The following is a 242,689-nucleotide window of genomic DNA, read 5'->3' on the forward strand; positions in this document are numbered from 1 at the left end:
TCTACTACTTGAAGTTTGAGTATTGAATTGCCATAGTTTGAAAGTCTATCGTAGTTTCACACTGTGGAACAAATCTCACGTGTTGTATTTACTAAAGTGACGAAACTATGCACTTTAGGCTAAAATTATTGATATGAAATGTCTATATTTTATACATTGAGCGTAAATGTTATATGAAAATCTTATGAAAATGATAAATATTGTTCTGTACAAAGTATAATTTTAACATTTAATAATCACACTTAAATAAAAAAATATTAAATTTCTTTAGTAGAATGCAAGTTCGTTTTGAAAATGAAAGGAACACAATTGTTTGTGGATAATTGAACAAATTCGAATGTATTGAATGGGACCTAACTACTCCAAAAGGTACTTAAAGTACATGAGTCATTCAGCTAGTACGAAATATTGTTTTTATGATCTATTCCCAGTTTTCCAGCAGACTTTTCCATTAGTTGGGTGAAAGATGAGATCTTCTTAAAGTGCAATTCCAACAAAATACTAGTAAGAGGCATCATATGAGGGTCATAATATATTTAAAATTGTAAATCAATTGTCTAACAACAAAAAAAGTGTATCATCATCTGAATTTTGAAGTGACGATAATGATATATTAATTCACGAGAGTAGTTGGAGGGTTCACACCAAGGGCACATCCACGTGGGGGATCCACCGGGTACGGACCGTTCCCAATAAAACTTTGAAATTCGACATATATCTGTACAATTTCTTAATAAAACAATATTTGTTTGACAGATAAACGATTGATGTAGCCTAAAGATTTTGATCTTTCACTTTATTTGCACTCTCTCTTTCCTTATAAAAACAATTTATCACTTTCTCTGAGAATATCACTTTTTCTAAGTAGTACTTACCAATTGCTGATAATCATTTCGGGTGTAGAATAACACCGGTTCGATACTACATAGATGTTGTGTCTTAATATCGGACCCTCTTTTCTCTTAAGAAAAAAGTGTGGATGTGCGCCTGGTTCATAAGAAAAGTTGGGCACTTCTCCTAAATCCTTAATTATTCGTTTAACGGAAAACTGGCCCACAGTTTATCATTTTTGCAGGAATGTGAGCATTTGGAACTATAATTAAATAAGAAAGAATCTGTTTATAGGTGCTAGTTGTTTCAATAAATATCGCTTGACGCATATAAATAATAATAATAATAATAATAATAATAATAATAATAATAATAATAATAATAATAATAATAATAATAATAATAATAATAATAATAATAATAATAATAACGTAGTAATCTCTGAATGTGAATTTTATACTTGCTAATCACAGTGCGTCAATTTGCTACATAAATATAAGGAAGCATTACGTACAGTTATTTTGCACTTTGAATCAATAACCGAGACTTGGTTGGAGATTAAGCTATGACCTACGATTTTCTTACAAGAATTCAGGAGTTTGGTCCAGACTACAAGTACTTGCCAAATTACCAGCTTTCAGGCAAGAGAAGTCAATATAAAATTATATGATCATCAACGTAAAAAGAAAAAAAAAAGAAAAAACTCGTATGTCAATATTAAGGTGGTGCGAAAGAAATGTCCACTTTCTGTGGAACGCAAAACTGAAAGATTTAATTTTATTTCATTTACTGAAATGTCCACTTTGACGTCTGGTGGGAAACTCACCCTAACAACACAACACAAAGAACAACTAAGGTCACAATTCTGCCGTCACAAACTCTGTGTCTTGCAAACAGGCTAAGGTATTCATACTGCGTTTTTGAAGGGAGTTGTATGAAATTGCACTATGGAGAGCATACAATAGCGAGTGATTTTGCTTATAATTTTACACGTTATGAATATTAATATTTTTCTTCTTTTTCTTTTAAAACAGAATAAAAACGACAGAAAAAAACAAACATGACTGACGACGTTGTCATATCTGGTATTTCTGGAAAATTTCCGGAAAGTGACAGCTTGACGGAATTCGGAGAGAAGCTGTTCTCTGGCGAGTCGATGATAAGTTCCGATGAACGACGGTGGAGGCAAGGTAAAACAAATAATATTTACTAGCACAGCTAAACTACTATGAAAAGAAAAAGTTAATATCTAACATGATTTTTCAGTCTGCAACATTAAGTTCTTAATAATTTAAGTTTAAATTATATCTGAAGTAGGAATTTGTATTTTTATATTATAATGCAGAACTACGGGTTTATAACTTTGGACATCTGGATAACTGATAGTATATTATTCCTTTTACTAAAATTTTAAAGAGTGTCATTGCAAATTCTATGATGAAAAACGTACGGTAAGTGATAATAATAATAATAATACAGTAATATCTATGTAATTGAAATGTTTGCTTTTGTGGTAATTTGAATTTTAATGGCACATTAATATGGATACTAAATGTAGACATATAAACTATACTGAAATATATCAAAATAACGTGTGCAGTCAGCAGCAAAAGTATCTCTCACCTGACTGCAACACTTAATTATATTTAGGTCGTATCCAGTATTTTTGCTATCATCAAAAACGCCTGGACAAATACTACTCAATCTACACCTAAGATATCAAACAGCAAACGACAATTAGTAAGCCTGTGGAGCATTAAGACATGCTTTTGTTGTGGATTTGATACGCGAAGACATTTCTCCATTTTGAGATTAATCTCTATTGTTTAGAGTCTGTTGTCCAATAAGTGATATGTATCAATGATATTATAATTCGTTCTGTGCATTATGTATTATTTCACTATATTCTATATGTGACAAGAAAGAAAAGCACTGATCATTCAAGAGTTAGAAAATGGTTGAAATTAATAGAAAACATCAAATCTGGAACGATTGAAGTACGTAAGATTGTAAATCTTTGTCTCCATTCATGGACCTACTTAAATTCCCCGTCATTCTCGTATCTCTTTTTCTCTCCACAAGAGAAGACCTTGCATATCACACCCAGTATGGATTGAAATTGAAACACGTTAAAAATTCGGACCTACAGGGATTCGAACTCGGGCCAACTTGGTAGAAAACCATAACCACTTGCTTAGACCGAGAACTTACTTGATGTTGCACAAAAACTGTTAGCTTGATGAGAACTCTTCATGTAAAAGTAGTCCAGATATTAAGGCCTGTATAAAGAGACAATCATTAGTTAAGTTACTCATCATTTCCTTCTTCAAATCAGAAACAGGTCAAATAGACCTTTCTTAATGAGGGAGCTTCTTCGTGGATAAGCGGCTAGCGTACGAGCCTTTGGCGTGGGAGACCCGGATTCAATTCCCGGTGGGAGCTCATGTCGTTGGGGTTCCACGTTAATCAATAGGTCCCGTCTCATATAGCCTCGCTGCTGAAAGGGACTTTAAACTAAAATCAACTCAACAACTTTCTCAATGAGAAAGATAGTATTATAGTATAGTAAGAAATACAGTATTATAGTATAGTAAGAAATACAGTGTATATATAGTATCTGAAAATATTTTGAAAATATTTTAAACCTCATATTTATTTAAAACAATACTAATTACAGCGACTCAAACTAACATTCTACTCTTTTCAAGGAATGTTGGGAGCACCACCCTACTCCGGCTTTATCAAGGATATCAGCAAGTTTGACGCTACATTTTTTGGTCTCAGTTCAAAACACGTGAATGTAATGGCACCCGAGTCTCGATTGTTGCTTGAATTAACATTCGAAGCCATCATGGATGCTGGTAAGTTCCTTATATGTAATATTGCTGATAAATGTAAACAGTTTGATCCGAATGTGAGGAAGGTAAGGTAAAGCTAAAAACACGAATTTCAATAGAAATATCGATGAAATAAACTCTTATAAAGACAGTAAAGAGGATCATGCAAAATGCACGCGTTTCTATATCTAGGATATGGATAGTCTTCTTTAAAGTCACCGTTACCCTCGAATGTGTCAACGAGTTGACTCCATAAACAAATTCAATCGAGATAATTATTCTACATATCTATTGTAAAACAGGATTCAATTAGCGTTATTCCAAGAAACGTAAATTTTTCCATTATGAAATGTAGATATCCACTGTTAAAGTCACTGTTGCCCTTGAAGATGCTACCGGATTGACCCCATTTACTAACTCGGCCGAAATATTCATTCTAGCTGTCTATTGTGAACAACAAAATTCAAAAATTTACTTTAGTTCAAGATATATCATGTGGAGCAATGGACGTATGTACTAGCATTACTATCTTATAAAGTCACACAAGCGTGATGTTAGTAACAGAAAAAATACATTAAAAATAATCGAATTTTGAATTGGAAAATAAATGCTCAGAAATGAAAATTTACTTTCAGATTTCTGGTACTGGAAATCAGTTCATTCATCTTTTTTTAGAATCTGAATGTTCTATATTTTGAATTAAGCAGGATTAAATTGGAGGAAGGCTATCACATTTTCCTTAATATTAAACTTTTTTTTTTAAAGCAGTTTAAGGTATGATTAACTGGGAACAGAACAATTAAAACTCCGAACGGCTTCGAATATTTTGTCACAAAAGTAACGGAAAATAGTCATTACTATATCAGCATGAGTACAAGGTCAGGTGCAAAGAGACTTTTCTATTTTCTTCATTCTCTGAGGTTTAGCAGCACTTGAAAAGTCATATCGTTAAAACTACATTTTTATCATTGCTTAATTATTATAAACAACACATGAACGTAAGCAAGAATTAATACATGTTTTAAGTGTTCTTTAAACAACATGTGAACGCAAACAAGAATTAGTACATATTTTAAGCGTTCTTTTCTTAGTTTAGAAAGAAAAAATATTATGCTTATACTGCTGTGACTTTTCTCAGAAGTCATCATTGATTTCTTCTCATGTTCTATCCGTATGTGGAGTGACCTGCAGAAGACAGTCACATTCGATATGTTTGCACAAAAATGTCAGTTGATTAACCCTTTTAGGATTTCCACTTTTTGAGGTAAATTTTAGACTTTCACTCAAACCACTACTGCTTCCTTACTATTTATCGTAGGATCATGGTTCATACTTTTTTTTTTCAGGATAGAACATACTTTCCAACGGTACCACTCCCTTGTTCGTATTATACACCAGAAACGAAAAAAAAAAGAGAGAGAGAGATTTTAAAAAAATCGAAATGTTTTTGCCTCACTGGCTCGGTCTTAGGCTTACGTAGGGATCTGAATGTTTTTCAAAAATACATTGTTATGTACTCCCATGCGCAAAAAAAAATTGCGCGTATACTGTAACTCACGATTTTTCTCAATTATTTCATTTCCCTTATGTTTATGGGTAAAATTCAGTTATTAGTATGTGGAGATAATAGAAAGCAATCCATCTAAGGAGATATTTCCAAAAAATATAATAAAATAATAAAAATATAAGCAAAAAACAAAATTATGTTCGGTTTTGTGTATACTGGCAATAATGTTTTCGAGGGAATTTTTGGAGTAGCACAGCACGATTGTAGAGGGAATTACAGAATTGGTAACAGAACAAGGGGACAGTTGAATCAAGGAACAGGAAAGTGGAGTAAAATATTGCATTCATTGGCTTAAATCTAGGGTGTAAATTGTCTGCCAAATATAAATTAGTTTCTGTGACCAAGATGTTGTACGGAAATATATAAACAAAGAGAAAAACTGTTGTCTTAAGTTTGGAAGTGACGTGCTCTATAGCCATGAGCATTTATTTCTTAAGAAAAAGATAAGCAATAAAAGAAAGTCTGTGTGGTCAAGTGGGTAGAGTGACGGATTAGTAAATCTTATACTGTTTTGACCCCAGATCGAATCCCATCCGATCCCGTTCAATTTTTTTTCTTTACAAAACATTGTAGAAAGTGTATAATTTTTATGTTAATAAGAACCGAAACAATATAATTATGAAATAACTTTTTGTTTTTCTGATGACGTATTTATTCAGAATTAGCTTACTATTTATTACTAATAGCGATTGTTTTTAGTTTATGGTATGGTATGCTTAATCATTCCCTCTCCGGTTTTTTTTTAACACAGCAGAAGTAACTTCAAACTTCAACTCACTGCGAGTGCGTCTGTAAAAAACAAAACAAGCGCGACCTGCAGCTTTACACACAGCGTGACGAACACAATCACAGCCATAGCTCGTTGTCTGTTCTAGTGTTTCTGTGTGTGTGTGTTCCTTTTTAGAGTATTGACTCTCTCTCTCTCTCTCCTTTTGTTTCATATCAACAAGTGAACGCTCTACCACTGAAACACCGTGGGCTCTGAAATTACTTAAAGGAGAAAGGGACTACTTTATGAAAACTTGATGACGAACACATTTGTTAAAAAAATACCAGCTTTTCGTGAAATATTGCTTATAGACAGGGGTGGATTAAGGCTTTTGGGGACCTAGAACCGACTGTTTTAAGGGGGCCCTATGTTAAGAATAGTTCCAGTGCATAAATTTTCTTTTCTGCCTTCCACAGCCTCATAGGTATATGGAACTACCGAGAACTATGCTGTAATATTTGAATGTGCTCCAAGTTTAGAATAATTTGTTTAGTTAAATTCATTATTAACAATTAAATAATTGCATTCATTATTAACAGGTAAATGCTGCTGATAGAGTCTTAAATCTAGCGATACCGCGAGCGTAACGAGCGGGGGAAAAAAATAGCATCGGTCTGAAGCCTATAAAATAATAAGTTGATTACTATATTTTAGTATTAAACAGAGGGATTTTAAAGGGCCCCCTGAGCTTGGGGCCCCGACGCCTGGGCTCCATTGGCTCCGCTCTTAATCCGCTAATGCCTATAGATTATAAATTAAAGGGGACGGGCCGGGTCCGTTCTAAAAATTCCGGCCCGTGCAGACCTCTAGCCCCTGTGTATATGCTATCTTTGAAAATACAGTAGAGTTTCGCTTATCCGACATGAAACAGCAGGCAGAACGCCGGATAATATGGATGTATTAAGGAAAGACCTATTAAAAGTCAAACTATGATATAATTTTACATATTACGCATCTAATTATCATGTTTTGCAAGAAACAAATACAATGCATTGACTCAGTGACGTATCCAGCGTGAGGTCCTGGAAGCTGTCCCTTACCAAACCTCAAGCACTTTTTAATAAACCTACTTTTTTCTTTTTTGAGGTTCTTTTATATCAGATTACTTTGAGTCAGTATCCAAACTGTGGACAATGCGTTGGTGTTATAATTCTATTAAGTAACACTTCCCAAGTGTAACACTCCGATTTTGATAAAATTTGGCAAGTAGATACTACACATAAAATAAACAAATAAGTGCTTCTTTATTTTTTGCTGAAAAACGGTTTTAGGGGGCAAAAGCCCTCACCCAAAATTTTGAAAGTTGACGCCCGAAAGGCAAAAACAAGTGTTCCAAAGTGACGAAATTGTGAACAGATATTGCGGACATAAAATTAGGAAATACGTGTTTTGTATTTTCCTGGAAAAAACGGTTAGGTGGGGCACAGACCCCTCCAAACCTTTGATCATGAAATATCAAAAGTGCTAATAACAGTATGCCAGAAGTGCCTAAATTTACACGAAGAATTGGAACAAAACTTTGTGTTAGTACAATAAGCAAAAAATAAACAAATACGGCTTTTTTATTTCCTGCGAAAAAACGGTTTTAGGGGACAAAAGTTCCCACCCAGAATTTTGAAATTGGACGCAAGAAAGACAAGAAGAATTGGACCGAACTGAATGAAATTGTTCACAAATGTTGTAGAGGTAAGATGAGGGAATACGTGCTTCGTATTTTCCTGAAAAGAAAAAAAAACTGTTGAGTGGACCGAGGCGTTGAGTGTCGGAAGAAGAGGACCGAAGCGAATGAAATTGTCTGTAGATATTGGATATGAAAAATAAAGCCTCTCATGTTTCACAAGCGTCTCCATCAGATTTCTTCAAATTTGGCAGATCAACAACAAGCACAAACAGTTAGCGTATTTTGTAGTATATCACGAGGCAACTTTAACCCTTATAATGTTTTTCCGCATAAACAAAAACACGTGCCGATTAATTTCCTGTTTGTTGTTGATGTGCCAAAATTGATAGGGACATCTTAAAAGCACGAAAGTCCTTATTTTACATACAGTCTATACAATATCTACACACAATTTCATTTGCTTCGGTCCATTCCTTCCTGCACTTTTACGGTAATATTTACTTTTTTTTTTTTTTGGAGTTGCTCTAGGCCCCAACACTGTTTTGTCGTACAAATTAAAACGCATTTCATTTATTGTTTTGCAAATTGTTCCTATACGAAGTTTCGTTGCAATTCTCCATACTCTTTAGGAACTTCTGACGTATACTTATTTGCACTTTTAATATTTCGTAATCAACAGCTTAGAAAGTCCGTTCCCCACTCAACCGCTTTTTTTCCAGGAAAATACGAAACACAATTACCTCAATTTACGTCTAGAATATCAATGCACGATTTCAAAATTTTGGGTGGGGAATTCTGCCCCCTAAAACCATTTTTTCGCAGAAAATAAACCCGTATTCGTTTGTTTTTTGCGTATTGTCCCTACACAATGTGTCGTTCAAATTCTTCATGTCCTTTAAGCACTTCTGACAAACTATTATTAGCACTTTTGATATTTCACGATCAAAGTTTTGGAGGGGTCTGTGTCCCACCCAAAAGTTTTTCTTTTTTTTTTTTTCAGGAAAATACGGAACCCGTATTCCCTCATTTTTCGTCTGCAATATCTTTGCACAATTTCATTCATTTCGGTTCACTTCTTCTTGCCTTTCGGGCGTCAACTTTCAAAATTTTGGATGGGGGCTTTTGTCCCCTAAAACCATTTTTCGCAGAAAATAAAAGAACAGGTATTCGTTTAGTTTTTGCGTATTGTCCATACACAAAGTGTCGTTGGAATTCTTCGTCCTTTAAACACATCAGATATATTGTTACTAGCACTTTTGATATTTCATGATCAAAGGTTTGGAGGGGTCTGTGCCCCACCTAACCGTTTTTCCAGGAAAATACAAACCACGTATTTCTTCATTTTACGTCTGCCATATCTGTGCACAATTTCATTCACTTTGGTCCACTTTTTTTGTCTTTCGGGCGTTAACTTTCAAAATTTTGGGTGAGGGCTTTTGCCCCCTAAAACCGTTTTTCCGCAGAAAAAAAACATGTATTCGTTTATTTTATGTGTAGTATCTGCCTGTCAAATTTTATCAAAATCGGAGTGTTACACTTGGGAAGTGTTACTTGTAAGAATATACCGTAATGCCATTGATACCAGGTGGAATTAAAGAACACTTTTAAATGGGATTACAATTTCGTTTCCGTTCTGTTTATAACATTACTGTATTAGAACGATACACTCATTGCCATTTGCTATTTTTGTTATGTGATATACGTAGCAGACAGTTTTCCTTACATGTCTTTAGAAAATATTTTTTTGATTTCGTTTGTGTTAGAATGCAGTTTGACCGGTTCATAAATGAAAAGTAAGAAATGTTTAAGAGAAATACAGAACTGTTGCATTATTATTATTATTATTATTATTGATATTTTTGAAACATTAGAATTACGTGCTTACGAGCTTTCGTGTCGGGCCCCCTCCGAAAAGTAAAGCTGGATATGTGCCTGCACTGAATGATAGACGTATGAGTCAAGGTATAGACGGGCGTGCTAGGCCATCGAGTCCGGAGCATCAAAAACAGACTAAGACCACAACTTGCAGTCTTTCTTGCCGATTGATGCTGCTTTTTACCTGCTATGATATGTCGGATAATAATGTGAAATAAACGAAGGTCAAGACCATGGCGTATTGGTGTTTCATGCACGTAGACCTGTAAAATATTTGTGCCGAACACATCTTTCACCCACTAGCTAAATTTGTGGGTATGATCGCACATCTTGCCTTATAAAGAATATATATAGCATGCTAAAAACCTAAAGACCAAATTCATTGATTTTCTATAGTTTTCTTTTTTAATAACGGGAAACTTGTTTATTTCATCACGATAAATCACGTTTAATACTAAGATGTCTGTTTCTGTCTATATATATTTTTCATACTTTATTGGAGACAAATTTGTTTTTTGTTTTTTTTTTTCAAGAAAAGAGGATGATAAAAGAAGCTATATAACAGCATAAACTGAAACCAATGGCTATTACTAATAGTACACTAATTCTAAATAAATACGTCATCAGAGGAAACAAAAAGTTATTTCTTTATTGTATTGTTTCAGTTTTTATGAACATACAATTTATACACTTCTATAATGTTTCGTAAAAAAAAACTTGAACAGGATCGGATGAGATTCGATCTGGGGTCAAAACAGTATAAGAATTACTAGTCCGTCACTCTACTCACTTGACCACACAGACTTTCTTTTGTTGTTTATCTTTTTCTTAAGAAATAAATGCTCATGGCTATAGAGCATGTCACTTCCAAACTTAAGACAACAGTTTTTCTCTTTGTTTATATATTTCCGTACAACATCTTGGTCACAGAAACTAATTTATATTTGGCAGACAATTTACACCCTAGATTTAAGCCAATAAATGCAATATTTTACTCCACTTTCCTGTTCCTTGATTCAACTGTCCCCTGTTCTGTTACCAATTCTGTAATTCCCTCTACAATCGTGCTGTGCTACTCCAAAAATTCCCTCGAAAACATTATTGCCAGTATACATAAAACCGAACATAATTTTGTTTTTTGCTTATATTTTTATTATTTTATTATATTTTTTGGAAATATCTCCTTAGATGGATTGCTTTCTATTATCTCCACATACTAATAACTGAATTTTACCCATAAACATAAGGGAAATGAAATAATTGAGAAAAATCGTGAGTTACAGTATACGCGCAATTTTTTTTGCGCATGGGAGTACATAATACATGTGAAAAATGTCTATCTTGTATCTTGAAAACTGAGGTCGGGAGAAATTTTTGAAAGTCTGAGAGTGATAAGTTTTTTCATATATATATATATATATATATATATATATATATATATATATATATATATATATATATATATATGTTTGTTTGAAGTACACGTTATATATTGCTAAGGGAGAAAACCAATTCCGCCAAAAAATACCCCTCCTCGCCCCCCGTAAATGGGGGTAACGCGAGATAACTTTGAAATGTCAAATAGGAACATGGGTCGAGTAATACCTCGTTCGAAAGGTCTTGGAAAACTAAGTCACGCTGTACCAAAAGATCTTTCATATGGAGCACCAGTTCAAAATGGCCGCCATGATATGGTTCGGAAACTCCAGTATCCGTAGTATGAAAACCATGGAAGGTAAATGAATGGAACAAAATTGAAATACGTAAATATCATCGGGCATATCGAATGATGTTATTCCTATGATCCCAGTGGCCTCCTTGAAGGGGTCTTGTGGGCTACCTTCAAAATTTCAATGTCCGACCGGACACTGGTTCGGGCGTACGCTTGACCTACCCAATGGTGTTTGGAAGGCAGACTTCATGGATAGAGAATTGGTGCATTGAGTTAATGCTGATGGCCACATTTACATTTTGATTAACTATTAACACTCATGTCATCTTGTGAGATTGAGGGACGAAACGGTGTGTACGTATATCCCCGAAATGCTTTCCGAATAACCAGCGTTACCATTCAAATAAAATTTCACCTTATTTAGTCACTACAGCGTCATCCTTACAAACAATGTTTCAACCACATCATACCTATTTGTAGCATAGCCTTAATTTGCGAATTAAAGTAGAGTTCTCATTTGAACTTTCACAGTTATTTTCCACCCCACTCACATACAGAGCTCAGGGAGAGATTATTTTGCAGGACTTGGATTTCTCTATATACATTATGGCAATTTTACTCTAACATTTTTATCTCTGTTGTATCATTCTCGAGCCATGCAACGCCTGCGTGGTTTTCCTATTTAATTTTCGTTATTTTCATTTATTTCTAACCGTATTCATACTATGGGCACTAGACGTTTTCTTAGACACAGTCACCATGTCTTGGCGATCATTTTGAAAACGGTGTCTCATGTCGAAAATATTCTTATAGAAGCTATTTAATATTCATTTGTCTATGTAACGTGATGTTACTAGCTTCAAGTTGCTATTTGAAATTTTCAAGTTGGCCCCGGATACCCTTCAGTTGACCCTTGGAGTCACCCCGACAACACCTCTCGATGTGTCTTAACGTCAGTTACCTACTCCACTTTTTCTTCTGTTGATTTATCTCCAATCGCTTTCATACTACGGGTACTAAACCTTTTCTCTGACACGGATACTATGTTTCGGCGGCCTTTTGAGAACACTGCCATTTCACCTCAATCGCTTTCTCCTGCAAGATGTTTGATTTTGCAAGATTTATCGAACGAGGTACCACTCGACTCATGTTACTATTTGAAATTTTCAAGTTAGCCCCCAAGACGCCTTCAGGGAGGACACTGGGATCACAGGGACTACACCATTCGATATGTCCTATGATATTTACGTATTTCAATTTTGTTCCATTCATTAACCTTCCATGGTTTTCATACTACAGGTACTGAAGTTTCCGAACCATATCATGGCGGCCATCTTGAAACTGGTGCTCCATATGAAAGATCTTTTGATACAACGTTACTCAGTTTTCCAAGACCTTTCGAACGAGGTATTACTCGACCCATGTTCCCATTTTTGGCGGAATTGGTTTTCACACTTAGCAATATATAACGTGTACTTCAAACACTTGTTCTATGTTTTATCATTTTTTCAGATATTTCTGTGGATTGATTAAAATGGCCCACCCTATATATATACCTGGGTACGATGGACTACCTGGGTAAGATGTTGAAGGACATCTCCAAAAAGGATTACTAAATCGCTTCCGAATTGCCCGCCGGTCTCAATAATAAGATGAGCATTAGGTGTCGAGAGGTTCGGATGTTGCGTCTCGGAAACCTCATGGACGATCAGACGGTCATTCAGACCACAACGCACACAAACGTTATTCATACAACGTTATTCATTCACACAACAAAAACACACTGGATTAAATGACACTATGCTTACTTATTAAAATACTATAAATAAAAAAATAACGGAGAGAAACAATCACAATACTCAACACTGAATAGGTATAACTATTTCCATTTATAAAATCACACTTTGCTTTTTCACTACACTATAGCCCTTAATCACTTTTACATATCGGTAGAAGAGATTATGATTATGATTCCACTAAAGATACTTTTCTCACACCATTAATGCACTTGGAGGATTAGCACCGGGGAACTGTTACCGGAATAATCCCACGAAGTAATATAGTTGCTGCTCCAAAAAATCCTTAAGAGTTGGCATCAGCCTTCAACAAAAATATGTAGTCTCCAAAGTGGAATGATAACGTTGGAGGGCGCGTTTATAACTTATACACACAAGGCATGAGAACCCGGGATTTCACTCATTGGGTCTAGCCATAACTAAGTCATTCGCTGGCTAATAACGTATACCCCTTAGCACAACATTATACTTGTTGCCCGATGCAACGTGCGTGGTTTCTACCTCAAAACGTGGAGTAATACTCCTCGAACTCAGAGGTTCGAGATGCGAGCTGCACTGATCAACTGATCAATGTTGGTAGTTCATTCTCAAAAACGCTCAGGTTAAATCACCTGTATGTAAATGTAAATAGAATATAAAAAAGAGTTGACGTTAATTTTAGTCCACTGACCACGACGCACGGGACATTGCGATAACTTGGGCCTGGGAACGTTTAGATAACGAACTGGTAAAGCGATGTGGCTGGCGTCGCTCTGGTGTTCGAACATCTGGTCAGCTAGTATTTCCATAAATGATTAAAGAATACACTTAATTCAGTTCCAAATAACCATAGAACACTCTTTACATATTAATAAGTCAGGGAGAAACACTGAGAAGCTTCTTCGCTCACTAAAATGTTCTCACCACAAAATAACGTTTTAAATATATATGTGAATAAATGATAAAGACTTCTTTGTCCTGCTGCGTGGGAAGGAAAACAGTTCCCATGGAAGAAAGAACTTATTTGCGTCGCAGAATAAAGTATAAATCGAAAAATAATTACTGTCTTTACGAAATATACAGAGCGTCGAGAAAAAAATACTTCTATAACCTAGTGAGGTTGTATATATATATATATATACTTCAAAAATGTACTGTTTCATTACTATTTGACCTAGAGTCATGTTTCAAACGCCATGTTCTTTTAGGCTCTACATATAAAATAAAAATTACTGCTTCATTACTGTTTGGCCTGGAGTCATAGTTTAAACGTCTTCTTGAGTATAACGAACCCTTTCCAATGATACCACTCACATGTCTGTATCATACACTTGAACCGAAAAAGTTGGGAAAAACCGGAAATTTTTCTGAAAATTCACCCTCTCGGAACACTTGCGCCCCTCAGGCTCGGCTCCAGTTTCACGTAGAGATCTCAACAATTTTTTAGAAATACTCAAAGGTACACACAATCGGTGTGCAAAGTTTCAGTCTGATATCTTTAAAACTAAAGGCGTGAAAAGTTTTGAAATTTGCCTTAAGAAAAAATAAAAAAGTCACGCCCCTCCGCCCCCAGTTGGAGCCGCCAAGTTGAATATCCAGTTCCAAAATGCATCTGGATTGTTCTTTGGTCCATTCTTGACTTGACCAACAAAAATCCCTGCTTTAATACCTGTTATAGAACCTAAAGAAGCGGTCAAAGACGATACTATGCCATGGTAACAAAAATTACCAAAAATCCTAAAAGGGTTAACCTTTCACATTACTTAAATTTAAGTCTTACAAGAGCTAGATGCTGATTTTTTCTTTCTTCGTTTTCTTTTCTAATTAAACTAATTTTGCTATTCGTGTAATTTGTTGTCTCTTATATATATTGTCTAATATGCTCTTGAGTCAGAAGTGTACCCACAGCGGCAAATACCTCCCAAATGCTCTTCCTGGTTCCTTTAAATAAAACTCGACTGTTATGTATTCATTTAAACATGTTTGCTAAAACAAATGAATAATTACAATAGAAAAATAGAAGTGCCCATTCTTCACGCAGGAAGAATAAGGTTTAATGAATAGGAAACATAAATTTGAATATTGTAAAAGTTGTCCCTCCTTTTCCTTTTAGAAGCGGAATTATCGAAAATGCTGCAACACATTTTCACTCATGTTTGATTATTTTTTTTATGTATCGAATTTCACGCCTTTGACATAAGCAAATACTCACATTAAGTATTTTCTGAATAATGAATCGAAAATTTCAATACTGAAAATTGTCTAATTCTCGAGTCAAAGGTTTGAAAAGGCTAAAACAACTTTTTGTTATGACTTGTTATTATTGAAACTAAGAGGTTTGCATCAAATTAATAGGTTATAGAACATTCCTAATATGTGTATACGTAGAGAAATCAAAAGCATATTCGTATGAGATGATAAACGTACAATTTTAATTTCACTTTTGGACCAAATAATATAGGGAAAACCAAATCATATATTTACATGTAATCCCTTCATTTTAAATACATTTTCTATCATGTTTTTTTTCAGGTGTAAATCCAATGTCTATTAGAGGTTCCAAAATAGGAGTATTTGTAGCAATGTCATCTAACGAGGCAGAAAATTATTGGGCTGCGAATCCACATTTATTCAATCATTACTGTTTATATGGAAGTGTCAGATCATTTGTTGCTAATAGGATTACATATACCTTTGATTTTACAGGTAATATCAAATAGAATTTATGCTATTTTCATTACTTCAGATTTGTCTAAAGTTTCTTTCGTTGTTGATGTAGTCATTGCAACGAAAGAAAAAAATGTTTACACTTTAATATTACAAACTTTTATTAGTTTAAGTTAAACGCAAATTACAATTTTGGAAATTGTCACTGAACAAGAAGAAACTGGAACGGTTGTGGTTGATCAATAGGACAACATTGCCTAAGTGATACTTGGTAAGCACACTATCTTTTAAAGCCATTGTTTCTAAAATTTCGGACCGGAATCTGCTATCTCGAAGGGGAAGTACTCCCACCGGCAATCAAGGTCAAACCCATGTACAGAAACCCACACAACTATATGTACTCCTGAGTGGTATAATTCCATTAGTTGAGGTTCAAATCATTTTCCTTTCAAAAGCTTGGAGAGATATACAGCTTAACACACACGGAACAGTTCTTTGTAAATGTTGCTAGCTCTGGAAAAGTCTTTTGCTATTGAGGGACGAACCATTTCTCTATAGTAAGATTATCTTTATTGTTTAGAGTGTGTTCTTCAATAACACCATATATTAATTACATAGTATGTATAATGAATTATTTTATTACATACTGCATGTGAGAAGAAATAAAAATACAATTCATACATAGTTAGAAAATAGTTGAAATAAACTGAAAAATCTAGATTAATTTCAGAAAATGAGCTTTTAAATCTTTGTATCCATTCATTGACCGACTCCAATTTTCCTTCATTCTCGTATCTCTTTTCGTCTCCCAGGAAAATATTTTAATTATCACACTGAGTATGGATTGAGTATCACACTTACAAGCGAGTAATTGAAATTAGATCATTTTTCTTTGATTTGTGTGTAACGTATAAATGCTTGTTGGTTGGTCGGATTTTAACGCCCCTTTCAGTACCGAGGCTGTATGAGACATGGACATACGGTTTAAAGTGGAATCTTAACCGTATGAGCAACCGGGAATCGAACCTGACTCTCTTGTATCGAAGACGCATACGCTAACCATATGGGGTGAGGAAGCTCTAATGTATAAATGAATAATATGTTTATCCACTGTCCTTTGTCTTATCAAGGTTAGGCCTACTAAATTTAAAATTAAATATAATTCTATAATTTCCCTAAATTATATTATGTTGAAATTTTAGGACCAAGTGTTGTTATGGACACAGCATGCTCCAGCAGTGCTTACGTTTTGGAGGCAGCATATTCTGCAATTAAAAATGGAAATTGTGATGGTGCTATAGTGGCTGGATGTAACATTCAGCTGAACCCCGGTGTGTCCGGTGAGTTCTTTAAAGTGGGAACAGTCAATAAAGATGGAAAGTGTAAACCCTTTGATGAAGAAGGTAGGCAAATTATACTTATCACCTCTCTATCAGTAAATTTTGTCGGTTTTTTGCGCATATTTATAGCCGTAAGGGGAAGCACATTAGTTTGCATGCATATTATCAATCTGTACGCAATTTTCTGGGCATGCGACAGGATAACAGTTCCAAAACATCTTAGGGAATCATTTGAAGCAAGAAAACTCAAACAAATATCTTTTTCATTTGACGGACTATTCTGCACCTGCATCAAAATTTCTTACAATTAGCAGTGCGATAGTTTAATAGTCAATAGAGACATGTTGAATCAATGAAAGTGTGGTTTTATAAAATGTAAAGTTAATTATTATTTAATTTGGTTCAAATCCAAAATTTATTTGTATTGACTTTTAGTATCCAAACTAATTATATTAAAATGTGTAATTCATTATTATAATATTCGAATATTTGCTAATAAAACTAGATAAGTTAAAGCAAAAATATTATATTAACATTAGATTTACGTATCTTTATAACATTTCAAATCTCTACTTATTATGGAAGTGTTTGCAATTTAAGTTTCAGAGCTCTAGTTACTTTGGAAGTGTTTGCAATTTAAGTTTAAGAGCTCTAGTTATTACGGAAGTGATTGTAATTTAAGTTTCAGAGCTCTAGTTATTATGGAAGTGTTTGAAATTTAAGGTTCAGAGCTCTAGTTATTATGGAAGTGTTTGCAATTTAAATTGCAAGATATGACTCTAAGTAAGCTAATAAAACCATTGTAAAACTACTAAATGCTTCAGTAGCTGAGCCTGAGCCTTTGAGAAAAGTTGATAACCCCAAATTACATTTAAGTTGAGCACATTAGACCACATGATGATTTATGGTTAACAAACAAAAATAAAATTATCAATGCTATTATCAGATTCATCAATTTTAATACTAATTCTGCAATATTTTCGTCGGTAATTTATTGTAATTGAAGTACTTATGTAAGTCGAGGAATTACTGTATTACCAATTTCTACGTTTTATTCATACCTGAGACCACAGATAACATACACAATATGGTCTATGCGAATTATTAGATTTTCTTAACATTACTAACAACTTAAAATTAGCAGGGTAACACTTCTTAACATTATAATTATGTTCTATTATGTCCAATTTGATATGAGATATATATGTATTCGCATATTTTTTGGTGTATATTTTCAGCAAACGGCTACATAAGAAGTGATGCGGTTGTAGTATTATTCCTTCAAAGGGCAAAAGACGCACGACGAATTTATGCAACTGTAGTGCACGTGAAAACAAATGCAGATGGGTTTAAAGCAGAGGGTTCAACATTTCCCTCTCAACGAATGCAAATTCAACTGATGAAAGAACTTTATGAGGAAGCCAATATTGATCCACTGACTGTGTCTTACGTCGAAGCTCATGGAACGGGTACAAAGGTAAATACCAAATTAAGCCTACTTAATCTAACACAATTGTTCGATGGGTAAAATGTGTTAGAATACAGAAATCTCCCGTCAAACATTTATTGTTGTATATTTTTATCTAAATAATTTACAATTACATACGCTACTATTTGCAAAACGTAACACAGAAGAAATGTGATGAATGCATCGCAACTCAGGACTTGTACGACAGGATAAAAATACAATTCTAGAGAGTGGTGCATGCGTACGTCCAGCAGCGCCCTCATTTCTTTGCGTGGACTAGTACCGCAAGAGGACGATTGACGCAGAACTCGGATGGTGGGGCGTAAATAACCGAATAGAAAATATATGGGTAAACATCATTATGTCTTGTGAGACGTCAAAGGACGCAATATAAATACACGACTGCATTCAAACAAGGGTGAATGAATGTTCTAAGAAATGGCTGTATTATTATATATCTGTGAGCAATTTCATTCGCTACGGTCTATTTTTTCTGCGCTTTCGACGTCGAGTCATTTTTCAACAGGGGCTTTTGCTCCCCAAGAACCGTTTTCCCGCAGAAAATTTTTAAAAAAATCTATTCGCTTATTTCGTGGCTAGTATCTGCCTGCCAAATTTTATCGAAATCGACTTGGATCCCTAAGTTGATGTTCCTTGTCAGTGGTGTCCCACACCCCTGCTACCAAACTGCTTTTACTATGGTAGTATTTAGCGCGTGTGCGGTCTTTCAGATTAGATCAGATTAGAACAAACGCAACAGTGAAATTGATGTTTGATATCAATTGAATTTAATATTTACATATCAAGTTTCAAGCCTATACTTTGAACAAATAGCTGATATGCTATATGTATCAGAGTATAATCATATATCAAGGTTTGGTATCGTGTTTAAATTCATAGCATTGTCATTAAATTTTGTTCTTAAATTTTGGTAGGTGATCCCTGGATCGAATGCATATGAAAGACTCAAATCTTGACCATATTGTTATAGTTGTCGTGGGTTAACTCCTGAGATGATTTTAATCAAGTGAAATACCTTCCAAAATTCATATCTTTCAATTTTGATTCCTAAATTTTGGGAGAGGTGCCATAGGCCAGGACTTAAACCATGATGAACTTGATGTACTTATCATAAGTTCCTATCTTTCAGGGATCTAACATTCAATTTATCATAAGCTATAATACAGACCAAATTAAGGAGTGAATCATAATATACCCTTTCAAATGAAAATTTTGTAAAACTTTTTACTCACGGAAGGTATCCTATTTGTGTAAATATTATCAATCAATAAAAATGGTCAAACAATTTCTTGCTTACAACTAATTAGATTTTGTCAAAGATACTTTTCCACCAATGACCTTAAGCTGATAAGTTGTGACTACAATACTAAGATTTTAAGTGTTAAGTGATCAACATATCAAATTGCTCCAAAAATAATTTTTCATTAATAACCTTAGACTATGAGTCATTACTGCACATTCTTAAGTTCAAAGTAATAATTGATCAATCAATAGGACTGCACTAATAATTTTCACCAATGACAGACTGAATCGTAACTGCAAAAAATAAGGCTCAAACTGTGAAATTGTTTTATATCAATAGATTTTGATAATTTCTTCTCAAGTTTCAAATAAAAAAAACTGAATACCAAATTTCTATCTATCAAATTCAGATCCTACATTTTGGGAGGGGACCTGGACTTGAACTTGATGTGTGTGAAATAACTCACGAAAAATCCAAACTAAAAATTTTGAAATGAAAATGTTCAAGCAGTGATTGGAAAATATTAAACAAAAAAATTCAAACAAAACTTTTCAAAATCATGGACAGTAATCAACCAATCAAATTTACTCAAAAGATAACTCCCCATCAATGATCTTAAACTATGAGTTTTCCCGAAAGTTCAAAGTGTGAAATTGCTGTTGAATATCAATTAGTTTTAATGAATTATTCATCAGGTTTGAAGTCCGAAGTTTTGATAAGTTGATGATATTTGTCTTATATATCAGATGATAAGCCTCTGCATCATATTCCCATTCATAACACTGTAATAAATTTTGCTTTTGAAGTCAAGAAATATGCAGATGTGACGTCAAAAAGTTTCTATATTTTAATAAGCAATAATGCAACATCTCTTCAAATATACATTTAAGAGACTCACAGACGTGGAAAAGCAGGACAAACCAAATTTACGGAAGTATATATTCGAGTCCCAGAGAACATTTCTCAAATTTAACGGGTGATCCAATGTACCCTTCTAAAAAATTAAGGGGAGGTATAAATTTACCTCCGGTATGTCTTATGAAAGAGAATAAATCCCTGGAACCACCTATATAACCATATAATGCAATGAAGCCTTTAAAAAAGGATAAAATTGGTCAAAAACTTTTGAAATTGGAATCTTTGACAATTTTTTACCAATAGAAGGGAACGAGATGGACCAGCTAAACTTACCAAGGTACATTGGTCATTGCCCTATATTACCATACCAAATTTTTAGTTTTGGCAACTTAGAGGAGCCGGCCCTAGGTATCCCTAGGCCAAGGACACACAAGTTAGCCGAAGTCATACCAATGCTACTACTTTGTTCAAACCACAAGTGGCAGAAATCAAGCACTTCCTGTTTCAACGTTGAGCGAGATAGAGTAAAAATGGTAAGAGATAGGAAGCGCTATTCTGTAATCATTTAAGCATTTCAAAAATAAAGTACAATTCCACTCTAATCTCTCTACTAATACCAGAAGTGGAAAAAATTAAACAGTCTCGGCTTCAACGTTGATTGCTATAGAGTAAAGACGCTAATAGATAGCGAGAAGTGGTTTTCTGCAATCTATTGATCGTCCTAAGAACAAAGTCTATTTCCATTAACATCTCTGTTAAAATCGGAAGTGAAAGAAATCTACTAGCACTTTCAGTTTCAATATTAACTGAGAAAATATCACTCCATACAAACCAAATTCCTTTACGTGGTGTACATGTGACATTGCTACTTGTTCATTAATAAAAACACATATTAATGTTCCCTGAATATTAATAGGATAAAACTATTGTATTATAACTCTAACTTATTTATGTAGGTAGGAGATCCTGTTGAAGCAGTGGCCATTTCGAATGTATTTTGCAATGGAAGAGAGACTCCGCTGCTGATTGGTTCAGTGAAGAGCAACATGGGGCATTCGGAAGCTTCTTCTGGTCTCTGCTCCATAGCTAAAGTAATCATTGCTATGGAGTCTGGGTTTATTCCACCGAACATTAACTATAAAACTCCAAATCGAAGAATTCCTCCGTTAACAAGTGGAAGATTAAAGGTATGTTTTCTTTTCAAGAAATTATTATTACTGCTTTCTGTTTAGTTGTTTGTATAGCAATATACTAACAAGGGAAGTTCGGGAGAAAGCGCTCGCCTGCAGAGAAACTAAGCATGCCATTTCAAGGTCCAATTCGTTTTGATTACAGCAAGCTAATAAAATTCCTGTACGGTTGAAAACTGTTCGAGAGGTTCAACTTGGAAGTTTATAGGAAAAAAATAAGTATATGCGCATTTGTAACGCGTTATCTACAACATTATTACCGAGGAATATTGACATACGAATTGAAATCTATCGAAGGTAATGGGGCGTTTACACTTAGTCGATTTGCGTTCGATTCAGTTGAATTGACGTCACTTTCAACTTAATCGACCGTGTAAACAGGACTTCAACTTAATCGCTTGTTGATCAAAGGGGGCGTTTACACTTGGTCGATTTAGTCGCAAATGCAGCGAGTCGATTTAGCCGTGCGACTAAATCGACCAAGTGTAAACGCCCCCTTTGATCAACCCTAAACAATTGTGTGTTCAATTGTTTCAACTGAAATTTAATGCTGCTTGTCGACTCGCTCTCCTCTGGTCGATTCGAAATCGACTGGCAGTTTTAAAGATGTCCAAGCAAAAAGTAATTGGTACAATTTGCTGTGTTATAGCAGAAGAAACTAGAATCGACCACAGAAAATAGAACGTCTTTCAATTAAGTTGCTAGTCGATTAGTCGCTTTCGATCAACAAGCGATTAAGTTGAAGTCCTGTTTACACGGTAGATTAAGTTGAAAGTGACATCAATTCAACTGAATCGAACACAAATCGACTAAGTGTAAACGCCCCAGAAAGCGACTAATCGACTAGCAACTGAATTGAAAGACGTTCTATTTTCTGTGGTCGATTCTATTTTCTTCTGCTATAACACCGTAAATTGTACCAATTACTTTTTGCTTGGACATCTTTAAAATTGCCAGTCGATTTCGAATCGACCAGAGGAGAGCGAGTCGACAAGCAGCATTCAATTTCGGTTGAAACAATTGAACACATCCATCGATCTGATTCGGCCTAGTTGCTTCGATTTAGTCGCAAATGCAGCGAGTCGATTTAGCCGTGCGACTAAATCGACCAAGTGTAAACGCCCCATTACAGAATAAATTGTTTTGCAATAACTAACGGGTTTGTTAGTTAAAGTTAGTCATTATACTGTTCACAATAATGATAGGTAAGAGATGAAATTTATCACTGTTGTTCTTCTGTTCTATGAAAAAATGATGCAGGCAAAAGACTTCCTTGCACCATTAACATTTTATATGTGCAATTACGTTGCATCCGTCAAGGGAACAGTCCTCATAACCAAAGCGAAAAGCAAATTTGACAGGTGATTCAAAAGGTACATAATTTTTTCGGTGCATCATTTATTCATAAAACAGAAGAACAACAGTAGCAACTGTAAGTTTAAAGTGAAACTAATGTATTTTATTGGATACCAGATATCTTCCAATCATTACTCAAATGTAGAGAAGATAAACAGTTAAGGTACCTGTTTTTTTTTTCATTGCAGTACTTGAACACTAGGAGATCTCACAAACCTAAATCAAAATAAATTAGATTTGCTCACTCATTATGTAATATTTTACCGTGCTTGCCTGTCATAAGGGAAACCAGAGTTAGATTTCCGATAAGAGTACTAGAGGTGTAGTTTGGATTTTACTTTAAGTTATACGACCACGTTTTATTAACTTCAATACTGAATAGCAAGTAAAACTTCCGACTACAATTTGTGCATGCTGGTCTGTTTCAATCGATCCTTTGTGCAATGTCCAAAAGTTCTTATTTTGGTAAAGGAATACCGCTGAAACTACAATTTTTATTACTAGAATTGCTATTTCCTTTTTTAAAATAATAATTTCTATTCATCTTTTATAGGTAGTAACAGAGAAAATAGTTCTAGACGGGGATTTAGTAGCTATAAATTCATTCGGTTTAGGTGGTTCTAATGGGCATGTCCTACTTCGTCGAAACACAGTAAGGACGAAAAACAGTAACTCAAAAGAAGTAATGAAAACGCATGTTGTCTGTGCGTCAGGATGTACTGAAGAAGCTGTCCAAACTATTCTGGATCAGGTATGTTAAGAAGTGGGTATTTAATTAACAATTTATTTTAATAATTAATTACAAGGAATCTTTTGACAACATCAAAAGAATTTGTTTTCAAAACATAGAAATACCTTAATATAATAATTTTGTATATTTTTAATATAATATTTGCGCTTATAATTTAATATAAGATGATAATTAGTCATCTTATGTTAGTCTAATAGTTAAATAATCATGTGTTGCTCTAATAGGCCTACATGATGATTATTTATTATTCTATAATCGTGATAAATGTGCATATATATGGTTCTATGTAACAGTAGCTAAGCTTGCATACGTATCAAGTATAAATTTTAAGAAGAAATAAGCTTGAAATATTGTTTCTAAGAATTTATTTTGGTCATAACAAACGTTCAAATTGTGTACATGTACTTACCTACTATTTTTCTTACGAAATTTCTTCTTAACGTCGGGTTTGTAATTGGTAGATATGTGCATAGTATAATTCAATACAATGCACATAATATATTGATATCTATATTTGAAAAGAAATGCTTATTTTGTTCCTTAATGTATTTCTATCACAGTATGGTCTTGAATGTAATATACAGCTGTGGCTTTACTTGAACATTTTGGAGTGCTAAATTTGGCCACTCACACGTGATTTTGTCATCTGTACTGCTGGTATGATTTTCTCATACTTCTGTATTTTATTTCTAGCTATTTTCTCATTACTTTACTCCTGTGTTTTCTCTCATCGATGCATGATCGGAAACACCAATAAAATTCACACAAACAATGTTTAAAGTTGGGTATTAATGCGAAGATAAAGTCTTTGAGTTGTTTCATGATTTTATAAGTGTAGTGTGTTCTAATTATAGAACAAGTACAGAGTAGTTCTTGCCAAGAAACGTCGTAACTGTTGTGTAACAGTATTCTGTCTTCATTTATTTACCTTTCTTAGTGTTCTTAAGTTCATACTTTTCTAATAAATAAAAAATCCAACAAATCACTAATGTATTGACTATAAATAAATCATAGTTTAGAACATTGAGATAAAAAAATCTTACAATTATAATATTCATTAATTTAATTTTTATGATCCATGAATCCACTTTTACATAATTACATTGGTCAATTGTAGTGGTACTTTTACTATTTAGTACAGCTGTTTCGATAATTTGCCAATAACTTCATTAAAATAACTTCTTATTAAATTGTTGACGTATGATAGATATTTTAGTTCCCAAGAGAATCCTGATAGTTAACAATAGTACGCTATTAACATTTCACGAAATATATAATCATTGTTCTACCGGTTACGTACAACGTTATCTTTACTGATAATTATTTGTAAACTACTTTCAAAACTAGCGATATTTCACATTTAAAAATACATAATAATTATGAATTATTTTTGTATTTATTGCTAAAAATGAGTTCCACCATATTATTTTATTAGCCATAAACTGTTGTCAAAAGTTTCAAAAATTGACTGTGTTCATTAATTCTTAAAATTCATTTACTACCAGGCAATGAAAATGCCAATCGACCTAGAATTTATTGGACTGTTACATACGATGTATTCATGCAACATACCAAATCATAACTTCAGAGGGTACGCATTGGTTGGAGTCGAAGCACAACATCGAGAAATCAAGGTATAGTGAATCATAAGTTACTTTTTTAAAAATATTTCTCCTACTAGCTAAAATACTCTGTCTCCGCAGGGGAAGGATAGGTTTATGAAAATTACTGAACCCCTTCCCCCACAGGATATGCATTTTAATGAAAATGTAACGATAAAAGTCCGTAGTGCAACGATGAACAAGAATTTTAGGAATGATAAAAGAAAGGATCAAAAGATTACGGTCTTGGCCAATAAATAGTTTTTGAACCAGGAGCAACAAAATTTTTGAACGGCCCCTAAATCGAGTTTTAATATTTTTTACGGAATAAGCACATCATACTTAGTTAACTGATAGTTTAGGTTTGGCTACACTATATGTAGTTTCCCAAATATAAGGCCTACAAGAAAATTTTTGATTGAAATATATTGGATCTTATGCTGCATTTTGGATCGAGAGCCACAAAATTTTTGAACGGCCTCTAAATCGATTTTTTTTTTTTTTTTTTTTTTTTACGGAATAAGTACATCATACTGAGTTAACAGATAGTCTGGGTTTGGCTACACTATATGTAGTTCTCCAGACATAAGGCCTACAAGAAATTTTTTGACTGAAATATATTGGATCTTTTAATCCAAAAATCCGGAATTTTCAAAAACGCTGGATACAGATCTGTTTATTTTTTAATCATTTAATTGGTTCAGTGGTTATTAGGTTATGGCGATCAGTGAAACTCACATTCACTTTTATTGTATAGACTGTGAAATGGACATCAATATTGATCGTTTTCAACTATTTTTACATGTCATCTCCTTCCCAACCCCCACTCCTCACCACCATGTTGATAGAGGTTGAATTTAGACTTAAACGGCATTGGAAGTATCACTATTCATCTCAGCGATCCCAAAAACTATGGATTGGACACTAATATCGGTCATTTTCGGTTGTTTTTACATCTCACTACTACTTTTTTCCGTTTAGATTATGACGCCTTGCTCCCCGTTTAAAACGGTAAGTTTCAAAATTACTAGGACAGTTATCCGTTTATTTTTATTAGAGTTTATATACTGAGTTTCATCTTCGTAACTAGACAGGTTCGTGAGATGCTAAATTTGCTGCATAAATTGTGATTCCCACTTTCCCCTTATGATATGGATTTTCATACACTTCATATCATATCATCCTTGGGAAGCCTAAGGTTGATAATCATGCCAAGTATCAGTTTAATTAGTTCAGTAATTATTTTGTGATACTATCAGACAGAAACTCACATTCACTTTTATTAGAACTATGGACTTCTTCAGATTTTTTTCAAAATTTAAAATGAATTTTTTTATTTGTAGTTTATGATTAAATTGTGTTTCTCTAGAAACTTCTGTTCTCATTCGTCAATGTGATAATTTCAACACAAACTGTAAGAATGTATGAGTCCTCGTGTAGCCAAATGATTAGCACATATATCACTGACAAAGGTTCTATTTTCGGTAGTGAGTTGGAATTTCGACCCTACATCGTCAAAAAATTATAGAACTTCTTGAACTAAGCCATTTAGAACTCCTGCCTTGAAAGCGAGAAATAAGGGCAAAATGAGGTAATGTCCCAAGAGTATATTATCCAAATAAAACACACCTGGAGCCTGCTTCGCAAGAGGTAGTACTCTCTGTTTCTTTTTACTTCTAAATTGCAATAAACGAGAAAATGTTAACCTTCGGCTGTTAAAGATCCTGATAGGTTATAGTTATTTACTCCAGAGTTAAGGGCTAGCTCTACATAGGTTAGCAGTTCAGCTGCAAATCAACATCCTCTAGTTACATCTAGATTTCTTTATGGTCGTTTTAAAAGTAAGATGGAACAGATAATAATTTTGTAATGATAGTAGAGCTGGTAGAAATAAACCATTTTTTTTTTACAATTATATATGCACTATAAAATTATGAAAAATAAGAGGTATCATACTAGCATTGACAAACATTGTGGCTTTCTCTATTATTATTCTAGCATTTCTTCTTCGTAATACTGCATCGTAAGCACAAGTTTAACAAATAATTTATACAAATCATCCAGGTCGTGACAGGTCTTCAGTGGATATGCTTCCATTTTTGAAAGGAGACATTCATTCCATACGTGTAATTTACTCAAAGCATAATTTTAAAAGGTTTATCGAAGCATGATGTTCCTTTCAGTGCTGTAGTTCTCCCAATAAAAAACAAAATTTGTGGCAGATTCGTTTGTTACTTATGTTACGCATAACAATAGATTGTATGCCGCTATGATTAGGAACGCACGAAAAGCAATACCAAATACGTGCCATTTCACACAAACTGACAACATACGGGAGACTAGTGCGGGAAGCCCCAAGCTATATGTTCTGCAAAGCGTGCTGTTCCGATTATTTTTGAGTACCCTTTCGAAAACTGTGAAACGGGAACCTGGCTGATTAGATCTCTTCGTGATATAATTGTTTGTTGTAACACCAGAGAGTTCGATTTACGCTATGAGAATTGAATGTTTAATTGGAGTTTAGCAGGGACGTAGGGTATACGCAGGGGTGGATCAGTTCAGATCCCTCCTCGAAATCCCGACCTTTCTCTAAATTTAGTCTAATTTTAGAGGTGATTTTACAAATTTTAATATAATTTATCCTTACATTGAATTTGGAGCCCCCAAAGTAAATTCCTGCGTCTGTGTCTGGAGTTTACCACCTCTTTTCAGCACCAAAATTGTATGAAACATTACCTTCTGCTTAACAGTGGGATCCGAACAACTATTAAACTTTTTCCGAGGCGAGTTCTTCCACCGAGGATCGAATTCGAGATCACGATAGCAGAAAGGGGCACTTACTCTATAAAAAAATACAATTTATGATATTTTTTATAATTTACCTGGTGTAATTGTATCTTTTCCGATGGCTTGAGAATAATGTTTATTACTACAATTCAAAAGTAGAGGCATTGTGATATAATTTTAAATGCTATCTGTTTGTTTCAGAACCTGACAACAAAGAAGATACCGCCGGTATGGTTTGTGTTTTCAGGTATGGGAAGCCAATGGCCTACAATGGGCAGAAGCTTTATGAATATTCCTGTGTTTCGGAACACAATAAACAAGTGTGCGGAAGCATTAAAACCAAAAGGCTTAGATCTTTATGATATTTTATTGAACCCAAATGAAGACACTTTTCATAATGTCATCAATAATTTTGTGGGTGTGACGGCAATGCAGGTAAGCACAATTGTAATTATTAGTTATGGATTTAAAGTGTAATTATTAGTAATCAACCACTAGTGTGTGCTACAAATTTCAGATAAGTTGACCTATAGACAGATTTTTACTTTAATATATTTTAGTTGTTATTGTTTATTATAATTAAATAAATATCTAAATTTAGGAAACTGAGAGTAGCTCACATCATTAAAATAGCAATAAGAGATTTAAAACAATACTCCTGTATAGTATTTTTGAGTGGTAATTGTGGGTAATTAGGGCCACGTTTTAAAAAATACCTACTGCTCCCTCATTATTTATTATATCTTCCTAATTTTTAGTAAGTATACTTCTTACATCCATTAGCCATTGATTCCATCCAGAAATGTTTACACATCCTCTAAGGTTGGAGAGGAAATTAAAAAAAAAAAAAAAAAAACACACACACAAAGTATTACGAGTGGCCCTATTCACCGTAGTTAATTGGGTGAATAGGGCCACTCAAAGGGCGAATAGGGCCATTGGATTTACTTATCACCGAATGAATATATTTGGAAAATACATTTATTTATCAAGACAGCGAACATATATGTTATCAATAGTGCGAAAAATAGCAATAATACGAAAAAAGAACAATTATTTTTAATGAATAATGAAAGTACAAAAATATTGTTACTCTCACTGTGATACATTGGATTACGAAGTATTCATGAAATAATGACTTATCAAAGAACAATATTGTAAAACAAAAAACACAATAGGTTTTCTTTCAGAGTAAGTACACAAACATTAGTAGGTTACTCGGAATACAGCACATTACAGAACAATATCATATGAAATTATATTGCTCGCATGAAATAATAACAATAATAAAATTACTCGAGATGAATAGTTACATATGAATCTTAAATTACACTTGTATTTCAGAAGTAGAGGCAATCAAGCATCGTCCGCATGCCAATCTTCTTCTTCTCTGCACCTACGCATCGTGCATGGAACCAAGCTTTACATTTCCACAAGATATACAATCGCCGAAGGATGAAGATTTGGAGTGGTAATACGAAATACCAGAAAATGCACAAATATTGTCATCAACTCTATGTTATTTGTTTTTTCTTCCTTTTTGACTTCCTTTCAATTTTCCAGTAGAGCCAGGGTGTGAAGCACAGCATGGTTGAGGATTGGTCTTGAAAACTTTCGTTCGTGTTCGATCAATGTTTTCCGGTGACATTTTTACTAATCGTTGTTCCAACTCCTGCTCTTGTCCATTTGTAAAATATGTTTGTCCTCTTTCCTTTTTAACTGGTTTGAAACCTGTTTGAACAACTCCTTCAGTCCATTTGACTTCAGTTTTTCTTTTGTGTCTGGTCATCTGAAATTAAACAATAACAAAATTATTAATAACTTTTTCTTAAAAACGTCTTAATATGTGAAGACATCTTCAAAACATGTCTACAATAATTTAAAGTATAAAAAGTCTATAAAATATGTTACAAATATGGTGGTCCTATTCGCCCCAAATGACTAGGCCCTATTCATCCAATTTACATATATTTTCATATCATTGGATGGTAATCCTACTTCCATGCACTGACTGACATTGAACAAGTGACTGTCTGTTGCTCCATAACTATCGCTCTTACAGAAAGAAATATTTCATTGTTAGGAAAACTACAGTACATGCTATATAATACACAATATTCTCAACACTGAATTTTAACTTGTAGTCAAATTCTAACAACTTACCTTCACGGACGTAACTTCAATTCTTCATACAATGAAAACTGTACAACCAACACCCATCCATCTGTTCCACTAACATTCCTCACATTATAAGCTGTCCATCCATGTGGCGTTTCACATTCTGCATTGCTGTCCAGCGTTGCCAGATTGAATTTTCTTAGAGTGGCCCTATCCAAACGGTGACCCTATTCACCCACACTTACCATGTACTTTAGAAATATACAGATATCACTCCATAACTATATTGTACTAATTGCAATTGTTTTAATCTATATTATTCATTAATGCATGAATTCAAGTACGCATTTTATTCCAATAAAACAAAGATAATATAAGGTGCTCACTTTTATTAATTGCACTTATTCCTCCCAATTTGTTCTCTCATCTTTCTTGTCAACTCTTCAACTCCTGATTCCTAAAGCCAACTTCTCAAACCTACCAAATTACCTTCTTTTCAGGAATGCGAGTACTTAACTTTCATGTATCTACGTAATGTTTACTTGAACACTCTTATGAAATACCTACATTGAATTTTTCCGTTTGTGACATGATGCTGACGTTTCTGATTTATTCCCTTAACCAAAGAATGCTAAACACTACTTGAATCACTATACATCGTTAAATAAATTTAAAACCAATTACTAATTTCTATTAATTTATAGTATTATGATAGTAGATTTCCAATTTTCCTTCTTACCTCAGTACTTCTTTTAACAATTTTAATAATTTTACTTTGTTTCAAATGTATAACAAAAAATCTTATAACAGACAATATACAAAAGTGGCTCTTACTGATTTTGTTACAATTTGCTAGATAGTATTTATTTTAAGCACAATGAAACTGAATTGGATGATTCTATGTAATAGTGCATGTGGTGAATAGGTATAACATATCACGTTTTATCTACATAATTTTAGTAAATCAAGAAACGATTGTATTGTGTAGAGGATTAAATGAATTTATTTGAGTTTCTTATTCTTATCATTTATTTTATGGCACCTTTTATATTTTAGCATTTACCAATCGATTGAGAAATTCATTTAATTTACTGTATAGGTACAATTATGTCTACTTTACTATTATTTATTACAATAAAAAGAAAGAGTAATATTTTATTGTTAGTGTAGATTCAATAATTCGCTTAGGCATGCTTTTTTCTTCATTGCGTAAAGACTTAACATATTGGGGCATCGTAGATACATATTGGACCTTAGCATCCAAAATTAGGACTAATTATCTAGATATATGTTCCCACAGATGATTTTCTCTCTCGTAAAATCCAGATGGAAAATTGTTATATTGAATTATGTTATAACAGAAACGTAATATTACAGTTAACAAACTGCACATTAGGGACATTCGAGAGTAAGAGGAATATTCTAATTAATTAGTTTTATCTTTGTTTTTAAATTTTAGGTAGCGTTAGTGGACGTTCTTTCGTCAGTTGGTATTAAACCTGTTGGAATTATAGGACATTCTCAAGGAGAATTAGTATGTGCCTATACCGATGGAGGTTTAACTGCTGAACAAACCGTTCTGGCAGCTTTTGCAAGAGGAAAAGCAACTACAGAAGCCAAATTGGTTAAAGGTGTCATGGCAGTTGTAGGTAGGACGAAATATAATACAGAACTAAGATACTTTTATAAAAGTCTATAGAATAATTTGCCACTAATACTAGTAATATAGTTGTTACAAAAAAAAAAAAAAAAAAACTTTTAATTTTGAAACATAAACTAGAAGCAGCAAATTCAGTCAAGACATTGAAATGATCAATTTATTTGTGTTTGCCTTTCAGTCTTACGAGTAAAGTAAAATCTTTAGCGAATGCCATGTATTAATATTTTCATTGGAAGCCTTACATTTGTATGTGTAAACGTCTTAATACAAAATTGCATGATAATCACTTACTAAATACGAGGGCTATCCAGAAAGTAGATTACGTTTTGGAATAAAAAATCAACAAAGTATAGGAAACAAATTTTATTATATACAGATGAAAGCCACACACAAATACTACTTTTCGACATAGTCACCATTCAAATTAAGGCATTTATCGTAGCGATGTACGAGCTTGGAAATTCCTTCGTCGAAAAATTCGGCCGCCTGCGACTTCAACCACTTCGTTACCTCTTCTTGCAGCTGTTCGTCGTCATCAAAACGCTGCATAGCCAGCCACTTCTTCATTGCTGGGAATAGGTGGAAGTCGCTCGGTGCCAGGTCGGGACTGTACGGCGGATGAGGAAACAACTCCCACTGAAAAGATTCAAGAACTTCACGCGTGACATTTGCCGTGTGGGGCCGGGCGTTGTCGTGAATCAACAAGATCTTAGAGCTCAACATTCCTCTGCGCTTGTTTTGAATTGCTCTTCTGAGGTTTTGCAGAGTTTGGCAATACATTTGAGCGTTTATTGTAGTGCCTCTTTCCAGGAAGTCCACCAAAATCACACCTTTTCTGTCCCAAAAAACAGTCGGCATCATCTTCCTTGCCGACATTGTTTGCATGCATTTCTTGGGTTTTTGGGGAGAACCTGTGTGCCCCCACTGCATTGATTGCAATTTCGTTTCACAGTTCACGTGTTTCACCCATGTTTCGTCACCAGTAACGATGCGATCGAGTAAAGAGTCACCATCCTTATTGTAGGCGTCCAAAAAGTTCAACGCTGCAGCCATTCGCTGATTTTTGTGGTCCTCTGTCAAGATTTTTGGAATCCATCTTGCACAAAACTTGTGGTAACCAAGCTTTTCGCTGATGATTTCGTGCAACAAACTTCGCGAAATTTGTGGAAAACTCAAAGAAAGTTCCGTTATTGTGAACTTTCGATTTTCACGGACTTTAACATCGACTTTTTCGACAAGTTCGGCAGTCACTTTGCTGGGTCTCCCACTTCGATCTTCGTCGTGAACATTGGTTCGGCCATTTTTAAATCTTATGACCCACTGTCGCACTCCACCTTCAGTGATAATGTTGTCCCCATACACTTCACACAGCTGCCGATAGATTTCTATCGGTTTACAGTTTTTTGCTGTCAGAAACCTTATTACTGCACGCACCTCGCAGCTCGCGGGATTTTCAATTAACGCAGACATTTCAAACCGTCACAGTATCTTAACGGAGCACAGCACGAACCTCTCACTAGCACGGCTAGATGCCGACTGAGCTGCGCAACGCTCTGACCCCAAGATGGCCGCGCTAGCCCCGCCCCTAGCGGACACAGACGAAAACGTAATCAACTTTCTGGATAGCCCTCGTAGTTACATAAATCATTACATATCCAAATATTTACATAATATTTATACTGATACAAAATTTTTTAAAGATACTCCTTGGTCAAAAATAACATTTTCCAAGCAGAAGTTCTAAAGCTTATTTTATAAACGTAGCGACCTTAACATTTTTAAATCAGACAGTTTTTTAAAACAACATTGGACAGTTATGGAAATGGTTCTAATTTAAAAATGAGGAATTTTATGGTTATATGAGGCGTTGAATGACAAAGTGGCGTAACTCAGTTTTAAGACATTTGAGATGTTGAGACTTTTATTAGAATCGATCTGGAAAAAGCGGACAAAATCGGTTCTTTGTGGCCTATGGCCTGGTCTTTTAATTCTGAGATACACAACTTTAACTTTCAAAGATAAATCTGCAAGTTTCTCTTATTTGAACTCTAAATATTAATAATAGAGTATTCAGTATATTAAATCCATTTAAAAAAAAATAAATTTTGACTTTTTATAATTTTACAGATTAAAGCACTTTATTCCCTTTGTCTGTTTAAGGAAAGTAACTTTAAGTTATAATGTCTAATATGTCATGCTAATATCGAGTTTTGGTTCTTCTTATTTTAAGGATTATCTGATGAGGAAGCCAGGGCGCATCTTCCCGACTGCGTTGATGTCGCTTGTCATAACAGTCCTTCGTTGTGTACAATCTCTGGTCCTTATGATGTAGTTACCAAAATTCTTAAAGATCTACGCAATCGTGGAGTATTTTGTAAGGAGATAAATACATCAAACATAGCTTTTCATAGTCGATATATCTCAGAAACTGGCACCAAAGTTCTTCAACTTCTGAAAGAGGTAAATAGTTGGATATTGAAACATGCAAAAAAAAAATTTTTTTTTAATGTTCAGTATATTAGACATATCTAGTATATTATTCAAATAGCGAGTAATGTGTATAGTACAGGTAATGCATAAAGTAAAGCATACTAAATCTCAATAACATTTTAACTGTTATGCTTATGCACTAGGGTACATTTAGGAATAAAGTCTAAACTTTTGTTCTGGCTACTTTAATTAATCATACTTACTGGTGCTCATGTGGCTTGAGATGCCGCCCATACATGAAAAGGAACAGTATGCGCTTTGATTTGCGGGGTTAAAATCTTGTGTTTCGGTGAATAGAAAGTTACACACAACATATGGGAAATAACCCCAGCAGAGACAAGTATCAAGAGTTTGTATAAAAATTTCAACGCTACGGGAAGTGTGTTAGATTTTCATCTCTGATATATTACAAATCACCCAATAGACGTATCTGTTATATTACATGATTTAAAATGATAGGAGTTAATGATGTGAATAGATATTTTATTCAACTTTGGTGGGCATAGAATTTCAAGAATCTATGGGTATAACGAATTATTTGCATGGATAGTAACTCAGGTAGAGTGCTCACCTCTAGTGTAGTCCCTACTTCGATCACAGGCAATGCGAGTTTGTATATCCATGAGTTTTCTCGAGGTTTCCCCCTTTCTTCACACATTTTCATTCCATCAATTCTTTTACAATCATTCAGTTTCATTAATTATCAGTCTTTTTACTCTATATGGTATAACCATGGAATATAAAACTCAAAGGCTTCATTGAACAAGTATATGCTACATATGTATATTTAACAAGTGATAAATTCATTGATGTTTATAGGTCTTTAAAAGTTGTTACGAATAATATTTTTCTAAGAAATTTTCCTTTTTGAAAGCTATTGTATGCAAATATGTTAATACACATATATAATGATTAACACTTTTGAGAAGGCTATATTAAACCAGTCTTTCTTCAGAGACGAAAAGTAAAGGAAAGCATTTTCAAAGTGAATTTTTATTATATTGCAATACATAGAGTGGCTTATTTGACATATTAAACGCAAAGTAGGTTTATAAATCACACCAGTTTTCTCCAAATGTTGTGTTAGTACCACATCCATCCTCAATGGAACGATCGGCTGTGTTTTTATATCACGTCCATGTCTAAAGGTTTAACAGATTAATTATATTTTAATTAGAAATTTTTATATTTGTGTATATAAAAATTTCTTTCTGTAGGTGATACCAACTCCCAAACGAAGATCTTCTCGATGGATAAGCACTTGCATTTCCGAACAGGAATGGGAAAGTCCGATTGCACAGTCTTGTTCTCCAGAATATTTTACTCACAACATGCTCTCCCCTGTGTTGTTTAAAGAAGCTTGTTTACGAATTCCGGAAGATGCAATTCTTATTGAAATCGCTCCTCATGGTCATTTGCAAGGAATATTAAGACAGAACTTTCCTCATCGCTCTTTATACACGTCACTTGTGCAGAAACACCACTCAAATAATGTCGAGGTTCTGAGCACAGCGTTGGGAAAGTAAGTACTTTTTATTTACTAGACTTATTTAGTAAAACGATTATCATTATGATGGAATTTATTTTTACACAGTAAATGAAATTACAGAAGTCATTGTTGGAATTCAGCAGTGTTTGAAATGTGATTATTATTTCTTTCATAGTACCTATTTGTTTCAAATTATTGGAACTGACAACTCAAGTGTGATAAACGGAATACGTGTGAGAATCATATGAGCCCAATGAGTCGAAGAAATGCACCATGGGTAGCAATAATTGAGCTGTAGAAACACTAACATAGGACCTTCTTCAATATCATAAGTTTCAACGTAGTAACAAAATATATATACAGTGTTATTTTAAGGGTGAATGACATACATCCCTATTTTACAGATTCTGTATCAAAGCCACTATTTTCCTGGCGGGATATCATGTGGTTCGGAACCCATATTAAACCGTAGATCTGCGTCTCATATAGCCTCGCTGCTGAAAGGGACGCTAAAGTAAAATCAAATCAAATATAAAAAAAAACTAATTGTGGAAACAGCGGGGCACTACTCAGTTTTCCCCCTTCCACACTAAATTTTGCCCAACGCTGAACGAAAATATCTACTATATTTACAATACTGGGTCAATAACCAGTTCAACTTTCCTATACTCCATATTTTCCTAGCTTATGTTAAGGCCATATTCATTATGTATTAAATTCCAGAGTTATATTCAAATACATTGAATAGTGTACCAATAAAGGAATTGAAGTAGTATATAGCCAAACTTCCTATTATTACTAGTAGTTTTCTCAATATATGCTATTGGTTAGAAATCTGATAAAGTAATTTATACACCTGGTATACTACTACAGATTTTGTAAAAAAAATGCCTCCCTTCTAAATTTGCAAGGCAGCTCAGTGCCTACTTTCTAACCAAGGGGATCAGAAAGCTACTAATTTGGGGATACCAAGAAAAGTAAAATAAAATGTAGCGGAAAATAAAAGTATTCAGTACATCTTCGTCAAATCTTAGAAAAGTACCTCTGCATTCCTGTTCCTAATTTCCTGCTTGAAACCAGTACTATTATATATAGTGGCAGATCCAGGATATAAAGGGAGGGGCTAAACCATAGTTTACCGCTTTATCCAGTGTAAAGCAGGATTGAAGCCCATTTTATCCAGTATGTACCTGAGCGTCAAGGGGAGGCTATAGCCCCTATAGCTCCCTTGGATCCGCCACTGTATATATCTATATAAAGAGTGCGTCCAGGTTTAGCCCCAATTTCGTCTCCCCATGAATTTACCTGAATGTGATTGCAATCGATAGCTTCCAATGCGTAAAACACGACTGTGAAGGAACCAGAGTGGTCAGATGCATCGTTCCTGAGATATCATATTCCAAAAGTATGGGATGCTACGAGATGGCGTCAGCATCGAGGTTGAGATCGACGTGGCACTTCTTTAGTTTATGAAACTGAATCAGAAACATCTTCGTCACTGAAAGTATTTTCAATGCGAAGAGAAACGTTGGACTATCGATGACATAGTTGTGGCCGTAAGAGAAGTACCAAATAATGGTGGCCTTGTGTAAACAACATCCTACTTTACATGCTCCAGAATCGCAACAACGAGCTTAATCAACAAGTTTAATACGATACGGAGTTATATCTGTGACCACTAGAACGTGATAGCTTCACACTTTATACAAATACTCTCGAGGCGTTAAGAGGCGATCTCGCAGCTGCACCTCGATACTGGCGCCATCTCGTGGCATCCCCCACTTTGGAATGCGATAACACAGGAACGGTGCATCTGATCACTCTGGTTCCTTCAGAGTCGTGTTCTATGTATCGACGCTATCGCTTGCACTCAAGTTCAAGCAAACTCATGGGGAGATGAAATTGGGTCTAAAGGCTAATGCTTTGTTGGCCCCACTCTTTGTGTTGCATACTAATTCCCAATAAGAGAATATCGATTTACGATTTATTTATAAAGTATTTATAAGTGGTTATTAAATAATAACTTACAGTAAATTATTTTCTACATGCACAAAATAATTTGAATCTTGTATGAAATACATGAACTGATTGACTCTTCTTTCAGGCTTTACAATATTGGATTACAGATCAATTTGTCGGGGTTGTATCCCCCAATACAATTTCCTGTCAGTAGAGGAACACCAATGATATCGCCTTTGATGAAGTGGAACCATGAAAAGAAGTGGGATGTTCCTCGTTTCTATGAGTTAGTAAGTACCTCAATTGTCATCTTATTGAATCTAATTTTCTGTTTTCATATTCACAAGTCTTCCTTTTGTATTCATAATGTTTCTTGCCAATGATGACTTGTTCATTAGACAGTGAACTTACGGAATAAGGTAGAACGCTTTAGTGTTTAAGTTTTATCTTGGAGACCGGTTTATCTTGGAGACCATAATTGACTTTTTGAGAACATGCTGACCCTTATTGATATATCACATGACTATCTTTTCATTTCAAACAATATCACAGATTTCAAAATGGCGGATTTCAAGATGGCGGAGGAGGTTTATGATTTAGTCTGCCCATTCTTCTTTTGCCAATATGTGAAACTATTGCTGTTTGTATTTCCTATCTTTCACTATTTTTACGACTCAACACTTTATTTGATGTATTTCTATAACATAGCATAGACCTTCCCCATCAACTTTGACTCCTCCCTCTCCGTTTCTTATGGCGCTCAGCCGCTATAACTTTGCACATATATATATTTTCACATCCTCTATAAGACATAGTATGTCTCATCCCGCAACTCGATTCATCCATTTGGACCCTTTACTTGTTAGTAAGAGAATAACGATTAAACACTACAGATATAAATTTCAAGCTGTTGTTTTAAACTTTTTGAATTAATAATGCTTAGGACTTTGTAATAATGGTCTAAATACGGAATTACAATACCGAACAGTCGAGAAATAAGAGTTAATAACAAATAAACTTTAGGTTTTCAGTTAAGAGTGTCTTGTTTTAGCACAATAACCAAACTATCAATTGAGGTATACATTTTATCTTAATTTTACTTCGCTGCTTATAGAAAACGGATTTCCCGTCTCTGATGGTGAATGAAAGTAAAATTATATTATGATAAAATTTCGTCCTAGTAATATATATATATATATATATATATATATATATATATATATATATATATATATATATATATATATATATATATACAGTGGCGTATTTACGATTTTGTTTCGGGAGGGGCTTTGCTAACTTTCGGGGGGGGGCTTTGCCTGGAAATGTGAAAATTCTGCAAGATATTTCATTTACTTTACTATACTAAGTAAGATTTCGGGGGGGCTTAAGCCCGGAAGCCACCCCCCTAAATACGCCACTGTATATATATATATATATATATATATATATATATATATATATAAATCATTTACCATAACATGCTCAATAGGCTGCAGGCGATACGATTTCTTTTCACAATGCGAGTAACAATTTCACTTCACTTATTTGGTATCTAGGGTGCAGCGTTTTACCACTTTTTTTTTTTCGGAACGAAATGTAATACCTGGCAAAAGTGGCCCACCCACATGGACATTACAGGTGTAGATTTTTTTTTTTCAAATCAGATAATATCTTCTGCGAGAACTATTGCCTCAAAGTTTCAAAATTTCACTGAAAATTACAAAAAATACCAAAATTATTAATGAATTTTAGTTATGTTAAAGTAAACCTTTTTTGGTTAAATACATGTCAGTTACTTAGAAAACTGACATTGAAGTATAAAAATGCCAGTTTTGTGCCCTTGGGGGGATAGGGATGCCTCCTCTGGGGCCAGAAAAGGGGCAAATTCAGTGCATTTAAGCGGTTTTGCAGGTCCTCGCTCACCTGTTCATATAGCCTGTCCAAGCGTCCCAGAGTCTACCACGTGGAGGTGGCTGCACCTAAGGCTCCTCCGCCAGCCCTACCCAACCAACCAACCATATGTAGGGACGGATGAACTAATTCAATTCGTCACTGTCAGGAACAATTTTCACAAATTGGGACTTTGATTGGAATTTAGACACAGCTTGCCTAGAAAGTAAGGTTGACCTGAACATCCCGTTCCTAGCATCACTGCCACATACTCGAAAGACTGCTTCAGTGACTAATTTCACTATCCGTTTTACTGCCATCGTGCGGGTGGAGGACTATTCTGGCACAGTGTTGTTAGAAAGTGAAAGTTTGTCCATGAGCTATTTGTTTGATACTGTCCTTATAACTGGTGGTACAGTTATTGAAACATCAGTGCTTTCCCAAAAGATCATTTCAGTGTTATCTTTTGCCTCAAAATTCAGTCTGGGAATGATGTTATATCTAATAGTGTTATGAAGATTCTCTGCTTCGTGTTTTCGAGCACTAAGAATCTTGTGTAATACATCTTGTCGGACAGCAAGTAGACCATCAGTCATTATGGCGAAAAGAACGTTCTCTGCGAGTGAAATGCATTCGTCTGAATGGATGAACGGGTTACAGCCTGGTATTCATTTGGTAAGTATCTAGACCTGTGAATGTTCTCAAAGACATAACAAGGACCATTAGCAATGGAAGACTTGAGCTAAGTATCTAAGGTATTTACTGAGTTTTCTAAGCTCTTCTAACTATGATGAGGTAAGTCACATTTTATTGGTTTGAATGACACCATTGGAAGCTTTTCACAGTCAGATAGTTTTGAACCCATGGGACCTGTGTAAGAATAGGGGCTTGAATTAGCTCTAATATTCGTGAAGAGAGCTTGGAAAGGCAGTTCATTAAAATGCAAGAGACAAATAGCCTGTTAGTTCCTTTAATTTTCGACGAATACCTCCCTTCCAACCAGTGTTAGTGTTTGTTCCATCACATCCAAGAACCTCAACTTCATCAAAGCCACCTTCGATTTGGTTCATGATGTACTCGAAAATAGCCGTGGTCTCGTCATGGCCAGAGCCAGAGGATGGTGTCACGTCACCAACGTATTGAGAGTTAGGTTCAGCCACAAGTGATAAGTGCTCTTCTCTAACGATGCCTGCGTGTGTTTTAGTGTCTTTCCTTTGACCATCAAATTATAGGCTTTTAATGGGATCATCATTTCTAGAACTTTCTTTTAAATTCCGAGCAACTTTAAGTTTCGCACGTCTTATTTTGCTTCTGTCCACAATTAAAGCAGAGTTATCTTGCTAGATTGTTGAGAAGTTATAATTCCAGCCTTTAAAGCTGCCTGAAGCACAGTTGATGTTATATGTGCCGCAGCCCTTTCGCTTACATTGTATCTGTGAGCAATCATAGGGCCTAGCAGTTTCAGTCAAATCTAGCTTCGGTTTAGATGTTCTGTCTCTGGGTTTGGTCTCTTCCTCAGAAGAGCTTTCCTCTGCTTTTCCTTCAAGGTTTGCTTCATTGTCACTGAAGTCATTTTTTGTGATATAATAAATAAGATTGACTGTTTTAAAAAAGAAATACAGAATTTTCTGTGAAAGTAGTGTTTAGCAAACTATTATCTGTAACGGCCAATTCATATAAGCTGAAGGCAACAGTAACCATATATAGCGCTTGAGAAGTGGCGCCCAATTAGAAGCGTATCCGGCTCGTTCCTGATAGTGACGCTGAGTTACGCAGATCGGGACAGAAGGGCGTTGCAGTATTGTGAGGTGGAGGGGTGGGAGTGTCATGGTGAAAAATAATAATGCTCTGCTATCACTATGAACCACCAGTAGAAGGAAAAGGCAAGGACGAAAATAGCTGTAGAAACGCTTGATTGTACTGAATTTGCCCCCTTTGCGGGCCCCAGAGGAGGCATCCCTATCCCACCTCAGGGGCATATATATAACTGGCATTTTGAGACTTGAATGTCAGTTTTCATAGCATCTGGCATATATAAATCCAAAAATATGTTTACTTTAACATAACTAAAAATAATGAACAATTTTGGTATTTTTTGTAATTTTCAGTGAAATTTTGAAAATTTGAGGCAATAGTTCTCACAGAAGCTATTATCTGATTTGAAAAAAATCTATACCTGCAATGTCCATGTGGGTGGGACACTTTTGGCAGGTATTACATTTCGTTCAGAAAAAAGTGGCAAAACGACCCACCCTAGTATGTACAAACAAACATTAGTCCAAAGGTATTTAGCTCAAGAGAGAATAATATAAAAAATACAAATAAGATTAACAAGTCACATGCCTCTCTACATCTTAAAATAATCTGAATTGTAGTCTCAATATTCAAGTTTTAATGATGTCACTATCTAAGAATATCTATTTACAATGTAATGAGAATTCCTGCATGTTAATTCCCATTTCTTCTTAAATTTTTCCATTAATTGTTAGAAAGAAATACAGTCTAGAGAGTTGGTGTGCAATTGATAATATTAAATATGTTTTCGTGCTCTCTAATAAGAGCTATTAATAATATAACTATAACTCTATAATTCCAGCCTGGAAAAGCTATCCAACATATGGTTCAAATCGATATAAATAGAGAAGAAAATAATTTCTACAAAGGACACCAAATAGACGGTCGAATACTCCTTCCAGCAACAGGATTCCTAGTAAGTTTCTGATTTCATTGAGTATGTAGACTGTTCTTATTTTTGCTATACATATTTACACTCTATTTACAGTTTTGACAGTCAAAAAATGGACTAGGCAAGCAATTTTATTTGTACTTTTTGTTACAATATATACAGGGTTTGACTAAAGATTAACATTGTGCGTTATTTAAACTAAGCCTGCCAAATTTTTCTCATGAGAATACGGGACACCTTCGATCCTATCCTCTCCCCAACACAATCCAATCAACTGTAGCTCTGATTGTCAGGGCCGTATTTACACATTTCTGAGCTCTAAACCAAAGCACAATTCTGCGCCCCTAACCTATTATTTATAATTTCTTTTAACTTTCTGCGTGTACAATGGAAAAAGTAGCATGGCAAATTTTATCAGTCAACTTGATAGTTCAGTTTCGTTGCTTTCAGAAAAGGAAATTAATTCTCCTTCAAATTGGAAGAAAACATGCACTTCGGTTTAGGCATTCTCGTTGATACAAAATTGGAACAATTTACTTGTAAGGCAGGCTATTATCAACAATAGCTCAGCTGGTGCACTTTATCAAAGATATTGACTGCCGACGGACAACTGGAACTCTACGCTGGGAGTCTATTGGCTAGCTCGCTATGAAATCAAAAAGGGTGATGTGATAATTTGCTCCAAGCTGTTACATGTCACAGCGTAATGTTCATTCACTTCTAACAGGATTTCCAGTCAATGTCAAAATTTTTGATTTTTCACTTTTCGATAAGGTAATATTGAAGGCAGAAATAAGACGAGATTAAATTATGGGACATTTGCTTGTCCCGACTAATGTAAAAATTCTGGAATTGACCATCCCTAGCTAGTAGTGCATTCAACAGACCAGTACCATCATGCCGTTTCAGGCGTCAGTGCTGTTCACTGACGGGGTCATGTTTGGAATGGATAGTATCCTCAATATGCATAACACACATATGTGCGCAGATGCATCCCCTTAATACTCATAATCGACACCAATTTGGACTCAACGTATAGTGTGGTATTGTCCGTGATAAACTGATCGGCCCATAATGCTACCGCGAAGACTGAATGGAGCACAGTTTCGATCTTCCTGCAGGATACACTGCCCGAATTACTAGAAAATGTATTCCTAGCGATTCAACGAAACAGATGGTACATGCACGCTGGGGTTCCCGCACACTTCACTGGTTCGAATAGCACTTTCCTAAGACATTGGATCGGGCGTGGCTGTTCAGTGCATTGGCCTGCCCGGTCTCCTAACCTAAATCCACTGAATTCTTATCTGCGGGAACGCATTAAAAGTACACTACAGGTTACTAGGCATACTATAGGTCTTAGAATATAGGTGCTTTCCAGTTACAATTTTACTCATGTAAATGTAACCCAAAATAATATTACTTTACATAACCTTTTAAAAATCAATCAGCAGTTTCCAAAGCAAAATTCCAATAATGTAAAATACTCTTTCACATATCTCAGAAAACTTACCAAATTTGCAGTATGTATACTTTTAGTTGCTTTTTGTCTCAAATATATATAGTTCTTTACTCGCTTCCAGGTTCATGTATGGCAAGCGTGGGCTTCGCTGAGAAAATGTAAGATAATTGACATGAATATTATCTTTGAGAACGTCGAGTTTCATCGACCAGTTGTAATGACTTCCAATGGTATGTTTCTTTAAGTCTATCATGGTATTTTGCGCGTATTTAAATTTTCAATAGTAATGCTAGAATCTATATACTTATTTATCAGCGAAGCAATGAGAGTGTTGCCATTTACTCCAGTGGAAGCAAATTTTACAGTTTGACTTAATTAGACAGCATTTTTGATAGATTGCAGCAATAGTCATTGCTGTATTAGAGATATATCTCAAAAATTTTGTAAAATACTTTGTAAGATAAGAGCACCAATGTGTTTATGAGAATATTTTTTCTGTGTTTGGAAAATATTTAAAATTATATTTATTTCGTACAGTTGAAAAATTGTTGTATGTAAGTTTCATATTATGTATAATTATTCATTTCATTTTTGATTTTCATTTTGCATGGAAACTGACTCCATTCAAGTTAGAATCGAGGGATTTACTTTTAACTAAGAAGAAAAAATACATTCATGTTTGGTCTTAAATGCAGTCCCATGTTAGCAGTCTTCAATTGCAAAGTTTAAAAATTAAAACCTAAGTTAAAGTAGAAGATAATTAGCGATATTTTCAAGTACAGTGAGGAATGGGCTAAATAGAAGTTCCTTTCTTTGTAAGGTTTGAAAATTAGTTTAAGTATTTTTATAATCTTTTTAACTATTGACGTTTATATTATGTGCAAAAAGATGATTAGTACGTGTATATTTATGAATATACAAGAAGAACAAGGATTGCAAGTAAATAATATCCATACACTGAGAAACAAATGTATGTGGCGTACGTAAAATCGTATGTTACATTTGTAAATCCTGTAGTTTTTTGGACTTAACGTACAGCAAACTTATAACTGAAAATGCATGTTTTATAATACTTTCTGTATAAGTGTTCCATCAATACGTACTTTCCGTATGAAACAATGTAGACGGTCAGGATCTCACATACAGATAGACGGATGTAGCATATAGCTGACGAAGGAAACATACATATATATATGTAATATAAGGAAGACTGTTAGATATCAGATATCCTGCAACGGCATGATGAAACATCTAGGGCAATGTCTATGTAGCATATGGATAACGTATGCACCGTACTGATTTCTGAAGTAAGCAAGAGGATTGCGTGTATTTGTACAGTATACCGCTGTCCGGAGAACGGGTTTTTCTCAGTGCATATTGGGGGTTCTCGTCAGTTATTTTATATTGAGCAACTCTAAACTAATTGACTGAATCCCTTAGTATGTTCCAAAGTTCAGTCTTATTATTATATAAATCTCAAGATATCATTTCTTCTTTCTGAAATGGCTTGCATAACTACTTCAAAGTAATGGGCAATGACGTTATTAAATATTGAAAATACGTTCCGTTTAAAATTTGAAGGTTATGCCCACTAATCAGCCATGGAGAAGTACAATATCGAGTAGAATCTTCGACAGATCCATTATAATGTTTTAGTGTCCTTTTACATGTTTTATGTGGGAAGAGGGTAATTAATTCGTATGGTTTTAGGTCGTCTCAATTGCATTTCTGATCATCGATATACGTATATATATAAATGCACTAACTTTGCTGTTATTTATCTAAATCCGTTACATTAATTTTCAGGCCCAACATTACTGGAGATCGAAGTGATACAAGCAAGTGGAAGATTTGAAGTTACTGTTTCTGATGAAATAGTTGCCACAGGGTTCATGAGGACATGCGATGATATAAGTAAAGAGTTTCTTCATCTTAATAATGAACCACACGAAACGCAAGAAATTATCGACAAAAATTGTATTTACAAAGAACTAAGAATGAGGGGCTATCAATATAAGGGAGAGTTTCAAGGATTGCAAAGTGCATCTGTTGATGGTAAGCATTATAATTATATTACAAACTATTAGTGTAAGAAATGAAAGGTATTCATGTATTGTATGTACTGGTAATGTCACTTGGACACATTTTACTGTACGTCATTTTTATTTAGATTTATATTAATGAGCCTTGGAATCATAATGAAACAATAAAAACACATTTACACAAAAGCACCTTATACGATGTATACATGATTTTAAGATTAGTTTTGATTAGGGTTACCAGACGTACTCTTTTAAGAGTACATGTACTCTTTTTCAAGGCATGTACTTTTGTACTCTCTCTTTTTCCAGTGAAGTACTCTTTTGTACTCTTTTTACGTGGGCTAATAATTGATGTGAATTTCAACATGCTAACAAACAAATAGCCCTACTATATGTACAAATTATGTGTTCAGGGATTTTGTTATATTGCAGTTCATTATTAGATATAATTTTAAACTCAAGAAACGATTTGTAGTGACAAAAATAATAATCCTAGCATAGCATAAATGAACGAAAAATTACTCATATGGTAAAATCACTGTTACGTCAAGTAGTGATCCATACTTAAAAATGTGCTTGATAATGTCACAATTCTCGGTAACGATTTTGCAATCGTTACAATAAGAAATAAGCGAGAGTGCTTGATCAGAAAGATAATGCACCTGCAGTCACATTAGCAGCGTTGCCAATCCTAGCATTGTTATGCGAAACTTAGCATAACTTGAACTGTCAGCATCTGGCATAAGGTAGTCCTGCATAATACTTTACCTTAGTTGAGACCAAAATATTATTTCTCTCCTTCTCTCTCTCACCCACACGGAGAGTAAGAAATGCAGTTTTTGTAGCAGAGGGTAAGAAATCAAAAGGGACGTTCACTAAGCACAAAAACAACTGCCGGGTTCTTGGCCTTCCTTAAGGACGCAGATGTCTGTGAATGAGCATATATCGTTCGATTTTATATCATCTACACAAATAGCATCTTTAAGCTTCCTCGATTGTTGAGTCTGATTTCGGATTTCATAACCTTATTTCAATGTCAGAAACGCACATAATCGCTGAAGAGGAAATCTGAAATCATGTAAATACATATATATTTAGTTAAAGCGCTATAAGCAATGAGTTAGAGTGCAAACAAATTCCTTTTGGTAGAAGTCGTGATTTTGAGCCGCATCGCGTCCTCAAAAAATAAAATTGATTTTCACTTGTATTTTCTCGGTTTCAAGATTGTCACCAGTTTTGTACGGAAATGAAATTCTTATGAAACACGCATACTGATGCCTCCTACACGTCGTGTACAGGAAATCAAACTTCGAATTTTTCTGACTTTAGTAGATCCAGGTAAACGAAGTTATTATTAAGTAAAGTATAATAAGGAAGAAAGCGAGTCTAATTTTGGCATAATTATATATGAAAGATCATAATTTTGTTAGCGTAGTGATGTAATGATCTGCTGTTTGGGTAGCAACGCTGGGCAGCAGTTGAACAATCGTTTTTAATTCGCCAATTAGTTCCTGACTGTATGTTGATTACTTGGTGTTGTGATAAACAAAACAGCAAGAGCATTATTATTTGGATTTTTTCGTGTCAATTGCTTTGAATCAAAGTGGTAGATAAAATGTCACGACGAAAGTGCAAATTTAATGACGATTTACAGACGGAGTTTCCCGTATTTAAAAAGACAAAAAGTGATTATGAAGTGTTTTGTGAAGTGTGTAATTCCGTCGTATCGATAGCGAATAAAGGTCACACAGACTTGAATCGACATTTATCTTCAGAAAAACACAAAAAATGCATTCATCTAAAACAGTGGACAAATTCTTCTTAAAACAAGACACTACAGAAGAAAATAAAGTATTGGCAGCAGAGGCTGCGTTGGCGTTTCACACTGTGGCTCATCACCAAAGCTAAAAATCATGTGATTGTTCAACGAAATTATTTAAGCAGATTTTCAGTGACTTCTCAGTTGCCACCCACATTTCCTTAGCAAGAACGAAAGCAGAAGCTATAGTAAATAATGTTTTGGCTCCTCATTCCTTGAACATAATAGCAAATGAGTCCAACATTCAGAATATAAAATATATTGGTGTTTCAAGTGGCATTTCCAATCACGGAGCAATCAAGATGTGTCTTATTTTGATTCAGTACTTTGATGCGAATACAGGTATGTCACATAAACTGTTAGATGTTACATCAATTCCAGATGAAAAGTCTGACACAATTTCGAAAGTTGTGGTTAATGTATTAAAAAACACAATAATGTCTGTTAAATGCATAGCTTTCAGTGGGGACAATTGCAATAATAGCAATTTTGGTGGTCTAAATAGGAAGGGGACTAATAATGTTTTTTATCACCTTCAAACTTCTCTTGATAAAACTATTTTAGGAATAGGTTGCCCCGCTCATATCTTAAATAACTGTGTACAGCATGGTGTGCATGGTTGGGCAATTGACATTGAAAGCCTTGTGTTGAAGATATTTAACTATTTTACAATTTACACCGTCCAAACTGAAGGGTTAAAGGAATTTTCATCTTTTGTCGACATTGAATACAAACAACTTTATCACTCCAAAACTAAATGGCTTTCCTTGTTCCCTGCTATCAACAGAATACTCGAGATGTTCCCAGCCCTGAAATCATATTTCCTCTCTCTAGAACATCCTCCTGTTTTCCTAAAACAGTTTTTTGAAAACCCTTTAAATGAATGTTACCTCTGGTTTCTTCATTCATTGATGTTTGTGTTTCATAATAAAATTCAGGCAAATGAGAATAACTCACTTGTGGAAATCATATCCATTCTCACTTCCGTGGAAAGGACAATAACAGAAAGAAAAGAAGCAGAATTCTTGCCACTAAAAGTTAAGGAAGTGATTAAAAAGAGCCAGGAAAGTGAGCATCAGTGTTTATTTTTAAGAAAGACATTATTGTATGCATATGACAGCTGTTTGGAGTATCTGAAGAAATGGACTGAAAATTTTGATCAGTTTCACATTTTTCAATGGATGGAGCTCCATAAAATTCCACAGTGGACAGATATAGAGAAAAGTGTAGAATTTGTGATGGATAAAGACATTAGTATCGAGGAGTCGCTTTTGTTTGATCAACTTTCGAATTTGAAAATTTTTCTGGCGGAAAAGGAAAATGATAAAGAGTTCAATGAAGCATTCTCTCTTAAGAAGTGGGTGGACTATTTCAGTGTTAATAAAGTATCGGTTTATTCTGAACTTTTGAAAATATGTCAGTTTGTCTATGCAATACCTGCTCACAATGCCAGCGTGGAAAGGATTTTCAGTTTAATGAAATCACAGTGGACACAAGCAAGCACACAAGCATGATGTGGTTTCCAACGGGGGGCAAGTATAAATGACGTTTTAAATATAGTTTCAAATTTTGCTGTAACTAATGTAAAAATTCTATTGGGTTTTCGATATTTCCAAGTACAATTTCCACTAGGAGGGGGCGAGCGCCTCACCTTTTTCCCCTAATGGGTGCCCTTGGACACAAGAAAGAAATAGACTGTCAGTGAATTCAGTTAAAAACCTATTGTTGACTCAGTACAACTTCAAAGACTTTAGTTGCGTCTAATTCTATGAACTTTGCTTGAAGGGCAGAAACCTTCATCAGAAAGTCATAAATTCATCGAAGTACAACTAATGTGTAAGGTAAAATTTTGTTTTAAGCATGTGGTTAAAATATTGTAGACGATCGTAATTATTTTAATTAGGATTTCATTTCCCTCCTTTTAATCTTGATATAGTAATTATCACAGTCAATTCAAAGTTACAATGTTTTAAAAATGTTACAGTAAAGCCCCGATTATCCTCGAGTGCTGCGAAAAGGTATTCCGAAAGCAAGATGCAAAGGTGAGAGACTGACTTGTTTTAAAAAGGCGTGACTGATTTTTTTTTTTTTTTTTTACAGAATAGTATTGTCCTTTGTTTATTGTTCTTTATTTTAGTGATTTAAACGTAGAATTAAGGTTTCTGTTGTAGTGTACAGTATATTAAAAGTTTTATTATGTTTTTTTGTACAATAAAAAATAGTTTTTATGCTGAAATATATATTTTTTCGTGTTTGCATCTTACTTTTAGTCTGTCTTTTTGGGTAATCCTTTGCCACCCAATTCCACGGATAATCGTGGCTTTACTGTATTTTAGTGGAAAGAATGTTGAAAAATTATTGGTTATCAAACTCATTATTACAATTATTTTTAAATATAAATTATGAGAAACTTGTATAATGTTTATCTATTATTATTATTATAGTGAAATTTCAGTTACACTTTATTCATTTATATTGTTTTTTTCAAGAGTCATTGCTAAGTGTACTCTTTTTTCACTTTCACCACCTAGTAGAAGAAACAAACGAGAAAAAATGGCCTAATGGCCTAAAATGGAGAAATAATTGCAACACAAATGTTTTTTTTTGTCTATCACTTCCAAATAGCGTTGCTAATAATATATTCAAAATCCGCTTTCGTAATGCTTGGGGAAAGTCCGCCATCTTGGATTCAATATGGCGGCCACACCGAGACATCGACTCACACTTAAATGACAATATCTTCTCACAGATTTAAGCTGAAAACTTCGTTCCTGCGCCATTTTCAAGATAATAGCATACCTTATGGGATGCAAGTTTGCATGCCTCTATGTACCACCGCCATATTGAAAAATGGCGGCGATTATTAAAAATAAAGTTTCTTTTTCAATTGGCAATAATGTTTTATTGGCAGATAACTCAGAAACTAATAGAGATATGCAGAAATTTCTTGAAATAAACGTAAAAGCTCATGATCTTAGCTTTGCAACGAGGGTACTTATGTTCGTTTATCTTACAAAGTAACGGAGCTAGTCGAATTTATGTGGCACTAGGTGTGCGATTTTCGATAATATGACTTTTTTCTCAGGTTCCTGCTAGAAGCTAAGTAGACGCAGTATACGGATTGACCAGTAAATAATTGCAACACAAATAATTTTTGAACCAGGATGTGTAACAAGGTGTATTTAGCTACATATTAAAAATCTTCTACTCACCTACTTGGAGAAAGTCCTCCGAAATTTCGTTGAAATATGACTTCTGAGATTTCGTTCAGATGTCGCTACAGATCGCGATAATCCATCATTGAAATGAATGAAGATGTGAAAAATTGCTCAAAATTACGATATTTCTTCAGTCCTTGTTCTGGTTAACGCTACATGTCTATTTGAAAGGGAAGAATTAAAACAGTGTAGCAACCTCTTCACTGAAAAAATTGTCCTCGTCTTTACAAAATTTACACCGTTTTCCACATTATCACAAGTTTCTTCCAGGCAATTGTCACTAATTTATATTAGTAATAGATCACGTTTCTGGCATGAATACTTCATGTCTCTACTGTTTTCATGTATGTGTATATATAATGGATAACAATTAAAACAGTGTAGCTATCTAATCATTAAAATGAATGATCATCTTCATAAAATTCTAGAATTTCTTTACACATTGCACAAGATTCTCTCACATAATGCCCACATTCAATTACAAACTATATCTACTTTGTACCGCATACGTGTATTTTCATACCTTATATGCATATTCAATACATAAAAACTACATTAATAACTAAAACTAATAATTTTCCTTTTCAAAAAGTTCAGTTTTGTCTCACATTATCAAAATATTTAACCAGAAACTGGTCACAAATTGATGTACAAAACTGTCCATACTCCTTGCATCAACACACCATACTGACAGTTTTCTGCGGATATGTATATTTAGTAAATGGCAAATAAGCAGCACACCAACCTAATTACTAAAACAAGTCGTCTTCATTGTCAGAATGTTCTGATTCCCTTTCTACATTATCACAAGTTTGTCTCAGACACTGTCCACAAAATGATGTACAAAAGAGACCATACTTCTTGCAAGAACACTTCATGCTTATACAATTTCCATGACAACTACAATGAATGATTTCCAGTATATTATAAGGAGCAGGTTTCCTGTCCATCATCACTGGAAAATACATTCCCTTATGTAGTCGCCATCCCCAATCTTCTGGTCGCATTTGAGAGGATAGACTCTTCCATTCCATGATTTGGTAGTAAACACGCAGAGAATGATATTTAAGTGCATCAGGAGTAGGGGGAAGGTTTTCTGGTCGTACAAAATCTGTTGCTGTACTGATTTTGCTAGAAAACATTCTTATTCTTAAAGCAACAAGAGATTCATCTTTCTTGCGTTTGTACAGCCTTGCTGTTGCCTGTTCTCCAGCACGAATAATTTCTTCTTTAAAGGCATTTTTAGAATTAAAAATAGAGATGGATTTCTGAAAGGCCCCCTCGGAATTAGCTAGTTGTAATGCCACTTGTTTTCCTTTTCCAAAAAATCGTGATGTTGTATCACAACCAAGAAATACATGGATACATAGAAGATTGTTACAGAGTTCGCCAAGGTCCGTTTTCGTAGATTTAATGTCCCAAAGCTTAGTTTCTGTTTTATAAAACAAAGCATTCGTGTTTGACGGTGATAGGCTTAGGAGAAGAATGAGCAGATCAGTATCATTTCCAACAACACAAATATCTTGGTTTCGTGATTCTTGAATAGCTATGTTGACTATCAGTGTGTCAGCATCCCTGTCTGAATACAAAACTTGAAATCCAACAGCAGAAAGCTCCAAACCCAATTTTCGAATTAGTCTCTCCCTTTTCATAGAAAGTTTCATTTCTGGAGAAAGGAGCACTTCAGGAGCGATCAAACCTCTAGTTCTCCTTAGGTGTGTGCAATCCTTTATCGATGGACCACTGATGTAACCATCGAAAATAACTGAAGCGTCACTGAAGTGTGTCTTCATGTAAGAAACGTAGGACTCAAATACTGTTTTATTTGTATGATTCACTGGCCAATTGACCTGGTGGAGCAACCACCCACCGTCAATCACATATTTACAAGACGTTGGTGTATTTGAAGGTGAACTTGTCATTTTCCATAAAGCATTAGCCAGTGCAGATTTATTTGCTGCTCGTAGATTCTCATAATCTTCAAATAAAGTTCTTGGAACAGAACAGAGCTCATAGGAGGAAACGTCTTCTAGATTCATGTTTCCTCTCATATCAACAATTGCTAATCTTTGGAAAAGCTTATTATGTTCCATACTGATTGATCCGGTAATCGTATGTATGGATTTCTTGTCTGCCATTGTAATGGCTTTATCCTTCTTCGAAAATATGAATGAGTCTGACGAATTTTCCTTCATTTTCAGTAAAATATTTTGTCCAACACATTTTGCTTTATCAACATTGACACGATCTTGGGCAGTTAAACCGTTCGTAATATTAATAAGTTCCTCTTCAATTTGGAACGGCAGACATAATGTTAAGAAATCAAGTATTTTTTTTTTTTTTTTTTAGTATCAGCTGCATCCCTACTCATCCTCTTCAATGAAATATCTCTATGCTGGTTGGTGTGCTGCTTATTTGTCATTTACTAAATATACATATCCGCAGAAAACTGTCAGTATGGTGTGTTGATGCAAGGAGTATGGACAGTTTTGTACATCAATTTGTGACCAGTTTCTGGTTAAATATTTTGATAATGTGAGACAAAACTGAACTTTTTGAAAAGGAAAATTATTAGTTTTAGTTATTAATGTAGTTTTTATGTATTGAATATGCATATAAGGTATGAAAATACACGTATGCGGTACAAAGTAGATATAGTTTGTAATTGAATGTGGGCATTATGTGAGAGAATCTTGTGCAATGTGTAAAGAAATTCTAGAATTTTATGAAGATGATCATTCATTTTAATGATTAGATAGCTACACTGTTTTAATTGTTATCCATTATATATACACATACATGAAAACAGTAGAGACATGAAGTATTCATGCCAGAAACGTGATCTATTACTAATATAAATTAGTGACAATTGCCTGGAAGAAACTTGTGATAATGTGGAAAACTGTGTAAACTTTGTAAAGACGAGGACAATTTTTTCAGTGAAAAGGTTGCTACACTGGTTTAATTCTTCCCTTTCAAATAGACATGTAGCGTTAACCAGAACAAGGACTGAAGAAATATCGTAATTTTGAGCAATTTTTCACATCTTCATTCATTTCAATGATGGATTATCGCGATCTGTAGCGACATCTGAACGAAATCTCAGAAGTCATATTTCAACGAAATTTCGGAGGACTTTCTCCAAGTAGGTGAGTAGAAGATTTTTAATATGTAGCTAAATACACCTTGTTACACATCCTGGTTCAAAAATTATTTGTGTTGCAATTATTTACTGGTCAATCCGTATACTGCGTCTACTTAGCTTCTAGCAGGAACCTGAGAAAAAAGTCATATTATCGAAAATCGCACACCCAGTGCCACATAAATTCGACTAGCTCCGTTACTTTGTAAGATAAACGAACATAAGTACCCTCGTTGCAAAGCTAAGATCATGAGCTTTTACGTTTATTTCAAGAAATTTCTGCATATCTCTATTAGTTTCTGAGTTATCTGCCAATAAAACATTATTGTCAATTGAAAGAGAAACTATATTTTTAATAATCGCCGCCATTTTTCAATATGGCGGTGGTAAATAGAGGCATGCAAACTTGCATCCCATAAGGTATGCTATTATCTTGAAAATGGCGCAGGAACGAAGTTTTCAGCTTAAATCTGTGAGTAGATATTGTCATTTAAGTGTGAGTCGATGTCTTGGTGTGGCCGCCATATTGAATCCAAGATGGCGGACTTTCCCCAAGCATTACGAAAGCGGATTTTGAATATATTATTAGCAACGCTATTTGGAAGTGATAGACGAAAAAACCATTTGTGTTGCAATTATTTCCGGGTCAAACCGTATATTGCCTCTACTAACCTGGTAACCCTAGTTTTGATACTCTACGTGTTTTTCACAGTATAGATTTAGACTATATAGTATTTAACTATACACAAAATGCTGCGAATATTATATACAAATATACTTCATATGGGAACATAAATTCAACGTTATTTACTTTTCGCTTTATGAATGATTGTTTCCGCATAAAGATTTGTCTTTTGTGCACTGTGACGACAAGTAGTGCATAGATCATTCAGGATCAGGGGTTCCATGCTCTGAAGCTCACAGGAGTTATTGCTATGGGCTAGGAACTACCATGTCCGGGATCGTCAGTGAGCACGGGTACGGCCATCTGTGAATTGCTCTTACTATTCAAATGCCTTACTACGGTTGAGCGTCTCATCACCACACCGGCCTCTGGATTGATTCGTGACTTATACTGCAGTTATAATTATCAGATAATTATCAGTAATAAGACATACTATTATACGTAGTACAATCATACTAGCGTCAATTTCTATACTTGTAAAATTATAACTCCTGGTTTGATTTAAACGCTCCTTATAGATATCCAGCAACCTAAAGAGTTTGTATTTTGAGCAATAACATAAAGTGCGCTTGGAATTATTTTTTCATAATTCAGACATAAGTGATATGTTTATGCATACTTTGGCTTCGTTTTCTAGGTTTGCGTGGCGAAGTGAAGATCAACTCTAATTGGATTGTGTTTTTAGATACAATTTTGCAGTTGACATTGCTCCAAGATCCAATTAGGAGACTGTATTTACCCACTAGAATTCAGAAAATTTCTATTGATCCGGCAAAGTATAAAGAAAATTTCATAAATAGACAAAGTAAGTATGACTGATTCTCTTGGTCACTTGAAATTAAATTAGTTATAATTGTTTTACATTGCTCCAAGATCTAATTAGAAACTGTACTTAACCACTAGAATTCAGATTTTTTTATTTGGTAAAACATAAGTAAAACTTCATAAAAGAGAAAGTACGATTGGTACTTTTGATTAATTCTAATTAAATTACTGCTATAATTGCCTTGTATTGCTCTAAGATCCAACTGAAGACAATACTTCCCGACTAGAATGCAGAAAATTTCCATTGATCCAATAAAATATAAAGAAAACTTGGTATAAAAAATTCAGTATGCCTGGAACCCATGAGCGGACTCACAGGGGGTTCACCAGGTCCGGACCCCCTCTCCAAAACTTCGCAACTCAACATACATTTGTATACTTTCTCAATAAAACTACACTTGTTTAGCAGGAAAATGGTTGATGTAACATGAAAATTTGATCTTATACTTCACCTGTACTCTTTCTCTTATAGGAACAATCTAGTTCTATTATATATATATATATATATATATATATATATATATATATATATATATATATATATATATATATATATATATATATATATATAATTGTATATATAATTGTATATACATATATACAATTATTTATCGTCTTTTCGCGTGCCAAATAATACTCGTTCAATACTACATAGATGTAGTGGCTTGTAGTATTGAATCCCTTCTAACAAAAAATGTCTGGGTGCGCCCTTGATACTTTTTATTAAATTACTGTTATAATTGCCGTAGGCTTTGATCTGTGAAGTATTACGTATCCATTTCTTTCATGGCTTTTTGTAATTTGGTCAGTTTTCTGTGAAAATGTGTGCATTAATTTCACTTAATAGTCTTGTTAAAATTGCCTTTAAAAGTCTATCCTTTTATTCTTAAGTATTTATGGAACATACTTATTGCATATTTAAAGCACAACACGTATTCTTCTCAAATCTTCAAACCATTCAAAGCATTCTAATATCACTTGATGGTTAAATCTTTTTAGACCTAAATCAACATGTTTTAGTAATAAATCACATCTCTGAAAATATGGTTGGTAGGCCGGTACGATATTTAGAATTTAGACAGCAATTATGATACGAAGAATTGAAAGTCGAAGTAAGAGAGTACATTTTATGATAAAAACATGATAATTACCTGATGACGTCCAAATGGTGGTAAAGGAAAAGCTAAACATGTCAACCCATCATTTATCCATTGTAATATACGATTAAGTCGTAAGTGCTATGTTGTTCAATATAAATTTGAACTTCAAAGGGGAACATACCAGTAGCCTGCTTGATCTACTTCTGCCTGAAAGTATAGTGTGATTTCATCAAACAAGTTGTGATTTATATAACTAAATTTGCATTTGATACTCGATAAATGTTTTACCTTCCTAAGAAATAACTTAGTAATGATAAGATGAATTTTTTTTCTGAAAATCAGCGTTATTCTCTATTTTATTATTGTTGTATATCTCTTGCTATTAGTTTACAGCATTTCGACTTCTCAAATGAAAAACGTTAATAACAAGAATTTTCTTCGCAGCTGTCCCTGTTACTTTGCATACAGATATCAAGACTTTACGATGTGAAGGCGTTGAAGTAAGAGGATTACAAGGAACTCCGATTACTACAAATCAAAGAGTAATGTCACCATTGCTTGAAAAAGAGATTTTTGTTCCTTACAAAACAGTACTTGATGATGTTGAAGAGGCTCTGAGGTTCTGTCTACAGATAGTCATAGAGAATATTGACATCAGGAAGCTAAAAGTTATCGAGTTGAACAATAACAGTGAAGATATTGTATCAAAGACAATCATGAAAATTGTTTCTGAATTTCCCATGGTTCAGGTAAGAAGCTTTTTGTTTACGCTAATACAAATAAAAGTTTCATCTACTTTAGATAGCTACAACACAAGTTTGTAATTCTCATAGTAATAAGTGTTTCTTATTTGGACGGGGGCGCGGTGGCTCAGTGGTAGAGCGTTCATCTCTGGTGCTTGGGGTCCCGGGTTCGATCCCAGCCCCCGCCAAGTGAACTTTGTGGTGGACAAACACCGTGCTCGTGGGTTTTCTCGGGGTTCTCCCGTTTCCTCCCACTTTCTTCATTCCACCGTTTCACTCATCTCTCATCATCACCGTCTCCTTTAGCCTAACTGGCATAACCGTGGGACGTAAAACTTAAAGATTTCATTTCATTTTTTTTTATTTGGACGGGTAACAGTTAAAGTGTGTAAGTCATATTTTCTTGTCTGATTAACACTACTTTTCTAACAAACAAACCAGCTGTTTTCTTTATCACTAGAACATCCACAGCCATCTGTTGATATGTACTTTCTTTCAGAATGAAGCTGTGGCATACTTCAGTTTTTCTGTTAACAAACTGACTTATCTAGATCTGATTTTTATGACTAAATAATTCATTTTGATAAAGTGACTTACACCATTTTAACTTTCACCCGTCCATTTTATTTAATGTTTACTAATGTGATGGATTATATGTATCACTTCAATCAAGCTAAATGAAGTATTTATTCGTTATTTAAACCTTTTGACACGGATATGCTATTTTCAGATTAATATTACAGTTTTAACTACTAGCCCAGCAGAGGAGATAACAGAATTAGATGATGTTGAAATACGTTTTATAGAGGATTCAGAGGAGCTTGACTGCCATTTGATAGTTTGTACGAACATCAATCTTTTGGAAATGTCAAAAAGTGGAAAATTTGTTTTACTTAGAGATATCAAGAACGTTCTTGAAGAGAAGATCATTGCGGAACAGTTAGGAATGGTGATTGTTTCATCTTTCATCGTAAATGGAATCAAATTCATTCTTTTGAAAAAGGTAAAATGACACAACCTTCATTTTCTCAAATTCTGCTACTTATATGAAGAGTCTTTTTTATTTACATCTACTTTGTTTAAAAGTATTTTGTCTTTATCTAAGCATATTAAATTTTATGATTCAGTGTGTTTTAGTACATTGCAGAAATGAGTCACAACTCAATAGTGTCAAATGCATGAACTCAGGCTAATGCTTGATATTCTACAAGAGAAAATTCACACATAAAAGATATTTAAAAGCTTTTAATAATTCGAATTAACTTATAATAAAGCATGACATGACCATTAAACTGGTTATGCCCGCCAAAAACCAACTTTGCATTGTATTCATTTCTGTAATAACTTGTAAGAAAGTAGTCCATTTCAGGCAATAAATAAGTTAATTAGACATTTTGTATAATAAAATCGTAAGCAACTTCCACGGATAGTTTGAGCTAACTAGTGGTTTCACCATCAAATGTGTATCATTTATGGTTTATGTTGAAGTCGATTGATAGGAAGGAAATCAATTCAAGTTATTATCCATAGGATCTTTATTTGGTACCCGCCAAAGTGCTGCTAATATGTTGAATGTCCTTCAACGTGATGAAGAGTTAAACTACGTCTGATTCTCGACCAAAAGCCTCTGCGCTTTACTTGTTTACTCTTCTTGATTTTATAACATCACTTGTATTAACCGTCGTTCCGTGTTATGACAATGGATTACTTTTCGAGAATTATTAACATTTGAGTGTGTGATCTAAATGAAACGTGTTAACATGTAGAATTGTATACAATGCACTTCCGCTAATATTGTTTTCACTTATTTGAATCACATCCATATGTGAAAGTGCCAGGTGTATTGAATGATTAGATTGTTTCACTAAATCTAATCATAAAGAAAACATTTCTTTGTACAGCATGAGTGAAAACTAATTAAATATTACTACTTATATATAACATTGAATTGAAATTATATATAGCGAATTGAACATATATATAGCATATTTGAATATTAATGGTAGTTGTAGAGTGTAAGAAAACAATAGGTCACTAAAATTAGAAAATATCAACCAGCACTTAGAATTTGCATATCAAATAATTAATTACAAAGATGTTTTTATTTTTTCCTTTAATTACCACTTAAGTATTAGTACTATTTAATACTTAGGTAAGAATAGGTAAGTATATTATCTGTAGACAGTGTTATTTTAAAATATACAAATATATAATTGAAATCATTTTCAAATTTTTGAAACTTCAGTACCTACAAAATATATTTAATTAAATGTAAGATTAACAATATACTCTTTCATAAGCAACATTTAAATGAATGAAATAATAGTTTGGTTTCATTGTAACCATGTATTATTTGAGTCAGATGATATATTCCTTTTAATCATTAATGTGTTAATACACATACTTAGATAGATACCTGTATTTCAGCATAGCTTGCTTCTTTATGTAGATGTCGTAATTAAAAGTAAAATATTACTCTTACACAGAGAAGAATGTACTTTAATAATGTATATCAGCAGGGCCATATTCACACATGGGCCAACATGAACCCAAGTTTCCAGGGCCGGCCGTATACCCTCATCTATAGCCCTGGATACAAACCTCTTTTAGCCTTCTGCACTGGAAGAGTCCACTGAATCTGCGAAGGTTCAAGGCCAGTGGCGTCGGAAGTATTTTTCAGCTGGGGGGGGGGGGGCAAACTGCTGTCTAGAAAATAGACACGGAAATGTAACATATGTAAGATAATACGAATATATGTTTGTAATGTAACAATAATTTGATTTGATTGGTTAATAATAATAATAATAATAATAATAATAATAATAATAATAATAATAACATAATGAAGCTGTAAACAGTTTCGTGAGAGTGAAATTTCCATCTATTAGAGGTATCTTAGTTTACATCTTTAGATTAATTAATTCCGTGTCAGTTTTGTGCTGGATTTTGTCTGGTGCAGAAATTTTCAATCACTGAAATCAGTTAAAAACATATAAAATTGTAAAATTTGTACTGCTCACGATTATTTGTAAGTACAATTTTTACCATTTTATATACTAGTACGTATTTTTAATTGTATTGGACGTTGCCACTGGAAACGAGGAAATTAAAATTATATCTTTTAAAAATCCAGTTCTAGTGTTGCAGTACACTGTAATATTAGAAATTGCTATTTAGAACTACAAACTTTGTAGCACCTTGTATTTAATAGTAGAAAGTAATTTCTACATTATAAAACAGGCTACATAATTAAGTAAAAAATAATAAAAAATATTTTTCTACCTACTTGACTTCGTACCAGAAATGGAAAAATGAAATTTTCACTAAAGACTTCATAAAATTTATATAGAAAATTCAATTACACTAATTATCCAGAGTTATTTGTATTTTTTACTACACTCACTTTAGTATATCCAGTTTGTTATTACATTCACCTCTCTTCCTAATCTCATTATATTCACTTCACTTCACACTAATAAAGTACGACACAATTAATAAGAAATAATTGAAGTTTATATTGAATTTTAAGTGCTATTTTGTAATTTAAATAATTGGTTATAATACGCGTAATATTTTCACTTACGTAATTCTACATTAATTTCTTTTCAAAATTGACCAATAGTATCTTTTCTTTCGCTTGTCTTTGATATGAATTCTCTTGCAATGGTGTTTAAATCTGGTCGCTACAAATATGCAACAACAGAAGGTGAGCCAATCTTTCCTGCGTCATGGACGTCCTCAAATATGTCTTTAGACTACGCAAACAGTAACATCATTTCAGATTTGGCTTGGGGGGGGGGGCAAGACCCCTTGATATATGTAAAATTTCGCGTTTTTCACTGACTTACTACTATTGTATTGATAAAATCTATATAAATCTCACTCAGGGGGGGACAAATGCCCCTCCCTGCCTCCCCTGTACGCAAATAGCTGAATGATCTTTCGCAAATACTCAAGAAGCTGGCATAGCGAGAACGAAAGTCCCTAGACGAACAACTTGGTCGAGAAGACTGCCAGCAGTTGAGGTTTCAGCACTAATAGTTTTTAATATTCTGATGGTCATCAGCGACTCAGTCGTCATCAAAGTGGGTGGAAGCAGCCTGAGCTGAGCTCATAATCTATCCAGGTTAAAATCCGACAAGTGAACTCCCAATTCTTGCTTCAAATATTCTCTTGAGAGAGGCCCACCAGCACTTATAGCTCCTCCAGAAAGTATCTTCTAGAGTTTTATGAGTTGTTTGAGGCCTGGCTGATTGAAACGACAATGCACTTCATTCAACAAAGAGTCAATGATTTCGAAGTACATTTTTCGAAGATCTGATACAGGTTCTAGGGTAGCTGCTAAGAAGGATTATCAGTCTCCTCCAACCTAATTGGTGTTCTCTTTGATCTTGATGAAGTGGGCAATTTTAAGTGTAGTATGTCTGCATTTTCCTTTGCTTCCTTATAGATGTTTTCAAATGCACTGTCCGTTCGTAGGTTTCTCAGAGTGTTACTGCTCTTTTAGCTCCAGAAGTAGAAGCTTCAGAATTTTGAAGCACTTTCGCCAGTTGTCCGCAAGGTACAAAAGCACGTATACTGACTATCAGAAAAAATATCATTCCGAATTTGTTCATTCTTTTCAAATGTCCTTTTAGAATTACTTTTTGATCATCGTTTCGACCACTTGTATTACTGATGATTCTTTTCGAACGTGATTTGAATTCGTTTGTAGTAGATTGAAATCTGATTAGAGATTTTCCCCTAACACACCAGCGAGTAGGACAAACAGGCAATAAATGTTTAGGATTACTTTTATTGATAGTTTTACAGGGCTCAAGAACAATGTCGGCGTGCGTATATTGTCTATCGTTTTGCAGAATCCAGGTTGATGTTTCAAACGTCTTTCACTATGGCCCGCACGTCACACAAAGGTTCGCATTTTCGTGCTACTTCTTGCAATGGAAGATCTAATGCATGATTACTGCAATGGATGTATACAGCTTTCGGATGTTGAGTCAAAGTTATCTTCTGCACACCATTCACTCGTTCTGACATGATAGCTGCACCATCATGACACTGTTCGCGTATATTTTCTGCATTCATGTTAGGTTTCGTTAGAATATCTTGGATCGTGAATTCTGTTTCCGATTTTGTGCCATGTGGGGTGATCATTTCCATAAATATTTTGTTGGTTTTCATGAATCAGAGTCAATACAGCGCACACAGATACAACCAGTGGCGTAGGGAAGGGGGGGCCCGGAGGGGCCGGGCCCCCCCCAAAGAGGTCCAACAATGTACTTTGGTACTTTGATGTTTGTAATTTTTTATATATTTTTATGTTTATAAATTTTTTTGTTTGTAATTTTTCTATATGTACCTATAACAGCACTTGGGCCCCCCCCAAACACACATCCTGGCTACGCTACTGGATACAACTGTTCTTTCTTTGAAATATCAGTCGTGGAGTCGGCTATGATTGCATAAAATGGAGACTCTTTAACTTCTGCTACCAAGTCTCTCTATATTGCATGTCCCATAATCTTTAAAATACTTTCAATCAGCACTAAGCCAGTTATCCTGTCGATGAATCCATTGGTTGAGAACAGGCACATCCATTTTTCTTGCATCCAGGAGTGACATCAAATTACTCGTACTATGCAAATGTCCACTGATTGTTTGACCACTGCGAGCTAAATATCTAACATTACTAGTTATTATAAGCAGTGACTGTCTTTCTTATTCTTGTTTACAAACTTGGTCTGAAAGGAGAGCTGAAATAAAGGTTCTGTTTCTGCACTTATATCTGAACCCTTTCACTACCACTGGGATATATGTGTCCCACGATACATTCTCAGAGAACCCCTGTAATTTACCACATTTTATTGCTATGAATCGATATTCCACTGGTAAAGAGAAACACGCTAATGGTTCACTGAATTCTTATTAATATTATCCAATAGACAGGAGTGGAAGTGAACGTGAACAATGAAAGTGATAATGGAACAGATGAAAGTGAGAAACAATGTACTAGTGATAAAGCAGTGGTTGCATGTACTGTAATTTGGAAAAGGATTCCGAAATGTAAAATATTTGTAATCATAAATACGACCCAATTGTTTTTCTGACAATATACATTTCATAATTGAAAATACAAGATGATCATTCATGTCAATACCTCTGGGACATAAAGGTCCCACGTAAAAATATCAGAGGGATACATAATGTCCCATTCTTCCCACATCGAAAAACGAAACGGTGGAAAATGTTTTTTTTTTTTTTTTTTACATATATTTATACGTTTGAAAACAACTTAAAATAGTCATATATTAATGTTTTTCACTCCGAAAAAAAATGGTAATGAAAGGATTAAACGAACGGAACGACAATAGAGTTCGCATATTTCATATGCTCTGAATTATTAATCCTACCTTATACATTTTTCCTCCTCACTATAAATCTTACAGCACTCTGCATATTGTTTGTGGGAACATTAATTTAACTTTATGGAAAATGTATTTAGTTCCTAAATGTCCTGTTACTCATTTAAACTGTTATATTTTTCAAACTTTAAAATCTCGCTCGACGACTCGTTTCATATTGCAGACTTACGAATACTTAAACAAAAATTTTAAAAGAATTTACAGTGTTTTGAGAATGTACACCAATGGAAATAAAGAGAATTTTCAATTCTTTTTCCTAACTCTTTCTGTCTAACATGGGGGCAGAAAAAGCGCCCGGTCTCTTGTTTCAAAGAGAAAGATGAATCTGGAATAGATATTTTTTTTTTCACATTACTATAAAAAGCAAAATTTAGTTCATATAATCAGTATTGTGTGATGTTTCTACAGTCTGAAAGTGAGGGGGCAAAAAGGGTATCTTGCCCCCTTTGAAAATTTCAGGAGGGGCAACTGCCCCCCTTGCACCCCCGGTTCCGGCGCCCCTGTTCAAGGCTAAAGCTGTAGGCGAGGAAGAAGGGTAAAGTTAGGGCTTAATGAAAGCTTGTGATTCTATTCAGTAAAGAAAAACTCAATTTCATATGTAGTGACGTCAAGACGATCTAATATTTTTGGATAAATTTGCGGCAAAATCCCTCGTCTTGAATCCAGAAATACACGGTAGATTACACACATATTACAGCATTTAAGAAAAATAAATATGAATGTAATTATTTTTATTTTTATTTCTTTTATTTTACATTGGTACCTGTTTCGTTTTAATTGTAACTTACTGTAGGGAGTGGAACAACAACAACCTGCGCACATGGTAAAAGTAACACTACGCAACGACTTTTCTTGGCTGAGAGAATTGCAGAATATAATGACCTCGAATCAGAAAGAAGACAAAAGAATTATTATTGTGGCTGATAATGACCCACTGAGTGGTATTATTGGACTAGTGAGGTGCCTGCGTCAAGAACCCGGGGGCCAGCATATTAGGTGAGTGCTGAAATTAAATTATGAGATATTTATATACAGTGGCGTAACAATGGCCTTTGGCACCCCTAGGCAAAATTCCTAGTGGCGCCCCTCACCCATCAAATAGGCCCCTTGCATGACCATCTAGAACTTAAGGGTACGGGCAGAATCGGCCATAAAGCGAAACAGTGGGAGGGCATTAACCGTTTTTCTTTTCATATCGTTGTGGTATGTCTTTTAAAAGTAAACTGGGCAGTGTCCTGTTTATTAAAAATATACTTATGTAAAAATCGGACTTTTTTTGCTGTGGTAGTGTAAATAAACAGTAATGTATCAACCAATATTACCAAAAGGATTTCAAATGAATTTATGTATATAGTATGTTACTATTTTACATAATCATAAAATAAATAATAAACCTTGTGAAACTGCTTGTGGCCTAAATATTTTTTGTATTTTGTTTTTTAATTGACAAATTGTATACCAAATCAGAAGTGTTTCTTTCTCACTTTTGTATCTGCAAATTCTTTTGTCAGATCAGAGATGCTCAATTCATGATCAAAAATTTCACCCGATCAAAGTGTCCTTATGGTACCCCTCCCCCACCTAGTCCTAGCCTATATTTTACGTTTTATTACAGTGATATTCGAAAATATGTTCGAAAATTCATTTTGGGGTGCTCGTTTGGGCAGTTGCCCGGTTTGCCCGACCCTTGGTACTTGTGCTTGGTTCTGTGTGGCCGCGGTACGTGGCAATTGTGCTGTGCCTCATAAGAATGGCAACACTTTCTAACTGGTTTTAATCCATATCTTATGGGTCATAGAATTTGTTGTTATTGTGAAGTCTTTTGCGCAGAGGAATTTTATTTAAAGTTAAGCCCATACATGTAATAAGTAATAAGTTAATAAGCCCGTACATATGATATAATACTGATATCGTGTTAATACAGGAGGATTAATTTCTTAACTTACTGTGCTATAACCCCGACGAGTTTACAGTAATGCCAATAATTTGATGCGCAAATGTAATGAACTCAGAGTGAACTGAGCAGGAATATTTATTCTTGCCATGTTCGGAAATGAAAACCACGAAAATTGGGGCTCCATTTATATAATTTTCTTCTTTTTTTATTAAAAACCTGATGCGTCCCCTGATATACCAAAACACCCTGTGCCCGTAAGCAATGCCTACCCTATTGCTACGCCACTGTTTATATAATTGAAGAGAATAAAAGATTTCTGCTATACAAGAAAGTTTGATGTTAACTAATCTTTCGTACGTTTAGTAACCGTCAGTATAATATTAGAACTCGTGTATGGTGTTCATTGACTTAATTAGTAATAAATTTCTTCTCTATCTAAGATTATTGTAATTGTATTCCTCATCAATATGCCAAAAGTCTGATATGATACAATTTCAACTGAGACCATAAAATTGCGGACAAAAAGGCACCTTTATTAAGTTTTTGACTAATTTTTCAAAAACCACTAACTTTAGAAAGAAAATGAGCTTGGCCAATTTGAAAAAGCAGAAACTTCCCTATCAGATAGAGCTTTCAGATTTTTCACAAAACTTACCATTATTCAGAAATAATGGTCACTTTTTGGAAAAATGTATTAAAAAGTAAATGAAAATTGTCAATTTTATCGTAATGTTGGAATGCTTTTAGGACTAATATTCATCATTTACCTACAAATGATATTTTTATTACGAAAGATGAATTTTACGATGTTCCTTGTTTCTTGAGATGTTCTTCCCATCCTCGAACTACCTCTACTATAAAACCTACTTATATGTTGTGTTTCGTGACATCTTTTAATGAAAATCCGAAGCTTTTTATTTTGTGCTTCAAAATGTTTGTACGGTCATGTCGCTTGTGTCAGGGCAGTACGACAATGCCCCAAAAGGCCATGACCATCACTCAGTTATTTTTTTTAATGGTCACGTGGCTCAAAAATTTCACCAAGGTTACATAGCACTGAAGATCACACCCGAATTAATATTGCAACGATACATTTAGTATCCTCTATTTAAGTTAATACACAAAGTTCAGGTATGTTCCCCTCGAAAACATAGTAAGAGCGGAACTACCTCTGCTCCCTTCAAAAATTTCCTGAGTCCACCAATGGTTCATATAAAACATTTCCACTTGACTTTTCTTTCGTGCATCGTTGATTACGAAAAAATTGAGATTGGTTTGAGACGACTTTGCAGTAAGTTTAAGAAAAAATTGTTTGGTCATTGATGTTTACTCTACAGTGGGTTTGGAAACAGTAAATAATCACCCTCAATTTCAAAGTGTAGAGTTGATAAGCGATTGATGCAAGTCATTCCATCTTTTGTTGATTAATAAGGATGATACTGTTTGGAATGCGGCTATTGGGACGTGATATCTTATGATTTAACTAGTTCCCATAACTGAACAGGATAAGCAATTATTAAAGACCGATTTGGTATCTTTAAAAGGTACTGTACATTCGTGATAATATAATTTATTCTCGGACACAATTTGGTCACGGATATTTCGTATTGTCATCCTTCTACTACTATGCGCGTTATGCCCGAAATACTACCCTTGATCTTCTTCCTCAATAGTCTTCTTTCCCAATACCTGTCCGTGGCGTTTTTTCCTTTAAATGTTAGTGTGCTAACTTTCCAAACTTTCTAACGTCTTCTAGATAACTTATTCTCCAAATTCTTTGCTTCATTCTTCCCCAACAGAACAGGCACTATTACTTGAAGTCAAATTGCTACGATTCAGTTGGCCTTAAGTATTTCTTTACATGGGATTGCCTTGTGTCTGCAATGCTTTCCTTAACAGTAGCTCGAGTGGTATCTTTCCTGGTGTATGCGAATTCTTCCCATAATCATCACGAATGGTAAGGGAGTCTTTATTTTCTTATTTTTCGTCCTTATTAACCAATAGCAGATTTAATTCTGCACATCAAACGCTTTTTAACCCTTTACTTGGATTCAATTTATTGTCATTTTAATTAAAGGTAATTATTCCGAATGCAATATAAATATAAATATCAATACCCCAACAGCTCATTTCTCCCGACTTTTTTTTTTTTTACTGCAAACTCACTTCAAATCAATCTTAAATGTTCCCCCTGACAACAGTTGTTACATAAAGGAGGAGACATTGTTTCATCTGAACTAGAGCCTGTCTATCTCATCTATGCTCTCGGAAAGTATGCGAGCAATACTTCGGCCCCATCCCCGCCACCCTCTGACGGAGAAAATTCTCCCTTTGCTTACGGAAAAGAAGTGAATGACCTCAGCTTTGTTGCCAATTTGTCATTCAATCGTTTGGTCTTGACGAGTGAAGATCGTAGGCTACTTAGAATGGCTAACAAGATAGAGGACAGCGAAGTCCGTGAAATAATTCATTTTGGCAACGCTTCCGCATCTAACAAATAGAAAGATCTCGGCCGCAACAACTTCTCCCTTCTCTTTTGAGGGAGGTACTGGAAAGCACACATCGACTGCAGCGCCAGAAGGGGCACAGATCAAATAGAAAGGCTCTACGACGTGCTTAGGAATTTTTTGAAGATGGTGGAGGTGATGTCATATTCACAATACTTTTAAGAAGATAATACCTGAACTTTATATATTAACTTAGAGAATACTGACTTATCATTGTGATATTAATTCGGATGTGATGTACAGCGCTATGGAACCTTGGTCGAATTTTCGAGCTAAGTGATCATTTTTTAAAAATCATTCAGTAGGAGCCATGGCCCTAGTAATGCTTTCAATACAGCTCTGATATTAACGATATAATCGTACGAACATTTTAAAGAACGAGATAAATAGCTTCGTTTTTTCAATTGAAAAGTGACGAAACACAAAATATAGATAGATTGTGTAATAGTGGTAGTCCGAGGCTGGGAAGAATATTTTTCCGATCTTCAAGAAATAAGAAGTATCCAAAAAATCACCTTTCGAAATAAAAGCATCACGTGGAGGTGAACGGTGGTCATTAGTTCTAAAAGAATTTCAACATTCTGACAGAACTGCAAATTTTCAGACATTTTTAATAGAATTTTCCGGAAAGTGAATATAATTTCTGGAGAACGGCGCGAGTCTTCGGAAAAATCTAAAAAAATTCTGTTTCTGTTGTTTCAAATTGGTCAAGTTTATTTTCTTCCTAGAGTTAGTCATTTCTGAGACATTAGTCAAAAACCAATTGATGCTGCCACTTCGTCCGTCATTACTTGAAGATGGCCGCCTTAGCGCAGGTCGTATCATAGGGGACTTTTGTATGATGATGAGGAAGATAGTTGCAACAATCATATGAAGGATAATATTTATTAGTAATTATGTCCACGAGCACCATATAAGCTACTTCTAATTCGACTGCCTTATTAATAACTTTAAAACTGAAATGGTTCACAATGCTTTCAGTATTATTGTAAAACCAAATTAAGGAAACTTTAAGAGTGGGAATCTCCAGTGTTTATTTTGTTCAAAACCTACCTGAATTACCCACAGTAGCATTTCATGTTTCATGTTCTTATTCTATTTAAATAACAATAATAATAAATCATAATTTGTTATCTCAAGATCTTTTTATCTTTTTATATTTTAGGTGTGTGTTTGTAAATGATCAAAATCAGCCTACATTTTCTTTGTCACATTCAACTTTCAAAGCTCAATTAGAAAAGGATCTCGTTATGAACGTGTTTCAAGATGGAGAATGGGGAACATTCAGGCATTCATTGCTAAGTGTGTCGCCAACAGTTGAAGCTGAGCATGCGTATATAAATACGTTAATCAGAGGAGATCTCTCTACTCTAAGATTAGTTCAAGGACCACTGCCTGAATACAGGTAAGTTGCTATTTCTTTCTCTCCAAAGTTAATCGAACGAGAGATAAAAACATTTTATCGGTATCCAAATATCAAAAGTTGCTCACCCTAGTAGCACACTTGGTAGACTCTGCTTAGGCTAATCGTTAGCGTGGGTAGGAATGGTAACTTCAAAATTCAAATTGAAAAGTATGTTGGCCGAACTTACTTTAAAATGTATGACGACCAACCAACTATATATAGTCATCTATTCAATAATTTCGACTTCACACTTCCAATCACCATATAACGATAACTATGGTTTTCATTTAGTTAGCAAATGCTCGGCAAAGTAGTCAATTACAACGTAGGGCAAAACGTTGGCAATTGGCTAGTCTACCATTTGCCACTGTTAGGCCTACTGTGTGTGCAGATTAGGGGATGCATACTTTTACTAATATTTAAGAAAGTTATTTCAATTCTTAACAAATAATAAATTTCTTCCATTTATTATAATTTTGTTTATTTGTTTTATGAGATTCCAGAAGACAAATGTCCTTTCTTATCTCTTTTCATTTCACTTTTTACATATAAAATTAAAAATTGCGAACTGAAACTTACCTAGTGAGTGAAAAAAAATCATTTCGTCTTGAAAAATACATTTGTGCCACGACGAGTAGTTTTACTGCATTCGGTTTAGATTCTTATAAATGTATGTTTCTAGATTATTAGACTTTTCAACTGAATTCTCCTTGTTAGAATAGTTTACAACTTCTAATTCGAATTTATCAAACATTTATTTACCTCTCTCGATATGAAGTACAAAATATGTTTTCAACAACGTACAAAGTGCAATCAGAAAAAAATATATGAAGAAGTAAGTTTTTTTTTAAGAATTACTAAGAAAATAAAAACCCTTGAGCATAGCAGCACTAATTTATTTTAAGAAAGCGGTTAGCTTGAGAGCATATTTTTGCTTTTTACAACATATCTTAAATAGTTATTCCAAGAGGAATTAGTATCATGCTGTTAAACAAGAATTTTTCTGTATTTTTAGGAATTATAGTAGTATTTCTTTATTACTTTAAGGTCCATTATTTATCCCGGAAGAGAAGTTTGTCACGTATATTACGCTGCAGTGAATTTTCATGATGTCATGTTAACAACTGGACGTATACCAGAAGAAATAATTTCTAACAATCCGGCCGAACAAGTAAGCAACTTTTTACTGATGTTCAAAACATTGGAAGGAAAAAAAAAAACAAGAAACATTCATTAAATCTTACATAGATAATTGAAATAAGAACTTTTAGGATCATCTAATAAATTTATTTTGGTTTTGGGAGATATCTATCAATTTAGTGTTCGTAGTCACGCTTTGGTTCGTGAGATTGAAATAGTTAGCGTTTTCTGCAAACTTTCTCTTTGGTTTTACCATTTTTGTTTCATTTTTGTTATATGTCCTATATTTTGTTGATTACAATAGTTAACAAAGGTTTTGTTGCATAAAAGGAAATACCTATTCTTAAAGGAACTTTTTGCGCTGAATTCGAATATGCACTCGGTTTTTCTCCATCACGTACGATTTTCCCGTAACAGAGGGATTTTCGGGAAAATCCCTCAAAAATTTCCCTTTTCGTTTATTTTACACCCCAAGATCTTGTCCCCTTGCATATACTAACATAGAAATTATACCTAAGTATACTTTGGTTCATATTTAACAAACCCTCCAAGTTTCGTAATAATCGCTTTATTCTTTCTAGAGAAATAAATATATTTGTATGTATACTGTGTGTACTGTTTATTGCACCTTATAGTAATGCTTTCAGATCTCTTAAGTTGAGGTAAAACGTTTTGCTTTATTACCACAAACACATATATAAAATATAATACAATATAATTTACAAGTGTGACAATTTACAATAAACAATAATACAAATGTACCAAAAGGTCATGAAAAGACAATCAAAACTATCACAATATATGAAACTTCCATTGGGTTACAAAAACGTACACTACTTCCTTCTTTTGTAAGAAATGTTGCATTCTCTAACAAGACCCCAACAATAGTCCCCCATCATTGAAGGATCCCATCGTCCCTGGTACTTTTTCTCCATTGCCATTATATCTTGGTGGAATCTTTCCCCCTGTTCGTCGCTGAGAGCACCTAGGTTAGCAGGAAAGAAGCTGAGGTGGGAGTGCAAAAAGTGGATTTTTAAAGACATCCTACAACCCAACTCTTTGTATTTCTGTATCATGTCCTGTACGATTTCTGTGTAACTCTCAGCTTTGTTATTGCCCAGAAAGTTGCGCACAACACACTTAAATGCTGTCCAGGCAGCTAGCTCAGCACTGTTTAACTTGCTGTCAAAGCTATCATCAAGCATTAATTTCATAATTTGGGGACCAATAAACACTCCCGCTGAAATCTTAGCATCACTCAGGTTAGGGAACTTATCTCGCAAATACTTGAAACCTTCACCAGATGTGTCCATGGCTTTGACAAAGTTTTTCATAAGTCCTAACTTGATATGAAGTGGCGGTAGTAATATCTTATTAGGATCTACCAAAGGAGCGTATTTGACGTTGCATTCTACAGGTACGTAATTCACTCTAGGTTCCCATTCCTTCACTTCATAATGTTTGTCATCAGCTCGGCTATCCCATAAACATAAAAAAACATTGGTACTTCGTGTAACCGCACTGCAGTCCTAATAAAATACCAACTACCTTGAGATCACAACATATTTGCCAACAATGGTCCTTCTAATTTATAAGATTTAGCAAAGTTGACATGGTGTCATAGGATTCCTTAATCTTCACTGAGTGCGCAAGTGGTATAGAAAGTTTTTTTATTTCCATTATGTAAAAGGACAGCTTTAAGGCTGACCTTTGACGCGTCGATAAATAACCTCCATTCTTCTGGAACGTAAGGAATTCCTAGCTCCGCCATCAACCCATTTATATCCGTACATACGCACACATTATCTTGCATTGAGAAATAGCTTGAAAATTGAACATGCCTTTTCCTGTACACTGATATGTTCGTTTCTGCATCCAATAAGTTCCACTGCTGGAGCCTTGATCCCAGAAGTTCCGCCTCTTGTTTTGTCAGGTGCAAATCACGGACTAGGTCATTAAGTTCACATTGCCGGATGCAATGTGGCTCGCGAACAGTCAGGGATGAACGTTGGATCCTTGGATGTACATGTTGATGTCTTTCTTTTGCATTCTGTTACATTTGATAACAAATATTGATAACCATTTCATGAACAAAACGAAAAAACTTGGAGAATTGTATATATATGTATTAAGATATACATATACTGTACGTTTAAAAAAAATATACGTTGGAAGTACATTCTATTTTTATACACGTTTCTAATTTACAGAGAGCAATACAAGTGTGTTGTTGACTATTGTAAATATTCATTTTTATGTCTGTGTTTGTAGTAATAAAGCAAATCGTTTTTACCCCAACTCAGGAGATCTGAAAGCATTACTATCAGGTGCAATAAACAGTGCACACAGTATACATACAAATATATTTATTTCTCTAGAAAGAACAAAGCGATTTTTACGAAACTTTTAGGGTTTATTAAATATAAATCAAGGTATACTTAGGTATAATTTCTATGTTACTATATGTAAGGGGACAGGAGCTAGGAGAATAAAATATCTGAAAAAGGGAAATTTTTGAGGGAATTTCCCGAAAATCCCTCTGTTACGGGAAAACTGTACGTGATGGAGAGAAACCGAGTGCATATTCAAATTCAGCGCAAAAAGTTCCTTTAAGATCAGGTGATTTTTCTCATGTAACAAACAAAAAGTTTAAATTTGTTAACTAGTGTTCTTTTTAGCCTTTTGCGACATCCGAGTTAATTTTTTTATACAATTTTTAGTTTTACCATAGTACAGTATTTATTAATTTTTTCAGAAGTCTTAGTTTTGAATTTTATTTGGGTTCTTCTTTGTTAGTTTTGAGTTCTTCTTTGTTAAGCATGTGAATCTTATTGGTCTTTTGTATGGCAGGGACAAATGATCTCATTATTGATGTCCCTATTAAAGACCCTAATCAATCAATCAATCAAGGATAGTTTCAGATATTCTAATGTGCAAATCTTGAATTAATACTTTTTTTTAATTTGTTGAATTGAAGGTCTTAATGATAAATAACTCATGTTTAATTAATTGTTATTGAAAAGTCTTATACATTATTTGTTACTTCCAGAGATAAAACACCAGTTTACTTCCAGAGTAACTTGCTAATTGCCCCTTTTAAAAATCACCATTAAAACTTATTTTGTGAGCATAAAAATAAAAATTGATTTCTTATAAAAATGAAATTACACAAAGATATAATCTTGATTTTATCTGTTTTATTGTAAGGACCACATTTTGGGTCTGGAGTTTGCAGGAAAAGATCGAGAGGGCAGGAGAGTAATGGGGTTGCTTCCTGCTAAAAGTCTAGCGACTTCGGTGTTATCGGATCCCACATTCACATGGGAAGTACCAAAGTCCTGGTCTCTTGAGGATGCCGCCACTGTCCCTATTGTATACGCCACGGTAAGTCATCGATTATTATATTATTATAAAATTAGGAATTAAAAGTTAGGAGCCTGACAAAAAGCTGCTCGTGAAGGAATTCACACTGGCAAATAAATAAATAAATAAAATAATAATAAAATTTTTCGCTTGAAATTAAGGAAATAAAGGTTATCTAATGTATCAACTTTGGTATATAGCAATTAATACAGTAAGGAAGTTTTCTTCTTTAAGTTTCAAGTGAGAAAACTTTAGTTCTCACAGGTGTGACTTCCCTCACGAAGTGCCTCTGCAGTCTGAAGTTTATATTTTTATACCCCAATCTTTCCTGCGATGAACGGACTACTTCTGATAGTAATTAAAGAAAGACGAATGTAACTTCATAGTTATTGGATATGTAGCTATTCAAAACTGTCTGTCAATATTTAATACCAGAATTACAACTAAATTGTTAACAGAAATAAATGAAATACTTAGATCTCAACTTACGTACAGTTAAGAGAGAAAATACAATACAATAGTGTTGATTGTTACTATCTGCAAGCATAGAAGTGGTTGAATATTTTCCTATGCTCTTCTTTTCATTTATTAATCAAATGTACGAATTACCTAGGTATTTTGATATAATTAAAATATGAATTCGTTAATCACGCAAGTATTTCAAAAGCTTCCTCAGCATCAATAACTTAGTCAGAAAACATTTTACTTTATTGAAACAAATATACGATAAACACAAAATTACCATTGTTCCTTCACCTGAAATATAATTATAAAATCAAATACTGTTTTATTGGTTGAAAAATAGTTCAGATTTAATAGTTGTGATAAAGATGTTATGGGATACCTAATGAGTGTATAACTCAAATATCAACAGTCTTACCTTGTGTTACGACATAGTTGACTTCCATCAAATAGTGTCAGTGGAACTGGTTACCTTAGTCAATGACTTCTAACTGCTGCTAAACTGAAGATAGGGCTTTGTGAAGGTCTTCCTCTAGAACCTTTCAAAGCTCTCCTTTTCTGCCTCAGTATATTGACGCCAACTAAAAAGGAAAGAATTCATATCAACTTCACAGTTTTCACGGATGTTTTGTTTTTAAATTTTAAAACAAATAGAAAAGTGAATTACAGTTGCCAGGATATTCATTTAAATTTTTTCTCACGTGAAGAACACTAATTTAAGACAGTAATAAGCCTATAAATTAAGCATTATTTTTCTTAAAGAAACACATTTTCTCACAGTTTTGAGAAGTGAGGCGTTTACCTTTCTACTCAGAAAGATTCTTAAGGAAGCTAAAACATTGTCTTCAATTAGGAAATGTAATAAACAAAAGCGTCAGCACACACAAAATATTTGAATGAAATTAACCACTTTATATTCATATTTGAATTACTTCAGATATGTTTGACTGCAATGTTATCAATTTTTTGTGGCTAAATTCAACTAGTCTCAGCAATACAAATGATTCAACCTTTTCAGGCTTATTATTCACTGGTAATACGAGGAGGTTTACAATCCGGTGAATCCGTCCTAATTCATGCTGGCAGTGGAGGAGTTGGACAAGCGGCCATCTCAATTGCACTTCATTACGACTGCACAATTTTCACAACAGTAGGAACTCAAGAGAAAAGAGAGTTTCTGTTGAAGAGATTTCCTCAGGTAATAAACCTTCATTTGTATTGACATGTGCCTACTATAAGAGTATTACTTTGTGTTTTTTAAAAAAATCAATATTTCGAAATAGTTTCGTAATTTTGACTTCAGTGTATTCATTACTAATAATATATGCAGCGAAGGTTGTAAAAATATCGAATAGGAAAATATAATTTCTTGGAGTATCTCTTAATTCCTGGGTGTATTCATTAGAGCATCAAGAAAAATCAAATGTTTATTTTTCTTCCTAAAGATAATATCTTATAAATCATAAAAGCCTTTTAATGCATTACGTCATAAAAGGATTAAGAAAAAGTGAACGGTACACGAAGAAAAAAGTAGTAACGCATGTTGAAGCAGAGCAAAAATTATGGTAAACTTCACCACCAAGGTGGAAACAAACAAGAACATTGTAAGCTTGTACTTTAAAATATTTTATTTCCCAATTTTTTTGGACAAAAACAAAATTTTATCCAATGCATCACTGCAATATGAAGAATTTTATGCAATGCGATAAATCGTCAGATCAAAACAACAAAAATGTTTTACTACCATTCTACCATTTAATGCCTTTCTATCCTTGAAGTGTCAGCAGTTCTTAAAGTGGTGTTATGATTTCATGCACTCTTCCTCAGTTCCCAATGTTTACTGTTTACGATCTCACTAGACTACAATCCCAGAATTCTCTCTTTGGCGCTTTCAGACTCTGTTGCGCCCCGCAGTTGGACGGTTTACGGGCCTATCTCCACTAATAATAATATTGTGTAATTCTGGTTTCTTTACGTTCCTCAATTATGAGCTTTTAAGCTATACGAGGAGGATAATTAAAGATAATGATTATGTGGAAATTAATGGATTGAAATGTGGGAGGAAACTGGAGAACCTACGGAAAGAGGAAAATCTACGTACCCGTTAATTCACATGGTCTGATAATGAACCAGGGATCCTTCGTACTAGAGGTAAGCATTCTATTACTGAGCTTCTGTGCTCATTATTTTATCTTAAGAAATAAATGCTCCTAGCAGGTTATACACTTAAACTCTAGAAATATTTTAAAATCAATAAAATTATTTTTCAAATTCAATTGTTTTAATTTGATTTTTTTTTTGTTTTTTGTAATCATATAGTTGAAGGAAAGCAACATCACGAACTCTCGTGATTGCAGTTTTGAACAACATGTATTGAAAGCAACAGGTGGCCGTGGTGTTGATCTTGTCTTGAATTCATTGGCAGAAGACAAGTTGCAGGCCTCACTACGCTGTTTGGGTGCCAATGGACGTTTCCTGGAAATTGGAAGATATGATCTTGCTAAAAACAATCCTCTAGGTACGATCTTTAGTTCAACTGTATGTAAAAGAAATGTTAACACTACTCCCCTTAATAACGTTGGTAAGTCATAAATCAATTTACAGGCGTTAGTTATTATTTCTACTTCGACACTTCATTTTGAATAAAATTAAGGGTATTACCTTAATTAATGTTTAATGCGGAATTTGAAAATATTAAGAACGGTACATTCGATAAAGGAAAATTCCAAATTCATTGTTGCGTCAAATATATTGTCAATAACTTAGTTGGAAAAGCTCATAAAATGAAGTTGTGCGCCCAAAGTGGAGAATGAAGTCAAAGCCGAAAAAGCTCACAAAATTGAATTGTGCGCCCATAATAGAGCATGAAGTGAAGGTCTGTTACTTGTAGTTATTTCATGAAAGTTGCTGAAGTTTGCTCAGTTCAATTCCGCACTTCAAGTGACATTACTTGTCTTACGTGTAGGTTATCTTTTTTCAGTATCATTAAAATATAACGTAATTATTTTAATTTGATATTTTGTTGCTCGGAGTATACCTCCGTTCAAGATTGGGATCTCCACGCCTGAATTAACCAGTTCTAATGAAATTAGATTCACTGATAAAATATAGAGAAAGCAAAGTTAAATTTTAACATTAATGGCTTATTTGTCAAGAATGATAGATAAATTTAGTACTTTGGAGTTTATGTCTCATTTGATTTAACACGAATTAACTATAATTATCTTCAGATATAAATATGTTTATCTAAACACAAAACATAGTTTTGTTTAACTGCATAGATAAGATCAATAGGTATTATGCTTGTCTTATGTAAATAGTTTCTTGGAATGTTTTCAATGTTATAACTTATTTTTAGGGATGGGTGTTTTTCTTAGGAATGCTACTGTCCATGGAATTCAGATGGACCATATGGATATGAAGTACAACATGTTCACTGCGAGCAAAATATATGAGCTGATAGACAGTGGGATAAAAGCAGGGGTTGTTAAACCTCTGCCTAGAGTTGTATTTGATAAAAATCAAGTAGAAGATGCATTTAGGTAAGTTAGTATTGTATATTACAGAATATTACATACTAATTTAGTGTAAAAAATTTCGTGTTTCAAATCAAAGTTTCGTTTTACACTCTAATTATTCTGTTTTTCATGAGTGTTAAGACACAAAACCTGAAGAACATAATTTTGCTTTATTTTCTTTGTCTTTCTATCATCAGCTCTTACGAAACTTTTAACAAAAAGTTGTATAGAAAGGACGAATAGACATAACTTTTAATTTGAAGATTCGTTTTACATTTAATAAAGATTAATTAAAAACCAGATTATTTTTGTTTGATTTTCATGAAATTTCGCTGTGAAGGGTAGTTTAATTAATACATACTGTTGCTCAATCAAAATGTAGAGCGAAGTTAAAAAAAATGTCCTGTGTTTAAACAGACATATCTGGTATGTATACCTACAAAATTGAAAGATGTTTGTCTCTTTAAATTTGTTATTTTAACATTTTAAAATTACTTTTATACACAGAATATGGGACAACTTAAAAATCAGGATAAGGTACCATTATGTTAGAATGAATTTAAAGAAATCACAAAGAAGAATAATTATGTTTAATAAAAAAAATCAAAACACTCAATTAAATACTGAACTAATGAAATTTCGCAGTACTGATATTAGTTTTAAAAGTGTAGAATATAAGAGAAATATATTATTTTCCTGAAATTATAATTTTATTTTCTGATTCTATTGAGACATTATATTGGAACAATATTGTAAAATTTAATATACTTGTGATAGGTACATGGCTGCTGGTCGACATATTGGCAAAGTAGTAATAAAATTCAGAAATGAAACAAGTGGATCTACATGTTTAAACAACGAGTTATTCACAAGCGTTCCACGATTCTATTGCAACCCTTCAGCCGTCTATATAATAACAGGTAAAGAACTGAAATATTTGTGGTGGTCTTTGAATTATAAGGCCTCAAGTTGTTGCAAATACGAATGTTATTGAAATGTTGATTTTGTGTTTCCGAGTTTATTTGTAAGTATTCTATCCCTTCTGTTTTAAAGTTAATATAATATTAACCAGAAGGATTTTTTTATTAATACAAAGTCTAATGTAGTGTGCATCAACATTCTAGTCTCGAGGTAAATAAACTTTGATACCAACAACTTCCTGGTGTAAATCATTTCCTGTATAATGAAACGTAGTAGCCACTTCAATGTGCTACAGTAGACGTTCCCAAACTATCACGACTTTTCCTTTCAACACATTCTCTTGCCAGCGACCCCAATAAGTAATTTCCAGTTTGTAATAAGCTTTTTAAAGTATTTTTACTTGTCGTTTGTGAAGCCAAATGAAATCATATCAGGCTCATATTTCGCATTAACCTTCATTTTGAATAATATTTCTGTATGTAGGTTTTGTTCTATAGTATTTGTATTTTTCCTGTATTTCAATATTCGTATTTTTACTGGTTTCATTCCCCTTTTATTTAAATTTTTCATTTATTTAGTATTCTTTGCTGTTTGAAAATAAACATGAAAATAAAAACGTCTATCAGAATAGGAAATTCAAAATAATCTTTAAAAATATTTTTCCGCTAATAAATCCTAGTTACGTTTACCTGTTTCATCTCTCTTTGTGACACTCATGTACTCCTCTCGCGACTCCTATAGAGGTCCCGATGCCCAGATTGAGAAACCAGTATTGTAGTGATGTAAGAAGAGCGTACTTGTACACTAGACAAAATGCTTACTTGGGTTAATCAGGAGTCTCATATCACTTTGTTTTCTCACCTGTTGAGAGTCTGAGCTTCACTCCCCATCATCTTATTAAATTTTAGTGTATTCTTAATATAGAATATCTCAGTTTTAGAAAATAATCCAGATAGCTTCTACAAAAAATTCTATTAAGTAAAATAGAAACAGTTTCCAATCTGTAGTTCAGAAATCTGGATGCGCAAATTATGATATTTCAAATGTCGGACACTCAAATTTACGCATTATACCGAGGTATGTGATGTCTTGTAAACAGTTGATAGTTCATTTAATATTATTTTGTAAGTATTAAATCACAGAATTTCCAAAAATATAGTATTATTTTGTTGTTATTAGGATACTTACAAAATAAATAAATAAATAAATAAATAAATAAATAAAATGGGAGGAGCATAGTGAAGGCCCTTAAGAGACCGAAGTAGTTTCTCCCTTAACGTAATAGGAGGAGTCATTTGCCTTTCTTGTCTTGTGATTTTACAAAACGAAAGTTGCCACATTTTAGTTACAATATAAACGTATGATATAGTCGATAGAAAAAATCCTTTCTCACAGCTACTTGGAGAACAATTATGTTAATATTTTCTTGACGTTGAAAGAACGTGATTCTGTATGCGTAACCGAAAGTCGTATTCAAGTGTATTTCGAAGTTACTGGCCAGATAAAGTCCAGAGGTAAGAAGGCAGTAACTCTTCAAAAAATTGTACTTAATTACGAAAATATACCCTAGATATTTTGGTTACCTTTTCAAATTAGCCGTGGTAATGGTAATAGCATGAATGGGATTTTTCTACGCTTTAATCAATGAGTTATTCATTCTGTACCTAATACGTATACCTATATTGTTATATTTGATAACTATAAAGTCTGATGGCATAGATATGAATGTGTTCTATTTTCGTCAAAGTATCTAACATGCGAGATTTGTGTGCGTGTAAATGTAAAGCCCTGGATTAAAATCCCTTAGTGAATTAGCTTCTTATTTAAGTAATTGGTTCTGTCTCATATATCCTCGGTGCTGAAAAGAGCATATTAATTAATCATTCAGTGGCCGAATATACAAACAGCTTATCTTCCTGCTAAACCTTAGGTCCCGGATTCCCACAACATAAATATCTAAACTTTGAATGTGGAAAGTCCGTGAAATTGAGGTAGGCTGAGATCATAATGCACATTCGCAAGTTCTCTCCCCCTATTCTCCTATACCTTTAATTTCATGGCCGACAACTGTTTACCTTGTCGTACAACTTATCCATAATGATGTTCCAAATTTATATTACAACTATGTAGCCACTAAATATTCAGAGATAGAGCAGTATTTATGACAGATACATGCTGTAAAGAGTATTCTAGTATTGAGTCATTGAACAACAAACCAGCGGTTGCGTTTTTTTTTCTAATTCCAATAGATTGTTTAAATTCTATAATTAACTTTTAAATAATATCACTGTTGATGCACCTATTATGCTACATCCCCAGTTGCTCAGTTAATCAATATAGTAAATATTGGATTACTAGTAGATTTGAATAGGTACTGGATACAATATATTCAGTTAGTAAGACAATACGTATGAGTATAAAATGTAGTGCTTACAAGTGGCCTAAAACAGTGTGCTTGGGTGAAAGTTGTTGTGACTTCTAACAGTGCATGTATTTAACAGAAGGTGGGAAAGTTGTACTGATTGTTTATAGCACGAAAACCCTATTAAAGTTAAGAGTAGACGCTTTAATACATAGCATTTTACAACCACATTTACTGACGTCTTTTCTGTCCATAGTTACAAGTATCTGTCAGTTGAATCGAGTTAAATACTAGAACCACTCTATGGGATTTTCTTCCTTTTTCTCGTTTTTCTAACATAATCTCGGAAGGAAGAACTCAAAGAATAAAAGTTGATATCAAAACTAATTACGGAGAGATCGAAGAATAATGTCAATTAATGGTAAGCCAACACCTACTTGTTTTCTAATTATTGTACTGATACCACAGTCAAGTATTTATTAACTTTTTAAATTGCAATCGATGTTCTTTTATATTTGTGTGAATAGGTGGTTTGGGAGGCGTTGGACTTGAACTGGCTGAGTGGTTAATCAGAAGAGGTGCAAAGAATTTAGTACTAACATCCAGAAGAGGTGTCACGGATGGATACCAGATATTATGTATTTATCGATGGAAAAAACTTGGTATCAGCATAGAAGTCGTAACAGAAGATATGAGCACTGTTGAGGGAGCTTACCGTGTATTATCAGAGCAACAAAAGAAGGGTCCAGTACTTGGCATTTTCCATCTTGCAGTGGTAAGATCTGCACTACATTTCGAATATTGTGTAATAAATCATAGGTTTCTTTAGTAAATTAAAAAAGTTTTATGACTGCATTAATATTCCCAAGCCTTCGTTTTAACTTTTATGATAAAAAAATGTATATACAAGAAGGTGAAACTTTGATATTACTTTTTAAAAAGTTAAAGCTATGGTTTAAGTTCATCTTCTTGTCGAAAATAAATATAAATTAAATAAGATTATTCTTATGTACTGTACAAAAGAACTAGCCTTCAGAACATTATTTAGTTTTTACTTGCTCTTATAAGGCTGGTCATCAATCCAGCCCCATTTGTTTTTATGTTTCTCAAACTATTGAGTGAATAAAAGAATGCATAACTAAAATATTTTTGAGTAATTATTTAGTATTTGCAAAATAGTACTTGACGAAATAGTAGGGGGCACGTTGGATCAGTGGTAGAGCGCTTCCCTTGGATTGTGGGATATCTAGTTCGATCACAAAGTAAGTTTGTGGTAGACAACATCGTGTCCGTGGGTTTAGTCGAGGTAAGCTTGTTTCCTCCCACGTTCTCATTCCATCGATTCTTCCATCATCATATAATACTTGCTTTATCATCGTCCCGGGGGCATAATCGTGGGGCGTTAACTGATGGCAGAATACCTACGATGATGACTAGTCAAAGCAGTCAAAGACTAATTGTTCTTACTTCATGTACTGTACGTATGTTTAGGATTTTTAAACAATTACTCTTAAATAGACTTATTTGGTTGCTATACGGAGTATAATATACGAGTATATTCCTTTCAAATGTTGTAGGCTTTAGAAATAACTTCTCAACTTTAGTTGCAGTTGGATCCTTAATTCTGAAAATAAGTTCAACTTTTCAAAATAATTAATCAGTATTAGCAAATATGCTTAGATATAACAGGCGCCTATGATAATATTTATTAGATAATTTACTTCTGGCTATGTATTACCTCTAAATTCTTCTAAAGAATACGCATAATTCACAACTTACTTAGTTATAGAGAAATATATATAAAAATGGGCAAGTACTACAATGCTCCCAGTCATACCTCTAGAGGCGTTAAGTCAAGGTAACAAATTAAGTCGCACTCTTTTCAATATATGCATGTTAGAATCAATAATTACTTTTAAAAATCGCTTAAGGATCTTTGCATACGCAGATGGAATTATTTTATTTTTAAAGAACATTAACATTACAAAGGAGGTAGAAACTTTAGGTAAAGTCTGCAAGACATTCGCTCAGGGTGTAACGATAATGACATTACTATAGGTGGGTAAAACCTAGTCTTTCTTTTCATACGAAAAAGGAAAATACCTACATTTAATACAAAAAGTTAAAAAAAAAAAATAAAGATCTACAATAAGATATTAGAAGTAATCTTAGACTCTAGGCTAACTGGTCTTCTCATATAAAACAATAAAATTAGTCAAATCATTAATATTATTAGAAGTTTAAGCTATAAATGTTGGAGTAATAATCCTGTGTCGTTACAAAAAGTGTATAAGCAAATATTATACGCAGCCTATTCATGTCTCCTTTACCGAAAACAGAAAAACACATCATGAAAATTCAATACGAGCATCATAGAATATTTTTGTGTAGCCTCAGTGCGCTTCTTGTAACGCATTGCTTAAGGATATATATATATATATATATATATATATATATATATATATATATATATATATATATATATATATATATATATATATTACCTTCTGACTTAGTGATACAAAATATGGTAACAAAACTTTTATTATCACAATTACAATAATGAAGAGTTTGAATAAATTAGATACTCTGGTTCAATGTAAAAATAACAAAAAAGGTAAAAATACAAATCAATGAAATATCTTATAAATAAACTTCCTTAGTTATACTATGCATACAGAAAAAATACTTTCGCTATCAAATCCAATACAAAAATTTCCTCTTCTTCCATGTTTTTTATTCTGTTTCATACTCCTCCCCAAAAGGCTCCAACATTAATTCTAAAATAATTATCCTTCATCGACTCTTTTCCTCCATTCCTTCCGTTTTTCACTCGATTAGGTTAGACGCTGTACATTCACTTCCAAACAGTCCACCTTTATTTCTACAGATGCATGAACAAAAAATGGACATAGGTATAAACTTCTTAGTAACAAAACAATTTTTGAAGGAGATGCATTTTCTATAAGGCAAACGTATAGTAATTTTAGTTTTCGGAAGGTTAAAACACTGATAGTATACGAATTTTTAAAAATAGAAGGTTAGATCTAGTGGTTTGTCATTTAATATCCTGTTTGAAATGAAATGTTTCCTATGTTTATTTAAATGTGTTAATTTTGTAATCCTTTTAAATGAACAAATCTTAAAAGTGCAAATCAAAATAATTCAGATCTAATAATTATTTAAATATTGATTTTGCAGGTATTGAAAGATGGATTTTTTGAGAATCAGACAGAAGAAACATTCTTGGCTGCATGGAGATCTAAAGTAGCCATCGCCGAAAGCTTGGATGTTGCTTCAAGACAACTGTGCAAAAATCTTCAACATTTCATTGTATTTTCTAGTGTTGTTAGTGGAAGAGGAAATGCTGGTCAAAGTAATTACGCCACTGCTAATTCCAGTATTGAGAGACTTTGTGAATACAGACGCAAGGATGGTCTTCCTGCACTTGCAATACAGTGGGGTCCAATTGCTGATGTTGGTTTAGTTGCCGAAGACTCAGCTGTGAATTATTCTGTGAATCAAATGGGGTTGATTCCTCAAGACATTGGTTCTTGTCTAAATACACTGGATCATTTACTTCTTGAAAGTTCACCAATTGTGGCTAGCACTGTTCTTTCTAAGAAGCGGAGGAAAGAATTACCGAAGGAAGGACTTCTAGAGATTGTCTCGAAAGTTGTCGGTGAGTATGGTAAACTATGAAGATATGTGTACATAATCTATGTTAATCATATCATACGAAGTTGATGAAACCACTATTTGATTTCACTCGATATATTTTCATGATCGCTATTCCACACTGATTGAATGGCAGTTTGTCTAGCTTTGTAGGGGATAGACGACGACCAATGAACAGCTTTCCTTTATCCTCGTACCGTCATCTCATGTGATTCTTCTCTGGTGGGTTAACGGAGATTAAAAAAATAGTCCTTATATAATGAAAAGATTTTTTGTCTAATTAAATCCAACCTATACTAGCTGTATCCACTCCTACTCTGCCTTAATCTTACTTGTTACCTGTTGAAAATGAAGCACTTCAGCTAGTTAAAAGTAGTTTCATCTATATTTTTAAATGCAATTTTAGGATACAATAGACATATTACATTTTCATGTAACTATTTCTTTTATCTAGGTATTGATGACCTGAAACAATTGGACACAACGAAAACATTATCAGATCTTGGACTGGATTCTTTAATGCTCGTAGAAATTAGAACTGTCATGGAAAGGTATTTTAATTTGGCCTTGACGCCTCAAGAGATCCGTTCTCTGACCATAGAAAAGTTATTCGAGTTGGAGAAAGACAAAAACATTGGGAAAAGTGTTGCGAAGCAAGACAGCAAACTTCCACTTTTTTGGGATGTTCTCTTAGAAAGCGAAATAATACTTCCAACTGAAACTTTAGTATTAATGCGAAATTTTACTCTAAACTCAAAGAAAATGTTTCTAGTCCATCCTCTTGATGGCAGTGTTAAAAGTTTACAGAAAGTTGCCAGTTTTTTGAATTCTACAGTATATGGTCTTCAGGCTACGCAGGAAGTTATGTTTCTTAGTTTAGAAGATGTTGCGAAGTTTTATGTGAAGGTAATTATATATATTTTCTCTGCTTTTCAAAACAAGATAGGAATAACATTTTTTAAAATTCTAAAGCAGAATGCATAAAAAGAATGCACAGAAAGACGGTTTTGTGATGGGGTAAAATGAAGATGTGGGACTAAGATTAAAAGCACGAGACAATTTAATGGTTGCATAAATTCTTTTGTGGACATATCATAAGCACGTCTCATTAAGTATGGGACCCTCTGATTATAATGCATTATAGCAAACCACTTTCCTTATACAAAAAAATGTTTAGGCTTCAACCTTAAGAAGAGTACTCAATGGTTTTAATCTTAGTCCCATTTCTTCATTATACCCTACCAAAATTTATTATCTGCTTTTTAATGAAGCTTATAGAAAGATTTCTTGAAAACTTTTACAGTTATTATTTACTTTTTAGCCTTTATTCAATACCTACAAATCGATTATTTACTCCTAGCTCCCTTAATTTGAAAATATTACACGGTGCTTCCACCATGCAATGTTTTGTTTGGTACAGTCTTTAATAACGACACCGGGATTTAAATCTACCATTTTTTATTATATGAAAATAGTCTTACAGATGTTTTACAAAGTTCTTGTATGTCTCTAAATGTTTTCAGAGTTCAACCAAAGATCCTCGGCACACGAAAATGGCCTCAGAATAAAGGTTCAATTGTCTTTAGCTCGTAATGGTCTTACACAGATATCCGGGATATCCTTCGCTCATACCAGCCTAAGGAGTGGGTGATTAAAGGACATCTCCTTTGCTCATAGCAGCCTCGGGAGATAGTTAAAGTAATTCTCCGTTGCCACTCGAGTATGGCAGCCCTGGGAGATGATGATTAAAGGAATTCTCCTTTGCTCATAGCAGACTCAGGAAATGGTTTTAAAGGAATTCTTCATAGCTCATTGCGGTCCCAGGAGAAGGTGTTAATAGATTAGTGATCAGCTATGAATTGATAGCTTCTTCTTCTTCTCCTCGAGGTTTTCTTTTATAGACTTCTTCTTGAAGGGAGGGCCCATGAGAGGAAGTCGGCTCTCTTCGTAGTTTTTCCAAATCCTCTTCATGTCTTCGCGGTAGTCTCCTTTCGTTGCCTGCTATTCTTTATGTATGAAGCTAATAACACGTGTTTGTATAGTAAAAGCATGTGTTTGTAGTAGAAACAAATGGTTGCTGTGCGTGATAGTATAGAACCTTACAATATGCTTCTAGTACTCGAACAAAATAATTGTACGAATACTTATTTGGATTAATTTACTCGGACAATTTATTTTAGTATCAAGTATTATATAGTTCGAAAAACTGTTAGAATAATGAATGATTGTTCAAGCGTATTTGCATAATAAATAATTATCTAGCAACTAATGATTATTCAAAAGATCGAATAAAATGTAAATGATCCGATAAGTATTCAGATGATTGTTGTAAAATAATTGTTCGATAATTAACTAAATAATAACTGCTCGAATAATTGCAAAGATTTTTATTTAAATAATTATGTTACTGATAAACAATTGTGCAAAACTGATAAACAATATCATTGGATGGCGTAGAAAAGCAGACAGTAACACTAGATATGATGCCGTTGATAGGTGGTTTTCTACCCCTTCCTTTGGTTCAACTATTGAAATATATTTCCTGTTGACTTAATTATTTTTTCTTAATTGTTTCGTAAATTTATTTTATGCAATTTTTACAATTTTATTCAAATTATTATATTTTTCTGTTATTCTGTTAGCAATTATTGTCCCATTTCTCATTTATGCCTGTTGTTATTTTAGTTGAATGTCAAATAATTTTGAATTATAGTAAATTTGTTGGTAAACTTAAAAATTTAATATATTGTAATTTTATAAATAATATATAATAATAAATAATAACTTGTGCAAAATTTTTATTACGAGGGCTGTCTAAAAAGTATCCGACCTTTGGCCAGAAAAATAGTTGCGAATACCTGACAGATTTGGGACCCTAATCCCCTTCAAAGTAGGCCCCTTGTGCTTCCACACACTTAGCCCACCGATCCTTCCACTGCTGGAAACACCGCTGGAAGTCTTCTTTTTGGAATGTTGTTCAGCACCGTCGTCGTGTTCCGCATTATATCTTCTCTACTCTCAAAACGGGATCCCTTCAGTGGCGTCTTCAATTTTGGAAACAACCAGAAGTCACAAGGAGCCAGGTCTGGAGAGTATGGAGGTTGGCGAACGGTTGTAATTCCATGTTTGGCTAAGAACGTGTGGATCAATTGGGATGAATGTGCTGAGGCGTTGTCATGATGGACGTGCCAGTTCTTCGCTGTCCACATGTCTGGTCTTTTGCGCCGGACTGCGTCACGGAGTCGCCTGAGAACATCTTGATAGTAGTCCTTTGTCACTGTTTGTCCTTCCGGTGCGTACTCGTGATGCACAATTCCACGGGCATCGATGAAAACAGTCAGCAACACCTTGATTTTGCTTCGCACCTGCCGCGCTTTCTTCGGCCTTGGAGAATCGGGATGCTTCCATTGAGACGATTGTTATTTTGTTTCTGGGTCGTACCCGTACACCCATGACTCATCTCCAGTTATCACGGAATTCAGATACCCAGGATCAGTGTTGGTGGTGTCCAGAAGGTCCTGTGCAACGTCAAAACGGGTGTCTTTTTGTTCCTGAGACAACAACTTGGGTACAAATTTAGCAGCCACTCGTTTCATGTTCAAATCGTCACGAAAAATTGCATGTGCAGAATCTTTACTCACTCCAACATCTTCTGCAATCTCCCGCACTGTCAAACGGCGATCTGCCATCACCAAATTTCGCACCCGCTCAACAACAGCTGCATTCCGAGCAATTTGGGGCCTGCCGCTACGCTGCTCACTCTCGACTGATGTGCGGCCATCTTTGAATCGGTTGAACCATTGTTTAATTTTTGTTACACCCATCGCATCTTCTCCAAACACCTGCTGGATCTTACGAATTGTTTGGCTTTGAGAGTCACCCAGCCTTTGACAGAATTTGATGCAGTATCTTTGCTCAATTCGTTCAGTCATCTTGCGAGAAACACTAAATCCGACGAACACTACCAACAGCACCTCGCTTCGCGACCACCAGCTCACGACTGGCACACGCGAACGCGGTGAAAAAATTCAAGCATGCGCATTAAGGTTCCTCCTTCCACCGTGCACGGTGGCGCCGCCTGAGAATCACTACTTTGCGTGGAAAAAATTAAGGTCGGATACTTTTTAGACAGGCCTCGTACATATTCATGTAATATAATTGAAAAAATATTTGCAAATATTTATTTTCATTTTTTTTGTTTAAAATATTTAATCAACTATTACCAGCAACTGAATAAATAGTTTCACATAAAACATAACAATATATTAATTTATCATATTTATATATGCTTTATAAAAAGATTCATTTCATATGGGTTTCGAGAAAAAATAACAATTATGGATCATCTCAATATTGTTTTTGGTATAGCAGCAATAACATGCTGAACATTAAGTGCGGCCTTTTGCCCCGCTTTACTCTACTAGAGAAGAAATATCTCCTCCAGTTCCCTTCCAGGCGGCAACGTACCAAGAACTGACGAAACGTTGCCACGTTGGACCGCAATGGATATACGTTGTACTAAGAAGGACGCTGAACGAACATCTGCAGAAACGATAGATATGCGTCTGCCTACCTCTCTGATAAAATCAAGGCTTCTAGAACTCCATGCCCCACTGCTCTCGATGGATATTGGAGCAAAAATAAATTTGTCGAGGAGATTGTTGTATTTCCTTTCCTTTTCTGCTTCTCTACGCCTAGCAACTTCTCCAGCATTCATAACAGTCAATGGGAGGCTTGAATGGGCAAATGTGTCCGAACATGTAAAATCCCAAACTAGTGATTTGCCTCTCATCCATGGTATTAATGTCATGCCGTCAGGTCGTTTACCATCAGAACAACAACAGCCTGGCGGTTCACGAATGGAAGGAATTCCTGCCGTTGTGAGGGCTCGCAAAATGATGTCATTAACAGATGAATGTCTGGTGTTCCTGCCTATGCTCTTCATGCATGAGAGGCCATGCAGGCCGCGTTGGGTAACTTGATCCCCGCAAGCTGGACAGCGATGTGGCTCACAAACATCTCAACCTAGTATTAAGGCTACTGCGATTCGGAAGTTTTCATTAGACATGTGAAGACCTAATTGGGGGGAAGGTAACGCATTTAACCATGCCCCAGCATGGGGGTATGACGCAGCAAGAAGCCTAGCTTTATCCTCAGGAACAGTAACGGATTGTAAAAGAAGCTCATGAAAATGTGCTGCTATTGGTGTGTACCAAGATGCCTGAAAACCTCTTTTGCTGCTTTCTAGAAGGTCCGTATCTGTTATATTTATCCATTTACTTGAGCCTTCTTGAACTATTTCATCTGGGTCCAGGTGGTGACCTTGTGGAAGGAGAGCCTCGATTAAACGAAGAGATCCGTGGTAGGACGCTAAAAAGGTAGGAATCGCCATATCAACGGTTCGTCGAATACCAAGACCTCCTAATCTAACAGGTAAGGATGCTTGCATCCAAGAGTCGTCACTCAAGGAGCAGTTCAAAATTGACTCCAGACCCATTTTAAGGATAAGATCATATTTTTCCAGTAGTGGAGTTTCATTCCAAGATGGAAAGCATCTTAAGAAGTAGTTTAAACGAGGGATCGATAAAGAGGCACGTAGAAGAAAGAAAGCTGCATGGACAGAAATCGAGGCGAGACGAGACAAAAAATATTCTAACTTCGATATTTTGCTTAACAGGACATTGGTAAATGCTTCCTTTGTGAGAGCGGCGCCTAGAAGACAAGCATTATGGTTAGTTAGAAGACGTATTCCTGGGGCAGCCTCGTCAAATTTTTTAAATAATAGGTCGAACTTGGCTTCATCTGACCCAAGAAATCCAACTTCACACTTTGAAAAATTCAAATGTAGACCAAGTGCAGATGCCTTCTCATTTATTTGTGCTAGAGTTGAAAGAACTACATCAGGTTCATCAGCGATAGTCCCATCATTCAAGTACCAAATGTTTAATTCAGTGTTGATTGATTTAACTAAGGAATGAATGGTTATAGCAAAGAGTGCTGGGCCCAGGGGATCGCCTTGTTGTACTCCTCTCTGGGATGAAATAATGTCTTCACCTAAGAATAGATCACTGGGTTGAGCGTAACATTGGTAAACATATCCATAGATTGAAGGAAATTCATTCAACACTGTAGTGAGCATGGAGTCCCGGCAAAGCTCGTTAAATGCGTTGCGAAAATCCAGCTTTAAGATAGCTTTAGGACCATTGTGAATGGAGGAAAAATAAACTCGGGTTGCATGTACAGCTGCTTCGGCTCCATTGGGAATACAAACACCAAGTTGGTGGGGAGACAAAAAGTTCTTAAAATGCTCTCGTGTTCTGAAGCATATAATTTTGCTTCCTCCCGCGCTACCAGATGGAAAAGAATTAATAGCTACCTTAGCTTCATTAATCGAAACTCCGTGACAGCTCTTTGGGTCATCAGGAAGATTCGGTAAAATAAATTCACCAGGGTGGGCTGGATGCTTCTCCAATAGCGTCTCAAAAACAGAAATGTCGGCGGTTGCAACAGTATCATCTGAATTAGTAGACGGACTGCTCCACGGATGTCACCATCTGCAAGTTTGTTTTCTACAATCTTAAGATTGGAAACATTCTGTTTTGGAAGAGATTTCTTGATCTTTGTTGGATGCCAGGCTAAGGCGTCAATACCTACATCACACCAAAGACGAACTCTTTGTTTTACCCAGGAGGCTTTCTTTACATTTTCTGATTTTTTGGGAGCAGTTAGTGCAACTAATGGAAATAGAAACAAGCTGATCCAATCTTTTTCGTCGTTTGAAATAGTTACTTGAAGTAATACATCGGCAAGTGCATCAGCAACTGCAGCTCGAGCACCTCGAGGAACACGCCTTAAAATATGCGTTGAGGACCTTAACGATATTAACATTTTGCCCAGGTTAGACAACGATAATTTCTGTGTGGGCTTTTTTTGCGGTTAGAGATGTTGTGCAAAATATATTCAAATATAGTATTGTTGCAATAATTAATAATGTAGAATTATGTAAAAACTATTACAAATGTAATAATTTAGAATTACGTAAAAACTATGTAGTTAACACAGCTGTAATTTACTTCTAAAAGTATTGTTTAGACAATACACAACTGCAATTTATTTCTCAATATTTTTTGCAGCATATGAAGAATGTTCAACCCAACAGTCATTACTTTATAGCTGGATATTCATTTGGAGCAGTTATTGCTTTCGAAATGGCACTGCATCTTCAACGATTGGGAGAAACCGTTACATTGTTTGCATTGGATGGAATTCCACTGAAACGTAGTGATACGTGTCTTACTGAGTCTTCAGAAATTATATTGGACACATTTTTGCATTACTTTTTATCACCAACAGATGCAAAGGTGAGTTCCTTTTTATCATTAACTTTAAAATCAATTAACTCTCTCAATTGGCTTTAAAGTGAAAAAATAGCGTACTGGTGTAGGAATTTTATATATATATTTTATAATACATAATTTTGGTTCACGATACTATCTACTTGTATCAATACATATATGCGTATTTTTAGACCATTAAGAGTTCCTCAAGAAACAAGTAACTCCCACTAGCATAGCTAGGGATGCGCTCGAGTCGAGACATGTCTCGAATCTCGACTCGACTCGACTCGAATTCGAGTCGAGATTCGAGTCGAGACACACTTTGTAAAATTCGAGACGAGTCGAGACAAACGCATTTCTCGACTCGAATTTTCGAGTCGAGACTCGAGTCGAGTCGAGACAGCTGGTAAAAATCTCGACTCGACTCGAATGTCTCGAAAATTTTTCTATAATTTTTAATATTATTTTGAAGAAAGTGCTCGATCAGAAACACTCGGCACGAGAATTTCGGAAACTGCAGGACTTGTCAGGTGTTCAAGGAGTGCTATGGTGATTGTCTTCAGCAAGTGGCGAAACCAAGGGGAAAAGACGTCCAAATGTCGAGGGGTTGTGTGCCCCACCTCATTACAGATGTCGAACGTCGTAGGCTGGGCAGACTGGTAAAACAGAACAGGCGGCGAACTGCGTCAGAACTAAGATCAGAGTTTAATGCTGGGCAAAGTACAAGTGTGTCTGAACTAGTGTTGTCAAATTTCCGGCAATTTTGAACCGTTTTTTTTAAAAAAACGTTTTTTTCGATTTTCTGGAAAAATTGAAAAAATAAATATGTTTGTATTAGGTTAATTTTACTAGTAATGATATCTCTTTTTTTTTCAAACACGCGAAAAATTTAAGTTCAAAAATTTCAATATTGCGAATATTAAAAAATAGCACTCGAAAATAAAACTATTCCAATTATTATCTATATATTAAAATACTAGATTTACGCGTATATGTTTCTCCTCACAGAAAAGTTTATATGTTTGTCTCCAATCCTTTCAACAATGAGATCTCGAACCACAAGTGCTAGAAACGTGCCGTTTTCATTTGTCGATTCCAAATTTTATGTAAATTGTCCAGTTCTAATTGAATATTTTTATATTAAAAAAAACATGGCCATTAGTTCTTTATTACATTTATAGGGGTACACAAGAAGTACTGTGGGGGCGCGGTGACTCAGTGGTAGGGCGTTCACTTCCTGTGCATGAGGTCCCTGGTTCGATCCCAGATCGCGCCGTGTGGACTTTGTGGTGGACAAACACCATGCTCGTGGGTTTTCTCGGGGTTCTCCCGTTTCCTTCCACTTTCTTCATTCCACCATTTCATTCATTTCTCATCATCACCGTCTCCTTTAGCCTGACCGCCATAACCGTGGGACGTAAAACTAAAGATTTCATTTCACTAGAAGTACTGAAGTTTCTGAAAAAGTAAAGCATCATACCCTACGAATTATATATCCCAACATCACATAGTTGTATATAGGGGTTGTATATCTGTCAGACTTTTGTTTCATGGCCAAATGATAATGAAAACGAAGGATAACCATTTCTCCAGTCTAAGATTAATCTTCATTGTTTGGAGAGGGTTTTTTTCAATAAACACCGTTTATCACTGACATAATTAATTGTGTGTGTACTTTATTTACTTATTAAATAATGCATGCAAATGCATGCATACACGATATGGGCATTCAGTAAATGGATACTTGAATATTTGAATTCAATTACCTATACAAGCCGGCTACGAATCTTTTGTCCAAACTACTCTTTGGGATGAGCTTCTTACCAGATGTGTAGCCTACCGAAGGACCACACATATGTTATCGAAACTATTGTGCTATTTTTTTTTATGCTTTGGCAGAAAGTTCTGTAGATATCGAAGCCCGCCAGTGAAGCCATATCTAGCATCTTGGTGCTAGATCTAGCATAATTCACTCCCATTTAGCATATAACATCTTGACTTTAGCATCTTGGCAAAATCTCATTCTTTCCTCTGGAGAACAGAAAAAGAACGAAAATTTAGATGGCTCACTGACCGTTGGGAATTATCCCTTAGTTAAAGCGATAATAAAACCAGTTAGTATTTCCGCTGTTGTATTGTTGAATTCACAGAAATGTTCAAAAATAAGCAAAACGTGACTGTACAAGATGTTTACTTACCCATAGTTTTATTATTGTCAACTGAACCCTGAGTGTCTGGGATGTTTCAGTCCCTTCTCACTTTACAACTTGAGAGGGGAGGGGGTATGACCGCTAAAAGAAATGCTTCAGTGCTGCGTCAGAAGCGGCATGTTTTGTATATATTTCTTAAAATATTATCCATTCTTAAAGTATAAATTCCCCCCTTCCTCCTCTGATTCTCTATCCAACACAGAAATGAAGAAAGAACCCTGAACCCTCCCGAAAATGCAAAAATGAATGATGCGTACAAATAACAAATCTGTGGATGAATCAAATAATGCAGATACATGAGAAGATGATGATGAAGATAACAATGCTTGATGCAGCGCAGTCCACCACATGTAAATAGATTTGAAGGGTTCATATTTGTGTATGTGTACGTGTGTATGTACTTGTTTCTGAGTATTTATATGCGCGTGTGTCTTGTAATTGTTATATTAGTATCCACTGGATTAAGTGAAAGTATAAAATGGATTTGATGACTGCCAAATTGACGTCACCTTGGTAAGTCATTATTTTTTAATATTTAGTAATATTAAATTAGATTATAGTTTAGCGTCGTTTTCAGGAGCAAAGCTCTACAAGACGTGAACGTACAGTTTAACGTCGGATTTGAAACACATGAGCTCCTACCATGAATCAAACCTCGTTCGAGAAAGGCGCATACGCTAACCATATAGCAACGGGGAGCTCAACATTTAGTGATATGTATATTAAGTTGTAAAATTATATTCGTTTAATTTTCACTAATACAATCTTCACAATGTAAAGCATTCGCTAGGCACGTTATCTTGTTTAAAAACAAAAAGCCTATCTCTTATGTTTCCGTCTCGAGGTTGGACTGCGGGATGATAGAAATCCGAAAGAGATGTTTTTATTATATTTTGTACAGTAGATCTGCTCTTTCATAATCTCCGTGTTTGATAAGAATGAACCTCCCTGGCTCACGTATACGTAATATAACAAACTATGCACATTAAATGCAAGACTAATATAGCAAACATTGAAGATGCCCCCTAAAAAATTTTCTTCGACCGCCCATATTTGGAGGTACACAATTTCGCAACTCAGTGGATACGATGTGGATGTATTCAAAGTCTACTGATTTACCCATAAAATTTAAATTTTATAACAATATTCTCAGTGAATACTAACCTGAGGAGAACTATTTTTTTAATTCGATCGCTAAAGGAGTTTTTTTTTTCACCAGGTCTCGGTAATCGTCTGGCACGAAAACTGAAGTTTCTACAAGTGTTTCCCCAGCAATTTTTTTGAGAAAGGGGTCCTCCAGGAGCGTTATTTAGGGTGTAATTCCTGCGTTTGTTATATATATATATATATAGATATAGATAGATATAAATATAGATATACTGAGTATATGTATAAAGATAAGTAGGAGCGGGTCTTTAAAATTAGTTCGGAAAGACAATATGAAAATCTGGCATAATTTGCAAGAATCTATCTAGTCTAATATAAATAAAATAAATAGTTTGTTTGTGTTTGTCTGTCTGTATGCAGCCTGGGAACCAGACGAGTGGACCGAGAGTTACCAAATTTTAGTCAGGGGTACCCTGGCCCAGGCCCCAGATCAAGACGAATCTTTTTTTTTTTTAAATTCGAACCAGGGGGTCTCAGGGTGCGCTTACAGGGACATGTAAAAGTGGTAGAAAATGGCCGATATTACTGTCGAATTCAGTTTTCGCGGTCGCTGAAATCAATGGTGAAACTCTGATCACATTAACTTACAAATTCACCCTATTCGGGCCGGTGGTCACCGGAGGGGGGGGGGTCGGATACCGAGACATGTAAAAGTAATCCAAAATGACCGATATTAGTGTCAAATCCATAGTTTTCGCGGTCACTAATATCGATGGTGACACTTCCATTTGCGATGATTTGCAAATTAAGCTATAATTGTATGCGGGCCGGGAAAAAATCTTTAAGTTTTGCGTCCCACGGTTATGCAAGTTAGGCTAAAGGAGACGGTGATGATGAGAGATGAGTGAAAGGGTGGAATGAAGAAAGTGGGAGGAAGCGGGAGAACCCCGAGAAAACCCACGCACACGGTGTTTGTACACCACAAAGTTCACTTGGCAGGGGCTGGGATCGAACCCAGGACCCCAAGTAACAGAGGTGAACGCTCTACCACTGAGCCACCGCGGCCCTCAATAAGGTTGGAAGCTCGTCAGTCATGGCGGGAGGTGGCACATGCCATAGGAGTGGCACAGAGTGTGATTTTCCGATTGTGGAATCGATTTCAAACAACTGGAAGTGTTCAAAGAAGACAAGGACAGGGCCGTCCACTAGCAACCAAAGCCAGAGACGATCGTTATCTCTTGTTAACAGCCCGTCGAAACCGGCGTCAGAATACAACTCTGCTGCCGCGAGCTTTCCGAACAACAACAGGACGCACAGTATCTACTCAAACGGTCCGCAATCGCCTTCGAGAAGGTGGTCTCTACGCACGTAGGCCTATGGTGTGTGTCCCATTAACTGCATGACACCGTGTTGATCGAAGAGCGTAGGCGGAGGAACATCGTGGGTGGGGACGCAATGAATGGGGCAATGTTTTGTTCTCTGGCGAGTTTCGATTCAGTGTAGAGCCTGATAATCGACGTGTTCTCATCTGGAGAGAGTGTGGAACATGACAAAATCCCATGTTTGTGCGAGAAACATCCCAGTATCATGGTGGTGTACTGATGGTGTAGGCAGGAATCAGCATTGGTGGGCGTACTGAGCTCCACATCATCCGAAATGGCTCTTTGACGGCTCTCAGATATAGGGATGAGATCACGAAAACTCTTATTCTTCCTTATGCTGGTGCCATTGGTGATTCGTTCCTTTTTATGGATGACAATACTCGTCCTCACATAGCTCGGTTAGTGGATGAGATGCTGGATGCTGAGGGTATCGCTCGGATGAAGTGGCTAGCATGCTCTCCGGATCTCGTTCCAATTGAGCATGTCTGGATAATGTTTGGCAGACGAATTGCTGCTAGGCCAGTAAATCCAACAACTATTCCAGAGCTGGAAGTCGCTCTTCTGGATGAGTGGCACAACATCCCCCAAGAACTCATCGATAATCTGATTGAATCCATGCCACGCAGGTGCGAGGCCCTGTTGGCTATTCGAAGTGATCATATGACATATTAAGGAACAATCAGTGTTGTTGCCTTGCCTGTTTGTGAGCAGTTCGAGAGGTGCACACATAACCCACTTGTGTCATGAGCCATGTGAACAAGGTTTTCCGTGCCCCAACACCAGTATGTGCCCCATTTTTCTAGTGTATCTTAAAGCATTCCTTCTTGTAAGATAATACGAGTCAAACACAAGCTTATTCATACACTATCTTAAGGTCTTGTGTGATATTTCAGCTGAACCCCTAATTTTTTCGAGCATTATACACAGTATATATCAGAGATGGAGTGGGTCAGTGGGTCGGTGGGTCAAGTGGGTCAAGTTTTCTGAGTGGGTCAGTGGATCGTGGGTCAACAGCATGTGACCCACTGTGACCCACCACCCACCATGACCCACTGCGACCCACCACCCACCGTGACCCACTGCGACCCACCGACTCAGTATGATCTACCGACCCTCTCTGCTCACTGCATTGTAGAGAGTATCTTCTGAAGACTGGTAAATTTGTCACTGTTTTACTTTCAAGACCTTCATTTCCCTTTCTTTTCCACTTGTTTCTTTCTACTTACCTGAGGTGAATATATCTAACCAAGTGAAAAAAGAACTTCAGGCACTTTTGGATATTGATATTTTTAATAGTAATAATAGCAATAGGACTTACACTACAACTTGGCTTTCGAGACCTGTGGGTTTTTAGAGCTAACTACTGGAAAAAATACATTTTTGAATCACTGTAATATATAAATTATTTATAAAAAAATGAATGTAACTATGTGTGCCTGATCATCACGGTCAAATTGCAAAGTCAAATAAATTACTTTTGGTATATAGTTAGGCTAAATTGGGATGTTATATTGCTTTTATTATAATGCATAATATCCTAAGGAGGTAGTGAGGATCCGAATTTTTGCGAAAAAAAAATGAGTACGGTATCTCGCAAGCCGTTAAACGTACGGAGCTAAAATTCAGTGTATTAACTCTTTATTGAAAATAAACAGAATGTGTCCTAGCATTTTTTAAAATTCTTCTTTATGTGGGGGGGGAGCACTTTCTATATATGGAAAATTGGTAGTGAAATTTGAAGTTTGGATTGTACGCATAATTGTATGGAAAATTTTACACTTTTTCCCTTTACGTTGGTCTACTTACTTTGATTTGGAACTTTGAAATTTCATCCTTTTTTCCACTGAAAAGTATTGATAATTCAACAAGAAAATAATTATACTATGATAATTTAATTGAAATTCATCGTAATTTGGCACATGGCAAACAGCAGTGTGGTAATTGAAGTTGAAGAAGGAGGGAAATTCCCATTCACCTCTGAATACTTTTCAGAAACCTCGTTCGCTTTCGCTTTCTAGACGGGGGAGGGAACTTGGTAATGGTATCAAACCTTCATGTGTAATTACAAAAAATAAATTTATAAACAAATAAGAAATCATCAGTTTATCACGCTTTAATTGATAATTTATTCACAAGATTCCCTATCAAAGGCGTGGTAGATGAAGTTTCTGTTCTACATGGGTCGACATTGCCAACTGACATGGTCGATATGGAAAAGATGTTGTATGGTGATAGAGAGATGATACTTCTTTCTGAGTATTTCAAAATTGACCAAGAAAAATCGTTATCAGACTTAAGTCTAACAAGTAGATTGTCGATGAGAAGTTGCAGAAATCGGGTAGAAGTATTATCAATTTCCACGACAGAGTACGAACGGGGATTTCCCCTTATGAATTTACAGATGACTGATATTAGAAATAGATTAAGTGCTCAAACATTGTCTAACTTGTTGTTCATCAATGTTAATGGCCCATCGCTAGACAAGGTCAAAGTAGACGAGCTAGTTATTTCTTGGCTGAAGGATGGACATCATCCCACTGCGGATGATTTACCGCCAAAAAGTTACCAACAGGAAATAAATCCGATTTCAGATTTGCTTTAAGGTGAAAAATTACGGGTTACGGAAAATGTATACTTGTATTACTAATGGCTTATTTGTGTTATTCAACTTTGTACCTAATTTTTAGTAAGTCTCTTCTTTGCTTTAGGTAAACTACTTTGGAATAAATATTCATAATAATTGCAATTATGCATATTTGTAACTTAATTTTAACGTGGTGTTTTAGTGATTAGACAAATTACAATTATGAGCATACTTTATGGAGATGCTCTCACATAGGGTACCCGAGCACCTACCTTTATACCCTATGAACAACTGATTTTTCAAGTCTTTTGTGAGAAAAATACTGTGAACTGAGAAACCAAAACCTTTTCCATATTGTACAGGGGTATTTTCCTGCGAATAGAAGTTTCTTTTGCAATGCGTTCAGAAATTAACACTTGCAAGAATACTCTCTTAGTACAAGTATATTTTAGGCACACACTAATTTCCCCCCACCTCGAACTGTTTCAATTTCCTCACTGACAATCACTTTACCATTTTATATCGTAAAGGTCAGATCCACCGTTATTGTAACAGAGTGGTGCTTGCGCGATTGACTAGAAATTCAAACTCCGATTAGTGACAATTTCACAGTCTTGTTTTATTACAAGTGTAAACTCTTTAGTCAGTTCAGAAGAGGCCGTGGATCGTGTTCAGAGTTGATGACGATGGATTTTGGTGAGTCAGAGTAGGTCAAAGTGGATGAGAGTGGTTCATGGTGGGTGGTGGGTCAGAGTGGGTCAGAGTGGGTCGCCGTGGGTGGTGGGTCAGAGTGGGTCACCGTGGGTGGTGGGTCACAGTGGGTCACAGTGGGTCACGGTGGGTCGTGGGTCAGAGTGGGTCATGGTGGGTGGTGGGTCAGTGGGTCGTGGGTCACGGTGGGTGGTGGGTCAGTGGGTCGTGGGTCAAGTTTTCATTGACCCACGCCAACTCTGGTATATATATATATATATATATATATATATATATATATATAGTGGCGGATCCAGGATATGATCAAGGGAGGGGCTAAACCATAGTTTGCAGTTTTATCCAGTGTAAAGCAGGATTGAAGCCCATTTTATGCAGTGTATACTTGAGTGTGAAGGGGGAGGCTATAGCCCCCTTGGATCCGCCTCTGTATATATATACATGATCGAAAATGGCCTCGAATCCATACTCGCTGAAATGAACAGAAGATGCCGTTTAAATCCACAAATTCAGCTCCATTAGTACTCTAAGGAGGATGGTGACATGTAAAGATAATTGAAAATTATCGATATGAATGTCAAATTCATAGTTTTGGGGCTCCACAAGTTCATTGGTGACAGTTTTGGTGCCCTTCGTGTCCAAAAATGAAACGTATTCTCCCCGTGCGAAGAACGGATATTCTGCTAGTCTGTAATAACTAACGGAAGTTTCATTTTATATATTTCTTGCTGCTCAAATTTACTCACTTGTGCGGTATATGTGTGTAAAGTAGAATTAAAACCTGTTGCTCTAAGTATTTCTCCGTTAGCGAAAACATTAACACTAGGACGTCGATAATCCTAACGTCAAAAATCCGAACGCGGTCCCTAGAAGGTTTTTACATTTTGTCTTAACGCTAGTGATAAACAAACAATAGCGTGTCCATCGACGTTGTGAAGTCAGTGTTTTTACAAAAGTTCATTTATATGTAATTGTTTGTCATATATTTTTATTTTTATTTTTTCTTAGGCCTATAAGTTTTAAGTGTGACTTAGAGTACAAGCAAGTTCTTCAGAAACATTAAATGTAAGTAGCCTTACGTGCGGTATTGTAATTACTGTATGTACTGAATAACTACTGTATCGATAGAAAAACATACCGTACAGTATATGTAAGCCTAAAAGATATTTTCTTGGTCATTTTCGAAAATCCGAACAATTTGAAAATCCGAATACCTGTGGTCCCAATTAGTTCGGATTTTCCACTTCCCACTGTATATGTTGCAGACATGTTACAGCAAGTAAGATCACTAGCATCAGGCCAACAAATAGTTTTTAAACTACATTTTCCTGTTTTTGCCAATATTTCCGAACAAATGATTTTTTCTAATGGTTTCAAAATTTCCGGAATTTTACATAGAACAATGAAGATATCTCTATGAAATATATGTTTGATTTAACATATTAACTAAAATGATTCTGTGATTAACAAGAATGATGATTCTGATAGGGGTCTAATACCCAAATTTTCCGTTTTTTCCCCAGCTCGGGAAAATCGTAAAAAAGCCTGTTCTTTTACCCAAAATTTCCGTTTTTTCACAGGCCTTCACAACACTAGTCCGAACACACAGTGCACCGAATACTCCTAACGATAGCGAATGTTAACACCACGACATTGGCAACCACAACTGAAATGAACACGTGACCATCGCCACTAGACCTGGGCACAATGGCAGAGCGCTGCATTGTCTGATGAATCCTTATATCTTCTTCATCATGACGATGTGAGGGTGTGAATCCGTCGTGTTCAAAGGGAACAGCTCCTTGACATCTGTACTGCGGGACGGAGACAAACTGGCTGCGGCTTAATTATTATCTAGGGAACATTCAGGTGAGCATCCATGTGTCCAGTGGAGCTCGAGCAAAGCACCATGACGGCCGATGTGTCGCACGCTGCTTGCAGACTACGTACACCCCCTTCATGACGGCCATGTTTTCCATCGGTAGTGGAATTTTTCGACAAAATAATGCACCATGAAACAAGGCCAGGAGTGTGATGGAGTGGTTCGAGGAACACAGGAGCGAGTTCCAAGTGATGTGCTGGTCCCCAAACTCTCCGGATCTGAACCCAATCGATCACATCTGGGATGTGATTGAACGTAACGTGAGGGTGCATCACCCCTCCCCGGAATTTACGGAAATTAGATGACCTGTGTGTGCATATGTGGTGCCAACTCTCTCCAGCGACCCACCGAGGAACATTGCGACCATGCCAAGACGCGTTGCCGTTGTTATTCGTGCCAAAAGGTGGACATACTAACAATTAAGTAGGTAGTCATAACGGTCTGGCTGATGTGTGTGTATACTTTAACTCGTATATTTTGTTTCGACTCGAATTTCGAGACGTCTCGACTCGAATTCGAGTCAAGTCGAGACAGAGACTGTCGAGTCGAGACACGAGTCGAGACAGCACCATATTTTCGAGTCGAGACAGCACCATATTTTCGACATTTTCTCGAGACGAGTCGAGACAGGCTTAAATCTCTACTCGACTCGACTCGAGCGCATCCCTAAGCATAGCAAATGCGAAAATAACGCTTCAAATAAAATAAAATAATTTTCTTTCTCTTACTTCTGTTAACACATATAATGCAATATGACACCGCTTCATGCGGCTATTGAAATAATATCTAAACAATGTAACATCATGTAACTAAACAATTAGTTACATGATCAATGTAACTAATCATAAAACTGAAGACTGTACTGTACATGTAATATTTTATACACAGTCTGACGTTCATATAATATTTGAAACAGGTCACATCTCTTGAATAAAATAAAAATAATTCAGTCTAACGCTCAAATTCAAGACCACGTGTAATATCATCTGAGGTCATCTTTTGGCCATTTATTCGATCCCATGCCGATACCAGGGGCGGATCCAGAACCAACTTCTGGGGGAGCGGTGGGTTGTCATACCGCTACTTTTCAGGGCTCCAAACTTTGGGATGGGTTTTATTTATATATATAAAATAAAAAAGCTTCCTCTTCTGAGGGGGCAATCGCCCCTCCTGGATCCGCCCCTGGCCGATACCGGTTCTTGCCCTCCAACTCCTGCACTACAACTTACATTTTCATGCTTCGTGAGCGCAAGAAATGAGCCATAGGATTCAATATGCAATAGTTCGAGGTGTGGGGTCCGAACTATATGCTGGATGTGACATCGGTTTAGTTTCTTCAACCATTTGGAAACATAGGAACATAATATTGTGCATTCTTTTACTGAAGGACGAAAGTAGGCTCAAAAACATCGACAAATTAAATGATATTGGCCGCCAGGCTAGTTTGGATCTCTAACTGGTAGAATTGAAAGTAAATACCATTAACATACAGTACATGTTTTTCCTTAATCTTATAACATCCTTAAATACTATATCTTCCTAGAACAGTGATTAAAATTGAATAAAAATATTTTTTATTTTCTCCGTACTGTTGGCAGAGAGAACAGATCGGATATTATTGACAAATGCAACTAAGGGTAGATTTCCAATCTCTAATTGAAGTACTCAGTGTAGGCTGTAATACGTTCATAGCTAATTCAAATATTTCTTTTCTGTTCATTTGAATGAAATTGCGATATGTGTATTAATTTTGAACATAATTTCAGTGGCAGCATTGTACAATGTTTAGGTTAACTGAAAATGGAATGAGAAAACAGTAGAGAATGACTATATTCAGATTGAATTTCGGGTTTTCACCTGCATTACTATTGTTTTTAAATTTCTTTAAAATTTATGTTCTGCTTTCACTTCACATTTCACTATTTACTAAATAAAATATTAGGTTGTTCACATGTATATGTGCGCTTTAACTTTTTTTAAGGGGGGGGGGAGAAAAGAATCACATACTCTCTTGCTTCACACACCCTTGTAACGAAAAGACAACCTCTACCATCCAGCGATATTTCGGACTTTCGAATTTGCGTCCAGTGGACGGTTTTGGTTTTTACACGAGTACACTTCATCTATTTTTCTTTCTTTAATTTCCCCGTTATTTCTGCTTTTTAGAAATAATGTTTCTATAGTTTCGTATTTTTGATTGTTTTCACCTACAGACTCACATTGCACATTCACTCTACACTCGTTTCACTTCAAATTGATGTTTTGGTTACGTTTCCAGTGTTGCTAAAGGAGTTTGTGTTCGTTGTCGATTGATATAAAGGATTTTATGACATTTACTTGTCTCTGCTGTTAATTTATTTAGATTGTTAAAAAGTTCTTCTTCCTCTATAATTTCTGTCATAGTATGATATTCTAAGTTTTTTTTTTATCAACTCTTCTGCGTGTGAAATACGTTTACATTTTAATATAACGTGCTCCGGAGTTGCTTCTCCTTCCTCGCATTCAAACTCTATGTTTGCAGCTATTCGTATCTTGTGTAAATAAGTTTTGTAGGAGCCGTATTTGGTCAGAAAGTGTATGCATACTTGTGTAAATTTTACATATGTCATTTCTAGATGATTTTTGATATGTGATATTAAGTTGTATACTCTTCTTCCTGTTTCTCCGAAGGTCAATCATCCTTGCCTGACTTTTAACGTTTGCTCTTCTAGCGATTCTTTATTGTTTGCATCAATTCTTATTATTATTCCTTTTACATTATCCAAATTATTTTCAGCCAGTAATTTTCTGCGTGTTTTCTGATACATATTGATACTGGTAGTGTTCCTATTTTCGTCACTAGGGCGTCTAGAGAGGTTATACCGGGTGGCGCACGAAAAGCCGGACCGCCACAAACTGGTCTGCGAAAAGCGCATTATCGTCTAATATTTTATAAAAACTTTTTATACAAACTTTAACTGCGATAAAGTAAGTAAAGTAAGTGTATTTCACTAAGCAAACATTTGTGCTTTGTATGTATTTTTGAATATGCTTGTGGTGTGCTGCCAGGCCGGTTTTTCGTGCGCCATCCCGTATTATATGCTCCAGTTAAACTTTCTGTTCTATCCACTGATAGATGTTATATTTAGTCTAGTCCTCTGTACCCAGGTACAGTTTCCATATCCCATTATGGCTTCCAAACTTGTTTTGCGATAAGTTTGTATTTTGTTTAATGGTAATTAGGATTTCCTTTTTTCCAAATTCGGGTAGTTGTGATATGCGTACTAAAGTTCCTTTCTTCGTCAAAATGTACTCCTAAATATTTTTGTTTTAGTGTTCTTTTTATTGCTTTTTAATTTTTTTTATAATTGGTCTCCTCTGCAAAAGTATTTAGTGGAGCAACATATATTTAGTTTCTTAACCAAACGTGTAATTTACTTGTATTGTTCTTGCACCAAATATTTAACCCTTCCATGATTATATTTCTTTTTTCTTATATTTCGCTTCTAATTTCCGCTAAAATTATATAGATGTCATCTGCATAAGCCACAATTCCTGATGTATATGCTAGTCTATTTAATTCCTCTTGGCATAGTTGTAATGTGATGTCCAAAAAAATGGGTTAAGGACTGGGCCTTGAGGACATTTCGATGTTTGCTTCTTAATATTTGTACTGGTAGTAGTACAGTTCTATTTTTACAGTATTCAATAATTATATTATATATATATCTTGGGAAATTTTAAAATCTATTAGACTTTTAAATAACGATGACTACCACAGATTATCGAAGTCACCTGAAACATCTACAAACAAGGTAGTGACATATTTAGTTTCTGAAAATTTTCGACATCAGTTATGTTCATGAACCTATTTAACGCATGTTCCGTAAATTTTACTTTATATTTAGTTTTTGAAAATTTCTACGTCAGTTATGTTCATGAACCTATTTAATGCATCTTCCGTAAATTTTACTTTTATAAAGCCATATTGTAATTCACTGTTACCAACGTTAAGTCTCAATTTTGTTTAATCTACGTGGTATGACCTTCTCAAAATTTTAAACAACAAGATAGATATTAGCAACAAGATAGGTCAGTAAGATTTTGATATAATTTTAGATCTTTTTCTATTCCTTTCAGTATTATTATTAATTTCTGATTCCTTCCATTTTGGGGAGAAAGATTTTACTCAACCATGCATTTGTTATACAATTTCATGAGATACGGTATCCAGTAATCCTTTATTTTTGTAAAGATTTCTGCTCTAATGTTGTCAGGTCCTGACACGTTTTTTTGTTTCTTAGTGTTTATAATATTTTGCCGATTTAATCATTCGTAACTAGCTCCAATATATCTGCGTCAATCGGATTATATTTATCCTTGAGTTTTTCTCTTATCTGTTTGTTTTCTTCATTATCCGTTTCTATTTTATCGTCTGGTAAGAGTATGTTTACTAAGAAGTTCATTGTTCCATCAATAGCAGTCGTCATAGTCAAATAGTTTTTTTTCTAATGTGATATTAGTATGGTATGTCCCGTATATCTAATCCTAGATGATTTCTAACGTACTTGTTCCAGTTACTTTCTTTTGATGCTTTTAGTTTCTTCTCAAAAATTCTTTTGTCTGTATTTAACTTTCCAACTTTCTCTTAGTGTTGGATCTAACGTTCTTTGTTAACGTCTCCTGTATGCTCTATATATTCTCTTTAGTTAGGTGAGATTTCTGTTCCAGAAGGGTGCAGTACGTCTGTTTTTTATTCTTGTTTTTGTGTTTCATTGCTTATAGTATATCTTTGCGTTGTTCGCGATTTTGCTCGTTAGTTCTTCAATATCTACTTCTGTGTAATATGCGATTATATTAGCTTGTTTGCGAATTCTTCTCATTGCATTTTCTCAAGCCTGTATTTTTTTTATTTTTCCTTTTCTTCTGGAAATTTATTTCTTTTTATTAAACAGAATTCCTATATGGTCACTAATTGTTTGATAGTCTAGCACTTTCGATTCGTGTACATCTTTGATGGGACTTTCGTATTATAGTGTAATATTTATGTTTGATTTTGCTCCTGCTCTCTTGTTAAAGATAGGAGGGTTTCGTTTGACATTCAGAACGTGAAGGTTTTATTGACGAATTAGATTTTCTAGTAGTTCCTCTCCTCTTTTATATGTTCCCACGCTATACCATAATTGATATTTGGAATTTGAGTCCAGCATTATAAGTAAGTTCTCATTTCTATAATGATTACAGATGCTTACCAGCTTGTTTAAATAAGGTCTAATTTCATGAGAATTGAAAATAATGATTAACCAGTATGAATTTTATGAAACGATCTTTTACTTCCAGCGTGTTTGTCTATTCACGCAATGTTGCATTATTTATAGAGTAGACAATTGTCTATTGTAGACTACTATATCTACTTTTGCCATCTGTCCGGTTATACAAGCTTTTGTTGCGAATGAATTGTTCACAAGGTTTCTGTTTCTCGTGTATGGTTCTTTTATACAACTGATATCATGTCGTAATCCTCTTCGCATTTTCTTAATTCATCCATGGTCATCATCATCATCCATTTTCTTAAGGCGGCAGACTACTAAATATTTTTGAAAAACTAATAATTTTTCTTTTGCCCGTTTTTGGTAAGTGGAAAGAGGTAATAAAATGTAACTTACCACAATAATAGATAATGTTATTCTACACCCGAAAATACGAATCGGAAGAACTTTCAGTGTTGCCATTCATAGAAATTACAGTGTGACCAAAATTTGAATTACTCAAAAATCTAGGTAAAGGCAGCAACTAGAAAAATGAACTCAACGGTAATTGATGACTTATCATGCAGTCTAGGTTTCTTGTTTACTACCTTTTAAATAATATTTATATTTATTTTATAAAACTTACATAAATTATTACAAAATAAATAAGTTGTTACAAAATAAATAGAAACATTATTTAAAAAGTAGTAAACAAGAAACCTAGACAGCATGATAAGTCATCAATTTTCGTTGAGTTCATTTTTCTAGTCGCTTACGTAATATATTTCAGATCTCACCACATAGGTAGATTTATTGATCATATTGGTAGTCACAAACCCCAAATACGCGACCGTATGGCCAACATTAACAGTTTTGAGTTAAACAAAGTAGACTGATTTCAAACCATACCTACAAAAACTTTTATTTATTTCGGAACATCTCCCTATTCTAACTTGTTAATAGTATGCATATAGCTTTCAAGTGACACTGAATGTTAAAAGTACTTGTTTGTACGCAAATACGAATTCCACTTACCTTAAAGTTTGCAGTTTTTGTTCTTATTCTGAAATAGAAATTAACAAACTCACTTATATAAAAGCGTATTTTAGTGCATCACTGTAGTCATTTATAAGAAACATAATTGAACTCAAAAACTCTGGCGCTCTTCTGCCAATCTGCTTGATTTCGTTAAAAGTTACTAATTTGATGAGAGAATAATAGCTAACAACGATTCAAGAATATATCATAATTCACTTAACACGCGGTAAATTGCTATTCACTTAGTACTCCTCTTTACATTACAAACTAACAGAGATGTTTTAACGAAATAAAGCCCTAATTGAAGAGGAAACCATATTCTTTGTATTTATTTGTAAAGTGAATCCTGTATCATTGTAATAACCGAGTTTATCAAATGAATAAAACTACTATTTCGTTCTATTTACGTAACATTTCATTTCCAATTTCAGGATATATATATATATATATATATATATATATATATATATATATATATATATATATATATACAGGTGTCCAAAACTTAAGCATAATGACTGTTCGAGTATATAGGGCACGAAGAACGTAAAGAAGTCACACCAAATGCAACCACCATAACAACATATCACAAAGGTCACACTAACAGGGAACAGGCCAAACTTGAAGGAAAACATGCCAGAAGGGGTCACACAACACAAACTCAAAACTTTGTATCAAAATACTCATACCACAAAAACACTGTGAGAGGCACTGGCGGCATCGAAAACAGGTTAATATGGGATATGGTCGCCCCGAACAGTCATACATGTCTGGCAACAACGTTCTATGCTCAAGATCAGGTTATGGAAGAGCTCTTGGGGTAGCTAATTCCATTCCTCATGAAGAGCTGTACAGAGCTCCTGGTGTGTCCTGGAGGCGGCTGGCGGGTTCCAATACACCTTCCTAATGTGTCCAATTCGTGTTCAATCGGGTTTAGGTCAGGAGATTGCACTGGTCACTCAATATGTTGGATGTCTTCTGTCTAGACATTCTTCCACCAGTTTGGCTCGACGGGGACGGGCATTGTCATGCATAAGCAGAAACTGTGGGCCAAGTGCGCCCCTGGAAAGCCGCATATGGGCATGCAGAACCTCGTCTCTGTACCTCTAGCCGTTGATGGACCAGCCTCGAAGAGGTGCTGGTCAGTACGACCATTCATCATAATGCCTACCCAAACTAGTATTTCACTACCATCATACCGATGCCTTTCCACGATGTTATTGGGCTGTAAACGAGTTCCAGGTTCGTGCCAGATCAGAGTGCGATGGGAATCGCTTTGGGAATGAATCTGCACTCATCTGTGAACAGTACGCGGTCCTATTCGTTGGAGGTCCACTGGTGATGTTTTCGACACCACTTTAAACGGGTCCTTTTGTGTGTTTGAGTCAGTGGAACGCATGTTGCTAGTCGTCGGTCATATAGACTACTGGCACTCAGTCTCCAGTACACAGTATGGCGTGACATTCTCACTCCTGAGGCGGTTGCAACCTCCGTTGGCAGTTCTCTTGCAGGCATGATCGAGTTCTGACGCGCAGTTACGGACAAGTATCGGTCCTATTGTGGAGTTGTCCCTCGTGGATGTCCTCCACTGGACCTACAGCTGATGTCTCCTGTGTCGATAAACGGTTTCCACAACCTAGACACGACACTTTGTAGCACATTGATGGTTCGTATTACTGCTGTCTGTGTGTCACCTTTTTCCAAGCGTCCGATGATCCGGCCTTTGGTATATGCAACCAAATGACGTCTTTGTGCCATATTCCATTAGTTTATTGCTACATTCAACTTAGCAGTATGGCGTTCAACTCTCCACTCACTACAACACTCCACTCACTGCACACACGAAATGCGCTTATTTCGAATCCAAGTACTAGTGTTCGCTTTCTTCCCATAGCAGATCAAGCGGACGTTTACCACATCCGGTTCAATGCTCCTCCACACCACATCCGGTTCAATGCTCCATCCACCACAAGGCGATTGCCTTCCCGGACTTTATGTGCAACTTCTTGCATTATGCTTAAGTTTTGGACACATGTATATATATATATATATATATATATATATATATATATATATATATATATATATATATATATATATCGATTTAATGATCATATTGGTAATAACGAACTTCAAGTACGCGACTGAATGCCCAACGTTAACCGTTTTGAGTTAAAATAGATCTATGAGTTAAAATTTCAAAAGCTTATTTACAAGAACTTCTATTGATTTCGGAACAATCTCGCCGGTTTGAAATTGCTAATGGTGTGCACATTCCCATATGATTTTGAAGTGACACTGGTTGTAAGAAATGTTTGTTTTTATAACAAATACTAATAAAACTTAACTTAAATTTTGCACTTTCTCTTCTTATTCCGAAATAGAAATTACAAACTCACTTATATAAAAGTCCATTTTGGTATATCTTTATAGTCACTTATCAGAGACAATTGAAAATGCAATCCTATTTGTGTCTTCTACAATCGAAAGATGCCTTCTACAATCTAATAGAAATACATAGATAAATACACAAAACTCTAAAATAATGAAATGAAAACTGTTTCCAAAGTATTACTTTAAACAATCAAGCACCAATGGGTAGAAATATTCAATACTATCTGACTAAAACTGTGCCGTTCTCCCACTAGTTTGTTTCATTATGTTATCATTTTCGAATTGTATATGAAAGTGTTGGCAAGCAACGATTCAACAATATATCATAATTCATTCTACATATTAAGTCTGCACTCTACAATTTTTAACACCTATCGATAGGTGTAGTGGAATTGGATAAATTGTTAGGTATTGTTATGTAGAATCTTTATTAATCTATATCTTTAAAACTTACCCAGATATTTTAACAAATAAAGCTCAATCTGAAGATGATCAAACTGTTTGTATTTCACTGTAAAATGAATCGTGTATCGTTCCGGGAATCAAAGTTTATAGAATGAAAATAATTACTTTTTGGTTCTATTTATGTAATATAACAGATCGGATTTCATGGTATTTCTCCATTGATCAATCGTATAGGTCATCACAAACGCCAAGTACGACACTAGATAGTCAACATTAAAACTCTTGAGTTGGTAGTGTAGATGTAATATCAAATAATCTCCAAAATAACCTTTAATAATTTCCGAAAAATCTTACCAATTCTAAACAACTAATAGTATGCACGATTTAGTAGTCATAGCTTAAGTAAAAATACTTGTATATATGAGAAATGTCAACGGAACTTAAATGTTGCAATTTATTCGCTTATTCTGAAGTAGAAACGACGACCTGTCTTAAGTAAAAGTGCATTTTGGCGCACACTGTCACGTAATTAAGGTTCCTTCATCACAATCAGAATGCTAATCGCAATACAGAGGTTGCTCAGCCTATGTCTGGCCGATTTCGTTCCTTTCCCCTCCCGGGCAGAATAGACTCACCCGACTTGGCTCGTGGCCTCCTGCAGTGTTGTGTAGTGGCTTCTTAGGAACGGAGTTGTTTTTCCGCGTGAACGACAATAACACACAAAAGACGACCATTGTTGTGAGTATTGTGTGTAATTTGTTTCCAAGTGTGTGGGTTTCCGCTCTGGACCAAAATGCGCCCAAACCAGTGGCGGCGGTTGGACGTTAAAAGTGAGGGGGCAAGACATGATCTGAATATTTGTATATAAATGTTAGTTTTCCTGGTTGTTTCTAACATTTTGTTTGACGAAAGGTTGTATAACTAATAGGATACTATATTTTCAGTTAAAATACCGTATATCGTATTTCTTATTTTATTAAGTAACTTGACAAGAGCAACGCAAGTAGGTACTAGCCCTTTGTACTCTTAAACAACGAAAGTGTAAGAAGAGATTTGATTCCTTGATCATGAACATCTTAAAATTCTGTCTGGAAAATTGTGTGATCAGATTATTTAATAAATTTGCAAAACAAATAAATAGAAAGGATAATATTAATCATAGTAATGAATAATGATGCTTGTTTTGCAAAAGTTATATTGAAACTGAGGATTAATGAAAAACTTAATATTTAATTCCACACATGCTATTAAATGTATGTTATTACTCTTAGAAAATGAAAGGCAGGCTTGTACTAATGAGTGTAAATGATATCTAATGAATGTCTTTCACTTTATCCACTTCCTCTTCGGCAGCTCACTTTCTGCGATGTTCACTCTATCACTATCACCGCGGAACCCCCTCTATTAAATTCTATCAATTCAATTCGAAAATGTTGGTATGCAACGATTCAACAATAGGTTATAATTCATTCTATACATAGGAAATTGTTACGCATTGTGTTGTAGAATCTGTTTCTCTGTATTACTTTAAATCATACCGAGATATTTTAACAGTACAAAGCTCAAATTTAAGAATACCGTCTTCTTGGTACTTGGTTTTGAAATGAATTCTGTATCTCTGTGGGAAACTAAGTCAATCAAATCAATAAGACGACTAATTCACTCTTTTCCCGTAATATAACAGAACTGGTTCCATGATAATTGTCCATTTATGGAACATATTAGTAATTAGCTATGACATGCACCAAGTACGAGATTGTACTTTCAACCTTAACTGGGTTGAACTAAGAAAGTAGATCTGATATCAAATGTATTTCTACAAAATCCATTGTTAATTTTTTAATAATGTTAGCTGTTATAAACAGCTAATGAAGTGCACATTTCCACATGATTTTCAAGTAAAATAAAATCTGCGTGTTTTTATTGCAAATACGAACAGATCTTACATCAAATTTTGATATTTCCCCACTTATTCTGAAATAGAAAACACAACTTGTCTTAAATAGAAATGTATTTTGATGCACGCAGTTCTATAATCACAGTCAGAATACAAAATGTTATAAGAAAATAAATTAGATTAATACAATATTCTTAAAATAATGTAATGAATATCATACATTTTAATCCTTGCATTAAGAATGAGCTCATATATATGGCCATTATCTTCTTCGAAAACTATGGCGCTCTTCCGACAATTTGCTTGATTTCGTTAAAAGTTATTAATTTGATGAGAGAATGGTTGCTGGCAACGATTCAGGAATATATCATAATTCACTCAACACGCGGTAAATTGTTAGTCATTTATTACCCCGCTTTATCTTACAAACTAACAGATATGTTTTAATGAAATGAAGCTCAAATTGAAGAGAACCATACTCTTTGTATTTATTTGTAAAGTGAATCCTGTATCATTGTAAGAACCCAGTTTATCTGATGAATACAACTACTATTTCACTCTATTTATATAACACATCATTTCTGATTTCACAATATATATATATCGATTTATTGATCATATTTGGAATCGGAACCCCCATCGTGTGGCCAAAGTTAATCGTTTTGAGTTAAACAAAATAGATCTGATCTCAAAAGCATATATACAAAAACTTCTATTGATTTCGGAACGATCTCCCGATTCTAAGTTGCTAATGGTGTGTAAATTCCCATATGGTTTTCAAGGGACACCGGATGTAAAAGATACTTGTTTCTATAACAAATACGAACGGAACTCACCTTATATTTTGCAGTTTCTCTTCCTATTCTGAAATAGAAATTACAAACTCACTTATATAAAAGTGCATTTTGATGCATTTCTATAGTCATTTACCAAGGACATAATTGAAAATACAATTCTACTTTGATCTTCTACATTAGCTAATAATAGAAAATACATAGATGAATACACAAAACTCTGAAAATAGTGAAATGAAAGCTATTTGTTTCCAAAGTTCTACTTTGAAACATACGTACCATAGCGTAGAAATATTCCGTATTCCGTTCGACTAAAACTGTGTCGTTCTCCCACTAGTTTGTTTCATTCCGTTATAATTTTTGAATTGTAGCCTATATGAAAATGTTAGTATGCAATGATTCAACAATATATCATAATTCATTCTACGTATGAGAAATTGTTAGGCATTGTTATATTCCAGGAATACCTTTCAAGCTTACCGAGATATTTTAACAATAAAGCTATAATTGAAGAAGACCACACTGTATTTCATTCTAAAATCTATATCGTTGCGGGAATTAAAGTTCATAAAGTTACCATATAATTAATATTTGGTTCTATTTTTGTAATATAGCAGATCTGATTTCATGATATTTATCCATTAATTGATCAGATAGGCCATCACAAGCGCAAAGTACAAGACTGTATAGTCAACATTAATACTCTTGAGTTAAGTAGTGTAGATGTAATATCAAATAGCCGTTAATAATTTCTGAAAAATCTTACCAATTCTAAATAAAAATATGAGCACGATTTAATAATGATAGCTTTAGTAAAAATACTTGTGTACATGATAAATGTCAACTGTACTTCATGTTGCAATTTATTCTCTTATTCTGAAATAGAGATGATGACTTGTCTTAACTTTATGATACCAGCATTTCAACGGTTACGTTAATGCCAACGTGGGGTCCGTATGAATCCCAATCATTAGCATTCAGTAGGCACTTCTCATTAGCTGTTATTTTTATTTTATTGTTAAATGCAGTTGCTTACTATTATTTATTACAATACAAAAGCATATTGTATACTTTCATACACAGACACACACACACACTATATATATATATATATATATATATATATATATATATATATGTAAAATGAAACATTTGTGTACTAACATTTACTATGTACTAAACTTTCACTGTAAAATAGTTTATTTCAGAATTCACACATATGTTTTCAATTGTTCCAGGAAATCTGGATTACCACAATTAATGCATGGTTTTTACGTCTGTGCCGTTATGTCGTGGCCATAGAGAATGCATATCTGCTTCTTGTCGCAGTCGTTCCAGAACGTCCTTCAATAATCTTCACGATACCAATTGCAGTAATAGCTTGTTTGACTTTACTTTGTATGCACTGCTTCTTGATTTGAAGGCGACTTCTTTCTTTTCCTCTAATTCACGTCCAAGGTTCTTCAGAAATATTCTTCTCTTATGAGTTCTGGTAGGATTATATTGTCGGAACTTCATCTGCGAAAGGACCATCGAAGCAATGCTTGCACAATCAATTACATTTAAACTATAGACTAACGGTTTATTTATTTATTTATTTATTTGGCACTCGTAGAATCTGTAAAGATGGTCAAGTGTATTCACACCCGAATTAGTTTCATTATATGTTGTGATGATATCCGGTTTGTTCTTTTCGGGAACTACAGTCTTATCATGATGCATTGAAGACAACTGCAGGACCGATCTATCCTTCTTCGGCACATAACTCGCAAAGGTCAACTGGCCATCAAAGCACAAGAGTGACGTATTTTCTGATCGCTCGCAGATTTCAACCATTTTCCAAGGAATGTTCCTTTTGTATTTTCTCATTTTACCGAGATCTTTTGTTCCATGAAGAAGCAACTCTTCGGCGAGCTCGGTGCTTGTGAAATAGTTGTTCCATGATTATTTTTTTCTTTATTTAAAGAGGCCTTTACAAGTGACTTCACTAGATCTTTTATGTTGGCTCGTTCATGTCCTATTTCCTGATCAACATATATTTGTTCATATATTTATCTGTATGCCCCATATGACAGCATGGAAAACCATGGGATCCCCATGGACCCCAGGTGTGCTAAACACATCATGGTTCTTATGCAATCTTATAATTTCTAAAGCGGAAAACAGGTAGATACTTATGAGTCAATTAAAATATCTTAAAAGAGATGTCCTGAGTTGTAGACAATAATATAAAACTAACACAGAAAATATATTAACATAATAAAGCCAGGGGTCACGAAACGACCTTACAAACTTTTGATATTTCTTCACCTGTTTTTAATAAAAATTATAAACTGTCTTAAATAAGAATGCATTCTGGTGCACTCTGTATTCTATAATCACAGCCAGAATACAAAGTGATATAAGAAAATAAATCACACATAAAATTCGTAAAAGAATGTAATGAATAACATGCCTTATAACTAAACTTTGGATTTCTAGCATATTTGCATGTCTTATTTTCCTGAAGTCATATTGATATGCTCTTAAACAGAAATTCGTTTCAGGTATTTTGGGGGTAAAATAGCATTTATAGTGCATGTAGTTGCATATTTCGGAGGTTAGTACATGTTTATGACGTTACTGCATACAAATGCATATTTAAAGGAATGATCAAATTGACAATTTTTAACGTCTAACAACTTTCCTTATAAATGGAATTTCAAGTTTCTAATGTAAATGGACTCAAGACCTTGAGCGTTTATAATATTTCCCAAGGTCATATGAAAGGAAAATGAGAATGGGGTGGGTGATTCATCCTCCCGACAATAATGAGTGACTGTCACCTTTTTGGAAGAAGATATAAATAAATGTGTCAAATTACCTGCAACAAAATGTACATGTCACCCATATGTCTTTTTCTTCATGCTCTGAAAGAGTTCATCCCAAAGAAACTTTTAAAATGTGTATTTCGGGAAGAAATGAACAACCCTTTTGACAGTAAATTCTTCAATCAGTCGAAAGATTTGCTTTACAAAATCTAAAATTTGTCACAGCAATTATTTTCTGAGATGACATAAGTTTCCGAGTTTTCCTTTAAGCGAGTTTATCGCAGTATTTAAAACCAAGCTTGTGTTGCTTTGATGTGCATTTCGGTCTCTCGAAACACACTTTCCTACTAAGTATTCTGTTATGTTTTTCAGAACTTTATCTTCTTCCTATTTATGCTCCATGTCTCGCTTAAATGAGTTTACTTCATTTAAAGTATCAATATTATACATTGTAAATTACTGCTGTTTGAAACGGACAATGTTACACTAGAAGAAAAAAATCTTTTAAACAAAAACGTACGGTTTTGAATACAGGTTTTTAATACAGTAAAAGCTGCCTTCAATACGCTCCTTATTAAATGGAAAGTTATCTTAAACAGAAATATTTCACGTTTCCATGAATTTAGAGGTAAAAAATGTGTTAAATTCTCTTGATTAGGCGGACTGTGTTGGGAACAACGGATATTAAAATATACTTTTAACGGAAATTTTCAAGTTCCGGAATGCAGCGTTTTGAAAATTTTTAGACATTCTAAGAGAAGTTAGGTATACGAACTACGTTGTCTGTAAAGATCTTCATTTTCTTGTTACCTTATTTACACATTTAACCTTTAATCCACCACCGTGTAAGGCCCTAGATACTAAAATAGCAATCCTAGAGATAGTTATCAATTAAAGTTTTTTTCTGTTTCATTGCTTCTATGTCCCGTTGTATGTTTTATTTCTTTTCGTGGTTTCTTTCGCAATTTCTGTTACGTTGTTTCTTTGTTTGCTTCTTTTCTTCTTGCTTTGTTCGTTGTTTTGTTCCTTTGTTGAAGTTTAGCTCTTTCCAATGCTGATGCTGTATATGATGTAGAACTAAATATTAAGGTGGAATTCGGACTGCGGTAATACGTTCACTACTTTCTTATCAGAAATCGAGAGGAATGTTACTTTCTTTAAAAAAAAATAATGGTCGATATTGGAAATACAAGTTACACGTTTATCAACTGCCTTTTCATAATTGAACGCAAATTTTAAGTACCCAAATACAGTCCTTTTTTAAAAGAAACTAACCACCTACCTCTCTTCTAATGGTCATAGTTTCGCAACCGTATGATTTAGGACATTATTAATTTTATTATTATTATTATTATTATTATTATTATTATTATTATTATTATTATTATCTTATGTTATCATTAGACTTCGGATCGATACGCACTAAAAGGGTAATTATGCACCAATCAAAAGAAAAGTTGTATTACTTGGACTACATGTACTTAGAGTATAACTATGATGCATTCATGTTACAATATACAACTATGTAGCTTCCGGTATTTTCTGGCAATGCAGGCAATGCTGACTTTGCCAGAAAATACCTGCATATTTCAGTCAAAACATTTATTTCGTGTCACAGGTCGTTAAGGGGCAGTATTTCAAAAAAGCAATGTTACTGGTCGATACATTTGAATTCGTGCATCATTGTTCCCAGGAACACTTTATTAACATCAGACAAGAATTTATGCCAAGATTTTTCGTGACTATTGACTGTGTGAGTTTTCGAACGAAGCGCAATTTTCATAGAGTTAATTTCAAATACCACTAACTCATTCTTAGCTGGACAAGTGACGTGTGACAAGAAGCATAACATATACAATAGATCAAAAGGGAGTCAAAAGTAGAGAGAGGAGCGCCGGAAAGAGCATAGGAGATTACTTTTCATCTTGGCCTTGAAAAACGTAGGTAGTTTCTTTGTTCATTGTAAGTTTTATGTGTACTAATTCGTAACATAAATAAATACTGTAATTGAAATGGTGTGTAAATTATTTAATTTTATCTCAGTATGCCCATTATATATACGTCCATTATTTAATGTTTTAAGCATAGATCTATCTTCGTTAACTTTAAAACGTTTAACGGAATTTTTTGCGAGTCCTGTTCAATTTCGCTTAACAGGTTTTACTATATGCTTATTTACTTTTCTCAGTATATTTATTCTTTATTTACAGATGCTTGGTGCATTCTATTTATATATATATAAATTTCAAATACTGACCTATTTGAACCCCAAAAGCCAAAGGTATTCAAGAAACCATGGGCGCTTAAGGAGTTGAAAACATTTAAAGCGAACTTGTGTTTAGCAATGCTCATTTCAGCTCAATTTTAAAGATCATAACGAGGTTAGAAGAGGAGCGCTGATTAACACTTTCTAGTACATTTGAGCTTTTTGAGTCACTAACAAAGCAGATTTCATCAGGACCGATTGGACAAACATTTGTTCGAAAAGCACACTGAATAGTCACGAAAAATCCTGGCATAAATTCTTGTCTGATGTAAATAAAGTGTTCCTGGGAACAATGATGCATGGATTTCCAGATTTATCGACAAGTAACATTGCTTTTTTTGAAATACTGTCCCTTAACGACCTGTAACACGAAATAAATGTTTTGACTGACATATGCAGGCATTTGCCAGTAAATACCGAAAGCTACATAGTTGTGTATTGTAACAAGAATACATCATAGTTATACACAAAGTACATGTAGTCCAAGTAATACAACTTTTTTGATTAATGGATATTTACCCTTTTTAGTGCATATTCGCATATTTTCATGCATATTTTCGTTATTTTTAGTGCACATTTGCATGTATAGTTTGCTATTTCTAGTGCATATGGATCCGAAGTCTATTTATAACCCTTGAATTGAGAATGAGGTCATATGGCCACGACCTTCATTCGAAAACTGTGGCACTCTTCCGTCAATCTGTTTGATTTCGTTAAAATTACTAATTTAATGCGAGAATGATTGCTGGCAACGATTCAGGAATATATCATAATTCACTTCACACGCGGAAAATTGTTAGTCATTTATTACTCCGCTTTATCTTATAAACTAACAGATATGTTTTAATGAAATGAAGCTCAAATTGAAGAGAACTATATTCCATGTGTTCATTTGTAAAATGAATCCTGTATCATTGTAAGAACTGAGCTGATCAAATGAATTTAAATATTTACTCACTTAACAAACCAACTTTCTATTAAATTTGCTGTGCGAATGGTAGACAGAGGTAATGTAGGCAAATGTCATATATCAACTCACTTGCAGAAATTACTTACTAAAATATTTCAAAATCACACGGATGCATTTCATTTTCAAACCAGCTTTCCATCATTCATTTAAATTATATGTCTTTAAAGCCTAATTATTCATTAAACTTTTCGAACATTGTTAAGTCGAAAATTCAATAGAGTCATTATATATTTTTCCAAACTTACATGTTCCATTTTCCCCAGCTTCCAAGGCGTATGTTTGCAATTAGAATGACTACAACATCCAACCACAAAATTTTTGTAAGGTGCGAACGTAAGGTGATGTAACAGCAAAGGCCATCTACCAGCTTCATTCTCTCAAACTATAGAGAGAAGCGCTGCCACCTACGAGGTTCCTCTAACTATTCAAAATGAAATTACAAGCATAGTTTCTCACTCACAACTGAATTTGCAAACTTTCCCCATGATTTTGTAGTTTCGTTACGGATCCTCGTATATTTTATTATGTTCCGCTCCTAGCCGTTTATTTTCTTCTTCTAAAAGTTTCACCCTTGTTTGTGCCTTGGCAATCACAATGATGCAGTTTTGTAATAATTCTTTTACCTTTTCAACTTTTACTCTACTTACTTTTTTAAGCAGTTAGAGTTTCCTCAACGTCACTTAGATTCTCTGAAAGTTTGTATTCTTCTTGATTTAGTACATGTCCGAGTGTTCTTTTCCTTCTTTCCTGCCATCATTTTCCGAATCAAGTTCTTTTTCGTGACTTTTATATGCAGGGACGCACGCACGGGGTGGGTCCTGGGGGTCTTCAGACCCCCCCGAAATATCGACTTTTGTGTAAATTTAGCCTAATTATAAGGGCAATTTTAGAAGTTTTATTATAAAATATTCCCCTATTGAGTTTGGACCCTTCCCGAAATACCTGCGTACGCTACTGTCTATATGTATTTGGAGAAAAGTCGTTCCTCTTCCTTTTTCGTCTGTTTTTCTACGGTCCTGGTGTTTGAAAACCTTATAGCCAAAGTTGGTCTTTAATATCTCTTCGTATGATGCATAACTGTGTAAGTTTGATCTTTCAGCCATTTCTATATATAACAATTATTATTAATTCATTAGGTTTAATTTTTAGTTAAGGTAGGCAAGTATTCCACTTCTAATGTTATATTTTACCCAACCCAACTTCATTGCTCCTTCGGCCAACTAATATAGTAGTTGCGGATAATGCACTCTCGGGTTCGAGTTTAAAAAATACACAATATAAAGCAAAACTGCTACAGTAACTACCTATATTAAGTAACAATAATATAAGGAAAGCACAAGAGTGAGGTGATGGCTCTTCAACTATTTGTAGGGCTTCCAAATGTTTTGGTTTGGAAGTTACATCATCTGTTCCCTCAAAACTTGTTCAAAACTCCAAATATACAGCTTTTTTGTCGATACATAAGTTAATACCAATCGTGCGTTAGTTATCGATAATGAATTATTAGGAATAGTCTTCACTCTGTCACTCACTTGTAGTGTGTTGACTTATTATTTAGTTATTTCTGATACGTATTTCAGAAAAAAAGAAAGTACCTAACTATGACTACACTGTAAATTTCCATAGAGTGCTCAGTGTTCGGTGTTTGACGGAAATTTCCCTAATCTAGAGAAATTTCGTAAATAAAGGGTCTTTCCTAGTAAGATAGTGAAATCGGACCTTGATTCAAATGGGTCGCCATTGTCCTAAAAGGTTACCCTTGACCTAAAAGTACCTCAAAAAATTTTTGACTCCCTAACCCTCCCCTTACTGAATTATCATATCATACATGCTCAAAATTGAATATTTTTAAATTTTGATGGGATGGTAGAAAAATTTTGAAAGTTTCACAGATTGAAGGTACTATCTAGATGTAAATCTGCAATTTTTTCAAAACCATCTATACGTTTCTTTGTTTTTGTGTGCGTTGAACATTTCAAAAAAAATTAGAAAAATTTTGAGGGGGACACGTCCCTGATTTTTTGATTAAAAATTTGTTATACCCTTATTTACAACATATTTTTTTTCGGGGCCTGAAAGTGATGACAACATTGTCAAAAAGAAATAAAACTGAAAACAAACGTGTTTCGCACAGTTTTCAAACATTTTAGGGCCTCAAGGTGAGGCATTCAAGGTGAGGGCCCCTTCAAACAATCCTTTGCCAAAGTTCACAATTTGTCTTTCTTTTGCGTCCCTTCGGCTTCTGTCGTTCTTCGGCTACTTCGATTGTGTCCATTTCGGAATAGAAACACCAAATATATCTCCGTAACAGTGCTTCCACTTCAACCAACTCTTGCACAACAAAGTTACACACAGCTCACGGTAGAGAACGCTACCGGTAAAGAGCGCCACGATGAGCGGCCAGTGAAGCAAGCACTGATAGATACGAGGAGCCGACCCGAGGTATGTGTAACTTCGTTGTGCAACAGTCGGTTGAAGTGGAAACGCTGCTACGGAGATATATTTGGTGTTTCTATTCCGAAATGGACACAATCGAAGCAGCCGAAGAACGACAGAAGCGGAAGGGACGCAAAAGAAAGGCAAGTTATGAAGTTTGGCAAAGGATTGTTTGAAGGGGCCCTCACCTTGAGGGCCCTAAAAAGGTGGAAAAACTGTGCGAAAACACGTTTGTTTTCAGTTTTATTTCTTTTTGACAATGTTGCCATCACTTTTAGGCCCCGAAAAAGAGATATGTTTTACCTAAGGGTGTAACAAATTTTTAACCAAAAAATCAGGGACGTGTCCCTTCCAAAATTTCTTCAACATTTTTTTGAAATTTTCAACACGCAGAAAAGTAAAGAAAATACTTATAGATGGTTTTGAAAAAAATTGCACATTTACATCTAGATAGTATCTACAATCTGTGAAACTTTCAAATTTTTCGACCATTCCTACCTAAATTAAAAAAAAAACATATTCAATTTTGAGCATGTATGATACGATAATTCGTTAAGGGAAGGGGGAGAGGTTAAACATTTTTTTGAGGTAGTTTTAGGTCGAAGGTAACCTTTTGAGTCAATAGCAACCCAATTTGAGTAAATGGCCGATTTCACTATCTTACTAGAAGAGACCCTTTTTGTGCTCACTGATTGACCAATACAAATGCTTACAGTTTTCTTTGTTCTTCAGATATAAATCAACACAATATATATTTTTTTGTTTGGGCATATTTGTTTTTTTAGTAAAAAAGTGAAGGAGAAAGTAAAAAATAGAAGCAAGAAACACAAATGTTCTCGAGACTACTTTTAATATAACTAAAACAAGCTTATCATATAACATCTGTCGTAGGAATTTGACACTCAGGAAATTAGGGAAAGTTTGATAAGAAAAAGGAAAATTTTGTGTCAGTCGAGGAATTTGTTTTTTACGGAAACCTACGAACACTGACAGTGCCTGGGTTTTAGTGGAAATTTTCAAGAGTCTCGGTTTTTAGTTTTAAAATCTAGATTTAGTCCCAAATGCAATGTCCTACAGATCACATATATCATTTTAACTTAATTTCTATATAATTATATTGTACTTATCCTCATTGTTACTTGTATCGTAGAACGAAAGTTCTATCTTATTATTTTTTCTGTTTCAGAATTCAATGAAGACGATCTTGAACCTGACTTCATGGAATGACCAATTAAACTATGCTTTGAATCTTGTAAAAGACAAAACTTCACATTCTCGTTCAAAACTAAGACTTCTGATTGAAATGTGTCGAAAGAAGCTGAGTGAAGTTTTCATGTACAAGCCTCAAGGAATTTTTAGAGGTCGTGTTATCTCATACAGAGCACGAGATAGTGAAGTAGTAACCAAAGATAATGGTTTCGCAAGTAGTTTTCAGGAGGTAAGTAATAAGGCTTGTTGTCAATAATAAATATTTATTTCAAGTTTTACTCTAAATCTTCTACACTGGAAGAAATAATGTGTTATGTGTGTATAGTTGAGCAGAAAATTCACTGATTAGATCGGAACAAAATTATTGTTTTGCACTTCTAGCATTTATACTGGTATACATACTTCTGTCAATATTACAGGCGATCTTCTTTGCAAAAGTAATGCATTGTGCTAGAGTTAAATCTTAAAAGCAAACTGCTCCTTAAACGAACAAGATTGAAGTAAGGATAGAAAATGATTCGACTGCTGATTTATATGAGGATAATTCACTTTTCTGCTATCCTTGATGTTTCTTCTGGTAATCCAAAATCTTAACACATTTGATATTATAGGAACGATCGTTTTATAATCTATTGACGACAATTAAAGTTATCTACTAGCTAAGTAACCGACAGATTCTTTTTCTAGTGAATAACAGGAGTAAAGCACAACCTATATCCTTAGAATGTACTATTTTGTTCTTGTACCAAAATGTACTGTTTCATTATTATGTATTACGATATTAGCTGACATATAAGTTACTATACAGTAAAATGATGATATATTAGTTACCATTTTCAACGTTTTAATTTTGATTTATTCTTAAAATTGAAACATATTCTCGATATCGAGATGTAAATCCTCTCAGAGTAGTGCTTATGACGAAGGAACTGTTTCGAAATCATACCGTAACTATAAGGAGATATAAGCAGTAGAAGTCTAAACAAAAGAATATTTACTCTACGGGATCGCTCTTTTCAAAGTAACTTAATTATTTCTATCTCGGTTTCAGGTATGTGCTGAAGAAATCCAAGAGATAGTGATACCTGGAAACCATTTGTCAATGTTGCAATCTGATGGATGCTTGAAATTGGCGGAAAACTTAAACAGCATTTTGGATAACTACTCAGCTTAAAAATAATGTTTAATTTGGTTTCTGAGGTTTTCTGTGTTAGAAGTGTTACAAATGTGATGATAATTTGCAATATATTTTCTTAACCTTCACGTAAATTTATTTAAAAAAAACAACAAAAAAGACATTTCTCAGTATTTTTCATTACTTCCTATGTTATATTTTGAATGAGCATCTAAATATGTGAAAACAGATGTACATCAAATAATAAGTTGTCATTTATGTTTAGACTAAGAATTTATTTTGGTACATGTAAATCGAAAGAGAATTGCATTAGGTTTAATTCATTTATCATGTAAATTGAAATAAACATATCCCTTGTACATTGTTCGGATATAATATTATTCTCATAAAATATACTACATACATAAAAGTTTTTTGTGAGTAATTGATCTGTCAACATTTTTAAAGCGTACGCAAGTGAGATTTGTGATCTACCTGTCTGTCTGCTTCAAGATAACTTTGGTGAAGTTTAATAGAGTTCACTATGTTCCTTCCTCCAAATTTGGAACATCAGCGTAATAGTTGTGATTGAAATCCATTAAGAATAAAGGGGAAAAGTGGGTCAAATCGACCCTATAGGTAATGTGATTAAATAATTTTTCAGTGTTTAACTTTAGTAAAATTTAATCAACTTTGACGCGATAGTGTTATGTCTACTTTCTTTAGGGATTCTCGATCATCTACACTGCTGGGGCTGGGGGTAAGGGGTAAAGAAGGTAAATGTCACCCAGCTTGAAACTTTCCTCATACAAACAATAGGATTAGAAAATAATTCTTCACAATAAAGTTCGTAAAATTTTTATTCGATTTTGATCCTATGAAAGAAGCTTGTAATTGGGATGAAATTATCTCAGAGGTTTGTTACATGATTATACACAAATGCATATAAGTCCAGAACTATACAACAGTACATCTAACCTGATAAATCATAATGACATGAATCACCCACGCGCTGCAACCAGAGCCAATATATGTGTGGCATCGAATCCAACAGATGTTTCACGTATCCTGAGAAATCGTGTGCCATGCTGCTTGTAATGCGAGTCATACCTTCTAACTTTTTACAAATACCTATTATATTGTATTCATATTGGGATACAATCAATAATATAAATATTGTTGAGCTTATCAGCTCTAATATACTGAAATGGAAAGAGCAAGTTACTTATTATATTTTCATGCCTTAATATATAAATTTATACTATCATATTGTTCTGTAATTACATAATTTGGAAAAGATACATGAAATTGTAACGTTATTTCTTCGTTATATTCCCTGATTCAAATACACTTTGAATATTTATAAAGTTCACGAGATAACAAATGAATTGTACCACAGTTATGCACTTTTAGGTTATATCTTTTTCCACATATATACCTTATTTGTCACATTAAAATAATATACATCCAATTATAACAATATAGTTCTTCGTTCTATATATTTCTACATTACCATATCAACCAGATAAACAAGTTGTCATAGGAACGAAAACAAGAAAAATCTCGATTTAATACAAACATTTAAATTATTTCTTCATATATACTTTCTTCTTCTTCTTCTTCTTTGTAGCTTGTACCCTTTTAAATAGCACTTTTGCCCGTAAATAAAAACAATATTTAGGAGTACATACAAAAATATACATTATCGTTGTATAATGGCTCCCGACCTACGAGACTTTTTTAAATTGATTAGAATTAAAGAAAGAATCCTGGACCGTTAAACATTTCATATACACTGTTACCTTACCTTTTGAATAGCCTTTATATATTAAAAAATTACAATTCATGAAATAATACATTATCATCATCTTATCTCAATATCATTCTCATATTTATCTAATAATCAATTTTATTATAATTCTATAAGAATAGCGATAAGAAAGACATTCAAAATATGATAAGTGGATTGATTATTTTTAGGTCCTAAATAGATTCTTTAAATCAATGCCATTTATATTCGTTAATAAAGTTGATGTGAGTTAAAATACAACGTAACGTGTTTCTTTATTCGAGCATATTTAACATAAAATTGGATAGACAATATTTGTATTGATGCTTAGATGTAATTGCATAACGTTAACGAAGTAAAAATTACAATGAAATAATAACCTAAATAAATTCTAAATAGGTTTGTATATAGATTAAAATTATGCTTAATTTTCATGCATTTCTCGCAATCAATTCCGCAAACCGAGGTATGGATTTTCTAAAATAAATATATCCAATTCTAACAAATTAATATAACTGTATAGAATTCAAATGAAGTACGAATTACAAATGAAATCATAACAATATTCAAACAATAAAACAAAACAAGAATTAATTGAATATGTTTTTGACGAACGCCATAACTTTAGCTCAAGTTACATTATAAAAAGATTTAACTAAGTTGCATTGAATGGCACAATCTTGAGTACAGTCCTGTATGTTATTTACTACACCGGTTCTTTGATTTCTATTTTGAAAATTTCTGCCAGCTATGTAACTACTACCAAATCTGGGAGTACGTGGAAAATTAGATCGATTGTTTACATTATCCCTAAAAGTGGTACGATTATTATTTCGGTTTCTTCTAAAATTAGGTTCGGTCGTATTGCTGTTAAGAGAAAATCCAACATTATTTCTCTACTACGACTACAACCCTAACATTGATATTTCGTACAGAAATATGATTAGCTCGTTTCTATTAGTATTACCTTGCAATCTAGACTGATTCTCATAATTTGGAACTATCGTTATTAAATGATTGAAATTAATACACCGCGAAGAAATCAATACTTGCTGTAGCCTAAACGGTAATAATATTCTTATTCATGCAATAATACGTGATTCTTGCTGATATGGATTGATTTGCTTCAAGTCATTATATGTTGAAATTACAAAATCTGTAAGACTTTTGTCTACTTTAGGATCAAAATGTCGGTTTCTAATTTGAGCATCCCGGTCTCCTAAGATAAAACCATTTTCAAAATTTGCTAACAACGCATTTTTAAAATCTGAATAATTACGCAGATTACCTTTGATCGCTATATACCATACCGAACAAGGTGGTAACAATATATTTGGCAATATTTTATGGAAATTAGCCTTATCTATACCAATTAGGTCACATTCTTCTTCAATTTTTTCCAAAAAGGTACTCGCTGGGATGCCCTCAGTTCTACCGCTGAATTTAGTTAAAGATCCGATTTCACTGAATTTCACGCGATTACACTTGTAACTAAAATAAATAAGACGTCTTGGCTTTGCGTGGGTGTGGTTCCTTTGACGTGGTCTTATTTCCTCGCCCTGAATTTTAGAGATGGTGTCCTCCCTTTCGGAATAACCTTCTGATGGGTTGCTGTCTTCTTCACAAGGTCTTGATTCAGTTCTCCTAGGTTCCTCATACACCACGTTAAGTGCAGGATCAGGATTACACATTGCAGTACTGATTTTTTCTTCGATGGCCTGCACCTCCTTTTGCAGTCTCCGAATTTGATTTGTATGTTCGTTGACTTGTGTTTCTACTACATCAACGGTACTTCTCACCACTCCAAAGCTATGGATAATTTGTTCTATCCTATTGTCGGTTATTTCCAGTTTGGTATTTATCTGCTGCGTTACTTGCTCCAATTTAGAATCCATCTGCTGTCCTATTTGAGTTTCACTTGTTCCATCTAGAGTCCATCTGTTGTGTCATTGAATCGATCTGCTATCCTATTTGTAGGGTTACTTGTTCCAGTCTGGAATCCAATTTGGAATCCATCTGCTGTCCTATTTGTTGAGTTATTTGTTCTAGTCTGGAATCCAATTTGGAATTCATCTGCTGTCCTATTTGTTGTGTCACTTGCTCCAACCTGGAATCCAAATTTTGTGTCATGGAATTCATCTGCTGTCCAAGCTGTCGTAAAAAATCAATCACGTCCTATGAATTCTCAGTTGCTGGAATATTAGTGTCTTCAACTCCTGTACTGGTATTCATTTTATCTCTTCGATATATTTTTTTTCTTTTATTACGTAGTAAAATGTACAACATGATGTTGAGATAGTTTACTAAACTTCTGACTAATCTCAAGGTTCCACGGTTCCGGCACCATATAAATACGTAACGTTATTTCTTCGTTACATTCCCTGATTCAAATAAACTTTGAATATTTATAAAGTTCACGAGATCACAAATGAATTGCACCACAGTTATGCACTTTTAGATTATATCTTTTTCCACATATATACCTTATTTGTCACATTAAAATAATATACATCCAATTATAACAATGTGGTTCTTTGTTCTACATATTTCTACATTACCATATCAACCAGATAAACAAGTTGTTATAGCAATGAAAACAAGAAAAATCTCGATATAATACAAATATTTAAACTATTTCTTCATATATACTTCCTTCTTCTTCTTCTTCTTTGTAGCTTGTGCCCTTTAAATAGAAACAATATTTAGGAGTACATACAAAAATATACACTATCGTTGTAAACTTGTATTTTTATATTTCAATTCACATCACTTGAATATCACTACAAAATACACCAAAAACTTTAAATTATAAAGTGGAATTTTATATGTGATGGCATATGAATTTGATTCACATTGACATTATAAAACACTTTTTGTACTAGGTCCAAAACTTACATCTTTACAACATTCGCATTAACACGGTTCACCAATTATAATCACTGTACTATTAGTGATAACTGATTATTCTATTTTTCAAAATAACATGTGGATGAATTTTTCTGGGGTCTTTGGAATTTCAGATGTTGTATTCGTTTTCTTCGAAAAGAGAGATGACTTCATTGGCGTAATGGTTTGCGTTGTAACATAATTCAAACTTTATTTATTTTTGTAAATGAATAGATTAAATATTATTGATGATAGGAATTTTTTCACAATAATACCACTATTTGTATACAACAATTTGGTGTTGGCACTGTCATACATAATTTTAGTTTCTGCACCTACTTGGAGGGCGCAGTTTATGAGCTACGTTATGCACCGACTTTTTTCATACCAGTGGTGGAGGTCGTCTTAACCTTGCTTCTACAGCCTGTCATGTCGTTCTCCTACCAAATGGAAATTCCTGATTTCATTGACAATGTGAACTGAATAACTACATCACTGACACAATTGTTAAATTTAACTATGACTTCACGAGTTGAGAGTCGTTGTTAAGGTTCTTCTTTCTTTATTGCCAGAAGTGAAAGAGTTCAGCATAACCTTGGACAAAGACAACAGCTCTCACTGTTAAGTGTATATGTATGTAACATTTGAAAAGAGTAGATTTCCAGGAATTTTTTTAATATCAGGTTCACCAAAAAGTTTTCTAAATGAGTATAACACATCTATGGATTGTATTATGAGCAAAACGTTTTAGCTTTGGAAACCTTCTATTTGTGTAGTCGTAGTTTACTAATATAAGGGTTTTCGATAAGGCTGGAAACCTATCGAACTTCAGATGTGAAAATTTATCAAGTTGTCATAGGTTACTCGAAACCGTTCGAGTATTTGAAATTATCGAATTTTCGGATATTAACGAAATGTCGAGTATTATCGAAGTTTCGTTTATTATCGAAAATTCTAATATTATCGGAGTTCGGATATTATCGAAATTTCAGGTATTCTTGAAAGTTCGAATATTATCGAAGTTTCGAGTATTATAGAAGGTTTGAATATTATCGAAGTTTGGATACGGTATTTGAAAGTTCTATTATTACTAAAATTTGGCGTAATTTTGAAAATATGATTACTACAGAAATTTCAGAAATACTCGAAACTTTAAATATTAACAAAATTTCTGTTATTCTCGAAACTTCGAGTGTAATCGAAATTTCACACATTATACAAACTTTGAACGTTACTGTAATTTTGGTTACTGTCGAACCATTACAAAACTTGGTTCATCGAGTATTTAAAAGTTTTGGAAAGCCACGAAATTTCGTCACCCATGTTTTTTAGGTGGTTTTAGGCCTGCCTCTTATGCGTGAGGCTAATGGAAGCCATAAACGCAAAAGTATAATGCCTTACTGACATTTGAATCAAGAATCCCCAGCTTCGTAGTCTATCAAGATAGTCTCTTTTGTAAGCAAGGTCAGCATGAAATCTTAAGAGGCAGTAACAATGCAGAAATTAATAATATATCAGGTATGAAAGAAAGAAGTGTTTATTAATGCTCGATAATTTAAATGTAATTTCAAAAGTTTAGAATTTATTAATATCGTCTCATAGGAGGGGATGGACTCTAGTTGTTAACATGCTTGTCCTAAAATTTGGTGATTGAGATTAAAACCTTATTGCGGTCAAGTAGTCCACTCTAACTTAGTGTGTGTGTGTGCCATCTGAGGGCCACATGATACAGCGATGTTGTTTTTTGCACACTCCAAGTTAGTGCTACAGACCGACACGTAATAGTTGTCAATCTCAGTATTTCATTTAAAAAATGGTGGTCAAAAGAAAATGGAGAGGAACGGGAAAGTGACGAAGTATAATCGCGCTAATATTCTAAACTGGTGAACCGAATCAAGTGATTCTTTTCACGATTACTGGCCTTAGTCACCTACAGGCATATTTCATAGGGCCGCAGGTGTCGGCGAGCGCAAAAGACAATGCTCGAAAATGGCAAGAATGGGGGTTCTTCTGTGACCTCCACATCGGAGGGGGGGATGGGTATGATTACTGCAGCACCTGGTCATAGACATTTCAAGATGGATCAGAAGGGAAATGTCCAGACACTATTGGAGCTTCGCACCCAAAATTCTCAATATTTGTTTTAATGATACTCGGAGTTTAGATATTACATAAAATTCCGACAATCTCAAATACTCGAAGAGTTTTTTCTTGATGCATGTTTTCTTTTCCTCTCTCTCTCTCTCTCTCTCTCTCTCTCTCTCTCTCTCTCTTGATAGACTACTTAAGCCTTGTACAGTCACTCACATAAGTACCTGGACCTCTGACTGTTATAATTCCATTACTTGGGGTCCAGATCATTTGCAGTTGTGAGAACGTCTAGACAGATGCAACCCAAGTTACAGGTAACTTTTCTCGCCACTGACAGCAGTTGGTAGCCCTGATCCAGGTGTTTATTCAGGTAAAGTGTAAAGTAGGTGACTAACGAAACAATTCTCCATTCTAAGATGAATCTCTATGGTTCGGATCGTGTTTTCCAAAGAACACTATATATTAATCTCAATATTTCAGTGTATGTAATGTATTATTTCTTTATATATTGTATGTTAAGAGAAATAAGAGTACTGACCACGCATGAATCAGTAAATGCTTGAAAATAGCTGAAAATATTAAATCTAGAACAACTGCATGAAACAAGTTAGTAAATGATTGCCTTCATTGAGAGACCTTCTCCAATTCTCCTCATTCCAACATATTTTCTTTCTAGAGGAGAGAAGATCTTGTTTGTCACACTGAATATGTGTTAAAATTGAAATTGAAACATTTGAAAAAGTTTCAACCTTGCCGGGACCGCAGAATGGAAGTTCAATACGCTAACCACTTACGTACCGCATCACCTCATCTTTCACTTAAACTATAAGTTAGTTAAAATCGTTGTATCGTTAGACTATACAAAATACTAATGTTCGTATAATGAGACGTTCCTTATGAGTGTCACAATGACTTACTCGAGATTTCCTTCTCTCATGGCTCTGTTTTCCCTGCAAGAAGGCAGAGAAACATGAGATACTACAGGTTAAATTTTGTCTAGGGATATAGGGATCAAGATACACCCATCTAGTTGTACCGTACACTGCTATCCTAGAAAGGATGGGTTTAGGTCTAGTAAAAGGGAAGAGCTCTCTTTCTTCATTTAACAATATACAATTTATTAAAATAAAATAAAGATAACAAGAAAAAGGAAAGAAGACAACATAGTTTTCAATACTCAGAATATATCAGAGAAGTGCTGAGACAATATTTTGAAAGCTTTGACAAATTATAACATCTTGTCTGTTTTCAAGTTTAAGTAATAACAGAATAAAGTGAAAATCCAAATTACAAATTAGAATAACAGATATTAATTGCAATCATTTTCAATCAATTAAAGAGTTATGTTATTCTAACATTTGAAAGATAGTGAATTTAGTTGAGAGTTCTCCACGAAACTTTGCCATATTGAATTTGTTCCGAGGCTGTCTGCCGACAGAAAAAAATAACTTAAAACAGAAATATATTTACCTGAAAACTGATATTAGGCTTCGTACAAGGTGTTGACATTTGACGAACACTATACTTTCAATCGCACTCAACACTCTATGTTTCACGGGTTCGGTCATTTTATTATGCCCGACTCCGTCATTGGTGACGCATATGGTGATGTGATATTCTGGATTTTTCCAGAAACAGGATGAGTCTCCTCTTCACGTGTCAGTGTGAGGAGGGAAGAAAGATAGGACAAGAGACATACGCAATTGCTTATCCGGAATCTGTTTTCTTCAACAATCAAAATAAGTGATTGTCTAAGGAGGGAGAGGGAGAAATCGGATATTCGGGAGATGGTATCTCACTTGATCGGAAGCATCACATCACTCCTAACCCAAACTTTATGACATTATCATACTGACATTTCCTGAATTGTGGCATTACTTGATTCATATCGAGCCAATATCCTGTTTCTTGCAAACTAGGTCACGTATGCACTGGTCGTGCAACATAACCTTGAGTTGTTTTCTGTTTGCGTTTTCTTGACTAGTCATCCGATGCCTTTGCGTCAGGAAGAAAACGAAGTGTTTACATAATTTCCAGGTTTGGATAAAACTAGAATGTCTTAGTCAACCAACCGTTATCTCTCTATTTCCTCTCTTCTTGAATCACTCACTCCTTGAGGTAAATTGGACAATTTAAAGGAAATAGCAATCAAACATTAAGATTGTTGTTCCTATAAGCAATGCATATGTAGAACAAAGAAAGAAATTATAAAATTTTGTTTCCAATAAAGTTAATGAGAATTGAATCAAGAACCTGGAGTATATAGAATGGTCACGAAATACAGCCCGTGACACTTCTTTATCCCAAAAACAAGTTATATAGACGTTCCTCAATCAGGAACATATCACTAAGCGTTCCTCAATCAGGAACATATCACTGAACGTTCCTCAATCAGGAACATATCACTAAACGTTCTTCAAGTTAAGGATACGTCATTGTTTTCAGCGATGATCCGGATTTACAATACAATTCTTCTTTACCTTCTAGTTTCCAAAGAAGAAAATAGGGTAGAAATTAATTTCACATTCCTTGAATTATATTGACACGTGTAGAAATAGTGTGTACTATGTTTATCTAACATAACTACTAGTTTATTTTCGTATTTTTGTATGAGGAATGGATGACAAAGTGTGAAAGTAGAGAACTGCCATTACCGCGACTCGAGTTCGAATCCCATCGTGGCATCAATCTTTCTTCTTTATTGGAAGGTGTTGTTTACGTAATTGATATAGTAATTCTGTTATTCCATTAATAATAATAAAAATAATAATAATAATAATAATAATAATAATAATAATAATAATAATAATAATAATATAGTAACAACGCCTATATTCTCTCTTTTCAGCAACCAATAATAGTCAGCCATGATATGAATAATCCAACCACCTTGATACCTCTTTTCAGTATCCTTTAAGTCCTGGTCATAACGTTCATCGTGTTCTTCACTCTAGATACCAAGATTGTGAGAAACATTTTCTAAATGTGTACGTAAAAAGTGTAGTTTTACACTCAAATTACACCCAAGATTTCTAAGATCTTAGAGCAACTCTTCTACAATATGTTCGTAATCAGGACTTCGTGTATTACCAGGAAGTTCGTCACAACATCCCTGGAGCTTTGCCATACTTGCTTCTTCATTTAGGTCATGGTATTATCAAAAAGTGGGTCCTTGAGAACTTTTTTTTCATCTGTGGACCAGTAAATATACAAGCTGTGAGTTTTTGATTCTCATAGTACTAAATACTTTGCATATGTACTTAAAACACTTACCGTCCTTATTTAGAGCACAAACTAACTGTGTCATGATGCTTAAATTTATAAACAGGGGAAGGAGTAAAATTTTTGAACACTCAACGAGTGGTTCATGTTCAACATTCTCCACGCCAGGTGAGATACATTTTCGGGATTGCCATTCTTTCCTAATCGAATGTTCACCCTTTGCAAGACTGTTCCATTCGCAGAGATAATAAGGATGTTCAGTGTAACCAGATTGAAGTTCCAACAGGAGATCTATAACTTAAAAGTCACCACACAAAAGCCATTGGTATTTTTTGTAGTTAACACAACCTATTAAACACTTTAACATTTTCATTTGTCTCTTTCATATGAATAGAATGTGCAACAGGATAGACCCAATGATAATACAATTGTGAAGTAAGACGCCTTTCAAACTTAATACCGATGAATCGATAAAAAGTCTCGAAACAGAAGTATCCAATCAGTTACACCAAACCTTTCTGTAAATCCTAGCATGTCAGTAAACCATTGATCCATGTTCAGCAAAACAAAAAAAAAAAGATGTCCTGGGACACATCTTGCGAATATTTTTATCATCCTGTTAAGTTATCTGACTGTAAAGATATCAAGACATCGTAGGACTTGCACATAGTACAATTGAAGTCAATATTCTACCAATTACTAGAATATATTAATGTTTTCAAGTAGTTTTCTCCACAGACATAAGTAGTTTTCCCACTAAACCTCTATTTTTGAATATGTCGAATTCTCAAGAAACCTGACGTGATAAGGAGAAACTGATTACATATTTAAAATCAGTGGAAAAATCCAGTTCAGAAAATGTTATTCGTTTGAAAACATCAGAATGCATGCAGAGCGGTGTAATACACAATACATACACCAGAAGGTTTGGACAATCGCAAGCTGCAACCAATCAGAAACGTGTTTTTAGTTTCTATGGCTAGGGTCGAGGGTGAAAAAATATGCTGTTCAAAAGATGCTGTCTACAATGCAGTGAGCAGAGTTGTTTGCTGGGTCAGAGTGGGTCATAGTGGGTGGTGAGTCACGGTGGGTGGTGGGTCGCAGTGGGTCACGGTGGATGATGGGTCGCAGTGGATCACATGCAATTAACTCACGACCCACTGACCCACTCAGAAATCTCGATCCATTTGACCCACTGACCCACTCCAACTTTGGATTTAACAACACATAGAAGATGGAAGACCGAAAATTGCAGGCTCACCATATTTTATTGTTTTACTTCGGGCAAGGGAAGAACGCGCGAATAGTGTTTGTGATTTTTACTGTCCTTAATGTTTCTGTGTATTTGTCCCTGTTCTTAAAGAGTTACTGGGAAAAACTGTAAAAGTGAGTAAAAAGCGTGAAAATAGGAAACAAGGTACTGAGGAAGGTTCGTTATACTAGCTAACTCAAAAAAATAATCCAGTGATCTGAAACACCAGATTCCGATCACTATGAGTAGGGCCTACCTATCCAATGCCGTGCCGTGAAAAATGAGGACCCGAGGCGAGAGCATACGACAGCACCTCCGTGCAAATGAGTTGTAAATTTAAAGTTGAATTCTCTGGACTATTCTTTCTCCATGTCTTTACTATTTATCATGACTGAAATCAGAAAGTTTTAGCATTATTACACTGGAATTGTAAAAGTGTGTAATTACTGTATTCCCTGCAATCCACTTTTTTCCTTCTCTCACAACAGTGATGTCTTAGGGTAGTGGCTTAAGCGTTAGTTTCATAATGTTGGGGTCATGGGTTCGATTCCGGGTGTGGCAATTAAGGAAATTTTTATAATTTGCAATATTGATAATTCTGATGTATACTAACATGAAAAATATTCTATTTCTCTGGGTCTAATTGTAAGAGTTAAGAAGACTTCCTTCACAGGTGAAATGCCAACAACACAAAATTATGTCATCCGAATCAACCTTCATTCCTAAATGTCTGGGAACGTAACGTGTTTGGACAAGAATTGATGAATACATAAGGGCTAAACACGTCCTTACTGCTGTAATATGGACCAAAAATGAGTTCTAACGAATTATTCCTACTGTGCACAAATTGTAAATAGTGATCCAACTTACAACTCTAGTCACGACAATGATCCTATTTAAGATGTCACCTCACCTTTTTACTTACAAGAAGGGCGAAACAATATGCTTTACTGTTATCAGCTAACAAATCTTTATATTCCATTTCTTGATGCCATAAAATGATAATTCTATCTCTAAATCCATAAACATAATAATATTATTGCGTTCATGTGTAAACCTAAGAAACATTTGACATACTGTGTATCTTTTCTGTTCCTATGAATACCTGTATGTTACTTTTTCTTTACTTCTGTGATGGTAATAATAATAATAATAATAATAATAATAATAATAATAATAATAATAATAATAATAATAATAATAATAATAATAATAATAATAATAAAGGAATAACATAATTACAATACCAATTACATAAACAATACCTTCCCGTACAGAAAAATTAATAATTGCCACGACAGGATTTGAACCCAGGTACCTTCAATGGGAATTTCCTTCTTTCACAGCTTTTTAAAATACAAATTGCCCCAACTGGAGTATTGTTCGCCACTAGTTCCTCATGTCCTTTCGACGTATTCCAAACACTACAGGGACACGAACACAGAAATACTAAGAACAGTTAAATTTCCGACCTTGCTTTACAGAAAAATTCGAACCCCTAGTGGATTGCGCCTTATGATCAGAAGCCGAACGCCCGAGATCACTCGGCTAGTGTCACCGGTTCAATTTGCAACAAATTCGTCATATGAATATAAAATAAACTAGTAGTTATAGAACATAAACATAGAGCTGTCTATTTCTACACGTGTTGATACAATTCAAAGAATGTGAAAATAATTTCTGTCGTCTTTTCTTTTTTGAAAATTAGAAGTTATGTAAAGAAGAAATGTAATGTAAATCGGGACCATCCCTGAAACCGATGGCGTAACCTCAACTTGAAGAACGTTTCGTGATATTTTCCTTATTGAGGAACGTCTATATAACTTGCTTTTTAGTTAAACAAGGAAATCTCGAGTAAGTCATTAAGACACACACAAGCATTAGTATCTTGTTTATATTTCAGCTCCTTCGTGGCTAAGCGGTTAGCATACGCGCCTTTGGCGTGGGAGACCCGGGTTCAATTCCCGACGGAAGCTCAGGTGGTTCGGATTCCACGTTAGTCAGTAGGTCCACGTCTCATATAGCTTCGCTGCTGAAAAGCACGCTAAACTATAATCAACTCAACTTGTTTATATTTTTCCATGAAATGATTTTAGCTAGGTATTAGTTGAGGTGGAAGATGAAGTGGCGCGGTAGGTAAGTGGTTAGCGCATTTAACTTCTATTCGGTAGACCCAAGTTCGAATCCCGCCCAGGCTGAAACTTTTTCAAGTGTTCCTGTTTCAATTTCAATTTCAATGCATACTCAGTGTGACAAGAAACATCATCTCTTTCCTAGAAAGAAAAAGAAGATGGAATAAGGACAATTGGAGGTCTACCGATGGACACAGTGATTTACAAACTTCTTTCCAGCAGTTCTTCTAGATTTAATATTTTCGTCTACTTACAAGCATTTTCTGATTCATGTATGATCAGTGTTTTTATTTGTTTGAATATACAGTATATAATGAAAATACATTACATACACAACAATATTGAGATTAACATATGATGTTCATTAGAGAACACGCTCTGATCAGAGAGATTCATCTCAGAATGGAGAAATGTTTCGTGCATCATCTACTCACAATTTTACTTGCATAAAGACCTGACTCAGTGCTACCAACTGCTGTCAGTGGCGAGAAAAGTTACGTGTACGTTGGGTAGCATCTGTCTAGACGTTCTCACCATTGCAAATGACCTGTACCCCAAGTAATGGAACTGTAACAGTCAGGGGTCCATGTACTTATGTAAGTGACTGTACATAAACATTGGTCTTAAAGACTTTGTAACAGCCCGACTGCGCCAGCCAGAAACTGTAACAGCCTGACTGGCTCAGCCAAACTGCAGAGTGCTCCTAGCTAAACTGGTCAAACGGCAAGGAGCACGTCGACTGAAGTCACCAGAGACTGTCCTGAACGGATTACAACTCTATGGAAATTTATAAAATTAAAACTGAATAGTTTCCGCTGAATTATAATATACCCATGATTGAAAGTCTCACTCTCTAAGAAGGAAAAGTTTTGCGCAACGGACATTTTATTACAGTTAACAAAATAAAACCACATTCCGGCTGACAACTTGTCAAAGAAAAGAAAAGAAACTAAATACTTGCTACCGATGCGTCATAAAGAACATATTAAATCAGAGTATACAAGGAATATATATATATATATATATATATATATATATATATATATATATATATATATATATATATATATATATATATATATATATATATATATATATATATATATATATATATAACTCTTTAATTTCAGATCAATTGGATTAAAATTATTCTGGATGATATCAAACTCTGAGCGCAGGTCGTTAGACTACTATTTTGTTTGAAGTTTTTATAAACCACCAAATTATCGTTCTATATAGCCATAAGTAAAGTAACTAGCAACAAAAAGAATTACTAACTTTCATTTCAGTTAGGCAGAAAGCATTAATCAACGTTCACATACCTTTAGGAGAGAAAAGAAAAATGAACTAGTAGTCATTTCACGCTAATTCGTAATAATTAAACTTCTGTTCTAGATAATAAGGTTAAAAGGAGTGTTCCGCAATTGCAAAACTAAATGTTTAAGTCATTGCCAAATTCTAGGTTACGAATTTTAAATGATTTGTAACAGTCCCAAAGCAAATCTTGAATTTCCAGATCATTTCAGTAGCTAGTTCGGGTTAATCTCAACTCATCTTCCAGTTCCCATATAGAACCACTGCATTCTTTTACTCACTGCTTAATTATAAGGAATTAAAAATTAAGATCTACACGGTTTATCCTATAATAACAAGTCAGAGAAAAAAGAATATTGAAGGGAGCGAAAACAAATGAAGAGTGATTTGAGCTCGTCCCAACCTGTGAAAAAAATTTTCATTTCCTTGTAAGGGAGGCAATTTTTAAAATGAACACCCCGCACATATGAAGTGTGTAACCGCTTTCCGGATCTGCCCCCTGTCATCTCACCAATGAGTATTTTCAGTAGACCTGAACTTACCTAGTTAAGACATCGAAGAACATTTCCAAAAGGAGATTACAGAACTTTTCCGGATCGCCCTCCGGTCTCAATAATGAGATGAGGATTAGGCATTGAGAGGTTCAGATGTCTCGTCTCGAAATCCTCACGGACGTTCAGATGGTCACTTAGACCACGGCGCACACAAACATCCCTCATACATGTAACAAAAACACATTAAATAAAATGCCACTATGCTTTTTTATTGAAACACTAATAAAAAATGTAGGAGAAAAAGATAATCACAACACTCAACACTGAAGGCTTAACTATTTGCGCGACAAAATTACATTTGACATTATTATATTTCACATTTATTATATTATAGCCCTTTGTACCACGTATATATATATGAAAGACGATGATTGGGATTTCACTACGAATACTTTTCTCACACCATTAATGCATGTGGGGGATTAGGACTGTGGGGTAGCACTTGGTAATCCCACGAAGTAGTCTTGTAGCTACTGCACAAATTCACAGAAGTTGACTCTGGTTTCCCGTAAATGAATGCAGACAGGCACTAAATAAAATTCAAATAATGGAGGGCGCGTGTACAACTGATACGCACTGGGTTTGCGAACCCGGGACTTCACTGACTGGGGCTCGCCATTAAATAAGTCCTTCACCGGCTCATTAGCGTGTGCCCCTTTACATAATGTTGTGTCAAATCCAACGAGCGTGGTGATTGCTTGTAAAGATACGGAGTAAAACTCTTCGAATTGAAACGCTTGATGTCCGAGCCGGATTGGCCGATTCGTCAATTTTGACAGTTCATTCTAAAATGTAGTCAGGTTAAATCACTTGTATGTACATGCAAATTGAATGTTAAAAGAATTGACATTAATTTACAGTTCTCTGGTCATGATGCAGAAGACTGCTATAACTTGGTTGTGGGAACATTTAGATAATGAACTGGCAGAGTGATGTGGTTGGCGACGAATTGGCGGAGTTGCAGCTGGTCTGCAATATTTCCATAAATGATCGAAGAATGCACTTAATTCAGTTGCAAAAAAATTATAGAACATAGTCTTTGCATATTAATAAGGAAGGAAGAAACACTGCCAACTCAAGTGAGAAAAGTACGTCTATCACATACACGGGCGGCGATTAGGGGGGGCAAAGGGGGGCAGTTGCCCCTCCACTTTTTGAAATGACCCATTAATGTATATAGTTTCATTTGGAAATATAAAGTTTTGTATGTATTATTGGTTCATTGAATACAAATGGTGCCATAAAATATTTGCCGTTCCATGAGTACGTATTGGTTATCTTTCCGTGAAGTTAAGAAAGCTGCAGAAATTGCGTTTTAAAAATGCCACTAAAAATGGCCCAAAAATTAAGCTGTTGGAGCGAGACAATTCGAGCGTACTTTCATTTCATCTTACAAGGGCTCGATATATTAGTAAGCCGCTCTGGATCTAACTGAGGTATCATTTCGCAAGAAAAGAATTCCTTCACAAGTTCTTTAATTGCACAAAAATTGACAGTTCCTAAAACAGTTCTTTTCTTGAAAAATTGACAGTTCTTTTCTTGAAAAATTGACAGTTCTTTTCTTGAAAAATTGACAGTTCTTTTCTTCTTTCTTATAGTAAGGAATATTTTGATTTGATTTTTTTTTTCAGTTTAACATCCTGTTCAGCAGCGAAGCTATATGAGACGTGAACTTAATGATTAACGTAGAGTCCGAACCACGTGAGCTCCCTCCGGGAATGGAACCCAGGTCTCCCACGTCAAAGGTGCGTACGTTAACCGCTTAGCCACGAATGAGCTCAGTAAGGAATATATAATTTTGTAGTGTAATATACGAGTTTAGGGGTGTACATATACAGTTTTGTTATACAATTAAATTTAGTAAATTCAACATAATTCTAGGTTTTAGGAATATTTTGTATAACTGGAATGTGGAGTGACTAAGTATTGTTGAGTTTTGATGTATTCCAAGAAAATGAAAACTGTATCTAATGGCAATGAACATGTTTCGGGAAGCTGCAAAAGTATTTCTTTGAATGTCGTAGCATATGCTTGTAGTATTCACTGTCTTTCTAAGAGTAATAACACATATAATAACATGCGTGGAATTAAAAATATAAGTTGTTCATTAATTTCCAGTTTCAATATAACTTTTGCAGAACAAGCCTTATTATCCATTACTATGATTATTTGATTAATATTATCCTTTCTATTTATTTGTTTTGCAAATTTGTTATTAAATAGGTCCCTAATCTGATCAAACAATTTTCCAGACATAATTTTAAGATGCATGATTTTATGATTTTTTGATTTCATGAGAAAGGAATCAAATCTCTTCTTACACCTTCGTTGTATAAAAGTACAAAGAGTTAGTATCTTGTGTTGCTCTTGTCAATTTACGTAACAAAATATGAAACAAGATATACGGTATTTTAACTGAAAAAGATAGTTATACAGTTATACAGTCTTTAGTCTATATAACAGTCTCCTAATAGTTATACAGCCTTTAGTCTAACAAAGTGTTACAAGCAACCAGGAAAAGTAACATTGATATACAAATACTGTATTCAGATCATGTCTTGCCTCCCCACTTTTAACGTCCAACCGCCGCCACTGATCACATATGTAGTTCAGAAAATGAACGTGGTCTTTGTTATACACTAAAATATTCTCACCACAAAACAACGTTTCAAATATATATATATATATAAGAGTGAACAATGAAAGACTCCTTTGTTCTATTGCATGGGGAGGAAGAAATTCCCACCGAAGAGAGAAATATACTGTCTCCGAATATTTGCCGTCTTTCGAAATATACAGAACGTCCACAAAAATTATATCTATAACCTAGTGACCGTTTTAAGTGCATATGTATAACTATGATAACCTCGATTGTATTGTTTCTTCCAAACACTCTGATAATCACGGACTTTTCAAAATATTCAAACGACTCGATAAATGTAATCATATTCAGATGTTTAAGTATTTGCTGCTTTGAAACAATTCAAGACTCTCAAACAGTTCGAATATCTCGAACTCGTCGAATGTTTCTAAAATTTCGAATGTCTCGAATACTTCGAGTGTGTAAAATATTTCGAGTGCCTCCAACACTTCGAGTGTCTCGATCATTTCGAGAGTCTCGAACATTTTGAGGTTCGAAAGTTCAATAATTCGATAAAATTTAAAAAAAATTATCGTCGAAGCGGTTTTGAAATTTTACGGAATTGTTATCTATTACTCGATTATCGGAGTAGCTGTATGCTAATATAAGAATGTTGAGTTCGCGGTGAGGTGGTGTTGAAGAATTCGTATTAGGTGTTTATTACACTTTAATTTTTATGATACTTCTTCTACTCTATCTACTTTTTGACTGAATTACCCAAGAGATTTCCCAAGATATATATTCATGAATATGTAGCCGTCGTCTGGTTGTACGTTCTTGAAGCGGAGAAATTTACAAATAAATATTTCACTGGCAACGCTGACACCATTGCAGCAGAACATAAAACAATATACGATCTTTTAGCGTAATGCGCAATATGGTTGTCGGTTGTCTTAGCGGGTCTTTTATTTTTATATTCGACTGTTCTGAAATACGGTAACTTTATAAACTACTTTGTTAGACGAAAAATGAAATAGAAACAGTTTTTTATGTGATAAAATTATCGTATGAGAAAGCGAATCATCATATTATTATGGTAAAGAAGTTGTATCTGTTGACTGCTTGCTGTATTTTCGTGGTAGAGAAGACTCTATAAAATACTGAAATTCTGTAAGTATCAAGGAGAAAGTCTCTTTAAAAGTGTTTATTATAAATGAGAAAGAATGAATGTTGCTTGATTACAAGACTGAGTCGTTTCTTTCTATCCATTGTTTCATTGAGGATCTCAAAGGTAAGTACTACAAAGAGGTAGAGATTGGAATCAGTCAGTTCTCTTAATACCCAGATACAAATTCGGCACAAATTGAAAATAGATAAACATAGAGATTCATTAGATTTACCATGCCTTTTCAATAACATTGACGTGGAATTTTATGAGGTGCCAAAAAATTATCCTTTCACGGTTGAAATAAATGACTGCACATAAAAAAGGAAACAGCTATTTTCACCAACGCTGTATCTCCACACAAGGTAAGGAAGCAGTATTTTATGTTTAAAAGACAAGATTTACTATCGTGAAATCATTACAAGTGCTATAGGAAGTCGTATACGTGTTATTCGTAGCACTGTTGGACGAATTGGAAATATCGGCAAAAAATTCCTTTAAAGGAACATTATTCAGGTTAGTTTCAGATATATATTATAATGTTACCATAGACTCCATAACTAATTACAGTACTAATGTTTACAAGGGATATATTTCGTAGATGAAAGCTTTGATACACTTACGTAGTTATATTATGTCCTGGATGTCTTTTCGTGCAGATTGACTTTAGAGCAGAAACACTAACGGGAAGGTTCTAGAACACAGGTCCTCCATATAGGTTAGTAGATGGTTCGTTTCTGTACCAAAGTTTAATGTTTAATTCACGTAGTATTGCCGAGCTAGCGTTGGCGAGTGAAGGCGCGTTAGAGCCCCGTAGGGCACGTTGTTTTCTGTCTTTATTACAGCTAAATGGGAATGGGGGCCTGTGTTTTAGAATCTTGTCAATTTCAACACTAACTAACCTGTGCAAGGATGCCGCTGAAAACAGGAATTTCATCTGAGTCAGCTTAAGGGCATAGTAGGTGAGCTTGCGCGGGGGTGCGACGGTGGGTCCATACGAGGCAGGCGCGTCAGCATTTTTGAATATGTGCGTTTATAAGGTTCTTTTAAAGAATAATAAGCTAGGGTTCCGCTTATGATCCCCCGTGATCAAAGGAACATTTTCACTAAGTATGCATTCATATTGTATTACTGGGTTAAAGTAGTACCTTTCGACTGGTGAGTGTTACAAACTCGCTCATATTAAAAATAACGAAATGGAATGGAATTACATATTTGTTTTCTTATCATGTCACTGTGAGGGAGAAGTTAAATTGATGGGTTTAAATTGACTTTAGAAGGCTAAGTAAGTATATATATGGGTGATTCCACGAAAAAGGGAAATTTTCACTTGGAAAATTGTTGTTCCGTTGATGGTCGCCTATTTCAATAAAAATATCACATTCACTTACTACTACTAAGTACATGTTAATTAGGTGTTCAGCAGAGCTGAATCGTTATTGGTGTAGTAAATAAAAAATAATAAACTTTTCAGCACCCACGGAGTTGAGACCATAGGTCACGGAGTTGAGATTAGTTAACACGGAGTTGAAAATTGCTGTGGAGTTGAAAAACGTGATACATCTGGGTGATAAGTTTTTGGTTTATAAGTGATTAAGCTTATAATTTACATAAAAATTGAAATAATTTTCCAATAGTTTTTGTAAGTTAGAATTATTCTCCTTATGTTGAATAAAATTCTAACAAACTAGATGACACGTAATTTGTTATACAAAAATACTCCAGAAAATACTGCAAACATGTGAAAATATATCTAATGAAGGTTCCAAAATTGAGTATATATATATATATATGAATATGTGACATAAATAAGAAAAAAAGAAATACACATACACTTATCGAATATTGAAAAATTATTGCGCTTTCAATATGTTGACTATCATATGGAGAGGACAAACTTTTCACATAAGCTTACGAAACAGACGAAGTAGTCATTAAATCTGTCTATTGTCTACTTCATTTGTATTCTGAGCTTATGTAAACCGTCTGTCTTCTCTGTGTGATCAAGTCAACACGTCGAAAGTGCAATACTTTTTCAACATTTGGTAAGTGTATTTGTACCGTATATTTGGTATATATACAAGATGTTTCAAAACAATACACACATCGTTTGGGAGCTGATTCCTGACACTAAGATAAGACGAAAAGTATAGACAACTGGGTGCACAAATGCTTCCTTTCGGAGGTATAGGCTGCCGAAAACATGAAAAAAAATGAACTTTAAAGGTCCATAGCTCCAAAACTATGAGACCTGCCTCATTTTCCACTCCAATGAAGGAAATGTCTTGAGGAAACAGGGAAGGGCTGTTCTAGTCTACACAGAATGACAACTGCCAATGCTTTTTAAACGTCAGGTTTAGTAGGTCAGGAGAAATTCCTCCCGATCCGCGTCATAAAATTGACTGTCCGTATATTGCCCTCAGACTCTTCGACAATCCCTGAAAAGAAAACAATTAGTTGATCATAAGATTCAGACGTCAATAGGTTAGAAACAGATACCATCCATCTTGACTTGACTGAAGTTTTACCTCCGGCTACCTGACAGCCCCAAATCTGAACTTCCGCGAAACGCTCCTTAAATGGGCTGGGACCCACCAGCCGGCCTTTGAGTGTGAATGACACGTGGTCAGCGTGTCGGCTCCTACGACCGTTGCAATGGTCTGCGCGATCAGGTTTCAATACATCTCTACTCAAATGAGTTTTTCAATTGCCTCACTGTGCGAAGTAAACACCATTAATTTTTGAGCTTCCACCGGGAAACAAACCCAGAACCACGCACGAAAGGCGAGCATGCTAGTCACTAAACCATAAAGAGCTTTATTTCTATCAATATATTGAAAGAGCAAATATTTGGAAGAGCATGAGCATAACAAACACTATAGGATTATCAACTCCGTGAATTTGTCTCAACACCGTGGATTCCTTAGTTTTCAGATGGACATGGAGTTGAGAAAATCGAATATAATTTATTTTTACTGGCCCACTTTTTAACCAGTACATGTGAGTAATTGTGTACGAATTTTCTAAGTTAAGGCGTAGGTTCCTCAAGTGAAAGAAGGTATATACCATACAAATACATTCAGTAATAAATACCATGGTGTTGAGAATCAATTAATATACGCACCTGCTTTCCACACACAAAAATATTTTTCCTATAGCTTTTAACACATGCACATAACTTTTTCTATTCTTCAGTTAAACATGTCTGCCTTGTCTTCTTGTGGGTGTTGCCAATGTGGACGACCATGCTATCTGTTGAGAGCAATAATATTTTTTTCTATTGCCATGGAGTCGAGACGAAATAGAGGTGACAGAAACGAAGCATAGTCAAGCTTTCGAAAATAATCGTTATAAAGGTTTACTTTCCACAAAACCGAAACACAACTGGTTTAAGCCAAAAAAGATTTTAAAAAATGTTCGTAAAAGCTTGATAATCACAAATTTGGGTTATCACGTTTCACTCCCGTATATTATACGTATGATATTCAGACCTAAATTCTCCATTCATTATTCAAAGGGATTATACAAAAGGAACTTTTTCTTTTTATGAGTTTATGAATATGATTTTTGTGATCTTTTATAGTTTATTATTATTGTTATGCAATTGTAATCAAAGAAAAATTATAAATTTGTTTCGTTTTAATAATGTTTACTATTGATAAAATACAGCGAAATGCCGTTTTTTTTCTTTCTTGGGACATACACAAACCCCAGGAGAAACATTTATTGAATCAGAAGTGTCTTTGCTATCTATTTATGTGTAAAGGTAACCAAGAAAGTTCGTCGCTTTTTCACCCACCACCCTCGAACATTGATATGTCACCTAAGACGTACCTGGAAGATCAAAAATAGTCCCCATCAGCATCATTGTGGAAGACCGTGCATTTAATCGCGGTAGAACTTGGTGGGCCGTGAAGCGAAGAAGGTATCAAGTGCATTTTGCGCCCCTACTAGGGATTTAAGCTGGCGTCCTCCAAGTTGATTGTCCAAGGAATGGAACAGGTGATAAGCGGACGGTGCCATGTACGGGGAGAATGGCAAACGCAATAGTGTTTCCCGTCTAAGGCGTAGAAGGGTCCCGGATCATCCTAGCCAGTGGGGCTTGGTGTTATCCTGTAACAGGAGGACCCCTTTGCGATTCAGAAAACTCCGGAGATTTGAGTTTTTCTTGAACACGGCTCAACTGCTGACAGTACATAGTTGCATTGATGCTCTGACCCGCTGGTAGCAGTTCCCGATGCACAATGCCGCGAGCAGTCCACCAAACACACAGGAGTACCTCCTTCTGGTCCAGTGCTGGTTTCGGCTGTTTTGGAACTGATTCGTGGAATGCTAACCAATGATGACGGCTCCGTAGAGCTTCGTACAGGACCAACTTCTCATCACATGTCAATACCCTGTCCAAAAGTGGTTTTCCTCCCTCAGACGAGACAGCAAAGAAACACAGGTCTCTGCTCGCGTGACCTTCTGGTCCGGAGTCAAATCATGTGTTATCCTTTGACCCAACTTGTACTATTTCTCAAGTTGATAGAGGTGCTGCCGAATGGTTTCTTCACTCACACTATATTGTAGTTCCTTACATGTCTGGTCACTGTTCGTTTCAATTGCTGCCTGAAGATCTTCATTTGGACATGTGTTGGTCTTCCGATACGTGGTGCGTCTTTGAGTGTTTCGTCACCGTCTTTAAACTTGGTACACCACTGCTGCACTGTCTGCGTAGTCACGACATCTTCATCAAAGGCCTGGAATATCTTCCGTCCCGCTGCAGCGGCGTTTGAGCCCAGTTTGAACTCGTACAGCGTACACGTTTTTATGATGGATGCTCTGTGGAGGTCCTATGTTCACTCTGTTCTTAAGCAAGTTCACGGTTTAACTGAATTATCACAACCAGGCAGTTTGTTGGATATATCCACACCAACAACTGACCTTCGCCTTATCTTCATTCGCATTCAATTCACGGTGTGAGGTTCACTTGAACACAGACCTCCACAAAAAGCGACAGAACTTTCTTGGTTACATTTATATACATGGGACAGAGCCTAAGTGGACTCAAATAATTCGTATCTTTATTCACTTTTCTTACTGATATGCAAATTAAGTCATTGTATTTCTTTAACTTGCACTAATAAAAGTCGTAGTGAACTAATTTGGACTAAATTAGTTCTGTACTCTGTAGTATTCTGAAATTGTGTATATATAATTATAATTCTGTATATAATAATTCTGTATAATGGTTTCACTTGTGCAACTGTTTATCTTTTTGTCCTTCTGAAATGACTCTTGACAATTATATTAACAAGTATGTAAAGGCCAGTACAGCGTATTTTTATCAGAGTCCTTCGCGAGTCAGTCGGCAGACATATCGCATGTGTGGTCAATTAGTCCTGATTTCAATTCCAAATGGAGGACAATTTCTCTCGGATGTAACTTAAGCCGAGAAGCGGTTTGGATTCCGCTTTAATCTTATGTGATCCGCTTCCAGCATAACTCCGTTGTTGCATATACTAAGTCGAAACAAACTAATTTCTGTCCATATGTAATATAAATACATAGAGCAAATTGTTTAAATCAAAAAACCTGGTTCAAACAAAAAAAAAAAAAAAAAAACTTTTTTTTAAAAACAAAAATCATGGATTTTGCCAACTCTGCTTCTTAGAATACTCAGACTTCAGAGGATGTTTAGGAATGCCTGAAAGTCTTGATCAGCTTTTGGAAGAAAAGTGGTCTTTAGTGACCGCATTTTCACTTCTGTTTGTAAAATTCAAATGGCTAACGTGCTCTGAAGTATCATTATTAGGTTTTCCTTGTTGTGTTATTAATTTTGCTATTATTTTGAGTTATTTTGTTATTTGCTAATTTATTTTTCTACTTTGTTCTTGTAATCGGAGTCGCAATGGCTCAGTGGTAGAGCGTTCACCTCTGATGCGTGGGGTCCTTGGTTCGATCCCGGCTCGCGCCAAGTGAGCTTTGTGATGGACGAACACCATGTGCGTGGGTTTTCTTAGAGTTTTCCCGTTTTCTCCCACTTTCTTCATTCCTCCATTTCATTCATTTCTCATCATCACTATCTCCTTTAGCCTAGCCAGCATGACCGTGGAATACCAGACTTAAAGATTTCATCTCATGTTTGTTCTTGTAATCTTTTTACGACTTCTGTTTTAATTTTTTATATATAATATTTTGAATGTTTTAAGATCTTATTTTGTAGTATACTTTTTTTTTAAAAAAAGAAATTTTTGAATATTTAATGTACAGTACGTGTTGGCCATTGGTCTTATCGTGACGAGAATAAATAACCTTGCTGCTGATGCCCCCATTAAACTTAATCATTCATTCATGAACTTTGCATAAGGACCACATATTAAAAATCATAGTTACATTCAACATACTACTGCTGTGTGTTCATTGCCAATGATAGTATTATATTACAAAGAATATTCTATGGAATTTGGAATGATGGTTATTTGCTAATAGTGTGTTGCGAAGGAGAGCGAACGTGGAGATTTTATTATGACTTTTAAGAAGAAAAAGTACAAAACATTATAATAGAAAGTGGTCATAATATTATTAAATATAATTCATTGAGGCTTTTTTGTATTTAGTGAAATGAAATATCACTAAGAATAATAAATCACTAAAATAATGAAGTAAAATCAAAGGCTAAACGTTGAGTTCATGCGAAAATATATATACTGTAAATTTCAGACATATATTTATATAACTTTACATTTAAACAAATAAGTTTAACATTTACTTTTAACTTCAGGCTTCCGTAGGGACATTTAAAGAAAACATATCTTGAAATAATGAATTCAGAATGTGGAGATGACAAGAAAACGTCTTCGAGTGGGATTCAAGCAATTGATAAAACTATAGTTCATCGCATCTGCTCTGGTCAGGTATGTTTTTCTTCATTTCTTAAGAGTCCTTTATTATCATTGTTTTGACGCCTACATGTAACCATATCATATTTCTTGTTTCGTAATGCAAATGAAAGAAACTATATGTTAGTAAAACTTTTTTTGGTTCTTGTTAAAACATGTTAGTTAAATACCCAAGAAATTGGCTTAATTTTACAAGAAAACTAGTAAAATACATTCTTTTTGTTTCGTGACCTTGCATGTATTGAAATTAAAACTCAGCGATGCAAACTTCGACGAATATCCTGTCACTGCGATAGAAAGGTCTGTTTAGTTTTATGTAATATATACCCTATAGCTTAAGATCAGTAAAGATATTAACTTCGTTTAGTATTCCTATATTAGAAATAGAATTTCCTCTTAAGTCAATTTTATAATTGATATTGCTTCGCTGCAGTCTTCATCTATGGAGTTCAGGCGAGGATTTTTATTAAATAAACTTATCCTTTTATATACTTAAAATATTAAAGAAGCCTTTTTCGCTAAATCACTAAATTTCGATTGGTGTACAAAATTATTTCATACACAGAATTTTCCGTGAAAAAAATCACTTTTATACACAAACGTTCGATTGTAGTCACTTGTCACAAAACCGTTCACTTAAAATAATAATACAGAGAAGATATGCACAAGGTTCAAACATTACTTACCTCAACAAACTCTCTCTCTCTCTCTCTCTCTCTCTCTCTCTCTCTCTATATATATATATATATATATATATATATATATATATATATATATATATATATATATATATATTATAGGACATACATTGGTATGACTAATTATAATGTAGAATCAGGAAACGCGTGTGAAATTCTCAAGAGAGCAACGGAGCCACCTCAAGTTTATCAAAACATCTCCAAACTAGCAGTCGTAGCATTCAAGGAATAAAAATTTTGTTCAAAACATCTCTTGGGTCGTGTTATGTCTGAATAAAAGCGCTGAATCGAAGACAAACAATGGTAAGTTAGACAAGGATTACTTCTTTTAAGTAACTCCAGTAGTAGTAAAACGTTCAAGGTACTATTTTTAATTTATACGCGATATAGATACCAATCTAAAATGAAACTAATTTACCTTGAGGTTGCGTATTTTATTTCTCTTCGAAATCAGTTTGTACTCTTTATATTTCGTTTGCTTAGTTCTTGAAAATTTCTGGGTAAATGCAGTTTCAGAAAGTAGGTAAGTACGAAGTTTCCTATATTTATTTAATCTAATCTATCCATTAATTTAAATACCACAAATCAATACAAAAAATTGAAAAAATAAAGAAATAAATTCAACTACAGATACTAAAGTGTGCGGGTCCTTTGAATGTCTTATGTGAGTTCACTGTTGCTAAGTATTATTTTATTGCTTATGCCTAGAATTGTGGCACGATTCACCATCTCCTCAATCAATTATACACACTGATATTCCGAGAAACTTCAAAAGAGCGTCGATTAACTTATCTGGCGTTGTCGGGGAAAGAGATTTTGATTCCATGTGAAACTGAAGGACCTTGTCGAAATAGCCTCAATGCTGAACATGAACTCCGAATAGAAAACAGTGCTAATTAAATAATTTTCTATCTTTGACATTTAAATTGAAAGTAATAATAATTCTTCTTAACCACCTTGACTCGTCATACTGCAATTGATAATGAGAAATGGACAATAACAATAAAATATGTAACTGGGGATGCTATATTTCACTGTTCACTGAAAGAGGTATCATCGGTCGTGAATTTAATCCTGTATCTATCGTATAACTTGTGTTGTTGGACCACATTATTAATCTTGTAGTTTTCTTAGGTCCCTAATTTTATAATTCAACTTATTTCACATATTATGAACATTTGTTTGTAATGACCTTCGTTGAACAGAGGACAGAACAATGAGTCGTTAAACTGTACTGTATTCGGTAGTCCGTTTGGATTCTTATCTGTATAGGGTTGAAGTCTCCATTATCCTATAGGACAAAACATTGAGATGATAAGATGTCGATTTCTATATTCATATTATAATATTCTATTCTTCATTTTAATCAGGTTGTAGTAAACCTGGCAACGGCTGTGAAAGAGCTTGTTGAAAATAGCTTGGATGCCGGAGCGACTGTGGTGGAAATTCGACTAATTGAATATGGAAGTGAACTTGTTGAAGTTAGCGATAATGGGATTGGTGTTCAAGAACAAGATTTTAAAGGACTTGGTAAGTTTATGGTGATTTTTTTTTCTATTTTCGTATTTATCATGTATATTAATTTAAGAAGTAGATTAACGAAACGCTGTTGTTCATTTATGGTTCTTTAAGAACTGTCATAAATTAACTTAAAAAGTACTCAGCCTACTCTTCTTTATATCGTTGCAGATTCGTTAAACAGTCATCACGTCAGTTGCTTCTTTCGCTAATAACATTGTCAAGACACAGGAAAGAAAAGAGGTTTAGTGGATATAGGATAAAATGGGAATTAGTAATACAACTAACAACTACATACAATAAACAGAAGCGTATTTTAACTTATAAACAGGAGGGTTTTGAGGCTTTGGTTGAGAATTTTCCCCAATATAAAAATATTAAGCCATGTACTTCTAATTTTGCACTTGACAACGATGATGAAGGTGTCAAACGAATTTACTTGAACTTCTGTCCAGCATGCTGATGGCGTATTCTGATTCCTTCGTTCGAATTAAGATAAATAAGAACAGATCCTATTCTGATTTCTTCGTTCGAATTAAGGTAAATAACAGTGCAATGACAGAAGAACTGGTATGATTGTACAGGAAATATATAGACATACCTGTATTTTATTCAGTTTCAAACAAGTTACAAAATGTTTTCAAGAAACAAAATTTTAACACAACATTAGTGTCGGCAAAAGAACACAGTGAAAAACTTAATAGGATTCAAGTTTCTTCACTAATCTGCTGAATACCGGAGGCATGTATGAAATCTTATATACGTAACAGACACTTTCAGAGGCATAACTATAATGAACATACAACTTGGAAAATGAAATGAAATGAAATCTTCCAGTTTTACGTCTCACGGTTATGTTCTCTAGGCTAAAGAAGACGGTGATAATGAGAAGTGAAGGAAAGGGTAGGGGAAGTGAAATAAGGTGTGAGGAAACGGAAGAACAGGAGAAAACTCGCGCACACGATATTTGTCCGCCACAGAGTCCACTTGGCGCGGACTGGGATCGAACCAGGGACCTTACGTACTAGAGGTGAGCGCTCTACCAGTGAGCAACCGCGGCCCTCGTATAACTTGGACTGAAAGAACATATCCATGATGTCAAACTCAATGGTGCTCCAGTCCAGTCTTTCAACACACCTAAAAGATACAACACAACATCGATGACGTAAGATGAGAGTTCCTATTGAAAATTTCGGTAATTACTAAGTAACAGACGTATACCAAGACTACATGAAGTAAATTTATATTTTTATGTAGAAAATATTACAGTAAAATGAAACTTTATATAATAAAGTATATATTTATCATAAAAATTGTTGCAATGGCTGAAAATATTTAGACCGTGGAAAACCCGCACTGAAAGCGTCAAGATACTTGTAATTTGTGTTCATAGTTTGCATCTGTATAGTTAATTCCCATTCATTCTATTTCACTAAACTTATTTCTCTTACCTGCATCTTGATAACGTTGCTACGGAACCAGCGAAATTTGATGATTATGCAATAATGTGTAACAGTGTAGGGATGATCAGAATAACTAATTAAAATTCTATCAATTTACTTACCAAGCTGTAAGGACAACAATCTGTTACAAATAAATTGATCCAGATATTTAATAAATTGAGGAGGACTTAAGGAAAAGTTTCAAATTAGGCCACATAAGTGGATATGTTTTAGGTACTTACGTAATGGCATTTATTTGCTTAAAGATATTTAAATTTGATTCTTATAAATCAAAAGCTAAAAATGATAAAAATGAATTTCTATATCCAAATTTATTATACAGAGTTAAATAATAAAAATAACTAAAGGAAGTATAATCTTAATAAGTCTAGAACTATTTAGAGGATAGCCTTCACTGGTTTTAAACGATGAAACCGAATACAGTGAAACCTGTCTATGTTGGCCACCATCGGTTCCATGAAAAGTGGCCAACTTAGACAGGTGGCCAACTTACAGAAAATAAGTGTGATTTGTGTATTTTTAAAATAGGACTTCTAGTATTACTTGACTGTAAAATTTTAATAAGCATTGGCACGACAGCTACTTATAAATTGTGTATATAGAGTAATCAACAATATAAGTACTAGAAAATATTACTATAGTATGCAAGAGCGCCGATTTCTCTGTACATTTGGGGGGCCCATTCAGATGCAGAAGGTATATATATGAAGATTTTAAGACAAATTGCACTCAAATTATACCAAATATTGTATACTCATAAATAAAATAGGGGCCACATGAGCTTTGGAAGGCCCGGTCCCCCTTGAACCCCCGGGATCGGCGCCCTTGATAGTATATTTAATATATGTGCATGCCTTTCTCTTCCTGAAAACTAGTCTGGTACATTGGATTATTCGGATTGAAAACACAATAACACAACCAACCATGAAATAGAAGTGTATGTACGCAGTTTATTGAAATTGATATTATAACACACTGAGTTATTCAGATTGAAAACAGGAAAAGCTAAGTTATAAATTGAGAAATTCATATGCAATTTATATTACTTCTTTTTAGTTGTTACTGAATGGTGCTTCATTCTAGACGTATTTGTTTTATTCTTTTTGGCAGATATGCACATTCTAATATTGTAGTTAACTACCTCTTGTTAATGAGCTAGAAGTGTTTCCCTCGGAGCAAAAGATGTTTTGAGAAAATCTTGAGGGAATTCATATCTCAAAAACTCCGCTATCTTTTGACAAGCCGACAGGTGCCAATAGTTGACAATTGAGATGGTTAGTTTTAACCTTGAGAATTTTCCGGAATTACTAAAGCTCCCCACTGATGAGAGAAGTTGATATAACTAATGGTTTTACCAAAACAGGCAGGGTAAACAAATACGTACAACCATTTCCTGAATTCCTGTACGTGCTTTTTCTTATTCACATCTTCCTTCACCACCCCTTTATGAGGGTAGTATTCTGGCCATTGACCTCCAAGAACAAATCTTGCGAATCTATGCTTTTTGTTGTCCAGTCACAAATACAGAACATCTGCCTCTCATATGGGAATTCGAAAGAGTTAAGAAAAATAACAAAACTGTATTTTTCGTGGCCAAGATACGCAGGTAAATTTATCATTATCATCATAGGGTAAACATTGCTTCAGTGTGGCCAACTTCCAAGATAGACAGGTGGCCAACTTATAGAGTAGTAAGTAACGAGTGTCTTATGGGAAAATGCAGGTTCAAGACGAACTAGGCCAAGATAAACAGGTGGCCAACTTAGAGAGGTGGCCAAGTTGACAGGTTTCACTGTATAAATATAATTCCATGTATACTGGTATGACTAAGTGTATTATTAGAATCAGAAGTCAAAGAACTCATTAGAGATTTAAAAGGATCTAAGATTTTAATTTTAATAATAAGTACCTCATAGCACATATTATATTTTAACTACAAAGAAATGTACTTTTTTTTTTTTCATTCATGCAAACAATCCAAAATCAAACCCTAATAAATGTGATTTAGATAAGGACTGAAATATTATGATAAACTGCTTTATTAGTGAAAATTAGAACTCCAATTACAATTACAATAAAGCTGTATTCAAAATTTGACATCTTTATCAGTTTTTCAACGCTTTTGTACACTTGTGCTAGTATGCTTTAGATAAGAGAATTTGGTAACACTGAAAAATTTGAAGGTGCTAACTGTAACAAAGAAGGCCATATTTGAATTAGATAATATTTCAAATGACTTATAGTTTGTAGAATACATATGTAAATATTTTTGTATTCTAACCAGAATCAGCAAATTTCTGTACCTTTGCAAACTAACTGTCATATTTTTCGTAACTTTTAAAGAAACCCACCAAATTCCGGTGATGAAGTTTACCGCGAGGCAATTGAAATTATTGAGTAAGAAATCTCCGAAGTTAAAAAAAAAAATAATAATAAATGGATAATAGTTCACTTTATTTCATATTTCGTTGTTTCACTGGTGTTATTTATGCTTTTGTACAGTTCGGGATTCCTTTGTTCCAGTCACGTATTCAAAAATAATCTGTTTTCTTAATAATCTATTGTTTATTTTTCAGGTTTGAAACATCACACTTCGAAGTTAAGTGATTTTACTGACCTAGTCAGTGTGAATACTTTCGGTTTCCGGGGGGAGGCTTTAAGCTCTTTATGTGCTTTGAGCAAGATGACGGTAATTACCTGCCATAAGTCAGCATCATGTGGCTCGCAGTTGGAATTTAATAATGATGGTGTGCTTGAATCTGTGACTCCATGTGCAAGACAAGTATGTGTAAATTATTGTGGTAAAGTAAAATTTTATACTTCTTAATTATTGAATTCAGAAAATTGTCGAAAATCCTGATAAGGCTATTAGAAGCCACTACGTCAGCTCAATAATAGAATAATATCATAATATGTAGTTAATCTTGTCATCCAAGGAAGGGTGCGGTGGCTCAGTGGTGGAGTGCTTACCTCTGGTGCGTGGGGTATTTGGTTCGATCCCCGGCCAAGTTTGTGGTGGACTACATTATGTCCGTGAGTTTTCTTGGGGTATTCCTCCCACATTTCATTCCACCAATTCTTCCATCATTATTTACTTGCCTTAATCACCCGTCTGTTTTAGCCTAAAGGACATAATCGTGGAACGCTAAACTGAAGGATTTAATTTCACCATGTCATCCAAGATTAAATATGGATAAAAAACATATTCTTAAGGTTTGACCGTAAGTTTTTTTCATTTTAACAATATTTACAATGTATTAGCTGATTAGTTTCCTCTCACTGTAGAGACGTTTTACGGAAACTAGAAATATGTACCTGTACAATTCTCTGGCACGAGGATCTTGTTGTGAGTTTAAAATTATAGGGCACCACTTGGGTAAATCGCTTTCTCGAACTATAAACTAAATTCTAGACGATTCCACGAAAATAATTAATCTTCCCCCTAATCTTCCTGAAGTCTGCCGTAAATCATGTTTATGCAAAGTACATACTTAACAAAATCGTTTTCTCGCACAAAAAACGGGTGACTGAGAACAATACACGAAACTATAGCTGGCCTTCCAGGCTAGTCTAGTGGTTACCGCTTAATGTGCGTAATCCTGGTAATATCTACCGTTTGTGGAAAGGTAATTCTTGGGCCGCACCGTGATGAGTTTCACGTACGACAGAATAAAGTCGCTTATAACTCAGGTACCATTAGTCCTACACTAATATAAGTATACATTTTTTTGAAAGAACCTAAAATGACGAAAAACTTTTAGAGGAAACATATTTTCGAATTCGATCTTGTAAAGAATCTGTGGCTCAAAAACTGACGTCACGCGCAACCAATACTGAGTAAAAATGAAAATAACAATGAAACTACTATATTTAGCACAAAAATGTACAAGAACTAAATTGTAGAAGACAACTAGACAAACAAATTAAGAAAAAATTCGGATGCTCTAACTCCAATAGTTACGGAGATATAGTGAATAATAGAAACTGTTAAAATTTCGGCTTTCCCCTCATCCCCCTCCCCTCCCGTGAGTATTTTTTTTTTTCTGGCACCCGGCATTTCTGTGATTAGTGATGGGTTTAAATTCAAAAAACATCGAATGCCAAATTGTTACATGATTTTCCCTTAGAACTTAATTTTTAAGCCGTGACGCCTAAACTAATATTATTATCTTACTTTAGCTTCTGATATTGTTGTTGGGATTTTGTGCTGCATGAATAGCCTTGTCTTCATGGATATATTTATGGATGCTTTGTGTGGTGTGTGAGGTGCAGGTAGCCAGAGCCGAAACTACTGTTACCTAATTACACCAACACAAATAAAAATAAAATAAATGAAGTGGAGTGGCTGGGGATATTCAAATAAACAGAGATATTTGCATAAAATGCAAATTACAAAACATCTGAAAATGATTTCTTCCCTCTTGGAGATAATGGTACTCTCCTGCAAGAGCCGCCACTCCCTCAAATTAAGTCGGTAGAGCATAAAAATTTAGTTATGAAACTGAAACAGCAGATCTCAGGGTTATTTGCATAACAGCCATGGTCCAGACGCTACTATAGTGAGTCAGTTCAAAATTACCAAATAGGTTAAAAGAAAAAAAAATCTATGCTAAAACTTTACAGGTAGCAGCCTGTTTTTGAGCTCACTATACTCATGACTGTTATTCTGGTTCCTTGGGCATTAATATTCTCTCTGGGCCCCATTCAGAGAGCCGGTCAGACATACACAAACAAGGGAAAATGGTTCCTTGTATCACCCTCCTGGAAAATAAACATTCTCATTAGCAGTAGGTACTCACCCTGCAGCAATTGAGTTGAACACAGATTCTGGATAGAGATGTTGGTTTTATTTCCAATATAAAAGCACCTTAAAATGGGAGCTGTCGAGGTATACTCACTCCACTACACTCACACATTATTTGCTTCGGTAGTGCACTACTATAACACTTAAACGATTTTTTATATATATTTATATATATATATATGTAACACCCTTTTTTCTATATATTGAAAAAAAACAACAAAAGAGGGGAGGACGAAACTGGATAAATTAAGGTCTAGTTGACCTTAGTAAAAATATATATATATATATATATATATATATATATATATATATATATATATATATATATATATATATATATATATACAGATATCTTAACTCCTCATCTCTGAACAGTCTCAGAGGAGTTATCAATTTTACACAAATTCTTAACTGGTATTTTATAAGTTACTAGACGAAAACACAAATTTAAGTGGATAAATCGCATGTTATCTCGTGGCACAGTTCCTGTAGTTAAACATACGGTTAAAACACGCACACAGTTCTAGTTCCACGTTACAAGTCCTTCCACATTCTTATTCCACCATGGAAGGGTAAATGTCCTTCACAATGTTGACGACTGGATAACGATGTTTCTAAAAATAAACATCTAGAATGTCCATGAAGGTATTCACATACTGATGCAGGTATCCTTGTACACAAGTCCAAGGAAGGCTCCGTGTTAAAGACTATACAGGCCTTGGTAACAATCTCTACTAGAGATGTGTTACTTTACTTGTTTCACTGGAATACTTAAAATGAAAATTCTTCCCCATAGTTATGAGTGGGGTTTGATAAGATATACACTTATCTACATACGTGACGGTTAGCACTTAAAAAAAATGGTTATAATAAAGATTTTTAATGGTTAAGCTCCATGATCAGCTGCAGTTAATGGTAAGTCTTAGTCGCAAACACTGCAGATAGGTGCTCTGGTTAACACATTCTTAGTACACTCAAAAGTGATATGTAGAATTCAAGTTTACTACACACACGAGTTTATAGTATGTATCACGGGAAAATCCTCGGGGACTATGTCCACACGTCCCGGGTTAGCTGCCACTGATATGTAAGAGACGATATCTTACGTGTTCTCACCACTGAATATAAGAACGAACTACCTTTGTTTTCTCTCGAAAACAAGTATATCTATTCACAAAAACTAGGAAAGGAAGAAACTCGCTTCCTCCAGAGTCTCTGACAAAGGTTTTTGTCCCTTCAGGCTATCTTCTGGGTGGTCCTTTCTGCAAAACACCAGTTCAGCCGCTTCTGGTTGCAAATTCTAACCTTCACCCCTTTGACAAGTGCTGCTCTATGTACAATACAGAGAAATTTGGAACTTTCTGCTCCTAGCAGACGTCTATGAGAGTTTCTATAAACAATATGTTTAACTTACTTATGTCACACTTATGGAGTAGAAAAATACATGTTAAAATACACAGAAATAAAGAACAATATTCATACAATACATAGATATGTTATTCATACACTGTCATCTCTCCCAGAAGCAGAAGTAAGCCCAATTTCCTGCGGCTGTCCTTCAAGCTGTCTGCTGCCAATGGCAACCATGTTTGTATGGAGAGAGATAGAGGAAACATCTTTATTTATTCTTACTTTTGACAATTACAAGATCCAAATGTCTTGTACGAATAGGGATCACGATGATAAAATAAATCAGGAATTTTGTACGGTATTTCCAAGAACATTTTGAGCGTAATACGTTAATATTAATATTATACCTAGAAAATAAGTCAAAACAGAGTAAAACATTTTAAATTGGTGTTGCATCTTGGGAACAAACTAAAGGTCCGCTGGCTGACGTTACCGGTCCTAGGTGAAGAGGGGGGCGGAAGTGACGCTAGAGCTCGCTACATAGAAAATCACACCTATAGAAAACTAAAATCTTGCATGTAGAAGCGAAAAATTTTATGACTTTTGAAACAATACAAATGGTGTGTTTCTACCCACTGTATCCAAGTCAGTGTGGTTCCACTAAGGAAGTTTGTAGGCTACTTCCTGTGTATAAACATTCTTAATTTTCTTTCTTCTGGTGATTTCTTTACATGGAGAGTTGTGAAGACCTCACATCTCGAAGTATAGGCGACAAGAAGTCGGGGAAAAAAAACTTCTCTCAGCGCTAGCTCTGTCTTCCAGCATTCTGAAATCCATGCATGATTCCTATAGAATCTGCCTATTTCTTTTCTAATTTATCCATCGTAGATGAATTTTAATATAATTCTTCCTTCATCCCCATTTTTAATATACATTATACAAAGACTCGGTAATTAGATGCAACCCGTAAATACACTATAACAACCTATAAAAGAGATAAACACAATGGAATAAATACAATATAATACAATATTGTATTAATATTTACGTACTACGCTCGGTGTTTTACACATCTTTACTCAGAATATCTAATTAATATGCAATGAATATGCTAATAATAAGCAATTAATTATATCACAAAAATATATATTTACATATCAATATGTAAATGTGCCCCTCATCTGCATTTTGATATGCAGATGATGGAGAAGGACATGGGCCTTCTACAGTTTTCCCCCCTATGATTCTAGGTGCTGTACTTTCTAGTACAGGACGTAGATCATAAAGAGGGCACATTTTCGTTCCTGAAAATATAGGTACACAAACATCTAAGGTTAAAAAAAATCAAAGTAAAACACACTGTAAACATAATAAATGAAATAACAATGCACAAAAGCTAAATATCGAGAATTCAGTATTCCCTGACTTTACTTAAACATGAATGACATAAGTTCCCATACATACACTAATACACTAATCCACTAGTTCACTGAATACACACTAACACTAACACTATTTACACATGTTGTCAAATCTGGGAATTGATGCATAAATGTGTGACCTGTTTCATCTCTATTGACCAGTACCAATGTGATCCTTTTCTTCTCTAGAAATGTATGGCTTTAAAAGAAAAGCATTCCTGGTCATCTTGACCTCTTTTGTCGCTGGATCCCCTAGTGTGTACATATTCCGGCCAGTGGTAGCGACAATTTGCCATGGCCCCGAGTACAAGAGCAAGAGCTTTTTCGACGCACCTGCTAGAGCATCCGACTTGGGGAAAACTCTAGATAGAACAAGATCACCCACTTTGTACTCAACAGTACGGTGTGACTTGTCGAAGTTACGTTTTCGTGCAGCAGCATTCTTTTTGTGGTTCTTACGAGCAATTTCAATGTAATACTGCACGTCATGGCGTTGGTCCACTTCTGGGATCTCAAATAGCCTTGCTATGTCTCTAGACATAGACTGTCCGAAGTGACACTCAAAGGCTGACACGCCAGTGGTCAGGTGTTTCGCCGAATTTAAGCACCTCAATTTTATCCAAGTATTTGGGCCACAATCTTTGGTTATCATGGCACAATTTACGTAGCAAACGTACTGTCGCCTTGACAGCCACCTCGGCCATCTCACCCTGGGGATAATATGGCGTGGAAGTGATGTGCCTAATACCAAGATCTGCTAACTCATTTTTCCAGCGGTTAGACTGGAAAGGTGACCCTCTGTCTGTCAAGACTAGTTCCACACTAGGGTTTACTTTTAGGTACTCCTTTAGTTTCCTAATTGCAGTGGTAGTGTTGGCTTTTCTACACGCATACAAACCAATGAGTTTTGAAAATGCGTCATAGAATACTAATATATAATGGACTCCCCCAATTCCTTTGGTTAAAGGCCCTAACCAATCAGCGCAGGCCAAGTAGCCTGGCTTCTCAACAACTACGGGATTCAGTGGTCCCGGACGATAACATTGGGGAGGGTTGCTCTTCTGGCATAATTCGCAGGAAGCACAAAATCGCCTCACACTTGCTCTCATCTTCGGCCATACGAAAAATTCTGATAGAAGTGGTAATAGTTTACTAGCCGACATGTGCCCTCGATCTGAATGGTAATAATCGAGCAGTGGAACTACTAACACTTCTGGGATGCATATTCGGACTCCTTCCCGGTCACGCTTGCATAAGCGCCCGTTCAACACTTCAAAACGGTGACAAGCACCATTCACCTTTGGTGAGTCCGTCTTCTCTTCGACATCTCTCTTGATCTTGCCGTAGACAGGATCTGAAGACTGCATCTCCGGTAGTATGGCTATCATCTTCCTCAACTCACATGGGATTTCCGTCAGGATGGACATCAGCGACTCCTGGAGGATAGGCTTCCGTGCAACACTGAGGTCTTCTTCTGTGTGAGGAGGGAACCTAGAGTGATAATCACTCAGATTCTCATTGGACTTAACAAACTGAAATTCAAAATTGAAATTGGAGAGCAGCATCGCCCACCGGGTGATGCGCTGGTTTGTAAGCCTACAGTAGAGAATAAACTTAAGTGCAAGGTGGTCACTGCGTATTATGAATTTAGTCCCTACTAAATATTGTTTAAATTTAACAACCCCATCTATCAGTCCAAAAAATTCTTTTTCTGTTACCGAATAATTTTTCTGTGCTGCATTAAACACACGTGATGTAAATGCAATGACACGGATATCATCATTATCATCACGCTGGTACAACAGAGATGAACACGCAATGTCACACGCATCACACTCTAAAATCAGCTGTTTATCAGGCAGGACGGTTTTCAGCACTACTTCCTCCTGGAAGATCTGCTTGATCTTCTCCATCGCTGCCTGATGTTCTGGTTCCCACTTGAACCTCACGTTCTTCTTTAGAAGTTGGAACAACGGATGGAGAACTTCTGAGTACTTCCTACTAAAACATCTATAGTACTGGCAGTAGCCAATGAAGGAACGCAGTTCCTTTACGTTCCGGGGTGTTCTAAAATCCAACACCGCCTTCACTTTCGCCGGATCTTTACCGATACCGGATTGCGAAAGATGGAAACCAAGTATGTTCAAGCTTTTTCTGGCAAAATTGCACTTTTTCAGCCTGAGAGTTAGGCCGCCCGCAGTGAGTAAACCCAACACTCTGTCGAGGTGTACTATATGATCATCGAAGCTCCTGTCGGCTAAAATCAGGTCATCAACATATGAGCCGCAGTACTCTCTAGCTTCAGATCCAATCAACATATCTAATGCTCTTACGCAAGAAGCAAGGCTTTGTTTCGTCCCAAATGGAAGTTTCTGGAAAACATACGAAATGCCTTCATGTAGGAATCCTAAATATTTCTGGTCGCTTTCTTTTACTTTAATTTGCAAGAACATCTCCGTTGCATCGACGCAGCTAAACCAAGAATTGTCACAGATGTCCTGGAGAACAGATAGGGGTGGCATTGGTCTGTCGGAAAGATCATCTGAAATTTTGGCCAGAGCTCGGCCATCAATACAGACCCGAATACGTCCGTCACTCTTCGGTGTCACTACCAGAGGGTTTATATAAGCCGTAGGCTGCTTCTTGATCACCCCCCAGGCCAACCAACGCGAAATTTCATTAGATACTAAATTCCTGAATCTCTTTGGGTAAGGATATAATTTTGTCTTGATTGGACGTTCGTCCGTTACTCCAATCTCATGCTCGTAGTTAGCTATGCAACCTGGCTTGACATCAAAAAGCGCTTGGTGCTTGAGCAGAACAGCTTTCAAACTTTCTCTTTGGGAGGCTGAGAGATCTGAGTAGTTCGAAACAAACTCCTCTATCTCTGAATGGGAGGCACGTGTGTTCACTTTCATCCACTCTTCTGGTGGGAATACGTGAACTGCCATTTCTTGGGCACTTGGGAATCTACCATCGTCCAAGTTTGGGGCACGAGCTGCCTTTTCTCTGCAGGTCTTAGGCTCATTCTGTGCGCTAACCCGTATGGCCTTCCGTCTTTCGTCTGACGGGGAAAAATTACACTCAAGATTATCTACTTCATCATAAATACTAAAAGGTTTCTCGCACTCTCCACTCAACTCCAAACAACGAACTACTAGATCCTCAGTCTCGCAATCTACTGATCTAAACTTCACTTCTATATCATAAGGATGTTTGAGATGTAGAAGGCCGGTGTCATAGTCTAACACGGCACGAGATTCGGTAAAGAAGTTGGACCCTAAAATCAAAGATCTGTTCAGACCTGAAATTATAATTCCTAGTGTATGAAATTCCTTTCCATGTATCTGAATGACTAACAGCGTTTGGCCTATGATCGTCGCTGATTTACTTCCAAAAGCAGACGTAACCCGTATATTCTTTGCACTCAAAAATGCGGGTGGGGGATGGCTATTTGAGACAGTGTCCCAAATTTCTTTCGAAATTACAGAGCAAGTAGCCCCTGTATCCAATAGAGTTAACCTCTTTTCCAAACAAAACCACTTTTATCTCTGGCAGTGAGATGACGTTATTGGTTGGTAATTCATCATTACAAGAATCAAACAAGTTCTTAAATATTCCATTCGCCTCTTCATAGATAGCCCTATCTAGATCAACGTGTTCTCCATTCCTACTCAATAATGTTAATTTATTTTCCAACATGCCTTCACTAAAATGCTTCTTTGATTTGATTGCTAAACATAAATTACAATTTTCTTCTTCAGTTACTAAAATTTCTTTTACTGCGGTTTTGCAAGAGTTTTCATCAAAATGTCTATTTTCTACGTTATCTTCTAAATATCGCACATACTTGGAATTTAAATTTGACAACTCGGGTGTACTCGTTTTCTCCAATTCCATCCTACCGTTGTTCCAAGCATATGCGGACAATCCTCATTCTCGTGACGAAGGAGAAGAGGATTGGTTATTCCTGGTATTGTTTGTGTTTTGACTGGTAGAAGGGGCGCTCGGTCATAACGTTCGAGTAATTGAATTTCCTCATCCTCTTGACGGAAGGAATTTCCTCGTTGTCTATCCGTGCTGCGCATTCCGCCCCTCCTACCGCGGGCTACACGACCGTTGTTGTGGGTGGAGTGGGAGTTCCCCCCACGTGACCAGCCAGACGACCCACTTCCGCTGCTCTGGTTTCGAGGCGGGGAGCGCTGGTGGTTGTTTTGGTTCGTGTTGGATTGTCTCTGTCTCTGATAAGGACGCTGGTTCTCTCTTGTTCTGTTTTTCTTTCGAACCGCGTGCTTACCGCTATGGCCAGAGGGGTTATTTGCCTCATTTTCTATGCTCACTTGGAGCATGTTGACCCCTTTCCTCTGGTTTGTTTGGTAGAACTGGTCGCGATTAGTCATCGACGACTGCAGCTCTTGGACCAAATTCAAAAGTTCGGCTATGGATTTAGGGCGAGACGAGACTATTGCCCTAAATAGCCAATTGGGAAAGTGCCGCGGAAGTACCTTTAGTAACGTCGCATCTGACATGCGGGGCTCTAAAATACTGTTCTTGTGCAGCAAATCCAACAGATACTCTGCAGGGGATTTGTGCACTCTGCTGTCAAAGTGGGAAGTTAGAATATTTGCCCTTAGGTTAGCCAGCCGCTCTTCGCTAAGATAGCAATTCCTAAATTCATACACGAAATCATAGCTTTTAATTTTGCTTCGGTTCACCTGGAACCATTGGTAACAGGTGTTCCGGACCGCTCGAGGGATGAAGCTAAGTCTCATCTCGTACGGTACTCCAGTAACCTCGAAGTACCGGTCGAGATCTTGGAGAAAATTATAAGTTTCAGTCTCTGTCTCGTTTCCTGTATATACTGGTAGGGTGACATCTCTGTGTATCAGTCCTAACGCAGTTGCTAGACTTTGTCTCGTCTCATGGGTACATGAGCGAGACGTCGACGGAACAGGGTCTGTCTCGTGGGAAGTAGCGAGGTTCCCAGGTTGAGAACCGGGCAGATCGCGACTCGAGGTGTTGGTTGGTGATGGAGGACGTTCTTGGGTGGCGGAGACAGAGATGTTTGCGAGTCTCCCCTCAATCACCTCACTTGTCTCCTTCTGAATGGAGTTCTTCCACTCCTCCATTTTCTTTTCTAGTTGCGTGCAAACATCCTGTACGGTATCTTGCATCTGCTGGATGCTACCGTTGCACTCTGAACGAATCTCCTCGAGTGGCGTTTCCTGCTCGATCTCCCCCCTGAGCCTGGCTAGTTGGGAAGCGAAACTTACTTCCACTCTCCTGACCTGATTATTAAGTTGGATCGTGGTCTGTTCAACACGAGACGAGACCTGTTGAATACTGTCAGTGAGATCAGAGTAATTTTCCTCCAGTTGTCTGGCTACGCTTGTGGCATTTTCCTGTACCTCGTCTAACCTACTAGAAGTTTCAGCTACACGGGTGGATAGTTCTTCTCGGGTATTGTTAATCTCCCCCCTAAGCTCTGCAGTAGTGAGCTCCAGACGCTCCGTCAGCTGACGCTCACTTTGCTCAAGTCTTGAACTCACGGATTCCAGCTGGAGTTCAAGACGAGCGTTGCTAGCCTCTATGGCCTGTTCTAGCCTATGACAACTTGATTCTAAAGTACAGTTACTTTCATCTATTTTTCTCTCTAACTTCTCCAAACCCTTTGAACTCTCTGCTAATTTGCTTTCTAACTGGGTTGCATTTTCTACTAGCTTTAATTCTAACTTTTTCTCTAAAATCTTAGCATTCTCATCCTGTTTTCGCGTACTCTCTTCAAGTTTTGAGTTCAAATCTTCCTTTAAGCTTCTACTATTTTCTTCAAGTTTTAACAAAATCTCCCCTAACATGGCCGCAATATTTACATTATTCATGTTTTCCATAGCACTACTAATGTTACTGGCTGGGCTAACTTCGCTTTGATTTTCTATTGTTTCTTCCCTTTCCTCCCGCAATGGCACTTCCGGTTCCCTACCTGTGACTGGCGGGACCGTTTCCACCACTTCAGCGTCTCCCACTACGCTGATGGTGCGCTCATTGTCACTATGTACTTCAACAAGTACCTCATCTGAGAGCTCGTCAGCTCTCTGACCGAACTCTTCATTCACGAACTCCTTGTCCATGATTTCAACTTTTCGAGCCTGTGCTCGCGTTAAGACCATTTACAATAGAAAACGGTATTACAAAAGTTTCTTCCCCCCTAAGTTCTAAAAAACACTGATTTCTCTAAACACAATATTGATGATATCAAATATTCAAAACACAAAATAAATTCAAAACACAAGACACCTTCGTTCTTGGAAAATTATGGGAAGAGAAAAAAACATATACCGAAAATTATTACATAAACTGTATGCCGACCAGTGAGTATATGAAGTATACTCTATGCCCCACGCTGGGCGCCACTTTTTTGTGTGAGGTGCAGGTAGCCAGAGCCGAAACTACTGTTACCTAAGAACACCAACACAAATAAAAATAAAATAAATGAAGTGGAGTGGCTGGGGATATTCAAATAAACAGAGATATTTGCATAAAATGCAAATTACAAAACATCTGAAAATGATTTCTTCCCTCTTGGAGATAATGGTACTCTCCTGCAAGAGCCGCCACTCCCTCAAATTAAGTCGGTAGAGCATAAAAATTTAGTTATGAAACTGGAACAGCAGATCTCAGGGTTATTTGCATAACAGCCATGGTCCAGACGCTACTATAGTGAGTCAGTTCAAAATTACCAAATAGGTTAAAAGAAAAAAAAATCTATGCTAAAACTTTACAGGTAGCAGCCTGTTTTTGAGCTCACTATACTCATGACTGTTATTCTGGTTCCTTGGGCATTAATATTCTCTCTGGGCCCCATTCAGAGAGCCGGTCAGACATACACAAACAAGGGAAAATGGTTCCTTGTATCACCCTCCTGGAAAATAAACATTCTCATTAGCAGTAGGTACTCACCCTGCAGCAATTGAGTTGAACACAGATTCTGGATAGAGATGTTGGTTTTATTTCCAATATAAAAGCACCTTAAAATGGGAGCTGTCGAGGTATACTCACTCCACTACACTCACACATTATTTGCTTCGGTAGTGCACTACTATAACACTTAAACGATTTTTTATATATATTTATATATATATATATGTAACACCCTTTTTTCTATATATTAAAAAAAAACAACAAAAGAGGGGAGGACGAAACTGGATAAATTAAGGTCTAGTTGACCTTAGTAAAAATATATATATATATACAGATATCTTAACTCCTCATTTTAGATGAGTTTATAGTCTCTGAACAGTCTCAGAGGAGTTATCAATTTTACACAAATTCTTAACTGGTATTTTATAAGTTACTAGACGAAAACACAAATTTAAGTGGATAAATCGCATGTTATCTCGTGGCACAGTTCCTGTAGTTAAACATACGGTTAAAACACGCACACAGTTCTAGTTCCACGTTACAAGTCCTTCCACATTCTTATTCCACCATGGAAGGGTAAATGTCCTTCACAATGTTGACGACTGGATAACGATGTTTCTAAAAATAGACATCTAGAATGTCCATGAAGGTATTCACATACTGATGCAGGTATCCTTGTACACAAGTCCAAGGAAGGCTCCGTGTTAAAGACTATACAGGCCTTGGTAACAATCTCTACTAGAGATGTGTTACTTTACTTGTTTCACTGGAATACTTAAAATGAAAATTCTTCCCCATAGTTATGAGTGGGGTTTGATAAGATATACACTTATCTACATACGTGACGGTTAGCACTTAAAAAAAATGGTTATAATAAAGATTTTTAATGGTTAAGCTCCATGATCAGCTGCAGTTAATGGTAAATCTTAGTCGCAAACACTGCAGATAGGTGCTCTGGTTAACACATTCTTAGTACACTCGAAAGTGATATGTAGAATTCAAGTTCACTACACACACGAGTTTATAGTATGTATCACGGGAAAATCCTCGGGGACTATGTCCACACGTCCCGGGTTAGCTGCCACTGATATGTAAGAGACGATATCTTACGTGTTCTCACCACTGAATATAAGAACGAACTACCTTTGTTTTCTCTCGAAAACAAGTATATCTATTCACAAAAACTAGGAAAGGAAGAAACTCGCTTCCTCCAGAGTCTCTGACAAAGGTTTTTGTCCCTTCAGGCTATCTTCTGGGTGGTCCTTTCTGCAAAACACCAGTTCAGCCGCTTCTGGTTGCAAATTCTAACCTTCACCCCTTTGACAAGTGCTGCTCTATGTACAATACAGAGAAATTTGGAACTTTCTGCTCCTAGCAGACGTCTATGAGAGTTTCTATAAACAATATGTTTAACTTACTTATGTCACACTTATGGAGTAGAAAAATACATGTTAAAATACACAGAAATAAAGAACAATATTCATACAATACATAGATATGTTATTCATACACTGTCATCTCTCCCAGAAGCAGAAGTAAGCCCAATTTCCTGCGGCTGTCCTTCAAGCTGTCTGCTGCCAATGGCAACCATGTTTGTATGGAGAGAGATAGAGGAAACATCTTTATTTATTCTTACTTTTGACAATTACAAGATCCAAATGTCTTGTACGAATAGGGATCACGATGATAAAATAAATCAGGAATTTTGTACGGTATTTCCAAGAACGTTTTGAGCGTAATACGTTAATATTAATATTATACCTAGAAAATAAGTCAAAACAGAGTAAAACATTTTAAATTGGTGTTGCATCTTGGGAACAAACTAAAGGTCCGCTGGCTGACGTTACCGGTCCTAGGTGAAGAGGGGGGCGGAAGTGACGCTAGAGCTCGCTACATAGAAAATCACACCTATAGAAAACTAAAATCTCGCATGTAGAAGCGAAAAATTTTATGACTTTTGAAACAATACAAATGGTGTGTTTCTACCCACTGTATCCAAGTCAGTGTGGTTCCACTAAGGAAGTTTGTAGGCTACTTCCTGTGTATAAACATTCTTAATTTTCTTTCTTCTGGTGATTTCTTTACATGGAGAGTTGTGAAGACCTCACATCTCGAAGTATAGGCGACAAGAAGTCGGGGGAAAAAAAAACTTCTCTCAGCGCTAGCTCTGTCTTCCAGCATTCTGAAATCCATGCATGATTCCTATAGAATCTGCCTATTTCTTTTCTAATTTATCCATCGTAGATGAATTTTAATATAATTCTTCCTTCATCCCCATTTTTAATATACATTATACAAAGACTCGGTAATTAGATGCAACCCGTAAATACACTATAACAACCTATAAAAGAGATAAACACAATGGAATAAATACAATATAATACAATATTGTATTAATATTTACGTACTACGCTCGGTGTTTTACACATCTTTACTCAGAATATCTAATTAATATGCAATGAATATGCTAATAATAAGCAATTAATTATATCACAAAAATATATATTTACATATCAATATGTAAATGTGCCCCTTATCTGCATTTTGATATGCAGATGATGGAGAAGGACATGGGCCTTCTACAGTGGTTTTTGACTATTAGTAACATTGATCGATTGATTATTAATTATTATTCTAGAATATGTGTTTGACTTATTAATTCTAATGCCAATGAACATTACATCTTTTTTCTTTCTGTTTGTGAAAATGAGATAGTTCGTTTAGACGATTACGTACTTTTACAAAATTATTTACTTAGTAGAAATTTTATGCTGTTTTCTGCATGCATATCTTCCTTGCACGCTTAATTTCGTATATGTTATTAACGCATGTTTGGACTCTGTTGTTTTATTTACACATAATCTCAAGATTATAGTAAATCATGGGATGGCAATAATGTTATTATTAAGATGTTGCAAGTATGCCGATCTCAAGCCTTAAGAAAAGGCTAAGAAAATATATAAAGATTGATTCTATTTAAAGCAATTTATTTGAAACTCGTATGTCACCTTAAGGTTTTCCTCAAAGTTTGAGGAAGACATGCTTAATGTCAAATGTTGTAACAAGGTTTCTTCTTAATAGAGTTTCTTGCCTATTAATTCATTATTTTTAATACAGTTCTTCCCTGTTCCTATCTGTGACAAGTGAACTTGTATTAAGAGGATGTCAGGAATAGTGTATGAAAGATGAAGTCACTATCTGCAGCGTACATAGATTCGGATCACAATCTCCTAGTGGCGGAAGTGCAAACCTGGTTAAAGTCAATCAAGAAAAATGGGAGGAGAAATCGAAAATAGGAGTGACTATGAAGTATTTACAGTGATGTGAAAGAAGATATTAAAGAAAAGTCTTGTACAATGGGCGATATTATAGGCAGTGTAGAAAATAGCTGAAAAGTTAAACAGATTCTACGAGACACACTCCACAACAACACTGGTAGGATGGAAAGAGTACCGAGAAAACCATGGGTAACTGAAGCGATATTTAAGAAGATGGAGATACTCAGAAAGGCGAAAACCACGCACATCAAAGAATACAGAAGACTGAATAATGAATTGAGAAGAGGGACTGACAAAGCTAAAGTGAAGTTCATTGAACAGATGTGAAGAAATAATGAAACTTCATCGACGCGGAAGATACGATATGATGCATCGGAAAGGGCAAGAATTAGTAAGAAAAACTAACAAAAGTATACGGTCGTTTAGAATCGAAGATCAACAAAGTCATGTAGTCACTGACCATCAAAGAATCTGGGAAGAATAGATAAAGGATCTCTGTATGATCAGAAGAATCACCCAAAAGATATTGTAGTCGAAGCAGAGAAAGAGGTGGATGATGATGGAAAATGACCCATTTTATTGAAACGTAAAATAGCACATCCATCTAAGACATGCGAACAAAGAAGGCCACTGGTGACGACGACATAGCAGCAGATTTGCTCAAGGGATTAAGAGACAAAGCAATGAAAGTACTGACTTCACTTATTAACAAGATCTACCTGAATGGAGAATGAGAAAATGATTTTGTTGTTGTTACAATGGTTGTATTAAAGCAATAAAGAAATGCAATGATCGTAGAACCATTAGCCTTGTTTCTCACATTGGAAAGATTACTGCGCACATACTGAACAGACGGCTGGAAAGTAAAATAGAAGAAATGTTGAGGGAGATCAGTTTAGATTCCGGAAAGAAAAAGGTACCAGCTACTATTGAGTTGAGAATTACATCAGAACAAGTTCTTGATGCAAGGGAAGATTTGTGTTTGGTCAGTTGGATCAAACTTCTGAAAATACTTAAAGAAATTAGGGTCAATTGCAGAGATCGACGTCTCTTTCGCAAACTGTACATAGAACAACAAACAACAAGTGAAGTTGCGCATGAATCAAAGAGAAACCAATAGCGTGGAGATCGGAAGAGGAGTTAGACAGGATGTAGTATGTCATCTCACTTATTCAATATTTACAATGAATGCTTAATGAAGGAAACATTCATGGAGGTTGGAGATTTCAAGATTGGAAGTCAAATCTTGATCTAAGTCTAGGATGCGGATGACACTGTTATTATAAATAGAACCGAAGATGGACTACAGGAGATGATGGACAAAATCATTTATACTGGGAAACAATATGGAATAGAAATCGAGTCATGAGAATATCTCGTGGAAACATGCCCTTACGGGTCAGATTAGAACCAAGAGAACTTCAAGAGGTCAATTATTTCAAATATCTGATAAGTATTCTGACGAGAGACGCTTACTGCACCAAAGAGAAAAGTCAAGAATTGCCATATTCAAAGAGGCATTTAGCAAGAAAAGATCACTCTTTAACTAGCATGTTTAATATTGAACTAACGGAAGTTGACCAAGTGCTATATATGGAGTAGGGATGGCCAGATCCGGATATTTTTGGATCTGGATATCCGGATCCAATTGGGTCCGGATATCCGGACACTGTATCCGGATCCGAGATTTCGGATCCTGGATTCGGATCCGAAAATCCGGATCTTGGGCCCGGATCCGAAATTTCGGATCTTAGATCCGGATCCGAGAAAACGGATCTTGGATCCGGATTCGAGAAACCGAATCTTGGATCCGGATCCGAAATTTCGGATCTTGGATCCGGACCTGAAAAACCGGATCTTGAATCCGGATTCGAAACTCCGTGTCAGAAAATTCGGGTGTTCCGAATCAGCAAAATTTTCGAAATTATTGACAAAGTGATTTTCATTCCTATGCTTAAAATAAGATTTTAAGACACTTTTGGTATCTGATCGTGTGACAGCCTTGCGTTCTCTTCATTCTGTTGATATTTGGTTTTCGTGCCTTAATATGTCACAATTACTCCAAATTTGATTGAGTAAAACTGTCGACTTAGGTGAGAGCAATCTCATTGTCAGATTCGATTCTAGTGGAAATACTTGACCGAAAAGGTAGTAAATCTTTTTCAAAGCGGTCGTCCTGTTGGAAATTTGTCCTTTGTTTTCTGCCCAAGCTTCTTCATTAGACTCAGGCTGCTTACTTTTCTAATTCTTTCTGAGTTATTGTGGTCACTGAATGAGGCCATTTCGTAGTCGTGATGGGCTAGGCCATTGCTAATAGAACAGCCCATAAAATATAGATCAAATCAAATTAAGGAGCAACTTCCTTTTCTTGCTCTTGATGAGCTTTTTTTCTTTCTTTAAAAATACGTTTCTCTGTGACCGTAACACTCCAGTTAGAATTAAGAATTGTAGTAGAGATGAAGTTCTAAATGGCAATTAATGTATCAAAATCAATGTATTAATGTACTGTATGTGTATACAAAATACCATATGGAGCCTCGAGCAGTAACACGTATCTTTGTAATTAGTAATCCACTACTATTAACTCTGCATAGGATGTATAAGGAGCTATATCATTCATGTAAACACATAGGCGGATGCAGGGGGAGGGCGAAAAGTCGTTCGCTCCTACCCAGCGCCACCATTAACAGTATACTTTAGTAGTAATTTGTGGCAATTTCAGATCATCTAAGTAATTTTTCACTGCTAGCATCCCCAACCGCCCCCTAAGAATCCATCCGCCCCCTCCAGGAGTCCGTTCTGGCTTCGCCCCTGCGCAAATATAATATACAACTCATTCAAGAGTACATTTTGGTAGCTTTGTAAAATTTTTATCTTAAAGGATTGTCATTTCTCGTGGCTACTTATTCAATTTTGTCCACAGGCATACATGCAATTTCCAGTCATTACGCAAATACATTTATATACTTCATAGACCTTGGCTAGTTGGGGGCTTCGCCACTAGACCCCGTTACTAGGGTCTCGCACCACAAAAGCCTCTAATCATAATCAATTTAAAAAGAAATGTCTGGGAATTTGCCCTTAGACCCTCTGATATCTCATTTGATCGGCCTATGACCTCGTACCTCGTAAACCTACAACCATACCGAATCTCAGTTCAAATATCAAATTGTATGTAATAACATTCCGGTGTCCCGAGACATACCGAATTTCAATGCGAGTACATGGGGACATCCCCCCAGCCCACACATTTGCTCGGTCTACGGCTTTGAACATCATACGCCTGCAAACATAACGAATTTTTAAGGGGCCGCGGTGGCTCAGTGGTAGAGCGTTCACCTCCGGTGCTTAGGGTCCCTGGTTCGATCCCAGCTCGCGCCGTGTGGACTTTGTGGTGGACAAACACCGTGCTCGTGGGTTTTCTCGGGCTTTTCCCGTTTCCTCCCACTTTCTTTATTTCATTTATTTCTCATAATCACCGTCTCCTTTAGCCTAACCGGCATAAACCTGGGACGTAAAACTCAAGGATTTCATTTCATAACGAATTTTTGTTCAAATAACAAGTTTCATTTCTCTAACATTCCAGGATTCCGAGATATAAAAGTCTTTTCTCCCCGCCCCTTTTCTTCCCCTCTAAGACATACATCAAAAAACGCTTAAGTACATACCTAATTATTTCAAATGTAAAGTCCAAATATAAAATTCTATGCTCCTAACCTTCAGAGGTTCCCAGATATCGATATGTTATTATAATAATTACAATCCCCACCCTCTTTCCTTTACATATCTTTTCTTTTCCTTTTTACTAAAACGTCAAAAAACACTGAAACACATGTCAAATTATTTTCAATGAGAAATGCAAATACCAAATTTCAAGTCTCTAACCTTAAAGGATTGAACATATTAATACAATAATTGTAATCCCCACTTAATTTCTTCCCTTCTGGGCCACACACACACACACACACACACACACACACATATATATATATATAAAAACTGTTGAAATACGTAACTAATTATTTTAAGTGAGAAGTCCAAATACCAAATTCCATGTTTCTAACCCTTTAAGTTTCCGAGATATAGGCATATTATTATACTAATTGCAATAATTGCAATTACCACCCGCTCTTTTACTTTCTATATCTTCCCTGCCCCTTCTAATTTAAATATCAAAAAGCACTTAAACAAGTATCAAATTATTTTCAATGAGAAACCCAAATACCAAATTTGAAGTATCTAACGTCAAGAATCATCAATATTTTCCACCCCATTTCCCCCCTTCCTCGTCGAATTTCCCAAAGTCCTTCGTTAGTGGTATCCTACGTCACAAAGCCTATAAACTGTCCAAATTTCAAGTTTGTAGCTTAAGCGATTTGGCCTGTACGGTGATCTGTCACTCACTCAGTCAGTCACTCAGGACTTTGCCCTTTTTATATAGAGAGATTTAAGATTTTATGGGAAAGCCATGGATTTTGTCCTAAGGCCGCCAGTGTCTTAGAAATGTAATAGCTTTGCTATAAACTTTAAGCAATCAACTGACTAATCTGCGTCTATATGTATTATGTAAAATACCACTTATGATATTTATTTTGCTCGTAATAAAAAAAAAAAAAAAAAAAAAAAAAATAGAAATGATGATGAAAATTCAAAGACATCCATGATTTTAGCGTAATGCTGCAGGAGTTCAGATCATTGAATTAATCATAAGAGTCGACTGTATAAGATAGGCTACATTAAATTCCAATGTGGCACAAAGAAAATATGCAGCATTACTATGCAGTTTTTCAACGTTATAACTCATTCTGAAAATATTATCATAGGTCTCACAAACAATCGAATTTTAATCCTAACTCGATTAATATATAACAAAAGGCAGATCTATACAACTACTGACTTGAGATGAAAGTGGCATACTTGTAGTACGTTTAAAGATATACTAAAGACTAAATGATGGGGTGGGGGGGCGCGGTGGCTCAGTGGTAGAGCGTTCACCTCTGGTGCTTGGGGTCCCGGGTTCGATCCCAGCCTCCGCCAAGTGAACTTTGTGGTGGACAAACACCGTGCTCGTGGGTTTTCTCGGGGTTCTCCCGTTTCCTCCCACTTTCTTCATTCCACCATTTTCACTCATCTCTCATCATCACCGTCTCCTTTAGCCTAGCAGGCATAACCGTGGGACGTAAAACTCAAAGATTTCATTTCATTTCATTTTAAATGATGGGGTGTGCGCAACAATGGTCTAAGCCCGAAAAATGTGAAAATGAGATTTTGATGTAATCTTTTGTCATTTAAATTTAATTGTCTTCCCACTGAGTTAGATAAAATTCACCTAGTAAATTTTATACATATAAATATTTTAGTTCTGGGTCTCAATCTAAGGCCTAAAATATTCAAAACAGGAGTTCGAATCTGAACTTCGAAATTTCGGGTGTGGATCCAGGAACTGGATATCCGGATCCGGATCCAATATTCGAAACTTCGGATCCGGATCCAAGATACAAAACTACGGATCCGGATCCAAGATCCGAAATTCCGGATCCGGATCCAGGATCCGAGATCCGGATATTTGAGATCCGGATCCGTCTGGCCATCCCTAATATGGAGTATTGGCCTATATGATTCAAAGACTTAGACATTACGGAAGTTAGAGAAGAAATATTTAGAGAGGTTCGGAATGTAATATTGGAAGAAAATGGACGGAGGGGATAAAAGAACGAAGATAAACAGGTAGGAGAGAAGATGACACTTAGTCAACATCCTTCGTAGGAAGGCCAATTGGATTGGACACATCTTGCGAAGAAATTGATTTCGTCATACCACCATAGAAGGAAAGATTGAAGGAAGGCGAGGATTAGCAAAAAGAAGAACTCAACTGACCAATGATTTGAAAAATAGAAGAAAATATTGTGAATTAAAAGAGGAAGCTGAAGATCGAGAAACTTGGAAGAAATATTTCCAGGACCTACCAACAGGCAGAATACTTAAAATAAAGAGAATGCGGGTACACGTATGCGATGCAATTTCTTTCACTAAACGAAGCAAAATAGTTTTAATAAAAATGAATCGTAAAGAGCTTTTTTCAGTACTAAAATGGGGGAATTTTCGTGTTGTCTAAATCAACATGTTTTCGTAGAGGGATTTTTTCTTCACTAAAATACATTTTCTGTGTTATGAATGTAAATTATTCTAGAAAGATTTAAATTAATGTGTCTGGTGACTGTAGTCGTGTGACAGTATTGGCCACAAGAAGTTTAAGAAGGGGGCATCAATGCCTTAGTGGTAAAACATCCACCTCTGGTGCGAGAGTCCGTTTTTCATTTCCCAGCCATGCGAGTTTGCAGCGGACATTGTTTGTGTCCGTGGGTTCTCCTGTTTTCTCCCACACTCTCATTTCACTGTTTTTCCATAATCACTCACTCTCATTAATTATCCGTCTCCTTGATCCTAAAAGGCGTAACTGTGGGACATAAACCTAGAAATTTCGTTGCAATTAATTTCGTTTACAGAAGTTACTGGAAAAGATTATCTGACGTGATATTTACCCAGCGTGTTTAAAATTTTGAAATTTAATTTGATTTTGAGTTTAGCATCCCATTCAGCAGCCAGGTTATATGAGACGTGGACCTACAGCTTAACGTGGGATCCGAACAACCTGAGCTCCCACCGAAAATCGAATCCGGGTCTCCCACACCAAAGGCGCGTACGCTAACCGCTTAGCCACGAGGAAGCTCAACAATTTGAAATAGTAACAATAAGCATTTTTAATATTTACTGTCAAGTTTTGATGTAAATCGAGTAGTTCTCTTCTCCTTAAGGTATTTGTCATTTTCTGTAAAAATCTACTTCTTCCACTGACAATCACATTAAATTATACACTTGATGGAAAATGTAAAGAAAAACTAGAAAGTTATGAATGTTTTAACGGTTGTAAACGATGAAAGGAAGTCATATTAGTGAAATCAATTTATACCAAAGTTTGGTGATTTGATTCTTCAAAAGTTATTGCCGACCCGCATTCTTTTGTGAATCGCGTATATATTCCCCGAAAATAGTGGTTTAAATTTAATTTTGCTAAGAGAAAATCGTCTTTTGTTAGTAGTTCACATCGGTTTACTTTAGAAGCACAATTATGTGATAATTTCACCGCCCAAACTTGCTTACACTTAAAGGTCATGTTTTTTAAATAATGTTTAGCAGAAGAGCTATGTTCCGTTTAGGTCAAGGCGTCATTTCCTGGCGTTCACGTTACGTCTACCTACTTCTGCTAAATATACCGCCATGTAGTAGTAAGGAACTTAAGAAAACTATCTATCTGAGCACCTTTAGATAGTATTATTTATATGTCTTTCCTTTTCTCATCTCGTTTAATGAAAATCAAATTTATGTACGAATCCTTACATGTATACCTATCCTTTATTTCCAGTTTTATTCATCCTGACACAAGACAGTGGTTGGTAATTGTTCTAAATTTTAAGTATTGGAATTTCAACGGGAGCATACTTGTTTTGGTCTTTAAAACTGGTAGTTACTTGACGGTATGTTTTCTAGATGTTAATAATTAATGTAACTTATAAGCAGGTCTGTATTTCTTCATTGTATTGCTACCTTTGTTAGTTATGCTACTAATTAGATTACTAACAGATATAAATGTACCTTAATTTAAAAATTGATCTAGAGAAAATTTTAATATCTCATTTCGTAATTAACCTGTCGGTTGTCAATTAATGACACACAACAACTGACCAACTTATATCATTTGGTTAATTCCGCTTATTCTGCTGTAAGCGAGTGTGTCTATATAGCTTAACACTATATTATCATTGATAATGACGGATCCGTGTAGTTTGAAAAAATTAGCGATTAAGGACATAAGTTTCAAAATTGAGGGATCCTTCCCTGCAAGAGATAGCTATGCCACAGCTAACTTAAAAATTAAACAATAACGGACCATCAAACAGACAACGGACTTGAAGTTTATAGAATCGTTTCTCGCATATCTTCCACTTGGCTTGACTTGAAGTTCATAGAATTGTTTTCCGCATATCTTTCCACTTCTACTGTAGTAAAATAATAAGAGCAGCCTCCACACATTAGAAAATACAGTAACTACAAGTATCGATAAAATTCACAAATGTTTTGAAAAAAGACTTAAACCTTTGTGTCTTGAGAGTGTGTGTCTGAGTGCTGTATTCAAAATATTTGAAGAAAAATTGACTGAGAAACGTTACTAGGTGAGTAATTAAAAATATTACTGTGTGTTCCATACGCTAGATATGTAAAGTCAATACCTATTTGTAACAATGACTATTTCAAAAAGTAAACAACCTATCACAGTTTTATTTCCATTGAATATATTATTAGGGTGTACCATTTGTTATTAAGTATATTTCAACGTTTGTACCCGCATTTTCCACACACTTCTGGAATCTTTTAGGAACAGAATCCACTGCTCTTCTTAGCATCTCAGCTGTAACATATGCAACCACTTTACGGATATTTTGTTCAAGACTGTTAGTTTCCCTTAGTTTTAACTTGTACACTTGTTCCTTAGCCCAACCCCAAAGAAAGACGTCGCATGGTGTTAGATCGGGGCTGCGTACAGCCCATTCTGTCGGTCCCCGGTGGCCAGTCCATCCACCAGTGAAATTGTCATCAAGCCATGTTCTCACTGGAATTGAGCAGTGGGGCGGAGCGTCAGCTTGCAAGAACAGCAATTACCTTCCATTTTCCCATTCTTGAATTACAGGCCATACATACGTTCGAAGCATCTCTAGGTATTGTTCACCATTCATGGTTGCGTAACACGTATGGACCAGTGAATTGGTAGACGTCATTCCACACCAGACGGTTATCTTTGGTCTTCGTTGCATTTTTTTCCACCGTTACATGTGGATCGAAATGTGACCAATAATGACAATTGTGGCGATTCTAAAAACCTCTGACGTGAAACACCGCTTCATCAGACCACAAGATATTGTCATACAAATCTGGATAATCATCTCCCCAACCAAGCATAATCTCACAAAATTTCATGAACGTAATGTGGCTTCCAGGGCCGAAAATGTAATTCACTTTTTAAAATGGTCATTACCGTGTAGCGTGACAATCCCGTTTCCCTAGCAGCTTGTCTTGTGGACTTTGAAGAGCTACGTCCAAACATGCCCTAAACAACATGCACATTGTGTTCCGATTTGGATGTTGAGGGCCGTCCAGATCGACTTGCATCTAACACACTACCCGTTGTCATTAACTTCTTATGACATTTTTTATTGTCTTAGTATTAAGACAGTCTTAGGTCTGTCTTTTACGCTGTATACACCAGCCATTTTGCGATTTTCACTGGATTAACTTCTGAAATCAGAAATGTTAACCACACATTAGTAAACAGTATTACACTCTAGCTAGAACTGATTCCAGTTTGTAGGATTATCTAAATTAAAAATAGATATTGAATTTACAACCACCCTGAAGTTATGAGAATACTCTGCCTACAACAAAAGTTAATATACAAAAGTCCAATATCTGAACAAAAACACCACAAGTGCAAAAAATGCAGCCAGGTTCGTCAGCCTCAAAAAGTGTTGAGATGAGGATGGATGAGCCAAGTTCCTTGGCCACTGCATCTGAAACAAACACTGGAACTTGGCGCGAGGTGTCAAGGAAAATGATGTTAATGAACCTTAAGGATAGTGGTTGTGGGCATAGTGGATTTGGGCCCTCCACCAGCCTTAGGAATATCAACTACACTAGTGCGCTAAGGCATGTATTTACTCCAGTAAGTTTGGTAGTTCGAAACTCAGACAAGGAAAACTTATAATCCTTCATAAGTTGTCAAGGAAAATAATGTTGACGAGCTTTAGGGATGGTCGTCAAGCGTAGTTGGTGGTGGCGTGACGGATTTGAGGGCCACCACCACCAGCCTTAGAGCTGAAATATCCCAACCGTGAAACTAGGAACAGAATGGGGTATTCTTGGGGGTATTCGAATTGTTAGACACCTGGAGTTCAAGTGTTCGATTCAGATGCAGTAGACTAGGAACCTGGCTCATCCATCCTCATCTCAACACTTTTTGAGGCTGATGAACTTGGCTGCACTTTTTACATCTCTGGTGTTTTTGTTCAGATTTCACTGCTTTTTATAGTTCATCTATCAATTTTGTATACTGGGATTCTCAATTGTGGCATATTCTTGGATTGAAATTTAGAATTGTACATTTTTAAAGGGGTCGTGCCACATGTAACATTACTTCCCAAGGACTCTCAAATCGTACAGCAAAGGCGCAGGTGCTAGCCACTAGACTAGCACGTAGTGTTTCTTCCATTAAATATCTATCAGAAAGCTATGTAAAAAGGAGATTCTAACTCATTTACCCAAGCTACAAAATTACGATCGCTAAGTCTGATTTTTTAATACCTAATACGAAGAGTTTAGACAGGCCCCCAAAACCCTCGATACTATATCACCAGACATGGCTGACGCTTCAACATACTGAGTCGTTCTCTACCCTTCCACATCGCGAAATTCCGGAGCACATTGCATCACGCGCATGTTGCGCAGTTTCATACTACCTAGGGTTTTTCTTCCAATGATATACACCTTTCAAAAACTTGTAAACTTAATTATATTTGCCACCAACATATCTTATGTGAAGTCGATCAATTGAATTCCTCATTTCCTTGGAAAACTTCATTAATTCTAAATATCCCCACCTCTATATTCTCTTATTTATCAATTTAATTTCAATATCTATTTAATACCAATTAATGCGACAAAGGAAAAATATTAATCCCCCCCCTCAAAAAAAAAAAAAAAAAAAAAAAAAGAAAAATATTAGGTTCTTTTGTCACACGCCTTAGCCCTCTCGACCATTCGGACGATTGACATTATCACAATGCACATGATGTATTGAATAACGGAATCTGTTCCCGATTTCTGACTGCAAGGACAGTTTTGCGCTCATTAAAAATTTCCCATAGTACAATCCTCAAATTTCGGACGTTTTCCATATTTAAGTCATTATAAGGTACCTTTATGCAGAGTTTCACGTCTCTCTTTCATTGGAAAGTACCTAATCTATTTGATGAGTGAGTGAATGAACCGATTTCTGCTTGGCTATGGACAGTTTTTCGCTCATAAAGAATTTCCATAGCACATTCCTTACATTTTAGATCTTTTCCATACTCAAGTCATTATAAGGTGCCTTTATGCAGAGTTTCACGTCTCTATCTCATTGGGAAGTACTTAATAAATTTGATGAGAGTGAATGAACCGATTTCTGCTTGGCTTAGGAGAGTTTCTCGCCCACAAAAATTCCCATAGCACATTGCTTTAATTTCGGACCTTTTCCATACTCAAGTCGTTATAAGGTACCTTTATGCAGAGTTTCATTGCTTCATACTTTTAGAGTACGTCTGTCTTATTGGGAAGTACCTAATCAACTTGATGAGTGAGTCAGTGAATCAATGAACCTGAAAACTGCATATTTTAGGGGTCCGGTACTCGAATATGGTTGAAGTTAGGAATGTGAAATTTGGTATATGAGCATATCTTTCAAATATGTGTTAAATTCTAAACCTGAAATTTCTACCTTTAATAGAATATTTTTTACGAAGCCTCGAAATCGGCGATTTTGCCAAAACTCGTATTTCCTGTATAACATGCTTCCGGCAGTGCGGGCCAGTTTTTCATTCCCGACGAATTTTCTTCGCGGAACTTAGCTGCCATGCACTGCGGTGCATATTGATATATGAGAGCCGTATAGTATTTACATATCATTACTGAAAGTCAAATATTTAAATATATTATTGACTTGTTTTATGAATATTACATGTTTATTGATGTATTGAGATGAGGAACATCGCTGCATATCACAGATGAACTGAAAGCCACTCTTTATTGTAATCGATTATTTTATTTGTTTTGAGTTTGTTCAGGTGTCGTGTCCTCTCATCTTGATATTTTATTGGAAGTAATCATATTTAAAATAAGAATAAGAAATTATTATTATATATACTATACATAAAAGATATGGTTCAAATATTTTTCATTAAATGTAGAACAAGAGCGATACACGTTTTTCGCTTCTCCTCTTGCTACATTTCATGAAAAATATTTGAACAATATCTTTTATGTATAGTGGTACATAACAACATGCTAAATTTGAAGGAATGTCTGATTTTAGGTGTAGGCCTAAATGCCGGGAAAATATTTCATTTCCGTCTAAAAACCCTTTAAATCATATGTTTTCTCTAAAAAAAAAAATCACCTACTGCTCAATGATTACACTCTACTATCATTATATCTTGCAGAACATATAAAATAATAATTATAATTTATATTTGATTATACTAGGTGCTTATTTACACTAAGAATAACACGATTTGTGTGTTTTTAATGGATTTTTATTTATTTTAGTTCTAAGATTTATATTTTAAACTTTTATTTTTTAATGTATTTTTATATTTTATTATTTCTTTGGACATTGTATATTTGAACAAAACCAATTACACATAAGGAACCAATTACACAAAGTATGCAATATTTTGAAGCAATAACAATGCTCGTACTCAGTACAACAAAGAAGAAACATTGTGATTTTGTTGCTTATGAAGTATAAAACTTTTTTTCAGACATTCCCATAGTCTTTATAGGAAAGGCTCTTCAAAATTTTCGTATAGCAGTTCATTGGCAAATTTCTGCGCTCTCCGTATTAAGTGCCTCTTCATAGAAAGCTTGGTCGTCGTTACTGAGCTCTGTAAACTTTAAAAGTTTTTTACGTCTTCTTTCTTTATATCACTTACACAATTTACACTGGGAACAGTAGTTGCAATTCCGAAGCGTGGAACTTTTGTATGGCTCCTCTATAAAACAGCTGAGTAAGAGTTTTACTCTGCATAAGTATTTCTGTACCAATAGATTTATATTCTTTGCAGAACCAAAGTACACGCACTTGTGACAGTTTTATTGGCATCACTAATTTCAGCGCATCTTTGGAAAATCTCTTAAAGTCCTTGCACACCCAATGCTCCCCAATCAGAGAAATGGTAACAATGAATATTAAACTTTCAAAGCAGATAAATAATACCGACGTGACTTAAGTGGAGTTTGGAATTAATATTTTTAATGACTTAGGCGCATTTTGAAAAAAAAAAGTTTATATATATATATATATATATATATATATATATAATTTCGAGACGACTTACGTGAGTTTTGAGAGGTTATGTAGTCAGGCATGTGTATCTACTCCTAATACACAAATAAAGGGCAAAAACCGAAAATTGAAAAAAAGTGACAGGTGGTGTTTGAAAGCAAGCTCCTCATATATATATATTCCAGAATCTATACTGCAACTATATATATATATATATATATATATATATATATATATATAGAGAGAGAGAGAGAGAGAGAGAGAAAGTGTGTGAGTGAGTGTGTGTGTATGTGAGTGTTTGTTTGTTTGTTTGTTTGTTTACACACACACACACACTACGTTTTCTTGAAATAAAAGATCCACTTACCATCTGATTTCTGGAGGATACGGAATATTTAGAAAAGGCATTTCAATGTAATTTACAGTTGTATTAAACAATAAATTTTCTCATGTGTTCTCAGACTTTCCTTTCTTTTCTTTGTTTTTTCAAACCTGAAAAGAGGCTATTTGAGGAGAATAAAATTTATGAAAATAAGCTTTAAATTTAATTTTACGTAGGAGTTGAAAATATTGGGCTCTCAAGTTTTTAATTAACATTACAATTTAACAAAAACGTTGTTAAACAATGCTTTGTACTAATTTCTTCCGTTATGTGCTTGATATTTTCTTTATCTGATTCTATGTATGACTTTAATATAATGTCTGTTTAACCTAAATGATCAATGATTTTCACTTTTATTTTTATTTATTTATTTTTTGTAAACCAGGTTGGAACAACAGTTTCGTTAAAAAATCTTTTTAGTACACTTCCTGTAAGACACAAAGAATTCTTGAAGAATCTGAAGCGTGAATTTTCCAGTATGTTGTTGCAGTTGCAAGCATATTCTCTCATATCTGTAGATGTGAAGTAAGTATTGTAGAATAATTACTATTCGTTTCATGTAGACCTATAGTGTAAAATGTAGATAGCAGAGTAGAATATCGTAATTACGTAAATACTATTGAAATGTGGAAAGTGATCTTATCCATTTATATGCGTATAATGTAAAAGAAAATTTATGCACATGATAGTTTTTACAGTGGGGAGTTTAGATACTGTCGGCGTCACAAGTGGTAGCATATTTCCGCTATCTACACATCTATATGCCAACTACTTGCGAAACAACAAGATCGTTTAAAGCAAAGATCTTCAGTTAATCCATTGTATGCATTGTTGTGAATCATTGATTGCTTATCTCATTATGTGACGACTTAGTTTCAGTGTTTTGTGAATTTCACAAGGCTCAAGCTGTATTTGGACAATTGTTATTAAAATGTCATCACAAAGTTCAGGTCAGTCTGAACATAAAGTTGATGTGCCGTCAGCTGCTATGAGCAACAAAGAAATCTTACAGGTAGCAGATGTAACAATTCCAATATCCTGCACATTGGGTCTCCATATATATCATGCGCCTATGCAAAGAAGACAGAAACGGGGAAAAAATCAGTCAAATATGGAAGACGTTCTGTGTGAATCTACACGAACTTAACAGTTTAATGTATAGCTTTTCTGGAAAAATCCTAATCCATGTAGGAGGAACACTTCTATGATGAGAAACCACTTACAAAATAAACACAGACAGAAATTCCGTCCTGAACCCGTGTTCACGAATATCCACCAAGTGTTTCGTCAGTACGTAACTTATCGTGTTCCACAGATGTCATCTCCGTCAAGTTACCTTCTGAACGGTAATTTAGATGGTCATGATGTGCAACGGTAATATGCATGCCCATCATATGCAGGACCCTTTCTCTATTGAATCACATACTGATTTGCTCGTTTAGGACTACGTTCGAGAAAGGTTGCAAAATAACTGGTTACAATGTGTGCAACTTATTTTTTCTTTTTCTTTCTAGCAAAATCTTTCTAGATTTTGAGAACGGGAAAGTTTACTGTTGGGTGTGCATATTTTGGATTCTAGTTGCCAATTGCCAGGGCAACAGGAAGTTCAGGCCGCCACTACTTCTCTATATCAGACATAGGAAGTGAAATTGAAACATGAATTACAAAGTAAACCTTATTCGTTGCCTTTAGAAGTATGATTTAGATCATGTATTTACCCAAACGAAAAGCTTCCGAAAATATTTATCACTTATTCCCACTGCACTTCATATTATTATTATTGTTAATCTTGTAGTTTCGCATTCGCAGAAATTTACACAATAATTCATGTGCGTAGTTACTGATGTAGGGTAGGGCGCCGTCAGGCATTTACATTCTTTGAAATCTATAAAAGAATTTAATGCGAGCCGCATAAGGCAGCGGTAAAAAGGGGGTGGTGCTATTAGGCGACTTATTCCTAGTACATCATAATTATATACTTAACAGTGTGTTTTGATCAGTCATATATTACACAATTTATAATCCAAAATACGATTTTTTAAAGCAATTAGTATGGTTCTTACCATAGGATGGAATAGTTCTTAGTTTGATGGTAAACGTCTGTGTATTTTGTTGTTTATTGTTAAATTTTATTTCAGAATTTCGTGTATCAATCAAACGAAGAAATGTTCAAGAACAGTTATTTCAACGAGAGGAAATAAGCAGATTAGAGAAAACATTTCATGTGTTTTTGGACCGGCACAGGTACGCAATGCTCATTTTAATCCATATGTTGCAGTGCAAACCATCATTATTGTACAGTATTTCCCCCTTGATCCAGTGTTTTCTTTTCATAAACTTCACTGATAAGAAATTTAAATTGCTCATTTTTATTCAGCACTTTTCCACCTACGCTTCAATACTTCTGGTGGTCAAATATTACCTTAATTTTCATAATGAGTTGTTTGTTATCAAGTTATTAAATAAAGAAAAATATGAATGTAATAAAAAGAAGTTAAGCTTTTAATTGTTCTTCTATCACTTAAAAATATATAGAAGGTAACGCAATAAGTAAGGGCAAACTCGCTTTATTATTAAACTGTAAATCTTAAATATATATATGCACATATACAGATAGTAAACAAATTAATGAAAACACCCGGTTTAGTTGTGACGTATTTTCAATGTGCTTGTCCACAGTGAAACTGTTTCTTGTTTGTGAATAGTGGAGACTGTGGGATAGTGGTAGGGAGAGGCACTACGAGCGTGGACGTTGTGGTAACGTGAGTGAACAGTGTGTCAGGCCGTAATGAGTTTGAAAGAGGTTCAATTGTTAGTGCGTATCTAGCTGGGTATATGTGACCATTCGAAAATTATAACAGCATACGGAGTGCACGGTAGAAAAAAGTGTCAAAGCGTAGTAGTGACAGAAAAACTAAGCTGCTATATAGGGATTGCCGGGTATTGAAAGGAATAATAGCATTGCAGAGGAAAATATTGGTCGCAAAAGTGAACAAGTATCTAAATACTCCAGTCTCAACGAAAACAGTGAGATGGAAACTTCATATAAATGAATATTCTTGGTCGTGTTAGTTTTGTCAAGCCATTAATGACATATCTAATGGCTCAAAGGCGACATCATGATGCAGTGACTAGAAAACTAGGAAATTGGAAGACTTAAAACTCATCATTTATTAGAACGAATCGACCTTTACCTTTTTCCTTACCACTTCAAACATGTACTGTCTTCATTCGATTGTCAAGCATGGTGGCAGCACTATTATGGTTTTACCCATTATATTATTGTATTTGGCACCCTTTCATGTCACCCAACTCTCGCCAAGTGAACTTTGTGGTGGACGAACATTTTGAGCGTGGGTTTTTCTCGGGGTTCCCCCGTTTCCTCTCACTTTCTCCATTCCACCATTTCATTCATTTCTCATCCCCAGCGGGAGCTCATGTTGTTCGGATTCCACGTTAATCAGTAGGTCGACGTCTCATATAGCCTCGTTGCTGAAAGGGACGCTAAACTAAAATCAACTCAACTCAACTCATTCATTTCTCATCATCACCGTCTCCTTTAGCCTAATCGGCATAACCGTTAGACGTAAAACTGAAAGATTTCATTTCATTTCCTGTCATGTCACATAACACAGTCGAGTCACAGCAGAAGCGTAGCAAGCAGTCGTGGGTAACCATTTCCACTCAATGCTGCAAACGTTATTTCCTAACAGCGATGCCATAATGGTCCTATCCACATTGTTGTCCCGCTCAAATGTTCTTTGCAGACCATGCCAACAGGATTCAGCAGCTTCTCTGGTCCGCGCAGTTTCCAGTCCGCAACATCGTCGAGCATCTATGGGCTATAATCAAGTTCCTCATCGATTTCTGCCTTCATCATCTCTAAATGAGCTGAAGATTGTGCTACATGAAAAACGAGTTCAAATTCAATTGACCACGATTCGGGACTTCAGACTGTATTGCTAGAATTCAGAGCTGTGTTGCGTGCTATACAGTATATGGCTTTACATCGTATTAGTGCACGAAGTTTCTACTTCCGGAAATGTTTTCTCTATTTTGTACACTATCTGTATAATGTTTTCCTACGTAGTCCTTTTCAGTGCACTTTTCTCATTGTTCGACAAGCATCTGTATTTCAAAAGAGGGAAAACGTTTTAAATCAGTGTGAAGACAAAAAGGCATCACTTCTTTTAACTGTGCTTATGTTTACTTGTTAGAAGAATGGTCCAACAATATGCGCCAGCTGCATAATATAAATGAACCAATAGGTAGAAACATTTCGAGAAGGCTGAAACAGTTGATTGATGACGTAAGTTAAAGCATCTGTAGTGTTGAAGACTGAATATCTGACATCGCACTGATCCCTATATATATATACATATATAGAGGGTTGATTAATTCGTGTGTCAATTTCATTTGTTCACTGTGCAAAAGTGGTAGGAGGTAAAGCCGTGCATTTTGGCGTAACTTTAGACGAAGGACATAAGTTTTGTTTCGCCATAGAAGCATGTCACTTGTACTCAAGATTGAAGAGATATAGAGTCAAAGGTCAAATTTCGAGTTTTTCCTTATGGGACTGCAATTGGTAAATTCTGAGAGCCTGAAAAAAAACATAAATCGAAGTGATAACAAAGAAAAAGCTGTATCGTATGATTCTACGTCGCAAGCCGACAAAATATGTGTCAGGGAGACCCGGGTTCGATTCCCGGCGGGAGCTCATGTGGTTCGGATTCCACGTTAATCAGTAGGTCCACGTCTCATATAGCTTCGTTGCTGAAAGGGACGCTAAAATAAAATCAAATCAAAAATATGTGTCAATCAAGTGTTAAGGTTAGATCAAGGTCACAGGTCACCTTGAGAACCCATTTGAATATCCTGAAAACAACGCAATGTCCGTATCAAATCATGTTAAACATCAAAATGAAGCAGCGGAACAAGCAAGGAACACTCAATAGTAGTACGAGGCCAAAAATCACAGGCAAATACAAGGTCAAAGGTCAACCACAAAAATCAAATACTCGCTGGGAAAACAGCAGTTGTTATAATAAAAGGGCATGTTGAAGGACGAAAGAAAATAGTTGAACAATCAATGAACAATCCGTACTAGGCTGAGGTCAAAAATCACAGGTAAATACAAGGTTAAAGGTCAACCACAAAAATCACACTTATTTCTAAACAAAACGTGAGCACAATATGGGGTGCTTAACACTGCGTTGTTTATGCTATCGGAAATGCACTAGGTTTATGTAGCATGAGCGACAGTGATCTTTCTTGAGGATTTAGTGTCACTTTGCTAAACAGTATTTCACTTATTCTACATGTCCGCCACCGTGGGCTAAGCACAGGTTGATTCTGTGAATCAACTGCTTAGTGAACACTTTCTCAAGCATGGTGGGAGTGATGTACTCAACACTACGTTCGATTTCTTGCCTTAGTTGTTCAACAGATGTGAGTCTGTTTCTATACACCACCTATTTCAGAAATCCCCAAAGAAAAAAGTCACACGGCGACAAGTTGGGACTTATTGGTGGTCATTGCACTTCACTTCCCATAGAGATCACATGCTGTCCAAACCGTTCCCTCAGAACAGCCATAGTTGCATTCGTACGATGCGCAGGAGAACCGTCTTGCTGATACCAAATTTCATCATTCTCATTCATGTTCAGACGATCCAACTCCGGGAAAAGAAACTCACGTAACATACGCTGATAAGATTATTGTGTCACATTTGCGTCGAAGAAGAAGGGACCAATGATTGCGTTGCTGTGATACCCATCCACACCATTACTCTAGTCTGATCAATGGAACGTTCACTGCGAACACGTGGTTGAGAATGAGCCCAATATCGATCATGAGAAGACGAAACGGAACCATTAACAAAAAATTTTGCTTCATCTGTCACAAGTAATTGGAATAAGAACATGAGGTTTTTGTTCAACTTCTCAATGACCCACTTACAAAAGGGATCTTCTGCTCGCAGTTCCTGAACTTCCCTGATTTTGTACGGTTTTAATTTCATTCTTTTTAGCAGTTTACTTAAAGTTGACTTATTAATACCAACTGCAAGACTGCGACGGGTCAGAGACTTTTGAGGGGATTGAAGAATAGATACAGCTACTTCCCTTTTCTTTGTTGGAGTCGTTACTGTTATGGGTCTACCAGCCCTTTTCCTCGTCAGTAGGTGCTTTGTATAGAAGCAGTTACTGCGAAACTGTTTATAGAGACGATATACTCGTATCTGGGTGTTCCTTATGACAACGTTCCACTCTGCATGAGCTCTTCGTCGTGTAACTGAAGCAGATTTACCACACTGAATATACCACTCCACTAAATCTGCTCGTTGTTCTGCCGATAAAGAATTCATTGCGAATACGCACCTTGTCAGAGGTACGACCAAACCAATTAATAAACCGATACACTTAGAGTGTAGACACAAAATGTTTGTCTCGTGTTTTGTCCTTATTCGACTTTAACTGCACTTGACACGAGTGGCGCCTCTAAGACTATGCACAAATAGTGTTCTCTAAGAGCGGCTAAGGCAGCCACGCCTACTATTGTCAAGGTCCCCGTGGTGCCATCCTGCTTGCAGCTCGTTCATCACGCTTGCAACTTTACCGTACGCCAAACGGAGGTGCAGGACTTGATTGTTCAACTGTTTTCTTCTAGGGGCCGCGGTGGCTCAGTGGTAGAGCGCTCACCTCTGGTGCTTGGGGTCCCGGGTTCGATCCCAGCCCACGCCAAGTGAACTTTGTGGTGGACAAACACCGTGTGCGTGGGTTTTCTCGGGGTTCTCCCGTTTCCTCCCACTTTCTTCATTCCACCATTTCATTCATTACTCATCATCACCGTCTTCTTTAGCCTAACCGGCATAACCGTGGGACGTAAAACTCAATTTCATTTCATTTTCAACTGTTTTCTTTCGTCCTTCAACATGCCCTTTTATTATAACAACTGCTGTTTTCCCAGCGACTATTTGAGTTTTGTGGTTGACCTTTGACCTTGTATTTGCGTATGATCTTTGACCTCATACTACTATTGAATGTTCCTTGCTTGTTTCGCTGCTTCATTTTGATATTTAACATGATTTGATACAGACATTGCGTTGTTTTCAGTGTATTCAAATGGGTTCTCAAGGTGACTTATGACCTTGATCTGACCGTGACCTCTGACCTTAACATTTGATTGTTACATATTCTGTCGGCTTGCGACGTAGAATCATATGATACAGCTTTTTCTTATATATATATATATATATATATATTATAATATTTAAAATTTTATTTTCTGTCTTTCTTTCTTGGAACTTATCGAACGATGATCACATAGAAAAATAACCTTTAATACGACATGTGTGTGTGTGTGGTTTGCATCTTAAATGAAAGCACATTGATTTCATTTATTGAATTTCGTGTTATAAGTAAAATTGGGTGATCAAATAAACGTGTTGTATGATTGAAATTAGAGTCTAATTTGAACCGATCAGCACGTAATACATAACATATATTTATGACTTACATTGTTATTTTGTTACGTATTTTATAAATTTCTTTTTGTAAGTACATAAAAGCAAATGCATTAGAATGAAGAGTCCGGTAATATTCATATACTACCTTCAAAAGTTGACGTTCCGTATGGTCCTACAATGAAAACGAAAACGAACATTCTAGGTTGTAGCAGTAGGGATACAGTTTGAAAGATTGAATCCTGCACAGTGCGCTTCTGTGATTGAGTCATATTTTAAAAGTAAGGTCTGTGGGATACCATTGACTTTATAGTCTACAAGATCCGCGGATATCTCTCTGTAATGTCTTTTTCTGATGATACCACCTGCAACAGATGCTGAAGGCAAGGATTAAAAGATAAGTTCAGGCAATTTCATTTAATTCCATGATTGTATATCTGGTATCAGTTACCACTAAGTATCTTTACAATGATTGCTTTTTCTGTTTGATTTGATATTTTGCATCCCTTTCAGCAGTGAGGCTATATGAGACGTGGACTTACATCTTAACGTGGGATCCGAACCACATGAGCTCCCGCCGGGAATCGAATCCGGGTTTCCCACGCCAAAGGCGCGTATGCTAACCGCTTAGCCATGAAGGAGCTCTTTACAATGGTTAGATAATGTTATAGTGAGAAATATGAGTATTAATATTATGGATGGATATCAGCGGACTCTTTATATGTCTTTATAGTGAACAGACATCGTGTCCATCCCTTCAGTTATCATTCGTCTTCTTTAGCTACAAGGCATAAACGGAAAGATTAAACTAATGATTCATTTCATTTCATATTAAAAGAACTTTTTTTTTTTTCTTTCTTTCTGCACCGGTTAGACTTGAAAACATTCTTAATATGTATCATTTCTTAGAGGTTCGCCTCACCAATCACGTAATATTTTCTTGTTACCTGATAAAACCCAATTTAGTTTTTTTGTATTATTTGCATTTTGTTTGTGTGAAGTAGGTTCCTTATCATTTAATTTAAAATCAACTAATCACTGAGCAAAGCAAACCAATTTATTATTATAAGCTAATATCTTGTAACAGTTTGGCCAACTTACCACTTGATTTCATCAGACACTATGATTTATATGAGAATTAACAGAAGATTAAATTCTAAGAGACAGCTAAAGTCTTTCTGTAACCTAATTGATAGCTGACAGCCAATCATCTTGTAGAATCAAAGCAGGTAGAAAATCTGCTAAATTCCCTGTTTAGATTGTATACACATATACTTAATTCTTAACAAAAACTCACCAAATAAATTCACAAAATATAATTATGATAATATAATCCTAATAATAACCACAATAACAAAAATGACACAAGATTTATGTCTTAGTGCTTCCTGATAACTTATTCCACTGTTCATCAATTTTAATTCCTGAGTTTCTATTCATCACCTTCGCTTTCAGTAAATCTTACTTCTTTCCATTTCCTGATCATCTTTGTCTTCTTGGTCTAGCACTTCCAATTAACCTTCATCCGCTCGCGTACTACGAATTCACGTTTCCGCTCGCGCCGACGGTAATTTGGCTGTCATCGATTATTTTTTTCATGTTTTTCAGCATTATGCATGATGCTAAGTGTATGTTTTGGAGTAATTAGGTTTATTAAATTAAAACAAATCATTGTTGACCAAAAAATATATATTTAAATTAAATTACAACACTGCTAAATATGAATGAATTCACAGTGAACAAAATACAAAATAACAGAATCTAATATAATCAACATCAATGTCGCTGTCCTAGTTGTGAGATTACTGGCATTTATTGCAAGTAGTAGTAATGCTTGAGTGCTTTTCGCACATGTTTTTCCACAATCAGTACATTCAAGGCGGGTTCTAAGCTACTCAACATCCATGTCACTGTCCTCGTTGTGAGATTGGAGGAATATATTACAAGTAATAATAATGGTTGAGTGCTCTTTGCAGACGTTTTTACCACGATTTTTACATTCAAGGCGAGTTCCCCAGTTATTTCTCGACCCTCAGCGGTAGAAAATACAACTGTGGATTGGTTGGACTGATTCATCATCGGTAGTTTGCTCTCTATATTGTGCCAAGAACATCAGCAATCTTTTCGCAAAGTTGAGATTTTAGAACGAGCTTTCAAGTTTTCATTCGTTAGTTCTAATGCTAACTCGTACAGATATGGCCTTCTTGTATTATTTTTGACGTTAGAGCAGTTGAAAATGAAACAGCCAATGAAAAATAATGAAACTTTTACTTACATTTTTATGTAAGTGCACAACAAAAAATTCACGTTTTCGCTCGCACTCACGGCAGGTTGGCACTCCACCCGCCACCACCAACTTTGGAATTGTACTGAGCCGGAAGTCATCGTTGGTTAGACTGCAACTACACATAATCTAGAGGATGGGAGTGTAAATGGAGAATACACACCCCACCAGTTATAACCTTAGAGCTCTGGGAAGAAGGGCACAAAAACTGAAATTGACGGCCAATTTGCCGCGGGCGCGAGCGGATAAAGGTTAACCTCGTGTCCCGTATCCTTTAAGTGTTTGTAGACTTCATTTCTTTCTTTTTAGCCTTATACCGTCCTTATGCTGTTTAATTTCCTCCTTTAATTTCTTTCCTGTTTCTCTAATATAGCACATATTACACTCATTGCACTGGATTTCATAAATGACTCCTTTTTTTTGTCCCGGGTTCAAACCCTGCTCCCGCCAAGTGAATTTTGTGGTGAACAAACACCGTGCATGGGTTTTCTCGGGGTTCTCCCGTTTCCTCCCACTTTCTTCATTCCATCCCCATTCATTTCTCATTATCACCGTCTCCTTTAGCCTAGCGGGCATAAGCGTCGGATGTAAAACTCAAAAAGTTCATTTCATTTTTTCTTAATTATTCCTAACTCATCTTTTGTCTTCTTCCTCTCTCTTAGTACCTCCAATAACCTTTTGCTTCCTTTCCTGAGGATCGTGATGAGCTGTCAGCGACCAATCAGGTTCCAGAAAGATTTTAGCTGTCTCTTAGTATTTAATCTTTTGTTAATTCTCATGTAAGTCATAGTGTCTGATGAAGCCAAGTGTTTAATTGGCTGAACTTTCACAGAATATGAGTTTTATAATGATAAATTGCTTTGCTTTGCTCAGCGATTAGTTTATTTTAAATTATAGTATATAATAGACAAAGCTAGTATAATGGAGAATATTATCATCTAAGTTGTTTTGCCTTTCTTTCTTACAGCTTCAGAGTTTGATTGCATTTGAAGAAAAGCCGCTAACTGATTCCGTTAGGGAAGAGTTCGGTGTGAAGACGGAGGGACCATATCCATTTAATATTGTTGGATTCATCTCATCCTGTCGTCATGGAAGTGGGCGAAGTGCTCCTGACAGACAGTTTTATTATATCAACGGTCGACCTTGTGAACCAACAAAGGTGACTGTGTTGAATTTCAATTACTATAATTAAGAAATATCCAATAATTCCTGCTAATAACGTGTTGGATTTCAGGTCATTTTTATAAGGATCTTCTGTCAGTTATATTAAATATTAAAATTCTTGTGAATTATCGTTAACTGCTTGAAAGTAAATGTACGTATCTTTTGTGTAATAGAATTACAACATTATTTGGAAATTCTAGTTCGCATTTACTTTTGGCTTTAGAAATGAAAAATGCATGTAAAGAGTTTGTTTTAAAAGGTTATTGAAGGAAATACAAAGATCATCAAAAGCATATATTATGCTACGCGGGAGCCGGAATGATCTTTGACGTGAACCAGTGAGCGGGTTACGCTTTTGCTTGTTAGTGAAAGATGTTAACATAAACTAGCTTTAATCTGCATTCAATAGTTTGCTTCAGAAATATTTTCTTACGAAAATATTTTAGTAAATTTCTTGTTTCTTTCCCGGAAAGAAATGACTTCGGTCTGGCAGTGGTAACATCCCAGTGTGGTAGCTTAATTTTCTGAAGCGAATAATTATATCAGATGGGTTTGAGAAAGTCTTTTCGATTATTTACGTTCTGATTTTAACCTTAATGCTTAAATTTATCATTTTACTTTATTCTCACAAAATTTAAAATGGAGGATTTCTTCTTTTTCTTTCAGAAAAATTCAAGTTCTGGTAAGTAATATCACATAACAAAACATGGAATCTTACCAACTTTCCAACAAAGTTGGGGGTAAGATCTTGTTTTATTTTAATTATTAAACTTCTTCGTATAAATTCAACTAATAGTCTGTACATAGTATCGTGATTTCGTTTATAATGTGTGAGTATTTTAAAATATGACTTGGGAAATATAGTTACTGATTATTTAAATCTCTTTCTTCGTAGGTTATTAAGGTTGTAAACGAAGTCTATCATATGTTCAACCGGCACCAGTATCCATTTGTATTGCTGAATATTAAAATAAACCAGGATAATGTTGATGTTAATGTAACGCCTGATAAACGAAAAATTTTTGTTGAAAACGAGAAGTTGTTACTTGCTGTAATTAAGGTACGTTAATTTGTACGTATTCTTTTAAGTCACTGTTTTAAAATCACAACTAAAATTTGTGATTCATCAAACATTCCCGTTATATATATAAGGTGGACAAAAAGTCAGGTGGCAGTCCTGACAGAGGAAAGACTATTGAGTTCGGGGTCTACATTGCCCATAGATAATGTTTGAGAAGTGGGGAAACTTCAAGAACACAAGTCACCATGTTTTAGTGGTGGTTAAGACATCTACGCGGTAAGCTGGAGAGCAAGTTCGATTCGCTGTCCGGTCGTTCATTCTTTTACTCTTTGTATGTCAAATATTGTATTCCTTTGTACGCAAAAGATCATAGCCGTAATACTCAATTATATGATAGGAGAAACGGTACCGGGAATTCTAAACAATGTGAAAAATGCAAATTAGCATTCAGCTCTTAGCAAACTAGCATGTAAAACCTTTACTGCTCTGATTCAGTTCACAACAGTCTATATCTGTATTTCATTATGTATAAGTTCTGTTAAGACCTAATGAATATTGATCTAGTTTTAAGTATAGTGAAGTCATCTAATTTGTGAAGTACAATGTTCGGAATGGGAGGATAAAAGGGAGGTTGATTACTATTATTTCATATTGTATCGTTTATTGATCTAACATCAAAATAACGCTTGTTTAGACTTTTGATTTGAATATCAACAAGATTATAAGTCCAGTGTGTGATAATATTATTAGAAATGTACTGTGGAGAAACAACATTCATTTCTTATAATTGTAGATATTTCTTCTTTTACATTCACATTTAAGTGATTATTAAGAACAATAAAGTTACAATTGTTTTTTAAAGTTCGTCTATACTTTATATATATATAATAAAAGTAGAACAGAATTTATGCTTACAAGTTACTGTGATTTGGAAAACAAACCGCAAGGGAAACATCAAGTTTATTATTATTATTATTATTATTATTATTTAAAAACTATGGGGTTGCGTCATTTGAAAGAATACAAGAAGCTTTTAATTTACTTATTATTTTGCTACTTTTGTAGAACAAATTACCATACTTTAGTGGTCAGCTGTGATAAAAGTTGTATGCTCACAAGGACCATGCCTCTTTAGTTGTGAAGTTAAATGAAGACCTAGATCAAAATTTAAGATACAGATTATTGAAGTTCAAACTTTAATATCCTGTAATGTCTTAAAGTAGAAATCATTGTATGAAATATTATCTGAGATGTCATAGTTAAACATGTTCGTTCTTATACAAAGTATTGTATTCCTATTACAGGCATCGATTGTGCAGTTGTTTGAAAGTACTTTAACCCAGCAAGATCTTTGTAAGCAGACTTCTCCTTTACTGAGGCTTTCTTCGTGTGAGAAGAAAACTGAGAGAGCGGAAGTCAATTATAGTACTCTGTTGCAGAGATTCGGAAAGCATTCTTCAAGTAGTAATAGTGATAATACGCAAAAGAAAATTGTGGATAGGATTGATGGAAAAAGCAGAAAAAGGACCATAACGAGTTACAATGAAGTACGTCCTAAACGTAAGTATTGCGTGTAGTATTAATGGGCACTTTTTTGATTAAAGGGTTCAGATTTGTAAAATTATGAATATTGGGATTTTATATTTTTTATTTTGATTGGTTGATTTGGAGTTTAATATAGTTTTAAGAACCGAAGCTATATGAAACATGAACACACAGTTTGAGTAGGGTCCGAAACACATGAGTCCCCACCGAGAATTGAACCAGGTCTCATACGTTATTATTATTATTATTATTATTATTATTATTATTATTATTATTATTATTATTATTATTATTATTATTATTATTATTATTATTATTATTATTATGTCTTAACGAAGCTGTCCTGCATTACCTTTAAACGAAGTAAATCTGGGTCTAGTAAAACTCAAAGTGAGTCAAGGGAGCATCAGCTCTTGTATGAGAGAGATCTACTATGTTGATTTGCTTCAGCTCTTGTGTAAAATTGAACAATTGAAAAAGAATTATCGGGTACTATGCGTTGAAGAATCTGGAAGTGGATTACAGAGACAGAAGAATAATATACCAACTTTATAGGAACCAGACAGCTGTTATAGGAAGAGATCAGAAGAAAGCAAGAACAAGTAAAGGAGTGAGGCAAGGATGTTGACTTTCACCTCTCCTGTTCAGCGTCTATATAGAAGAGGCTATGAAAGAATTCTTTGATAGAAACGAGAAAGGCGTAAAAGTAAATGGTCAGGTTTTCAGCACAATAAGGTTTTCTGATGACGTAGCATTGATAGCGGAGAATGATGAGGACTTGCAGAAAGCACTTTCCAACTTGCAGGAAGCAACGACCAACTGGAAAAAAAAATGCAAAATGAAGATAAATAAGAAGGAAACCAAAGTGATAAAGTGCACAAGAGCAGGATAGAAAGAGGCAAAGAGATAGAGAGAAAATCGAAGACGTTTCCCTATTTAGGAAGTCTAATATCCTTGGACGGAAAAAGTGAAAAAGACGTGAAGTTCCAGAATAGCGCAGGCTAAATAAGCATTCTATAGGAAAAGAGGACTACTAACATCAAGAAATGGGTCGCTGGACGTTCGTAAACGATTTATTAAGACACTGGTATGGAGCGTGGCGCTTTACGGATCAGAGACGTGGACATTGAGAAAAGCTGAAATATCCAAGCTGGAAGCATTTGAAATGTGGTGTTGGCGCAGAATGCTGCGCATATCATGAACCGAAAGGAAAAGGAATGAAGACGTACTAAAGGAAGCTAATGAAGGACAACAGATCATGAAGATAATAGGAGAAAGAAGAAACAGCATGCTTGGCCATTTTATTCGGCACTCCGATTGGATCACCGTGCTGATAGAGGGAAAGGCAAAAATAAAATCAGGAAGAGGAAAACCAAGGATAGAATATCTAGATGCAGTCACGAAGAAGAGGCCTTTTCAAAATATAAAACAGCTCTCCCAAGCGAGAAAAAAGTTTTAAAATTTCCATGTTGCCCACCAACCTATGGTTTAGGTGGACAAGAAGAAGGTACTATGCAGTGAGCATAATGGTACTTCTAAATAAAGAGATTGGATTGCTTTCGCTTTTTATCAACTTACAATTTTATGCCTTCTGTAGGGAGAATTGAGGTTTATGATTGTTGTATGACGAGATTGTGATATAAATTGAAGTATTGTAAGAAGGAAAATGTCTGGCATATTATTTTTAATCTACGGAGAAAGCAAGAGAAGCAATTACTTTGCTTGGATATATGTATAGACACAATAAGGTTACTTTTTTCATTAAGTGGAGTAGGGTAAATACTGGCTTTAGAGATATTAGCAATAGTTCTAGTAGCACTATCGTTAAAAAGTATTTTTGTACCCAGTACAGTTTGTCTTTGAAGTTACTTATAGAAAATAATCAGTTTTCACGCTTTTAAATACATTCGTTTTGTATTATTTATTTTTTATTTTTGCTATCATACTAGCATGTTAGTGTAATAAAGAAATAAATATCTTGGACATTGTACTATGTATTCATGTCAAAATTTCAGTGTTTTCAGACTAAAATGTGTTTCTTCAGAAAATTCCAAACAGTAGCGTAACGTAAAAATGTCCCCCTCGTACAGGATTATTTTTGGGCCCCCCTTCCCATGCCCATTAACTTCCTACTATATTATGTCCCTGTAGAAGACAATGGTTAATAAATCATACTTAACATATTGATCATGCAATATAATAAAATTGCAATTAAAATTAATACTCACCGAAAAAGGCAAACAAACTGCTGAATGTCGAAGTTCATTTGAAGCGGTGTAGTCTTCTAGCATTTTTTGTTGCATTTTTTTTTTTTTTTTTTTTTTTTTAAATTGTTTCAGTTACATCTATTGCTCTTGCTCTCTCACGTTCAATACTTAAAATACTGAGACCAGTCAATCGTTCTTGAGACACGGAACTGCGTAAATAGTTTTTTATCAATTTTAATTTTGAAAAAGATCGCTCTGCTGTAGAAACAGTCACTGGTAAGGTCAGAAATAAATAAATAAATAAATAATAAAAAAAAGTTGTACATACGTCTGGAATACTAGAAGCCAAAGTATAGTTATCTATTAATAGGAGATATGCTAGTTCTCGAATTGTTGTTTTCAACTTTATCTCCTTGTGTAAAACCAGTTTAAATCTTTGAATTTGATATGCAAAATCCTCTGTCAGGTCCTCTTCATACGTAGAAAACAAACGAATTGCTTTCCTATGTAGCTCTTCATCCGAAGCAGAAGACAAAAACTGGGGAGTTAGTATAATAAATAGCTCACTTAGTTCTTTCATAATTCAACTCTAATTTGGATTTGATGTATAATGATGTCTAGGGTATTATTAAATACAGTTACTTGATAATGTCTTTCCGGGTTTGTCAAACGATTGCCCTGGACTAATTCATCGAAATGTTTCTAGACTTTTCGAACCCTCTCGTTCTCAAATGTTATGCCGGAACCGCATTGTCTTGCAAGTTCAGTAGTTGACAACATTGCATCTTGGAAATTATTTCTGTAATTAGATAGTGTATCAGTAGCATACTGAAGAAGGGCTGATGCCTGGTAAAGATCAACATCGTTGGTCTGAAGAAATTTTGAAGTCAAGTTCATAGTTTCAAGTATTTTAGTATGAAGGACAACTTGTAAAATACATTCAAACTTTTCTAATTGTTTCTTTAAATCATTCACCTCTTCTACTTCGTTAATGTTTTTGGACTGAAGCGTAAGTTTTGTTAAGGCTCTCATAATAACTGAATATGAATAACGTAAAGCTCTTAATGAATCAAATCTTGAACACCAACGCGTAAGACAAAGTTTCTCTACTGAATGTGAAGACGTCGAAAACAGTTCCCATCTTTTGGTGCTCTGACTGAAAAACACATAGAGTCTCTCAATTATGTCATAAAAGTTTTTGTTTTCCTGCACAAATGATACAGCGTCATTCAAGAGTAAGTTCAAATTATGTGCAGCGCAGTAAACAAACTTTGCGCTCTTTTGTTTTTCTTGAATTCTTGTTTTAAAGCCCTTATAAATGCCAGACATATTTGCCGCCCCGTCGACATTTTGACAATGAAAGTCAATTTTCCTGCATTATTTTCAGAATTTATGTTTCTAACCCAACAGCCGTATGATCGGTAATATTTTTGAATCCTAAGAAACTTTTATCAACTTTGATTCCTAAGGGCTTTCCAGATGGATCCTTCTCAATAGTAACATATCGATATATTTGACTTAACTGATCCTTCTTAGTAATTTTCTTCAGAAGTATCCATAATTATAGAGAAAAAATGCGCAGATTTTATATCATTTAATATGTCGTCTTTTACTTTTTTGGACAGAAGTTCGATTATTTCATTTCGAATTTTTGGACTAGGATACTTAGATAACTTTGGCCCACTGATAAGTTGCTCCAAAACAAGGTCATATTTAGCCAATAATTATGATTCTATAACGGATATAAAATTCCCACTATGTGCTTTCACTATTTCTTCTCTACGACCTCGAAATGTTAGATTGGACGCTGCTAGGGTAAGAGTAACGCCAACAATACGACCAATGATTTGTTTCCACTTATTCACTTTTTTTTTTTTTTTTCACTTACTTACTTCAGATTCCATATATGTTCATTTATTGTTTCTTTTTCTTTTCCACGTATTGAATATAACGCACGCATTTAGATGAGATTTGCTACTTTCATGCTTTCTATTTTCTTTGATAACCCTTGCCAATCACGAATTCCTCTTACCCAACCTAATTGAAAACCTGTCGAACTACGATCTGCAAACAACCAACACGGTTGGCAATACGAAAAATCTCCTTTCACTGAATAGCAAAGCCAATCTCTAGTAATTTTGAAGCCGGTCTTTGTTTTTTCATAGTAATTTTTGGAAAATGATGTATTATTCTGTTCTGGATCTTTAGGAAACGGTCCTTGTAATCTACATGGTCCATGATGAACAATGAATTCCTTGGTTTCATTATCTAAATTATCCGGATAGTCAGCACGATCAAGGAAAATTCTTTTGCATTATTTGGTAATTCTAAATTTAGATCGTTATTAGCGGTAGGATCTGTTTCGGTAACAGTAGAATTAGTACTACGAGCAGTAGCAGTAATAGTAATAGACATAGTAGTAGTAACAACAGTAATACTACTAGTAGTAGTAATAGTAATAATAGGTGAAGAATCAGTTTCGGTGGGAGCGGTATTCACATTTTTGGTAAAAAGTGAATCAATTTTGACCAGTTTTGATATCTACTTTTCAACTCCTTTTCGTTTCTTTCTCTTCCGAGCACCACTCAAATGTTCATACTTTGGATTAAATGGTTTCATGTTTTATAAAATACAAAACATTCAGTTCATTGAAAGTCAGGGAAATAAAACTAAGAAATGCCTGTATAGGTCTATGCGGATTGAAGTTCACTATAACAGATAAAATTAAATAAAAATGTAAGAAAGAGCATTGATATACAAGAACCGTTCTACAGCACTCACGGAAAATTTAACTAACACCACACCAATGTTTCCTATGTACACATCGATAAACTCATTCGCTGAACCAAGTCTCCTTTAAGAATCAAGAAAGAAAAAACAATGCTCTTTATACAGATAATGAAACTAAACACCACAACAGTAGAAACTAGGGGCCGCGGTGGTTCAGTGGTAGAGCGTTCACCTCTGGTGCATGGGGTCTCTGGTACGATCCCAGCTCGCGCCAAGTGTACTTTGTGGTGGACAAACACCGTGTGTGTGGGTTTCCTCGGGGTTCTCCCGTTTCCTCCCACCTTCTTCATTCCACCATTTCATTCATTTCTCATCATCACCGTCTCCTTTAGCCTAACCGGCATAACCGTGGGACTTAAAACTCAAAGATTTCATTTCATTTCAATACTAGAAACTAAACTAGCCAAAAAAAATGTTATTGCTTTGTACACACCGTCGTGATAAAGATACGGTTTACATTTATAATCGAGAAAGAATACAACGTGTTTATTGGCGCATTGATTGACATGTTTACATAAAGAAACGAAGCCACGTTAGTTGAGCTGAATGTAGTGATAAGGCTACGTATTCTTTCTGCTTAAATTTTTGCACCATAAAGAAGACATTTTCAGCACATTGTACAGTCGGCAGCAAAATTATTTTCCCTTAACCTTCGAGTGCTAAGATGAGTTTTTAAACTGATATTACTAGAATGGATGAATTTTCACCCAGAGCATATTTTTCTTTTCTAAAACAAATAATGGTGTTCAGGGAAGTGAATATTCCGAATTCAGCTCACTTTTTGTAGCCTATAGTTCTTGGCATTTGCTTCGCGGCGGGCCCCCAAACTGTGCGGCCCCCCGCACTGCAGTCTCTGCCGGCCCCTCAGTTACGCCACTGATTCCACATACAGTAAACCTTCGGGTCACGAACTTATCCGTTCCGCAAGGCAGTTCGCTCACTGAAATTATTTTCCCGTTGAAATTAATGTAAATGGAATAAATCAGTTACACATAAACATTGTACTTTTTTTTTAACATTATTTTCCTGTGATGAAGAGTGAAATCATTCTGATGTTTTCCTGTGGTTTCCATTTTTACTTCCTCAATAATATACTTAGGTTCTTAACTGTTGCTATTACTAACACATTGCTATTATTCTCTTTCTTACGAGCCGTAGGAGGGCTAAAATAACACAGAAAGTGTAACAAACCACAAAGTAATGTTTTCGAATATCACTCTGACAAAGGATATTTACAACAAACGCGCAGGAGCTACTGAGGTAAGATAAGGAATATTTGTTCACTAAACTGGTCCTGAACCGATTTCTTCTGGAAGAGAGGGGTTCGTGAAACGGAGTGTACTGTATAGCTTTTTGGATCTGTCTGTTGCACTTTATTTTTCGACTCTTGAAAAGTAAAATTTAAACCCACCGTATAAATTGAAGCGCTTAGAGGATAAAGGTGTTATGTAACAAATTGAATATGACGGGAAAATTGGCTGTCACAACTTTGTCCGTTAACATACCGCCTTCATCGTCTCTAAATATTTGCACCCAGACGAGGACTCATGAAATAATGTTTTACGTAGCATGGCTAAGATATAACACGTATATGAACTGCCAGAATGCAACATTTCAGAAAATGTAACATAACACCTTTATCCTCTAAGCGCTTCAATTCCAAATTCGAGCAAACTGTTAAATTTGAGCAGTGATATGCTAAGAAACAACTATTTTACCATATTTTGTAATTATTTGAATTCAGTCAAGTTACTATTATCTGGGGATTGCATTATATATATTGTGTATGTAAAGTATAATATACAGTATGTTAGAATATTCATTTTATGCGCCTTTATCAATGAGAATATAAATTCCATGTACGGAGCGTGTGTTGCTTTTATTTGAATCCTAATAATTCCAATGCCTGTTACAGCAATCTGACATCGTCTTTTGACGACGTAACCGTGAGGGTTTAAATCAAGTCTTTACAGCAGTGCTTGGTCAGCAGTATCTTTAAGAAGTTGTACTTGTCAACTAATGGAGAAAACTACCTACGAAGACTTGATTTAAACACTTTATCGCTGCGTCGTCAGAAAAAGATGCCAGATTCCTGTAACAGGCATCGAAATTTTTATTACTCAAATAAAAGGAGCATACGCAAGGTACGTGGAATTTATTTTCCTATTGATATAATATAGAAATCACAGTGTGTTTGTAAGTAACTACATACTAAAATCAAATACAGATTATTAGCCATGCCTTAAAGTCATTTCTATATTCTTCCAAGATATATATATATAACTTCGCCATAGTGCGATATCATGTTTTCGAAGGTGCTTCCTCCGATCGATTCCTCTTCTCTCGATTGAATGATATAGCTGTAAGCTATTATTTTTCATTTATATATATGTGTGTAGAATTGTTGTACATATCTTTCTTTCAGAACTTCGCATGGAGTCATTTTTTAGATCTAATACTGGTCCGAATCGAAATGGTGATTGTGATAGTGAGAGCAATAACAGTTTATCAGTAGATAAAGAGGGCTCTTCAGATGACGTGAAACACATGCAAGTTGTTGAAATAGTTGAAGGTAAAGAAGATATTCGAACAGAAGAGCAGTCTTTAGTGGAAGCCGAAGTGAAGACTGTAGAAATAGAGAAACCTATAACTATTAGTTCTAGTGAAATACTTACTTGCGAAGAGAAGAATTCGGATGTATATATGTGTGACCTACCTGAAGAAAATGACACGATTGAGATGTCTACACCCGAAGTTTGTCTCGAAAAAGAAGTCCATCTATCTGTCAGTAGTGATCTCGAGGAGTCAGTTACTGAACACATAAAGAAAGAAATAAAAGAAATAAGTTACGATATTTCAGATGTTCATACGCATTCTAGCTCGAGACACGCTATTGAAGTCCCCTTAACTTTAAAAAGTGTTCAAGAAATGTTGTCGAAGAAATCATCTTCAAAACGAGAGAAGTTAACGAAGAGGAAGTTTCATGCTCAGATTAACCCATCTGATAACAAGCAAGCAGAAGATGAACTGAGGAAAGAAGTTTCTAAGGATAAGTTTACGCAGGTAAGACGCAATTATTTCCTCGCTAATGCACGCTATACAGTATACATATTCTAAATGAAAATTAAGCACTAACCTTGCATCCCACAAAAATGTATTATGTTTGTTGAATTTTGATCCACATGGGGGACGTTCTTGAGCCACCAAAGTTGAGAAAATAGAGTAAAAACTCATAAATTTAGTATAGTTTAGCACTTCACACATCTTTACTTTAGGGCTTATGTTCTTGAATTATAAGTGATTAAATTGCAAATATTGCGTACAAGGCATGCTACTAATATCTGTAGAATTTTTTTACACTGTTAAAACACATATCCTTCCCACAATTTTGTCAAAATATATCCAATATCCATAATACATTTTACACTATCCACAATCTTCTTTCAAAAATTTGTCACTCAGAACCGTCAAGACATGCGGTGCAAGTAACGGGGGAACTAAAATAGCACTTCCCGCAGCCTGTGTCGACAATCAGTTGCATGACATTGACATAACAGAGTCGATTTATACGGGTGAAACCGCTTATAAGAGACCGCTTTTAGCATGACGTCATTGGTGCTGCAAACATACGACATGGACTGCTGAAGACTGGAAACGTGTGATGTGGTCGGGTGAGTTATCATTCACCTAATTCGAAACCAGAGCCATGGTTACGTGTGATAAACACCCAAAGAAGTGTATGATCTGCAGTGTCTGCGTCTAACCGTGAAAGGTGGTGGCGGCTCTGTGATACTGTGGTCCTCAATATCTTTGATTTCAGTGAGTCCTGAACTGACGCTTAGCGGTTGCATCACTGCCCGTGATTATGTCGCTATTTTAGTAAACCACATGTACCCCATGGCCCAGATATTTTTCAGGGCAATGATACATATTCTAGGATGATAATACACCCATTCACATAACTGGAGCTATTGCGGCGTGATTTAAGGAACATCGAGATGATTCACACGCATCCCCGAACTTAAGAACAGTGTGGTTAGCATAAATCTTCAGAACTTCATTCCAGGAATTTTAGTTCAACCACCCTAACACACTTTATAATATAATATAGAAACAGTCCGTATGGAACTCTTTAAACTATTAAGTCCTTACTTGAATACTCGAATAACGAATGTATGGCGATCTCTTATTTACAAATTGTGGCCATACGTACAGACTTATTCATGTCACTTCTGATATTTTTTCTCTTCCAAAGTGTGAATTCGTTAATGAAGGCATTATTAGTGCTTGTTTAACTTGTATTATTCGTAATCAATATTTTTAGTTTCATTTGAACTGTATGTTACACGAGTGCCTTGTAAGAATTTCGATCGCTGCGCATACCATTATGTTACTCAAATTACAAGCTATATTAACATTATTTCTTTAGAGTGAACATCAGTTAGTCTTAAAGTAGCATCATGAAAGGAATCATTATTTTCGTCGTTAGGATACTCAAGTAAGTACTGACAGATATAATATGTAATGAGACAGCATTCTGCTATTATGATAAGATAAGAATATCTATGTCTTATTTTATGAAACAGAAAGACAAGGTGGATACTTTATGAATTTATTTATAATATATTTATTTATGAATTTATTCAAGCGACTTGCATTAATGATAGCAGTATCTGCTTTGTGTCTTAAAGCAGTGGTTCTCAACCTTTTCTGACTGACGACACATTTTACTGAACGTCCAGGCACACTTATTTGATTTTTTATTATAAATAATAATATCTATTATAATAGTGAAATCAATTAGTTTTTATAATGATTCTATGTAGCACTGAACATTATTGTTGCCGCTGGAGATGTTAACTGGTACAGTCTATCTGGATTTCAACTAATTATTGTTAAATTCTTCATGATTTTTAAACTCTAAAATTTTGCGACACACGTGCGTGACACTAGTGTGTCGCGACACATTGGTTGAGAACCACTGTCTTAAAGGACTTTATTTGTTTACTAGCAGCACTGCCATCCTTTCGCATCCGAAGAATAAGGTTTAATGAATATAAAATCTTGGATATTGTAAAATTGCTTGTATTCCCTTTGAGAACAGAATTTTCGGAAAGGCTGGAATACACATTATCTTATTCTAAATTAAAAGTTTAAATACCGAATTTCACAACTCCAACTTAAGCGAATTGGCTGCTTTCCAAATAAAGGAACGAAAATCTGAATATTATAGAAATTGTCCCCTTTCCCCATTTAGGAGCAGAATTTTTGAAAACGCCGAGTTCATTTATTTTTAATCTGTAGTTTACATGCTGAGTTTCATCTCCCTAACTTCAAAGATTTGGGAGATAATCTATTCTTAGAAAAAAAAAAGTGTAAGCCGCATTAGGATACACATTCAAAAAAAATCCTTTCTTATTCCTTGCTTCCGTGACAGAAGGAGTTTCCTATCCAAATTTCATGTTTCTATCGCTTGTAGTATGACCTGGGTGTTGATGAGTGGGTCACTCTTTCTCTTTTATATAACATTATAGATTTAATTTCATGTCCAGTTGTGGTGCTACCAGATGGTTAAGTAGTAGCGTACTCATTTTTAATTTGAAAGGTCCTTAGTACAATCTTAGAACACGTGGTCTTATGGTGGGTATCATATAATTATTCATGGGTTTTCTTGTGGTTCTTCTGTTTAGTCTACAAAGTGTAAGCAGCGCTATCTTAAGCTACGGATCTCAATACATTTTATTTTAAAATTTCCATTATTGAGTGTCCTTAGTTTTATTTCTTCAACAAGGAAAGAGGAGAAAATATTAGTAAAGAGGTTATATATGACTGGGTACTTATCAGTTTAATAACATTAACTCATAAAATGATGGTTGATTCATTATAAATAACATAATAGAATTGCGAATAATTCGTGTGATCTTATACTTTCAGATGCGGATTATTGGACAGTTCAATCAAGGTTTCATAATTACTCGCCTTGAATCCGACTTATTTATTATAGACCAACATGCCACAGATGAAAAATACAATTTCGAAACTCTCCAACAGAACACAGTGCTAAAAAATCAAAAATTAATCATGTAAGTTTTGTACCGTTCTTCGATAATTATGATGTTAATTCATTTTATAAATCATTGTTGTATGAGTGTCAATATCGTTCGAAAAAAAAAAAAAAAAAAAAAAAGAATTATGAAGTTTGTTACTGTTTTTAACAATGAATAAAAGTCGATATTCTGAATGAATAATGTGACCGAAAGCTAGGAAAAACAAAGATGGACATCTTAACTTCTGAAAACAGAAAAACTATTTTGCAAAGCAAAAAATGTACCAGGGCATGCGTCGAAATAGTGAACGAACCTTCATAAAGATGCATCATTAATTCAGATGAAATTTAATTACAAGAAAATCTTCAAATAAGAGTTCACGTTTAATCCGTCATAGTTTACTAATTCGCGGTAAGGGATTATAGACTCACTTTTTTTTTTCAGCTATTCGGTATATCCTAGCTATTAAAAAAAAGAAGAAGAAGAGTGAGAGTGTGTGCAGTTTTACTGATATTACAAGTGAGATGTATTTCAATTCACGTATCTCAGGAAAACTGTCAGGTATCTCACTTTATGTGTTATATGATTAATATAAGTCTCATTCAATAAGTAACCAAAAGTTTATTGTTGCTGAACATAACAAGCAGCATAACAACTACATTATTATTATTATTTGTCAATAGTCCTTATAGTTCAATGCACCTACTCCAGGGTGTGATAATAGCACTAATTCCACAGGAAGAAACTTTTGGGCGTATGTATAACGACTCAAGCACCGCTGATTGGACTTCTGAGACCTCGAACTAATTAGTGCATCTTTAAGTAGGACCAAAGTTATAGAGATCTGAAAGTGTAAGATGGACAAATATGGAGTGTGGGGTAAGTTGTCAAACTGTGGGTGTCCAATGATAGACAATGTGACACTGGCAGTGTGTAATCTTGTTTTGTCATGGAGAAAAAGCACAGCATTGGACACGAGACCATTTCATCCTTTAGAATGGTTGTTTTCAGCTTTGTGCAGAAAGTTGGAATAGCACTCATTGCTTACATTGTGACCTCTGAACATGTAATGTTCTAGAATTTATTCCCTGTGATCCTATATATATATATATATATATATATATATATATATATATAAATAAAAAAAAATTGTGACTTTTCCATCATTCAGTTGAGCACGCGCCTTCTTCGGGCCTGGACGAGGAGAATCTTCAACATTGGTTACCCTCTGCTTGAACTTCTCAGCCTACTTGTAAACTTATCTTCGACTAATGTCGTTGTTTCTGTATTCACTCAACAGAAATCAAACGACACTTCGCTGCTTCAAGTTGAAGCAATCTTACAAGCTTTCCACAATCTTGTATAACTGTCACTTAGACTTCCGTGCGTAACGTATGCGTGCCAGCCCCAATTATGAATAGCTCTAGGATGCCTCCACAAAATAGCAAACATATAGCAATAATTGTCGTATTTTGGATTTTTAGACAACTTTTCCGGATACATATATTAAATGAGTCTCGTAAAAATGCATGTATGATTGATAGTCATTATATAAGAACAACTGTAGATATGAAAATTATATTTAAATATATATAGTCTTGTTTTGAAAACTTCAGGTTACCCACTGTTGGGAGTGAGATTGGAAATAAAGGAAGCTGTTAATGACAATGTTGAATAGAAAAGAAAGATTACCGTTACTAAATATATTTTAGTTTGTTTACAGTTTGAGCAGATATGGCAGTGGTTTAATGTAAGAGCTGATGTAACTTGAGTTGGTCGTCTTCCTTCACAATGAAACATTTCTATCAGTGTGGAGCAGTCGATTGTGATATAAAACTTACGCAAAATATCTGTGTTAATAACTGGAGATTTCAAATAATAGATTCTTCCTAAATTTCAATTTGATTGATTAATTGATTGGAGTTTAATGGAGTCAGCAATGAGGCTATTAAATTTTATTCCCGTCATGTTCCTGAATTTCGAAAAAGAGATGCTAAAATCAGACATCAAAATCTCAAATGAGTAAGATTCCAGAGGCAAATTCACTCGTTACACAAAACGCCAAACGTTGGGATAATGTTTACACAAATTTCAAGAAATGTAAAAATTGTTTCAAGTCATTTCGCGAAACACCACAGAGTTTTGTCCTGCTTTTGGAAGACGATGTCGTAATACAACGGGAGGAATCACTTCTTACACTTGTTTCTCTATAATACCAGTGGAAAAATTTAAGACATTTGATATATCTTGTTTCAACTTATGATCAGAGTAGGAACAGCATAAAAGTGTATATTCTGGAATGTAGCTTGAGAATTATTACCTCAGTTTCATGTGTAGATGCAAATCATCAATGTCTATGCATAAGAAAGGGGATGAAAGACAAAGTTTAAGAAAGAAGAAGAATAAGAGTGAGAAAAGTTAATCACTAAAGCAGAAGACTTGAATCCAGAATGAGTTGAGTTGATTTTAACGTCCCTTTCAGCAGCGAGGTTATATGAGACGGAATCTACTGATTAACGTGGAATCCCTAATGTTAATACTTTAAAACAAAAATTTACTCACTGCTCAAATTATTAAGACTGAGCCAAAGGATGAAACAAGATATAATGTACTATCTTCTTAGCAACTATATTCTATCTTATTGTATGTACAATAAATACTTGTGTTCTTCAACATTTCTTTATTATTAATCTATGCCAAATACACTTCTTAATTATCACAATTAATCCTTATCACACCTCTGCTATTGTTACTTTATTATCCACAATATCTTCAGAATAACTAATATCGTAAAGTCAACTTATATACCCATCGTAATTCTGTATCTTATTTGCACAGACTATCTTCAGTAACTACATATCTGACATTCTCATATTTGCGAGCACTTTCGGCCCACTTTTATTTCCAACACCTACCACATGAGCTCCTGCCAGGAATCGAACCCGGGTCTCCCACGCCAAACACGTATACGCTAACCGCATAGCCACGAAGGAGCTCTGGAGCCAGAATGAGTGCGAAGAAGAAAACAGGAAAGCTAGAGATAGAGAAGAATAGAAAAAAAGAAAGATGCTTTAGCAAAAATGTGTAGCAACACTTAGGTTAGAAATCGGAATGAAACAACGAATAGTAATTGGATTGAAGATGAATTTACCAAAAAAAATCAGATGTAAAAGTGATAATAAAACAGAAGGAAGATGTATGCAAATGAGTAAAAGAAAAAACAAACAAAAGTGATACAAAAATTTTGAATTTGGAAGATGTTCTCAAAAAAAAAAAGAGGATAATTATTATAGGTGTTGGATAGAGAATGAATTTGTTAAACTGATAGGAAGATCCTGGATTTAGTGTCGGTGGTTGATGAATTGAGAAAACAAGTTTTGTCCGGGAGAATACGAAGTTGTTCTACACCAATGTTGAAGGTTTCTCAGAGTGAGACAAAGAAGTTGTTAGAGGTTTCCTGGATGAATCCGAGAGGCCATTGGAAGTGAGAATGCGAGTAAAAGAAACTGTTAATCTTAGTGTTAAATAGAGGAGAAAGATTATCGTTACTGAAATATATTTTAGTTTGTAGTTTTTGAGGAGATGTGGCAATGGTTTAATGTGGGTTCTTCTTGTTGAACTTGGAAGTTGTTTAAAGGATTTATGCTGTTGGAGAAAGGCTTAAAGTTTATGTAGTTCGAGTGGTAAATATTTATTGTTAGAAGTAGAATTAAATAAATGGAGTTCGGGAAGAGAATCTTGTTTAATTAATGGGTAACGATGCAACTTGAATAGGTAGTCTTCCTTCACAATGAAACATTTCTATCAGCCACCTCACTTTAAAAACTCCTTTAATCTTATCCATAAGATGAATTAAATTAAGCGTATGTGAATCGTGTTTGACTTTCTTTAAGATTTGTTAAAATCGAAATACTGAATTATTCTATTTACAGTACTGCAATTTGGCCTTAAGTGAAGTGGATAGCATTAAGTGACTTTTCAATAGAACTGTACTTGCAAGAAACATTTCGTTTTCAGTACTAACATATTTTTAAATGTATTTAGATTTCTTTTGCTCTGATGTTTCTCTCTCTCTCTCTTGTTTCAGACCTCAAGTGCTGTCATTGAATGCAGTTAATGAAAATATTTTGTTGGATAACTTAGATATTTTCGAGAAAAATGGATTTAATATCAGCATTGAAGATAATGGTACAGTATCATAGCAAACATTCTTATATTCTAGTTTATCAGAAATAACGTCGATAGTAACGTGCATAATTGTTAGGTAAAAGAATATACATATATTCATTTATTAAAGTTTGCATTTTAATTTACTTTTATATATTGAATAATATAATAATTATTCTATTATTCAGTACATAAATGTAATGTGTTGGATTTCTGTAACATGTTGTTGATGTATAATCTGCTGTTATCCTTCCTCGATGAATACATTGGAATACATATTCAAATAATTGGAATAAGAAGGGAATCTGCCAGAATCTCTATTTTTGATATATCATCTGTCTTACTATGTAAATATTGCTACTACTTCTGTTATTTAAAAAAAAAAAAAAAAAAAAAAAAAACAATAAGCTATTAAACTACTGGTTAAAAACTAATGAATGTGAATTACTAAATTACTACTTGCCACTACTCAGTTTATATATATCATTATTTCTATTATTCATGTAGGATAACAAAACGTTAAATATGTATGTTATATTTTGGTGATTACTTCCATGATTAATCTGGTATGAAATATATATAGGCTATATATGTACACTGGGAACTGATGAAGATATTCGACAGGTGTCAAAACGGTTTCCTATATAGTAACCGCACTGTGGATAGTACAAATTTACGTTCATTAGTTAAAAATGCGCAATTTGAAATTCATGTCATATTGATCAGAAGGATTCCAATAAAATCATTCTTTCGTATAGTGTAAAGGATATAAACAGTTTACTCGAAATTTCCAATATAATGATAAAATGTATTACTATTTTAGTAATGCCTATTATTTGCCAAATAAAATTATATACAACATCAAATTAATGTAAAGTCAAAATTTTGTAGGTGCATCTGGAAGACAATTTCTGTTAACGTCCATCCCTATTAGCCAGGGTTGGACTTTCGGGAAAGAAGATATTGACGAATTGCTATTTATGCTGCAGGTAAGAACGAGAAATTTTACTGGCTAATGTAAATAGCCAATGTAATCTAATGTAATCTAATGTAATATAGCCTCGTCAATGTATAGTCACAAAAATATTTTCTCTCTGTGTAATCATGATTTGTAGTAGCTCTGAGATCTATATTTATATCCTTCATTTTTAATATCTGTAAGGTAACCCATACAGGAGTATATTATTATTTTGATTTTTTTTATCAGAAAATAAAAATAAAAATTATAAAATAGGTATAGTATATTGCCATTCAAGCACTTAAATATTTTGTGTGCTAGTATTCGTTATATAATCTCGTTGCTGACGTGTGCTAGTATTCGTTATATATTCGTTATATATCGTTATATAATCAAGGTTGCTGTTTTTGTTATTGTGTGACGTAAAAGTGAATAATGTATCATTCATGTCCAGAAGATGGTTTAAAATATTTAACTATTAGCTTTTATATCAAAAACAAATTTATTTCACTAGCATTTGATTTTGTATTGAGCAAATATTTTAAATAAGAAAAACTCATGAACATATTTAACATGAAACATGTTGTGTTATGTTGGAAAACCATTTGCTTCAATTAAATCAAGATTTCTTCCTATCAATTCAATATTCATAGGTGTTCTATGTATATAGTGTTCCCAAAATAGGTGCTGAAGATGTTGTTCGAGGTCTGTTCTGATATATGATACATATTTTGTTTAGAACTAAATCATGTGTAGAAAATCAGTACTTATCACTACTCTTAAGGTTTCGATATTGTACTATCATTGTCAACCCAAATAAATGTTTAATAATTCTGCTGCATTCCGATATATCATCTCAGTAGTGTACTCCTCAAACGAACTTCCTGCAGAACTGAGTGTGATTCTGTCAAAGCAGATTGATTCCAATATACGAGGTGTGACACAAAAAAAAAAAAAAAAAAAAAACTCAATTCAACTTCAGACACCTACCGTATTGCTGTCTAATGTGGTCATCACCTTTTAGGTATTTATACTTTTCTGATTCGTTCCTGCCACTATTAGTAATAATACTGGAAGTAATTGTCTGTAAGTTCACATAGGAGTTCTACCGTTTTCAACTTGATTTCTGTAACTGAGGCGAAACATGTTTCCTTGAGGTCAGACTTTAATCTTGGGAAAAGAAAACAAGTCACATGGTTCCAGATTTGACGGGTAGGGAGATGTTCCATAACATCAAGTGATCCAATCATTTTGCTCGACAATTTTTAAAAAATGTAATATTTTCTGTGTAGGAACCTTACCATGTTGTTAGTTCAAAACAGTCATTACTTTAATTGTAGTGACACATCAGAAACATCAGAAACACCGAACATCACACATCAGAAATTAATTAACAGTGGTTGGAGCCACGGTGACTCAGTGGTAGAGCGTTCAGCTCTAGTGCATAGAGTACTTGGTTCAATCCCAGCTCGCGCCAAGTAAACTTTATGCTGGACAAATACCGTATGCCTGGGTTTTCTCGGGGTTCTCCCGTTTCCTTCCATTTTCTTCATTCCACCATTTTATTCATTTCTCATCATTACCGTTTCCTTTAGCCTAGCCGGCATAACGTGAGACGTAAAATTTAAAAATTTCATTTTTTTTTTTTTTTCAATTGACAGTGAATGAATGACTCACAAAGATGTGAATAAAAATATACATGAACACGTTTTAACCTTTCTATATTCCACATAATTTTCACGGACATGACTGTAATTCAATAAATAAGACTTGATATTTCCCCGTGTTTATTTAATTAGTATGTTTCAAATTAGTATGTTTCAAACGCACTGACTCATTTATCTTAAGAGTTGAACTAATTCGGAGAATTGTATAATTATTGTAATATATTATAACTGTTTCTCTGTTATACTATTTGGGACATTGACTAAGAAGGAACTGTATCATGAGGGACGTTTTAGAGAGTATGGTGGCAGGAAAGACAGGGAGGGAGCGAAGAGACTACAATTAATGGACAATATCAAAACAGAAAAATAGTACATGAGGATGAAGAGGTTAGCGGAAGGCCGTAGAGCATGAAAGCTTCTCAGTTGCAGCAAGTGAGCTGCCAATAATGACAGAACATCTATGATGATGATGACATTATTATAATTTTATATTTCACTATTAACCATCAAATACTGTTGCAATTACTATCCTTTTTATGGTAATAAAACATTCCAAATTTCACTTAATTTCAGATCTTCCTCTCTCTTCCTCTCGTAATTTTATTTCCATTGCTTCTCTTAATAATCTTTTTATAAAGGTAACCAAGAAAGTTCTGTCGCATTTTGTGGACGTCTGTGTTCCATTGGCTCTCACACCGTGAGTTGAATGCAAATGAAGATAAGGCGAAGGTCAGTTGTTGGTGTGGGTATATCCAACATACTACCTGATTATGGCAGTTCAGTTACACCGTTAACTTGCGTAAGGACACAGTGAACATGGGACCTCCACAGAGCGTTATAAGGGCGTGTATGCTGTACGAGTTCAAACTGGGTAAAACGCCGCTGCAGCGGGGCGGAAGATATGACAGGCTTTTGCAGAAAGTGTCGTGACAACGCGGACAGTACCGCGGTGATTTAACAAGTTTAAGGACAGTGAAGAAACACTCGAAGACACATCACGTGCCGGAAGACCAACACATGTATAAAATGACGATCTTCAGGCAGCAATTGAGACGAACAATGGTCAGACATGTGAGGAACTGGAACTACAATTCAGTGTGAGTGGAAAAACCATTCAGCAGCACCTCCATCACCTAGCACTACAAGTTTTGTCGATGGGTTCTACATGATTTGACTCCGGGCAGAAGGTAAAGCGAGCAGATGCTTGTGTTTCTTTGCTGTCTCGTCTGAAAAAGAAGCCATTTCTGGACAGAGTATTGACATGTGATGAGAAGTGGGTACTGTACGAAGCTCCATGGTTCCGTCATCATTGGTTAGCATCCCATGAACCGGCTCCAAAAACAGGCAAAACCATTACTGCACCAAAAGAAGGTCCTCCTGTGTGTTTGGTGGACTGCTCGCGGCATCGTGGATCGGGGACTTCTACCAGCTGGCCAGAGCATCAATGCAACTGTGTACTGTCAGCAGTTGAACCATGTTCAAGAAAAACTTAAAACTGAAGCCAGCACTTCTGAATCGCAAATTTGTCCTTGTTAGAGGACAACGCTAAGCCCCACGTGTCTAGGATGACCCGAGACACTATTTACGCCTTGGATGGGAAACACTATTGTATCCGCCATACTCCCCGGACATTGCACTGTCCGATTATCACATGTTCCATTCCTTGGACAATCACCTTAGAGAACACCAGTTCAGATCCCTAGTAGAGGTATAAAATGCACTTGATACCTTCTTCGATTCACGGCCCACCAAGTTCTACCGCGATGGAATCCATGGCCTTCCAGAACGTTGGCAGAAGGTCGTCGATGCTGATGGGGACTATTTTTGATCTTCCAGATACATCTTAGGTGACATATCGATGTTCGAAGGTGGTGACTGAAAAATCGACAGAACTTTCTTGGTTACCTTTATATATCCATGAGTAGATCTACATGTAACTGATGCATTTTCAAACAAAAATTTATACTCTTCTTGTAGTGTATGTTGCGCTAATGCTGACTTGTATGGTTGATTTAATCTTACATATTATACAAGATGTGATTAGAAGTTTTAAGAATAGGCTTGCAATTTAAAAATGGCAGTACTTACAGTCTATTACAATATATCTCCTTCAAAGTAGTCCCCTGCTGCCTGAACACACCGATTCCAACGGTGTTTCCAGTTCAGGAAACATTCCTGAAAAGTATCTTTCGTAAGATTGAGAAGAACTCTCTCCATATTTGTCTGGATTTCTTCAATTGACTCAAATCTCTTCCCTCTCAGCGACTATTTTAATTTAGGAAACAGGTAGAGATCGGCAGGGGCCAAATCAGGGTTCATTTCGGCCCGATTAAACAGGTCTTGGGACACTTCCAGTCGGTGTTGTTTCTGTTCGTCTGACAACGATTTCGGAATGAATTTCGCGGACAAACGATGCATGTTTAAACCGTCAGTTAAGATTGAGTGAACCGCGTAGAAACCAAATTCAGGTCGTCAGCCATCTCCCTAATTGTAGGTTTATGGTCCGTTTCTATAAGCGCAACTTTCATAATGTTTTCCTTGGTTTTTGACGTGGATGGACGGCTGGACCGGGGGTCATCTTCGCAGTCATGTTTTAATCTGTTAAACCAAATAAATACGTTTGACCGGCTCAGACATTTATCTCCAAAAGCTGTTTTTAAGAGCTCATAAGTCTCCGAGACAAATTTCCCGGTTTTAAAACAGAATTTGACACAAACGCATTCTTGTCATCCATCATCCATTTTGTGCAATTAATAATCCACCACGACAGACACACACATCCGTACTCAACAGGTTGGTACGCTGTACTGAAGAAAGATATCGCACTGATTTTTGCAGCACGTATGAAGGTCACACTAAGCCACAGCTTTACCCTAACAGGCAATTATACCTACTACTCTTGAACAGTGGCGCCACCTATTGTAAAATTTCCAATCGTACCTCGTATGTGTCTCACATATATACAAAAGTTAAATTAACCAGAAAAGTCAGCTTGAGCACAACATGTACTATAAGAAAAACGTATCTAGTTTGAAAACTCATGGATATAAAAAATCCTTAAGAGAAGCAATAGAAGTAAAATTACGCGATAACACATTGAATAGAGAGAGAGGTTTAAAATTCCAGTTTTCCTCTTCCATGAAGATGTATTTTTATTTTGGCACAGATCTGTATTATTTGCGTTGCCAATAACATTGGAATTGTTTTCTTTTCGTTCTTAAATGTTAATCCGGAAGGTTTGATTCACCTAATTTTTTCCTTCATATTGATTGGTAATAATTACTGTATATTTTTTTCCCTTCACTGTAGATATGAACATTATCACCCACCAAACTTGACTTTTTTCTCTAGGTTTGAAATTAAGTGAAATTTGGACTATTTTATTACCATAACAAATGAAAAGATTGCAACAATATTTTATTTTAACTATTTAATTATAAAATTATAACGATCTAACAATTAAAATATATCACAATATTTTTTTTTTTTTTTTTTTAGTTTACATTAATATATTTTGATAAATTTTGACAACCATTAACCAAAACTAAAGTTACATGATAAAAAGTATGACATATTTTCTTAAACATTAGTTATAGCATATTTGTTCCAAAATAAACATCGGACAGCTTGACAACAATATCTTTCGGGTCTTTAACGATTTTGAGCAACAAAGTAAAATCTGCAGATAATGTTGCTACCACTCCCAAATTTACCGGTATTATCCATGACTTCCAAGAATTTATATTTATCCAAACTGTATTCAAAACATTCTTCATGAATATAGTCAAAGTGGTTGTCAGCCTCCTAGGATGTCTCTACTTCCGTCTTATTGTGTGTTATAGAAGAAAAATCTCGTCCAGTTCTTTACCAGGAGGTAATGTGCCTAAGATCGATGACACATTCCCGCGCTGGATGGCGATGCTGATACGTTGGAAAAGGAATGCAGTAGCTCGGGGGTCACCAGTTTTGATTGCTATTCGATGACCAACTTCATTAATGAAATTAGATTCTTCGTGACCCCAAGACCCACTGGTTTCTATTGCTACTGTTACAAACCAATATTTGTCCAATAGGTTTGAGTATTTTAGTCTTTTGTCTGATTCTCTGTGAGTGGCGACGAGACCTGCCTGAATTGAAGAATAGGGTAAGTTGGAAGGAGCAAACGTATCGGAACATGTGAAATCCCAGACTAGTGCCTTTCCATTTTTCCACGGTACCAAGGTCATGCCATCAGGCCTTTTACCATCAGAGAGGCAACAACCATTTGGTTCTTTTATTGAAGGAACTCCCGCCGAAACGAGGGCTCTACAAATAATGTCGTTTACAATATGATGTCGAGATTGTCTTCCCGCACTTTTTTTTACATGAAAGACCATGTAATCCTTTATTATCAACATATGCGTTGCAAGCAGGACAAAAGTGAGGCTCACAAACATTAGCACCTAAGCGCAGAGCTGTAGCAATACGAAAACTCTCATTAGAAAGGTGTAGGCCGAGTGTGTGAGAAGGTAGGGCTTGAAGCCATGCTCCGTTCTTGGAGGAGGAGACAGGTAACAGCCTGGCTTTGTCATTTGGGTTATTGGTTGATGATAGGAGTGAAGATAAATGAAGCTTAACTATAGGTTCATCCCAAACAGACTGAACATGTCTTTTATCGTTAGGTGGGGGATCCATTCCAACCAGGCTAGTCCATTTATCGGTGCATTCTTGTACATCTCGAATCGAGTCTAAGTCAACCTCCTGTTGAAGAAGAGATCCAATTAGTTCTCGTGAGCCATAGAATGATGCGAGGAAAGAAGGTATGGAGATATCCATGGCTCGACGAATCACAATAATTGTACAACAATTCCCCAAATTAGTACAACTCTGCAATTGTACTGTATAAATGCAGTTAGTGCGGTTGAAACATACTAATTAAACAAATACGGGTGAAATATAAAAAGTCTTATTTATTGAATTACAACCATCTTTATGAAAAGTGTGTGGAATATAGAAAGAATACAATGTGTTGATATGTGTTTTTATTCATCCACTGTCAATTGATTGCTGATGTATATACAATAAACTCTCGTTTAAACTACTTTTGCATATGCTTATTTTTATGATATAACTTTATGTTCATAATGAAGGTATTTGTAATGAAATCTGAAACTCACATTTTTGGGAACACAACATTCTTATACAGAGCTACAGAGCTCTTATAGGATGAATTGTATATTTTTATCATCCCTCCCCCCTCCACCCATCACCACCAGAGATATCTACTTTTTCTGGATTTTCACAAGTCGGGACTTTTTTCGTTAATGAGTACATTTGCAAACCTCAATTTCAACTCTCTCTCATTTCTTCGATTACAATGGCTAATACAAAGTCTTGTAACTTACAGTTTGCTTAACATTTTGTTTTTTAGATCATTAGGGTCTGAAAACATCAAATTCGGTAACCTCTTGCGACACCACAAAATGGTGTATCTTCGAAAGCAAATATGGCTGCAATTCGAAACCTACAGTCAATATATTAAGCTAATTATTGTTTTGAACTAACAATATGGTAGATACCTGCACAAAAAAATATTACATTTAAAAAAAAATGTCTAGCAATATGATCGGATGGATTTACCCTAATGTTTCCATGCGCCAAAAACAGGCCGACAGATAGATCTTATGGACCGGTAGGTTGACCTGGTGCAGAATCCATTCATTTTTCCATAGTTAAGGTATCTTTCTCCTCACACGAAGTCTGAGCAAAATCTCAATTTAGTTGTAGTGCTGATTAATTGTCACCCCAGCAGGAACCCATTCAAACATTACAATTCCATAAATGTCAACACAAGCAGTTTTGGTTAAGTTTTGAGCGTATTTATTTTTATTATTATTATTATTATTATTATTATTATTTTAAGGAGAACCGAGATATTTCTACTAAATGGATTTCCACTTAGTGACTGGTAGCAGGTCAAAATCCATGTTTCGTCGAAGGTGAATACAGATTCCAACAAGTTTTGATTTATTTTTTATGTTATAACATGTCCGCACACAGTTTTTGATGTCACTGTTTTTTGTTCCTGCAAGAGATTTTCTGGCACTATCTTGGCACAGAGTTTTCACTTTTTGATAAATCTGTCACAGATTTCCTGTTCAAGTTCACCGGTACAACCATTGCACACCACTCAATCGTTAGTCACTTCTGATCACCTCTCCTTCTCTGTTGATATTCGTGTCAGTAACTGAAGAAAATGGTCTGCCTGAGCGATCATTGTCTTCAATACTTCTCCTCTCCTCCGAGAAATGTTTATTCCATTGAAAGAGTTGAATGCCTCGGTCTTTCGGAATATTTGTAATTTTCAAGTTTCGTTTCAAGTTCGAGTTTGTAATTTTCAAGTTTAACAAAAGACTTGATGTTAATCATGTCTTTCATTCTCAAACCAGCCACTTTTCGACACAACATAGTTACATTTGTCCACAAAATGACCCCTCGCTTGAAACTGCCAAACACGGGCGAGTCCACATTTCATGTAGACGAGGAGAAGGAGATGGTGGTTCAACACAGCACTTTCATACTGCAGCTACTTGCGTTTGTGAAATTAAGTAAATTCAGTACTTTTTTTTTAAATCTATAAATGTATCTTCTATAGAAATCCTTTACTCGTATTAAAATGTTGTTATTAAGATCGAATCAGTCATTTCTTGGATAACATGTTAAAAACATTTCAAAAGTTTGTATTGAAAAACCCTATGTCTGCGTAAAGCTAACTTTTTTGGTAATTGTGAAATCCTATGTACATTTCGGTAAAAATAAAACTATATATTATTATTTATTTATATTTTAAAATACGATTGTTGATTGAACAACACCATTGTTTGTGTTTTTGTCCTAATATGGATTCAAGTACATTCCTTTCAACAGTTGATGAGGCGTTATGTAAAATTGTTACATTCTTGATTTATATTGTGAAGCGTTTAAATGCTTAGCTATTTTAAGATAGCTAATTCAGCCTCTAGTATCTCTGATGTGTCCTTTGATTCTGATCCCTATATTCCTTTTAAGCGTGCCGGTAATACTTCTTATCACACTCACAAATTCCTTGGTAAACACCGGCAATTGGGGCATGTCATTTACAAAGTAGTTTTTATTAGAATTAAGCAACTTTTCAATACTTATAGGAGATTTGAAAGAGGCCTTGAAAGCGTATCTACAGAGATTGTTCAGCCTACGTTTGGCCGATTTCGTTTCTTCCCCCTCCCGGGCAGGATGGACTCACCCGACTTGGCTCGTGGCGTCCTGCAGTGTTGTGCAGTGGCTTCCTGGGAACAGAGTTGTTTTACCGCGCAGACGACAATAACGCACAAAACAGGACCATTGTTGTGAGTGTTGTGTTAAATTTGTTGCCAAGTGTGTGGGTTTCCGCTCTGTGACCAAAATGCCGCCCAAACTAACCCGGTTTTGGGAAAGCTATGTTGTGGCTCTTTATAACGCCCACTTTAGTGTTTCTGTCATTAGAAAACAGTGCAAGAAGAATGGTTGCAACATCAGTTTAAGTGGAATAAAAAATGTTATTAAAAAGCTCGGAGCTCCACCATTTGGATCACCAGCGAAGTTGCCTAGGAAGCGGGAATGCACCAAGATCACCTCCACCATGCAGAGGAAACTTCGCAAAATGGCAATGCAAGAAAATCCGCCAACACAAAGGTGTATGGCTAATCCTCTTGACGTGTCTTTGGGGACTGTGAGCCGGACCTTACACCATCAAATCAAGCTGGAAAAACTCATGAAAGCTCGCGGCCATCTTCTCACGGATGCCCATCAAAAAGAACGAAAGTGTAACGCCCGGAAGCTGTACGAACGGTATCTGGCAAAACAAAGGTGGATGTACGTCGTAACGCTCGATGAAGCATGGATTTACCTTTCCGACTGCGGTAAACCGAGAGCCATCATGTACCAAGAGAAAGGCGCCAAGAACTTCAGTCCGTGTTTGTAAAGAATCCTTCCCAAAAGGATTCGTGGTCGTTACTGGCTACTGTTACCGAGGTAAACTGAAGATTCGTAGGGTGGCGAAGAACTGCAAAATAAATTCGCAGTATTTTCAAGAACAGATAATGCGGCCGATCTACGAGCATGAGATTCCAACAATGTACGGAAATGACGCCAATCTGGTGCGCATTCACATGGACAAGGACTCATCACATACCTCACCATCGTCCCTCGCATTCTACAGGGAGATGGAGGAGACAAGTGGTATACAGGTGGTACCTTTCAATGAGGTACCTGTTAAATCTCCAGATGCAAGTCCTATGGACTATTGTAGATTTGGATTGCTGAAGCGGGCTTTGGGAAACGGCGTGTGTCAACTGTGGAAGGACTTTGGAAAGCTGTTCAAAGGGAATGGGACAAGATTCCTCTCCCAGTTCTTCAGAGAAGTCTATTACAGTCGAAATTACGCTGTCGGGCTATTGTTAGGAACCAAGGGAAACACATCGAGCACTTACGGACCTGGCGGCATGGATTCTTCTAAATTTTTAGGTAAGTCGAAATTGGCCAAATGTAGACTGAACAACCTCTGCATTCGATTTTTTCTTTAGTTTGATGTTAGTGTTAGCCATAAAGGGAAAGAAATATATTTGCTGGAAGATTTATATATGTTTTGTAAAAATTTCTAAAGTTTCTTTTCTCCATATTTCCAAAGTTTCCATACTATAGCCATTATTGTGTCTAAATTAAATATTAGTTTCATATGACCATGTACATTGTCCTGTAACGAAACCCGTTGTACGGCCTTTACGAAAAAATATTCTAACATTAGATTTTATCTTATATGAGCGATCATTTGTACTAATTTTCCATTTATTAGTTAAGAAATGTGCTCTTTGCAGTTCTTTACATATAATATGTATTTACTTAGGGATCTCCAAATACTATGTGCAGACCCTCAAGAGTGAGAGCCATGTTTGCGTCAAGGGCGTGCCGAAAGTCCGTTATGATTGGAACATCACTTAATAAAGCAGAAATGAGAAAGCTGATCAATCATATGAGTGACATCGAGCAACCCTGGGTAAAGTGATCAATCATTTCGTATTTTAGTATTCGTAGAGATAAAAATAATTTTTCTTATTTGATTTTATTTGTATTTTAGGTCATGTAGCAGGATGAGCAGCATCAATGATAGCTATCTTTAAAGTAACGTAAACTATTATTATTATTTATGTGTGTCTTATTCTGAGACTGTTGTTTTGTTTAAGTTAACCAAGACTTAAACGTATATCTTAACGTGGGATACGAACCGCATGAACTCCTACCGGGACCAGGGTTTCCTGTGCCAAAGGCGCACGCTATCAGTATTTATCCACGTATGAGCTATCCCCCCCCCCCCCTCCTCCTTTGGTAGTGATAATTGTCAGCTGTTAGTATTTATGGATTAAATAGGAGGTATTTATTATTCGAATAAGAGGTTTCAGTACAACCACATTTTTAATTTTGATTTTTTCTTTCGAGCAACGATAAGAGAGAACAAAGTATGGTGTATTGTGAAAAAAAAAATCGAATTCAAGATTTCAGCAGATTTGCACTTTTATGGCCCCTACATGACCAGAAAAGTTATTTTTCGATGTCTGTTCGTCCCGATGTAAGTGTGTTCATTCGCCTAGATACCGTCCAGTTCAACGTATCCGCACCAAATTTTACACTTAAGGTTTTTATAAGATCCCCTAGGCGCTTTTCTCAAGTTTTCATCTTACCCTTTAAATTAAGGGTAGTTTACTCAAATGTGAAAATTGAAAATTGCTGTTTTCTCGAAAATGGCTAAATGATTTTGTTTAAATTTCATACATCAGTATTTCTTTAACAACCCTATACTATGGTATAAATTATTTCTGTGGTAAAAATCCAGAAGGTAGTTTACTCACAGGGTGTGAGTTCTTTTAGAACATTTTTGTCAAAAATGATTAAAGCGATCTTGTTTATATTTCATAAACAAATATTCCGCAAGTAACCCGACAATATAGCGTAATTCACTTGTTCTGAAAATATTCACAAGGGATAGTTTACTCTTGGAGGTGAGTTTTCTCCGGGCCATTTTCTCAAAAGAAACTCAGGCGATTTTGTTCATATTTCATAAATAAATATTTCATTACTAGCTTGACAATATGGGATAAATCATTTATTGTTAAAAAAAAGCAGTTTTCTCTCGGGGTAAGTTTTTTTCTGGGCGATTTTGTTCATAGTTCAATAGTAACCTGAAAATATGGTATAACTCATTTGCCCTGAAATTATACCCAAGAGGACTTTACTCCTGGGGATGAGTTTTCTCCGAGGGATTTTCTCAAGAACTTCTCAGTTGATTTTGTTCATATTTCATAAACAAATATTTCATTTTTAACCTGAGAATATTGCATAAATCATGTATTGCGAATAAACACACAAGAAGGAGTTTACTGAGCGATTTTATTCATATTCCATGAATAAATATTTCATAACCTAATAATGTAGCATAACCCATTTCTCTTGATAAACTCCACAAGGGGTAGTTTACTCTTAGGGGTGATTTTTTTTTTTCGGATTCATTTCTCAAAAATGTCTCAGTCAATTATGTTCACATTTCTTAAATAAATGTTTCATTAATAACCTCATAATACATGATATGTTATTTCTCATGAAACTATCAACAAAAAGCAATTTATTCTTGGGGGTGAGTTCGTTTTCGGAGGTTGTTTCAAAAACGACTCAGACAATTTTCTTAATATTTCAAAAAATAAATATTTTCTTACGAAAATATCTACAAGGAAGCAATTTACTTTTGGGAATAAATTTTCTTCGGTCTTCGGAATTAATTTTCTTTCGTTTCCTTCGAAAACGTCTATAATTTGTTCGCATTTCATTGATAAATGTTCGATTATGACAGTAGCATAACGTAGTTTAGTTTAAGACATTGGAGGGAGAAAGCTTTGTGCGGTGGCACATACCTTTATTATTATTATTATTATTATTATTATTTTGGCATTTATTATTTCTCTCTTTGAAAGATTTGTAAAGAATATACCAAAATCATATTTGTGTTACCTGTAATAAATGTACTCGTATTTGGTCATAACTTTGAAGGTGAAGAAAGTAGGATCCTTCTTGGACTGATATATAAGAGAAAAGAATGTGTTTTTTGTATCTAATTACATTTGAATATTCTTTATTTGCAGTAACTTAAAAGCTTTAATTTTATTGGCGTGTGTCTCACTTCGAAAATCTATATATCTTTGAACTTATATATTAGAAGATAAAGAATGGAAAAGAGTGTGGCTTTAGGAAATTAAAAAAGAATGAAATGAAATCTTTAAATTTTTCGTCCCACGCTTATGCCCGCTAGGCTAAAGGAGACGATGATGAGAAATGAATGGCATGGTGGAATGAATAAAGTGGGAGGAAACAGGAGAACCGCGAGAAAACCCACGGTGTATGTCCACCACGAAGTCCACTTGGCCCGAGCTGGGATCGAATTAGGAAACCCCACGCACTAGATGTGAACGCTGTACTACTGAAAAATGAATGAATAAAAAACTCCGTCAGCATGAGTTGCTGTTTACTTGCTAGCTGAAATATTGCCAAGGTTATGGTAGCCTTTACGCGTTTTTCAAACCATGAATGGACTTCTATATATAATGTATTGTAATTGAGTGATTTCTATAAGTGTATGTTTATTGAATGTTTTCGGATAAAAGAAAAACTACTAAATACATTAACGGAAAAACAATATTAAAAGTATATATAAGTATATATATATATATATATATATATATATATATATATATATATATATATATATATATATATATATATATATATATATATATATATATATATATATATATATATATATATCGTGCCATTTTCAGGTCAGTAAGGCCAATAAGTGAGATAGTACTTATTAAAGCTGCAATATGCGCTTAAGGAAACAAATAACCTCACTGATTCCTTGTAGGCCGTAACGGAAAATATTGGGAATGTTGTAAAAATCCACATGTAGGAAGTCTTGTTGTATTTTTAATATTATTGTGGGTATGCCGTAGATTTTATACTGTTAGTATTACTGAATTTTAATTATGTATACTGAACATATAGTATATCATTTCTTAATTTTGTTTCAGAATTGTCCTCATGGTCGACCAACAATGCGACACTTAGTTAATTTAGATTTACTTGAGTCAAGAAGAACGGCTGAAGAAAAATAAAGTATTTTTATAGGAATTTTGAAACGAAAGATACAGAAAAGTGTATACTTTTTAGAAATATATATTGCTAGCATTAGACTTTCGGCAGTTCCGAGAGAATGTACATACTTGGTGTATCATTTGTATGCTTGTTTATACAGTGAAATTTATGAAGATAGAAAGCTTCGAGTGTAGCAGCGACTTTGCTATAGCAGCTAATTTGCGGTACATCAGACCTTTGATATTTACATAGCAGTGTTTGTTGCCAATTGTAGATTTGAAGTAATTGGAACTTTCTTCTTTAAGAATGTATTGTTGGTAATGTGGGAATTCCTGACAAAGTGCAAATGTTAATGCTTAAAAAAGAATGTCTTCTTTTGTAAATTAAAATAAATTATTAATATATATATATTATTATAGTGTCGATAAATTTTCATTGTCATTTCATCCTTAAGTTATCTGCTGTAATGGCTGAATCATGTACAAAATAATTATAGATTGAATTTCGCCTGATAATTATTTTTTGAGTACGTTAACAAAGGATAAAGCAAAATGATAGTATATCTACTTAAAGAAGCCACAGGCACCTATTCATTAAAAAAAGAAAAAAAAATGATCACCTTGTGCCCTCCGTTTTTATTACTTTAATTGAATATTTTCTACCTCTCTGGGAACGTCATCAGCACCATTTGTATTATTGTATCAGCGGATCCTTACTTTTACATCTCCTATTGTAAGTTCCGCTTTCTTTTAAAGGACAATTAGTGCATAGTATTGTGGTTTAATTTCGATTTTTGATTACCCTAAGTAATTGTTCCTGTATTTCTTGTCAATTCACTTTCTTTTTTATTATTATTACGAAAACATTATTCACGTCAATAATTTATGCGAAATTCCACAATATCTTTAATTTATTGCTCTGTGCCACTAAAAGTGAATTGAACAAATTGACTATCATATTGAGCAATAAATTAAAGACATTTCGAATAAGTTATTACTGTTAGTAGTGTTTTCGTAAAAAGAGTGAATCCGACGACAATATCTATCACAAAGGCTGGATAGAGCGCTGAAGTAAAAAGTATAACAGATGAACTATGACCGTAATAAACACAAATAATTGTTAGACTTCAATTAATGGAAAAATACCATAAGCATCGTTACAACAGTCGATGAAGCAGAGCTAATGGTCTTAGTTCTCAATATCATTCTGGCCCATGGTGCTAAAATCCTGAGAGACACACCAAGTAAGAAGGTGGACGATTTGGTGTTAAAGCTAATCGACATTCAAGGTGATTTCCGATGTCACTTCACCAAGCTATGAAGTACAGGAGAAAAACTCACTCCCACGGGGACCATGAGTAAATTATGTATAACGTCTTCGAAAGTATGTGTCTTTGCAGACAGACAGCACAATGACTACTGTTGGGTAGTCCCTTAAGAAAATTGGATTATTATTATAAGAGTTATTGATACCAATCGTTAGATTTTACTCAAGGACAATGCAAAACAATCTGTTATCAGTGATATTTTCTGAGATTATCCTTACCAGTCGTCGATCAAATGGATTCATTAGTTAATGAAGTTGTAGTCTGTGAGAATGGGAATGAAAATCCGGAGGTGAGTGTAACAGGAAGCTCGTCAAAGATTAATAGATTCACGAACGGGATTTAACAGAAAAATATAAAAAACAACTACTCTTGATACTCCTGAAATACCGATATATTTACAGAAGGGTAGTACTATATAAAATTCAGTTGACGGACGATGAACCAGTAATGGGTAAATTGTATAACATTCCAGAAACAATGCTCAAAGAATTCAAGAGGTTCACGCTTGATACAGCCATCGAGCAGTCAACCCCATATCGAAATTTGATGTGTTGCGTCAAGAAATCTTCGAAGGTCGAGCCCATCTGCGACATATTAGCAAGATTATCAGGATCGAAGATATTTTGCTCCTTTGATTGCACATCGGGTTATTACGGGCCAGCATTTCATCCGAATCCTTTTTCAGTGTACTAGCTTTGTTTATCTTGATAGACAATATTATATGGTAGTGTTATCTATTGGACTACTTTCTTCACCGGCGATTTTCCAACAAGTGCTGGACCAGTTTTTCACTGGGCACTAGATCGTTCGTAACAGTCTATCTGGACGACATTTTATATTTTTTCCTTGATTTGGAGGAGCATCTCATACACTTAGAACGAGTATTGATCATCATCGCTGACGTGAATCTTTCGTTGAATTTTAAGAAATGCAAATTTGTACTTTCAGAAATTAAATTCTTGGGATATTTTATTGGTAGGATGGAAGTTAAGGTCTCTAAAAATAACGAAACAATAAGCTGTTTTCAAGTGCTTAAAATCCGCAAGCGCGTGAAATCTTTTTTGGGCATAATTGCATTGAGCCACAGACATGTCGACTGATTCGCTCAGTTAATTGTCCCACTATATGCCCTGCTGAAATACGTTCTATTTAAATTGACGTAAGAGTTCTAACAACATTTTGACACTTAGAACATTAGCGAGCGATCGTCCATCATTGGGACAACCAAACCTTTTTGACCTACAAATCCATATAATATAGTGATACAACGACGTGAAAAAAATATTCAAGAATTTTTCTGGAGGAGCCAGAGAGCTGTAATCCTCCACATTACCAGCTTGTTTATTAATATTTTTTATTTGTTCAAAATTCTCGTATTTATCATTTTCAATGTTAATTATATTTTATTATGGTAATTTGGATCACACCGTACGAGGTTTTTTTTTTTTTTTTTTTTTTTTTTTTAATTCGGCTGCTGCAGCGTTGCGGTCGACATCCCGCGCATGCACGATGTATAGTTACATCTGTTGGAAAGCTACAGACGCCATTACGAAAACATTCGAACATGTTTACGTTTGTCTGTGAATAGTTAAAATGCCTCCGCCGATTGAGAATCCTGCCAACTGTGAAACATGCGTTGCAATTCGTTTTTTTAGTACTAAAGGTGCGAAAGCTGCTAAAATTCATTGCCAAATTAGTGAAGTGTATGAAGGAAACATTATGACCAATGGAATGGTACGGAAATGGGTTAGGGCTTTTAAAGGCGGTCACACGAGTGCTCATGATAAAGTGGACGGCCTTCTGTCATCACTGAAGAATTGGTGCAAAAGGTTGACGAAATCGTAAAGAAAACAGACGCTTTACGATTTCGTCGTTACATGATAAGAAGTTTCCTCAAGTTTCAAGGAATATTCTGAAGAAGCATCTGTGTGATCAACACAACGACGAAAAGATATCAAAATGGCCGTGTTGCAGTTGTTGTCAAATCAGGCCGCAGACTTCTATGAGGACCGATTCCAAAGTTTGTTATACGATGCGATAAGTGCCTTAATATTGGCGGAAATTATGTAATAAAGTCAATTATGACAATGACTTTCATGTAACAAAATTGTTATGAAAAGTATACTTTCTTAATTTCAAACCGGTACTTAAATACGCCTCGCAGATATCGAAATTAATAAATTCTGAATATCGAAATTTTTATATATATATATATATATATATATATACTTGTAAATATTTTATAAAATACATAAAGAATTTTTCCCTAGTGTTAGAAAAAGACTGAAATTGAAAATATTTTTGTATTGTTATTTTTTGTGGCAACTTAAGAATGTGAATATCAAGTGATGGGAATCTAAATGTAACAAAAAAATGTTAAACCAATTAGTCTCAGGCGATCACGTATCCTCTCGTGTCATTTAAAATCATTAGGAGAAAAAACAAAGTAATTATAGTGTACCTCAGAATGATGCAATTTTTCTAATATAAAAGGTACACGAGAGGACAGTGGAGGAAGGTTTACATTAGAACTCAAAACAAAAACTCCCAATAATCGTAACTCGAAGAATGAGTGGACGACGAAGAACTGGACTCAAATCCTGTTTAATTTAAGTTGTAATTTTCTTTTACAAAACGCTGTTATTTTGGTAACCCAAGTTTCAAGTTTGGTTTCCTTGCGATAAAGTTGAGCGTCAAATTTTATGGCTATCTCATTTTATATTAGGTAATCATGAAATTGACTTCTGTAATTATCTGTAAATAAAACATTGCATTTTTGGCAAAGGAAAAAATAAAAACACTTGTCCTTTGAATTGAAAACCATCCAATAACTTATTAAGTCAATGGCAGCTGGTAACACTCATCCTCTCAATAAAATCTAACCACTATATTACCGCATTATTTAAACTATATATATATATATATATATATATATATATATATATATATATATATATATATATATATATTAAAAAGGTTGAATGTTATATTTATAGGGTGTGGTAGAAATGGTTAGGCGATATTTATGTGCCAATTGTTTATTGTAATTCACCTTTATTGCAGAAACTTACATTTCTAAGAAGTACATACAAAAGCGAAATGTATGATGGTTATATCTTGAAAATAATGTCATTAACGTGTCCACCATTATCTCTGCATGTCGTTGCACAACATTCATCGTTCTTCTACCATGGTCAGCGGGGTTTATTGGATTGCATATCGAATAGTCACGCAAATTATGCAGGGGTGCAGGACTTGTCACGACTTTTTGCTTTAAATTCTTACAAAAAGAACTCGCATGTCTACAAATTTGGCGATTGTGCAGGGCACACATCATCACCGTTACGAGAGACAATCCTTCCTGGGAACATTCGCCGAAGAATCATCATGGTTGCATTGGCTGTGTGCGATGTGGCTCCATTTTGTTGAAACCGAACTTCTCTAAGACGATACCTTCTCAGTTACGTCATTAGAAAATTTTACAGCATGACCACATACGGAGCAGACGTGACATTCACAGTGTTTTCATCTTCAGTTTCAAAATAATATGGTCCAATAATGTCATTCCAGCAGACACTACACCCAGGGGCGGACCCAGGGGGGGAGCGATCGCTTCCCCCAGAAGAGGAAACTTTCTCATTTTATATATATATAAATAAAACTCATCCCAAAGTTTGGTGCCCTTAAAAGTAGCAGTATGACAACCCACCGCTTCCCCCCCCCCAGAAGTCAGACCTGGATCCGCCCCTGACTACACCACACCGTTACTTTTGGGCTATGAAGGTGCACATCATGAATCAGCCGTAGGTTTTCAGGTACTCACAAGGGAACATCTCATATTGATAGTAGCATTGCCCAATCAAACAATGAGCAATCGATAGAGGAGTAAAGAAAAGTGAGAAATCCAACGTTTCACGGGCCGACTCCCAGAAACAGCAGATACAGAGGAATGAAGGATCTAGAATCAAAGAACTTCAAAATGATTAAAGTAATCAAAATGACATTTACACAACAGTATAGTAAGCAAACATTGTACCCACAGACAACCTTAATAACATAATATGTAATGCAGTGTTGCCAACAGCACAAAATAAAGTTTTGCTAAATGGCACGAAACAGAAATTATAACATCTAGAAAATCTAATTATGATCACAACCATATCTGAGAAGTGATTACACTCATGTCCAAAATTATTGTAGCATGTCTATAAAATATGTTGTAGAAATATAATTTAATAACGAATTCTCCCGGTATTTCTTATAATGTTAGTATGTGTATAATCGGCAAAGGCCTGTATGTGGCAAATTTCATGTCAAAAGAACAGTAAATAACAATAAAAGGAAAACAAAACTTTCTTGTCCATTTAGCAACATTTTATTTTACTCATTCTAATTTTCGTATTTCTTTTCCCATGAAATTTACCACAAATATAGATTTCCCGATTATACACACATAGTATCAGTATAAAAAGTACCCTGCAAAATCATTATCAAATTATATTCTTACAAGAAGACAATTATAGATATGCGACAATCATTTTGGACATGAGTGTACAGTGTTGCCAACGTTTGAAGATAGACCTATATGAATCTCGGACGTAGACGAGTACATACAGTACACGATTCGAATTAGTTAAAACCAAAATATGAGACTGCAAACAAGAATATAATCACTGAAGTACGAAAATAAGGGACAAAGCGCAGTGTCGAGAAAGTTTTGCTGAAGTGGAAAATCAGAATAGAATCAAACACAAAACTGAAATGGTATGCGCTTAGATTGGCAATTGATTAGCAGGCTCACTTTTCTGATGCACGCAATATTGTATCACCTCACATATTACTGGTAGTCAGTTTTGCAGTGTTGCTGTTGATAAAGCGGTCCGACCTATGAGGAGAGGGTCGCTTCAAGAGAGTGATAAACGTACAGAAAGTACATTTGTAAACCTGGAAGGTCTCCCTGATATTGTGAAATAATTACAATAATGGCGTAAAATGTGCACCAGCAATGAGCCTGCGGACTACTTGGTCATCCAAGGACATGGATCGTTTCAGCTTATGTGCTGTATTTGGGTACTATTGTGACATTTTCCTTTGGTAAAAATACTTCGACACTGAGCTTCGACTGTTATTTTCGTATTTCAATGATTATATTCTTGTTTGTGGTCTCATATTTTGGTTTTAACTAGTTCAGATCTTGTACTGTATGTACTCGTCTACATCCGAGATCCATGTAGGAATTCATATAGGTCTATCCTCAAACGTTGGCCACACTGTACATCACAACTTCACAGATATGGTTGTACTCATAATTAGATTTTCTAGATGTTACAATTTGTGTTTCGTTCCATTTAACAAAACTTTATTTTGTGCTCAGTTGGCAACACTGCATTACATATTATGTTATTGGGGATGTTTGTGGATTCAATGTTTGCTTACTATACTGGTGTAAGTGTCATTTTGATTACTTTAATCATTTTGAAGCTCTTTGTGTGTCAATGTATGTATTGCTTGCTATCTTCATATGATTCTAGATTCTTCTTTCTTCTGTGTCTCCTGTTTTTCTGGGTGTCGGCCCGTAGAACTTTGGATTTCCCACTTTTCTTTACTTCTCTGTCGATTGCGCATTGTTTGATTGGGCAATGCTACTATCAATATAAGATGTTCCCTTGTCAGTATTGAAAATTGTGCTTATTGACACACTCATTAATGTGGAAGTGTGCTTCGTCAGACTGATTAATTTATGCAGAAAGTTTGGGCCCTCTTCCGTTAGTCCCATCAACCTGCGTCAAAATTGAAAGCGTACGTAACTGGTGAACGAATTGAATTTTGTATGAATGGAAGTGTAAGTCCTGGTCTATGACACTTCTGTCTGACACGTCTAGTAACATGATAGAACAAAACATTATTTTTAAAAAAATGAAATGAAATATTTGAGTTTTAAGTCCCACGGTTATGCCGTTTAGGCTATAGGAGACGGTGATGATGAGAAATGAATGAAATGGTGGAATGACGAAAGTGGGAGGAAACGGGAGAACCCCGAAAAAATGAAATCTTTCAGTTTTACGTCCCACAGTTATGCCGGTTAGGCTAAATTAGACGGTGAGAAAACCCCACGCACACGGTGTTTGTCATCACAAAGTTCACTTAACGGAAGTTGGGATTGAACCAGGCCGGACCCCCCTAAAATTTTCACGGTAGGCTGGCAAATAAACTATAATATGGTAGGATCGGGTCCCCCTACATTTTGGGGCTGGCTACAGGCCTGGATTAAACCCGGGACCCCATGCACCAGAGGTGAGAAAAATGAAATGAAATATTTAATTTTACGTCCCACGTTTATGCCTGTTAGGCTAGGGATCGAACCAGGGACCCCAAGCACCGGAGGTGAACGCTCTACCACTGAGCCACCGCCACCTGCTTTTTGTATCATCTTACTCTTTCTAGTGTACCCTTACAAAAATAACATACTTTGAAGTTCCATTACGCCGTTGAAGATGCCCGTTTGCAGAGATTATTAATGAATTCATCTTGGAATGAAAGAGAACTGCTATATGTGAATGTCTTAATATTGAAAATTGGTTGTAATCTCTTCTTTTCGGTTTTGAGGTATAAAAGACTAATAACGTGAAAGCATAATAGTAAAATCTTTCTCTTCCTCACTAATATGAACTCACACTTTGATTTGACTACAGATAAAAGAAGTGTAATTAATTTATATATATATATATATATATATATATATATATATATATATATATATATATATATATATATATATATATATATATATATATATATATATATATATATATATACAGGGTGCGGCACGTAAAACCGGCCCGTAAAGTGAACACATAAAATGAAATGTAATGTATTGAATATGACTACTCACCTTCACAGCAGCCTTCACAGCAGGTGCTGAAAGTGTCCTCCGCCCACTTCAACACACATGTGAGCACGATTGAGGAGATTCATATATACTCTTGTCAGTTCTTGTGTTGTAATGCTATTGGTGACATCCTGGATCCTGGTCTTGAGTTCTTCAATTGTGTGTGGATTTGTTTCGTATACTCTTCACTTTATACTCTTCCTCGTCACTCATGATGAGCATTAGTGGATCCAAGAAACCACTGGCAACATTGCTCAACAGCCATGAACAGAAATGCACCCTCTTCTGCAGGTCAGGCTCCTTCAGTTCTTGCACAACACTTATCCGGTACGGTTTTAACTTCAATCCCCTTAAAACACGTCTGCAACTTCTCTCACTCGCATGAACCTGTTGACTCAATCTCCTGGTTGACTTTCGAGGACTTCTTGTCATTATCTCCTCCACCTGCATCTTTAATTCAGGTGTGCAGACAGATGGTCGTCTGTTCCTGGGAGCATTTTGAACCGATCCTGTACGCCGCCATTTTTCAATCAATTCCTGAATGGTGCTTTTTGCTGGCACAGAACGTCCTGGAAATTTCTCCCGAAACAAATTCTTTGTTTTTACAAAAGATCCAGTGAGAATGAACCCTTCAACAATGGCAACACGCTCGGGTATCGAATATGGCAATATCACACACTGACACTCACCCGGCTTAACACAACGAGGCCTTTTTCTCAACTGGTTTCGATAAGTTTCACTGGCTGCGGCTGCACGTGACTGCTGCAGGTCACGTAAGTCGACCCGACCTCGACACGCCATCTCTTGGTAGGAAGGTAGATTATTTAAGTGTTACCAAAAACACAATATACCAGAATATTACGACGGGCCGGTTTTACGTGCCGCACCCTATATATATATATATATATATATATATATATATATATATATATATATATATATATATATATATATATATATATATATATATATATATATATATATATATATATATATAATTTTGTGTTACAAACTACAAACTATAGATCTAGTAGGGGAATCGTTTGTTTAGACAATATATTTACCAACATGAATAGCACCGAAATAAGTTCTAAAGTTTCCTTCCTGTTTTCTGATCACACCTGTCAGAATAACGTTGAAATAAATATAAATAGTAAATGTGAAAATAACCTCGGTAGCTTAACCCATAACTTCCCAGCGTGTCCATATGGACACGCAAATAGGGATAACTTTTAATGCCTGTGAAACTTTGTGTATGGAATTTTGTGACACGGATCACAGTGAACTCATTACAACAATAACAACAAAAATTTCATTATTTTCACATTTACTACGATCATATGGAACAAACGTGACTGAAAATATTATAAAATCAGGAAAAAAATAATTCGGGCAGTTATGGGTTAAAATAAAACAAGATCCACCTCAATGAATAAGCTAAAAGAATTTTTACATCGGTTACATAAGAACATTGGGACAGATTATATAATTTATACACATTTTGATGCCAACGTGGATATTCTTTACATAGTTGAATCGATATGAGACGTGCTTCCCACAAGAAAGAAAGAAAATAAAAGTGGACAATACAAAAACTAAACATGATAAAAGTTCGTCGTACACTACAGAATTATTCAATATCAGAATGAAAGAATAATGTTTCATCACAATATGTATAAACAAATGAGCGTCTATATATATAGACAGCGTGTTAACCCTTAAGAGATCCGGGGTTTTTGGGCTATTTTTTAGGCTTTCAGTCAAGCAGCTACTGCATCGTCACTATTTATCCTAGGATCATGGTTCATACCTCATTCTCTTCAGAATGGAGCTGGCGTTCAAATGATACCACTTGCATGCTCATACCATATACCAGGAGCGGGAAAAATGATGTCAAAGGGAAAATTTCGGAGGGAAAATATTTTCTCGCACTTTGGGCCCCCCTGGAGCGACCCTGTGTGAACACAGCCATCTAAAATAAATCTGATAAATAGTACTTGATATACTGAATGTGTGTGCTAAATTTCAAGTTTCTATCTTGAATACCAAGGGCGGGAGAAATTTTATCAGGAATTCCCACCATGCCCCAAATTACCGTAAAACACCATGATCTCAGGTAAAAAATTTCCTGAGACATCCCTAATTACCCTAGTGTCACATTTCGCCCATCATTCTCTTCAGAATAGAACTGCCTTTTAGGCGGTGTGACTCACGTGTCTCCATCATGTATCTAAGGCGGGAAAATGAGGAAAAACGGGATTTTTTGGGTCTAAATATCCTTTTTTCAACTTTTAGCCCCCCTGGACTCCCCTGTTTTAACGCAGAGATCTGCAAAAAAATCTGGTAAATACTACTCGGTGGGCCGAATGTTTATGATCAATTCCAATTTTCCAGGTGCAAAAGTAAGCCCGCGAAAAAAAAAAATATATACCGACAATGTTCCATATTCTCGTATACACAGGGAAATTTTAAAGCATTCCTTGAGACATCCCTAATTACACTAGGGTCATATTTCGCCCGTCATTCTCTTCAGAATAGAACTGCCTTTCAGGCGGTACCATTCACTTGTCCCCATTATGTATCTAAGGCGGGAAAATCCCGTGAAAGGGATTTTTTGGTAAAAATTTCCCTTTTTCAATGTTTAGCCCCTCTGTACCCCCCTGTTTTAACGCAGAAATCTGAAACAAAAATCTGGTAAATACTACTCGGTGGACTGAATGTTTGTGCACAATTTCAATCTTCTAGGTGCAAAAATAAGCCAGCACAAAAATAGTACCGAAAATGTCCAAAGTTCCCCTATACAGAAGTATATTTTGATAAAAATTCCCTGACACTTCCCTAATTACCCTAGGGCCATGTTTCGCACATCATTCTCTTCAGAATAGAACTGCCTTTCAGGCTGTACCATTCACTTGTCTCCATCATGTATCTAAGGCGGGAAAATGAGGGAAAACGGGATTTTTGGGTAAAAATATCCCTTTTTTTCAACTTTTTGACCCTCTGGATCCCCCCTTGTTTTAACGCAGAAATCTGAAGAAAAATCTGGTAAATACTACTCGGTGGACTGCATGTTTGTGCAAAATTTCAATCTTCTACGTGCAAAAATAAGCCCGCCAAAAATACTTTACATAAACCCCCCAAAAAGTATTACACGAAAATATTAATTTTTGACTTATGACGTCATCACCTCCTATGTCTCGACACAGGAAGGTGTGAAGCCATCCGTAATGTCTTCTGCAATGCCTCTGGACTTGAAAAAAAAAACGGACGAAAAAGCTCAAATAGGAGAGTTATAATGCAATGTACCATGAAACACCCCGTATGGTACAAATTGTACCACGAGATCCCCAAAGGGTTAACCTATCGTACAACCTACAATAGGATAACAAAATACACAATAGATTTGGATATTAATAGTAACAGCGTAAGTCAATTCAAGGAAGTACTTTGTAATGTAATAAGAAATAATTGTAGATGAAAGAACATCAATGATATTGCAACCACAATTATAACAATAAGTGTATTTTAATATGAATGTATGAATGTGTTATAGTTGATTAATACATATAACGGCACTGCAATTTGGTTATGTAGCCTGTTGTGTCTAGAAATAAATAAATAAATAAATATAGTAACATGTTAAATCGGCACAAGAAAATGTATAAATCTGAAATAATAAAAACTAAAGTGCATTATAATAATAAAAAAACTATATTGAAAAGGCTACAAATAAATGCAAAGTGGCCTCGAATATAGTTATAAAGGTAAGCAAGAAAGTTCTGTCTCTTTTTGTGGAAGTCTGTTTTCAATTGGCCCTCACACCGTAAGTCGAATGTGAATGGAGATAAGGCGAAGGTGAGCATATCCAACATATTACCTGGTTGTGGCAGTTCAGTTACACCGTGAACTTGCGTCAGAACAGAGTGAACATGGGACCTCTACAGAGCGTCATAAGGGCGTGTATGCTGTACGAGTTCAAACGTGTGAAACGCTGCTGCAGTGGGGCGGAAGATATGACAGGCTTTTGGTGAGGTATTGTGACTACGCGAACAGTGCAACGATGGTTTAATAAATTTAGGGACAATGACGAAACACTCGAAGATGCACCTCTTGCCGGAAGACCAACACATGTACAAAATGAAGATGTTCAGGCAGCAATTGAGGCGAACAGTGGCCAGACATGTGAGGAACTGAAACTATAATTCAGTGTGAGTGGAAAAACCATTCAGCAGCACCTCCATCAAATTGGGAAGCACTACAAGTTGGGTAGATGGGCCCTACATAATTTCATTCTGGGACAGAAGGTAACGCGAGCAGATGCCTGTGTTTCTTTGCTGTCTCGTCTGAAAAAGGAGCCATTTCTGGACAGGGTGTTCACATGTAATGAGAAGTGGGTACTGTACGAATACTCCACGGCGCCGCCATCATTGATTAGCATCCCATGAACCGGTTCCAAAACAGCCGAAACCAGCACTACATCAAATGAAGGTCTTCCTGTATATTAGAGGACTGCTCGCCGCATCGTGCATCGGGGACTGCTACCAGCTGATAAGAGCATCAATGCAACTGTGTACTATGAGCAGTTGAACCGTGTTCAAGAAAAACTTAAAACTCTGGAGCCAGCACTTCTGAATTGCAAATTGGTCCCCATATTAGAGGACAACGCTAAGCCCCATGTGGCTAGGATGACTCGGGACACCATTCTACGCCTTGGATGGGAAACACTATTCCATCCGCAATATTTCTTGGCCATTGCACCGTCCGATTGTCACCTTCGAAGATGCCAGTTCAAATCTCTAGTAGAAGTGAAAAATGCACTTGATAGCTTCTCTTCACGGCCTCCAAGTTCTGCCGCGATGGAATCCATGGCTTTCCAGAACGCTGGCAGAAGGTCGTCGATGCTGATGGGGACTATTTTTGATCTTCCAGGTATGACTTAGGTCATAGGCGCCGACTTGAAGAAAATATTGGGGGGCCAAAACAATGAACAAATATATAATCATATTCAGCCGTTTTCTACCAACTGCTGGTTAAAGGCCCCCTTCCCTCCAGATCTCGGTCTGCTGCATCCGCTCCACTGCTAAATTCATGGCCTAAGTCAAATTTGT

The 242,689-nt window shown here is 35.3% G+C and overlaps 2 protein-coding genes across 2 annotated transcripts; both read left to right on the top strand.

Annotated features, from left to right (window-relative positions):
- The first annotated feature begins 1,891 nt into the window (after nt 1-1,891).
- Nucleotides 1,892-125,380, top strand: LOC145681865 (fatty acid synthase-like). The gene is made up of 32 exons (XM_081753471.1): nt 1,892-2,021; nt 3,540-3,692; nt 15,480-15,653; nt 16,817-17,017; nt 18,193-18,431; nt 21,501-21,731; nt 23,644-23,841; nt 28,431-28,664; nt 31,807-31,996; nt 34,238-34,467; nt 35,715-36,019; nt 38,091-38,235; nt 42,435-42,548; nt 44,108-44,216; nt 45,793-46,041; nt 55,530-55,697; nt 57,262-57,566; nt 58,291-58,563; nt 64,776-64,978; nt 69,552-69,791; nt 70,839-70,962; nt 74,139-74,315; nt 75,775-75,954; nt 77,076-77,274; nt 78,115-78,298; nt 79,052-79,194; nt 82,085-82,332; nt 84,759-85,239; nt 85,690-86,141; nt 92,369-92,596; nt 123,870-124,121; nt 124,944-125,380. Exons 1-32 carry the CDS (start codon nt 1,892-1,894, stop codon nt 125,064-125,066), a joined length of 6,882 nt encoding a protein of 2,293 aa, XP_081609597.1. The 3' UTR covers nt 125,067-125,380.
- Nucleotides 125,381-143,708: 18,328 nt separating this feature from the next.
- Nucleotides 143,709-229,794, top strand: Pms2 (mismatch repair endonuclease PMS2). Its single transcript, XM_081751282.1, has 15 exons — nt 143,709-143,997; nt 150,759-150,891; nt 152,945-153,104; nt 157,132-157,337; nt 186,247-186,386; nt 188,000-188,105; nt 196,575-196,766; nt 197,667-197,831; nt 199,097-199,352; nt 206,760-207,397; nt 210,269-210,417; nt 214,469-214,569; nt 215,440-215,537; nt 226,073-226,222; nt 229,302-229,794. Exons 2-15 carry the CDS (start codon nt 150,799-150,801, stop codon nt 229,383-229,385), a joined length of 2,538 nt encoding a protein of 845 aa, XP_081607408.1. The 5' UTR covers nt 143,709-143,997; nt 150,759-150,798; the 3' UTR covers nt 229,386-229,794.
- Nucleotides 229,795-242,689: the final 12,895 nt, after the last annotated feature.

The sequence above is a fragment of the Thermobia domestica genome, chromosome 3 (genome assembly GCF_964235325.1).
Source record: "Thermobia domestica chromosome 3, izTheDome1.hap1.1, whole genome shotgun sequence".
Classification (NCBI taxonomy): domain Eukaryota; kingdom Metazoa; phylum Arthropoda; class Insecta; order Zygentoma; family Lepismatidae; genus Thermobia; species Thermobia domestica.

Excerpts from the sequence above, each read along its gene's own strand:
- Pms2 (XM_081751282.1), top strand. The coding sequence starts at position 150,799 with ATGAATTCAGAATGTGGAGATGACAAGAAAACGTCTTCGAGTGGGATT. Across the intron at positions 210,418-214,468 it reads AAAAATCAAAAATTAATCAT|ACCTCAAGTGCTGTCATTGA; the intron begins GTAAGTTTTGTA and ends CTCTTGTTTCAG. Across the intron at positions 214,570-215,439 it reads TATCAGCATTGAAGATAATG|GTGCATCTGGAAGACAATTT; the intron begins GTACAGTATCAT and ends AAAATTTTGTAG.
- LOC145681865 (XM_081753471.1), top strand. The coding sequence starts at position 1,892 with ATGACTGACGACGTTGTCATATCTGGTATTTCTGGAAAATTTCCGGAA. Across the intron at positions 57,567-58,290 it reads CTGAATTTCCCATGGTTCAG|ATTAATATTACAGTTTTAAC; the intron begins GTAAGAAGCTTT and ends TGCTATTTTCAG. Across the intron at positions 124,122-124,943 it reads TCGCAAGTAGTTTTCAGGAG|GTATGTGCTGAAGAAATCCA; the intron begins GTAAGTAATAAG and ends TCTCGGTTTCAG.